At 40.4% G+C, this 288,358-nt stretch overlaps 2 protein-coding genes, 1 long non-coding RNA gene and 3 pseudogenes across 14 annotated transcripts; 3 read left to right on the top strand and 3 right to left on the bottom strand.

Annotated features, from left to right (window-relative positions):
• Positions 1-13,224: 13,224 nt before the first annotated feature.
• Positions 13,225-34,161, bottom strand: LOC110136309 (heterogeneous nuclear ribonucleoproteins A2/B1-like; annotated as a pseudogene).
• Positions 34,162-62,016: 27,855 nt separating this feature from the next.
• On the top strand, positions 62,017-84,603 carry PRDM1 (PR/SET domain 1). 3 transcript variants are annotated; one of them, XM_020879274.2, is made up of 7 exons: positions 62,017-62,341; positions 63,952-64,200; positions 70,547-70,666; positions 74,190-74,442; positions 79,549-80,669; positions 81,113-81,241; positions 81,591-84,603. In XM_020879274.2, exons 1-7 carry the CDS (start codon positions 62,300-62,302, stop codon positions 82,161-82,163), a joined length of 2,487 nt encoding a protein of 828 aa, XP_020734933.2. In that variant the 5' UTR covers positions 62,017-62,299; the 3' UTR covers positions 82,164-84,603. The 3 variants fall into 3 exon arrangements, with proteins under 3 accessions (XP_020734933.2, XP_020734935.2, XP_070306128.1); XM_020879276.2 differs by lacking the exon at positions 62,017-62,341 and adding an exon at positions 63,513-63,686; XM_070450027.1 differs by lacking the exons at positions 62,017-62,341; positions 63,952-64,200; positions 70,547-70,666 and adding an exon at positions 70,680-70,952.
• On the bottom strand, positions 78,533-273,665 carry ATG5 (autophagy related 5). 10 transcript variants are annotated; one of them, XM_070450029.1, is made up of 9 exons: positions 273,408-273,665; positions 267,064-267,227; positions 251,819-251,946; positions 242,678-242,756; positions 234,365-234,527; positions 204,999-205,093; positions 174,585-174,702; positions 140,833-140,997; positions 78,533-78,765 (listed from the first exon to the last, which is right to left on the bottom strand). In XM_070450029.1, exons 2-9 carry the CDS (start codon positions 267,169-267,171, stop codon positions 78,548-78,550), a joined length of 1,074 nt encoding a protein of 357 aa, XP_070306130.1. In that variant the 5' UTR covers positions 267,172-267,227; positions 273,408-273,665; the 3' UTR covers positions 78,533-78,547. The 10 variants fall into 10 exon arrangements, with proteins under 10 accessions (XP_070306130.1, XP_070306131.1, XP_070306134.1 ...); XM_070450030.1 differs by lacking the exon at positions 273,408-273,665 and adding an exon at positions 273,157-273,235; XM_070450032.1 differs by lacking the exon at positions 78,533-78,765 and adding an exon at positions 128,203-128,614 and having other exon boundaries at positions 273,408-273,663.
• On the top strand, positions 104,856-108,819 carry LOC110128482 (uncharacterized). The gene is made up of 2 exons (XR_002311183.2): positions 104,856-105,108; positions 108,521-108,819. It is a non-coding gene; the product is annotated as an uncharacterized lncRNA (long non-coding RNA).
• LOC110128478 (small ribosomal subunit protein eS1-like) lies at positions 124,261-127,294 on the bottom strand (annotated as a pseudogene).
• LOC110128479 (small ribosomal subunit protein eS1 pseudogene) lies at positions 143,788-146,079 on the top strand (annotated as a pseudogene).
• Positions 273,666-288,358: the final 14,693 nt, after the last annotated feature.

Here is a 288,358-nt window from a genome sequence, read left to right as displayed (position 1 = left end):
TAATGAACTAATATTGATATAATCATTGACATGGGCTTCCCTGATAGCTCAGTTGGTAAAGAATCCACCCGCAATGCAGGAGATCCCAGTTCAATTCCTGGGTCAGGAAGATCCCCTGGAGAAGGGAAAGGCTACTCACTCCAGTATTCTTGGGCTTCCCTTGTGGCTCAGCTGGTAAAGAATCCGCTTGCAATGCAGGAGACCTGGGTTCGATCCCTGGGTTGGGAAGATCCCCTGGAGAAGGGAAAGGCTACCCAGTCTCAGTATTCTGGCCTGAGAATTCCGAGGACCGAATAGCCCATGGGGTCACAAAGAGTCGGACAACTGAGTGACTTTCACTTCATTGATACGGTTTATTAACTAAAATCCATACTTTTTTTCACGTTTCCTTAGTTTTCACCCAGTGTCCTTTTTCTCTTTCAGGATCCCATCCAGGATACTGTTGTTATTGTCATGTCTTCTTAGCCTCCTCTGGTCTGTAACAGTTTCTCAGGCTTTCTCTGTTTTTCATGACCTTGACAGCTTGAAGAGTCCTTGGTCAGATATTTTGTAGACTGTCCCTCAATTGGGTTTTGTTTAATTTTCTTTTCATGATTAGACTCAGGGTATAGGTTTGGGGAAAGATGACCACAGAAATAAAAGTACCATGTCATCAAATCATATCAAGGGTACATGTTATTGATGCAACTTATCACTGTTGATGTTAACCTTGCCCTCCTGGCTGAGGCAGTGTGTGTCAGGCTTCTCCACAGTACTTTCTCCTCCCAGCTTCCCATACTGTATTCTCTGGAAGGAAGTCTCATGCACAGTCAACCCTTAAGGAGTAGAGAGTCATACTGCATTTCCTTGAGGGCAGAGTATCTACATAAATTATTTGCTGGAGAGAGTTTTTATAGTCTAAGAAAAACTTAATCTTATGTATGTTACTTACTCATGTAAATTTACCCAGGTGGCATCTCAAAATAGCATGAATAACTGAAACATAGGTAAATTACAACTATTGAGTTAGTTGATAGCTTTTGATTATTTCTTCTCCCTACAAATTAGAACTGAAAACTTGATAAACTTGCATTTTTGTTCATCTGTGGCAGGAGTAAGCTACTTAAGAAATGGAATGGAATGATCAGAGAAATAGATGTAAATATTCCGCATATTTGTTATTCACCTAAGAAATAAATGATTCATTATGTTTATTATTGGTTAATGTCTTTTTTCTAACTCTTTATTTTTAAAATTTTTGAGTATAATTGATTTACAATGTTGTGTTTCAGATGTACAGCAAAGTGAATCATTTATACATACATATCCACTCTTTTAGATTCTTTTCCCATATAGGCCATAACAGAGTATTGAGTAGGGTTCCCTGTGCTATACAGTAGGTCCTTACTAGTTATCTGTTTTATATATAGTATGTCAATCCCATAAAGTATGGCCAATCCCAATCACCCAGTTTATCCCTCCCCCATCTCTCTTTAATTTTTGAAATTTTGCTCAGTGTCAGAAAGAGAAACAACATTTCCTTAGTACTTCTTGTATGCCAGGTGGTTTACACTTCGGTTATCTGACAAAAGCTCTGAGAGCTAATGGGTGGCCGGAGGTGGTCAGAGTATGCTTTCCCTGTTTCACCCATGAGGAAGGTGATACTTGGAGAGATTAAGCTGTTCGCTGCAAGTTCACATGGACTAATCCAGATCCAGCCCAGGTGTGCCAAACCCTTGAGTGCTGTTTATACTGTACGCTTCACCTCCGTCCCGTGTTCTGTTCCTCACCTTGGTGATCAATTGAGAGGAAGGGAGGATTCGCGGTGATGGAGAGAACATCCTAAAGCCATGTGCCTGGCACTCCATGAAAGACCATTTTTCTACCGCTTGAATAATTTATAAACTGATCACTGACCTTTTATTATTTGGGCAAATCGCTTTACACCTAAATCTCAGTTTCCAAAAGGGTGAAGAGAGAACTTCAAGGAGGCCATCTCTGAGTGCCTCCCCGGTAATCGCACCGCATCCTCTTCTGGATCCTCCCTGGACCATTTTTTTTCTCTCTTCACATCGTCTGAGGATTTTGACTCCATTGGAGTGGATTGTGGCTCTTACAAAAAGCTAATAGCATTTATAAGTAGAGTAGAAATGTAGGCCATTCATAACAATAACTTAATAGTGTTATTTGGTTTTTGATAATTGAAAGGAAACATAAGTGTGTGCACTAAATCACACTGGCAAGAGTGTGTAATCTGAGGCCAAGTGTAAACTGAACAGACTTGAGGCTTACTGACATCAGATTCTTTGATTATTTTTTTTTAATTTCTTTTTTTGAGTACTTCCAGTTTCCTGCATTTAGGTGGTTTCCCTTCTCAACCCTACAGCCGCTTCAATTTCAGCAAAAGATGCAGAGAATGGAGAAAAAGTCAATGAAAACTGTATGTGTTGGGGGATGGGAGCGGATGGCAGTGCAGCAGACTCTCCTTTCCAGTGAAATTTGCAACTTAGAAAGCATCCCTGAGTGGAGTACACCAGACAGGTTGGTTTTCTTCGAGTTTACCTGAGGCCCTTACTCCTTTACTTGGGGGCAAAATGAAGCTTTCCTGAGCTTAAGTATTAGCTCAATTAAGAAGCAAAAGAAACATCCCCAGTCTCCTCCAAACTAAGTGTTTATTTCTTCAAGTGTGTGCCGGCACCAGGAGATTGTCACTAAGGAAACTGATGATCCTGAGAAAGTCATCTTAAGTCTGATGCTTCAGTTTCCGCATGTCTAAAACGGGAATTACAGTATCTGTCTCCCCACCCTAAAGGCACCCTGCTGCTGCGCTGCTGCTAAGTCGCTTTAGTTGTGTCTGACTCTGCGACCCCATAGACGGCAGCCCACCAGGCTCCTCCGTCCCTGGGATTCTCTAGGCAAGAACACTGGAGTGGGTTGCCATTTCCTTCTCCAAGCATGCATGCGTGCTAAGTCACTTCAGTCGTGTCCGACTCTGTGCAACCCTATGGACAGCAGCCCACCAGGCTCCTCTGTCTACAAGATTCTCTTGACAAGAATACAGGAGTGGGTTGCCATTTCCTTCTCTATTTCGTGCCCTACCTACCTTGAAGACCTGATTTCATAAAGATGAAATAAGACAAGAAAGAGGATAGGATGTTTAAGTTGCTACAGAAGCCAGATGGCATTTCTATTGAAAGAGCAAGCTTTTCTAGCAGAATTGGAAATACGAAATTCCATGTAAATCTTCTAGCTAGTAAGGCACACGTACCCTTAAGCAATGCATAGAGTTTTGAACATCACTCTGTTTCTTAAAGATTCAAGGTAATCACCAAGAATATTGGTTATAGAATAGTTCAAAGTCCCCTGGAGTCAAATTTAGAATGGGGCTATGTTCTGTAGCCAGCTCACTGATTATATAAACAAGGAAAGAGGTTTCTATAATTTTCTTAGGGAATTTTCATAGGGGAATGTCTTCCTACCTATCTGTTACTTGTAAAAACAGACAGGAATGTTAATTAGGTATAAGAAATATTAGCTTAATAAAAACATTCACAACCCCCACCCAAAAAAAGAATTGTTCAGAATCTTTATCCTTTATTCTAAGTGGCTTCAAGCTGCTGTGGTTTTTTTTGAGTTCTTAACTGTTTGTTCAGCTTTTCCACTTCTATTTTACTGAAAGACTGTCAGCTGCCCCTCTTGTGTAGTGAATGTGGCTTCCTTCATCTTTTTGATTGCTTTTTCTGATTTTCTGCTTTGGTGCTTGGAAATCTGGTAATTAATTCATTAGAATTATCTCTGATAGAAAATAAATGACTGGCAGTGGGGAACTGCCATGATTTGTGGATGTACCCTTTGTTAACTCCCTGTTGGTTATTTGGTCTGTTGCTTTCCATGGGCATTACTCTATTCTTATTTTTTTCCTTTTCCTCCATCTTCTACTGTATATTTTCTATAGTGTGTGTATGATTCTGGTACTTTTCTACAACCACCTTAATGTGTAACAGTGCTTTAGATTTTAGTGAATTAAAGTAAGTTCTGATCAGCCCTCGGCTCCTCTAAGAAGCTTTCCTTAAGTAGGAGAGGCAGGTCATTCCTTTTTTTTTCGTTTGACAGGAATTTAGCTTAATTCCCTGTCTTGTCATCTCTTGTGTAAGCTGGGTTCTTAGCTCTTCCTTAGGGTAGGAACCACACTAATTGTCTGAAAAAGTCTGTCCTTTAGGACAGGCTAGATGCTCTACATAATTCTGTCCCTGTTTCTACAAACAAGGAAACACTGGGGTTGGTTTCAGTAGCACAGGCCACATGGCTTGTGGCAGGGCCAGGACTGGTGCTGATGGAATCTGCTGGTATTTGACTCCATGCTGTGTTTCTGCCACATCTCGATGGTGACTTGAAGCCTTATTTATCTGATAAAAGATCCAGGAAAACCAAGCCACGTACCTACATATCCATTTAAGTTCTGGAAACCTGTTTGATTCCTTTTGTGCCTATGGGGCCATCTCTCCCTGTAGAGCATGGCCTTGTGACTGTCTTCACAAGCCCCCGCAAAAAAATTAAATGCAAGAATTGTGTGCCTGTGACTATGACCATCGCTCTTGTCAAAATTTCAAGGACCTTTAGCCTTTAAAAATGTGGTACATACCAACATAATATGATTTGTACATTTCCCCCCACCTAATTAGTACTATGTCCATTCAGAGGATTAAAATACTTCAGACACCTTGTTTCATTTGCTTGCTATGATGATATCTGATTGCTGTTGAAATTTTAAATTTGTCTTGGACTGCTCTTCTATGAAAGGAAATGACTTTCCTGTGAGACAAACATGTGACATTTGAAAATGACATTATTATTTTCTGCGTTCTTAACGATCTACTCAGTGGAGGAAGTCACATGAAAGGTATGGAGCTTTTAAAATTTCTCTGAACCTGAGTCTTCTTTTCTATCCAGTAGAGTACCAGTTTTTATGCAAACTGTACTAGATCCTGGGTTTAGCTCATCCTTCCATGAGTTTATTTGCCATGCTTCAGGCAGTGAAATTCCTCTTTCTCTTAGCCAGCAGCTTTGCAGACAGAATATGTGTCAAGTACCATCCTTGTTTTTTAAAAAGGGAAATGGAAATGGTTCTTCGAAAAGGAAGAGGATTGAGATCTAGCACGTGGGAGTGAATCCCAGTTTCCTGTCTGCCTCAGATTCTACTGATTACCTCTGCAAAGGTAGAGAGCATCCTTGACCACTGCAGGAAAGAAAAGAATGTGTAAAAGTCATGGTTTTAAAATGTCATGCTGCTTGTAGTTGAGATTTTTTTTTTTTTTTTTCCAAACAAGAAAACCACCTCTGGGCTATCTGGTAAAGTTGAAATATGTTATCAATCAACTTCTTTCACATTTAAAAGGAGAAAAGAAGGGGAGGAGCAGGGGAGATGGAGACCTTATGTTAAGTTTGAAAAGTAGAAGCCTAAAAAAATGCAAATTGTTACAGTGTAATTTAGGCTCTTCCACAGCTGTATTCCTTTGTGTTGTTGAATTCATTAACTTTTACGCCATATGCCGGACATAATCCGCAGCACAGAATCATCCAGAAGCACAAGAGGACTGAACTTGCCATCAACAGTCCATAATTTTCAGCTCTCAGGAGTTTCTCAGGTGTAGTGTGCTGCAGTTTTTTAGGCTTAAAAACATTTAATTAGTATTTGTTCCCCATAGTGATGCAAGTTGAAGATTGCACTTTTTCTTTTTTAATTGCCTTCTAGCTGAAAGGCAGATTTAGAGTATTCAGATTTGAATTTGCTTCCTAGAAGAAACATCTTAAGAGTGAGATGAAAGCTGCTTAGTATGTTCAGGCTTAATTGAGAAGGACGTATGTAAAAGTAACTTTCATTTCTCTCCTAAGGAAAAAAAATGAATGATCTGTATCCTCCTATAACTGGAGGTGTAACAGCATGGCATTATGATGCTTTTTCTTTCTGTCAAATAGGGATTCTTTGGGGGAGTTTTGTATGTGCAGTTTTCTCACAAAGTCATTTGGCCTTATAACATTGTACTGTCCTTCTGGTGTTTAGTCATGGAGAGTAATAAGAACAACAAACATGACTAAAAGTTGGTAATCTTATATACAAGGGACTCAGAAGTTTTGAAACAGACCTCATGCATTTCGTAAAGTTAAGTGAAACATTACAAAGACATTCTTTTATTTTCCCCTCATTTCTTCTTCCTTTATTTCCTTCAACAATCTTCTCAAAAGTTCTGTAACTCAGGAGAGGTCTGTTAACCGAGACATTTAGGATGGGGTGCATTGCCTTGGGAGTGACATTAAGGAAATATATAATCAGATAACTTTTTGAAAGAGGGTGGTTTTCTTTTTTTGTTTAACACAGTTTTTGGTACAGAAGGAATCCCATTTGTGTGTTTGATTTAAAGAGCAGAAAACTGAACAATATGTTCTCCTCTGATGCCGCAGAGCAGAGGGAGGAGCGTGAATTTCCTGCTCGTTAGTGACAGTAAGTGGAGGGTGTGCTGAGCAGCGCCTGGCTGACCAGCACCAGATGGGTATCACCTAATAATTAGTTTCTTGCTTCTTACTCAGTTCAGCCCTTAGATCTGCAGGTCTTTATTTTTCCTATCTTAGAGAGAGAGGTATTTATGCATACAAAGATGTCTATTTGTGGAAGGAAGTCTGTAGACTAAGAATGAATGCACATCCATGAGAAGTGAACAGAAAAGTCCCCATCTGTGGGAAAACATGGACCAGCAAAACCACAGACAGGAAACAGTGCTAAATCTAAACGAGTCACAGCAGTAAGTTTCAGCAAATGGGAAAGAGAATGTAAGATGTGCTGTTTTTTACCAAAGACATGTGTCAGAGTCTGAGCATCGCCTACCGTAACTTCCATCTTGTCTCTTCTGGGCCCCGCTCCTGTTGAAATTCAGATCCCCACCACCCACCTTATTTTTCCACAATATGTCCTATGTGATCTATTCAGATCTCATTAAACTGATTTACTGGGCCCGCTGGCTCTGCTCACCCTCAGTTTATTCCTACTTTGTTTAAAATTCGGGAAGTGCTGGGGGAGGGGCAGGACATGAATCGCCGCACTTGCGCAAACGGAGTGCCAGCTGATTTATGGCAAAGGTTATAAAGGAAAAGTATTAAGTGCGCTTCATTCCATTTGGCAAAACCATCCTGCACAATGTCCACAGAAACCCCAAGAGCCCTGTTTTGTAGAAAGAAGGGGGAAAAAACTCCACCAAAGATGTGCTCTTCTTCTTTTGAGCATTAATTAAGACTGTAAATCACAGGCCACATGAAACAACTGTATACGACAGAACGTGGATGGTCGGGGGAATTCTGCTGGGCTTGTGTGATCAGTCTGAATACCTACACCGAAGCCCTAATGGGAGGGCAGACTTCAAAGAGCAGTTTTGGCATGAAGGAGAGGTCTGCTCCAGCAGGCAGGGAGAGAAAGAGTTGTAAAGTACCGGCTGCATGGAAAATAGGTGGCGGGGGACCAGGAAGGAGGGGAAGAGAGAGAACAGACTGGAGTGGTTGATTGTTTTTAAAAGTGCCAAGTAGGTATTATATGATGTATTATTCCTTTATCCTAAAATGGTGGTTTTAATTGTAACATTTGAGAGCTGTCTTCAAAAACAAAAACAAAACAAAAAAAGCCCTCTATTTGCAGGGAGAGGAAACTATTGCTTATATTCTTACTTTTTTTAACCTGAGTGTAATGTCCTTTGGCAGCTTTTTTTGACCATTTCACCATCTCTTACTGTTGGATCTCAGGCCACGTGGACAAGTGTAGTTAGCTCATTACACATGATCCCCTGTGTGGATTTGCAAATGTGAATTTACTTATTAATTCCTTTTCCTCAATGTACGGTTAGCCTTTGGCATGATAGAGCTGAGATAGTATTATTTTCCTTGGAAGCTCTTCTGCATTCCTCTTCCACCCCAGAATATATGTTGAAGACATGCAATGAATATTTTTCCTTTTTTCCTTCTTTTAAGGCTGATTAAACATATTCTTTGTGTTCAGAGATAATGTGATGGATACTCCGTTTTAGCATATGCCTCTTTCTCTTCTGGTACTGCTGGATTTGTGTTGATTTTTTACCTCATATTGAGTTCGTCTAGTGCCTCTTGGTCCAATTGTGTGTATTTTTAGCATAGCAGTTCAAGACTAAGGTTAATTCCAAATTCATAGCTATGGAACAGAACTTCAATGTTGGACCTTTGCTTCATGAGTGTTGTATTCTAACCAACAGAAGTAATGCCACTCAGAGTTAGACATGGCCACTCATTGAAAATATTGTCTGTGGGTCATGATAGTGAGCAGTTGAAAGCAAATTGAATATCGAAGCATAAGGGTTTGGTTAAATAAATCAATATGTTCATGTAATGGAATGCTAAAACAGTACAGAAACATATGCATTTGTCCAGAAATGTGTTCACATTGTATCATTAAGTTAAAAACAATATGTATGTTTGTTTTTCCACTTTATTGAGGTATAATTGAAGCAAACCAAACTACTCATATTTAAAGTGTACAATTTGATGAGTTTTGATATCTGCAGATACCTGCAAATTCATCACCACACTCAATATAATAAATATTCTATCCATTCCTCTCAAAAGAAAGTTTCCTTGTGCCTCTTTGTAATCTTATTAATCTATTCCTCCTTCCACCCCTGTCCACAGGCAAACACTGATCTGCTTCCTATCACTATAAATTAGATAGCATATTCTAGAATTTTATGTAAATGAAATTATGCAGTAGGTGCTCATTTTTTTGTCTTCTTTCACTTAGCATAATGGTTTTGATATTCACCCATATTGTTGTGTGTAGAAAAGGGTTCATTCCTTTATGTTGTTGAATAATACCCCATGGTCTGTTCATCTCGTGATGGTGGTGGTTCTACTTATAGCTCCCTAGTAGTTTTTCTTTGTTTCTTGGCCTTATGGAATCTCACTTAAAGGATTCTAAGCCCATTCAGTCAGAGACTCAAGGTGACCCACCTGCAGATTTGTTAAACTTTTCCTCTGCAGAGCTCCCTTCTGTTTGGTTCTTTGCCATACAAATACCAATCACCTGTGCTGCCTAGTTCCTTGATATTTGACACTTAAGGTTAATGAGATGGCAGTAGTCTTCTTGGGGTCCTTTCATTTGCTGTATCTTGTAGATGCTCAGGCAGAAATTTGGGAGGTGGGAGGGCTCATCTTGTTAGTTTTGCATCTCTCAGAGATCCCAGTTCTATGTTGTCTATTCTATATCTCAAAACGTTTCATATTTTTGTCCAGTGCTCAAATTGGCTTTAGTTGGAGAGCTGGTTTAGAACTAATTACTCAATTGTAACTGTCAATGTTAAGTTCACATGTATTGTTATAGTGATATCTAACATTCAGTGTGAAGATTTGTTTTTAATAATCTTAACAATTTTCCAAAAGGGGAAGGTGGCTTTTAGTAGGTATTGTTATCTTCTTACTTCTCAAGGCAAGTAAACCAATATTCGGTGGGAGTGCAGAATCAGGAAGCATTTGTAGTATAGTTCATACTCCTATGAGAGGAAGAAATCTTACTGACTTAGATTTCTTTGAAATCTTTTTTCATTGGGAGCTTTCTTCATTGACTGCTACTGCTACTGCTGCTAAGTCACTTCAGCTGCGTCTGACTCTGTGAGACCCCATAGATGTCAGCCCACCAGGCTCCCCCATCCCTGGGATTCTCCAGGCAAGAACACTGGAGTGGGTGGCCATTTCCTTCTCCAATGCATGAAAGTGAAAAATGAAAATGAAGTCGCTCAGTCATGTCCGACTCTTAGCGACCCCGTGGACCGCAGCCTACCAGGCTCCTCCATCCATGGGATTTTCCAGGCAAGAGTACTGGAGTGGGGTGCCATTGCCTTCTCCGTCTTCATTGACTAGAGTGAATGAAAGCTAACACAGAACAATTAAATTATTTCAAATACCCATTTACCAGATGAAACCCATGTAACTCGTATAGGCCAAGAAAGTGGTTTAGGATGTGTGTCAGTCAGTTCAGTTCAGTTCAGTCGCTCAGTTGTGTCCGACTGTTTGCGACCCCATGAATCGCAGCACGCCAGGCCTCCCTGTCCATCACCAACTCCTGGAGTCTACCCAAACTCATGTCCATCAAGTCAGTGATGCCATCCAGCTATCTCATCCTCTGCCATCCCCTTCTCCTCCTGCCCCCAGTCCCTCCCAGCATCAGGGTCTTTTCCAATGAGTCAACTCTTCGCATGAGGTGGCCAAAGTATTGGAGTTTCAGCTTCAGCTTCAGTCCTTCCAATGAACACCCAGGACTGATCTCCTTTAGGATGGACTGGTTGGATCTCCTTGCAGTCCAAGGGACTCTCAAGAGTCTTCTCCAACACCATAGTTCAAAAGCATCAATTTTTCAGCTCTCAGCTTTCTTCACAGTCCAACTCTCACATCCATACATGACCACTGGAAAAACCATAGCCTTGACTAGACGTGTAGTATCTGCTTAATAAAATAGAAAGAGTCCAAGCTACAACTTTCTGTTTCCCTTCAAACACATTCCCTAGCTGACAGATGCTATTTATAAAAAACAATTTGCTTCAAAATCAGAGGAAAAAACAAACAGCCTTTATTTTTGATGTTTCAGTAATATATGCTATTATCATCCAAAGATTTAGGTAAAGGTACAAAAAGGAAAATGCAAATATAACTTATGGAATAGACATACAGCTGATAAAAACCCTTGCCCTTTATTTCATCCTTGCTTTGGGAATCTACCAGTGTTGTACCTGGCTTGATTTTTGACTAGAAACATCTAGAAACATTTCTCACATAAGTCTCAGCAAACCCTCACCAATTACTTGACAAGAACAATTCCCAGAGTTTGCTTTATTTAGTTTATATTTGCTTTGTGACTGTTTTTGTATTGTGGCAAAATACACATAAGACTTACTATCTTACCCATATTTTAGAGTATAGTTAAATGATATTAAGTACATTCATATTGTTTTCCAACCATCACTACCATCTATCTCCAGACCTCTTTTCATCTTGCACAACTAAAACTCTCAGCATAATGTCCTTCAGGTTCATCCATGATATAGCATATATCAGAATTCTCTTCCTTTTTAAGGCTAAATAATATTCTATTATATATACAATATCTGGCTTATCCATTCATCAGTCAATGTACAATTGAGTTGTTTCCAAGTTTTATCTATTATAAATAATGCTCCTGTGAACAGGAGTGTACAATATCTTTTTTATATTCCACTTTCAGTTCTTTTAGGTATATACCCAGAAGTGGATTTTCTGAACTATAATTTTATTTTTAATTCTTTGAGGAATCACCATACTGTTGTCCACAGTGGCTGCAACATTTTGCAATCTAACCAACAGTGCACAAAGATTCATTTTATCCATAAGTGCTCCAACACTTGTTATCTTCTGGGTTTTTGATAATAGCATATTCTCTCATCATGGTCTTGATTTGCATTTCCTTGTTGATTAGTGATGCTGAGCATCTTTGCATGTGTTTATTCACCATTCATATGTCTTCTTTGGAGCAATGTCTATTCAAATCCTTCACCTACTTTTAAAAAACTTTCTCATGTATCATGCTGGCTTCTTTTTTTCAATATTTATTTATTTTTGGCTGTACTGGGTCTCCGTTGCTGCAAGGGCTTTTCTCTAGTTGTGGCAAGTGAGGGCTGCTCTCTGGTTGCAGTGCTCGGGCTTCTCATTGCAGTGTCTTCTCTTACTGGGGAGCACTGGCTTCAGTAGTTGCGGCGCATGGGGTCAGTAGCTGCAGTTCCTGGGCTCTAGAGCCTAGGCTCGGTAGTTTTGGCATACTGGCTTAGTTGCTCAGTGGCATGTGGGATCTTCCCAGATCAGGGATCCAATCTACGTTCCCTGCACTGGCAGGCAGGTTCTTCACCACTGACACGAGGGAAGCCCCTTTGCCTGCTTTTGAATTAGAATTGGTTTTTGTTGTTTTGAATTTTAGGAGTTCTTTATATATATTCTGAATATTAATGTCTTTATATATAATTTGCAAATATTTTCTTCCATTTCATTTGTTAGTTTTCACTCTTAATAGTATCCTTTGATACGCAGATTTTAATTTTCATGGTCTAATTTGTCTTTATTCTCTTTGTCTTTTGAAAGTTTGATAATAATATGTCTCAGTGCAGATCTCTTTAAGTTCATCTTACTTGAAGTTCGCTGAGCTTCCTGGTTGTTCACACTCATGTCTTTCTTTAAATTTAGGAAAACTTCCACCATTATTTCTTCAAATATTCTTCCTCTTTTTCCCTCTTTTCCTTCTGGGACTCCCATGGTGGGTGTTGGTCTACCTGACTTCCAAAATAATTGCATCAGACAGATTTTTCCAGTGCGACTGTTATTTAGGTGGGAGATAAATTCCTGATACTTCTTACTCCACCATCTTCCCAGAATCTCCTCTAGCTGCCATTTTGAACACATATGTTGTATCCTTCTGCATGTATTTTCAGAAATCTAATTCAAGTTTGCATAAAATTTGTCAATCCTAATGACCGATTGCTAGAGGGGAGCAAATGAGGTGACATAAAAGTATGCGTTTTTAAAATATTTGTAAAATAAGTAAGGTATCTTCTTTCTTTCTCACACTCTTTTAAGAAGCCTGTGAATTTAGAAAATGCAGAAGTAGCTGTGGTATTAGAGTCCTTTCGATTTCTTGTGGTCATCTCTACCTTTTCAACTTGTATTGTTGGGATGGGAGAGACTAAGAGATTTCTCCAAAGGATAAGGATATTTCTTTTTTTTTTTTTTTTTCCTTTAGAAGTCTTTATTAAATCATAAATGTACAACAACTTCTTAATACTACAAGACACTTCAGTTTTTTAAATGTCTCATTATACCATGATCCTAGAAAACAGTTTTAATGTTATCGAAGAAGGGATTCTTCCATCCTCTTACTTGAAAGAAACAAAAAGTTGGGAAACTGTCTCAAAAGCAATTTTTTTTTTTCATTCTTTCCTCCATAGTAAGGTGATGTTCTTAAGTAAACCAATCCATTCACAAATGACTCTGCATCTGTCCTGGTGTCTTCTGCTACCTCACTGCCACAGTCATGGCATGACTGAGAGAAGAGTTTCCTTAAAGTCACTAATTATTTGGATAACCTAAAGCTTCCCTGTTATCTCTGGGCTTTTATCCCCTCTTTATACAGTCAAGTCCATGTAAAATAGGAAGCTAAAGATCCTCTCGTCTATCCATATCCAAGTCCTCCACCACCATAAGCTCCTTTTCCTCCTCCATAACCAGGGCTAACTCCCAAATTGCCACTTTCTGGTCATCCACCACACCTATTATAACCATGACCAAGTCCACCGACCACTTCTTAATCCATCAGATCGTCCTCCAAAGCTACTTCCTCGTCCTGACCCTGGTCCAGCATTTCCATCATTACCAGGAGAATCTCCAAAACCAGCTTTGCCTTCCCTTCCACTCCTAGAACTCTGGACTTGTTGCATTTTAGGTCGAGAAAAGGCCTTTCTTATTTCTGCATGATGGCCATTGATGGTATGGTTTTTCTGCAACACAATCTTATCCACGGGATCATAGTCATCAAAAGTCACAAATCCAAACCCTCTTTTTCTTCCAGACTCTCTATCAGTAATTATCTCAATGGCATCGATTTTTCCATATTTCTCAAAGTAATCTCTAAGATGATGTTCCTCGGTATCTTTAATTCCACCAACAAACAGCTTCTTCACAGTCAGGAAAACCCCTCGCTGTCCAGATTCCTCTCTTGGGACAGCACGTTTGGGGGCAACTGTTTTCCCATCAATAGAATGAGGTCTGGCAGCCATGGCAGCATCCACTTCAGCCATGGACGAAAAGGTGACAAAACCAAACCCTCTTGATCTTTTGCTTGCATGGTCCCTTATGATCTCACAGCTTATAAGCTTTCCCCACTGCTTGTAGTAGTTCCTCAGACTTTCTTCTGTGGTTTGAGAGCTCAAGCGGCCAATAAAGAGTTTACGGAATTGTTCTTGTTCCTTCTTTTTCTTCCAAGAAGTAACAGTTTGGAAGCTTTGCTCAATCTCGGACTCCATCATTTCAGCCATTTTCCTGGTGAGGGAAGGTGAGGGAGATGAGGCAGATCTCTGGGAAAGCTCAGCAACCTGACTGTTCACAATGCTGAGGTAACAAGAAACTAGAACTTAACTCACCCCGGATCTGAGGGGAGAACCTCCACTGCTCCAGGAACACCTTCTAAGAGCACCTTCACAACGACCTGGTGCCACCCTTTGAAATTCTTGAGCACCTTTCAGTTTTCCAGAACAGTCTGATTTGTGAATGCTGGTTCTCCCAGTTCCAATAGCTGTGCTATGACCCACACCTGAGATGAAGGCAACCAGTAACTTGCTGGAGATAGTCAGGACATTTCTTACCAAAGAGACCGGTAAGGAGAACTTCTGTGATGTAAATTGTTAGTACATCAAGAATAGAAAATTACATTTGGTCTATGTATTTAGAGAAGTCTTCTTAGGTTTTTCTTAAGAAACAAATGAACCAATTCCTGTTACAGTTGTATAACACTGTAGAACGTTAATTGTAGAGAGGGCAATTACCCTCTATAGCTACTATTTTGGTTATTCATAAATGTTTCTGAAACATTATGCCAACTTATCAGACAAGTCTACATTCCTAAGCCCACTCATTTCAGGAAACAACCATAGCTTTCTTTTTTTTTTTTTTTCTTTTTACTTGGTTTTTATTTTGTAAGGATTGAAATATAAGCCACCTGGAATTTGCTCCCTTCCATCTCTCCTATATAAATTCAAGTATATAATATTACCCTGATGTGTTCAGTGAAACATGATTAAAATGTTACTTAAAAAGTTAAAACAAGCTAATTTGTAAAACAATAGTACTAAATGGATTAGTCACATGTGTATTGTCATATAATATTAGAATTAAGTATTTCTTGCTGATATCCCTGCCTTAATCAGTTAGCTAGTCCTTAGAGGCTTAGTGAGATTGTATTTAGCCTATTTCCCAAATGTCAATTAAGAAATGGTTTCATTTCCTAGTAAAGGTTCACCCGTGAAATCTCTCTGGCTTGTCCACCTCTGTGAATTATCCGTGTCTCATTTCCTAGTAAAGGTTCACCCGTGAAATCTCTCTGGCTTGTCCACCTCTGTGAAGTATCCGTGTCTCATTTCCTAGTAAAGGTTCACCTGTGAAATCTCTCTGGCTTGTCCACCTTTGTGGATTCTGTGTGTCCCTCCCTCCTCCTCCTCTCCCCACACCTCTCCAGAAACTCTCTTCCTTTCCTCATCCCTAAGACCAAGGCTTTCCAAACATTCCCTGTGTCTTTGTACAATGCACAGTGAGGAAGAAATGATTAAGCAATGACATGTTTGAAAGTCAGCTAAATGCAAGGATTATCATCTATTTAACTCTTTCTTATCTTGATCTGGGAGGGGCTTAATGCTGGACCTATTGTTCTCCTTTTATTGACATTAATGAAGAAATCATAGCATCCAACTGATTTCCAGAGTTGGCTCAAAGTGACCTGCTGAATTGATTCATTTTTTTCCCTCCTTACAACTAGACTGGAGTAATGGAGAGCATGGTATTGTTAGAATAAATACACATGTGCCTATGTGTTTGCATACATAATACAAGCACACCACCTCTGTCCACACTCAAACCAGTGTGTTTAGCCTCTAATAAAAGGATTGAAGGGGCTTGCAGATAGTCTGCTTAAGAGATATACTGCTAGTTTCTGTTCTACTTTCTCAGTGATTAGGAATCCCATCAGTAGCAGTCAGCAGCTTCTCTGTATAAAGCAGACTTTCCAGTTCTAACCTGTACCTTGTAGGCTCAGGTGTTGTCAGAATACATACCTGTCTATAGTAGGTCAGAAGTTTACCTATTTCTTATTTTTCATAGTTAGAAGAATTATTATTAACTTGCATTTTATGAATTAAGAATAAAAACTTCATTTTTAATGTTAACATCATGATGTGTGTCCTTTATTGCCTTCTTCCATAATCATATAATTATAGAGGAACATAAAGTTATACAACGTTTCCTGTCATTGTTTTTGAAAAATCAGGTTATATTGTGTATCTTGCTCTTCTCATTACATGCATGAGGGAAATCCTTCTAAACCTATTACAGATCCAACTTTAATTTATGCCTGGCATTCATTGGTATGACTGCATCAATGTATTCCTCATTCTCTGTTACAGGGCATTCATTAATTTTCTATTTTTTCCCACTACAAACCACACAGTCTTCTAGGAGAGGTAATAGTAACATAGATGCTGAAATTGAACTGCTTGGATTAGAATCCTGTTGACACCACTTACCAACTTTTTGATCTTAGGCAAGTTACTCAACCACTGTCTGCCTCATTTTCCTCCTCTCAAAATGCAAAGAATGAAAGCACTTACCTCCCATATCTCTTGCACAGCAAAGCTGAGCACTTGCCTAACTTTAGGGCAAAAATAATTCAGTTCACCTATCCAGCTCTGTTTGGAAGAAGAGGTCAATGTAAACCTTCAGGCTGTGTCCTTCTTGGGGAGGTGGGCGGGGGCGGGAGTGTGGAGGTAGGATGTGCTTTCCAAGGATCCTCTGGAGGCTAAGAACTCACAGTTGTGTATGTTTGGCATCAAGTGGGGATACCATCCAGATTTCACCCTGTCTTTCCATCCAAGTCTTAACCTCCACATCAGTTCAGTTCAGTTCAGTCACTCAGTCATGTCCGACTCCTTGTAACCCCATGGACTGCAGCACGCCAGGCCTCCCTGTCCATCACCAACTCCTAGAGTTTACTCATACTCATGTCCATTGAGTCTGTGATGCCATCCAACCATCTCATCCTCTATAGTCCCCTTCTCCTCCCGCCTTCAATCTTTCCCAGCATCAGGGTCTTTTCAAATGAGTACTTCACATCAGGTGGCCAAAGGATTGGAGTTTCAGCTTCAACATCAGTCCTTCCAATGAATATTCAGGACTGATTTTCTTTAGGATGGACTGGTTGGATCTCCTTGTAGTCCAAGGGACTCTCAAGAGTCTTCTCTGACACCGCAGTTCAAAAGCATCAATTTTTTGGTGCTCAGCTTTCTTTATAGTCCAACTCTCCCATCCATACATGACTACTGGAAAAACCATAGCCTTGACTAGACAGACCTTTGTTGGCAAAGTAATGTCTCTGCTTTAAACCTCCATATAGATGAGTCGAAAGCCACCCTTCCCCCATCCAGGCCTGCCCGGCCCCAGCAGCTGCTCCCTGCTTGGATTTGGCTTGAGCACTGCAAGCCATCATCTTCCTGAAATCCCATCCAGAAGAAAACTGTCTACTTAGATGTAGCCTCATAGAGATATATTTTTCTGCTTAACGAATTCAAAATAAAGTATATACTTTCAGTGCTGGATAATTCAATCAGAATAGACCATAATAGTTATAAAGTTATGTGACTGATTTTTATAAAATTGTGCAAGACCTAGGATTACTTGTACATGTGCTCATATCACTGGAATAAATTCTTAGTTAAACAAGAAAAAGAACAGTAATGTTTCCTGTGTTGAATTCTGTCTCTTCTGCTCACAGGTCTTTGAGCTGGCATCGCTATTAATGTTACTATATGTCTCTGCTACTTTTCACTGATGTTCATTTGAGAGAGTCTTCTGGATGACAAAAAGCCTGCCCCTGGCCCAGTTCCCAGTGATGATATATTTTAACATTGCTAAAAACTTAGTATTTCTGGCCAGGAGCAGAATGAGTTAGTTAAGGAAGGTTCTAAAATTTTAAAAATACATGAAGCATGAAAAAAAGTGTATTAGTTGCTCAGACATGTCCGACTGCAACCCCCTAGACTATAGCCCACCAAGCTCCTCTGTTCATGGTACTCTCCAGGCAAGAATACTGGAGTGGGTAGCCATTCCCTTCTCCAGAGGATCTTCCTGACCCAGGAATATGAACCTGGGTCTCCCACACTGCAGGCAGATTCTTCACCATCTGAGCCACCAGGGAAGCCCACATTAAGCATATTAATCTTAAATAATGGTTAAGAAAAAAAGTCGTTGTTTAGAGAATTACTGTTTACGGTGTTGTTCTTTTATTTCTACTACTTCAAATTATGTGGCTTTTCCCCCCTGAAAATGAAAGTGAAAGTGAAAGTCGCTTAGTTATGTCTGACTCTTTGCGACTCCATGGACTATCCAGTCCATGGAATTCTCCAGACCAGAATACTGGAGTGGGTAGCCGTTCCCTTCTCCAGGGGATCTTCCCAACCCAGGGATCAAACCCAGGTCTCCTGCATTGCGGACGGATTCTTTACCAGCTGAGCCACAAGGGAAGTCCCTGAAAATTAAAGTAATGCATACTAATTGTAGAGAGTTTGGAAGCTACTAAAGGTTATCACAATTAAGCCATCAGGTGTGGCCATAAAGGAATAGCAGAAGGGAGTTTTTTGGCACGATGGACTCACCCTGTAATTGATTGTTACAGGAATCTATACATGTGTAAAGATTCATAGAAGTCACTTTACTGTGTGATAATTGGAAAACAAAGTTAAACAAAAGTCGACCATCTATCAATGAAATTCCTCCATTTAGCTTTAATCATTTTTAATGTTTTAGTGTAGTTCCTTCTACTATTTCTATTACTACAACTACAGATACATTTCTCTTTTACAAAATTGCTCTTTTATATTTATGTATATACTGATTTTAAATATCTTGCACATTTTTTGGTATCATTAAATATCATTTTGAAGCATTTTCACATGGTTGGATAATATTCTATCATGAGATGTACCTAATTTATTTAACTGTTCTCTTATTGTAGTATATTTCCACAATTGAGTGTGCAACAAAAGTTGTTAATTTAAGAATAAATGGTTAACTTTTGATCCTATTAGAATGATCCTCAGAAGGAAATCCTTTTCTCACCAGGAGCTGCAAAGATCTATTGCTTCTGCAGCCTCAACTCGCGTCGCTTACACAGCCACAGCTGTGGTCCTTCCACCCCCAGAACTCACTGAGGGCTTCCTGGCCTGGGAGTGCTGAGATGCTTCTCTTCTTTCCATCCCACCTGGCCTCCGCCCCTGTCCTCTTCCTCCCTCTGCAGTCTACAAGGCTGCCACCTTTAAGCTAGGCTTCCCTGGTGGCCCAGTGGTTGAGACTCTGCCTTCCAATGCAGGGGATGTGGGTTCGATTACTTGTCTGGGAAATAAGGTCCCACAGACTGTGGAGTATGGCCAAAATTTCTTTGAAAGCTTCAGCTTGAGTTCCCTCATAGAACGTTCTTACTTGAACACCCCATTCCTCTCTTCTTTCACACAGCACCCTCTCTTTTTTTCCTTTTCTCTCACTTCCCACATGTGGTGGTTATATTTTTACACTTACTTGTTTCATGTCAGTCTCTCCCTTAATAATTAGCCTCATGAAGGGTAAGGACCACGTCCATTTTGCTGAATACTGGACACCCAGGCGTAGCACAGTGCCTGCTGGCCAGTGCAGACTGAGTAAATTGTGGCTGGCTGCCTGACAGGCTGAGTGAGCCAGATGAAGGACTGTCATGCTCTAGTAAGATGCAGACCTAATAATGACGAAAATATGTGTGGAGAGCTTACATTCAGACTTTAGTTTTTTTAATTGAATTAACAGTAAGTGGCATTGAGATTAGTAAGTGACTGTCAGTGAATTTAGTTTAACAAAATGCGTTGAGACCCTGTTGCTGTACACTGGACTATTTCATTTTTTATTTATTTATTTTTTTGGAGTGACTATTTTAAAACCTGAGGAAAGGCTTTTTCTCACTTGCAGTTCTTTTCTGTGTTAATTTTATGCCCTACTCCCTACGCCTACTCTCTCTCTCCCCACCTCCCCACACACTTTTTTGTCAATGTCTATCTATATTTTTTAAATTACCATTTGAAGTTCTCACTTTTAAAGAAAAGCTTTACATTTTTTTCTCCCATCAACCACTTTCTCCCTTTTTGCTCTTCTTTTTGTTGTTGCTTTAAAAAAAAAAAAAATCTCTTTCTCTACCCCTGCACACACCCCAAATTATGTCAAAACTCTTAACTTCATTTCTCCTCCTTTGAACTGTTAGAAGATTTGAAAGTTGTAATTGAGTAATTAAATTGGATACTAGGTGAAATTTGGCACAGTAATGTAACTGTGTGTGGGTTTGCTTCTTTTGTTTTTGTTGTTGTCTGTTTGTTTAATAAATCACTTAGTATTTTTTGCCAGGGGAAGCCAGAAGGCTACCATCATTGAAAAGCATAAAATATATTCTACCCAGGGCAAACATTTGGCTGTGGAGGGAGAGTATCCAACATTAAATCACAGAGCCTGTTTCTATCCTTCAGTTCCCTCAATCTTTTACTAATGCTTCCTAGAAAATCTTAACTGTCTAATCCAAAGTGGATCAAAAACCTTAAGTTAAAGGTTTGGATTCCTGCTACTTCCCAAGTAGGTGAATGGACCATTCTCATTCTTGTGATTGTAGAGCCCAGAATAAGCTTGGTATTCATCAAACTGAGTTAATCAGGTTCCTTCTCAAAGGACATCCTATCCACCTAGATAAGACCAAGGAAAGGAGAAAAGATCACTCTGATTTCCAGTGAGAATCAGAAGATAACAAAAAAGACCATGAACATCATTTCTACTGAGGATTTTTCCCCCTCAAAATGAGAGGGGAAAAAAAAACGAGGTGAATATATAGACACCTTTAGAAATTTCACTTTCACTTCAAAGTGACTAGGAAATCAAATGGCTAGAAATGTTAAATCCCAGTTAACCCTTAAAGATAAGATAATTGAATACTCTGCAAATGAAAAATATGGCATCGGGATATTTTTCAGATAATCAAAAAAACTTTTATCTTTCTGGTATATCACTGTGGTATATCACTATGGCTAGAAAATGCAGTTTCCCAGCTGTCTTATCAATGTTCTAACTGATTCAGGAACTATCCCAATAAAACAGCATCCTAATTAACATAGCTCAGGTGGGTGTGAATAGCAGCTTTAATCCTCAGAGCAGTAGCTGTTGCATAAGTGGCAGTGGGGAGAGCCGTGTCAACAGGATTCAAAACTTGGATTAAGGGTCGCAAGTCCACTCTTTTACTGCTTTCCTTAAGACACATGATTTAAAAAAAAGAAAATTAGTTTCGTATTAGACTGTTTTTAAAAGCAAATAAACTTTCCTGAGTTTGGTAGCTTTTCTTCCTGGTATCTGGAACTATGCCCTCATTTATTATGATTTATTCTGGTGGCTCAGTGGTAAAGAAGCTACGTGCCAATGTAGGAGATACAGGTTCAATCCCTGGGTCGGGAAGATCCTCTGGAGAAGAAAATGCAACCCACTCCAGTGTTCTTGCCTGGGAAGTCCCATGGACAGAAGAAGCCTGGTGGGCTACTGTCTGGAGGGTTGCAAAAGAGTCGGACACAATTTAGCAACTAAACAACAATTCAAAATAGCATATATTAAAGCGGTAATTAAAGTATAGATGATCAATAAAGCTAAACATACGGGCTGTGCTAAACTTTGTATCGTGTTCTGAGAAATCAGTCCAGTTGTTGTCTTTTATTAGTGGTTGGAAGTAATTTAGAAATATTTTCATTAAAATCTGGTTGACACTGACGATATTATTCTAAGAAACAATGGAGGGACAGAGGATAAATCTCCTTTGGCTTCTGTGTGGTTTTCATTGGTTCTCTCTGAAATGTGATGGATAAAATCACAGAGATCCATATCTATTTCTATGTGCTTCAGTCTGATGTGGGTATGGGGCAAAATTTAGAAGACCTTGGATTTTTAAAACTGAAACTAAATATAGTATTTACTAAGCGGAAGGTTAAGCAAAATCAATGTTTGCATTCTAGACAAATGTTCTAATTAACAATCCCTTCTCCCCACTCCATATCTTCTTGGCTGATTTTATTATAAAATACATTCTCACACCCATTGCCACCAAATGTCTAATTTTTTCCCTTGAACAAGACTAAAAACTCCACCACTGTTAGAGGAGAAGAAAGTATTAGTCCTGATCCTAACAGAGCTACTTTAGGGAAGAAAACACACAAACACACTCACATACACAAACCCTTGGTAGGATGCTAATCAGGCCTATTCAGAAAAGCCCTAATTAATGTAATTAAAATCTGTCAGATCAGACTGATTAGCCTGATTCTCAAGCCAGAGTAGAGGGAGTAGAGTTCCTGGAGGGGTGTGGAGGGGAAGCAGGCACCGCCAACGTGGGGTTAGTTTTCAGTAGAAGGAGGTGGTTGGTCTCCAAGGTGATCAAAGCAACTTGTCTTTCATTTCCATGGAATAAGGACAGTGGGCTCCTGGCCGCAGATCTAGTTTCCTGTGTCTCTAGTTCCTGGCATGTCCTGAGCCTTTCAGGTGGGAGAAGCAGATCCTTTCTGGGCTGTGATGGAAGGCAATGGAAAAGGCTGTTTGTCTTCTCTCTTTGACAGCTAGAATACAAACATGTGAAGCATTTTTCATCTCCTGGCAATCCCCTGTTGCAGTCTTTGGCCATGACCACTGACACTCCAGCAGGAAGGAGACAAAGGCCATGTCATGTGATCGTCCCGATAGGGCTGTTGACTCAGGCCTCTTTTGCAAAGAGAGCCACATTCTAGGGGGAGAGCCGCTCTGCACTGCTCTGCTCCAAGCAGCTCCTTCCGAGTCCGCAGGAGTGTTCCAGGCTGATTGAGTGGAAAAGTGAGTATTTCATCAGCAACAGGAGAGAGGCTGAGTGTAGCCAAATTAAATTAAAGAAGAACGAAGGACAAGTAAATAGAGGGTTAGGAAATTCTGAGCTTCTAATTGTTTCCTGAGAATATATTCTTTCCTCTGGAGGGAAAATGGCATTCTTCCTAATAAGAGTTTTCCTGAAGCTTCAAGTAAGATCATCATAGGTATTTTTCAATTTTTTATTGATTAAGGAGTTTGAAAAGCAAGACACATTGAAAGATTCATGATCACATAGGAAGTGACCTATATGATCTTTCCTGGTTTCTTAAACTAGTAAGTACAGAGAACCAGATGTCTTGGGTCTTCATAATTCTTTATACACATTGCATCTATTTTCATTTCTCTGCTAATACCTGTATCAGAAATACTAGGAAAGGAAAGAAGAATAACTAGTGGAAGTGAGGGAAGAATTTGGAGTCTTTATTCGTTTCCTTTATCATAAGTACTACTTGTAGTATACACTTCGTTTTTAGTCACAATTTATGCAGTTTCTTTAGTTTTGAGGACAGTGAGAGAAGTAGTTACTTTGGGTTTTATTAGCATGATACATTTTAAAAATAGTCTTTCACTTCCACCAAAGAAATAGGTCTTTGAATAGTGCACATCTTCTAGTCATTGTGTGTGGCATAGCTGATCACACAAGAGTAGGATATAAAGAGGTAAATCTTTATTATGAGACATTCATTTGGACTTCCCAAGGGGAAAATGTGTCTTAGGGTGGCCACTTCTTTCATCCTTATCTTCAGAGTTATGTTTCACTAGAACTTCTCATAATAGTTGCACCAAGGGAATAAGATTTACATGGACTTTCACTAAAATTGTTAAGACTAATAAGAAAACTATTTATAGTAATGGAGAGAGTAAGGGCCAGGAGTTGAGAACCTATATAGTTGTCAGTTTTCGTTGTTGATTAGCCAAGTGTGAGCAAATCCCATTCCTCTCTGATCCTTGGCTTCCTTGGAGCTAAAACTAGGAGCTGGCTAGGAGAACTGCACAGTTCTAAAAGTCTGGGACGAATAGTAGTGGTGAGAGTGGGCACCTTTGTCTTGTTCCTGATTTTAGGGGAAATGCTTTCAATTTTTCACCATTGAGGATAAACAAACTCAGAGGGAGAGTCTTTCTTTTTTTTAGCTGTAAAACTTCAGATTTGGCACTTCTTTTTTTTTTTTTTTTAAGTCTTTATTGAATTTGTTACAATATTGCTTCTGTTTCATGTTTTGGTTTTTTGGCAGTAAGGCATGTGGAATCTAGGGGATTGAACCCACACCCCCTGCACTGGAAGGCGAAGTCTTAACCACTGTGCCACCAGGGGAGTCCAGATTTGGCACTTCTTAAACAGCTTATGCCAGAAATTCTAAAATGTAGTGGCAAATAATAAATGGGTATTATGCCTTTGTTTATATTTTGTTTGGTCTGAAAAACTAGAATTTGGAAAATGCCTCTCCCTCTTCCAGACTTCTGATGGCACAGGTTCTGCATCTCTCAAAAACAACATCTCTGGAAGAAGCAATGCATGAGTGGACATGGGCAGGACTAGGGCACTCAGAACTGACCACACTGTGTTATCCTGATGTCAGCAGCTTAGCTCTCTGTTCACAGCCATACTGATCAGGCTAGACCAAGCCTATGGCTGACTTAGCCCCTTCTTCTCGAAATTTCACAATTTTATGGCTCTTCTGGTTGCACTGATATCCTTGAAAGACAGCTCAGTTAGTTAGTGAACCTGCAGTAAAGTGTGGCTGCCTGGTCAGCACAGGGTCTTATCAGGAGGGAAATGCGTTTTATGGAATACTGAAGGCCAGAAAGGCAAGGGAATGCTTTTCTCTCCTACCTTGGTGTTACTTTTGTCTTGCTTCAGAGTTAACCTTTTCCATGCCTTAGTATATTAGAGTTTTGTGGGGTTTTCCCCCAAAAAAACATGAGAGAAAAGCTTTCTCCAACTCTATATTAGCACTTTTGGAGGCAGGCAGCAGAGTACAAGGAAGCGGAAGTGGGGGCAGCGGTGAGCTGTAAAGACTGATTGTAGAAAGCAAACAGCTTGCTGCCCCCAAAGCCCATTATGCTGCTACTGTTTCTACAGACAAGAACCTGGGAACAACTGTTGAAATCTATAACCTCCTTTTACCAACAACCGTTAGGTGACTGACCAAATTTTATGCATCTAATTTCCAGATGGGTTTATCTTCCATGTATCTGTTAGTAAATAAACACTTCCTTTACCCCCCAGCCCCCCCGAGTCTGAAGCCCTGGCCTTCACTTTGTCTCCTGGCTACCTCTCCTCCCTACTCCCCACCCCTTCAAGTTTTGGCCAAAGTAACTTTCCAGACATACTTCCCGCAATTCTGCAGGAGGCCTTTGTTTCACTCAGAGTAGATGGGAGAAAGGCTTGTGTTCTTCCCTTCCTTTCTACCTCTGCACTCCAGCCGCGGCTGCTGGGAGTTCACCCTGGTGCCACCATTCCCCATGATGATTTTTGAGGCTCAGCTCAGATGACACCTTCCCCTGGACACCCACGCTTGATTGCTCTTTCCTCTCTGCATTTCCTGCATCACTTTCGTGGCATCTATCACAGCCCGCTTAGGACTGTATGCAAGTGTGCACACACACATGCGCAGCACCATGCCAAACAGGAAGCGCCTGGCAACAAGGTCCTAATTTATTTGAGCATCTTTCTCAGTACCTGGTGCCATGTCTGCGATAACTGTCTGCTGAGCGAATGAATATAGGAAAGGATGATGATGATGATGATGATGATGATGATGATGCCTTTGCCCTTCAATTCAATTAGGTCCCTTCTTTTCCTGATTCTCTGTTTCTCGTCTTTTTGGCCTTGATAACGGAAATTGAGGTGATCAGGAATTTCAAACACATAACTTCCCTACAACCCCACCTCTACCCCCACTAAATTTTATGCTGCTTCTTTAGTTCTCCAAATGCAAAATAATAAATTATTTGCAATTCCAAACTGTTAAGATTTGGTGGAGAGGAAGGTAGTGAATAAGGAGCGCGCGGGTACTAGTCTTAGCTCTGAGGCTGGTGTGATGTGAATTTGGAGAAGTCACCTAATCTTATTGGGCCTCTGTTTCTGCTTCTATAAAATGAGGGGACTGCACTGACACAAAGTGATTCTCCAACATGGGCCTTGGACCCTTAGGTTGCATCCCCAATCAGATTTCTGCCTTTATCTAGAAGAAATTTGCTCAGAGCACGGTATGATTTCAATAGGCTTAATAAAAGAAAAAAAGCTAATTAGTGGTAGCTCCACTACTGGAAAAAAAGGAGTTTGGATATTGTTACACTATACTACATTATCTATAAGGTTCCATGCGTGTGTGCGAGCTCAGTTGCTTCAGCTGTTTCCAGCTGTTTGCAACTTGATGGACTGTAGCCAGCCAGGCTCCTCTGTCCATGGGATTCTTCAGGCAAGAATACTGGAGTGGATTACCATTTCCTTCTCCAGGGGATCTTCCCCACTCAGGGAATGAACCTGCATCTCCTGCTTTGCAGGCAGATTCTTTACCCACTGGGCCACCTGGGACGCCCACAAGGTTCCATACAGAATTCTAAAATTGTGTGATTTTAAGAGAGCATGAGGAAAGTTTTACTAAAATTAAAATGAAAGCTTAAAAGAGAATTATTACATATAGGAATTTTTAAACCAGAATTATTTATGGTACTTTAGTATATAAAATGTTGCAGTTCTTTCTAAATTAAAAGCAATTATCAATATTTTGCCAAAACAGATGAGATTTTTTGAAAATAGTGAGTTGTCTTCTTTCCAGGCTTGCTAGGTTTTCTCCCTTCATCCATTTCACCTACCAAGACAAAACTTCCCTCCCTACGGAAGGCTCAGTATGGAATTGCTCGTTTTGTGTGATAAATTTCTTACAGAGTTAGACTTTCTACAATATATGAGTCCGTTCTTAGGTGGATTTTGGTCATTCATCCTTTCTCTTTTCTTGAGGTGTATATAAAGCAAAGCAGTTTAACTCATACCTAAGCTACTGAAAGAAACATTACTCCAAATTTACAAGTAGTGGAAAACATTTTAAAAAGACGTGTATTAAGGAAAAAATTGTATACTTTTAATTCTTATAATCCAATGATAAATTGTACTTAGGAAAAAAATATAAATATATAGTTGGAAAAGGACACTCATACAATCTTTACATCTGTTTGAATGGTTTTGCTGCTATATCTATAGTGTTGTATCGGTTTTCTAAAACAAAACAAAACTTTTTTCTGGAAAATTCAGACTTCATCTGTCAAAAGACCACAGTGTTAACCATTCAGTTTGTTTATTTTTTGCCTTTAAAACCTTTAGGCCCAACTGAAAAGAAACTTAAGAAAGGTCAGAAAGCAAAAATGTCTTCTTGATTTTACCTAGGAGTAAAAAGCATGGTAACAAGAAAATGTGACATGTAATATGGCCCTTGTTAATCGTTAACTCTTTGAGTTGAACCTAGCTCCTTAAACAAACATAACCAGGGTGGGATGGGTCCTCTTTCCCCTGTAGACCCAGGCTTAGGGACTAAGCCTGAGGACTGAGGAGGCCTCTTCCCCAAATTTAGAGAGTAGTCTCTCTGCAGGAGGGCTTTCACTGTCTCTTCAAACAGGAAGGGAAGGAGTCATGTTTCTTCAACTGCTATTTTCACATAAAGAAGACAGAGAAGGGGGACTGGTTTTGTAAATGTCTTTCAGATCAGAGGGTAGCTGACCTGGCTTTCTCAGCTGTTATTCTGCTTGTTTAAATGACCCGTTGTCTGAACAGGTGTGTGGTACAGCAAAGGGTTGCTTAGGATAGCTGGCATAACTTTCTTTTCAGGCTAGAAGTAGACCACAACACGGCTTGTCCAGGAAGATTCTGGAGTCTGAACTCTTGAAGGGGGAAATGATGCTGAAACCTGAATTTTCTTTATAGAAGGCAAAAATTATTTTTGAAGAGGTGAGTGGATGGTCTGTGATGGTTATACTGTATTTGGGGAATGATATTGCCTTTAAGTTTTTTTTCCATATATAAATTGGATAATTAAGATTTACATTTTTTTAAAAAAATTAACATTATGCTAAGTGAAATAATCAGACACAAATGGACAAATGTATGATTCTAGTTACCTGAGTTACCTGAAATAGTTCGATTTTTAGAGACATTAAGTAGAATACAGGTTACAAAGGACTGGAGGTGGGGAGAAATGCAGAGTTGGTGTTTAGTGGGTTTGGAGATCATGAAAAAGTTCTGGAGATGGAGAGCAGTGAAGGTTGCATACCAGCGTCAAAGTGCCTAGTACCACTGTACACTTACAGATGGTTAAAATGGTAAATATTGTGCATCTTTTGCCCAATTTTTTAAAAATAGGCAATCATAAGTATTGTTCAAAGACATTTTTATTATAAGACTTACCAAAGGGAGTCTGGAGAAGTTTGGTTCAGGTGACATGGAGATTAACATGACTAAGACATAAGTTGCTTGGTTTTGTTTTTTAAGTGAACTGAGTCTTTGGGTAATTTTTTTTTTCTGTTTTGTGAAAGCTTTTCCACATCCTGTGTGTTAAAGGCATGGTCACCTTGAATTTCTAGTTAATAGATGCCTTTTTATCTCTTTTAGGCTTTCTGTGCTTTACATTTAATTAACAGTTCTAAAAATAATTATCATCTTGATGTTAATATTTACCTCATCAGACTGTCACAGTAAAATACCCAGCGTGTTAAATTCAATAGTTACTTTGGATCCTTCGTTATGTCCTGGTTGTTAGTCGTTGATGATGATTTGGTGGGATGACAGATTTACATCCAGACATCTAACTAGGTGTATTTAAATCATATAACATTAAAAATTCATGGTGATCATCCAGAAGTTATTAAAACTTAAAGACTAGAACATATTATTATTTCCTACAACTTTACTCCTTAAAGTTCTTGTTTAGAGTGAAATTTTATTTTAATTAAACTTGAGTTTTAGAATAAATGTATTCCTTATTTTCTTCAATTTAGGCAAACTGGACCCAGTTTCACTTCCTGCCTCCCCTGGTGATTTTATTTCCACCAGTTTTAAGAGCATGGAGGCTCCCTTCTTCTCTCCTCTCCCTCTCTCCCCAAGAAGAAAAGATTTTCTGCAGTCTAGGATCAAATAATCTAATTAAATTTGTAGTCAAAACATCTTTGAACCTGAAAGAAGTAAGATCTCTTACTAAAAACTAGAACAATCGAAAATTAAGGCAGCCAAATGAGATGAAGCAGAAATACTAAGTCATAAGTAATTTCTTTTGAGTAGCAGTCTCCTCTTTACATGTGTTTTTTTTTCCCCTGCACTGCATTTACAATTAAAAAAAAAAGAAAACACTGTTGCAATCCAGATTATAAATATATATTCTCTTCTATTGTGTCCTGATTCCTTTATAAATATACCTTTTATTAGCACCGAAGGATGCTGACAAAACTTTAAAAGTACTCTAAAATTTTGCTCTAAAGAGGCTTGCTTGTTTTCACTGAGGCCTAGCTCTTGAGTAAAAGGGTTGAAGTTAAAATTGGGTTCCCTGAACTGAGAGAGGCTTCCTGAATAAAAGTGTCTTGGCTAATGTCCTTTTTTATGGTTTATTTTAGCAGTAGCACTGGGCCTCCCCCAAATGTTTACAGTCCCCTGTTTGGGTAGAAAGTTCAAGCCTCGGAGCATCCTTAGCCCCTGGTTTACAGAGTGGTGGGGTAGTTTGAATGAGTGTCTAGAGTACAAAGGTTATGAACTACTTGTAACAACTTCCAGAATAAAAGCCCCTCTGGGGTTTCACTGCAGAGCTTGATCATTGGGTTGGTCTCTTTTTTTTCATGGAGACTAAACTCTTGGATCATAGGTCACCTGCTGGAAGCATCAGTCTGCCTACTGCTTTTGTTGAACCAGCCGACCCCAAGACTGATAGTGTCTGAGGTGGCTGTCATTATTCAATTGAAGCAGACAAATAGAGAACAAGATCATCTAAAGTTTTTGCACAAACAATTATGTATAGAGAAAACTGAAGGAAGATACACACTCAGATATTTTACAGAGAAGGGTTTTAAAATGCTTTTTTGCTTTAAGTAAGGGAATGCCTCTTAATTCTTCTCATAAATATTTTAAAATCTTTTGTGTGTATGCCTGGTCATAGTTTTGCTCTAGATTGAACATCAAATTGCTACTTGTTCCTTTCTGTCTGTCTTACTGTCTCTCAGTTAAAACTAAGTCTGAATTGTGGGAATGGGAGGGGAGTGTGTCTTTGGTAATACTCGGTTTCCTTTCAAGATACTCTTCCAAGAACCTCTCAAGTATTTAAAAGACTGTTAGGTGGGTAATAAGCATAGCTCTTCAACTTCTGTGCTTTGCAAACCAATATATGAAAGACTTGTACATTTCAGCCTAAGAAGATCAGTGTCAGATAAATATATAAGCTTTAAGAAGATAAGGACTATGTGCATTTTAACTTTTTCAGATAGAGCTAAGAATAGCTACATGTGGCTTAATCAGTTATTTTATGGTAATTGTAATGAATCATAGCTGTACTTTCTGAAGAGAAAGGAGAGAGAAGCTTAATTTAATGCTTTTCAAACTTTTCTATGCCAAGAAAAGGTGTACATTTCTTTTGTCTTTATGGGATGAATGTATATGTGTTCCTTCATAAGCAGAGACACACTACTTCCTGATCTTTTGACAGAGAGGACATATATTTTGAATTTGTAGTAAAGATAGGGTTTTGACCTTTCTATACACACCATTTTACTTAAGATATCACTACCATAAATATTGGCACATAGTTTACACCCTTGAAACAAAATATGTTGAAATGATCCATACTGCTATTGGATTTGTGACCTGGGTTTCATCAACTAATCAGCACTTCTCAGTGTGATCTGTCCTGGATGATCTGAGCCAAGAAAGGAAACCATTCATACCCAGCAAGTCTCCGCCAGGGGCTTCCCAACAATTAATGTGTTAGGACTTGGTTCACCACACCCAGACTGCTCACCCTCCCTTCAGTGTGGGTAACTTTGCAGAAGGGGTTGTCGTGAAGGATTACTCTTCCCACTCAACACTTCTTGGTTCAAAACACGCCATGGAGTTTGGACCCAAGACTGTTCAACAATTATAAATCACTGCCAGTTAAATTTTCCTAGTACTTTGGCTGGTAGGAGACTGGGTGGACAGCCTTAAGTATATATCCAGTAATACCCTACTCTGCAGTTTGCTGAAATAACAAGAAGACTTAGTTTCAGAAGGATATTTCTTTTTCTTTCATTTAGTTATATTTGTGTGAACAAAATGCTGTCATTATATTGGGAAGATACATACATACCCTGCATTACTATATATATGAGACGTATTACTAATATGGTTAGCAACCTGATTCACAATTATACCTAGTTGTCTGTACATCTCTTATGTTTTATTTACTTGTAAGAACATTTTAAGTGGAAAATATTTGTCATTTGAATGTCTGAAACTTTTTTTAAAAAAAGAAATATGTGTCCCTGTGAAAAGCCTGCAGGTTAGATTATCAGCACAGCTAATACTTCAGAGATCTGTGTCTCCCTTATTTGCCAATATCTATTTGTTGAGTGTTGCAAGAGTTTGCTAATTAAACAATTCACAAGGTGTTTTGAGCAGTGCTTGTGGACATTTCGCCAATTAGACAATTTATTGCTGCAGTTGAAAAAAGTTAGTTGGTGTTTATTAACTAACTTTCTTGCCATGTTTATGGAGAGGCATGAGTGCAACTTCTGGCCCCTGACTCAATTTTTAAAGGGCTCATAGTCATTATTGACACTTTAGTTGCCAAGGTGCTTGTTATTATTCCAAGACACAGCCATCACTTTGCTGAATTTGCAAATTTAAGTTAAGTAATAAGACTCTAGGCCTAATAAAATGAAAGTTGTATATATGTGAAGAGGATAGGGTGAGAGTTTCATTCTTAAAACAGGCATCACATTTTTCACTCAAGGAAACTCATTTAAAAAACTCATTGTTATAAAAAGGTAGAAATTGAGGTGTTTAAGATAAAAAGAAAACCTTTTCAAGCTAAGAATTTCCATATCATAATTCTTAACAGATGAAGCTACAAAACACTTCTATTTCATTAGGTAAGTGCAAACTTTCATCACCAGCTCTTTGTTGTCACAGCCCAGCAGAATTTAGGGTGCTGACTTCCTACTCTGATGCGCATTGAGCACTCAGCAGAAAAGTGGAGGAAGCACAGGGCATATGAACTGGGACCCACAGACCCCTAAGTAGGTAAGGAAAGGCAAGTTCTGGTCTCTCCACCTTCCTGCCACCTCTCCTGGGCAGGTGACTGAACTCTAACTAATTTGACCATTCCTAAAATGCAGTTAGTCAGAATATTAATCCAGCCTTGACAAAAGTGGAAAAATTGCCTCACTCACCAGATCCAGTATCTAACCTCCACGGTGTATGCACTTGCTTAGGCTTGAATCCCTTAGACCCAATAGCCTGTTTCATCAGCTGTACATGAACCGCTCAGAAGCAACGAGAGAGGCTCCTGAGAGGAAGTGGGCTTGAGTCTATTTGCCCTTTGTTGTGGTCAGTAGAGGAACTACTTGTACTTTTTAATTACAAGGGTGGGACCAGAGTCTTCTTAATTGCAATTTGAGCTATAATGTAAAGCATTTAAAAGAAGAACTAAAAAAAAAAGAAATTCATTTATGTTCTCTCCTTCTTGCAATCCCTGGCCTTTTCTTTGAATGACTTCTCATTTTACGTGTTTTACTTAACCCCTCCACCAGAATATATTCAGCTTTCTCATCTCTGAATATGTTTCTGAAGCTGCAACACTGCTTGTGTTGCTTATTAACTTGAGAAGGTGCCCAAATCATGCAAAGCCCTGGCTGGTGAGGATGCAGAAATGCTGGGTGTGCCCTTTGTTTTTGGACTGGAGACTCAAAAGTGCACACAAAATATGAATTCAGCCGTGCACGTTTAGAATAGCCAGAAAGGGTTCATCAAAAATTGCAGACAGCTGCTTGTGCTAAGTAGGATTTATCCTTAGAACTAGACAAGGAAATTTGTATTTCCTGTTTTAATTAGAAGGGACTTTCACAACATAAGAATAAAAGGCATGGTTTGCCCCAGAGACACACATCTGCTTTATATAAAAATAAATGCATTATAAGTGTGAGAAATTGCTTGAAGATGGCCATAATATTGAGAATATGCTGTGTATTTACTTTATAGCCATCTGAGGTTTTCTTTTCCAGTAAGGTTAAGAACCTCAAGAATTTTTATGAGTGGTGTAGAGAAAAGCATGTTCAAGTACTCTTGTTAAAGTTATATTTGCACAGAAAGGTGAAAAGAAGCTTTTTACCTCATACACCTGCCAAATATATCCACATAAGTGCAGCTTTTTCTTGTAGTCATGAGAGGAGGCAGTGTTCCTCAATTTTTCACCACAGTTGTTGGTTTGAGGTGCATACTGAATAGAGTATAAGTTGATAAGAATGCATGTGTGTATGTGTTCTGAGTTTGTAGGATAATTTACTGGTTTACTGCACAATGTTGATTTTTCTTTATAATAAATCAGCTCTCCATATATCTATGCCAAATTCACTGTGTGTCAAAGAAAAACATGTCAAAGACCATTTAAAATCACTTGGAGTGATAGGGTTCCTACCAGAACCATAAATCATCTTTTAAAATGAAACAATATAACAATCATTCGACCATTGGTTCTTGCCTTATATAAAACCCAGTTTTTGTTACCATGCTTCTCTTGCTCTAAGAAAATGTGACATTTCTTAATTTGGTTTCTTCTTAAATAGACAAGGAGATGTGAAGTGCAGAGGTTGCTGAAGCCCAGGATGACCCCAGTTTGGTGCCTGGGAGGGTTCTCACAGCCCTCTGCCAACTCCATCCTTTGAGTGGTGCAGCTGTGGTCCATGCACAGGCGCTTGCGGTAAGCTCCTCCCATAGTCACCCATCAGCCATGGGCCAGAGTCTTCTTTCATGTGAGTCTCTTCCCCTGTTTCTTGCTGCAGTTTTACCCCAGCCCCAATTCAAAACCAAAAATACAGTGAAATATAGTTAAGTCAGAAAATAAGGAGAATTCATAGTTCAGCTATTGCTGTTAAAAGTAGGTAGAGCATGAGGCAAATGAACCTGTGATCTTCCTCTCTTGCCCCATGCTAGTTCCTCTTTGGGCAACAGCCCTTCTGGGTTATACAGGTTTATGTTCTTAAACTGCCTTGTGACTTTTCCTCACCTCGGCCCCTCCTTACATGACATACCATCCTGCAGCAATGTCTGGCAAAAGTTCTTTTCCACTCTCAGATACTTCTTGGAATGGCCTCAGGGCAAGCGGTCCTGACGTCTGCTTCTGCTTCAGCATTCTCACAGGAGTAGCTGGCATCTCTCTCTAACTTCACCTTCATCGTGTCAGTGACCCTGGTCAAGAGATCACTGTGCTTAACGATCACTTAATGAACCAAATTTAAATGTGTAGCATTCAATTTCTCCATCCATTCATTCAATAATCTTTGTCAAACAAATATTTGTTGAGGACATACCAGTAGTACCAAGCTTAATTCTGAGTGCTAAGGACTATAGGTAAAAAGACAAAAAATGAAAACAAAAAATATGTTCTGTAATCTTAATGGGGATTACATTCTAGTGGGAGAGACAGATAAATCAATAAGCAAGCAAATTAATTAATGCAATTTCAGGTTTTGATGAGCAATAGTGATCATCATAGTAGAATTAAAACAAGGTAAATCCCCAGAGGATGATGGGTTATGGTGCTATTTTATATAAAGGTAGATAAGAAAGGTCTCTCTGAAGAGGTGGCATTTGAGTATAGACTGTAATGAAATGAGTGAGCAAATCCATATAAGATCTGGTGAGAAAATAGTACAGAATCAAGGTGAGAATGATTTTGTTTGTTAGAGAAACAGCAAAAAGACAGTGTGGCTAGAGCCTGGAGAACCAATGGGAGCATGAAAGGAGATGCGATTTGAGAACTAGAACCTGGAAGTTCTTGAATACCATGGTAAGTAAGTAGTTTAATTTCATTCTAAGGATGATGGAAAGCCCTTGGCAGGTTTTATCTTTGGAATGATGTGACCTGATTTATGCTTTAACCGGCACTCTGAATGTTGGGTAAAGAATGGATGGTGGAGGACAAGTCAGAGAGACTACCAGCTAGTAGACTCTTTCACAGTCTAGGCAAGAGATGATAGTGTCTGGGGCTAGAATAGTTCTGGTAGAGATGATGAGATGTGGTTGGAGGACTTGGGATATGTATAGAACGTAGAGCTAGTAAGACTTGATGATGGACAGGATGTAGGGGAAGGAACAGAGAGAAATAGGGAAGCATAAACAATTGATTATTCCTAAGTTTGAAAGGTGAGTGGAGGTACCTTTCACTGAGATTGGAAGACAAGAGAGAAGAGTAATCTTGGGAGGAGAAATTCTATTCTATTTTGGATTGTTAAGATGGAAATTTCCATAAAACATCCAAATAAAGATGTCAAGTAGGTTGCTGGTTATAGAGATCTAAAATTGGGCATTCTCAGCCTATAGATAATTATTTAAATCTAAGCATTAGATGCTTCAGCTGAACCCTAGTTCACTCTACCTCTTGAAGGAGGTAGATGAGAATTCAACAAAGAAGGCTAGAAGCAGTGGCCAGTGAGATAGGATGGAAGCAAGAGTGTGTAGTGCTTATAAATTAAATGAAGGATTTTCTCAAGAAGGACTGCACAATTGTGTCAAGTGCTGCTCAAAGATAAATATGATGAGGATAGAGAATTGCTGACTCATTTGGCAAGATGGAAGCCACTAGTGAACATGGTGATTTCAAGTGCACATTCTGGGAGTAAAAACTTGATTGCAGTAGATTGGAGAGAAATTAGGATGAAATAAAGTAGAGTTGGAAGATTATAGACACCTCTTTTGGGTCCTGGAGTTTGGGGTAAGCATGACAGAAATGGTACTATGTAATTGAAAACAATATGCAAGGGAGACTAGATCATAGACTCAAAGTTGGGTAACGAGGGAAGTCAGACAGGAGGTAAATATCAGACAGTGAAAAAGTAGGGCATCTGTCATTGGACTAAAGATCTGATGTGATCCGAGACATTTCCAGAGTCAGGATAGTAAAGTGAATGTGCTGGGGAGACCAGAGAAGAGGAGATTGAGACAGAGGCTTAGAGGAAGGATGTTGCATGACGCTTTATGATGTGATGTCATTAAGTGGACTGGGAATGGTTGACTGGGGTGGAGTGAAGAGAAGAAAAGATCAGGGGATCAATTAGGACGGTCTATGAATGATGGCAGCAAGCAGAGGTGTGGCATATGCATGTGGTGTCCTTCAAAAGGAGGAACTGAGGGTGAGGAGAAATGATCTAGAAGCAGTCACAAGATGCAAAGAAAACCTTAACCTCAGTGCCAGGCAACCCGCCGCCCCACCCCATTCCTTTTTTATGTTTTTCAGCCATTGTCTAGAGATTTAGCCAGAATAGTTAACTAGTTCCACTAACTTGGACCGAACGCCTTCCAGCAATTCATATCCACCTGTCCTTTAACACCTGGCTCAAGTGTTACCACCCCAGCCAGATGTCTGAATTCATCTGCCTTGGTCATGATAATTGTGTCCCTCGGGTCAGTGTTATTTCAAATCTATTTCCTACTATGCAGTTAGATTCTGAGTTCCTCTACTTCATTTCAGCCATCTCTAGCAACAAGCACTGTGGTATAAAGATACAATATTTCTTGTTTGAGTTGAGGTCTGTAATAAGGAAATTGAGACTCAGAGACATTGAGTGATGGGCTTGAAGCTTTCAGCTAATTAGGGGCAGAGGTCTTCATACATTTCAGAGGCATTGGGAGACTTTAATGCTATCTAACAGGGAAATTCAGCCCTGGTCCATCCATGATCAGTTTCTAGGTTTTAGAGAATGGACTTAGAGTATACATCTGTCGAGGAAGAAGTGACGTGGACAGGTTTTAAAGCACATTTACAACATGTAATCCAGAGAGGATCTATGCTGATGGACAACTAACCCATCCCATGTCATTTTGCTTATCTGACTGGCAAAGATGATTGCTGAAAAATGCCAATATAGGTAAGGGCAAGGGAAAAATAATGATTGGTGAAGTTATAAATGCATTCATCAGTATTGTAGAGTAAGTGGGACATATATATTACAATAATAATAGTAAAAAAAGAAAAGCCTCTTGGCTCCATGTCTACATATCTTGTTTTATAACTCGGGATATTTTAAAAGAGATTCTTGATCATTTCAAATTTGGACCTAGCTATAGCATCTTAAAAACACGTTTTTGCTTCATCTATTGGAACACATCTCTGAAATGCAGTGTTATATTTTATTCTTAAGATCTAAGTATTGAGTAATTTTCCATGTCTTTTTTTCTTACAGCATTCATTTTCAATCTATTTTTCTTGTCATAGGAAAGGAAAACGTGTAACCCCTTCTTCCATGAGGTTAATCCATAACACAAACGTTTGAATCTTAAAAGTGATTTTTCCATGAATTTATACTGCAAAACAGTTTGAGATGCATTTCCAGTGCTCCGTACATCACTGCCAACATGGTTACTGTTGGGAGTACAAAAAGCAGAATCTCAACAAAGTACTTGCAATGTGATGATATGTACCAAAAAATGTTGGCTACACCTGGCCGTTTCTAAGAGTGGATTAGCTCTTATATGGAAATGTTCTAACAGAAGTTATTCCTGACAGAAAAAAGTTAGGAAGAGCTTTTCAAACCTTTTACACCTCCCAAACCCCAACATACATATCTCCTCTAATTATGGGTTTTGACTAAGTTGTGACTTGCTGTGGTTAATAGGATGGCTGCTAATGTGTTGGGCCATGTTGATTCTTTCCCAGTTGCCCTACAAGGGTTTGGTGGGGGGCGCTGGATGGAAATGAATAATCACTGCTGGCTTCTGTTTTTCAAAGCCAAAGGAAATGGCAGGCCCCCTCCTTCCACCGCCCCCCTCCTAGAAAGCCTAATGAAGATGGATGGATTTCCCCCCCTCCCAAAGGGCACAGAGGATGCCCTCCATCTGCAATAAGAACGGTGGGGTGATTCTTGGGTCCCCGCAAATGCAGTCCTTTCCTTGTGCTGTTTTCCTGGGGTTTCCTGACTGTGGCTGCTGTTCAGCTCTTAAAACCTCTACCTCCAGGTCAGGCTGAGGTTAATGTAAACTAACTCAACACCTCCTTTCCAGATCATTCTTCAAATGGCAAAAAAAAAAAAAAAAAAAAAAAAAATTCCAGGGAAGTAAAGTGCTTGGATTCTCAAAAACTGCCTTGTACACCAAGGATTTCACCTCTTGGTTACAGAGCAGGTAGTCTTGGCACCAACTGGAATGACCTAAAGTTGGTTAATGTTTCCCTGATCTTAATCTATATTCTGCCTATAAATGTCCTGCAACCCCACCCCTGAGAAGTGAGTAGTTACAGTTTAAAACAAGGACATTAATTGCATCTAATGTGAGTTTTCTCCTCATTTTTGGGTGTTTAGGTATCAGGTTTGATTGCCTGCTTTGTGTGACATTTTTTCTGTGAAGTATAACATGCTGCATAAGGATAATGAATCAATTTAGTAATTCCTGATTCCCTAAAAAATAATTTCTAAAAAATATGAAAAATTGGCAATATGATCAACCCCCCCAAAATATTTTTTGGTCAGTTTTGGAAATTTCATTTTAAGTGTACTGCATGTTGAATCAAGTTCTTTTTTTTTTTTTTTTTTATCATTGCTGCTATTCAATTACCCAAACTGTGATCAAAACAAAACATTTTTATTCCACTTATATAATAATATGAGTATACTGCTGTGTATATATTTTTGAATCAAGTTCTTGATCAAATCATTTGTTGGCCTGAGATTTAAAAAAATGGAGTGAGGATAGTGGTTGAAAAGGGTAGAAGGCAGAAATATGTCAAGAAGCTTTTGTTGTTATGTTGGTTAATTTCCCCTTGTGTGCTAGTCTTATTTAAAGTAAATGATCTTCATTATTGCATCAAGAGTGTAGCTTGTAGGGATTTAGCCTATATTCTGTTGACTTTCACAGTTTAAAAGAGTTCATTATAGAGGGTGTAGCTTTGAGTTGACAACTGAAAAAATGCTAAGCTCACTCACTTTGCAAAGGGTAATAAATGCCGTCATATTAAAATTTTACCCCAAATCCAGCATCTGGGAAGGACCTGAATGCAAGAGGATGTGTACATGTCTCAAAGATGAAAGGGAGAATTCACTGTCCTGTCTAAAAATAGCATTGTGTCTTCCACCAGTTACTATCAGTTGGAGGAAGGGTTAAACAGTAGTTGTCTAGGAGAAAAAGACAATAATTGAGTGTGACTGATTCTTCTGCAAGGCGGGCACAGGTGGTGAAAGTTAAGTATTGTCATTCAGATAAGGCTCAAAAAAGTTTGCCTCCACATCTCTTTGGCTCTTCTGCAAAATGTCCTCTCTGGGTGTTGAGCCGTAGACAGACACAATCCAGACCCGTTCACAGGGGTCCCATGGCGATTGATTGCTCTCCTGGGTTCTCGGTGAGGGGCTGAGCTGGAAGGGAACTGCGGGACTGTTAAAACACATAGGCAGATGTTTTTGTGATGGATCCAAGTCCGGAGACTCGAAGAGTATTTGCCAGGTGACTTAAATCTGATATTCTGAGGGACGTCTGAGTCATTTGCATCCTGAGTGAAGCTGGAGCAGGGAAGCTGTGCAAGAACCAGGGACTTGTCTTCTGAGAGCAGACAGGCAGTGTCCATTTTATCCTGACCTCTAAGAGCAGGAAACTTCTCTCTAGTTTTCATGGCAGTGGAAGCTTAAGTTGGGTCCTGATGTTTCAGAGGTTCCCAGAGCTGGTTCTCCTTAGTGAGAAGGAAAGAAAGCACATTTAGCCAGAGTTCTCACAGACGCAGGATTAAAGCTAGCACTGATCAGGGAACTTTCCGCTGGGGTGGGGTGAGAGGGACAGCAGAGGGAAGTGGGTGCCTCACAAGTTCCAGTGGGTTCTCACTCAGGCCGTTCTCTGAATCACTCTTTGAACTTAGGGCAGTTGCTTCTTTGAGTCAGTGTTTCCTCACCTGTGGAAGGGAGATGATGCTTCCTGCTATTGGCCTATCTGGTCCTCGGTAGGACATCAGCTAGCCACAGCTGCTGTTACTGTGACCTTGCACAGACTGCAGAGATGGCTCAGGAGGCCCATCGAATTTATTCTCACTTCCACGTGCCTGGAGGATGTCTATGGTTTAAAGTTTTCTGTCGCTCTTGTCTCTTATTTATTCAACAAGTATTTCCTGAATATCTACAGTGATTAGACCTGTCCCTACACAGATCAGTCCACAAGAGCCAGACCCTAGAAGACAATACATTTTCAGAGAACATCCTATAACTCAGCTCCTTTTACAATGATTTGTGTTGTTAATAAGCGGAAATGAACAGTGGCTAAAATTCTCAAAGGAGGTTATGGTAACCAACAGTTCATTTCCTATGTGTATCATTAGTATCATGCATCATCCATAATGTTCAGGTTACTGTAATTATATACGAAGAGGGCTACACTTCTGCTATGCAAATAGTTTCAGAAGTCTGTTTTTAATTACTGCACAAATGTCCATTTGTGATTAGGCTGCCTGCCCAACAGTATCGTGTCAGTATGTATGGTAGAAAATGACTCTAATGTCATCTGTAGTTTATCAGTTTATTTTAAACAAAAACTGGGTCAATAGACCTTCAGATAAGAGGTTAGGATAAAAGAAGATTGAGACTTCATTGCTTCTATAGATTGAATCTATGACTTCCAAAATCGGGGGCTGCCTGGTAATCCTAATGGATTGACTTCCAAAATTCCTTGGATTTGCCCTGCTGGACTTGTCTCTCTGGGGCTTAGCCAGATCCCTGCAGATAGATATTATGGTTTATATACAGTAATTCCACTTAGTCCAGCTGTAAATTTAAGTCTGTGTATTACTACAGCATTGTACAGCAACCTTGTTCATGCCTGTCTTGTAAGACATGTTGAACAGAAAATCAAGGATTTTCAGTTAGTTGGTTGGGAGGCTGTTGGAGAAACAGCCATCCTGCCTCACCACATATTGGCTATGGTTTCTGCCTGCTCCTTCTAAATGGGACAAATGAAGAGATTCTGTACATGGTCATTAATAGGCAAGCTTTGGTGGGGGCTTTGTTCTTAAATGGGGGCTTTATTTTATCCCTGCTGGCTAAGCCCCTCCGCGCACTCCTCACCTGTCATATCTGTCATACATTTAATTCATCACACTGAGGACAGGAGCTAGCTGATCATGTCAAAAGGCAGGCAGGAGCTTGAGGAGAGTGGCTTGGTCAAGTGAGTCTTAAAACTTTACTGTCAAAGATGATTAACAGATTTTAATACAAATTTGTAAATAGAATGTTAATCGTAGACAATTTTGTAAAGGAGAATTTTCTGCTTCGTGATTCTTCTTCAAAGGGGAATCTAGAATTTCTGAAGCTAGGACAGCAAAATCTGTTTAATTTTAGGAATCCAAATAAAAAATGTGATGGGTATTCAAAAAACAGCTCTCCTATCCAGTATTTTTAACTTTTTCCCCTAAATATAAAAGTAATATTCATTTTTAAAGATTTTTAAAATCTTGAAAAATGCAGGGAAAAACAAATTGTATTTCCACCACTTAGTTATAATTTTCAATATTTTGTGTATATATTTCCAATTTTTTGGACATACATACACATATCCACCCAAAATCATTATTGTAATGCCATCTATAAATCCAAGTATTTCCTCCATTTTTACACATCTTCTGTAAAAGTTATTTATTATAAAATTAAGGCAAGCTTATTGTAACCTAACCATACGTATGGACATGTATTAAGCACATTGTATGTGCCAGGCTCTCTTCCAAATGTTCTATGTACATTAACTGGTTTAGTCTTTACAACTGCTCACTAAATATAGTACAGTTATTATTTCCATGTTGCATATGAAGAATATGAGAAGTAGAGAAGGTCATTAATGTGACTAGAGTCAGACAGCATGTAAATAGTGGAGACAAGATCTTAACCCAGGCGGGATGCCCTCATGGTCAATTCTCTTAACCACTACCCTGAACAACCTCATGGACTTTGCTCTTATAAATAATACATTTAATCTATCCTATGTGACTTAATCATTTGGCTTGTTTCTGACTTTTCAATTTTCTAAACAGTGCTATGTTCAATAACCTAGTAGCTAATTACCTGGGAGCATCACAATTAGTTCCCTAGAATAAATTCCTACAATTATAATTTCTGTGCTAAAATGTACATACATGAATTTGCTTCTTCAAATAGCTAAACAGAATTGCCATATGACACAGCAATTCTTCTCCTAGATATATACCCAAAAGAATTGAAAACAGGGACTCAGATACTTGTATGTTGATGTTCAGTGTTATTCACAATAGTCCAAAGACAGAAACAACAGGTGTCAATCAACAAATGAATAAGCAAAGTGGTATATACAGATGGATAAACAAAATGTGGTAATATCATACAACAGAATATTACTCAGTCATGAACAGGAATGAAGTTCCAACAGACACTACACATGGATAAACCCTGAAAACATTATGGCAAGTAAAATAGTGAAACAAGCTAGACACAGAAGGGCAAATACTGTTGCTTTTTACTTATATGGGAAATTAGAATAGGCAAATTCGTAGAGACGGAAAGTAGGAGAGAGGTTACCAGAGGCTGGGAAGGGGGAAGAGTGGGATGGGGGGTGGGGATTGGGAGTTATTGTCTAATAGATGAAGAGTTTCTATTTCAGGTGATGAAAATTTTTGGAAATAGGTAGCGGTGATGGTTGTACAACTGTGTGACTGTAATCAATGTCACTGAATTATACACTTAAATAAATTGTTTTATATACTTTACTGTAATTTAAAAAATGTGTAAGTCTGTCAAATTGCCCTGAATCAAGATTTAGCATATCTTCAGCAACATTTTTAAATATAAAACTATATATACATACATATAATATTTGATCTATTTTGCATGAGTAAATACAGTCCCATGGTTCAGAATTCAAAAGGTGCCAAACATGTACAATGAAAACTCTGCAAACACAGGCAGCCACCCAGTTCTCCCCAGAGGTAGAGCCTCTTGTGTAGCCTTCCCTGTGTATGCCTGTGTGCAGTGTGTATATTCTTCTCCCTTCGTTTTCATGTAAATTGTATTTCATAAAGCATTCATTTAAATTTGTATTTATGGAAATCTCGCCCACTTCATTTACTTTTGAAAATCCTGATTAAGTTTCCTCATTCCCATCCATAGTCAAACAATTGAATATTGTTATTTCCCAGATATGTTGAGTTGGGGGTTTGGGTCAAGAGATGGACCCCCTTGTCTGGAAACATCATGCAGTCTTGGGATAATCTTTCCAGCTCTAGATGCAATGATAGCCTCATAGCACCTCCTGCAAAGAAAAGATAAACAGCCATTTTCTTTCCCTACAAAAAGATGAACATTATGCTCTCTAGCTTATTTCCTGATGAGAACAGACAGGTTCTTGAGGAACTGGTGCTTGACAAATGTTCTCTATTTGAGAACTGTGGGATGTCCCCCTCTTTTGACTATTATTATGTCAGCATGGACAGAGCCTTCTTCAACTGCAAGGGACTTCCCGTCACTCACTGATCTCTGTGCTGTGTGGCACGGGTGCAAAGAGCGCACAGCATGTGGGAATAAATACTCCAGATCTGGCACCAGCTCAGCTGCCAGCTGCCACCTGTGGCAGGTCACCCAGCCTTCCTCCTACAATGAGGGAGATGACAGTAGACTCACTTCTGGCAGCTAGAGTCTACTAAATGTTGAGTTGCTTGGCATAGGATCCAACCAATTAAAAAAAAAACTTAAATCAGTAACTTGATTATATATAACTCCCAATAATGTCTATATTTAAAAGAAATAAAATCACAGTTCCTCAGAATGTATATATGAAGGTGCTAAAATTGCCTTATGATGCAGAGCTTTTTCTGAAATCATGGTTATCAAAAATTGTTTATAGACTCATACAACTCTAAAGTGATGTTAAGAAGAAAGAAATGGAAGCACCTTTAGAATTTAGGGAAACTATTACAGGGTTATTCTTACAATGGTGATAGATAGCTATCTATCACAATAATTAGAGGCTAGCCTTTTATTATTTTATCAGTCACGACTAGAAAAGCAAACTGGAAGCAGAGTAAAGTGCTCCACTTATAAATTCAGATGACGCTCTATCTTACTCCATAATAGTGACATTACTCTTCCGATGGTTTGGCAGTCCTCTCTACTGCTTGGATGCCACGGAGAAAGAGCGACCAGCTTCTCAGATGTTCCAAATGACGCGTGCCAAACACGTGGAAGGTAAATCCCCTAATTCAGTCTGTTCTTCCAGCATTCTCTGGCAGACAGCCAAGCTAAATATTTCTGCTGGATAAAAAATACACTCTTGTGAGCTACACTCTTAACTGGTTGCCTGACTTCACTGGAAAGAGTTGCCTTAGTGAGGAGAGTAGGAAATAAGGAATTGGCTTCCAATGCCTGTGTATGTTTTTTCACCTTAAAAAATTTCTCTAAGCTATTTATGGGCTGTGATTGGATTAACTTATGCTTGAAGGAAGGAGGAAAATTGGAAAACAGATTTAATGCAATTCTTCCTCTTTCCCTCCCTCCACCTCCCCCTCAATTTGCTTTTAACGATTATCTTTTCAGATTTCCTAGGTGGTTGTCATTTTGTGTCTGTTGCCTATTTTTTAGCTAAATCAATTTTCAAAGGCTGTTACATTTGGTTGACTAAGAGGTCCAACATATGGACCAGCGAGTGCATGTCAGATGGGGATTATAGTTAATTGTAATTTATGACAACACTACTGACTTCATTAAGACTAATTAGAGGAATAGAATTGGAAATCAACTTTCATATATCCCCTTCTAATTGTTTAGATGTTTTTGTTTTACATAAAAGACAGGACACTTTTAGTAGTTGTAAAAAAGAATACAAATGGAATCATATCATAGTAGTTTTGTTAGCCTCCTTTTTTCATCCATTGGTATATCATGCGCATTTTCTCATGCCACGTTTATTTAAAATCTGTTTCAATGGCTGCATAACACTCATCACGTGGCCATATTATAACATATTTGGCAATTTCTATAAATATGACTATTCAGGCTGTTTTCACTTTGTCATAATTCTAAATAATATTGAAACTAATATGTTTACATGAATCTGACTCTTCAAATTATTTTCTTGTCAGTATATCTCCATAAATATAATCATTTGACCAAAGGTTATAAATCTTTAAAGCTCTTCATATATATTGCTAAATTTCATTCCAGAAAAGTTATACCATTGAAATATAGTTTGCAAATAATTGGACATTTAGATTCAACTTAAAATGTCAAGAATCTCCATATTTTTTAATCTATGTAAATATTGATGGCATTACTGATATTTGAAAATTTGCCCTATGGCATACATATTTATCGTTTGTTCATTTCACAAACATATTGGACTCTGTCTATGTTCTAGGCACCAGGCATATCCCAAGGAGTAAGTTTGGCTACTTTCAAAATATTTATTCTGAAAACAATTTTCCAGACTGTTTTTTTGAACAATCATGATTTACATTGATAGGTGTGAACCTTCTACATTAAGAAGGTATCTTGCTATGACCATATAGTCATCTTTTCATTCAGACTATGACCAGAATACAGTTTGATAAGAACAGTAATATAAAGATAAAAAAATTAATACAAGAAGATTACAGTACTGACCCACTTTCAGTAGAATGCAGAATTCTGAGTTGATTTTCTGGTATTGGGTATTGCATTGAAATTTACTCATCCATACTCTTGATGGTAGTTTCCTTTCCCAGCCACAGTATTCCTCCATAACTGAAATTAGGGACACAATCTGTGGCCACAGACCCAAGCCAGCCTCAAGGATCCCTGTGAGTACAGAACTCATGTCCTTGGCCTCATTGCCCCAGTTCTTTGCTAATCTTAGCAACAGATTGTCTTTTACCCATGATCACCCCAAGCCATACATTCAGATGCCATTCCTGTGAATGTTGCACAACCGTGGTACATTTCCTTTGCCAGAGGAGGGTTGAGGAAGACAAGATTTTAAATGCAGATTTAATCTAAAAGGTGGGCATCTGACTAAGTAAAGCATTTGGTCCCCAAACTTGGCAGCATATTGGAACCACCTGTATGTGTGTGTGTATGTCTGTGTGTGAGCACACTCTCTCACATCTGACTCTTTCTGGCCCCATGGACTGTAGCCCGCTGGGCTCCTCTGTCCATGGAACTTTCCAGGCAAGAATACTGGAGCAAGTTGCCATTTCCTTCTCCAGGGGATCTTCCTGACCCAGGGATCAAACCTGCATATCTTGCCTCTTCTGCATTGGGAGGCAGGTTCTTTAACCAGCTGAGCCACCAAGGATCTTTAAAAACTAGTGCCAGCTCCAATGCCAGTATTCTGATTTAACTGGTATGAGCTGTGACCTGATCATCAGAATTTTTTATTGCTCTCAACACCATTCTAATATGTGGAAAACTTTGAGTACCACTGAGAGAAGGCTTTTGTGGAGCATTTTTTTTTTTGCAGAGGGTGGTTGCTCCAGATCTTAATGCCAGCAAGCAGGGTCTTTGATCTTTGTTGGGGCATGAAGGATCTTTAGTTGCAGCATGGGAACTCTTGGTTGCAGCATGTGGGGTCTAGTTCCCTGACAAGAGGTCAAACCTGGGGCCCCTGCATTGGGAGTTCAGAGTCTTAGTCACAGGACCGCCAAGAAGTTCTTGTGGAGCGTATTTTAGTGACCTACTATCAGTATGTTCCATTCACTGATTTCCTTGCCTGGGCCTTTTGCCTTTATGTCCACACCAAGTCATAGACATCCATCTTCTTTACCTACCACGATTAAAAGCTCTCCATTATACTTCTTCGGAGAAGGCAATGGCACCCCACTCCAGTACTCTTGCCTGGAAAATCCCATGAACGGAGGAGCCTGGTAGGCTGCAGTCCGTGGGGTCGCGAAGAGTCAGACATGACTGAGCGACTTCACTTTCACTTTTCTCTTTCATGCATTGGAGAAGGAAATGGCAACCCACTCCAGTGTTCTTGCCTGGAGAATCCCAGGGATGGGGGAGCCTGGTGGGCTGCCGCCTGTGGGGTCGCACAGAGTCGGACACGACTGAAGTGATTTAGCAGCAGCAGCAACATTATACTTCTTAGTTATTTCTTTGGGTTCAGGAAAAGAGGAGAGAAGTGAGGAGTAAATTCATCATCTAAAAGGAAGCAAAATACTGCAGGCATATTTTGGGGACGAATATATGTGTCTAATCAAGGTTTCAGATTCTAAAGGAGGCAGTTCTGGGAACTGTGACCTTCTTGGCTCTCACTAGACTCAAGTACAGCACACAACTGCGGGCCTCCTCTGCAACTAAGGGATTCATATTCCCCACGCACAACCCTCCTATGCTTTGTCGTAGAGTTTGGGTATTGCTCCAGTGCAGAGGGGAAGCAGAGAGAAGGAACAGTTCCCTCTTCTGTCCCACAAAGTTAGTCCCGCAGTGAATCTTTTCTCTGTAGCCCAGTTCTAATAAAACTCAAGACCGGATAACCAGATTTCAGAGTGTTCTGTTTGGAAGCCTTTACCCAGATGTGTGAGTAGCTTCTCCTGCCGTCTGCGGTGCCGTCTGCGTGGGGGACCTCTGGGACAACCTTCTAACCATTTGTGTCAGGAGCCCTGAGTAAATGAGAACAGAAACATGGTGGGGTGGATTTAGCCCTTCTCTGGAAAGGGGATGGTTTCAATACTCTCATCCCACACAGACTTCCAGGGGATGCTTTGAAGGGAGCCTTATGCCAGCAGGCCTTTGAGCTTCCCCGGAAGACGAGGATTGTGTTGTGTGCAGATTTGATTCCAGTGGGCTGAGGAAGGGGAAGTGGAGATGACATGAGGGCGAGGAGGAAGGATGAGAACTGGCTGCTGGCTGTTCTCTTCACCACAAGGCAGTCAGGAGCAGGCATCTTAACTCCCAGTGGTCAATGAATTTGTGGGCCCATGTGCAATGTATCATTCTAAACCCACCATATCTCTCTTTGATTTGCATATATTAAGAGCAGTATTATATCCCAGCATATCAGAATCTTTTTCAATCTAGCAAAAAAAAAAAAAAAAAAATGGCAAAGCCATTCTATTGTCCCTGTCTTCAAATCAGTTGAGCAGTATTAAAGAAGTATTATTTTCATTTATTGTTCTGCCTAGATAATGTGTGGCTAAGTATCTTACTGTTTAAAAATTATTTGTGACTTTTAAGTTTACATAAGAAGAGAAAGGATTCCAACTTTATAACTGACTTCAACTAGTATCTTTGTTGAACCATGGTCAGTCATTTTATTAATACACATCCATTTAGTCAAAGCTATGGTTTTTTCAGTAGTCATGTATGGATGTGAGAGTTGGACTATAAAGAAAGCTGACCGCCAAAGAATTGATGCTTTTGAACTGTGGTGTTGGAGAAGACTCTTGAGAGTCCCTTGGACTGCAAGAAGATCCAACCAGTCCATCCTAAAGGAAATCAGTCCTGAATATTCATTGGAAGGACTGATGCTGAAGCTGAAACTCCAATATTTTGGCCACCTGATATGAAGAACTGACTCATTTGAAAAGATCCTGATGCTGGGAAAGATTGAAGGTGGGAGGAGAAGGGGACGACAGAGGATGAGATGGTTGGATGGCATCACTGACTCAATGGACATGAGTTTGGGTGAACTCCAGAGTTGGTGATGGACAGGGAGGCCTGGCGTGCTGCAGTCCATGGGGTCACAAAGAGTCAGCACAACTGAGCGACGGAATTGACTGACTGACAGAGTCACAGGCCCAGGGACCAACTGAGGAGAGTGATCTGGCTCTGGAATTGACCCTGATGTAGGTCTCACCCCTTTATCTGCATCCCTCAGGGCCAGATGTGATTTGGACTTTGGGACTTCCGAGAATTTAGAGGGGTAATATTGATGCACATCCAGGCAGTGAATTGTTCTGATTCAAACATTAGTGTTTCTGCATCAGAAAACAGCATAACATTTCAGTAATGAGGCAGAAACAACAGACAGACAGCCTTAGGTCTGCAGCAGTAGGGGCTGTGCATGGGTTTGGGCCAGGGAAGGGCCACAGGACGGCTGTGATTCAGAGCACTAATTCCAGCGGCAGTGATGTTGACAAAAATTCTAGTGAAACTAGAAATGGAGAAAGCAATTAGAAGACCATTGTAGTATCTTGGTGGTGAGAGTAGATACATGGTAATGGGAGTACAGAAGTGAAACAACTTTCAATTTTCAGAGCTTTTTGGATTGAAGACTGGCAGATAAGATATTGTGGACCTGGCACCCGTAGCTAGGATCAAAAGAAAATTACTCTGTCTGTGTCAGCTTTTTTCCCCTATAAAATTAGTAAGTTAGATAAGATTTCTAGGGATTGTAACTTTCCATGAACTGAATGCTCCTGAACTTTAGACTCGACTTGCTAATTGCACACAGCATTCGGTATAATAGTTTTAAAGTATTGTAAGTTTGATGATTAATAAAGCATGGTATGATATACTTTATGCTCTACACTTTAGAATACTCTATCTCAGCGGGCTCAATAGAATATTCTAAAGTGCATATTCATGCCTTATTAATCTTTAAATTTGTCATTAATGTATTTTTTAACTATTATAAGAATGCTATGGACAGTTAGCAATTTGAATCTGAGGTTCAGGATATTCCAGGGACAGAGTTACAATTATGGTGTCGCAAAGTCAGACACAACTGAGTGAATGAGCATACATCCCAGGGGGCTCAGGGGTAAAGAATCTGCCTGCCAGTGCAGAAGATACAAGAGACATGGGTTCGATCCCTGGGTCGGGACGATCCCCTGGAGGAGGAAATGGCAACCCACTCCAGTGTTCTTGCCTGGAGAATCCCATGGACGGAGGAGGCTGGTGGGCTACAGTCCAAAGGGTCACAAAGAGTCGGACATGCTGAGCGACTGTACATACACAGAGCAATTAAAGATGAAACAGACATGGGAAAATGTTTCCAGTAATAGTTGAAAAAAGTGGGTTATAAGACTGTTTACAATAGGCTGTCATTTAAAAATGATACTTGGATGGACTCAAGAATCTACAGAGTAATGGTTAACAGTGATCATTTTGTTGGTGTTACTTGGTAGCTAGGAATAATAAACCCACCTAAACTGTTCAGGTATAAAGCCTTCTGTTGAAGATTTACGAACGGGGCACACCAGATAATCTCATGGCCATCTATCTGAAGAGCAATGCAACAAAGCTGCTGTGATATTGTAAGCAATATTCATTTCTTTTTAATTTAACCATGAGCCCTGATTCCTTGTGTATTAAAAGCATAATTTAAGTTTTTAAAAACTACTATCAGCACCATTGTTGATTCAAGTCTCAGCTAGCACTTTAAGAAACATCTTGCTTCTGCTTTGAGTTCTGCTAGTAACTATTTGTTGTTAAAGCCAATGAAGGCATCTCATGACTCTACCTCTACCAGTGAAAACAAGGACATATTTTTTGTGTGATAACTCTCTTAACTAAGCATAGGCTTTATAGTTTTGTATTATGTACACTCTTTTGTTTTTTAGAATGTTTATTTTATGGAGTCAATATTTCCAGTTTACTAGTTATTAAAAATCATTTTTCATAGTTGAGAAGAAATGTGGGCAATATGAAAAAATGAATAATATTTTAAAATCACAGCATCTTCTTGGATATACTTTACATTATCGGTTGCTTCAAAACAATTTATTATCCCAAATGGGGTGATTTAGAAAAATTCAATTATTGACTGACCACCTAGAAATGTTGTTAACGAACCTCAATCAGCTTGCTGTGTGTCTTCATATTCTTCTTGTCCTCTGTAAACAAACTGACTTTTTTATTCAAGAATAAAAGTCCAAAGATGTTTATTGCATTGTTTATAATAACTCCAAATTAGAAACTCATTATTCATCAAAAGGAGACTGCTTGAATAAACCATGGTTTATCCATAGCATTCTTTTTTAGAAATTTTTATTGGAGTATAGTTGCTGTAAACACACATTTTACTCCCATGCTTCTCTATTTGACCCTTCTCTGATATTCCTTGAGACTTTCTGCTTTTTATTTTTTGATTTTATGCTTACCAAAAGATGTTTGTATGTGTTCCCGAAGTTGATGGTGCTAGTTGGAATCATGTAATTTAATTAAATATTATATAAACCAATGAAATATAAGTATTAAGACTTGGTTCCATTAAAACCAAGTAGAAATTTTTGGTAAGACTTGATAAATACTAGTTGGAAAAAATCCTATAATTGAAATAGATGTGGGTGAAACAATTAAAAAATATTGAGGAATGTATAAGTCTAGAAGGACTTTGCCTTCACCTTTCTTGGACTGAAAAGCACTGCAATGTGGGAGGATGTATGCAGGAAAGACACTGGGAACTTCAGAAGGAAGAGGTTCACTCTGAGACAAGAGGCCTTGGCCCTGTATCAGAAACAGAGAAATTGTCATTCACTGACATATCATCAAATACAATGTATAAGGTTAGTATTTATTGTTTTTTTGTGAGTCTCTGATTTAACTCTTAATATAATTTAAAAAATTGGGGAGGGACAAGATGGGGTAGGAGGTTAAGAAGAACAAGCTACTATATATAAAATAAATAGGCTACAGAATATATCATACAGCACAGGGAATATAGTCCATGTTTTACAGTAACTGTGAATGGAGCATAATCTTTAAAAATTGTGAATCACTGTATTGCACGCCTGAAACCTGTATGATGCTGTCAATGGGCCTTGTCTGTGCTCCTGCTCGGTCGTGTCCCTCTTTGCAACCCTTTGGACTGTAGCCCACTAGACTCTTCAGTCCATGGGATTTTCCAGGCAAGAATACTGGACTGAGTTGCCATTTCTTCCTCCAGGGGATCTTCCTGACCCAGGGATTGAACCCACAGATTCTTTACCTGCTGAGCCAGTGGGGAATATTGTAAATCAATCATACCTTGGTTAAAAAAATATATAGAAAAAGATTTGATCCCAATTGCATTGAATATGAAAACATCAACTGTATTGACTGTCAACTAAATTGAGAAAAAAAAGTAATTTTGACCATAACAGAACTTGATTTGCATTATCAATTTCTCTTAATATATCAACAGATCTCATTTTATTTTTTTTTATAAAACCAAAGTTTTACAAAGTGAGCCATATTTTAAAAGCAGGGAAAATCTGCTATTTAGAAGAATCCTTCAGTGACTTCATTTCTCAAGCAAACTAATTTAAAAAAAAAAAAAAATCATGATTTCCTATACTAGATTTCTAGAAGCCAAAATAATATTTTAGTTATTTTTAAATCTCTAGCTCTTCACCAATTCTATATAATTGGAGGCAATTGGATATTTATTTCCAGTAATCTGTGTCATTCAGAATAAAGACCTGCTATTTAGCTACAATGGCTTCTTGGGAAATCCAAGAGATAAAAAAGCTTTACATAGCCTTATATTAACTGTTAAATGTCCCTGGTTCTGATAAGTCTCTTCCCTGGCCCTCAAAAGCTATTGTGTTTGTTTTCCTGTAGGGTTATCCGAATTTTAACACACTGAGAATTCTATTACTGTCAGATGCTCATCCAAACTTCTAGTGGAAAGGAGAGTGTACTTTTAATTAAATGTAGACTTTCCCTTTCAGGGGTAGTTGCAGAAAGCTTCCTTCATTGTTATGCTCTTATTCTATAAGTCAAGGGAGTTGGTATAAGACTGTCATAAAGATCACTGCAGGTAACATCAAATTAAAGTATAAAGAACTCCAAATGTGTGCTTGAAATCTTATATGGCACTAGTATTGAATAATAGGCAAAATGTTGGAATTATGCCACATTTCTGGTATACAGGGAAAAGATTTTACAATGATAATGACTGAAAAAAAATTAAACTTGAAATCATAGTATTTTGTGTAATTTGAAAGTAATATGGTCCATGGCTGATTCATGTCAATGTATGACAAAAACCACTACAATATTGTAAAGTAATTAGCCTCCAACTAATAAAAAAAAAATTAAAAAGAGAGTAATATGGATAGGACCTGGTGAGGCTGAATAGTGATGGAATGAAAGGTCCTAGGTGATAGTGATGTTTAATGGACCTAGCTTGGGTGACTAGGTCAAAGCAAAATCATAACCACACTTGAATAGTGTGATCCCCTCACTGATCCCTTTTAAATTAATATGGCACACAAAGTATTTTGTGTAGAAGCATTCAGGAAATTGTATCATGTTTATAATCAATCTTCCATTAAAAAAACACAAGAGCTATTTACTTATTAGTAGAAAATATGAGGCATTTGTCTCAGAGTCATTTAAAACTCTGTAACACTGAAAAAATAATTTCATCTGAATATTAATTGAAGAAGCCATAATGCTTAGTAAAATGTAGCTAAAATGTAATGGTAATTTTAGACTTCATATTTAAAATATGGAATTGTGTTTCCTACACACAATGGGTTATATGCAAAATGGTTGCATAACTTATTTATCTTTGTTTTAAACTGCTTTGTACATCCTAAAACAATTTTGCAATAAGAATTGCCAGCCCACTAAGCAGCAAGGAGTTTGTTTTGTTAATTGCTCTTGTTAAACCTAATTACCATGGGGTGGAGTGGCTATGAAGGGGAGGAATGCCCAAGGACCAGCAAGGGGAGATTTTAGGGAGAGGTCCAGTGTGGCATGAGTGGGCAAAAGCAGACCTCAGAAGACTTGGTAAATCACTTAGGCTTGGGAAACTGTTACATTTGTTTTTAGCCAGTGAAGTTATTTTCAAGTGCTATTGTCAGAGGTAGGTTCCTCCCTTCTTCCATAAATATGCACATTTTTATGTCTGTGGCTTCTGTCCAGGAACATTTTTTAATGTTCCATGAACTAGGGCTGAGCAACTTTCTCTAGACAAAGAGCCTATGGCAGTGCTTCATTCACAGGTGGGATCCGAGAACCATTTTTTACCCATTCATGAAATGCACATTAATCAGCCATATACGCCCAGCACTGTGCTGAGTGGTAGGTGTTCTAAGATGCCTGGGATTGCTTGCAGGCCAGTAGGTAGCAGATCTTAGAGACAGGTCCTCCCTCAGTTCATGGGGAGAGCATGAGCCAAAAAGTGGTACACATGAAGAAATGGAGCCCAGGGACACAGCCTGGCCTGGAAGCCAGATGTCCTAGCCACGCCTGGCACTACCACCCTCCCGCATCTCTTCAGCAAGGAGTACACTTGAGTAACCCAATATCCTGTATGGACTGTCGTGTTAGTCTCAGCTGGTCGGGGATTCTGAAATTAAAAATGTTTTGAAGAATGCCTGGAATCATATGAATGAATGTGTATATTTCATACTCATCACAATTTGAAGCATAATGTCTCACACTGTGTTTTTATTTCTATTTGGGAAAAACTCCTCTCCTAAGGAAGACAGGGACATTATCACTGGAGAAACGTGAATCTGGCAGAAACTTTTTACATTAGTGTAAAGTAGATGTTCGTGAAGTAGCGGTCAATAGGAGATAAACCTTTGATTTGTTTAAATATGTTCTGAGTAGGACATCAAGATGAATTGGTGTCACTTGTCTGATGAGTGAAAAGCTTTGGAGGACGTTGAACTGAGCAGTGAGGTGGTTGCGATTAGTTCTTTCTCACTGGGTAAATGTGTTTACGTTTTTCCACTGGTATTTATACTACTTAATGTGTTGTACCAGATAAATCTACTTCCTGAGTCCATCTCTCAGCTTGTTCTCCTCTCTTTAGAGCTGACAAATGATTTGACTTTGACACAGTTTATCAGTTGAGCCCCTGTGGGGTGCTGCCAGCCGCTGGCTCAGAAGAAAAAGTGAGTTTTCTGCAATATTTTGTTCTCAGTTCCTCTACCTAGAAGTGCATAACTCAGGGACTGATTTTGAGGGCTGCGAACTGGTTTACCTCCTGTCACGTATTTATGTTTTCAGCCCAAGACACGCTCTTGATCATTGCCTGGTGGGGTCACCGTAAAACTGTATCCAATGAGGCACAACTTTCAGTTTTATCAGAAGGGTGAAATTAAACCAGTTTGGTGACTGTTATACCTCTGATGCTGAAGGGCACTAAAGATGCCTTACACGTGCCAAACAATTAAAAATAAAAACTCGTCCCCCAGAACGACTGCAATCCCAGAGGCTGCATCTCTTGGCCGGGCCAGGAGGGCAAGCAGATGCCGTTTTTATTTTGTGTCAATGTTTCTTAATGTGCATTCACATTAAGAACAGAAGGCAATAAACTTGAGTTCAACACCATAGATCAGTCAGGCAGAACTTTAAAAGTTTTATTTTTTAAGCTTTATATTATAACATTTTGTTTACAATACTAAAGAACATATTATAATGTACCCTTGTGACCTAGTTCAACTCAAGACCTGGGTTGTTTCACCTGTACCCCAACACAAGGGGTTTTGAAGCAAATCCCAGAAAGCACAATTGCACACATCAGAATTTCGGTGTGTATATCTGATATACAAGAATTTCTTTCAAAAACAACAAAAAAAATTATTGTACTTATAAAAGACAGATTACTGTATATACTCTTTAGGATACTGAGTAAGGCAAGAATACATGGTTCCAATAAAGATTTTCAGCATTCAGAATAGAACCTAAGGGCCAAAACTGTATTGCAAAGACAACTTTGCTCCTTTCCTAAGATTCTGAAAGGAGAGCATGCACACGCAAGCGGGCACCAAACTGGCATTTAAAGCTCTGTTGTTGAGATAGAATTATATGCTTTGCAGTGCTGGGTGAGAACGAACGCTTTCCTCTAAGTAGTTGGTGGTGGCAGCGTAATTAGTGAGATGTCAGCCACAAATAGAATCACCCAGGCAGATACTCCGCACGCATGAGCGCATGCAGATTTGGCAGCCAGCAGTGATCTAACAGTTGGATCCTCTGTGACATGGGTGCCACTTGTGGAGTCTGATGCCAAATGCAGTTTATTCACTGGTGTGTCCGAAAGCAAGATTAGCTGTTACTGATTAATAAACTGTCTGAGGCCCCAGAGGTATTGATTTGGAGGTAGCCTTCTGTTCCGACACCCCGCTCCCCGCCAACACCCTTCCTTCTCATCTCCTTGAGCTATGAGGAAGAGGGGGGAAAGAGAAGAGAAAAAGAGGTCCAGATGGGAAGAAAAGAATGCTGGAAAGATCCTGTAGGAAGTAGGTCAGGTACTTTGGAGATTAGAGTAGCGTGCTTCATCCTGAATGCTGGAGCCGGGGACAAGTAGCATACAATTAGAAGGAATTAGAACAGCAACAAGTAGCTTGGGTTTATCAGCTTTAATTGTCTATTGTCAGGACAGAGCTCTCCTCCGGAGGATCACGGTGGCGGGCTACATCCTAATACTTCTAATGGACCTCCATTGTGGGATTATCTCCCTTAAAGACCAGTGCCTGTTCTTTTAAAAGGAGCCGTTGGGAAGCCAGCCTGAAAAAACGCGAAGCCCTGGCTCTCCCTGTGATTGGTCCCATTCTAGGGTAATGCTGGGCTGCCCTTCTGTCCCCAGGGGGGCACCTTAAGGGGGAAGATGCCTGGTGAACATTAACCCTCAGCCCCTGCTGCCCCTGCGTATTTGCAGGGAACAATGGGCTGTAGATGGAGATCAGATAAGCCAGGACTGCCGGCTGCGATCTCCACACTGTCTTCTTGTTAAAAGGTTTCCTTAGTCAATAACAGAGAGTTTTTCAAAAGATAAGATGTCTGTTAAATTAGGTTTGTCATTGTATTGCCTTCCCTTTCCTCCATCACCCCTCAACCCCTCAGGTGAAGAAAGCATTGAAGGGAGGGGTCACCAGTCTCCAAATCCAGGCACTGAATTAGGCAGGTTTACTCTTACTCCTGTGACCACCAGTTCAGAATGTAGAAGGGTCTACAATTGGTGTCTCCTCCCTCCCCCTTTCCCAGCCCACCTGGACTTGGTGTGTTGGTCCCTCAGTCACGTTTGACTGTGATTGCATGGACCGTAGCCCACCAGGCTCCTCTGTCCTTGGAATTCTCCAGGCAGGAATACTGGAGCGGGTTGCATTCCCTTCTCCGGGGAATCTCGACCCAGGAATAGAAACCAGGTCTCCCACATTGTGGGCAGATTCTTCACCATCTGAGCCACCAGGGCAGCCCTGTACTTTGGGCCCCACAGGTGCTTAAGAATCCAAGGATTTGACACTAAATGGAGAGCCTAGATCTGGTTTTGCTCACTGTCTGAGCAGAGGCTTGTCTGCCGGCTGGCATGAGCCAGCTCCACAGCTTATGGTAGAGCCAAGTGTGGAAGGAGAGCCAGGAGAGATGAGCTTTCTGCTTCCTGACCTCTGCCCCTCAGCTTCCTCCGCAGGAAAATAAAATGTTGGGCTAGGTCTGGGGTCCTCAAGGCTGGAGGGTTATGAAATCCCCTTTTGGAGCAGAATTTGTCTTTAAACAAATTACAAGGGTCCTACCTTCCCCACCCCCACATCCCCACTCTGTTTGGCCGAGTGTTCAAAAGATGTCACTGTTAATTCTGTCTCTTCCTAACTCACACTAGCACATAAAAATTAAGCCTCCACAACCTCGAATCTTCACTTAGAAAGGATGAGAAGAAACGTCAATCCCGTTTTTAATTAGAAATCATTCTTCCCTGATCCTTTGTTGAACACTCCGGGGCTTCAGAGAAGTGGAGTGTGGCAGGCCCAGCCATGGGGCATGTTTTTCCATTCCTTGGAGACGGGTCCTGCCTGCGCGGGCTCTCCTGGGCTCAGGGCTGCTCTTCCAGTTACTGTGCTTCTCATCAGCCCACCTTTGTTTTTAAGACAGCTTGCCCCTCTTTCATCTCACTCTGCTGAAACATCCCTCTCTGCTGAAACATCCTCTGCAACCCTCCTTTGCATGTAAGTCCACCTTGGATCTCCATTCCCCACCTTCAGTGTGATTTCTCCTCCCACTGGAAGGTGCCAGAAGGAAGCTTCCGCCCCAGGTCTTCCTCCCCTTGTGTGACTGCTGCTCCTCCTCTTCCGTAAACGAAGAGAAGAGGTAAGAGGAAGCTGAGTTTCAGGATGGACACCTTTCCTGTTGCGCTCTTACTCCCTTATTTACAGTTCCTATTTTGTCTTCTGTTTGTTTGTTTTATGTCTTTGTCCCATCAAATGCAAGATTAGGAAATGTTTTCCGGATTCAGAAATGATCTTCCTTCCTGTGTCTTTCCCGCAGCCTTTCCAGACATTTAAATCCCCCTCTTGTCTGACTATTGGATAAAATATACATAATTAGAAAGAAACACCAATATTGGAAACCCACCTTGGTTGCCCCATAAATCTCATAGAAATGATTATAATTGCTGTTGTTTATTAAGTGGCTGGATGTCAAACTCATGAATAATTTAAACATATGTAAATGATTCAATAAGAACATAACTATATATCTGAAGGCTGAAAGGACATTTAGGCAGGATGAGACACAAGTGATTCTGTCAATCCTGAAACCTCAGACATTGTGTGGGTTTTATAAAGTCCTCTGGATGGCACTTACCAGTTCTTTATTCCTAAGAAGGGGAGGGACCTCAGCTTTGGTTCTTCAATTTACTTAATTTGTGTTTCCCCTATTTAAGAAGTCAAAACACTGATCTCATTTCAAAACACCCACAGTCCCCTCGGATCACCATCCCAAGGTTTAGGCCCTGAATAGGTTTGTCCAGAGTCTTGGAGTTGTGAGCTGTGTCACCAGAAGGAAGCCTGGTACTATTTTTAAACTGATGCAACCCATCACTGAAACATATCATACACATATCATACCAATGACACATACACTGCATTGTAACATAGCATGTGTCATACATACATTCTCTCTCACTCACACACATCCCTGCCCTTCTTGTCCGGCTTTAAAAAAGGAAGGCAGCCAACACGCCGAGCCCAGTGATTTGAGTTGAAAAGGCTGTTAACGCGTAAAAACCAAGTGCCCCTTAGTGCTCAGCTTGGCTTTGAGACGTGGGAGGGCTTCAAAGCTGCAGTGCCCCTCTTTTAGAGCTCAGACTTGCAGTTGGTCCCCAAATGTTTACCAGCAGGAAGATGCCTGACTTACAGGAAGTGGGAAGTGGGTGTGGGGGGTAAGGGTGGGTGGGTGGGTAGGGAGTGGGGAGAAGAGGGTGGGGGGTGTTCTCTTGATGTGGTTAGTCTGTCATTGACCTTGTTTGGGTAGAGCAGGAGTTGAATTAGAAAATGAAAACACGTTTCATCTTAGGCACATTTCATCCCATTTTTTACTTTCCTTAGGAAAAAAAAAATAATTTTTTTTCCCCCAAGTGGAGTCAGGTCTCCAAATTTGGTACCGAGTTTCCTTTCATTCTACAAGAGTCTTCGCTCACACTCATCTGGCCGCCTACATTGCAACTCCCAGACCACCAAGGATGGGCCAGGCCCAGTAGCTAAGACCGAATAGCAGAGACTTGTCAAGCCGTTGTGATGACACCATCAAAGGGAATAGATAGGGGTTTCTGAGAGCCCAGCTGTTCGGATCATTTATGATTTTGCTGCCATTGTGAACACTCTTAAGGAGAGAACTCTGCCTGAGAAATGCTGATTAATAAAGGTAACTGAGGTTGGCTTTTTTTTTTTGGTGTTCTAACAGGGCGGGAAATAATATAGTGACTAAAAATGCACCAAGGTATTACTTAGAAATGAACATTTTGAGACTTAATATTCCAGACAGTGGCAGCCTCTGATAGCTTTCTCTGCACAGCAGTACCAGTGCTGACATCTGCCTGCTTGTCAGCTTTCTAAATGCTATGCTCCGGCCTTCTAGAAGTGGGAGAGTGAAGTTCAGAAGGGCACCCCCTCTTCTTCTCCTCCAGCACTTTTGTGCTGGACATAGGTGTGACTATATGAACCTACTTTTTCTTATGAGGGGGCATGCTTCCTTCCTTTATCTTTTCTTCCTTTTTTTTTTTTTTTTTTGGCAGCTTTCATTTTAAATTATATTATGGCTGACCTTTGACTGCTATGATTACAATAAAAATGGTTAGGTTTGTGCTTTTGGTATTCTTGGAAGGATTTTCTAGTTCAACAGTCTGTGTGTCTTTTTTCTTGAAAGCTCCAACCATGCCTTCTCCAGCTCAGTTGGAGCACCTGGAACTAATTTTAGGGTTGCCTGGCTAAGCCCCACACTGGTATTTGAAGTTTGCGTCCTCCCTAGACTCAAGCCCATTTCACCACCTCTGAAGGTGAGTGCAGGCTGATATTAATTAACAGTGAGTTGATTCACTGGCATCTTCAAGTCATTAAAGTAAATATTTGGTTTAAAATAGCCTCTTCCCATCTCAACTATCCAACTTTTTGCCCCTTTCCTTCCTCCACTGTGGTTGACTCACCAGCCCTTGGAGGGTGTATGTGGCCTAAGAACAGTTTGATTCTAAAAGGGAAGTGAAATACCCTAACATCTGCAGGCGAGACTGACTGAACAGCAGGCCGGCCTTCAGTGTGACTACGTCGGGGTTTTTTGCCCATTGTGGCGCTGACTCAGCATCAGTTAATAAACCCTCTCAAGAAGGCTGGATTTCTCTTGTTTAATTATCATCTCGAGCTTTCTGAGAACTCTTTAACAAATTGTTCATTCAGTTTTCTAGAACATCTGCCAATTCAAAGTTCTGTTTCCTCTGGGTGCTAGCGTCCCCTCTGGCCTAACATATAATCACAGGTCATCAGGCAGTGATGGGGACTGTGTTACTTATGTCCCCTAGTGGGAATTTAATTGTTCTGTACTACAGAGATTGAGGAAGGATTTTAGACACAAATACCATTTCCTGCCAGATAATCTTTTACCTCCCCTCTCCCCGCCCACCCCCCCCCAAAAAAATTCTAGAAACGTTTCCTAAAAGAGAGAAAAGAAATGTTAAAGATAAATATTTTTATGGTTGAGTTGAGCTTTGTTTGGCTTTGTTTCTTCCTGTAAACAAATACTCACATGTCCACTTCATTGTATGACTAAGTTGGTATCATTAGGTTGGGACTGGGTGTGTGTACGTGGGGGTGTGCATGTCTGTCGGGACGTGGGTGTGTATCACACGTGTATTTAAATGTTAGAAAAGACACTGCAGCCTAAGGTTGAAAGAGAGATGATTTTAAAAGTCACCACATATAGAAGAGAAGCAGGAATAGTGGGAAACTTGTGCTACAAAGATCTAAACAGTCCTTGTAATGGGGTGTCTGCTCTAAATGGACCCTTTGCATGATTGTGTCTCTGAATTAGAGGATTCCTTGCTGAAGGCACAAGACCATTGAAGGAAGTAAAGCATCTGGTTTGTTTTGTAATGAGAAGCAGGAATGCAAGGTCCACGCTCTTAATAATAAACAAACAGGACATTGTATGCCATCATCACAGGATGTCCTTCCTTCAACAGAGGACTGACTGGGGCTGGAGGAAAAGCCCGACAGGGCTCCTGACGAGCCCCACTAATTACTGCCTCCGTCTGCCTTCCACTCGCAGTGATCAGTTCCACATTCTCTTTAAGAAACAGATTAATGCTCTACATTTTGCAAACACACTCCTCTGCCTGTGGGTTTTGGAGAGGGGAGAAAAGCCAAAGAAATTTTAATCTGTAGGATTATAACTTTTTCCTATTTCCCTATTTACTAAATAATTGAAAGAGGGAAGTCAGTTTCACTCTGTATGAGCTTTAATAATCAGGAGAAATAGACGCTTACAAATTTAGGCGGGGGGGGGGAGGGGGGAGGAAGGAGTCCTTTATTTCCCAAGCAATAGCTTGAGGACTAGACAGCTACATCTTATTTCATAACATGCAAATTAATTGCTCTTTTTCACGTGCTCTTTTCAAGTAAGTTTTGTAAGTTCTCTAACTGGATCTGGGCCGAGGAACTCCACAAGTTTAAATCCTTTTTAGGTTTCCCTGAATTTAAGGAATGTGCGCCCCCTCACAAAGCCGCAGCAGGAAGGAGGGCGGTCTGGAGTCTTTAGAATACAATACAGTCCGAGTCTACGCGGAGGTTAAGTGCCTTCAAAGGGAAGTCACGATTCCAAGTAAATGTTGAAATTCAGATACGGAGAGAGGAAGCTCTGGGCGCTCGCGGGTTGGGGGGAAAGCCCTCGGCGAGGCTTGGCCAGGTGCGGCCACGCCCCCTCTTCAGGCGACTGGTAGGAGTGAATCACGAATGGGAAATCTGCAGGCTGGGAGGGGGTAAGGGCCGAGCCGCCGGCCTGGTTAACAGAGACTGTGAGCGCAGCCGTGACACTCGGCCCTCCAGTGTTGCGGAGAGGCAGAGCAGCGCGGCACCTGTCCGCGCCGGGAGCCGGGACGCGGGCGCGGGCGGCCGAGCAGAAGGGCACCGCCGCGGTGCGCGCCAGCCTTCGGCCGGGAGGGGACGCGGAGCACTGCGGACTGTTTAGGCATGAGCGACATTTGTCTCAGATGTTGGATATTTGCTTGGAAAAACGTGTGGGTACGACCTTGGTAAGGAACTTGATCTTGTTTTTCATTCTGAAATTGATCTGAAAACTACCCTCCCTCCTCTTTCGGCTAACGTAGTCGCAGTATAAACCAGAAACGCTTCTGCTTTAGGGCGCTTAGCACTGTCAAACATTTATAAGACTTTTTCCTTATGAATCATTAACCCTTTCAGTTCTAGGCATAATTGGCAGTTCATTGAAATTTCAATAGTGACTCCCGCCCACCCCCGTCCAACAAAGTAACTATTCCGCGTTGGCTTAATTTAAAATTGGTTTTATTTTAACACTTATGTGGCATCGCGACTGTACATGTCGCAGCTACGTAGACTTAAGCACGTTTGTTTCAATCGTGACTGAGGGAAGGACAACTTCGCATCTGATTTTTAAAAAAAAAGGGGGGGGGTCCCATCATATTCAGAAAAGAAACAGAATGGAAAAGCCACCCTGAAGGACTTGGACAGTGTTGTGTTTACATTCTAACGAGGACACGTTCTTACATGGAAATAATACCCTACTCCTTTTTAATACGTTCCTACTTTTCCTCCCAACACGTCTGTATGGGAAAACACTGCAGACGTTGTTTACCTTTTTACCCCCTCTCTCTCTTTGGAAAGCACTTTTCCTGCGTGTGGGGGGTGGGGGGGGGATTTGCGGGAATACCCTTATCAGTTTACAAGTGGAAGCGGAGCTTGTCTTCTGAGCCTTCTATATTTGTTATAACTTTAGTTACAGTAAACTGCAGCCCATCAGTGACTTCTGGGAATTCGTACACTTTCAGATTTAAATGGAAAGTGCTATTTGTAGCTGAAGGCTCCTAAAGGAATTCTCTTTAGGGAATTCTATTGAGCAGTTTTATGTTTTGTTTTTGCTTTTTCAATCTGGCGTGAGATACCCACAGTCAAAAGAAACTGGGGAGTTTGCCCCCTGCCCCCCACCCCCATCTTCCCTCCTCTTTTCCTATGGTGCAGATGATTTCTCAAAAGCTGCAGCTCGGTGATGCTGGCAGGATGCAGTCCTTTTCAGTCTTCCATGTGAGAGGATGAAAGAGATCGTGCTGCAGAGGGGGTGTGGGGGGGGGCGAGTTGTTTTGAAAGTTGTTTTGAGTTGGGAGCTGGTGGGAAAGTTCAGTCTTCCCCATTTGGAAAAGGCAGGCTGGGTTCCGCTCCTGCACCGCACGCGCTTTCCATTTTTAGCTTCATTCAGAGGCAGACAGAGCTCCTTCCTCTTCCTCTCCTTGTTTGTGACACTTTTCTGAGGCAGCTTTTCCAGCGCTGAGGGTCTGGCGGCCATGACCCCAGGCGTCCTGGGACAGAAGACTGGGCGCCCACAACATTTTTCTGCTGTGAGAGGTAAAACCAGGGATTGTTCGGAGGTGGTTCTTTTCTTTTGTAAACTTTGTCCCCCAATGAGGTTGCCACACTTTGTTGTTGTTAAAGGATAGCATTTAAAAACCTTGCTTCTCCAAGGCAATCTTTACACGGCTTTTTGGCTGTTACTCAACTGTACCAAGCGCCCTGCATCTGCTTTTAAAGTCTTCAGACGACTGTATTAGTCATAGCCTCTCAGAGGAGCCACGGGACAATGGGGATTAAAGGCCTTTCCCTTCTCTTCCAGGCTGCCCCCAAGTGTAGCTCCAGTGCTGTGAAGGTTCCAGGGTTGGCAGAGGGGACCGAAGGGACCATGAAAATGGACATGGAGGACGCAGATATGACTCTGTGGACAGAGGCTGAGTTTGAGGAGAAGTGTACATACATTGTGAATGACCACCCCTGGGATTCTGGTGTGGAAGGAGGCACTTCGGTTCAGGCGGAGGCTTCCTTACCGAGAAATCTTCTTTTCAAATATGCCACAAACAGCAAAGAGGTAAGCCTCTGGTTTCTTGCTGAAGAAGATTGGCACCTGACGCCAAATCTCCCTATTTGCCCTTGAGGCCTTGTATATCTGTGAGAATCTGTAAGTATCAGTAAATAATTGATCACTTAATTCACTTCTTTCATTGCTTTCTCCTGCCCTAAGTCTGTCCCTGCTTATTTTCTCCTGCTCTTGACTATTCCATATTAATTAGTAAACAGTGAAATCTTTTGGCAAGTTGACATGTCTTAGAAAAGCCGAATTGCAGTGTGGGGTGGGTGAAATTGTCAGTAGCTTCGAGAAAGTTTCCTGACCGCTCTGGACTCACTGGCTCTCATCACCCAGTACAATTGCTTTGGAGGGAGAAAACTTTTTCTTTGAAAAAAATGTTTTTCGTGTTTCTTTTGTCTCCTTTTGGTCATGACATGGCTTTAGTCTCTTTTTAACGAGCCAGCTTTATTAGCTGGGTTTCTAAAATTATTCTCAAAACCTTGACGTGTTTATGAACTGAATGATGGTGTAAAGTGAGACGAGGTCCGTGTAAGTGTCCTCTGTCCGGGTGACTTCAGAGCCAACCACTGTTTATCTGCGGCAGCTTCTTTGCTCTGGCGGGGCTGGCAGGCCATTCCTTCTTGGCCTCTGAAGTGGGTACACTCTTTGTTGTTTCAAAGGGGTTGAAAACCCAAACCTGGAATGAGCAAAGGGTTTGTGTTTACCCTTTTATATAATGATTATAGCAAGGCGTGATGTTCAGCTATGAAAAAACTTGCAGAACCACCTCTTGAGAATTCAGCTACTGCAGCTGCTCTCGTGGGTCGATTCAGGGCTGAGCTGAAGGAAGCGACCCCACCACAGACTTACCACCACCATCCCCGTGGCTCGCTGTCCATCCTATCACTGCCTTCAGAAAGTCGTGAGAAAGGGGGTCTTTTGCTGTGGGAGTCCAGAATTCCATCCTGAGACTATTCATTACAGCCATGTCAAATCACTTTCCTCCTTCCCTAAGGAACAGTATTTGAAGGCGTTGAGAGCTGATTTGGGAAATACTTTGTTTCTTTCCTGTTTGTGTGTCTGAGTTCAGTATTGGTAGTGAGGGGGTGACACAGCTGTGTAAAATTAAATAGAGCAGCTCTGCTTTGGGTTTCATTAAAACTCAACTTTCCCCCCACCCCGTTTTTCCTAGTGGGAGAGAGGAGGCTGATTTCATAAAAAGCAAAATTTAAATTCTATTTGTATGTGAACATTACCAAAAACTTGACCCCAGAAGTCGGCCTTAATTACATCTTTTTTGTGAAAGTAACACCCTTTTCTATAGAAAGTCTCTTAGTCTGTGGCCCATGGAATCAGTATAGGATTTGTTTGGGTCTGTAAGGTCTGTCTTTGGCTTTAAAAAGTGTAGCATTTTTTCCCAGATCAAATTTGACCAAATACTGGTCAGTTCCCAGATTTTAATGTGTGTTGTATTGCCCTGTCCAGCCGCTTGGGATTAAAATCAAGACCTCCACTCTGGTTCATCCTTGCCTTTTAGTTTTGTAGTATTGTCCTCATTTCAGCTCTAAGCTTGTCTTTCAGTTTTCATCATTCTATGTAAAATAATAGCTAAATAGGAAAAATGCCCTTAGATCATTAGTCCAAAGTTCAAAAGACTAGGCACGTACTTAAGGTGTATACTTGGAACCAGAGCCAGACTTGGAGCAAAGTTCTTCAGACTTTCCAACTAATGCTTCTACATTGTGCTACACTGGCCCCTCTTGGTGTCACTGTGGTTTTATTTATCGTCTTAACATACTTCAGACCAATCCTTTATTAAGCTTGTTTGCTGTGTTTTCATTGCATGTGTAACTTCCTATTTCATATGTTCAGCACTGAAAAAGCATGCAGTGCCTGTATTCCTAAGGAGGGTCCTTCGGAACAAACCTAGTAAGAGGTTAGGGTTCTCTTACTCTGTTTTCTCCTATTTGATTTTACTGAAATGCTTGAAGAGAACAGTGTGTCTTTAGTCCTTCGTCATAAAAGTAACCAGGAGACCAGCTTAAATGTAGTACTGGCTTAAGCTCCCTCTGTAATGTGTACCTGCTTTTCTGTTTCTCCTTCCTTCCTTTTTGCACTTTGGAAAAGGACAGCTCCCTCAAGATGGTGAAAGAGAACTGTGAAATTGAGCTATTGAGAGTATGATAGCTGCAAACCAGTTCTAGGACAGAAACATTCAGAATGGATGAAATGTTTACATTATCATTATTCAGTTAGTTCTTTCAGTCCCACGAGCCGTGGAAAGAGGAAAAAAGCCTTTGTACACGTAGTTTTTATCTGACTGATGTATCTTGCCTTTCTTTAAATGTTTTCATTTAAGTAGCAGAAGATGTTACATTATGTACTGATGTGCTGACATCCTGGGGATTTTTTTTTTTTAACAAGACCATTTTTCATTATGAATTTGTGCTATGTGTCAGCACCTTTTTTTTTTTTTTTTGGGTTTAAAAACAAAACATACAAACCATATTTCTGATCTTGACCCTCATTTTTAGATTTAGTTTAGAATCATTTTGCACCTTTAATGAGGCTGTTCTTACTTCCTATTTCCAGAACCCAAACCAAATATAGACATTCTATTCAAAAAACTTTTAAAACTTTTTAAACTGCTGGGTTATTCTTTCAGGGGGATTTTCCCCTTGATCTCCTGAAATAATCTACTGTGAATACTTGAACACAGAAAGATCGATTTAAACACTTCTGTTCTAGAAGCCGTAGCCTAAACTGAGGTTGCTTGCATTGAATTCAGAGGCTCTGGTGCTCTGAGCCTGAACTCCAGAGTCATGTGGCAATTAAACATCAGGCCAATGATGGGGACTCAGTGTCCATTTTGATTGAAGTCCATTATTAACTCAAGTTTATCTGTAAAAAGTATCTCACCATAATATGCAATTCTCTCTTCATACTGCCTTTTATTGGGAGACCATGTAACCAGGCATTTCCTTTAATATAAAGATTATTAAGGAAACTTTCCAAAAACATCTCTATCCACTCCACCCCCTTTAAAAACAGTGGAGTAAAGTGCAGGCTGAAGTCTTGGTTCACTTCAGAGCACTAGCCATCTCAATGCAAATATGCTTGTATTCAAAATAGAATTTTAATCTAATGAGTCATTTTTTTGAGGGGGAAGGGAAGAGGTAGCTAGTAATTAAAATGATTTTGATATAATTTGGGGTGAGGATACTTATACCATCATTAGACCTGAATAATATTTCTGCTTGAAACTCAATGAGATGCATATGTATTCATATGTTCCTAAAGAGGGAATTCGCTTTAAAAAAAAATTATTCTCCTTACTCTCAAACTTTCATTCGGCACTCCTAGTCCACCCATACTAAGTTGTGACATCTTCATTTTGTAAAATGGAAAACAAGCCCTATTTTTTGTCTCAGGGTATGTTGTGTAACTGAGGCTGTTGATAGATCTGTAGGGGTCAGCCCAGCACAGAGCACACAGCTGGAAAGAGCAGGCAGGCGGGGAAGTGGGAAGGCCAGCATCCTCTCGCTGGTAGATTTATGGGAGGCACACAGGAGCCCGGGCCCAGAAATGATGCTTTAGGACCCTGGTCAGTTCCAGTGAAGTTTCCTTCCTGAGCTTAGGTGAACACGTTCTTAATTAGTCCTTCTAGTTCTGGGAAATTCAAGGCACACACCAGGTTTCCCTACATTATGTGCTGGCTCCAAGGATAGATTGTTGTTGGTTGTTGGCTAAGATTCACATCCAGATCTTTCCAGGGCCAGAGGGAGAAGTATGACTTAGTCTCTTACTTCCCATTAAAAACTACCCTGGTTCTGATTCCCACTTGTTACCTGGCTGAGCTCAGGAGTCTTAGAGCTGGAATCTTAAGAGTTATAGCTCTTATGTCCTCTTTGAATAATTTCTCAGATAAGGATCTGAGATGAAGGTGCTGATTGTGAGATAGGGTGCTGAACTGAGAATGGATAGAGATAGTATATGAGCTAAACGGTTCCTTCCAGCCTCAAAACTCTATGATTTGGTGTCTCTATTCATGTGTGACTATATAAGTACCCAAAGCTCTATGGATTGCAGAACTTAAAATATTAGTGTTCTGTCTCACTTGTAAAGATAATCTAGTATTGAGGCTCTTTTGTTTGGGACTTGAGGATTTCCCTAGACCTCCCTTTCAAGACAAATTATTCTCTTGTCTTGTCTGGTGAGTTGCATTTGTATGGCTGTTGATGGCAGGAGCTCTTTAATGCCGCCTCATATCTTCCCCAGTGACTTGCCTATGGCTGCGCTCAAAGATGTTTGGTGGCTATGTCTTCTGCAAATTCTTTTGTAGGAACAAGTTGCTGGTTGACTTCTTTCGGACATAAGAAAGTGTTGTGCATTTTCTTAGTGTAAGATTGATAGCTGAATACGAGGCCCATTGGCTAAAAGAATGGCAATTCAGGAGAAAAACCCTAACCTCGATATCACACTACTTGTTGGTAATCAAGCTCTGACTCCCAAGACACTGTCTGCAAGAGACTATAATTTAAAACTAAGTTGATAAACCAGTTGAGTACCTTTTTTAAAATTACTGCTTTAAAATGGATATGTTGAAAATATCAACTGCTAATTATTGGCTCACCAGTGAATGACATTATTTGTTTTTCCTGTTTGTCATTTTAATATTATGGAATAATCACTCAGATATGAATGCCAAATGATTTGTGTCATAAAAGCCGATTCCATGAATTTTTCAAATTAATTTCAATTATATATAATAAACAATGAATCTCCGAATAAGTCTACCTAACCTTTAGGATGTATTTTTAATTCAAGACTGTTATAAAGTGCTCCTCAGAGCTATACTGCCAGCATATACCAATAACGATGAACTGTTATTGAAACGGCAGATAGATGTAAATGAGGCAGAGGAGTAGAATGAAATGAACATCTGCTTTTTTCAGCTCTTGCCAGAAATTCATAACGGACCAAAAATAACACTCGAGCTCACCAACCTTGTTTCAACTTGTGTTGGGTATAGGAAATTTTCTTTTTTTCTGTCTTTCCAGTCTGGGTGTGCTCCATTGGCTTGTATATTGAATATTAAATTTTTAAAATTAATTTTTAAGTCATGTACATGAGAAAGATTGGTCTGTCACAAGCGTGTAGGTGTGTTCTATATCTTTTTAAACAAAGATTTCAGTTGTTGATGAGATTTAATTTATATATCAAAACCAAAACCGTAGATTCCACTGCAGACATTTATTGATTCCTCTATAAAGGCCTACCATTTCAGGTGCACAACTATAAAGGAGCCACGAGGGATAATAAAAACGGGAAATAAATACGTTTTACCTCCTCTTCGTCCGTATCAGTAAGGCACTCAGTAAGTGATTTGTAGGCTGTTTTGGGTGAAAAGAAAATCAAGATGGGAAAGTGAGTGAATAAAAAACAAAACAAAATGTACTGCAAAATGTTGTAAGGGACTGTTACAGAGTTCTTTTGAATAATGATGAATTGCTTCCTGATTCGTGGACTTTTTTATACCCCCCCCCCCCCAAAGAAATTTACCATCAGGGAAGGAACTGGTATAGTTAACATGTTTCTTTTTAGCAAGGCCTTCCAGAGTCAAATGTGTGATCCATCCAGTCTGAGAAAGTCATTTCCTCAGATCTTAGAACCCACAGCTCTCTTAGATATAAATTATATTTCAAAGGAAGACTTTTGACCACCGTTGAGCAGAAGATGCTAGAGAAGAGCAAAGTTACTTGAAAGAATTTCCTTCTACTAAAGAGAACTTACAAGTTATAAAGAAAGAAAAAAAAAAAAAAAAAACCTCATCTGGAATGAAAAAAATATATTGTGTTTTGTTTTTGGTTCCTTAGGCCTTTGTGGAACAACCAAAGAACATTACTTTGGTTTCTGAGGTTAAAACTATTTCATTCCCCTTAAGCACACTGTGTTTATGGTTTGAGGGAGAAGAAGAAATAGGAAACTAGGAGAGGGCTAAAATGGTCTAACCTTGACTGTCTAATTCTGCAGTATCCGAAACTCATTCTAAAATGGAATAGTTTTACCCATTCTGTTCTTGTAGCATAAAAAGTATTAATAAAAAATATTGGACCCTCAGTCACCAGTGAACTAGACTATTATACTTGGCTGAATATTTGCTTATCATCTGTGAGTTTAACAGATAGTCTTCCCCAAAAGTCAAGCTCGTTGTTAATTATGTAGGCACCGTTAATGTCTGCTCTCTATAGCACAATTTTGTTATCATTGGTGGTATTACCATTTGACAGTTCAATTCATTGAAATGAAAAGATCGATTCATATTTTACTGTTGAACTCACTCTTTCATATGTTTTACCCCCTTTAGATTACTGGAGTGGTGAGTAAAGAATACATACCAAAGGGAACACGTTTTGGACCTCTAATAGGTGAAATCTACACCAGTGATACAGTTCCCAAAAATGCCAACAGGAAATATTTTTGGCGGGTAAGTAGGGAAATTTTTCCCAACTCATTAAGTATTAGGGGAAAAAAATGAAACTAAAATTGCTGGGTCACTTCCTTTTTCAACTGTCCTGGGGCTCCCCGCAATATTCAGGGTCCCCATGGACACAGGGAATTCTAAGCAATTGTGATGAAACTGGTTAAAAGTTCAGCCTGGGAAACACAGCTTGAAGGTAGTTGGGGTAAAGAGGTGGTCTGTGTGAATCTTAATTTTTGCGATTCATTAGAGTTTTGTGATGAAAGGAAACAGTTTGCTGCTTGCTTCAAGGGTAAGTTCATTTGCATTTCTGTGCAAGGAAGTAGTAATGAGTCACCAAGCCTTAGATTTCACCCCTTCTTGATTTCTTGCTGACTTAACTTTAATTGAATGGACGAGTAATCACAAATGAATTACCTTGAAAATAAATGCCATTTAGGAAGGATGAATAGAAGATGGTACAGGAGGAATAGATGGACTACAAGACTCATCCTGTAAAATGTATCTGTACCATGAAACTACTGGATTTGACAGTACATAAGTTATTCCATAGTGTAAGGGAGATGCTTACAGTCATTCAAGATGATAAACTTTCCTTTAACATCCCATCTAGTCAATCTAGTTTCCTTTGGAATATCACAGGTGATATTTGCAACCTCACAGGTGAACTAATTAGATGGAATCTTTAGGTAAAAGACCATGGATGAGAATGAACAGAAGAAAATGGACTGTTTTCCATTTTCCCATCCATCTCTCTGGATATTCAGTTTCCTCAATTAGAAAATAAATTTAAAAGCAATTATATATATGTATGTATATAGACTTCCATAAAATGTACATGATTACTGGGAAACCTTTATTGGAATTCTTTCAAGAAACAGTTGCATGGTAGCAACAAAAACTGTTTTATACTTGTTTAGTCGCTAAGTTGTGTCCTATTCTTTTGTGACCCCATGGCCTGTAGCCCACCAGGCTCCTCTGTCCATGGGATTTCCCAGGGAAGAATACTGGAGTGGGTTGCCATTCCCTTCTACAGGGGATCTTCCCTACCCAGGGATTGAATCTGTGTCTCCTGCATTGGTAGGCGGATTCTTGACCACTGAGCCACCAGGGAAGCCCATATTATACTTATTCTAGTCGGATTTACCTAGAATGCTTATATTTTTTGGGCAAGTATTTTTATAAAAGACCTATATTTGTTGATCACCCAGAAGTTGTTCCTAAGAAACAAGCTTTTTTTCTTTTTTAACCCAGGAAGTTTTGTGTTTTAAGAAATGTATTTTACTATTTTCCAAACAAAAGAGATCACTGAGAATTTTCCACTATGAATTGCGTGCTCACAAATTTAATAATTACTCATGCTTAAAATACATTTAATACCTGACTAATAATGGGTAAAATGTGAGTGCATTTTTGCCCTTATTGCCAGTAAGGTCTTCTGAGAAGTGAGCCATAGATATTTGTAATTCATGGAGTCTAAGGTCTGAATTAAAACAATCCAGCATAAGTCTGGTTAATGCATGGTCCTTTCAAAAAAAAATGACAAGAAATATTTAAGAACCTCCTATCTCTGTCTCAGTTCCCTAGTTTACTGAAGATTCATTCTAAGTAGCTGAAATGCTTTCCCTGAGAGGATTTAATTGAATCGGTCCTTCACATGCAAAGGATACTGTAGGAGATACCTCCCCACATGTTGTTAAAAGCATCCTGATTTTGCTGGCAGGAATATGAACATCTGTTGTGAGGAAAGAAAAAGTTTCATGCAAATTACACAGTCAAAGAAGAGAAGGGATGTTCAAGTTGAGAAACCAGTGACATTTCTTGTAACTGTGCTATGAGTCAGCACGTTTTTAATCTTCTTGATAATATATGGAAATAGAGTGAGGGTGATAGGCAGCAGTGTTCATCTGACATATCATTATTTTATTTTCTTGTGGGTGTGTGTATGTGTGTGTGTGTGACTTCATGGCATCGACATTTCTGTTTTTAAATGAGGATACAGTAAATTGTAGTCTGTGGAAGGCTGACTGGAATCAACATACCCGTAGCTTTAGAAAGCAGTTTCCGCCCAGCGAAGAGTGCAAGAGCGATGGAACCCCGTGTTCCTGGAAGTTTGCACATCAGAGTAAACAAACTTGAAAACCCCTCTTGATAGCAGAATTCACCCAGCCTTGTTCCATTTTCTCTTAACAAAACACACCGCAAAAGCTCTCACAAGCTGCTTTGATGAAGCCACATGTATTTCCCCCTTCACAATTTACAGGAAGTTACTCTTAAAAGAAAGTGATTCTGGTGTTTACTGCCTGTGTTAAAGGGACAGAGTTCCTTTTTGTCTCTGATAAACGTTTGAGCGAAATACAGAAACACTTTAGAGATTAACACAGTCAGTATGTGACTAAGACCAAAGCAATGACCTGCTGTCCGGTTAGAGCAAAACTTCTGCTGTGAATCATGGCCTATGACTTGGAGCCTCCAAGTTGCAAAAAACCAGGTATTGCTTGTATGTGTGTAAGGATCTTTCTTAAGTCTGGAGATGAGATGGGTCCATCTTAAAAAGAGGGAAAGAGAAACTTTCTGGGGAAGGTAAAGGGTCTGTTTATAAAGTCGTTTCAGTAAGACTTTACCTTTTTACCGAGTGGCCTGAGGATATCTGCTAACCAGAAGTAGTATTACTAGGACGAACTTTGAATTCCTCATTTTCTGTTGCTTTTAAAGAACAACATGGTTTTTCCCTCTTCTTCCAAAAACACAAACCCTATGGCTCTATGGGTGGTGTCTTAGCCAACCTCCTCACAGATAAGAGGGCTCCCTCTCCCTTCCTCAGCCTTGGAAGAAAAGCGCAAGGCCGAACACATTAATCAAGAGGAAAAGTGACTTCTCAGTAGACTGTCAGATGCTGGCTTCTGTCCCAGTGTTCACTTTGTTATGGCAGGTGAAGTTCACCTTGGCCCCACCCAGCGTTTCCACAAAAAGGCAAAGTTCCAAGTATTCATATGAACGAGTGTTACTGCTGGACTAGGAGGCTTGGGGGTGGAGGATGTTTGCAGAGTTTAAGCCTTGGGCGGGGGTGTAGGAAACGACAAGTACAGAGGCCATAGAAAAAGCTGAGACTCAGTTTGACGTACTCAGTCGGGTTGGTCTAATACCTAGTGACTCAAAGCATTAAAAGCCAGAATGATCGGAACTCAAGCCAGTAGTGTTGCCTCTGTGCCATTCACTGCGCTAGCAGACAGAACTAGGTGCGGCAGCTCCTTAAACGAAATCTTGTGTTTCCTTCTTCTGTAGCTTTTCCCCAAACATGAAAAGACCCTAAAACTGAAATGGAAAAGGTAACTGACAAAGCGTGCCTCCCCTGTTTCCGCCCTTATTTCTGCTGATTCAAGACAACTCTGGCTAACCTGATTTCCTTTTCTAACGAGGCAGTCAGGGACCAGAAATCATACTTGCCGTGTTTAATCCCAGAGGTGCTGGCAAGCTTTCCGTTGCATTGGGGGCTTTCTTTTCCACGTCTGTCTTCTCTTCTGCGCAGATCTATTCCAGAGGGGAGCTTCACCACTTCATTGACGGCTTTAATGTGGAGAAGAGCAACTGGCTGCGCTACGTGAACCCGGCATACTCTCCCTGGGAGCAGAACCTGGCCGCCTGTCAGAACGGCATGAACATCTACTTCTACACCATTAAGCCCATCCCTGCCAACCAGGAGCTTCTTGTGTGGTACTGCCGGGACTTTGCGGAAAGGCTTCACTCCCCTTATCCTGGAGAGCTGACAATGATGAATCTCAGTAAGTGGATTACAGAAAAAAAAAATTAAAAATGCCAGTAATGTCAGTTCTGCTCCTTTGCACTAATAACATGTTGTTTAATTACATGGCTTCATTTGATGGGCCAAGTAGGTGACTTAAACTCAGCACTGGGAAGAGAAAAACAATTTTTTTCAGTCTCTATTCCCTATAATGAAACTTGATCATTTGAAAAATACTAAGAGCAACTCTGAATGTACAGGAAGAAATAAAGGTCCAATGCTAATCTGTCCAAAAAGGGGTAGGTAGGATTATATTGTAATAGAGATTAGTTCTGACATGCCATGGATGAAAGGTATAGTTCCTTGTTTGTGGTAATTTGTCAGTGCTTAAAATATGCTTTGAAATGTAGATGCACATTTGGTTATCAAGTTATGGTCTGATGTGAAACATAAATTGTTTAGAAAAACTTGGAGCTATAATTTTTCAAATCTTATTCGAAATAGATAACCCTGAAGATTTTATATCTTCGCTTCCTTCCTTATGGTAAAAACCTAATTATCTGATCTCCTGATTGGTATTACAGTAACCACCTATCACTTCATCTTAACAAATTTTCAGTTCCTTAGGTTTATAAGCTTTTACTTTTCTATTGGTTAAAGTTGCTGTCATGACCTCTGCAAAGGGCTACTTCGTTTTAGTCATTCTCAAGTGATCTCTAGGAATGACGTAAGGTTTACCATAAAATTCCAACCTGTTGTAACTATAGTTGTATATTCTCAGACTTCTTTTAAAGCAGATTTTTTAAATCAGCTCCTTTTGGTTTCACAGTTTGGCATCTAAATGCTGAAATTTTTGTAACCTTTTGTTTTGATCTCATTTCCAACATAAGGAGAAGTTGGAAGAACAGTACAAAGAATTCCCAGAAACACTTTACCCAGATTCATCAATCATCCATATGCTGTCCCCTTTGCTTTATCTGGAGTCTAAATTGTTTTAGTTCACATTTTGGCCTCTGAGACCTTTGGGGTGAATGTTAATATTAACATAAATTAAAATTTGACTTAAATTTTTAGCCAATTAACAAACCAATTACTTATCCTAGTCAGGTATAATCCAACTCTACAGCTATTTGGTACTCATCCCACACTGTCAAGTTGACTGCTTTCCCAATGATCTCAAGACTATTTGTAGTTTTCTGAAAAGCTGAGGCTATAAAAGCTTAAAGACCTCTACCATAATATATTTAAGTTTGTGTTTGTGGTGCTTATATACACACATATAGTGCACCCTTGAGGTTTGGGAAAAAATCCTTGAAATGTTTGGAAACAGATTGGCTTCCAGCTTGAGCATAGTAGGTACAACCAGGTCCTGGCCAATGGTAGTAGGTCTTTTCCCTCATCTCTCTTTAGCACTCCCAAGAGTCCCCATTATATCACTAGTACCAAGTATCCCAGGAGCCCTTCCACTCTTTTACCATCTGTAGGTGCCAGACCCAGTGGTAAAAGGCAACTTACACTCCAGCAGGCCATCTCCCAGGAAAATGAGCTGCTTCTTCCTGACTTTCTCAACATAGCTGCAGCTTCCTCTTGAGGGTCTCCTCACATTCCTTGAGCTTCATCATTCATGAATTCAGAAAAAAAGACTTTGATTTTTTATTTTCTTTGAACTGTAACTCCATTTTAAATGACCCACCTTGGTGACTTTGCAGTAACCACAGAGAAGTTTTTTCACATACATCCCTCACTTTCTTCCAGACAAAGAAAGATCCTAAAGGCCTTGCATTTTTATTCCCCAACAGAAGGCCCAGCACAGAATTTTAAGGTTCAAATGCTTATTCTTTGAGCTCTGAAGGAACTGCCATGTTCTCTATGAAATGACGCCTTTGTTCCCTCAAATATCGGTTGTTGTTTATGCAGAGTTTTTTCTAAATGGTGGTTGAACATTTTCAGGTACCCATTCACTGTCCAGTATTCGTAGTACAGAATGAAAGTTAACAATAACCAGTCACAGTAAGCCAAGACTCCTGCTGCCTGTTGTGCAACCAGTTGTCTTAGGTGTGGTAACTGATGATTGAGATGCTGATCAGGAAAATTTCCACTATTTCATCAGGCCTAAAAGGTAGATTGTGTCTTCAGATGAGTTGTGTTGGGCTCCATGTTTCATGCACGGTAGAGGCCTGTGCCAGAATCTCTGTGAGGGCTTTAAAATGGCAGTGATGGTTCAGTTGGTAGAGTTTTGAGAAGAGATTTGAAGAAAACTGAGGTCAAGAAAAATCATAAATAGCCAGAAATCACAAATAGTTATTTTAAAAAAAACAACAACAACAACAAAGAAAAGGAGTAGGAATTATTAGGTTTAAGTCCTACCCTCCCAAGTTTTTTTTTTTTTTTTGTATTTTTTTTTTTTCAGTCTATCTAACTAACCCATCTAGAAAACAGTTGACCAAATTATAGACTTCTAAATGTTAATCTGCTTTCTCAGTTTCAGTTGAAAACAGACTTTGTTTTGCCTACTGCAGAACTTCTAGGTTCTTTCTTATAGTCTTGGGGGTTCTTATTATAGATCGAAAATGTGAGTCGGCATAATTAAGCCATTCAGAGCCTTCAGAAGCAGTTCACTCTTGAAATGACTCCGTCCGCCTACAGCCATTAAAGAATTAAGAACAAAAACAGATCTTGATTTTCTTTTTCAAGTTAACTCAAGCTGCTGCTGAGTGGGAGAGTCAGAAATGACACCAGCTCCACTGATTACTCAGCTACTGAAGGATGGTTTTTTTAATGTACCTTCATATAGACTCCATGAGGGCTTCCCAGGTGGCACTAGTGGTAAAGAACCCATATGCCAATGCTAGGAGATAGAAGAGACGCGAGTTCGATCCCTGGATCAGGAAGATCCCCTGGAGGAGGGCACAGCAATGCATTCTAGTGTTCCTGCCAGGAGAATCCCACGGACAGAGGAGCCTGGCAGGTTGCATTCCATGGGGTCGCACAGAGTCAAACACGACTAAGTGACTTAGCACACACAGGCACAGGTTCCATGATTGGCACATTAGAACACCTGAGGGGGGCTGACATTGTTCTCCGGATATTGCTTTTTTTTCTAATAAGAAATAAATGTATTTTTATGAAGGTGTAAGAGATACTGAACATTTATCGTGGAGCTATGATATGCTAGGCACACTCTGCTCAGTATTTTGCATGGAAAATAATGAATTCCAACTTTTCTTCTTGTTGGCTCGATTGTTAGCTTTGCGACAGTTCAATAATTGGATTATGGAGGTGCTCAGCAATAACACCTGACTAAATAGGAGGGCAGTGCTATGGACAGATTAAAACTTTCTACTTATAACTTTAATTTATTGAATTTTAGAACCCAGAGAGTGTTGAAGCTACTAGAAAAAATTAGGAGACTTAGATGTAATTTGCCACATAAAAATGGCGGAAAGTTGTGATGGTGAAGTTTCTGTGTTTTCTTTATTTTTAGGGTTATATCTTTTTTTTTTTTTTAACCTGAGCCTATATGGTTACCTCCAAATCATTCTTTTTTTGCCTCAAAATCCCCTCCTGTGGCTGTGAGATACCTTGCCTATCAGCTTTCCAACTCAGTTGCCTCTCTTCTTTTACCATTTCAGCTTTAAAAAACAAAAGTGACAATTTGAACTTCCTGCCTGCTGAGCCTCACTGAAAGACTGATATTGGCCTGATAAGGGGGTATTTATTTTGGTTTAGTGGCTTCAGAAATCCCTCTCCCTCAACAAGCTTTCCATCACTGCCCCCATCAGCATCTTCCCTGATGGTGTCTGGGCTGTGTTTATTCTGGGGCTTCAGGCTCACCCGGGAGTAACTGATAACAGCCAGCAGAGATAGCATTCTGAGGGGGCTCTCAAACTGGAATCGAATCCCTCAAGCCTGTCAGCCTAGAGAATGGATTTGAAGAGTTCAGACTCTGGAGTCCACAGAGTTCACTTCTAGACCTATCAGGTATCAGCCTAGAGTTCTTCCTCCATTAAATCAAGCAGGGACAACAAAATGATGCTTTTACGGAGGCTTATTTAGCAAGGGCCCCCGAGCCTGTCCTCTTCTAAGGCTGAGACCAAGAGCTCTCCTACCTCTCATGGCATCTATACAAACCCACAGCTGATCCCTCATCTCTCCCTACACTGAGGGCAGGTGTGCAGGCTGGAGTGCTTACCTGCCAACAACCAGAGCTCCAACCAAGCAGCTTGTATTTTACCTTTGGTTTCCAGGGAAGGCTGAGCAGGGAGTGGTCGGTTTTCCCAGCTCTGGCTGGTTGGTGTCTTCCAGAAAGCATCTCTCGTTCTGCATGTTTGGAGGGAGCAACGCTGACCATGGCCTGAAGAACCTGTCGTAAACAGGCTCTGTTTAAGAGCATTGCTGCTGTTCCTAAACAGTCTTATTTACAGAGTAAATAATATGCCATCTTTTGGAATACGTGTTTTCATCTTCGCTGCCTGTTTTCTTTGGTGCTCTAAGTAATTGAACTGGCTCGAAAAGTGCCATTTGTGGTTTGGCAGAGATGACTATGTCACGCCTTGTGATTCTGGGGGGACAGCATTACTGGGAGTCTGGTGAGACCCAGAGCCTCAGTGAAATTCTGATGTTGTCAGCAAATCCAGAGGAAGGGGTCACATCACCTTGCTTATCTGTTTGACAGAGGCAGTTTGAACAGGATTTTATCAAATTCGTATTAAACAAGAATGGAGGTGAAAATTGATGACTGCTTATTACTTGAAATGAGTCTTCATCTTTCACATCTAGTTCACAGGGTGTGCTGATTTCCTTTAGGTAAACTGTGACTTTTATTAACCTGTGACACCCCACACCCAGTATTTCGTGGAGGCACGCTCCTATTCTCGGTTGTACGGGACTGTTCTATCATGAGGTTTTTACTAGTGGAAACAGTCATCCGAACGATGTTATTCGTTTGACTGATGCCACCAGTGACCCGGTTTTGCTGAGGAGGAACTGGAGTGGCATGAGCCTTCTAGAATGAGGGCGTTGAGAAGCCAGGTGGCCCTCTTGGAGCAGCTGGGACTCAGGTTTGCTCAAGGAAAGGGCGGCCTGGGCAGTGTCACTTCAATTTTCTGTCTCCCTCCGAGTAATAATCACCCTTTCTTTATTTCAGCACAAACCCAGAGCCGTCCAAAGCAGCCGAGCACTGAGAAACACGAACTGTGCCCAAAGAGTGTCCCGAAGAGAGAGCATAGCGTGAAAGAGATCCTCAAATTGGACTCCCACCCTTCCAAAGGGAAGGACGTGTACCGCTCCAGCATTTCACCCCTCACTGCAGAGAAGGACGCGGATGACTTCAGGAAAAACGGGAGCCCGGAGCTGCCCTTCTACCCGCGCGTGGTGTACCCGATTCGGGCCCCGCTCCCGGAAGACTTTCTGAAAGCACCCCTGGGATGCTACGGGATGGAGCGGCAGCCCTACTTCACTCACTCCCCCATCCCGCCCTCCACGACCCCCAGCCCCTCGGCGCGCAGCAGCCCGGACCGGAGCCTGCAGAGCTGCAGCCCTCACAGCAGCCCCGGGAACACGGCGTCGCCGCTGGCCCCCGGCCCCCAGGAGGCCCGCGACTCCTACTCCTACTTGAACGCCCCCTACGGGGCCGCCGCCGAGGGGCTGGGCTCCTTGGCCGGCTACGGGCCGCCCACCCACCTGCCGCCCGCCTTCATCCCCTCCTACAACGCACACTACCCCAAGTTCCTGCTGCCCCCTTACGGCCTGAGCTGCAACGGCCTGGGCGCCGCCGTGGGCAACATCAACGGCCTCGGCAGCCTCGGCCTCTTCCCGAGGCTGTGCCCGCTGTACGGCGGCCTCTTGGGCGGGGGCGGCCTGCCTCCCCCGATGCTGGCGCCCGCCTCGCTCCCCAGCTCGCTGCCCTCGGAGGGGGCGCGCCGCCTGCTGCAGCCCGAGCACCCCCGGGAGGTTCTGGTGCCCGCGCCGCACAGCGCCTTCTCCCTCCCCGGGGCGGCCGCCAGCCTGAAGGACAAGGCCGGCACCCCCACCAGCGGCTCCCCGACGGCCGGCACCGCCGCCACGGCCGAGCACGTGGTGCAGCCCAAAGCTACCTCAGCGGCCGCCGCGGCCCCCGGAGGCGAGGAGGCGGTGAATCTCATCAAGAACAAAAGGAGCATGACTGGCTACAAGACGCTCCCCTACCCGCTGAAGAAGCAGAACGGCAAGATCAAGTATGAGTGCAACGTCTGCGCCAAGACTTTCGGGCAGCTCTCAAATCTGAAGGTAGGCCTGGCGTGGTCACCCCCGGCCCCCGACCCCGATGCGCGCGGTTTGTCCCCGGGGGGGCACACAGCGCGCCTGGGTCCTTAAACCTCCCGCAGGCTGTAGATGGCGGTTTCCTGCGTGTGAGACCCAGGTAGGGCATGGGCGGCCACGCCGCTTGGGACCCGTTAACTCCCCCTCCCCCGAGTCTCTTGTGATTAATAAACATCTGGGGTTCGCGCTCGAGGGTCCGTGTGGAGTCCCTGCTTCGCCTGTGACTTTTCTTTAGCTCAGACACAACAGGGTGTTCTGAAACCCACATCGGGGTTTGATTTGTTCTAAGCCTTCACCTTGATGCTTGTCGCGAGAGGTTTGCATCCTAAACGCCCTGAGTCCTGGAGCCCGGACGCGCACTCTCACAGTCTGCTGTGGGAGCCCAGCTGAGGTGTGCGGCTTCTTTGCAGGTCCACCTCAGAGTGCACAGTGGAGAACGACCTTTCAAGTGCCAGACGTGCAACAAGGGCTTCACTCAGCTCGCCCACCTGCAGAAACACTACCTGGTACACACGGGAGAGAAGCCGCATGAATGCCAGGTGGGCAGTGATTTCTGGGTAGAACTTGCGACCTTTGTGGACACTGTCTCAGCAGTCACCCTCCTGGTGTCCTAAACCAGCACAGGAATTCTGCCTTACTTAGGCTGCTGATGAGTTGAGATGACACAGCCAGCTTCCACTGGGCGGACAGGGGTCTGGGAGGGAAACTCCCCCCGAGGGAGCGTCCCCACATTGCCCTGTTTGCCTAACACTGCGGTGAGGGGCCACAGGGAGTCTTCTCTGCCCTCCCAGGTTGTCCTGCGTGGGTGGGCAGCTGGCACCTCCCCTTGGCAGCTCTTAACCTTCTGGTCTCCACCCTCCCTTCCCTGCCTCCCTCCCCACACCGCAGGTCTGCCACAAGCGATTTAGCAGCACCAGCAATCTCAAGACCCACCTGCGACTCCACTCGGGAGAGAAACCTTACCAGTGCAAGGTGTGTCCCGCCAAGTTCACCCAGTTTGTGCACCTGAAACTCCACAAGCGCCTACACACCCGGGAGCGGCCCCACAAGTGCGCCCACTGCCACAAGAGCTACATCCATCTCTGCAGCCTCAAGATCCACCTGAAGGGCCACTGTCCCGTGGCCCCGGCCGCCGGGCTGCCCGGGGAGGACCTGACCAGAATCAACGAGGAAATCGAGAAGTTTGACATCAGCGACAATGCCGACCGGCTGGAAGACATGGAGGACAACATCGACATGACCTCTGTGGTGGAAAAGGAGATTCTGGCCGTGGTCAGAAAAGAGAAGGAAGAAAGTGGCCTGAAAGTGTCTTTGCAGAGAAACATGGGGAATGGACTGCTCTCAGGGTGTGGCCTCTATGAGTCAACAGAGCCGTCCCTCCTGAAGTTGCCTCACAGCAACCCACTACCTCTGGGACCTGTAAAGGTCAAGCAAGAAACAGTCGAACCTATGGATCCTTAAGATTTTCAGAAAACAAAAGGTGTTTTGTTTCTTAACTTATGACTTGGCGAGTCAGGGTGCCTGTCGCAAGCGCTTGTACATAATTCCAGTTCTGCAGAGCTCTCCCTGACGGCAGATGGTTTCTCTCACCTCTCTGGAATTAAAGAAGGAACCCCAAAGTTACTGAAATCTCAGGGCATAAATGAGGCAAAGACAATATATATACCTATTATATATACTTATTTACACCCCATCTATATATTTGAACCTGTTGTATTTTGAATATTTGTGTGAATATGTTTGCATAGCCTCCCCATTGCTAAGACTATTGCCTAGCCATAATTATTTTTTCAATGATAATCCTTCATAATTTATTATACAGTTTATCATTCAAAAAGCAATAATTAAAAAAAGTTTACAATGACTGGAAGAATTCCTTGTAATTTGAGTTAAGTGTTATATTTTTGTCTGGTGGCCATTCTTTGTAGATAATTTCTGCACATCTGTTTTAAGTACCTAAGATTTAGTAAACAGATACATTACTTCAGTCAACCTCCCTCTATAATAATGGTTTGAAAGTGAGGTTTGAGTATTGCCAAAGTTAGGCAGTTGATGTGTTTGTTCATAGGATTATATTATTTGAACAGCCTTGTATCATTTGAACATAATTTGGGGGTATGTTTGCAGAATTACCCAGTAATAGGTAGAAGAAATAAAAGTCTTGTATGTTTCTGTAGAGAGTTCAGCATTCCTGCCCCCAATCACAGATTTCCCAGAAAGGTGATAAGAAGGCTTTGCCAATCTGTCTCCCTCTTCAAAAAACAGGGTCATCCCACCCTCAAAGTCATGTGACCATTTGGAGTGGCCATGAGACTTTAGCATCCCAATGTATTATCTGAAAATGTGAAAAGACAAAATGCCATGTCTAAAACCACTGCAAAATGTTTCCAAAGCACAGGTGGTTTTGTATGGGTGAGGTCTGGGGGCATGAGTCCAGGTGTTTTTGTTGTTGGTCTTTTTTGTTATTATGTCAAAATTGCACAAGCATGGTGCTCGACCAGGAAGGATTCGAGTTAGACAGGCTCAGGCCACACTTTAAAAACCAAAAACCGGAAAACGGGTATTCTCGTTGTCTTAGGGTCAAAGCGGGTAATGAACATTCCTGTCCCCAACACATCAGTTGTATTTGTTCCGTCTGTGCAACTCAGACTTTCCTCAGTATTTGTGTTTTTACATTTTATGGTTAATTTAATTGAAGAAGAAAGGGCATTGCAAAGTTGTTCAACAACAATTACCTCATTGAGTGTGTCCAGTAGTGCAGGAAGTGATAACATCTCTAATGATTTGCTACTCAAGAGGAGAGAGCACGCGTGCGCCAGAAAGATGGAATGCGTCCCCTTCTGCCTCGTCCTCTGCTAAGCCCAAAGATGACACGTTGGCATTCAAGGTGTAGCGGACAATGATGTATATTTATAAGTCTATTTATACCACTATACCAATGTATATATATTTATAACCACTTAAAATTGTGAGCCAAAACATGTAAAGATCCTTCTTTTCCTAATGGCAAAAAAAAAAAAAAAAAAAATCAAACCCTTTTTGACTCTTTGCTTAATTAGCACTCGATGACCTCATAATTACATTGGTGAGCTTGGGCACCCCCTTGGTATTCTAAGAGATCCTAAAATCTTGGTGCAAAGGTGGGGACTGCGTAACAACCAGGGAGAGAGAGAGATACTTTTTTAACTATTAAGGACAATCTAAGATGGCTTTTTTTTTTTGGTCACATTTTGATGTGGTCACACCCAAGTCCCAGAAATAGAAATCTCATCAACCACTGTAACTTTTCTCTCTCTTCCTCTCCTTCCTTCTTAAATAACTGATGGATCACTAATCAATCTGGTTTATATATTCAGCATTTTGGTCTGTGGCAACTAATGTCAGCCTACAGAAGAGAACAATGAATTTAGGATAATCCAGGGAAACCTAAGAGCCTTACTGATCTATTCCTTTAAATAATGAAACTGACAGTTGAGTATGATATATTTTTTTAACAGTGTTTGACAAACACAGTCCTTGATTATAGGTAAACCAAAGCATCACACTCTGACATTGACATCAAATACTTTCTATTCCCCATCACTCATTTATTCTCCTTTTGCCCTCTCTTGCTTTCTCATTAGTGGAAATTTTTACTGAGACCTGCACAGTGGCTTGAGACTTCGTAATTCTCTGTACCATCTGACTTTCTCTCTGAGGCCCCTTACATGTGAATGTTGAGCCCACAATCAACAGTGGTTTTTTTTCTTTCTTTCTTCTACTCAAAGTTAAAACTGACCAAAGTTATTGGCTTTTTACTTTGCTAGAACAAACTATCTTATGTTTACGTACTGGTTTACATTGTTATTTATGTGCAAATTGTCAAAATGTAAATTAAATATAAATGTTCATGCTTTACCAATGCTTGTCTAGTGTCTTGAGTGAAGGATGAGGGAGCGACACCTTAACTGTCCTGTAAGGGTGTCCTTAGAATGAATTCTGGACGTGACACAATTTGCCTCCATCCTGCTCGTGTCCCCACCCCCATCCTCCGTCCCCCATAGAGATGACTCCCTAGTTTTCCCACCTCCGTTGGTGACTGCCTTTGTCAGGGATCTGACAGGGTTGATCACTTGCCTCTCATAAATCGACAGTGTAAGATTTTTGTCTTTAATTATGGGCCATAAAAACATCTTCTAAGAAAAGCATTTCAAGCATGAGCCAGCTATTGTTTGCTTTTGTTGAACTTTTTTGTTTGTTTTACTTAGTTGATGGGCAGTGGGGTGGTAGCAAGGTGAGGAAGACTTGGATTAAGTCCAGAAATGCCATCCTAACCTTGATCCAGGGTGTATGTGTGTGGACCCAGCCAGTTCATGGGTGAGGGGCTCTGGGGAGCCCTGGGAACCTGAGGAGCATTTTGCCCATTGGTGGCATAATTTTTGCTTCAGTAGTCAACACTGAACACTCCACAGGGAATCATAGGGAATACTTCTGCATAGTTTTCCTGCCTTATGTGCTATAGTATTTTTTTTTCCCTTCACATTTTAACTCGGGAAGTAGATTTGCCACTTGTGCAATTTAAAACACATTTCAAGAAAGCTGTTTGACAGGCCTCTGGGCATTTTTAGTATGAAGCTCAGAGATCACAGTAGCCTGGCCACGTGGTCCCAAGGGTCATGTGTTGGGAATGGATCTACTTGCTTGTCCACTGACACTCCAGACACTAACCTTTCTCCAGTCACAAACCAAAAGCAAAATTTGAGTTTCACTTGGTAGACATGAATAGAAGATACTTACAGAAGAGTGTTAGAGCCCTCAATGAAAAACAAAAAACCTAAAAGCCCTTCACAAATGGTTTTCATGTTTGCCACTTCATCCATTCCCAAGTTCATGGTACCATGTATGTTAAGAAAATAATGTTGCTTATATTTAGACACTCAAAACTGCCCAGTGTTTTTTTTTTTTTTTTTAATGTTTCTTCTTTATATTCACTTAAACATCTGTGCCAAGAATTTGAAATGCTGCCAGCATTTAACTGTGGAGTTAAGAAAACCAGAACCCTATTGTCATAAATGTGCCAAATGGTGCTGGTTGCACTACTAAATTCTACAGAACCATAGTGGTAATAAGTTTTCAAAACAAAGCCCAATCAGATCCAGGGTATAACAGTTACTGCCATAAATCATTGTTCTTTACTTGGGAAAACATACCTTTTTTTCTTGAGAGTTATGTATCTTGAGCACACTTGTGGACTTAAATGTTTAATGAAACATTACATGAGAAGATAATATTCACTAGGAGCTCAAGTCTCCCCGGCCGTCATCTACCCTGAAGGGAGACTTCAGGCGGCTATTTGTACAGCTCGGCAAAACCAAAGAAGCCACCTTTTAAATCTTTCCTTAAAAGCCCTGTTCAGAAATGACATTCAGTTCTCTACCATGAGAAAATATATAGAATATAGAGTTCCATGGGAGTTTATAAGGACACTTGTAAATTTTTTTCCCTTGGGGGACAGAAAACCAATTTAGGACCTTTAAATTTGTGTAAGTGAACTTATTCCTCTGTGTGTGTGTGTGTGTGTGTGTGTGTGTGTGTGTGTGTGTGTGTGAAGCTTTCTTTAAAAGAAGATAATGGGAAAAGGCCAGAGCAGAGAAATGAAAGTAATTAGAGGCACATGGTAGAGGATTTCTAATGTTTCTGGGATAATCTGGTCCACAAAGGAAGGCTGCACCACAGAGGGGCGGCAGCTAAAAACATTAATGAACAGAAGGGAAGTTACATAGAATGGGATCACTGAACCAACTGAAAAGACACTTCTATTTCCTTTATGAGACCATAGAGTTCTTTGTCCATAACATGTCTGTTTCATTATCAGTGTCAGACCAGAAGAAATCAGACCATTCTGAGCACTTCTGGGTATCCAGCAGCTGCAAGAAATTTTTCAGTACACAGGAATAAGCCTCCCATTACATCCATTTCTAAGTTTCATGTCCTTAGGATTCCCAAGTCCGTTTGCTTAAAGTGCTGCTGACAGCTGCTCCTTCAATAAGTGAGAAGTGATTTTAATCTCAATATAGCTTTAATCATGTAATTTAGGCCAAAAACACAGCAAGATTCCGAAAAGTTATTTTTAAGCTGATTTACACAAATACTCCTCATGCTCAGTTTCACATAATACTATAACAAATCCTCTCCTGGTTTTTTTGAATCCTTCCCGGTTTGATAAATTATGAACCAGAGTTAGTCATGTACACATTTCCTTCTCTGAGTTTGAGATAGAAGCTTTTGTTTAGCATAAATGTGAACACAACCACCTTGTAGTTTTCTCCTAGCCTCATCAAGAAAGAAAGAGGAAGTGACAGGTAAATGCCAGTGGGTGGTTTTGGTAAGAAATTCTTCAGTGTGTTAACAAAAGGAAATTGTTCTTATGGAACTGTGGCAGGACTTCCCATCTTTAGGTAACCTGAAGGATTCATATGTGGGTTATAGCAACCAGTGTTCCTCCTTGGGTGAGGGGCAGAGCAAAAGAAACAAAATTAAACCATTAACAGGCGGGACTTTGGTTTATATAATAAGGGTGAACAGCCACCTTTAGGGATGGTAACACAGTGGGTCCTGTGTTACCCACAGGGGGAGGGAGGAAGTAGTCTCCTTCCTGGGATGGCCTAGAGAAGAAGAGCCAGCTTGTCTAAAAGCACAGGATAGGCAAGATGCCTGGCAAGCCCTTCCCAAGCTTATAATTCAAAGATTTCCATAACCATGTAAGTGATGGTGCGCCTGGGGACAAGACAGAGCTAAGGCTCTGGTGGAGAACTTAAGTTTCCTTAATGTTCCTGAGGCCTCCGAGGAAACTGCTAGCCTGGATGTAAAATATCCATATCAATGGATATGCTAGCCTGGATGTAAAATTACATATCAATATGTAAAACTCTGTATAGAAGACAGATCTGGAAAGCTTGTCTCATCCAGAGGAAGAGTCCATGATACCAAGAAATGAACTGTGCTGTTACGTTTTGTAAAATATTTGAAAATGTATTCCCCATTTGAGTCCCTCCCAGGGATTCTAAGAAGGGGTGGAAAATGAGGCAAGTTACCACTATGACCGACATCCGGTACTCTGCAGAGCAGCATCCAGGCTAGCAGCCTGCCAGTGCGTCCTGTCTCGGGCAGAGAGGGACTGTCTCCAACCTCCCTTCTTCCACAGCAAGGCAGCCCTGAACTACTATTTCCCACCCATGCAGGCAAAGGAAGCAGGATGAAGCCTCATCCCTTTCCATGGAACATTTTCTTGCCTCCTCAGTTTTAGAACAATTAACCTGACAGTGGTCTGTAGTGAGACTCACCATCTGAAGATCATGAACTGGGTGATTTAAGTCCTTCTTCTGTGCTACCCAGGCCAGATAAGGGGGTAAATATACCCCCAAGGTGGGAACTGAAATTATGAGCTCCTAGTCTGCTGAAAAGAGTGAACCAGGGATTTAGATTCCTAGTTCTAGTCCTGGTTCAGCCCCCAATACCTGGGTGCTCTCAAGAAAGCCCTAGAATTTCCCTGGACCTCAGTTTCCTGATCCATAAAATGAAAGAGTCATTCTTGGGCTTTCTTGGTGCTCTTTCAGAAGTATTACATCTCTTAATATGCTAAGATTCCATCATTGTCTCTTATTTCCTTTTGGTTTGTTTCCCTTGGAAGTCTGATTGTTGCTATAGGCATATATTTGTAATTTAGAGAGCAGATGTCAGAGGAAAATGGAAATGAGGGACAGGCTTGTATGGAAAAAACTATTGTGGCTTCTTTTGGCAAAACAGATTCGGCTTGCAAAGGTCCTGCTAATTTGTGAGAATCATGAACTTTCCCCAGGAATTAATATGCTCATCTGAAAGGAATCAAGATTCTTTTAATGGAAATAATGGCTTGTGCTTAAATCAAACCTCTGCTCAAGTGAAGTACCATGAATTCTAGGATGTTTAGTTTAGTGGCTTTTTGTTTTTTTCTTTCACATCTTTTTTTTTTTTTTTTCTAATGCCAAGCCTTACTTGCATGAAAGTAAGAAAGATTTAAGCTTGTTGCTGCAAAAAGGAAAGAAGGTAAAAAAATACAGGAGCTAAAGAAGAGAAGGCAAAGCAACCAAGAGAATCCAAAAAGACGTTGAAAGGAAACATTCTGTTAGCAAAGCAATAGAGGCCTCGATACTGTTCTAACGGTTCAAGGTTTTAAAAAAGGGAATAAAGACAAATGAAGCAGTCAGAGGGAGGAGAGGGAAAGGTTAAGCCAAGACAGAAACTGTGAGTAGATAGATGTGAAAGGGGCTGAAAATAAGTGAAAAGTGAAAAATTGCTTTATGAATAAACCGTTAAAAAATAGTGAGTGAAAAAGCAATCGTGCTTCCAGTTATTACTGAATCACCCGCTGGTGGCAGCCAGAGGCTGACCTGAGCTGAGACTCCACGCTTAGCCTACATGCAGCAGTTGGTGCTGGCTGCTCCTGTGGGCGGACACCGTTTTCTACTTGAGTGTCAGTTTCATTGTGATTACTTGCCGTCACAGACGCATGTGGCCCATTTTACCGCCTTGAACACCAAAAAACATGACTTGGTCATCTCTCCAACCTGCTGACATTACAAGGCAGGCGATATAGCCCCTTGGGTACATTCAGAACACCGGCAAGGCAAGGAGCTAGGATAGAGGGACATTGAGGGCAAGCAGATCTTCTACGGGAAGTTGATGGGGCGTGAAGGCTCAGCCTGCTTCTGTGTTTTTCTGAAAATGAGGCCGTGAGTTTATACTCAGTGATCCTTGTCATTCCTGATGGTGTGTCTGTCAGGGCAGGGATACAGCAACCATCCCACAATCTCTTCTGTGCTTGGAGTCCACAGAATACCCTTCTCCCGAGCACATTCAGGCCAGCAAACAAAATGGCAATCATAGCAGACCCGCCCCCGCCCCTGCCTACTAGAGGAAGCTCTGGAGCCCTAGGAAGTGAACCGGTTCCACCAGTTGACTCCGCCCTCCGAGCCTCGGGAAGAGCGAGCACCGGAAGTGCTCGCACCCACCAGAAGACTGGTCAAGCATCACAAGGAAGGGCTAGTGCAGATGGTACAGGCAATTTCCGAAGCTGCAGGGTCGCCCTCCTGCTCATTCCAAGTGGAGAGCACACTTCTCTTTCGGAGCTGCCTGCATGCACAGTTAACTTTTGATTCTCTGTTTCAACCGAAAGGAGGTGGGAGATGGGTGGTCACAAATTCGAAGATAATTTTGCTTGCCAGGGCTTCACTGGTTGTCTCTGGTGGACTGCAGGGAGGCAGGTGACCCTCCGGTGTTCTAGGGCCCCGGGGAGGTCAGTCCTGGGGAACATTTGACCCATGTGACCCATGGAGCAGTGAGCCCATGCACACAGATGGCATGGCTGTGAAATCAAAGAATGAGGCCCAATTTTAATGAATCCGTTTCATTTTTAAGAACCAGGATAAGACTGTAGTTCTGCACACCTGGCCAGCTGGGGCTAAGATTTCCTTCAGACTCACACAGTTCTTGGTATCTGTTCTTGCTGTTGCTGCAAGTACCACCTAGCCTTGTGCTGGTGGAAGGTTTAAGGTTTTCATCCTTGAGTTTTTGCATGGAGACAGGTAAGGATGGGCTTTGAGCATCTCCATCTTATAAATGGGACTGTCAAAGCATAGAAGGTCAGGAGAGAGGCTGAAGCCACCCGACAAGACCCTGCTGGACCTGGAAACTGAATCCCAGCTTCCTGACTCTTATTTCCACTTCTCACTTCCCAAGTCAGCACTTGAGAAGATGCTGCTATTGCCCAGCAGGCATGGCCCACAGGAGTCACTGATGCTGTTTGTATTTAGGGCAGGCTTGCCAAAACGGCAGGGTTTCACAGCATTAAATGCTGTCTGCCTTGTCGGGAACTTGACTCTTAACAAGTTCTGCAGACATTTCATAAAAGCAAGGTGGAGATGGCTAGCCTTGGAGAACCGTGGCCTGCTATGGCCCAGTATTATTCTGAATTCATCCCAGTTCGACACAATCATTTACATCTCTGAAACCAAGCTTCTTCTAGATGCCCCTTTACTGAAAGGCTTTCATCACTCTAGGGTGGCCAGTTCCCTTCAAAGCGCCAGATTGAGCTGGCATTTCCGCGTGCATTCACAGAGGCAGGGGGTGTGTGCCAGGCTTCAGTGGCTCTGGGTCAGCCTCAGGTCAGCGGTGCTCCAAAGAGGAAACTGAGGCAGAGAGCTCCCAGCTCCCTATCAGGATATGCTTTGGGGGCCTGGCAGCTGTAGCTGAGGAGCACTGATGCCCAGAGAGAAGGCACCGGGCACGTGCAGACATTCAGATGCTCTTTTGGATAAAGCGGGTAAGTTCATTCCACTTTAAGAGCATGGGGGTGGGGGGTGTGTGTTTTCTCCAAAGGAGAGGAAACACATAAATGGACATCTTTTCTGCTTCAAGTGCACATAAAATTTTTTTGTGGCTTCTGAGTTTAAGGAGGTATGTTCTCTGTTTTAAATATTGCCCATTCATAGTTAACCAGCATACCCGGACACAGAGATGAAAGTTGAGAAAAAGCAGTCTGTTGTACCTTTTTGTTCCCAGGCAATGTAATCCCAAAAGGCACGATTCCTCTAAGAATTATCTGAAGACTTCCAGTTTACCCACCTGTTGGACAGCTTTTGCAACCAACAGAAACCTTAGATTTATAGTCATATTGCTTCAAATTGGTAGTTTTTGTCTTCTCTAGTTCTGACCTGCACATGGATTCCAGACTGAAAATTACATCTATCTGAAGCAAACCATTCAGCCCATCTTAGATAGGTTACAGCTGTTTCATCCATCCTTCCAACTTTAGTGTAATAACCTCATATATTATGGTTCATCTATAGCCTGAAGAATTATATGCTCTTAAGAGGCTTGGCTGGGGAAAAAAATAAGAAAGAAAAGGAAGGAAGAAAGGAACCTTTTAAGACTAGCTATATAACTCAGACATGAGAGAAGCATCTCTTAAATTCAGGTTCCAGTCTTGCTCCCATCAGAGTAAGGAGTTAGAATGTGATCAGGTGGAGATGAACGCCGGCTGGCAGGGATGCTGAACCCCAGCTCTCCATGAGTTCTGCTGAGGGCCACTGGGCACCTGGTGGACTGCTCCAAAAGAGAGGCATGTATTTCTTATAAACCAAAAGAAAAAAAAAAAAAAGAGGCAGGGCAAAGTCTGTGCTGAAGGTGCACAGACTTCCTTCCTTCCGTACTTGGGTTTTTCTCCCTTCTAAGGGGTGTTTGAAAGTTTTTCCTGTGCTTCTAACTGAGCAGAAACCACATCATGTCTTTGTCACCATCTCTGCTCACCACTGGAGACCCTGGTGGTTAGAGAGGGAAAGTCCCTTTCGATGGGGGTAGAAGGTGTTGGGGGCCTGGGAGGGGGGATGGTGGGGAGAGGGGAGAGGAGTGGTCACTAGGGTTTCCTCCTGGCCCAGACAGTGTGCCCACCCTGACTGGACCCTCCAGTCCTCCAAGCAGCAGAGCATGTCCTTTAATGCCCCAGGCACCTTAGGGTGATGGAGGAAGAGATCGTTCAGTGCAGAAAGAATATCTGCTTCCAGAGCTCCGTGGCTATGGGAGGTCAGAAGAGTGGCCGCGGGGACCTGTGTGCAGCCTGAGGATAGCTTCCACCTGACTCCTCAGCACAGGTCTGGGAGGACACGCAGGGACGCTGGGAGGCTGGGGCAGAGCTGTGTATTTGGTTTGAGCTGTTACAGGGCTGTCTTTGTAGTAACCGTTCTTCTCTCTTTTTATAAATCATGGTAAAAAAAAATACACATAACATGAAATTCATCACCTTCACCATTTTTAAGTGTACAACTCAGTGGTGTTCACTCTACTCACATTGTTGTGCACAGATCTCTAAACATTTCATCTTGCAAAGCTGAAACTCTAAGCCCATAAAACAACAGCTCTCTTTTGGTCTCCCTCCCCTACGTCCCTGCACAACGACATTTCTTGATCATGAGTGCTTTTCTTGGGTTAAATCTATAAACTTGATTTCCGTACCAAAACCAGTGCCAAGTTCACGCACCAGCCACCCTGTCTGGGGAGCAATCAAATTCACTTGGCCATGAATATTCATCACTCGCTGGGGATCGAGTTCCCAAATGCCTGTCCTCAGCACTTTGACTGGGCTTTAGCAGCTTATAGAGTTGTTACTGGCACCACCAAACTGGTCAGGAATGAAAATAACAATCAACTCCCTAAATGTTTACAAGCCTGTTGGGCTATTGCACATGTAATTTGGGGCTGCCATCTTGTCGCCTCGTGCTCAGTGGAATGGAATGTCTTCTCCGGCAGTTTGATGACTGCAGGACCGTAGGGGAGGACAAGACCACTTGGCCCAGTTTTCTAATGGAAGCTGGGTTGCAGTCCTCTCTGGTGGCAGGCTGTTTGGGCTCTTGTTGCTGGGCACCACTTCCTCGTCCAAGTCACTTCTAAACAGATCCTCCCAGTAGGTTGTCCTCCAGGCCAGAGCAGGAGACAGGTAAGTACTCTCACCCAATCAGCACAATCAATTTGTCATTCCCTGAAAATAGAGTCGTCTCTCCAGTCGGTCCAGTTTCCCGCCCCCAGCGCCTGGTGGTGGAGATGGGGAGGAGGCCATAGGGAGGAGGAGACGGGGAGGAGGGCTGGCCTTGGAGCAAAGCCGCATTCCAGGGGGCAGGGCTCCTCCCAGCCACCACACTGGGCGGGCGTGTTGTGCCTCGTGCTTGCAGCCACCCTTGAAGTGTTGTCGTTACACAACAGTCATGAACTCTGGAATGTCTCTGGTCATTTACAGCGTGACTATGTCACTCCATAAATGACATGGTCAAGCTTCAAGGCCCAGAATGAGGTTGGCTTGTTTTTCAATAGATCATTTTCTCCCGCCCAGAACAAAGCTTCAAGGTTTTTACGATGTCCTTCTTACCCTGAGACTCCTGAGAGTGGAAATTCAGGGGAAAGAAAATACAGGAATAGATTACAAGTCACACGCCAATAGTCCTACGGATGTTTTAAAAACATACTGAACAATTTGACCATACTATCTGCAGATAAGAAGCTTTCTAGAAATTAGCTGGGCACTTCTTAGAGAAACTTCTCATCTTCTCTCACTCTTGCCTTGACTTTTTCCTTCTTTGGTTCATTTCCTTCATGAGATAAATGAAGATGGCAACAGATTAAGGTTCCAAAGAACATATGATTCATGAGTCATGTCTATTTTTTCTCTACTGTATTCACTTTAAATGGCATTGGTCCAGTAGAAGAAACAGAAAGTAAAATATGACTTTGGTGCTTCTGTAGTGCAATAATCATGAAAATAATGCCTCAATTTGATTTATACTGTATAAATTACTGGGGTCTGTAGCTACCATTTTCTCATTTTATCTTTTGAGATGGGTTCTATTACACATATAAGGAAACAGAGGTCCAGAGAGATCAATTTGATATTGAGATATAAATTGGATAATGCTGGGGAAAAAAACCTCTTAACCCAGTGTGCATAGATAGTATGCTGAAACAGTAATTGTTCTTAAGTAAATTGCTTAATATCACCCAACTAATAACTATGATCAGAACCTTCCTAAACCATGGCCACTAACTTATCTCTCCACCTCAGCATAGTAATCTTAGACCATAGAATACAAGAGATTTAGTTTTAAACATTTTCTAGAATCTCTACTTTGTTATATAGAATTAGAGAGTTTGTTGAAGACTCACTAAATGTAATTCATACAGCCTTGTAGTTTTTGGACCCATTTCCCCCAAGAAAAAAAATGATTTTTAAAGTCATTTTATCAGAATGATTGAGCTTTGGTTGTGGGGGAGGGGTTGTTTTAAACTGTGGGGCTTTCAACGCAATAATGAAAGGTAAATCCAGCATTTTGACTCATGCATTCAATCATTTGTTCATTCAACAATATTTATTGCCTGCCTATTATACTTTAAATATTGGGTCAGGCTAAAGTAGCGCAGCTGGCCAAACCAGGAATAAACCCAGGATCAGATATGAATAAGACCAGACCCTGAGACCCCTCCAGAGATAGACAGTGCATGCTATGTACAATTTGATTAATGCTGTTGACCTCTTTCAAATAAATTAGTTCTATTAATAACTGTTAAGAGGGATCAGATTGAATTAGAGACATGAATTCCTAGGTTTCCTTTGAAGCATTTAGTTTTATAGGTATTTTGGGTATCTTCTGCATATAATTCATCTTTGGCTCAAAAATGATACTTTAAGAACAGTATACATCCTGACTATATTTGGGTTTGGATGAATAACAGAGAATTCCACGTTCCACTTGTTATATTTGTACTAGCCTCCATGGGGCAATACCAGAACTGAATTTCAACAAAACACATTGTTAAACTTGGCTATGCCTGTAAGGAATTTTTTAATTTCAAAATTCTTGTTATAAATCAGTGATAATTTATGAGTAGGTGGTCATAGGACTACAGTATCATTTCTACATTAGATCTTCAGAAACATGAGTTTCTGGGTGAGACCATAAACAAAAAGAGCTCTAAGTTATTTGTAATATTATATAAAACACACTATGCTGAGATGTCCTAGGTTTAACTTTTAAATATCCAAGCATCTCATAAGGATTCATAAAGTTATGTCAGGTCATTATTTCCTTTCAAAAAGATGTATTCCCATTATAGCAATAATGATGGGAGGTCTTGAAACAAAATGAGCGCTATGGGGTCGGGGGAGGGAGTTGTGGGAGGTGGGGCAGGTCATCGAGAGACCTGGGTTTATTCCTGGTGTGGCCAGCTGGGCCACTTTCACGAGAGGTATAGCCTCTCCAAGTCTGTTTCTGCATCTGTAAAACGCAGTACTAAAGCCTCTAAGTCCATTTCTGCAATTCAGTGGATGTAAAAGCTCGTTGCTCATTTTAATAAAGCTGTATTAACGTTAATAGTTCTCGGGGAAACCTCAGCGGGTGGCCTCCATTCTAGTCACTCTGTGTTTAGCCAACAGTGTTTTGGTCGGGCGGCAAAGGGAAACAGGGTGGCGTTGCCCTGCAGCTCTTGGCTCAGAGCCTGGGGAAGTATTGATGATTCAGCACGTGGCACTCTGCCCTGTGGGCAGGGCTGCAGGTGCCTAGGTGGGCCTCATTAGGAGGAAGCTGCCAGCACTTTGGGGTGAGGCAGGCACTTGAAATGTGGACCATTTATAAGCATTCAGATTCCAGGACACTTTACTCAAGCTTAGGAGTGTCAGCCTCCATCCCTTCATCAAACTGCCACCTTGGATAATTACGCTCCTCAAATTATCCTTGCATCTCAGTGCCATGTGGCATCCATACTTACTATTCCCTGTTGTGCAGTTTTCTTGTTGTCATCAAATCCATAAACCTGATGACAGGGCTTTTATATTGCTTGAGGGTGGGAATAAGGGTGAATTGGGATGTTCTTCCTAGACCCAAAGACTGCTCTTTCAGGTCACTAAAGAGAAAAGAGAGGAAGAGCAAAGAAAATAAGCAACCCAACACTTCCCAATCTGAGGGCAAAGGAAACTTACTACCTCAAAAACATTGGTGTCAATACTAGAGTCACCCTTGGTAGGCAGGGGTCTTGGAAATCCTAGAAACGCTTTGTAAAAATGAATACAACACTTTATTTGTATGGAAAACTTTTTTTAAGGGGGTAATAAGTTGTGAAACTACAAGGCTGTATATATAATCTTTAAGCTATGAAATGTCGACATAATTGTTTTGAGATCAACCAATCAGACCACACATTTTGTGCTACGAGGTTATAATGAGTGTTCATTAAATATCATGATAACAACACCCTCCTTGTTTGCTAACAAAGGGGCATTCTCTTCATGTATCACTAATGACAGGTGATGTGGCACAATTAAAGTCATCTACTCATTCCCTTTTTTCCTGATTTCTTCCAGAGCTGTCAGGTGGTCAGAGAGCATTTCTTCTTCCTTCTAATTTTTCTCCTTCCTCTCCCCTTCCTTTTTTTTTTTTTTTTAACCTTCCGCTGGGCTGAACTAGAGCTCCTCATGTGAGGCAACATCTCCCTCCTGACCAGTCAGGCACTCTGGGAAATACTTGACTTTTCCAGGTCACTGGGACACCGTTGGGTGGACTGGAGCCAACATTTATGGAGTGAAATTCCAGCAGCTGGAGACACCTGCCCGCCTCCCAGGATGACCAGGGCTGCCAGAGGAGTTGTTTACTTCCCTTGTAGAGCTGGCCAATGGAGCGAACTCTTCCATGTGTGCATGTAAATCTGGAAAAATAGTCTACTTTTGGAACACATTTTAAATAGCTGCTTTTATTTGCATCTATTTTAATTTATTCATGTGTCCTGTGCCTGACTGGTTCTCTGTGATGTTAGGCAAGTCACTGAAACTTTGATTTACCATTTACTTATCTCTGAAGTATCGTTGCTACAAAGAAGGAACTTTTACTCATTCTTCCAAAGTTTATGAAACCCAACTTTCTGCATAATGCTGTATTTTGAGTTTTCAGAGGCACAGAACAGCACAATCTCGCTGTTCTTCCCTAGGATTTATGATCTAATTGAAAAGATGGACGTTTACACATAAAAATAGCACTAACCATATGTGATTATGTCCAGTAAGACAAATGTATGTACAAGGATATTCACTGCAGCACTGTTTATTATAAGAACATTTTGGGGATTGTATAAATGTCCATTAATATAGAAGACTGGTTAAATGAAGTATGATCATCTATACAACAGAATACTATGCAGCTAGTAAAGAAGAATGGGCTGGCTCTCCATGTACTAAAATGGAAGTGCTAGAAAATAGAGCTTTAAGAGAAAAAAGGAAGTGTAATAGTGTGTCTTGTGCTATGATTTGTGAAAAGAAAAAAAATAGGCATTTAATGCCAAGCATTATGTATGCATTGGATATCTTTGAATAGATATACAGGAATCTGAAAAAAGCAAATGGCTTTTGGGAAGAGATGGGAGGTTAAGGAATGGGGAAGGAGGACAATCTACCTCACCTTTAACATCCTCGTATTGCTTGTGAATTTCCCAACCAGGTACATATATTATCAAATTTTATACAATTTGTATAATATTATCAAATTAAAAATAATAATTAAAATGAACAATATTATAAACTTGTACAATTTGTACAATGTTATCAAATTAAAAAATAATAATTAAAATGTGCTCTGGGACTTCCCTGGTGGTCCAGTGGTTGGAACTTTGCCAATCAATACAGGAGCTGCGGGCTCCATCCCTAGTCAGGAGTTAAGATCCCACATGACTCATGGCCAAACAACCAAAACATAAAACAGAAACAATATTGTAATAAATTCAATAAAGACTTTAAAAATGGTCACATCAAATCTTTGGCTTCCCTGATGGCTGAGTGGTAAAAAAAATCTGCCTATAATGCAGGAGACACAGGAGATGCAGGTTCGATCCCTGGGTCAAGAAGATCCCCTGGAGGAGGAAATGACCACCCACTCGTATTCTTGCCTGAAAAATCCCGTGGAGAGAGGAGCCTGGCGGGCTACATCCCAAAGGATCACAAGGAGTCAAACACGACTGAGCACAGCACAGCAAATCTTGAAATAAAAATTGCCCTAGTCCCTCACTAGAAGATCTGTTTCTCTGTCCTCTTCAAGTCAGTTCCCATCTGATACTTCTAACACGTCGAGTGGGCTTGAAGGGATTTCTATAACCTAATACTCCATTAAACATGGAGTTATAGGGAACCGATTCAACACGTGATGCAAAAGGATGTGGGCCAAGGTTGAGGGCAGAGATTTGGGGGACGCAGGGGAGCAAGCCAGGTGTGCCCTGAGGGGAAGGTTCTTTCTTCTCTGAGAACGTCCGCTGACCCTGCCACACTCCTGGGTGTCCTTTGTCACGCTTGTGGGTGACATCTCTTGTCAAGGAGAGAACTGGCAGCCTGGCTTCTGTCATAACGGGGGTCGCGTCTTCTTGCTTCTAAGTTCTCCCTGGCACATCCTGGAGGGTATGGCAGTTTATCAGACCTTTGTTCCCATCAGCAATAACATCTCCTAGACCAGTAGAATCTCAGAGTCACGAGAGACTCTAGAAACTCTCCCCATCTCCCATGATTTCCCATCCATGGGGAAGACTGACCCGCCCGTGGACACCTCAGGCCTCAAGGGCAGAGTCCTAGCTCTTCTGAGTCCAGTGCTCTTTTTATGACACTACATACAGTCACAGTTCCCTTGGATGTTCAGTTAAGGCAATTCTAGGCCCATGACAGATGTTCCTCCAAATGCACTGAACACTATCAGGGCAAATTCAACAAGTCAGAGTCAGAGCTTCTCTCAGGCCAGGCTGCTCAGGCAAGTTTCAGGGTGGAAGTAAGGGGACCAGGCAATTCCTTCTTCCTGCTGGAAAGAAGGTGGGTGATCACACAGACTCCCAACCAATAGTCACAGGTACTCTTCAGAATATATACCACCCCTCACCCCCCAGGATCAAGTCCAACCTGGAAGCTGCAGCATCAAAAATCTTCACTCCAAAATGTAACATACCCATTTTTGTCAGTGATTGTGTATATAACACCTCCCACAGTCTCAGAGCTAAAATGCATGCTACAGGAGCAAAACAGTAAGAAAAATAGACAAGTTTGCCCTTTTTTTTTTTTTGTTTTCTATAGGAAAACAAAAAGAAAGTCTCAGTCCTTGGATAACTTAAAAGAAATCTAATAAGGGCTGTCGGATGCCACTTCTATTCTCTGCTATTTGTGTGAGTCCCTCTGTCTACGGGATGGAGCTGAGTTTCTGGGCGTCGGAGCCCACTGCGGTTGGGTTGGCAAATGCCTCGTCAGCCCTGGACGCTGACCTCTAACCCCACTCAGAGTCTCGCCTGTGCTGCCCTGATGCCTTTTACTTTCTATTTACTAAACCTATTTTGATTTCCTCCTTTATGATGACTTCAGAAAATGGACTCCAGACTGGAGTTTATAAGGACAAGAACCAGCTTATCTCTGTCCTGGCCATGAATCACTGCCTCTTCCCACCCATTTCCACAGACACCTGAGTTAATTTAGTCTCATCTAATTCCGCCTGCTGCTGTTCTCAGAGGGACTTCCGCCACCTCGGCGGCATGAGTCAGAACGGATCATCCGACTGCTTAACGAATGGAGCTATTTGTTTGGGGCTGAATGCTTACGACGAAAACCACCAACCATCTTGTTTCTTTCATGTTGTGACAGCCCGGAAGCTGAGCCCAGGGAAAGGGCCTCTCCGTTCCCACTTAGAAGACAGGGTCTTCTGATTGCCTGGCTTGCTTGGCATTCACTGAAGCTTGGAAAGTTCTACCCAACATCCAGTGTCCCAGGTCTTGATGAATAAAAACGTGTCAACACCTAAGCTAATCTTCAGTCTTCATTTCCAGCCGCAGCTCAGGGGTTTTGGTGTCTGTCTTTGGATATGACTCAACCAACAGATTGTGGGGGGAGGGGGGTGGACTGCACCACTGATTAATTATGTTGCAACTTCAGGCTCTGTCCTTTCATTTACCGAATCGGTGTTTAACAACTCAAGACTGCACTTCCTCGAAGATGAGTTTGAGCTTCATGAGATCATAAAATTAAAGCAAAAGTCTGCCATGCTCATTGCTCACCAGTCCTTGGCCGAGGTCTGATCCCAACTGCTTTCATTCCCGAGTCCTCCTCGGCACTTCCCTGTCTAAAGAGGAAAGTCTCCCAAAAGGGACAGTGGGCCACTTCAGAGTGACCTTCGGAGCACTGTCCTTGTCACTTCTGTTCCCATGACTCTGCACTCTCCTGTTCTTTTGTCTTCTCTGCATTTTTATTTGCCAGATACTGGCAGATGGTTGGGCTGCCTTCACTGTTTACATACAGTTCTGTTTTAGCTACCGGTCATTTTACAAAGACACAGTTACAGAGTACGTCCATGGCTTCTCTCCTTTGCTTCCTTTTTACCATCTCTTTTTCTCTCTTTTTTTTTCCTTTGCCTGAAACAAAAAGAATGTTGGGATTGGGGCCAGAATTTACTCTTGTTCTGATCTAGAACCAGTCTTCAGCCTTGGCTCATTTTTCTCCCTGCCTAAAAATAAAAGTTCACGTTTACTAAATGCTTTACAAATACCTACTCACGTAACATCCAGCAACTGGGGTCTTGTCTCCACTTTACCACAGAGGTAGTCTGACTCTTCACACTGTGCTGTCCAGTCACCTCTTGACCAGTTATAGTTCACACACATACACACACACCCTTAAATTTAAAAAGGGGGTAAAATCTAATGTAACATGGACCCAAATTTCAGTAAGTTGACATCTTTGAGTTTGGGTGTTGTCTACAGAGATGAAGTCTGCAATGGAAAATACATTTAAAATATTGATAAAGGGGGGAAGGGAAGTAACATAATGCTCAAAATATGACAGAAATATTATATTTACCAAAACCATATAAGTTATTTTGATGATAAGACCTCATACATTCAAATTACTGGCCTCAGATCCACCAAAAAAGGTCTCAAGAAAGTTCATTGCTAAAATCCAGCCCTTGGCTTATTAGTTGAGCCCCCATTTAAAGTCTCTTAGATTCTTCTTACTCTGACTTTCTACACAATTCTAAAGGGGCCAGGGATCTTCTTTCCAATCTATAGTAAAGGACTAGAGACCACAAATCAAAAGACAAAGCCAGAGAGAAAGATGCTGGGAACCTACCTCCTAGAGTGGGTAGAAGAGGTAGGTGGCTGATACGTGAACAGGAGGAAGAGGAGTTTTACAAAGGAGAAAGCGTAAGATCATTTAGTATAGGAGATGATAGCCCCATCCACAGCTACTCTGACAATGAGAAACAGACTAACTGTGTTCATCATCACATCTCTAAATCACCAAGACAAAGCAGACCATGACTGACTGTAACATGGTGAAGTTCACAACTTTTTCAAGGAATTCATGTATGGATGTGAGAGTTGGACTATAAAGAAAGCTGAGTGCCAAAGAATTGATGCTTTTGAACTGTGGTGTTGGAAAAGACTTTTGAGAGTCCCTTGGATTGCAAGGACATCCAACCAGTCCATCCTAAAGGAGATCAGTTCTGGGTGTTCATTGGAAGGACTGATGTTGAAGCTGAAACTCCAATACTTTGGCCACCTGATGCGAAGAACTGACTCACTGGAAACAAGACCCTGATGCTGGGAAAGATTGAGGGCAGGAGGAGAAGGGGACAACAGAGAATGAGATGGTTGGATGGCATCGTCGACTCAATGGACATGGGTTTGGGTGGACTCTGGGAGTTGGTGATGGACAGGGAGGCCTGGAATGCTGCAGTTCATGGGGTCGCAAAGAGTCGGACATGACTGAGCAATTGAACTGAACTGAACTATACATAATGACTAGAGTTTTACTGCCTGAAGGATATCAGTAACACCAAGAGAGCAAAAATGACTCACTCCCCAAGATTTCTGGTTGCCCAAGTTTTACTTGGTGTGTTTACATGCACGTTATCCCAGAGATAAGCCACACTGTCACTCTTGAACTAATTTCTGATGACCATAATTTTATATCATCTAGTGACAAGTTCTCAGATTATGAAACAATCATTAGCCTGAACACCATGAGTCTCTAAAGCAAGCCTGACTATTTCAAGAGACCCTGCATTTCTGCTAGTACAGGTTTCATGAATGATTCTGGAGTCAGCCCGGCACTGTGGTTATTTTGCATACGTGAAAAGTCAGGTCATTGCTTTGAAGGGCCTGGACTGTGTCCAAAGATCCCTTCCTTTTTGCATAATGGGGCTTTACTTCCTGGATTACAAAAATATTATTTTACTAAAGAGAACGGAACTGAACTTGTGGCATATTTTTGTGCAATGATTTAACTTAATTCCCCATGTTCAAAACACCTGTCAGTTACGAAGCGACTAAATGAAATAATGCATTTCAAAATCAACAAAATTTTTTTGTTCACTCTTCCAACCTACATAGGGTCAAAAGCCCAATATCATTGCTACCCCAGTTTCTGGTTAAAGAGCATTCTAAGCCTATTATGGAAAATTTCAAGCATCTGTAGGAACAGAGACAAAAGTATAATGAACCTCCATGTATCCATCATCTAGTTTTAACTTTCGTCAGTCTTAAATAGTACACCTTAGTGGACTGATGTGAAACTCCCTCTATTTTAATTTTCTAGCAGGCTGGAAAGATTTGGGGTTGGCCTCTAGTAAAGAAGAGCAGCTAGGCATCCAAGGACAAGGTGTGACTGGGAACGTGTCAAAGGCTCTTTACCCCCCACCACCCATGACGGCTGCTATCACTGGCGCTAACCATTCCTGGTGCTAACCATTGTGTGCCCTCTCTCTCAAGTTCTGTTCTAAAATGCTCTCCTGCTAGGAAATTCCTAAAATCTTAATAATCAGTTTTTATCAAAATAAGTTGGGCTTTATCAAATGAGTTTTTTTTTTTTTTAAGAAGAGAAGACTTTGAGAGATAGTCTATCATCCCTGTAGTCTGGAGACAGACAGGGCCCCAAAACAGAGATATGAAATAGAATGATGTGAGGTAAGGAAGACCAATTCACAGTGCTGTACAAGATTAGTCCTGGTAGTATTTCCTTTAAGAGAATGCCCTGGAAAAATTCATAATCTAAACATTCATATGACCAATAGTCAGGGTTTGGGAGTGGTAGAAAGGATAGTAATTTTATCACTTTAAAAATACTTTGAATCCACACTATTTAAAAACACTTTTTAGTTAATGTGAAATGATATTCAAAAATGTCCAACCACCTCTATTGTGAGCAGCAGGAATGACTGGCCTGTTGCCTTAGCAAGAATCACTTCGGTGGTCCTTTTTGCTGATGTACAGTGAGAAACGGTTAGTAGGACTGTGTGTGCATGTGCACGCGAGCATGCGTGTGTCTTTACAAAGTGGTCCCTCTTTAGAAACTCCCTGGCAGTCCAGTGGTTAGGACTGCTGAGGGCCTGGTTCAATCCCTGATTAGGGAACTAAGATCCCACAAGCCACGTGGGGTGGGCAAAGGAAAAGAAAAAAGTGGTCCCTCTTTATACAAGTTTTAGGACATCTCTGCAGCAGGGAATGGACACATTGTCAGAATTGCCAGAGGAGATAGACTAAGTTCTTGGCTGTTGATCTTTGGGGTTCAATATTATAAGAACATTGCAAAAAAAAAAAAAAAAAAGAACATTGTAGACGGACTGATGTAGCCCTGACTGAGGTCAGCTGGCAAAAAAGGAACGGGGCATCTGCCCTGTGCCCACACTACCCCTGGGCATGAAAACTCAGCAGGTGTGAGGAGTCTGAACTGGTGACCCAGGCATGGGTCTGTCCTGCTCAGGAGAAAGTGGGACTGGCAGCAGACATATGTCCCGACAACTCTGTATCCAGAAGCAACACCAGTAAGCCTCCTGGTTCTAAAAATTATCACAGGAAGAGACAGACTCACAGGCAAGAAGGAAAGAGAGTCATAGGCAGGACAGGGGCTCAAATCTATAAATTTTAAAGTTAAAAGAGTTGTGATTATTTTGTACTTAAACTGATAAAGCACAGCATAGGTTTCTAGGGAAAAGATTCTAGGGAAGTTTATTCATGGGTTAATTATTGTATCTATAGTGTGAGTTTGTGGTACATTTTTGTTTTCCTTATTCTTTTTTGGTTCTTTTAAAATCCACTGCTTTTTTCTGTAATGAAAAGGCATTGTTTTCTATTTGGGAAATATAAGGACAATAAGAGTTTTAGTTTTTTAACCCAATTATCCTGCTGGAGTGTAATCTACCTCTCCTACCAGGGCACCTGTCGGCTCCCTCCTCTCTCTCCGGCGTCTATCACACTAAAAGCACGCTCCCCCTTCCCCCAGCTCACCAGAGGTGGGCACCCACAACAGCAAACAACTCTAGAAAGTTCAGAGGACAGCAGGATGGGCAGTTTTGACGGCAGACAATAAAGTGCTGAGAAATAGGGAAAGCAGAACACCATCTCGGGGCAGATCAGGGGGCAGGACTGACACCCTGGCAAGCGAGAGGCAGGGGTTGACTGGAGGGTTCGTGGACATCCCCGGCCGCTCAGGCCGAGCGCAGATTTCTGGCCTCACCCCTGAGCTGGTTTGTAAAACTTGTGGCGAGGCCCAGGAATCCCCAGATGATTCTCTCTTTAAAAGTGTGACAAGGCTGGATGAGTGCGTGAAGAGGAAAACGCAAGTTGGGATTTCGTAACACGACGTTCACTGTAACTCAGGAACCGCCGCCGGCAGCAGGCAAGAAAAGCACTCCTCGTTCTGGTTCCACAGAAACTGCCCGTGCACTTGGATGACGTAATGCGGTGACGACGATGGTGTCACACTGGTTCCTGCTCTACACGCTCCTGGCTCACTACCTGAGGGCCTGACCTGGGGACTTGGACGGGCCTCACCCACCAGGCTCCCCTGGTGAGACGCTCACTTTCCCGACGCCTTCCGGGTGGGGCTTGAGCCACGCAAAGGGGAGGAGCCGCCACTTCCCCTTGGGTGATCATCACCCTTCCCTTGGCAGGGGGCAGGGTACTGCTGGAAGATCTAAAATACGTATTTTTTAAGTGTAGCATCTCAACGTGCTCTAGTGAGTACAATCACCTCCGCAGGATTGAGTGAACTCACAGGAGGGGTCCTGCCAATGATGCTTTGCACAGAGCCTGGCAGGGGTCCCCGGACTCTCTCCTGCTGCTCTGCCAGGCATTTCTGAATCCTGAACCACTGAGGACAGATGCAGAGAACCACTGGGTCCCAGACTGGAAAGATAAGCTCTGCCTGGAAAACCCTGGGCACTCACTCCTGCTCAGCCACACAGATGGGTGAAGGGGGAGGTGTCCTGGAGAGGTAACCAGGTGACTGTCCTCCAAGAGCAGTCCACTGGAGGTGGCGAACACAGGCTTAAGGAGAGCTGAGATGCATGCTTCTCTAGCCTTTGTACTTGACCTTCGTAGTTTCCAGGAAAATCATGATTTGTGTAATTATTTCCTCCCTAGACAGTAGACTCCAGGGGGTATAAATGGAGTCTGTCTGTAACTTCAAAGCCTAGCAGAGTGCAAGGTACATCCTTGCCTTCAGTCCTGGGCTGAGGAATGAACGAAATGACCCAGCAGCTGGCTGAACCCTCTGCAGAGTGCTGGGCAGGGAAGTGAGAGGCACAACCAGGGGCCAGAGGTGGGGACTTAAGATGGCAGAAGCTCATGGAAAGTTTCTGAGCAAGGGGTCACATGGAGCCTTCCACCTTTCGGGAGATGAAGATGGGGTGAGGCTTGATGCACAGGAGAAGGGAGGGTGTGCAGTGCAGGAAGCCACCCCAGGAGGAAAGCCTTGCCCCGGACCTCCTGCCTCCCCCTCCCCAGGAACCATCAGTCATGAGTCCAGTAAGTGGGTTTCCAACCACTTCTGCATTAGAAGGGAAAACACCACAGGAGCAGTTTTTGATACACCAAAGAAATGGGGTTGTGTGACCGCATCTGTGGTGATTTTGATATCCGTACCAGTGTGCTCATGCCTGTCCACCCTGGAGTTAACGAACCGTGGCTTGATGGTTCCTTCCTTCACCATGAACTCTGTCAGAACTTAAAGACTTCAAGTATCCTTTAGTTCCTAGAAGAGCTCATTTTCCAAACACATGCTCTGGTGCCCTGAGTTACTGGATGCACTTCTCACTCTCGTGGAATATTTTACTCACTCTGGCTGAACAGATTATTATTATGGTTATTATTAATATTGAGCCTAATAACAGTCACAGTAATAAACATGTTTCTCAGGGGCGACTGCATGGATAGCAATTAAAGTCTAAAAGAACATAGTCCCCAGGGACCCACAATACAAGCTAATCAGGCAGTTAAGGAGGATTTCTTTTCTTTTTTTCACTTTCCCCCTTAATCCCATCTTCACTCTGTGGGTAGAAATCATCCCTTGAGGGATCAGCCTTTAAGGCCACATTCTGGAGTTATTTCAAAAAGCCTAAGGAGGAAAGAAAAGGGGAAAAAAAAGGTTAAAGGGCAGCATTGTGGGCCCAGGAGCCCTGTGAAGTAATGGCTGGTGCCTCACCCCAGATCAGTGCTGCCCAATAGAAATGCAGTGTGAGCCACAAGTGTAATTTTAAATTTTCTAATAGTCACCTCAGAAAAGGTAAAAAAGAAACAGGCTAAGAAGTTCAGTATTTTCTTTAACCTAAAGTATCCAAAATATCATCTCAACATATAATCCATCCATTAATGATACTTGAGTTTTTCTGTTGTTGCTGTTGCCTGAAGTCTTCGAAGTCTGGTGTCTGCTTTACCCAGACGGCATATTTCTCCTCAAGCCAGCCACACTGCCAGAGTAGCTACTGGCCACCACGGTGGCCAGCACAAACCAAGCCCCTCTGGGAAGACGCTGGCGGGTCACTCCGCTGGGGACACTGCGGGCAGCTACACGAGGAGGCCTCTCCAGGGCGTTAACCACAAGAATTCAGTACTGCGCACCCAAGCCAGGGAAAGCATCCAATAAGCGACCCGTCCAGCGCCAACGGAGCAGAAAAATCACTCTTCTAGGAGAGAAGGGTCAGCGATGAAAGAAGTGTTGGGGCATAGAGAGGTGAAAGCCTCTCTGAGATTCTGAACTTTTGTGAATCCAAGTTGCGCTCTTAGGAGGCTGGGCATTCAGAGACAGGCCCAGGCAGCACCAAGAGAAGAGGAAATGAGGGCGGCGGGAGGGGATTTGTTCCACCAGAATCTGGCGGGGAGGGATTACCGACTTTGGGGCTTCCTTAGAGATGATCCCGTCTACCTTGGACTGGAGAGCTTGCCAAGGGAGGAAGGAGCCACCAACTGCACCAGAGAGACTTATCCTGAGGGATGAAAGGAATGTCACCCAACCACCAAGAGGAAGAGCGGACTCGTGGGCCTCCTTCAGCACAAAGACACAGCTTGGCCAAATGGACGGTGCCCTGTTTCGAGCCATGAGACCTTGGGGGACAGCGGGGGGGTGAGAGGGAGGGCGTGTCCACTCTCCCTTCCAGCTTTCTCCCTAAATAGGATTTGAAGAATCATGTTGTAAAACGATCATCTGAATTATTATCAGATGATTCTAAGTCATTAAATGCGATGTGACAGAGAGGTGTGTAACAGGCAGTGGCCGCCAGGCTCCCCCACTGCCTGTATCACTGAAATGAATCAACCTCAAGACTGAGTAATGCAGGACAGGGCTGCCCCATCGGGGCTGCTGCTTCCTAAAGAGAACTGGGATCTTCCCTAGATTCCACAGGGTTCAGCCCCGGGATCTTGTCACAGGTAGAAGCGCTACTTCATGCCCGGCAGCCACAGGATTTGCCTTCTGAGGCTTGGGATGAATTTTCCTGTCAAAGGCTACAAGTGTGAAGTGATGCTTTAGAGTTAGGCCTTTTCAAAGTAGAGTTCTGAGGTCACGATGGACCATGGGGACAGAGAGACTTCGGGCCAAATGTCAGCTTATAAGCTGTGAAGACGGCATACTGTGTGGGCCTGGCAGGGTGTGACCCACGGGGTTCTTTCAGAGCCAGGGGTCCATTAGCACATTTGGGCAGCTGGAATGTTTAGGCGGCAGTTGGGTTTCAAGCTGATTTCTAAAGAAATAATACATTTTTAGGGTTTGGGATTGGAAAAGGACCACATGACTGACTTCCTGCAACCCCAAGGGAGACTGTGCAGTCTTGCAAGTGTGGGGGGGTCCCACCCAGAGGCCCACCGTGGCCGTGCAAGCAATGCACCCATTCCAGGCCGGCTTGCTTGAAAACCACACATCTGGCAAACAAACAGGAGGGAAACGTGTTTCTCCTGGGTCGGCCCCATTCTCTTCTCTCCTACAGAGGAAGTGGCCTGCTCCCGGAGTTCAAGCATCCGCCTGCTTGGAAACTGCGACAATGTGCACTGACTTCCTGGGTTCCTTCTGCCCTACTCTGAAAGTCTGGACGCCAGGGGACAGGGAGCTGCTCAGTGATGGTGAAGAAGAAAGTCTGAACTGATAACGAAGGAGCCAGGCAGAGGAAGGCTAGCTCCAGAGAGCCTGGCCGACCTGGCAATTATTTTTTATGACATGGCAGATATTATGTTGATGGTTTCATTTCTGGTTATTACCTTCTATTAAAAAGCATCTTGAGGAAGATGATTACGGGGGCATCTTCTTCCCGCCTCAGGAATCTACTCTCAAATTTTCAGTGAACTGTTGTTTTTCCTGGACATATTATTATGATTGTTCTTGTTATGGTTGTGATTATGCAAACTGCTAGTTGTCAAAGGGCTCTTTTTATTAGCCATTGCTCACAACCCTATTGCTTTGAGGTAAACAGAGGTGGAGTGATGTCCATACAGGGCACAGAGAGGTCAAGCACCCCCAGGAAGTCGTCTCCTGGTGAGGGCCTCCCTCCTAGAATGCCAGCATTTTGCCAGGGGCCAGGGATGCCAGAGGGCTCCCTCTCCTCCCCTCCCCAACCTCCCTGACAGCAGCACCCCTGGGACCTGTGAACAAATGAAGAATATGCCCAGGGTGGTGTCAGCACTTCCCAGTTCTGAGTCCAGCCCTGGTCCCATCCACTGGGCCACGCTGGTGCTGGAGATCTGTCATGGATCTCCAGGGCTTTTGACTGGCTGCATCCCAAAACAAAGAGTCAGATCTTGGAACCACAGATGTCCCTGAATCCCGAACTGGAACTAAAATGCCACTGTCACATGGCTGTCCCACCAGCGACTCAACAGGTCTAAATCAGATGTATTATCTTACCCCCCAAGCCAAAACTTAGCACCTACTGAATTCTGTCAGTGGCATCTCCCAGATTATTTTTAAATAATCTAATTTTTAAAATAACATACTTATTGCAAAAAAAAAAAGCAGAAGGTTATAAAACAACTAAAAATATAACCCCCACCCCCAACTCTCCATCCCCTCCTTCCAATATTGGTGTGCATATTTCAAGACTTTGTTCTCTGCAACCAAGACCTGTTTTCTTTTGTTGTGGTTATTATCTTTGACCCTACCCTTGCCTGCCTTCTAACAGCCATTACTCATCAACTCCCACTAATTTTTCCTTTATGTTTCTCACATCTGTCCAGTCTTTCCATCTAAATTCCTACTGCCTTATGTTCAGAATATCACTGTTCCACAGTGAAACAAGAGAGGGCGTTGGAACCGAATGACGTAAGTCTTGGTTTTTTCACTTGAGCAAATGATGTCCCTTTTTTGAGTCTCAGTTTATCTCCTGAAAGGGAATAACCATATCTACCTTTTTAGGTGACCAAAATGAATCAAGTTGTAAAATGCTAGGTACTTAATAAATGTCCACTATTAATATTCTCTTTTAAGTGGCCTCCAGAACACACTCCAAGTTAGAATGCATACAGTGGTTAGATTAATCTTTCTTAAAACACTCCTTTTATTTTGAAAGTCACTTGCTCATAACCTTTAAAAGGCTTCCCACTGTTTATAGGGTGGGTGGCAAACAGTCTTTAACTCACACCTCAGTTCTAATTGATTGGCAGTGTCTGCTTACGAGGTTGCCCTGGCTCGGTGGGAGAGTGCTGGGTTAGATTAGCAATGTCTGCTCTGACAGCAGCGGTAGGAGGAGCAGGCAGCCCCGCCCTACAGAAAAAAGCCCTACATTACTTCTCTCCTCTGCCCCTTGGAGGGTCCCCCCTTACAGGTGTCTCCTCCCTCTGGACTGGTCTCCTGATCTGCCATACGTACCACAGATCCTCAGCCAACAGCAACCTCCCCCCAGATCTGGATGCAGCTGGCTGACTTCCTATCACCTGAGATCACGTCTATCTCCCTAACGAGGACAAGCACTCTTTACAACACTGCCATTGGTTTTCTTCGGAACACTTCATCTGTGTCTGAAGCAGTTCGGTTGATTCCTTTTCATGTTTATTGTCTGTCTCCCCCACAAGAATCTGGACACCTGAAGGCAGGAACTTTCTTTTCTTCACCGTGTCCCAGAAGTCTAGGCCTGGCCTGGCAGGAAGCTCAGCATTGGACAACCATGGAAACCAGGGCTCCCTGATGAGCGAATCCTGTCTTCCCAAGCAAACTGTGACTTGAGGCCAAGGGCTGTGTCTGACTTTTCTTGGTGCCCTCCACATGTAGTCCAGCGAGGCATATTAACTTGCCCAATAAACCCTGGATTAGCTGATTGCTATGGCCTTCAGGGGGAATCTTACTAAGGCATATTTGCCTATGAATTGCATCAGATTCTATGCTCAAAAGCTATAGGTCGCACCTGTGTCCAACCTGCCTTATACAGGCCACTTTGCACATCTGGTCATGATTTCTCTTTCTCCTTGGTAGTTTTCACAAAAATCACTTGCTGCTGAGTTTCCTGTTTCCCAGAGACACCTGATAATGTGCTGGTTACCTGTGCCATGTACATTTTGAATATTCTGGTTTTCTTCTGTCTTAACATCATGTGTCTACAGGAATGAAAGCATCTAAAGGGCTTAGAATATTAAAATCCATCCTGCAAAGAATAGCATGGCCCTTAGGGAATGATGCAGAACAGAAATGATGCGTAACACGGAATGTGCAATCTTTTTTTTTTTTTGCCAATGTGAGCAAACTTCCAAAGAACAAATGATGAAAGATTATTAAGTCCCCTGTGTTTAAATATATTTTCACTGGTCATTTTTCTACTCCCAGACATCTTGTTTTAATTGAAGTTTTTTCTTCAGTTTATTTATGTCTGAGATCACATAACATCAACACTGAAGAGCACATTATGGAGGAAAAATGTTTTCACATTCTACCACTCTAACAACTGTTTTTATTTTTTGTTTCCTCCCAATCTTTCTACATATGCATATTTTTTACATAGTTTTAATCAGACAAGGGCTTCCCAGGTTGCACTAGTGGTAAAGAACCCACCTGCCAATGCAGGAGACATAAGAGACATGGGTTCAATCCCTGGATCGGGAAGATCCCCTGGAGAAGGAAATGGCAATCCATTCCAGTATTCTTGCCTGGGAAATCCCATGGACTGAGGAGCCTGGCAGGCTACAGTCCATAGGGTTGCAAAGAATTGGACATGACTAAAGTGACTGAGCATGCATGCAATCAGACGTGTTTGAGAAAGATAAATGTTTTCTGCTAAAGCCAATAATAATAAATTTAAGAAAGCACCAAATAGTTTTACTTTCTATAATAAAATGCTCATTTTTCCCCCAAAGTCTAGGCTTTTAATTGTTGACCTTGAGCAAAGTCCAGAGGTATAAAAGATCAAGGAAGAAAACGATGGAAATGTCTAGTAAAGGATGCCCATACCTATACAGAAAGACATTTTACTTCCTAGACACATTCCTACAAGTTGCAAAAGATAAAACGCTTCACTCTGCCTCAGGTACTATAGAATCGGCTTCCTTGAGTTTTAAATGCCTGGAAATGATGTAAGTCAACCCTTATTATTTGCAGATTCTGTATATGCAAATTCATCTACTCCTTAATGTCTATTTGTAATCCCAGGATCAATGCTGGTGGTGCTTTTGTAGACATTTTCAGGGATACACATGTGCAGACAAACAAAAATTCTGAGTCACCTGATGTTCCTTTTTCAGCTGAAGTTGAACAAGGCAATGGTGTCCTCTCATTTTGGCTCTGAGGCTGTAAACAAGTGACTTTTTGCAGTCTATTTCAGTACACATTATGTGCCTCTTTGTGCTTTTTGTTAGTAATTTCCCTGTTTAAAATGGCCCCACACACAGTGCTGAAGAGCTGCCTCGTGTTTCTAAGTGCAAGAGGGGTGTGATGTTCCTTACAGAGGAAATACGTGTGTTAGAGAAGTTTTACTCAGGCATGAGTTATAGTGCTATTGGCTGTGAGTTCAGTTTTAATGAATCAATTTCTATTAAGTTAGGTGTCTTTATAAAGAACCACACATAACCCGCAGTTGTGTATTGATCAGTTGATGAAAATGTGACCAGAGGCTGGCAGGATCCTAACAGTCGGGTCTGACACTTTGTGACCTTATGGTCTGTAGTCCAGGCTCCTTTGTCCAAGGGGACTCTCCAGGCAAGAATACCGGAGTGGGTTGCCATGCCCTCCTCCAGGGGATCTTCCCAACCCAGGGATCGAACCCAGGTCTCCTGCATTACAGGCAGATTCTTTGCCATCTGAGGGAAGCCTAGAAGAGAAATAATGCTGATCCTCTTGAAAAACCATGGGAGTGTTTTCAGATGACTGGATGGATCAGGCCTGGACGGTCCTGGCTGTCATTCTGGTCCATGTTAGTCCCAAGGGAAAGAAAACCCAGGGTGTTCTAGGCCAAGCAATATCAGTCACGGTTCGTAGACTTGGAATGTGGAGACACTCTGAACCAGCTAAGAATGGTATCTTTCAGTAACCCTATAGAAGCATTCTCTCATTTGTTCCTGTCATGTACAGGAGGTGTCCTCTTAGTAAAGAAAAACCAGTATATACAAGCTAAGAACATAACAGCTGCTGTTCACTGTATGTGTATTAGGAACTAGTATTGTTGCAGATAACTCTTCAAACCATCCCAGGAGGGAGGGCATGACTAGTTCCAATTAACAGATGAGAAAACTGAGGCTAGAGAGATCAGACCACTTACCCAGGTGACCCAGCTCTAGTGGGAGGTGGGGATGGGAATGGAGCTCAGCTCAGCAGGACTAAAATGCCCACATTCCTAACCACTGCTCAGGAGGGTCATGACTTGCTTGCCCTGATCCTTTCTACCAAGCTCTGTAACCACGAGGAGCCCCAGTGTGCTGGAGGTGTGATCACTTTACTAACATCTGTTCTGATCACTTCTCAGAAGCCCATTAGCCACGGTGGAGAGAATTGTGACTCTGCACTCCAGAGCGATGAACTGTAACTCTGGTTCTTCTCATACTACACTGTGGTGGCAAATTCTAGGAGTTTCTAAAAATAGGTGGCAAATTCTAGGAGTTTCTAAAAATAGCATCGGGACTTGTGCTTTGCTAGAGAAGGGATTATTCTGACCTTTCGCCTAACAAGGCCCCCCTCCTGAGGGTGACAATTTCACTGCTTCGCATGACATTTGGTTTCCCTCACATGTGGCCTGTCGGATTATACTTACAGGAAGTCAGAGAGAACCTCTAACCTCCTCCTGCTCTATTTTTGCTTTTCATTCTCTTTCTCTTCTACTCCTCACCCTGCCTTTGGTTTCTTGACTCTTTGAGAATCTTCTTGAGACCCCCCTCCCCCACCCCGCTCACAGCCACAGTGTGAGCTGGGGAACGTAATGTCCTGGGGAGGGGAAGGTGGCCAAGTGACAGGGGCCTGGCTTCCACTCACTCTCTCTGTCTCTCACCCACTTCAGAGGCAGGACGGCCCCCAAGCCGGTCCCAGCTTCACCAGGGAGATGCCGCCTGAAGAAAGTCCTTTAACGAACGTCACCCTGTGCCTGCTGGCCCCAATCTATAAAAACTGGGTGGTCACACCCGCCGTCCAAGCGCAGGCGTTGTGGGGATTAATTACTGTCTGCCGGTGCTTTGAGATGGCCGGATGAAAGTCTTTTCTGTAGGTGAGCCTTGTGCTTCTGAGACTCCCTGCTGTCCACGCTCTTCCGTGGGGAGGAATCATGTTGATGAGGTACAGGCGAAGCAGAACCCGTGTTCAGGGCAGAGGCCCAAATTCCTAACAGAGGTTATGCACAAGAACATGCCTGTTAAATATCGCTGGTGGCGGGATGGGGGAGTCAGCCAGGTCCAGCTAAACATGACACAAGAGCCTGCACATAACCTTTTAAACATGTGGTGACATTTCAGAAATCCCCTTTCTCCAGCATCTGTGCCTTGATGCTTGTCAAAACCAACTGATTAAAACAGAGGATTTTGATGGAAGTGGAAATGGTGTTCAAACCTCGGGCAACTGACACCATTCTCCAGGAGCCGTTGTCCGTGCTGAGCCAGCCTGGCTTGCCGTGTCTTGAGGACAGGGGCCCCGCACAGACACTGTTCTTCAGGACTGAAGCTCCTCTGCGTACTTCCTTCTCTCACCAAGAGCACCACCCCGGTAAGAAGCCTGCATCAGACGACTCAACCAGCCCCTTGGCCTTTCTAGCATCTCTTGGGCAATTCTTTTAGGCCAAGAGATTCCCAAATGTTTCCTACTTCCACTGAAACTTCAGACTGAGAGGGCTGCCTTAATTACAGAGGAGTTGATGAGACTGTGGTCTGTAAACACCAGAGGTGAAGAGTCTGGGCTTTGGAGACAGGATGACACAGTTCGAATTCCAGTTCTAGCACAGGCCATCTGTGCATCCTTGGGCAGGCCTCTTAACTTCTCTGTGCCTTAGCTTCCACATCTGTAAAAGTGTGCTCCTTGCTCAATGTGAGGGTTAAATGGAAGACTATACATAATCGTGCCCCATACACTGTAAGCGTGCCGAAAAGGGAAGAGAGGGATGGTGCTGGGTGGTGATTCTGGTTTTCAGAAGCTCATTTTTCTTTTGTATCACTTGGCCATGTGAATTATGCTACAGCTCATTCCAGAAAACTCCAAGGGGCAGGTTGATTTTTCTGGGATGTGCCTGCCTTACTTTAACCCTCAGCAGTGGGTCTGATGCCTTTCCTGAGACAGACTCACCTCTAGCAGTTCTTCTCTGGATGCTGTCTCTCCTCTGCTTCTTCCAGATGCTCCCGAATTCTTTGGGATAAAGCATCTGCTCAGAAGTGCAAGAGGAGAATGCCAGCGGTGCCTACATCACCCACCCCTGTGCCCAGGGCTGTGGGCCCACTCGTGGGGCTGCTGTAAATTGAGTTGGGGCAGAGAGGGTGGAACCTGAGGCTTTGCCGGCTTCTCTGCTTTCTAGCTCCACTCTAGGCCAGGCCTGCATTCTTCGTGCAAGTTTGACCTTCGATGTATCTTGAAGCTGCAGTTTTTAAACATGGAGCTACGTAATAAACTTACTTAAAAAAAGAAATCCCACAGCACCTCAGGCCACAGCGCTAGGCCACAGATCTTGGTTAGAAGCATGCACAGCGTGTGGTGGTAGCTGGATCTCAGTCATCGAAGGGCCCTTCAAAAGCTTTCTGAGGCTGTCATCACGGCGGCAGTGGCCCTCTCTGGAGAGGCTGTGCCCCAGTTGTAGGTTCAGATCAACTGTCCCTCCCACCCCCAGGCCACATGGCCCCACCTTTGAGGGTGTAGACCTAGAAACAAGTACTAGGTCTGCTGAGATGCCTCCTTCAGCGAACTAAGCTGGGACAAGACAGCCAGTGCCATGGTTTGAAGGTGTGTGTGCCCCCAAATTTGTACGTTGAAACCTTAATGCCAAGTGTGATGTGTTAGGATTGGGAGGTGCGTAGGTTGTGAAGGTAGAGCCCTCATGAATGGGATTAGTGCTCTTTAAAAAGAGGCCTCCAAAACCAGAACTAAAAGAGACACATGTACCCCAACATTCACCACGGCGCTGTTTACAATAGCCAGGACATGGAACCAATCTAGACGTCCATCAGCAGATGAATGGATAAGACAGCTGTGGTACATATACACAATGGAATATTACTCAGCTATAAAAAAGAATGCATTGAGTCAATTCTAATGAGGTGGATGAAACTGGAGCCTAATATACAGAGTGAAGTAAGTCAGAAAGAGAAGCACCAATACAGTATATTAATGCATATATATGGAACTTAGAAAGACTGTAATGATGACCCTATATGCAAGACAGCAAGAGAGACACAGATGTTAAGAACAGACTTTTGGACTCTGTGGGAGAAGGTGAGGGTGGGATGATTTGAGAGAACAGCATTGAAGCATGTATGTTACCATATGTGAAATAGATAACCAGTGCAAGTTTGATGCATGAAGTACGGCACTCAAGTCGGTGCTCTGGGACAACCCAGAGGGATGGGGTGGGGAGGGAGATAGGAGGGGATTCAGGATGGGGGGACACATGTGCACCCATGGCTGATTCATGTCGATGTATGGGAAAAAACCACCACAATATTGTAAAGTAATTACTCTCCAATTAAAATAAATAAATTTTTTTTAAAGGGGAGCCTCCACAGCGCCCCAGCCCCTTTTGCATGAGGCCACAAGTCTGCAGACTGGAAGAAAGCCCTCATCGGACCATGGGGTAACCTGATTGCAGACTTCCAACCTACAGAACTGGGAGCTGTACATTCCTGGTGTTTATAAGCCACCTAGACTGTGGTGTTTTCTTATGGCAGTTCAAAGCACTAAGAAAACCAGCAATGCCTGCCCCCTCTGAGCCTCCACTGAAAGATCATCTATTCACCCAAGAAGAGTTCTGCACTCGGGAAGAGGAAGGCAGCACTCCACACCCGTGGTTGTTCACTTAGAGCAATCATTTGCTTTCAGATCGTGTCTATTGTTTCAGAAGGAAAATATGGAAAACACAGAAAAGTACAAAGAATATGAAGCCACCTGAAGCCTCACCACTCTGAACTATAAATGGCTACTGAAGAAGGAAGAAGCCCGGCCAAAGGCTGGCCTCAAGCCTCACTCCTTCACTGGCACTGTCACCTTAGACCAGTAATTTGACTTCTGGGGACCTCAGTTTTGTCATCTTTGAAGGGAGGCCATTACATGGATGAATTCTAAGGTCTTGTGTTTTGGAGGCTCTTCACCATCTCCTGGAACATCCTGCCAGATGTCTGGGGTCTGCTGCTGGCAGAGGGCACTGCTGAGTGTGGGGTGCAAGAGAGCTGGGCACACCTTGATCCCATCATCAGGATCCAGAGGCCCCTGGCTCTTATGTCTATGAAATGCAGAAAGCATCACCTGCCTTCTCCAGCACAAAGTGTTCTGTCAAATGAGCACATGTCCTTAGGGGCATCTAGAGAAGAGTGCAGCCCTTAAAAATACGCAAACAAGAGAATGGTCAGATCATGTGAACAAGTGAGTCGGGCCGCTAATGCAAAGTAGGGCTTGACTCTGGTATCCATCCTGTGCGCACACAGAGATGCCCTAATCACCATAATCAAGAACTCAAACAGGTGAATGGGAAACAAGAGAGGCAGTTTCAGAGCCTGGCTTTCGGTAAATGTTAGCATGACAGCCGCAAAGCAGGCAGTGCTTCGAGAGCAGGTGGGAGACGAGGAGAGGTTTCCTGGCCCCTGCCCTTCACCTTGGTCACTGACTCAGTGTGAAACAGCGCCTGCAAGGAGGAGGAGGGTTCTCATCCTAGTTCACAGATCAGCCTGCGGCCACAGTGGGGGCAGTGAGTTGAGTTCAAGGCCAAGGATGACTAAACAGCCTCCTCAGCATTAATAACAATAATACTTGGCATTTATCTAGTTCTTTATGCTTTCAAAGTGCTTTATAATCATTAATTAGTTAACTAGCACTCACCAGTACCCCTGCTGTCTGCCTGCTGTGCTGAGCAGACAAAAGAGCTGGGCGGGACCTGCTGGTTCGAAGGGGGGACTGCAGAGGCAGGGAAAGTGAGGGCTGGGGCTTGTGGGGTGAATGGGGGCTGCTGGTATCAGCATCAAGAACTAAATTTGGAAGGAGACGGTTATGAATCAGTGTGAACAGATGTGGGCACGTTCCTTGACAAGGATATCAAGCACACTAGCAGGGATGTGACCTGCATTTGGACAATGGGATTCAGTCCTCGGTAGGTTAATCACGATGCTTTACTGGGGGCTTAGGATTTCCCTAAAATCAGATTGTTCCAGCCCCTGCCGAGTGAGGTGATACTGGATATGGGATGCATCTGTGCCCTTCTGTTCTTCCAGGCACTCATGGATTGGGGCACTGTTGCCCCAATCGGTTCTAGGGTTCTGCACGTGGCCAAGATCCAAACCTGCTGGAACTGTTTATCCAACTTGCCCTGGATGTGAGATTAGCCTTCCTGCAAAGGGTTAAAAGCAGGGTGCCTCCTGGAGGCTCAACAGTGATCCTGTTGCTGATGGGGATGGAAATGGCAGAAGGTGGGGTGAGGTGAGCTTTCTCTCCTTCACCCACATCCTGAACTTTAAATGGTGGCGGGGAAAATCACTATGAGGCGTCTGGGACTAGATAAAGCAGCAGAACCCGCAGGTGTAGTCCAGGGAGCTGTGTGTACCAATCGTCAGCTCCCTACTTACATGGAAATCTGATAACTGTTGTACTTAGAGAGTAGAAACCAAAGTCATATGCCAAATAAGTGACCAGAAGAAAGCGATTAGTCATCTTTCTTCATGAGTGATCACAATACTTCTGAAGCTTCTCCACCTGTAACTTGCAATTTAGGGCCTTGTGTTAATGACAGGGTAAGCATCTCTTATTGATCTCCAGACTCCTTAGTAAATTAAATGGCAGGTACACAAAGAGGTGAGGGACAGGAGTGTGGCAGCAGCCTCACAACACTTGCTCTGTTAGAACAATGTCCCGGTAAAGCCTGTGGGTCTCTGGGCTGCCCTGGAACCCCAGAACCGAAGCCTGTGGCTGGCAGAGCCTCCTGGGGCCAGTCCCTTGTGGTGAGATACGCATAAATCTGCCGATTAGCCTTGATTTATGGTCCTCCTCACAGCCTGGGGCTGTACCTTGTCAGATCTCAGGAACTAAAAGCGAGGCAAGGGCTTGGCTTCAACTTGGCTGGAAGACCCAGAAATGATAATAATAATTAACACAGCCAACTTCCACTTGCACAATAAACAGTAATTAATGCACACAGCAGCCCAGGGAGGTATCTAGATTTGGATTATGAGCCTTAGTTTTCAGACAGGGAAACTGAGGCCACGAGGTTAAATGGCTTTTTCAAGGCCACACGAGGACTCTGTATCATACCAGAAATAAAATTTGGGCTTCCCTGTCTCCTAATCTGAGGCCTGGATCATACCTGTCTGTCAACAAAGGCTTAAGAAAATCAAACTTACACACACACACACTGCAAAAAAAGGCATTTTCCCAGAAGTTCAGGAAAAAATGATACATGAACTGTGGCACCGATAATATCTAAACCAGATGATTACTGGAGGTGCTGTGTTCACTCTGTGACGAAAGGCAATATGTCCCATATTTAACTGCATTTGAATGCATTTAACTGCATTTAATGTAAAGTACCCTGGAGGAGGCCATGGCTACCCACTCCAGTATTCTTGCCTGGAGAATCCCATGGACAGAGGAGCCTGGCAGGCTACAGTCCATAGGGAATGCACAGAATCACAGACACGACTGAAGCGCCTTAGCACACGCGCGCACACACAGTTAGTCTGATATACTTCCTTTCTTTGTTGCAGTTTGAACTAAGGAGGTGATACTCTCAGGTGACTCAAATGCTCCCAGACACTGCCTCCCGAAGGCTCAAGCCTCTGGGTCTTCTGGATCAGTGTCTGTCCCCACTGTAGCGCCTGCATGCTCAGTCGTGTCTGACTCTGAGACCCCATGGACTGTAAGCCACCAGGTTCCTCTGTCCAAGCGTGGCATTTCCCAGGCAAGAATACTGGAGTGGGTTGCCATTTTCTCCTCCAGGGGATCTCCCCCGCCCAGGGATCGAACCTGCGGCTTCTGCATTGGCAAGACAGTTTATCACTTAAACTATCTGGGAGTTGACAGGGATAGTTAATATAACTGTCATAAACTAAAGAACTGAATGTTTTTCCAATAATTTGGACACTGCATGGGAATCACTTATCCTTATGTTTACCTTGCCCTATTGTTGCCTGAGTATTATAAAATTTATATGAACTTAAAACCCCCAAATGTCACTTGTACAATCATTCAAAATGGCCTCATTTGATCTCTTCTACTCATTATATCTAATAATTGATAAATTCAGCAAGGAATAAACAAAATACAACTACAAAGCCAGTTATTTTCTCAAGGAAGATATTTTTTAGTGCAGTTGTCAAAAGAATAACCTTATTCTAGCATCTTAGTTGTCAGTGACAGAAACTCCATTCAAATTGGTTTGGATGGAGAATTCCAGGGATGGCTTCAGGTACAGTGGGATTCCTATAAGCAAACAGTGTCACTGGCACCTGAGTTTCCCGATCTCCCAGCCTGACACAGGGCTTCTCTGTGGGGGCAAAGGTGGACACTTGGATTCAGGCTGACTTCTCCCGGTGGAGCAGTCCTGCAGGTAAAGTCCCTTCTTTACTGATAACACAGGCAAAAAGCCTGGGACTGACCGTGGCTGGCCCACGGACCCGCCTGACCCTCTCTGATTGTCTAGGTCTAGGTTACATGCTCACTCAAAGAGCCAGGGCATAGAGGTGGCCCATCACATACCACTGGGGTCAAGGATGTGGGAGAAGTGGTTCCCCAAAAGAGAAGTGGGGCACTGTCTGCAAAAGAGGAAAGGATGTAAGGAAGTTGAAAGCAACAGGTCTCAGGAAGTCCCTGGCAGTCCAGTGGTTAGGACTCTGTTCTCACTGCCGAGGGCCCAAGTTCAGCACCTGGTGGGAGAACTAAGATCCCACAAGCCATGCAGCACAGCAACCCACCCCCACCCCCCCTCGCCCCCCACCAACCCCCCAAAAAGCAACAGATCTCTACTACCTCCTGTGTAGAAATTTAAAAGTCTACATTTTCCCATACACAGTAACAGGGTATTCTTTAGATGTGATATCCATTCCCACTCAAAACCCTGGCTGCAACCTCCAATACTATTGCTAAGGGACACTACCACCTCGAGGAACTTAAAAGCAAACAGGATTCTCCTGCTAGTTCAGGTGTCTGCTCACATCCTGTTCAGATACTTAAGGTCGTGGGCCTCAGGACCACACTCCAGAGTTGGGACAGGGAGCCAGTGCTGACAAGAAGGCAGAGAGCCTGCCAAGCCAACAGGCGCCTCCTTGCCAAAGAGAGCTGGCAGATAACATAGGCCTGGTGCATCTTGATTTTAATATAACATTGGATAAAATATTTTCCAGTTGGCTTCTGGATCATTTGGATTTTCATGAGGAATACAGATAACTTTTGTGATCAAAAAGAAACCCCCCAAATCTACAGAACATAAAGATGAAGGGAAGTGGGTAGGATGAGAACAAGACAGCTAGAGTGGTGTGGGGCTAGTTGAACCCCCCAGGTGTGAGTCTGCACCCAGAGCATGTTACTTACACGCTCATATTGAATGTTAAATTGACATTTAACTGAAAGACGTCCTGCTGTGGCTGAGCTCGTGTAACCACATTCTCCTGCCCTTGCGGGCCACCCTCCCCTGAATAACCCATGTCAGAAAACCCAGCTGTGTCCCCATTCCACCTCTTGCCTTCTGAGGACTCCCGAGGAGTGTGTCCTGGTCCCCAGATTTGTCTGGTCATTTCTTATTGTCTCTCACTCTTGGTCAGCACCAGCTGCCTCGGTTACCCGCCAAGGACCCTCAAGGTTCTCCAAAACACAGTGAAAACAACAACAGCTTAACAGCATTTACTGAGAACTCTGGCCTAACACAAAGGAATTACAGAGCAGAAGAAGAGACTTCAAGTGGATATCAGCTGCCTGAAGTGGCACTGGCCTTCCTCATCATCACTACCTTTCCCAGCCTCCTCTCACTAAAGCACTGTTCCACCACACGTGACCAGGATAGATCATCTCTCCTGGAAGGTTGTCCCATAACATCTAGCCCTATACTTGATATCTTTTTAAAAAAAAGAAAATCATCATCAAAGTGTTCCTTCCAGAACAAAGGACAGATTGACTCCAAGAGCTACTTTCCTAGAATGCAAAAGTCACTCACAAAACCAAAATGAAAATGTCTTTGTTTCAGCCATTTCAGAGTCCAGACTCAACCTTCAGTAACAGGAAAACAATGGCAAATTTGAAAATAGAAGTTTTGGTCCCTTGCATGTTGGGTTTAAGACCAAGAAAGCATACTTGTCAAATCTGTGGAGAGCCGAACATGGAAAGGATGGCCTCTGTCCCAGAATAAAGATCTTGACAGATCATAATGAACCAAGTCAAAGACAACACACCGTGTCTCCAAGCTGAAGAGATGAATGGCTTGAGTAGAGACTGGGAGAGACTGTGTTAATTTCAGCTTGAGTTGCTAAGTTGTGTCTGACTCTTTGCAATCCCATGAACTGTAGCACTCCAGGCTCATCTGTCCATGGGGTTTCCTGGGCAAGAATACTGGATTGGGTTGCCATTTCCTTCTCCAAGGGATCTTCCTGACCCAAGGATCAAACCTGTGTCTCCTGCATTGGTAGGCAAATTCTTTACCACTGAGTCACCGGTGAAGCCTGCCAGTGAAGCCCAACTTCAGTTTGGGACGGAACAAAGAACCATGAGGTGTAACTGATCACAGGTTAGTATATGCCAACCATGTGGTCTATTACTAATAAGTGACAAGACTGACATTGTAGCAGAGTGAACAGGTGTGGTCAGATCAGACCACATCTGAGGTACATCAGTATTTGTCCAAAGGAGGGTGCTCAGCAGATGAGGGTTTATAGATTCTGTCACGCAAGGTCTCAGGGTGCTTAACCTGGAGCAGAGAACTTGGGTTGAGTGGTAGAGATGACACATGGGAGTCATGTCAGATCTTTAAAGGACTTAAAACTTGCTCTGTGCTGACCCAGTTGAGTGCAATGAGAAGCAGCTGGTGAAAGTTACAGGGATGAAGGCTTTCGCTCAAAGGCTCAATATTAAGAACTTGCTTATACTTAGAGGGGCTGCTTGGATCCCATGGCTGGAGGCAGAGACTGCATGATCCCCCTGGTGGTTGCCTTAGTGGGACTCCTGCCTGCACGGGAGGTGACACAGATGACCTCAAAGTCTCTTCCTACATCAGAAGAATAACCCCGAGAGGAAGAAAGTCAAGAAGGTGTGCTCCAGGCCCTCTCAGGTTACACACAGGAAGCACAGTGCTAGGGCAGAGATACGTGTGGGGGGGCCTATGAAACTTTAAATATTTTTCTCACATTCAAAAAAAAGAAATTTTTCGGGCCCACAAAAGTCAATTAAATTTGGTCTAAAAGAGGAAAGAATGTTGCAGAATGTAAAGTTACATTTAAAATATTTTAATATTGACATGATGATGATGGGAGGGGCTGACAAAGGCCCCAGGGCCCAGGGCCCTCAGAGGTCACAGCGTGGCCTGGGCCCCTGGTACGAGGCCCCAGCTCCCTCCAGGGGTCCCCTTTTGGCACAGGCCCCTCCAGCTGTAGGTTGTTACCTACAGCCCAACTCCTGACCCACCCACCATTCTGTGGATCTGGGGATGATCTCTGCTGTTTAAACAAAGAAGGACATTCTTCGTGTCAGAGGCAACCACTTGGTCCCAGCAAACTAAAAGAAAACAGAAGATGGCTCTTAACCACACACATCTTTCCTTTGCTTCCTCCAAAACACTGAACAACAACCAGCTGCCAAATGTAGCGTTGACGAATTGGGAATACAGAGCTGCATTAAGTCCTCTCCCTGGCCCACCTCTACTGTCCAGGCGGGAGGAAGTTGGGGACTCAGCACTGGCCCTGTGTACTTGCTTCCCGCACAGAGGGGACTCCATGGTATCACATGCCCTGAGGCACACATGTGTTCTCATTTTGACTGGCCTGGAGGTAAAGTGATGTCTCAATACTCTGTATGGAACTAGCACAGAAAGAAAACGCTGTGCCCTTATCTACCTTCCCCTACCCTGGAGCATTTTCCTCTGTCCAAATGTATGTCTTTCCCAGTGCTCTGTAACTGTGGTTTTTAAAAACCGTGGTAAAATACACATAACACAATATTTAACAACAAAAGTCCATATGGTCAAAGCTAGAGTTTTTCCAGTAGTCATGTAGAGAAGTGAGAGTTGGACCATAAAGACGGCTGAGCACCAAAGAATGGATGCTTTGAAACTGTGGTGTTAGAGAAGACTCTTGAGAGTCCCATGGACTGCAAGGAGATCAAACCAGTCAATCCTAAAGGAAATCAACTCTGAATATTCATTGGAAGGACTGATGCTGAAGCTGAAGCTCCAATACTTTGGCCACCTGATGTGAAGAGCTGACTCACTGGAAAATACCCTGATGCTGGGAAAGATGGAGGGCAGGAGGAGAAGGGGACAACAGAGGATGAGATGGTTGGATGGTATCACTGACTCAATGGACATGAGTTTGAGCAAACTCCAGGAGATGGTGAAGGATAGGGAAGCCTGGTATGCTGCAGTCCACGGGGTCACAAAGAGTTGGACATGAATGAGCCACTGAACAACAACAACAATTTATCATCTTAACATGTGCAAGTGTACAATTCAGTGGTACTAAAAGTATTTATAATGTGGTGTAACCACCATGCTATCTACACCCAAACCTTTTCATCATCCCCAACAAATATTCTGGATATTATTCTGTACCCATCAAACAACAACTTCCTCTTCCCCATTCTCCCAGCCCTTGGTAACTACCATTCTATTCTCTGTCTATGAATTTGCCCATGCTGGTTTATCTTGTATAAATGGCATCACACAATATTCATCCTTCTGTGCCCGACTTACTTCACTGAGCATAATGTTTTCAGGGTTCATCCACATGTAGCATGTGTCAGAATTCCATTCCTTCCCATGGCTGAATAATATTCCATTCTATGGATGCACCATATCTCTTCATCCATTCACCTGTTCAGGGACACTAGGGTTGTTTCCACTTTTTGGCTATTGTGAGTGATGATGCCACGTGTATGGATGTGCAAGTCTCTTTGCAAGTACCTGTTCTCAATTCTGTGGGATATGCGCCAGGAACAGAACTGCTGGGCAGCATGGCAGTTCTATGTCTAACCTTGTAAGAAACTGCCAGTTTGTAATCGTGGTTTTGCTTTTCACAAGATCTCTTCTTTGTCATCATTAAAAGGCTGCACTTTAAACATTCTTGGACTTGTTCAACTTTGGCACCAGTCTCATGCCCAGTCACTTTTCCAGAACTACCACCTTCACTATGTAACTCTATGAGTTTTCCCAATTCACACTTGGGATTCTTCAGCACTTTTACTTTTCTAAAGAAGACATCATGGAGGAGATAAATAGACTGGCAAGTCTTTTCTATGTCTTTTCCAATGCTGTTCGGAATCAATTTACTGACCACCTCTTTGCGGTCATTTGTACCTCTCAGGTTGTGATTTCCATCACCTTTGTGTGCATTTGATGCACCTACTGGTGCTGGGCATAAGTGGTCTTCCAAATCTGACTGTTGCATTTTTTAGTATAACCTACACAGAACAGATGAAACAAGTAACCATCGGTCGTCTTGACATCAATGTGAGCTTCAATCATGGTCTGACATTTTTTGACCACGGAGCACATTTCGTCTTGGGTAAGATCCATGTCATGGAAGTTAATCAGGCAGATTTTTTCCCTGAACATCCTCAGTAATTGGCTTGAATTTCCTAAATGCAACTTCATCATTCTGCAGATCAGCAAGACTCAATTCAAAAATATAACCCTTGAGGCCATCAGATGCAATTTTGGTTCCTTGAGTTCCAATGGACTGTGTTTTCCCAATATTTCTTATATTGAACATAGCTGGTGCTTTCACATCATACTAATCTTTCCTAGAAAATGGGTCAACCATTTTCTTCTTGGCTCCCTTTTTGCCTCCTTTTGTATGGCGCTTGTTCTTGACAACTGCTATGGTGCCCCTGAGCCAAAAGGGTGGAAGTGCAGCTCAAGTGGGAACTTAGGCCCTGTAATCATGTTTTGATGGGAATGCTCACAGGTAGATAGCTTTCTTGAGTAGAGATGGTTGGGACGTTTGACCTGGGAGTAAAGGTGAATAATTGCTTTGACATCCAGGAAAAAGGACCCAAGAAAAGCTTGGCTATACCTTAGGCACTCTCTGGGCCACAGTGCTGACAGGCCACCCCAGATACTTTCCTTGTCAGGGTGGTTGTCACAAGGACAGAAACTGGAAAACCATTTGACAAATGCAATTACTCACCACTGTCCCACGATCAGGCAAGCACAATACCACTGGCCGTTACCCAGGACAGGGAAATGGCCTCCTCAGAATTTTGCATAAGGGCATTCATTTATATATATATATAAATTATAAAATATATGAACATAAAGAGTACATAAGTACATATTAAATCATAACAAAATTAGTGCCATCACATCTACCACTCAGCTTAACAGATAGAACATTACTGAAGAACATTTTGAAGTTCTGCGTTTATCTGTTCCCAAGCACATTTTCATTCTCCACCTCACAGGTGACCTGAATTTAGTCTGTAACTTTCTTTTCTTTCTTTATAGTTTACCATGCACACATAGAAGACTATATTATAATACATTGTCCAATTTTGCATGTTTCTGAACCTCACATAAGTTAAAACATCTGGATTTATTTTTCTGTGACTTGCTTTTTTCATGCATCATTATACTTTCAAGACTCTTCCATATTGAAATGTGTAGCTGTAGCTCATTAATTTTCACCGCTGTGTTGTGGGCTCCATTTTATGCCCATCCTTAATGTATTTATCTATTCAACTGGAGATGGGCTGTTTTAGTTATTTCCTAAGAGCTCATTCTAATCAGGGTTTTTATCCTCACAGTAATTAGCACTAAAAGATTTTAATTGTCTGTCTTCCTACATGTGTAGATTTTCCTCTAGAGTGTTTAAATATGAAGAAAACAGGTACAATGGCCCTTTTTTGTTGTTGCTGGATTAATAAATGTTGAGTTGTCCTACCCCATCACCCCGCGCTTTTTCTGAGCACTGGCTCTATCTGAACCAGCAGCCATATTTATAACCACAACCCCATCTTCCCATCAGAGCTGATTGGGCCAAAGGTAGATACATCTCTCAAGCTGGGCCAATCAGATGCTCTTTCTTCTGTTACCAGAAGAGAGTGGTCTTTGTTTCTTTGCTGGTTAGCCCTGTGAAAGTGGAAATTTGGGAGCTTGGATCAGCTCTGCTTTCCCCTGCATATAGAGGGGAAGGGGTAGGACAAGGGGAAGGGTTAAGGTGTAAATGAGATGTCCAAAGAGGATGGACAGTTTTTTTAAGGAGGGGATGCGAGGTGGATTGAGAGACCTAAAGCCTCAGCCTCAGCACTTTGCCGAGACTTGGCCCTTGGGTCCCTTGAGGTCCTCTGCTATGTCTTTACAATAAATTGATCTTTTTGAGTTAAATTAGTTTCAGTTGTTTTCTATTACTTGTAATCAAAGACCTCAACTTTTCTGTTCAATTTGCTTCTTCCGAGCCATTCAAAGGAATTGGCAGGGCTGTCACGGACCCCCTATTAACCCAAGTGAGTTAAATTCTTTCCCTGCTTAACAAGAGATAGGAAATTCTCCACTTCCAGAGTCAGTCAGCTTCAGGGAGCTAAACAATGGAGTGGAGAGTTAGCTGCTTGCTAGTTTTATGTCAACAAGGTATAAAGTAGCTATGATAGTTTTATCTCGACTTATTTTGACCAGCTCTTAGAAATGACTGTAGAATCTTGCTCTTAACTTCCTAAAAACAGGTGCTTGATAAACATACCCCACCCTTCCCCCCATTATCCTCAGGTGCTCAGGAGGGTAACCTCGAATAAATGAAATTCTACAGATAATCCCCAAACCTTATCTAAACTCTTATCTTGGCCAATAGCTTCCTCTTCTGCCTTTTAGCAGAGCTGCTGACAAGAAGCAAATGGACTGTGACAAGCTGGAGTTTTTATCTTTTTATTTCCCTCGAACGCCTCCAGTGGAGCTGTTGAAGAACAATGATGAGGACGAAGAGACCGGTGGCAGGTGGGCAAAGAGGAGAACAAAGCTTGGACGGTTTGAGCTCTGGCCAGTCCAGGAGTTGTCTTAAAGGAGCTGGGGGGACACAGACGACTGAGCAGGGGGAAGAGGAGTGGCGGGAGGGGGAGCAGGCTCCTGCGGAGGGGAGGGGGACTCCACTCCAAGTTTCACAAAACGCCTTTCCCAAGTCGGCACAGTTGCGCTTACAAGACAATGCACTCCCAGCAGTCTTCACTGAGATTTTGAAGATGTGGGCCTCGCTGAATGGAAGGGAAGATCACTTGCCTCCCAAACTTGGTTTTGCTTAAAATCTTCTGTCAGTTGGTACAGCCCCTGGAAAGGCATTGGAGTTTTTACTCTAGCCTCTGCCAAGTGGTGAAGCCAAGGGCGCCCACCCCCCGCCCCCACCCCCGTCTCACTCTAGAGGTAGCCATCAGGCTTTGATGTGTAATTTGAGGCGAGCGATCTTCTGCCGCCCCTTTCTTTTTTCACTGAAAACCACCGTACCGCCACAAAGCTCAAGTTCAGAGTGGGGAGGATGACTCCTCAGCAGCGCCATCTTAGAAGCCAGGGGAACAGTGACTGTCGCTTAAACCTCAGCCCATTGAATCACATCAGCCTTTGCTGTGATGTTTCAACTGTAACATTTCAGACTTGCTTGCGGCAGCTGTTAGGTATTCCTTGCTGAGACCTTGCCTTTGGAGGGCACATAAGATCACCAGCAGAGGAGGACAATGGTGTTTCATTATTCATGGAAACATGCTGCTCGTGTGCTTCAGTTTGAGCTTTTGATGAACAGAAAACGCTCTGAACTTATTTTCCTTTTTGTGAAATCCTGACACAGCATTTCTGGTTTCAAAGGAAGCTGTATAAAAAAGACCAACAGAAAACCCCACAAAATGGGACCACCTTAAAATCAAGTTTACTGGCTAAATGGGATTAAACTAGAGTTGTGTTTTAAAAAAGAATAAACCAGGAAAAAAAAAAACCCAAGTCTTTGCTGCATGGTGCCCACTTCTATCTAAACAGCTCTGAAGTCCAGATGCACGCTGTCACTGGAGCATCTCTGGAGAGAGCGTGGGAAGTTAAAAGTCAGTGTTTTTGATTAATTAATAATCATCCTCAGCTGTGTTGGCAAATGATAAAAACAAATTGTCTGCCTTTAAAGTAAGGGTGGAAGATGTGTGCTTACCCAGAACCGAGGGGGAAGGAGGAAGAGCCCTGTTGGCCTAGTCGGCCCTTGGCTGGTCTGGTGGTGGCTGAACAAAAACGATGCTGTGTGGTCACGAAAACAGTCACAGCTCGGGTGGTCAGTCAGGGAGGTGAGTGAAGGAAGCCAGTGTCTCCAGGGCTACCCAGTTGTCTTCCAGAACAACGCAACTGAGCATTTGCAGGAATAACTATTCCTCCATGTTTGTCATTGTGGGGTTCAAGTCAGCCGGCTCCAGCTGACTGTGTGTGTGTGTGTGTGTGGTGGCTAGATGTGTGGGTGAGGGTGGGGGTGTGTATGTACTGGGATGAGATGAAGTTTCATTGGTAGTTAGAGACGCAAAGGCCCCTCTCCTTTTAAATTTGCCACCTACAAGTTAAACAATGACCCCACGTCATCTTCTCTCGAAGGCTCTGTGGCTGCAGCTGGGTGCCATCTTCCTCCCTCTTTAGCCTGTAGTTCTTCAGCCATGCTTCTCTTACAGGACTTAACATTTGCCTCTTGGTTAACACAGTCATCTTTCCTCAAATGTCATGATGCTTGCCTTTGGGGCAGCACCTGGGACAGATTATTGGCTACAGGAGACATACAACACATCTTAAATACTGGAATGAGTGGAGGAAGGTGGGACTGATGGATGGACCCACGGGATGCTATGTTTACACTGTGGCTCCACTGGTGGAATTTCTATCTTCTCCCATGACTAGGACATTCTCTCCTTCCTCTGTCCCAATTGCCAGAGTCACGATTCAGGTTCTGATTAACTTTTACCTCTTCTTCTCCCATGGTCTGCAAACAATCCTCATTTCCTACCCGCCTCTACTTTAATCCATCCTACATACTCAGTTAGCCTTGATATCCCACCCCAGCCTCTAAACTTTTTATGGCCCCGAATGTCTCACCAAGTCACCCAAACACACTACTCCCAACGATTCAAGAGCCTTCACACACTGTGGATCCAGAATACTGTTTCATTTCTAACTCACATGACCCCTGATGTGTCAAATGTCCGACACGCTATTTCTTTAAAAATTCACTCCATTTCCTACTTTCATCCCTAAAGTAAAAACCCCACTCAGCTTTCAGGGTTCAGCTCTGATGTCACTTCCTCTAAGAAGTTTTTGATTTCACATACTGGATATAACTTCCCTTGTCTTGATCTACTTTGTATTAGACTCTTTATGTGATTGTTCAGGTACTAGATTAGAAGCCCCCAAGGGCAGAAAGGCCAAGTTCATCTTTCTCTTGGAGCTGGCAGCAGAGTGCTGGAAACCAAGAATCCCTCTTGTTGCTGAATTATATTCAGAGAGAACCAGGTGGCCAAGCTCTTGTGCCGGGAGCCTGCAATCTAAGACGGACAGTCAATAAAGTTTGGCTGCAGCTGCTGGCCTGAGAGGCAGGTGCCAGGATAAATGTGGAGAATCCACAGTTCCAACACAATTCTGTATTCACTTATATTGGTTTTCTACAGCATCACAAAAATCACTACCAATTTACCTGCTTGGAACAATACCCATTTATGAGTTCACAGTTAAGTTCTATAAATCAGAAGGCTTAGCACAGCATGCCTGGGCTCTAGGCACAGGGAGACACCATGCTGAAATCAAGGTGTTGACTCTGCTGAGCTCTTGCCTGGAGGTTCTGGGGAAACAGGGCACTTTTAGCACTTTCTTGTTGGTGCTAGAATTTGGTTATAGGACTGAGGTCCCTGTTATGATTAAGTCAGGGCCACTGGGATAATAATCTCCCTTAAGGCCAGTGAAAGTGAAAGTTGCTCAGTCTTGTCTGACTCTTTGCGACCCCATGGACTATGCAGTCCATGGAATTCTCCAGGACAGAATACTGGAGTGGGTAGGCTTTCCCTTCTCCAGGGTATCTTCCCAACCCAGGTATTGAACCCAGGTCTCCTGCATTGCAGGCAGATTCTTTACCAGCTAAGCCACAAGGGAAGCCGCCCTTAAAGTCAACTGTGCTATAAAACATAACCTAATCACATTGAGTAAAATCCAGTATATACAAATAGTGTGCACACAAGAGGGGAGAAAGGAAATCCCTGGGTAATTTTAGAATCTGGCCTATCACATTACCTTAAAAGTAAATTTGAGCTCCTAGTGAGAGTTGGGGCCAAATAAAGTTTGGAGGCAAATGGCAGCTGGAGAGACCACAGTGTATCTTCTGGGGGTACAAGAGGACATCGCAGAGAAAGGGACACAGGAGCTCTCGAAGAGCTGGGAGGGGCCTCGAACTCCTGAAAGAGCCTTGGAGATGCGGGAAGAGGAGGGCTTTCCAGGAAGAGGGTGCGGGGAGTGGGGAGGGAATCAGCGAGGCCAGTGTGGGCGGCCAAAGCCATCCCGCAAGGAAACAGGCTGGGAAGCCCAGGGCAGGGCAGCATTTCTGAGCCCCTCCGTGTGCATCCGCTGCTGGCACGGCCAAGCCCAAGGCACGGGGACCACCTGGTGGGCGTGCGGGAGCGAGTGAGGAGGCCAACTGGGACGAGCGTGCCAGACGCCAGCTGGAGCTGGGCACCCCACAAGACGGCCACGGGGAGAGGGCGGCTAGGGAAGGCAGGGCCTCTGGCTGTTGCGCAGACCTCAGGAGAACTGACGGCGTTAGGGCAGGAATCACAGAATGAGGGTCGCAAGGAACTCTTGCTGTGGATAAAGCAGGAAATGTCTTGAGACCACAGAAGCAGAGCCAAATGCTGGCCCAGGAGGCACAGAGTCTGTGTCCTGGGCCCAGTCTTCGGCTGACTCACCCCGTGGCAGTGGGTGTCTTACTTGCTCTTTCAATACCTTTGTTTCCTGATCTATAAAGTGGAGACTAACAACAGCCCTGTGCTGTTCACTCTAATTAGTGCATAAAGATCACTTTCCTGGCACAGGCCACCAGGAATGTGCCTTTCCCACTCCGGGGCTCTGCATTTGGCCTCTTCTCATGAACTGAGTGGACAATTCTGTGCTAGGGGAGCACAGCGCAGGTTCAGCTTGGCTGGGGACATCCACCCCTGGGTCAGGATGCTTCAGGCCACCTCCAGGCTGGGTCCTGAGCCCAGGGAGTTACTGTTGTGTAGTCTCTAAATCGTGTCTGACTCTTGTGACCCCATGGACTGTATCCCGCTAGGCTCCTCTGTCCATGGGATTTCACAGGCAAGAATGCTGGAGTGGGTTGCCATCTCCTTCTCAGGGGATCTTCCCGACGCGGGGACAGAAGCCACGTCTCCTGCACTGGTAGGCGGATTCTTTGCCACAGAGCCGTCAGGGAAGCCAGAGGAGATTCACATCCAAATCCAGTTCAAATCAGATGACAAGTCTTGCTTAGGAGACTTGCTTTAAGCTGTACCATCATCTCCTGTTAGATTCCATTTTAGAGGCATTCTCCCTGTCTAGAGATTCCAGGGCGGACAAGTCTGTGTAAGTCTCATTTAAACCACCATTCACTTTCAAACTGTCATTCTCTTTGTCAGGTGAAGCCCAAATGTCACTGTTGAAAATTCTGTCCAACTGTGAGGCTACCAAAAAGTCTTCAAAACAAGTCAAGCACCCCATATGCCCCATAGACGTACTCCAGATGGTAGGAGAGGTGGCAGGGGGCATCCATGGGCAAAGTCTATTCCTACAGTGGGTGCAGATCAAGTCTTAAAACACTCAAGGCGACAGCAGGCAGTCATTGACATGTCCTAGAATTTTCTGGCCCCCAAAAAAGCACTTTGAAAGAGCTAGGCTGCCTTTTCAAGGACTTTGGAAAGCAGGCAGAAGTTTGAACTGAGGAGAAACCCAAAGTGAAAGGGTTCGTCCACAGTGGCCACTTCCCAGGAGAAACCAGGACCAACCCCAGCAGAGGAGCGAGGCCGCTGAGGCTGCCTGACTGTGCACCCATCCCCTAGAGCAGGCAAACCCACGGGGTGGGGAGGGCAGGGGGCACTCCTGCCTGCTGGCATCAGGGGCTCCTTCAGTCCAGGGCAGGGAGATCCTCCTGTGATACACACATCATGTGATCTGAAGGTCTCCAACGCTGACAGATGTCCCCTCAGGACTGGGTCTTCTTCATGTGGGGCCCCAGCCAAGCCAGGCAGCTGGGCAGTCAGGTTCCAACATGAGACTGCTCGCTGGGACACACCCCCCACCCCCACTCCGAGGACAGACCCAGGCCTGCAGGTTATCCTCAGAAACAGGGCTCAGTCTGGATCAGGTGCAGAATAATCTGGAGTTTTCAGGTAGATAGATCTGTTTTGATCCAGTCTCCTGCAGAGTCTTGAGGAATCTTTGGTGACAACCACAGCTTATCAGGGATCTTCCTCTAGTCTCTGTCCAACCTGGAAGTGCTGGCATTTTTCCAAAACTGCACAATGTCCGGCCATATCTTCAATTTCAAGTGGCTTTGTCTGCCATAATTCTTGGTGCCTAATTTAGTTTCCGAACACACTACGTTTAACACACTGAACTCCATCCTGTCTCTGCTCTGTGAATAGCAGGAAGGAAATGGCAACCCACTCCACTACTCTTGCCTGGAAAATCCCATGCACAGAGGAGCCTGGTAGGCTACAGTCCATGGGGTCGCAAAGAGTCGGACACGCCTGAACGACTTCACTCACAGCCCTTAAGAAAGGTCCTTCTGCAGCATCTGGTTTATTGCCTTGCTTGCTTGACTTGCTTGACTCAAGGACTGGTTTATAGGAAAGAATATTCCCAGTAACTCCACCGCTAGGGGCTGAGGGACTTGGAAGAAGTTACTGTGTGGTTTTGGACCTCACTTTCCTCATCTAGATAGTGAGGAAGCTGGACTATATCAGATCTAAGGTGCACTGGGGCCCTAATACCTCATCATCTGTGATCTAACCATCCTGGGCTCCCCTGGGGGGCTTCAGTTATTCATTCAACTCATTTTCATTCACGAATATCATGTGACAACTTCTATGCTAGACCTGTTTTTTTGTGGGGGCTGTTTCAGACTGAAGAGTAAATTTGGCTTCTATCATTCCATACTGGTCAGAAGCAGAAGCCTCAGCAAATGTGTTTTTTTGTTTTTTTGGGGGGTTTTTTTTTGCCACACCATTCGGCATGATGGATCCTAGTTCCTCAACCAGGGATCAAACCCTTGCCTCCCTACAGTGGAAGCACAGAGTCTTAACTGCTGGACCGCTAAGCAAGTCCCCCAGCAAACATTTTTTAATCATATAATCCAATCCCCCTAGCCAAGTGTAGAACCTGCATCCCCATCAGATTTACATTTGTAAATGTTACACACAGGTACTTGGGAATATGTACAGCAAATATTAGTTATATTATTACTAGTAGTAAGAAGAAAGCTTAATTCCTTTCCTCATTTCTACATTAAAACATGGATTAAACAGAAGTCAAAATATTTCCTTCTTGCCATTCAGGGCATTATCCGTGTACTCTACAGGTCCAGAGCAGAAGGTCTCAGAAGTCCAGCTCTGTAGACTTTCAAGACTGATTGAAACAGATATCCAAGATACTTGGTATGGGTAACATTATATATTTAGTTCTAAAATACGAGTCAGAAATAGGAGATTGACAATCTGTGGCTGATATTAACTGAGGTTCTATAAAAATTGTTATTTAAAAATAAAGTTATGTTATCCAGCAAAGCCACTCCTGTACATGTATCTGGAGAAAACTATAATTAAAAAAGATATATGCACCCCAATATTCATAGCAGCACTATTCACAATAGCCAAGACACAGAAACAACCCTACTGTCTATTAATAGATGACGGGTTTAACAAGATGCAGTGTGTGTGTGTGTGTGTGTGTGTGTGTGTGTGTGTACACATATATATATGATGGAATACTACTCAGCCATAAGAACAAATGAAATTTTGCCACTTGCAGCAGCATGAATGGACCTAGAGTTTATCATGCTAAGTGAAGTAAGTCAGAAAAAGAAAGACAAATACCATATGATGTCACTTATATGTGGAATCTAAAATATGACACAAATGAACTTATGTGTAGAAACAGACTCACAGACATAAGACAACAAACTCACAGTTACAAAGGGGAAAGGAGGAGGAGGGATAAATTAGAGGAGTTTGGGATTAGCAGCTACAAACGACTATATATAAAATAGATAAACCACAAGGACCTGTGTACAGCACAGGGAACTATATTCAGTATCCTATAATAAACCATAATGGAAGAGAAAAAAATTGAGTTCAAAAAATTGCATTCCTTGGTCCTGTTTGGCAAAACTCCTATTATCTTTTCCCTTTCCCTTGGCCAGGCCTTATTTAAATGTCAAAAGGGTCCCATAAATACTAAAAGCATTCTCAGCACCATACCAGGCAATGTGGGTGAACATAAACGATCTCTGAATACAAATGTCCCTCTTGAGTTTAGCTGTATCGCTTTCCTGCCTGTGTCATGGGTGAGATGCATGGGCGGGCTTTAACCCCTGGCACCAGGATTCGGCCCACATTGCCTGAGACTTGAGACCTGACTCACTCCTTTCTTCAACCAGCCCGCTCAGCCCGGCTTTCGTGCTTGGCTCCCACGGCAGCAGCAGAGAGGCAGCACGGGCAGGTCAGGCTGGAGAAAGGTGCTGCAGAGACCGCGGCAGCTGTGGAGGTTGGGGTGTTAGTCACTTTCACTCGGGCCCTGCTGCACCGGCTGCTGCAGGCTCCCCCTATGCTGCCGGCAGAGGGTCCATGCAGAAAACCAGCAGGAAATAGAATGGTCAGCAGAGAGCGTAAGAAAGAAACCTATCCTTTCTCAGACAGGAGCTTTTATTTCCACCCTGGTCCACAGCTTCAAAGGGCAGCTGCCTCACAGGGAGTGTTTGCATGTTTGAAGTTAGAAGACCGTTTCTTGGTCTCTGAAACCGAGTTCGAGAAGGCCTGGTTCCCAGCAGCTGTGGCGCCCCTCTCCCCACTCTGCTCCGCGGTCCAGCTATCCTGGTCGACCCTCTGGGAAGGAGATGTGGCCAAGAAACACCAGACCTGGCCTCAACTTGGATAATTCTGCAAACCTTTGTAGGAGGACAGATTGCACAAGGCTGCATGGGTGAGGTGGAAGGAAGAAAAAGGGAAGAGCGTTTTCTGCTTATGACTGGGACCCTGTTATTCATTGGCTTGGGTGTTTCAGCTGAGTTCTGTGGATTAGGAGCCGAGTCATGTCAGCACTAGAAACCTCCCGGGTCTCAGTCATATGTGCTACCCCACCTCTTCCCCGCAGCCCAGACCATTCCTCTCAGAGAACCCTCCCTGTTTCGCGCTTTCACAGGGCGAAGCTGTTCTGAGTCTTGGGGTCACACCCAGCTCACATGTCCCAACAGAAGCTGAGGAAAGGTCTGGGGTCCTTCTCTGTGGCCTCCATCTTCAGCCCTGCCCTGCTTCCGGAGGTGGGCAGGAAAGAGGCCTCCCGGTGGGAGCTGCCCTGTGTCCGGCCATTGTGGAACGTCTGTCCTGCTGGTTTGGCTCAGCAGAGGGCTGTTGGGCACCCAAAAAGCCAACAAGGCTGTGTAATGTGGGAGACAGTGAGGGCCACGTTCCCACACTGCAAGTCATGATGACACCGGTAAAACAGGCTGGTGGGCGGGGGAAAGTGAAAGGAAAAGAATAGGGGGAAGAGAAACCAAAGTGAGGCACACAGAAGGATCGAGCAAGAGTGGAGGCCAAGGCACAGAGGCCGGGAAACGGGACAGGCCTGGGAGAGAGTCCGGGAGAGGCAAGGCGAGAGTGTGGGTGGGAGCAGAGAGACTGGACCAAGAAAAACACAATTAGACATGAAGGGAAGATGTGGTCATTTGTTTGAGGAAATGGCAGGTGATCTGCTAACACGTATACCAACAGAGGGGGTTGGAGGCCTGGTCCAAGGATGCCCCTGGGTGTATCACCTTCAAAGCCCCAAATATAGGACAGATCAGCCCTGGCAATGCAGTCTACATCTCTGCTTGCTCAAGGCCTACCTCCCGCCAGGCAGAAAGGGCCTGTGAGACACTCAGGAGAAAGGAAAGAGGATGTAAGCTGAGGGAAAGGATGGGGGAGATCCATCTGTGGGAGATCCACAGAGATGCAGTCACAGCCCTTCCGTGAGTTCATCCCCAGGCAGACCTGCCCCCAGGCTTGCGGGCGATGCAAAGAAAGAGAAGCAATGGCTTTCAGCCTCAAGAAATTCACAGTCTGAGAGAAGGAACAAGATGTACATATGCAAAGCAATGAACAGCAGCATTATTATGGGGACTGCTCAGATGAACATAGTAAAGAATATTGGTTGAAAGGAACAAAGAATAAGATAATCAAAGAAATGAACTACAGAAAGGCTTTCTTGACAGTGTTCCTAACGTGAAACTTTTTTAAATGCAGGAATTAAGTGAAATGATGTTGGCTGAACTGGATAGAACATTTTAAACTGGGCCAAGAAGGTGACCTGGGCTTGACTATAGCATAGCACAGGCTCCGAGTCAAAGCAAAGAGCAGGAGGCACAACTGCTCAATCCGGTCTTCCAGGTGAGTTGGATCTACCTGACCTGATAGTCAACTCAATAGTCAACATTTCAAAACACTGGTGCCCTAGGAGTCATGCTGTTGTTCAGTCACTAAGTCATGTCAGATTCTTTGCGACCCCATGGACTGGAGCCTGCCCAGCTCCTCTGTCCACGGAGTTCTGCCGGCAAGAATACTGGAGTGGGTGGCCTCTTCCTTCTCCAGGGGATCTTCCTGGATCAGCGACCAAACCCGTGTCTCTTGTGTCTCCTGCGTTGGCAGGCAGATTCTTTACCATTGAGCTGCCAGGGAGGCCCATCCTAGGAGCCATATTTAGCATTAAAAGACATTAAGGAAAGACTGTTGAGATGACCCCAGAGGAAGCCATCTTTCCAGCATGGAAGCAAGACGTGCCCTAGTCTGAGACAGATGCTGGAAGACAACTTGAGATCAAGTGTATAACTGAGACTGGGGGGAGACCCAGTAGGTGGGTTGTACATGTGTGAGTTAAAGACGCAAGGGCATTTAATTTGTGACTGAGAAAAAAGGATAGTGAAGGTAGTGATAATTACAACGAACATTTACTGAGTGCAAACTACATGTCAGGTGCTGACCTAAACACTGTACATGCATGACTTTACATGATCCTCACTACCACCAATGAGGGGTTTTTAACTACTATTATTATTTACATTTTATATGTGAGGAAACTCATACACAGAGAGATCAAGCAATTACACAACAGAGGTTAGCCCAGGACTCTAAATTCCACAACCTTCTCTCTCTGCAGCCATGGAAAATTCAGAGTCTCTGTTTCCTCATCTGTAAGCATTTGCTATCTAACCTGCTTGTAGATGATGAAGCCTCAATCAGGACACTGGCTGTGGTGTCACTCTGAGACTGTTAGCATTATTAGGAAGGCCATGCTTTTTCCAAGAATGCTAAATGTATGCTCACTTTCTCATGTTAATACCACAAAGCCTTGAAGAAGTTTATAGACACTCGTCAAATAAAAAAACCTCCTCTGTGTTCACAATGGACAATAATGCCAGGTGAATCCTGTCTAAAGAGGTGAAAGGTCTCTTTCTGATACCCCTTTACCATTCTTACAACGCTTGGGGGCTGTGACTTTTTTTTTTTTTAATTAATTTTTATTGGAGTATGGTTGCCTTACAGTGTTATGTTAGTTTTCACTGTACAGCAAAAGTGAATCAGCAATATGTATACATACATCCCCTCTTTTCTGGATTTCCTTCCCCTTTAGGTCAGCACAGAGCACTGAGCAGGGTTTCCTGAGTAAGGTCTCCTTAGTCGCCTGTTTTACACATAGGATCAATAGCGGATGGGACTCCTGTTTCTTATGAAAAATTTCACACTGAGAACAGCCAGGCTTTTGTCCTGGGCAAGAGTGTCTCCCACGAGGCCCAACCAGAGGACCACGCCATCTTAGAAATCAGGTTTTGAGTCTGAGAGGCAGCAGATAGAGAAGCAGATAGCAAATACATCTGTTTTTACAAGAGCCTGTTGTTCTCTGTACTAACTGCTATAAAAACGACTTGAAACTAGCCACATATTAGTTTTGGTTCTCGTGACTAAATCAAGGAATGGCATGATGGTGCTGTGTCATTAGAAATGAAACCAGTTCTTAAACAAGAGAATAGGGCCGACATTTTAATAACCTGAACGATTTCATAGAAAAATCAAAGCTGAAACTTCTACACCCCAGCTCTGAACACCTGCTGCTTAAGTTTGGTTCTGAACCAGTGAAACTTCTTTCTTGCGATGAAGACACGAGATGGGCCCTGACTTGCCCAACACTTGACGGTCAGGGAAGCCTTCCTTCCATCTGCTATTCTGCTAGGCTCAAACGTGGGCTCGATCTTGGCTTCTACAGGAAGGACTGTATTTGGCACTTTGAGAAAATAGAAAAAGTACCTCATAGCTAATTTTTTCAAATATGTGACCTTATATATATATTATATATGTGTGTGTGTGTGTGTATTTAGCTATGTGAATTTTACCTTCCCTGAGGTATTGTCATCCACATCTTCTCAGATAAAAAACTGCGACTTGAAGAAGTCACTCATCAAGAAGCAGGCAGAACTGGGGCTCTGAACAAAAGTTTTCTTCTGTATATCTGCATCACCTCCAATTGGGCCTTTATCACAGTAATGACGCTGATGTAGTAATCATATACAGGTTGCCTCCCCAGTGTCCTTCCCCCCGTTTCCTGCCACAGCACTCACATTTTGCCTCAAGGGAACCACTCTCCTCACTGTCTCTCCGACTCTCACAGCTGGATTGATCCAGCTCCCAGGGGTAGCCAGAGTACCCATCACCTGGCCATGGTGAATGGCTCAGAGGTGGGCATACAGCCTGATTCAGGCCAGTGGAATTTGAGGAAACGTTTCCTAGGGCTTCTGGGAACAAGTTTCCTCAGCCCTCTGTGGGTTTACCAGAGGGGACAATCCCCCTTCTCCTGGACGGTATGTTAGAGAATACAAAGTTCAGAACTCCCTCAGCCATTTGTGTCACCAAGAAAAGGGCCAGCCTAAGGATGAAGCCAACACACAGAAGCAGGGCTATACACAAGACTGGCATGGGGCTGGTATCGTGAGGAGGATGTAAATTCTGGACTGCGTGCTCAAGTTTTTAGGCTATAAGCTAACGCAATCCCTTTGTTTGCTTAAGCCAGTTTGAGTTTCTTATTCTGTCATATGAAAATTCTTAACCAATGCAAACACCACTGGCATCATTCCCAGTAACATTTGATGGTTGCTTTGGTTTCTCAGTCAAGAGCATGAAACCCGTTTGACCAAAAGGACCAATCCTTCAAAATTCATCAGCATCTCTGGAGCACGCCCATCTCTGGTGCCCGACTTGCCAGAGAGGACTCACGTGTTTCTGTTCCTGGGGTCTGGTTCCTTCTGTTTTCTGCTCCCTGTTGGCTCAGAGTAGGCCCGTCCTCTTCCCAGTCCCTCCACAGTGATGGGAGGTGGCTGCCCTCTGCCGAGGAAGCCAGCAGCCAAGTGGGCAGCCAGCTGCAGACCTCAGGCATTGGCACTGTCAAGAAAAGGAGTGTCAAGAAAGGATTCTGCCACAATGAATTTTTAAATATAACATAAAGTCAGGTGGGAGAAGGGTCTTTGGCATATAGCTAAACACACAACAGCACCACCCCCCAGCCCCAACCCAAGTTCCCTGTCAGAATGTTAAAACCCAAGCAATTCTGGCACCCCTCTGAGGACCTTTATTTGTTAGTGACTGATGTTCCCAGAGCTTCAGGGCATCCAAGATTACAAAGTCTCGTGGGACTGACAATCTGTGATAAGAACTGGTTTTTGTGATTCTCCAACAATCTGTTTCTCTTGAAAAATTCTGTTATTTCCACTTCTGGCCACTATGACTAAGCACAGGGGAGAAACACAGTCTAAACAGTTAAAGACTCTGTAACTGCCCGACGCAGTCCAGCAGCAGAGGAAGTGAGCATATGTGCGCACCGGCAGGTGCGGCGCGTGAGGGAGGGCGCTTACCCTCCCCCGCCCGTGACCCCAGACCCAATCTGACAGCAAGACCTTCCACTGCCCAAACATGTCTTGACTCAACCATCTCTCCCCATCTTTACTACGATCGTGTAATTTACCCATTCAACACATGTACACCACAGGGCTACTGTGTTCCAGGCACCGTTCCAGTGGCTGGGAGAGCGAGACTGACTCTTCTTGCTGTTTTCTCTCTGGACGACCCTTCTCACTCACTGGCCCCGGTTTCCTCATTTGCTCTCTCCTTCCATTCTCCACAAAACAGGAGCCTAGAAGTTTTTCTTAAATATCCACACTTCCCTGTTTGAAACCCTCCAATGACTTCCCACTGCTTCTCCATTAAAATACCAAGGCCTCCTCAGCCCTACTAGTGGGCTGCCTGCCTCCCTGTTTTTGGCCTCTTCTCACATGCTAGGTTCATTCCCCACAGGCACACCCACTTCCTTTCAGATCCTCAAGTATGTTATGGCTTCTTCTCTTTTCAGAGCTTTCATCTGCCTTTATTTCCTCCTAAAACATGGCTTCCAAATTTTCTTCTGACAATCATCCCCAGTAAGAAATGTTCTATTAGTGAACACATCAACCTACACATAAAAAGAATTTGAGCTCCACATGATAATACTTCTAGTATGTTCTATTCCTTTTTTAAAAAATCTAGCTGTGCCCCACTAACCCGCAGTTTGAAAACACTCCTCCCTCTGCTCTTTGAATGGCTGAGTAGTTCTTATCCTTCAGCTTTCCACCTGGATGCTAGCTGCTCACAGGGGCCTTCTCCAGCAACCTGATGTACCCCAGGCCCCTGACGTAGATTATTTTTCATCTGAGTCTCCTGTCCCTTCCTTTCACAGCATGTATCAAAGTTATGTATTTCTCAGCTGAGATTTGCTCACTGTCTGTCTTGCAGGCCACACCACTAATGGTTGAAGGCATGGACCTGTTTGCGCTGTTCCCCACTGTATATTCCACATCTGGGTCAATGATCAGCACGATAGAATATACATCCATATTCCTTGAATGGCTGACTGAGTGGGTGTGTAAGTGATGCTGAGGTCTGGATTGAAAAACAGGCCTCCCCAGTGGAAGGAATCAGGGCTCCTTGGAGAAATGATGGGTTCTAGGGCTGGGACAGGAAATCCACAGGAGTGCCAGAAAGTATAGAAACACTCAAAAAACAAAAGGACGGGGTATGTTGAAGGGACATAGGAGTCAACCTAAAAAGAACACCCAATGGCCAAACTTGAAACAATCTGAGCCTAATCATCAGATGATAAACCAAATTTTTAAATATACACTAGAGTCCATACCGATATAAGTGGTTGACTAAATAAGTAAGTTCTTTCTTACAGAAGAACTTAAATGATTAATATAAATACTACCCTCCAGGAGGTGGAGTCTAATCCTCCCCACTCCCTTCCTCCGTGAGGGGTGGAGGTGCTGCACTTAGTGACTTGCTTCCAAACAACAGAGCAGGTAAAAGAAGAACAGGGTCACTTTCAGTGGGGAAACCTGGCAAACAGGACTTCGGCCAGGTGCTCAAGACTGATTTCACCGTCCTGTCATGTGGGCGGCACATCCCCCCTGATACGATGTGAGGAGGGCACTTCTGCGCTGCTGGCTTCCTCCAATAGCCCACAGCCCTGGTGTAACTGAAAACTGCATCAGACAAACCCAACTGGCAGGGCATTCTACACAGCACCTAGCTAAAACTCTTCAAATCTGTCAAAACTCCATGACAAACATGACAAGAGACCATCAGACCACAGGAGTTAAGGAGACATGACAACCACCCGTGGTGCAGCATCCTAGGTGAGACCCTGCAACAGAAAAAGGAAATCAGTGCAAAGGCTAGGGAAACCTGAATCAAATATGGACTTAATAAGAAGGTATCAATATTGGTTCCTTAACTGTAACAAACATACCACTGTGATGTCAGATGCTGACCGTAGGAGCAGGCTGAAGGGTATGTGGGAACTCTGTACATTATCTTTACAACTTTTCTGTGAATAAAAAAACTGTTCTAAAATTAAAAAGCTTAATTAAAAAAAAAAAAAGTTCAGCCTTCATGCCAAGAGCCAGGCCTTCATTTAGTTGATTTTATGCAGGGTCCACAAAGTACTTCTAACCATGTTAGGCACAAAGACGACATGTAGACACATTGGAGATGAAGAGATGCTTATACACAAGGCAAGGCATCCAGGGTGATAAAACCACAAGCAGAGCATGCAGTTTTGCAGGCTGACTAGAGAGGGGAGGCATGTGTGTGTGGTGGGGGGGCAGGGCAGGCAGAGTAGGGCTGGTAATGAAAGCAATGATGAGAATGAGGAAGGAAGACAAAGACCGGTTGGCTTTGGAGAGGTGAAGTTGGCTCTTCCCTACTGGAATGTCAGCTCCCTGAAGGCAGGAACCTTGTCTGTCTACCTATCACTATACTCCTATGGTCAGAACTGTGCCTAGAACACAGTAAATGCTCAAAAATGTGTATTGAGTAGATGAGAGCCTGGACAAACAGACGAAGTCCTACTGAAACCTCACTTGTGCTCCAGAACCACTACTGTCATGGGAGGTCTGCCAGGTGCCCACTGGATGTGCCTTTTTGGACATGGTGATGATTGTGTTTGCATTCTCAGAGGTCTTCCATGAAGCATGCAGATGTTAGCATTGGTTTAGAATGGCTCTAATGTTCACCCACAGGCATGGAAGTGCCTTGGAACATTTCTTGATGGTATTAACAGATAGGTCTGCTGATACCCAATGCTTCCCAGGTGGCTCAGTGATAATAGAATCCAAACAGGAGACGTGGGTCGGGAAGATCCCCTGGAGAAGGAAATGTCAACCCATTCCAGTATCCTTGCCTGGAAAACCCCATGGACAGAGGAGCCTGGTGGGCTTCAGTCCATGGGCTTGAGAAAGAGTTGGACATGATTGAAGAACAGCTGCTGACACCAAGGAGTGAATGGCATCTCCTCTTTGCTCTAGCATCTTGTTAAACCCAGCAGGAGCTCTGAGCATTGTAAGAATGGAGAGAGTTAGCAAATGGCTTCAAACTTCAATAGTCTCTATAAATATAAGGAAACAGTTTAGAGGGATGTTGAATTTCCCTGTAGGCATCTATTGACATTCCTCCTTAAAGGTCCCAAATACTCAATGTATTATATTCACTTGCATATAACATTTTTTTATGAAGAAAAATTTAAATTGTGGGAAAATGATGGAAAAATCATACCCAATTATGAAGCTATTAAGAATAGGGCAGACTATATGTATTAATATGAAACAGTCTCCAAAACACACAAAGTAAAGCTGCTCTCTGAAACAAACATAAGACTTCAGTTAACAGGCGGGAGTTCTGGGAAGACAGCACCGGAGGGATGGGAGAGATTTTCACCAAGTGTATACTTTTGGAACATTCTGAATTTTGCACATGTACAAAGTATCATGAATGAAAAAAACTTTAAAGAGTGATTCCAGAGGAAGAAACTTTTGAATTTTGTCTGCAGGTTATAATAATCTCCTTTTTTTGATTTAAAAAAAAAACCTCTTTTTTTGTTCTATCCTGATTATCTTGGAACCTCTGCTTTCTACAGGATCTGACCCATGTCAGGTGATAGTCCTGGCTTTTCACATCATCTCTAATAAGCTTTTACATGAAGTGACAAAGGTATATAGATGAGATTGAAAGAGGAAGGCATTCATCATAGTTTATACATTCAAAATTAGGAATTAATTTAAATACTAAGTTGTATAGTTATTTTGTAAACAGCATATTGAAAACTACAATATAAGTAGTTTGTGCTTTTGGCTCTCTGGGCAGCACCGTGGTGGTCAGCAAAAACAAGCACCTTACAAAAATGGCAAAAAGGGAGCCAAGAACAAAGTGTTTGACTCACTTTCCAAGAAAGATTTGTATGCTGTGAAAGCACTGGCTATACGTCAATGTAAGAAATACTGGGAAAACACTAGTCACAAGAACTCAAGGAACCAAAATCACATCTGATGACTTTACAGGTCATGTTTTTGAAGTGAGCCTTGCTGATCTGCAGAATGATGAAACTGAATTTAGAAAATTCAAGCTAATTACTGAAGACGTTGAGGGCAAAAACTGCCTGACTAATTTCCATGGTATGGGTCTCACCCATGACCAAACATACTTCATCATAAAAAAAATGGCAGATCATGGCTGAAGGTCATGTGCATGTCAAGACTGCCTATGGTTATTTCCTTCATCTACTCTGCGTGGGTTTTACTACAGAATGTAACAGTCAGATTCAGAAGACCTCTATGCCCAGCCAAATCTGCCAAATCTGGAAGAAGACAATGGAAACCATGACCCAAGAGGTGAAGACAAATGACTTGAAAGAAGTGGTTTCAAGAACTGATTCCAGAAAGTATTGAAAAAGACATATAAAAGGCTTGCTAATCTACTTATCTGCTCTATGATGTCTTTGTTAGAAAAGTAAATATACTGAAGAAGCCCAAGTTTGCACTGGGAAACCTCATGGAGCATCATGGTGAAGGTAGTAGTTCTGGAACCTGCTGGGGATGAGACAAGTTGTAAAGCTGAATGAGTGATGGATATGAGCCAGCAGTCCAAGAATCTGTTTAGAATTCAGACTTTGAGTGATGAAAAATAAAAGATCTTATTTGGGGGGGGGGGGGAAGCACATTACTTTGTTAAATGTTAACATTTAAAAAGTATCTCTAGGCCATTAATAATGAATCACACTAATACCCTAAAAACATTTGAAGAAAAGACTTGAGAAGTCCCTTTGAATCAATAAACAATAGATCCCTCAAAAATAACTGATCAATAATTCACCTCAGATAAGTATTTCATCAAGATCACATTCTGCTCTTAAACAATTTTCTGTTTTCTCACATTCCAAAACAATACGGTTTCAAATTCTGAAGTCAACTCGTTTCTGAGTACGGAGGACACTGATGTTCGCAGTACACATGAGCATTCAGAGTTCTTTAAAACTAGAACACGTTTGTGAGAAGATGCATTTCAATCTCATTGCAGCTAATTTCAGAAGAGAGTTCAGTATTTCTCAAACATAAATTTCATTACAAGGCTAAGCCAATGTAAACTATTTACATTCAGCTGCCATTACAAGATGGGCTTCCCTGGTAGCTAAGATGTTAAAGAATCCACCTGCAATGTGGAAGACCTGGGTTCACTTCCTGGGTTGGGAAGATCCCCTGGAGGAGGGCATGGCAACCCACCCCAGGACTCTTGCCTGGAGGATTCCATGGACAGAGGAGCCTGGCAGGCCACAGTCCATGGGGTCACAAAGAGGAGGACACGACTGACTGACTAAGCACAGCACACAGGACAGCTGTTACATTAAAAAAAAAAAAGCCTCCTGTAAGCAAGGATGGAAGGTCTGAGACAGCAGCAAGCACATCTGCAGTGTGTTTGCTGGAAATGCAGACTCAGGCTCTGTCCCATCTCCTCTTCACAAGACACATCTAAATGGGCAGTGATTCCCATACTTACAGTTGGACAAGCTGCCAGGCTAAGAAACCTTAATTATGTTCAATTCAGGTTATACTCTTTAGTATATATTTTTATATATTTAAATATATTAATATATATTTATATATAATTAATATATTAAATTATATTATTGTAGTATTAATTTAATATTAAATTAATCAAACATATTATTTGTATTTAATTATAATATAATTATAATATATTTAATTATATTATATTAAATTAATATATTGAATTGAATTGATATATTAATTATATTAATAATTAATATATTAAATGTAAATATATATTTATATATATATTTATATATATATTTAGTATATATTTACTGGATATAATCCTTAATAATAAGGCCAATGTGACTATTTTTTTGAGACCAGAGAGTAACACTTATCAGAAATTACTGTAATTAATAATCACTATGCCTACCCTCCTCCTCCTACCTGTGAAATATTCTTTCTCTTTTCTGAGTCCATCCCCTTCACCTGCTCCAAGACCATCTACCACTCCTTCCCCAGGATGACCACACTTTCTCCACTGATTTCTCCCCTTTCACCAATGAACACATGAAGTCTCCCTTAGACATAACGCACACACACATTTTCTCTCCACCATGCTAACAGCTCAGCTACAATCTTTTTTTTCCCCTTCCCATCACTGAAGTTCTCAAGAGAAGTCTGCAAGCAACCTGACAGCTATCAGACCCAAATTAGCTCTCTTGGAGGTGTCAAGTATTTAACTGCCAAATCCGAAGGCCTGGTCCCTGTTACTCCTCTAGATCTCTCTGCAATTTATGAATTCTTTCTCCAGCACTACCACCTCTGGCATCTGCCCTTCTTCCTCTTTTTGCTGCCCACGCCCTGGAGGCATTCCTCTCAGCTCAGCCCAGGGGCTTCTCTCCTTCCACTCTATATACCTTTGCTGTATTCTTCCTTTCCTCTATCCGCTCCTGCTTCAAAGGTCACCTCCATGCAGAAAACTTCCCAGACACTATCCTCAGCTCTGGTCTCTCCTCAGAACTCCAACAGCCTCGTACGGTTTTCATTCATTTAATATTTACGTATATGTACGTAGCCTCTGATACACTGCTGCACTATGCTAGGCATCAGTGGACCAAGAAGACCCATCCCTGCCCTCATGGCACTTATGGCCTGTCGGGTAACACAGATGTGGAGCCATGGATACAAGTGCGATAAACACTGAGGAGATGTGAAGACTGATTATTCAGGGGGAGGAATAACCAAATCTAGCTGGAAAGTAGAATTTTCAGTTAAAATGTAAGATGTCCAGTTAAAAGTTGAATTTCAAACAAATAAAATATTTTAGTATAAGTATGCCCCATAAATAACATGGGATATACTTATACTAAAAAATTATTTCTTATTTACCTGATATTCAGCTTTAACTGGACATTATATTTTAATCCACTACATCTAGCAACCCTACCAGAAAGGGACTGACTGGAGAGTCAGGAGAGGAAAGTCCTGAGGAACTGAGAGAAAGGATGAGTAGGAATTAGCAAAGAGGGTGGTGAGAGAGGACATCCCAGGGAGAAGGGATAGTTGCAGTATGTGTTTATAGTGACAGAGTTTCATGCTTTTGAGAACCTGAAAGAGGTGCAGCACAGTTGGATCATGAAGAAAAGGAAGAGAAAAAAGCTTGAAAAGCCTGTATATGGTTAGGATTTTGCAGTCCCCTAAAGATAACAGGAAGTCATTTCAAGATTTCAAGCAGAGGAGAAAATGGACCTAAAATGCTTCTGTACCAATGTCAACGTCAGGGGAAGGGGGTGTCCCCACAATACCAATAAGCACTTTCTGGATACCAGCAGAGTGCCCTACAGTTCAACTCAATTCTGACCGCATCTGCCCAGAGGCGGCATCATCTTCCACAGCTTCAGGGTTTAGTTCCACAAGACTGCTTCCCTCCCGGCCCCCACACTTCAGACACCAACTCCAAGCCCAGGTTGCTGCCTGGTTTCTGGCCAACTAGCAGTACATCAGGGGGTCTTAATTCACTGCAACAGCTCACAAAATTCAAAAGAGTAACATTTTGTTTTTTACATTAACACTTTATTATAAAACAATATAACTAAGGGACAGTCAAATAAAAGAGATACATGGGGCGAGGTATGTGGGAAGGGGTACCATTCTCCCCAAGTGTCCATGAATGCACCCACCAGGAAGCTCTCAGAAGCTTTTGGTTTTTTTGAAGCCTTCATTAACTACACATAATTGATTAAGTCACTGACCAATGGTGACTGATTCAATCTCCAGCCTCTCTTCCCCTCCCTGGAGGTCAAGGCCAGGTATGATTGAGAGTTTCAAACCTCTAATCACATGACTGGTTCTCCCGGCAACCAACCCCCCATCCTTAGATGTGGTTCAAATGTCAACCATAACATGAGGAAAGACAGCTTGATTGTGCTCATCACTAGGAAATTCTCAGTTTTAGGAGCTCTAGGCTGGAAAGTGGACAAAGACCAAGTATATAGTTATTATTATTAATCACAGTATCACAGGACCTGAGCTGAAGCTTTAAATGATCTTTCTGGCTGCCAGATGGAGAAAGGAATTGCAGAGGCTGGAGTGGATGCAGGAACTTTATTTCTGAGGTTACTGTGATAGTCAAAGACCTGTTAGTAACTCAGTCATTGCAGCTTTTCTCTCACTGGTCTCCTAGACTAAGACTGTACTAAACCTCTACAAGATGGTTGACCTGAGTCGTCATCTCAAAAGGTTGCTTTACACATAAGATCTAACTGCTAATGCTATTTAATGGTTCTTAGTGCACACCAAATAAAATCTCATCTCCTTAGCCAGGTACTCGGGGCTCTCTATAATCTTGCCAGAATAGATCTTTTCTATCTTATCTTTCCTTCTCCCCTGCAAGTGATTAAGCCCTGGGCTTTTATTCATATGGCTCTATTTGGCTGTAACTCACTTCCCTTCCCTTCCTTCATTCCTCAACTGCTTGAAGATAGAATTACCCTTTCTTCAAGTTCCAGCTCAAAAGCCTTATTCAATGAGGCTTTTCCTAACTTACTCAGAAGCTGTAGAAACTTATACATTCAATAAATATTTAATAAGGCCCTGCCATGTGTCAAAGGTATGGCTCTGACATAAAGTTGGTTCCAGTTGATACTTTCACAGGTTATCAGTATCACTGGTAACTTTCTCTGTTACACTCAAATGTTAGTATCATTATGGTACATCAGAGACACCAGGATAAGCTAACAATTCATATTGCATGATACTTAATTTCAAAACCATGACAAAAGGAGCTATAGAAATATGGGCACTAAGATGATCAACCCCTTAAGGGAGGCGTGGTTGAGATGGCCTAGCCAGAGAAAGGCCAGTAGTCAGGGCATGGAATTTTTCCCTAGGCCTGCTTGCAATAGATCAAATACAGGTTATAGAGGCATGATCTGTTAGAGGTATCAGGATGAACAGAAGAATGTCCCTGCCCTCATGGAACTTACATTCTGTTGTGCAACCAAAATTACATCAGAGACACCAGGATAAGCTAACAATTCCTATTATAGATACTTAATTTCAAAACCATGACAACTGGAGCTATAGAAATATGGGCACTAAGATGACCAACCTCTTAAGGGAGGCGTGGTTGAGATGGCCTAGCCAGAGAAAGGCCAGTAGTCAGGGCATGGAATTTTTCCCTAGGCCTGCCTGCAATAGATCAAATACAGGTTATAGAGGTATGACCTGTTAGAGGTATCAGGATGAACAGAAGAATGTCCCTGCCCTCACGGAACTTACATTCTGTTGTGCAACCAAAAGTAAGCCAAGGCACCTGCAGGAAGTGGGTGAGAGTGTGGACTTGGCCCATTCTGCCTGGGTTTAAATCCTGGCTCAACCACCCATCTCATGATGCTAGTAGAGAAACTTAATTGTCCAGTGCCTCAGTTTCCCTGTGGGGATAGTATCAGTAACTATTTCATATAGCTCTAAAATGAAATGAGTTAACACTTGAAAAGCACTTAGAATAGGGCCTGGGACACTGTAATAAATACTCAATAACTGTTAGCTATATAGCCATGTACAGCAGGGAATCCCCAGAGAGAGAATGATCTTGGCGTATTTAAAGGAAATGGTGGGGAAGAAGATCAGTGCAGAAATAAAAAAGTAGTGGAGGCAGAGAGTGATGAGGCCAGAAGTAGGGACCAGATTAAGCAGAACTTGGTGAATTCAGACCTATTTTGATGGGCTAAAAAGACACTGGAATGTTTTGATCAAAGGACTGTCATGATGTCACGTGCTTTAAGGAGAGACTAGAGGAAAGGCTACAGTTAAGCAGTCCAATGAGACAATGGTTGCTTAGACCTAGGCAGAAACAGTGGAAGTGGTAAAATATACATATATATATATATATATTCTGGGCATATTTTAAGGTAGAATCATTATGACTTGTTGATAGACTTAGGGATGTGAAGAAAGGAATTAACGATTACTAGGTTAGGAGTAAAAGACACTAGGCTTTGGGGCTGGGTAGCATTTACTAAGATAGGAAAGAGTGAGTACAGGTATTAGCAGAAAATCATGAGTTCTACTTTGAATAAACTTTGAACTATTAGACATCTAAGATAGTTGACAAGTAGGTGGTTGGGTGTAAGCCTGGTACTCAGGAAAAGTTAAGACTGGAGAAAAACACATGATGTTAAAACCTATGAGATGAGCTCACACAGTGTAGCTAGAGGGGAGAACATCAAAGCCTGAGCCCTGGGGCAATGCAACATTAAGGAGTGAATAAAAGAATCAAGAAAGAAAACCAAGAAACTGGGCTGAGGGAGGAGAGAAACCAGGAGGGCGTGGTGTCCAGTGAAGAAAGTGTTTCAAGAATGAAGGTGTGATCAACTGTCAAATGCTTCTGAGAGGTCAAGCAAGATACCATCTAGTTCACTCAAAGAAAATCATTTTCTCAGCTCCATTTCCCCACAGTGGTTTGTTTGTACTTTTCTCATTGCAATATCCAACTGTCATGTTAGTTACTCTTGTCTTCTCTCCTCTTACAGAGCTTTCTTAAGGTCAGAGACCATGTCTTCTTCCCCTCAAAACACTCACTATCCTCCTTGCTCAATGTTTGAATAAATGAATCATGTAGGAATCTGTAAAATCTGGGAGAATATGCCTAGCACACAGTCAGCAATCAGAGTTGGCTTTACTAAGATATCCTAAATGCTCTAAGACTATGGGTTTTGTTCTGCCTAGAAAATGAAGAGGTTTGTCATGCATCCGAGTTGATCTATAGCCAACTACAGAAGGAAAAGAGGGCACCAGAGGATGAGATGGCTGGATGGCATCACTGATGCAACGGACATGAACTTGGGCAAACTTTGGGAGATGGTGAGGGACAGAGAGGCCTGGTGTGCTGCAGTCCATGGGGTCACAAAGAGTTGGACACGACTGGGTGACTGAACAACACAAAGATCACAACCTATCTGGCATTTCTACTTTTTTACTTGAATGTTTCATGCATGGTACTATCCAAAAGGGACTTAACATTTACCTGATTTGCTTAAGTATATTCCTCCCTAACCCATGCCCCAACCTGGCTAGACCTCATCTAAAGCTGGCTCCAGTTGATACCTTCACAGTATCAGCATCATCAGTAACTTTCTCTGTCACATGTGAATGTCCGATCATTATGGTACATCAGAGACATCAGGATATGCTGACACTGTGTGTGTGTGCGTGCTTAGTTACTCAGTCATATCCAACTCTTTGCGACCCCATGAGCTGTAGCCTGCCAGGCTCCTCGGTCCATGGGGATTCTCCAGGCAAGAATACTAGAGAGGGTTGCCATGCCCTCTTCTAGGGGATCTTCCCAACCCAGGGATCGAACCCAGGCCTCCCGTACTGCAAGCAGATTCTTTACTATCTGAGCCACCAGGGGTTACACGATAATTAGCTTCAAAACCATGACAGAAGGAGCTAGGAATGAATGAATGTTTAAGGAAGGCATGGTTGAGATGGCCTACCTAGAAAAAGGCCAGTAGTCAGGGCATGATATTTTTCTTTAGGCCTGCACACAACAGATCGGATACAGGTCACAAGTTACTGAGTTACTGTCTCTGTAAAAGAAAGCTAAAATCCAACAGTTGTGAGTAACAAGAATATCAATACCCAAATTACAGATTTAAGCTTTCAGCAACACAATTTACTTGGAAAATGTGCACTAGACAACACACAAAAACACTCACCACATCCCAAACAGGTAAGGTAACACCCTAGAGATGGGAAATGCTTGCCACAGGTGCCAGAGCCACAGAGAACCACACACCCACGAAGCCGGCCTCTCCACCTCCAGCTCTAGTGATTATCTTCCTAGAATGCCACATTTCAGCCCCTTCTGGCTACCTTCACGGGGGCTCCTAGAGAGCAGTTATTCACCCGATTCCTGCTTACCCTCATACTTAAGCGTTTACCATTTGCCTAGTTTTTATATTTGGATGGAAATCTTGTAAAGAGAGCTTATGGTTCCCAGCCCTTTCACTAAATCTTACTCTGAATGTGCTGTCAAAATATGGCACTGTTGAGCACCCAGACTGTCCGCCCAGTATTACCATGACAAATTCTAACCTATTGTATTTCTTGCACATAGCTTGGCATATATTACTCATTACACACTCGGTGAATAAATTTCAAGGAGGAAGCTGACAAAAATGGAACACAGCTAGAGGATGGAATGAACAGGCTCAAGATATTTTGCTTGGAGTCAGAAGCTAAGAGCAATTTTCAAACAGAGTGTCAGGAGAGCAGGGATAAGCCTTATGCTCTAAACTCTAGGTGATTAGTATCTAACAATTTAACGGAGTCTTTTCCAAACTAGAGTTCAGTGTACTGTGGTACTAGGGGGAAGGGCTTTCCTGGTGGCTCAGCGGCAAAGAATCTACTTGCTAATGCAGCAGATGTGGGTCCAATCCCTGGGTTGGGAGCATTCCCTGGAGTAGGAAATGACAACCCACTCCACTCTTCTGGCCTGGGAAATCCCATGGACAGAGAACCCTGGCAGGCTACAGTCCATGGGGTTGCAAAGAGTTGAACATGACTTAACTACTAAACAACAACAAAACTAGGGGGGAAAATCCCTATAATCAAGAAAATTTCGGAAATGCTGGATCAAATAGGTCTCTTAACTTTAGAACTTCTCAAAGCTTAATGTATTAATATGCTTTGGGCTCCAAAGGGGAGGTATACTATATAGCCTTTTCCAAAATTTTATTCAACAAGTATGTAGTACAGTCCACTAAGTTCCAGGCACAGTAGTAGGTCCTAGAATACACTCCTGAGCCAAACAGATCCACTCTCTGCTCTTACGGAGTCTATGCTCAGCGTGAGATTGTTTGTCACACTACACAAACATTGATGGAGAGCGCAGTAAACGTTATGAAGGAAGAGTTCATCAGTATTTTCGAGTACATGAAGAAGACCCCTCTTCTACTTGAACACCAAATATTTCTCTTAAAGCTCTTCCATAAACATGGTTCTAAGAGTCTAGCTCAGTGTGAAGAACCCTGCTCACAGATCTAACACGTTTCCCTTGCTAAAAATGTATTACATTTTCAGAAGTAAGGTCTACAGGCAAAAGCAAGACACAAACCACTCATTTATGAAAAGGCCAGAATTAATAAATACCTCCAGATGCTTGATGAGAATAGCTCCAACTTTAGGGGCTGCTTAAATTAGAGTGATGTTGAAACAGAAGATCTGTGCTGCGGTCTACACTACGACTAAAATGAATGTGGACTGACGCAAGGATCTGATCCACAGTGGTTCCTACTGAAAGTAGCCAATTTGAGTAAGCAAGTCTTCACCGGTACTGCAAACCTGCACCCACTGTACTTTGTATACTGATTTCTAAACAACAAGAGCCTTTCTATTTTTACAGCTGGTATTTTTAACAGAAAAACATAACACCAATTTTAAAGTATCATTAAATAATCCTGTTAATTTTTTTCTTTTTTTATACATAGCTGCAAAGCATTATGTGCAAGACAGTCCACTAACAATCATGGAAAGCAAAGAGGAAAAAGGCTGGTTGTGCTTTATTTACTCTCCTGATGTGGGGGTGGAGGAGTTACAGAGGGAAAGCCAAATTCATCACTTTCAGAAGAATCAACTGGTACGTCAAAAACATGCTGACATTTTTAAATCTTCAAATTTATCTTTATCTCACTGGTGATCATTCCAACATACTGTCAGTAAACAAGAATAGTTAAGCATTTAAAATGTTTAATACTTAATGAACCACCTCAAGAGTCTAAAAACAGAGTCCTTTTTTACTCTATGCTTCCTATATTGCGACTACCAGATTCCATAGTAGTATTACATTTGCCATGATGAGTGTGGAGAATCAAATCTGTAATTCACACAAGAGAATGTAAAGGAGTCTTTCTTCAAATAAATCTATCTGGTAAATGAATTTTTATTACAAAAGTATCATTTCATCCCAAATTACCTGAAAAGAAGCATAACCCCCTTCTCTCCAACAGCCATGCAGGTAATTTTTAATACTTTCAGACCAAGAGACAATTATATTTCAAAAAAACACTTCAGTGGATGACGGAACTCAAGAGATAGGTAAGTATTTTGACTGATTCCACTCCAGTGACTGACCATGCATTGAATGGACTATAAATATTGTCATACTTGATTTTTTTCCTATCAAATCCCAAGGTTCTATACTTCTATTTCAACTGTGTTGGCACATCTAAAAGGAAAGTCAACTTACCTTAGACCTAAATATCAACAGTATGATAAGTAAATCATGAGAACATCACTCTTTGGCATGACCCATGTAAACCACATTTCTGCAAATTGAAAGAAAATAAAATGTTATACCTTGTATAGCCTACAATATAAAGATATCCTAGAAAGATGATCATTAAAAGCTAATGTCACACAATACCAAATTTTGTATACTGTTTTCTTAGCAAACCATCAATTTCCACCTAGTTACCAGTGAATGGGGAGATAAACATAACAGGAATAGTTCACTCCTGGGTTCACGTCAGACTGACTGGAATTATGTCTAAACATCACTATTCCATAAAGACAGGGAGGTCAGTTTTAACTGTAAGCAGGCTATTTTGGGTCTCCAGATACATAAAAGTCCTTATCAATCCACTCTATCCATGAACTTGGATCATCCAAGTGAAAAGCAACATTATGAAGGATGAAATCATTTTTTTAGGCTGAATTTAGTCCTTCCTAGTTAAACAGTTACAGTGACTTAGTAACATATTTTCATTTTCTTAGATGCTCACTACCAAGGATGAGTTAACCAAGCATATTGAGATTTGTGCCCCTCTCCAGTTTTCGATCATATGTTCTCCTTTATCCCTCCTATCTTTTATTTCTTTAAGAAACTTTTATAACAGGAACAAGGAAAAGGCAACTTTAATGATTTCCTCAACAGATAATTTGATTTATATAAATTCCATTTCCAACTTCTAGAAATAAAGACAGACACAAAATTAATTTAATTTTTTAATAAACCATAAAATTTAAATATTCAAATAAAAAGAAACAAAAATAGATATTTAAACTCAGCACTAATTTCTGTTTTTATTCTTTCTCTGGGTATCATGGGGGCTTGACTTACCTGGGACTAGAGTAGAGTAATACAGTATGATGCTGGTGTACTGATGAACAAGTGAGTAAAAACAATGAGAAACGGCTTGGTAAAATTTACTTTCAGATCTGGAAGTGAAGATCAGTGGCTCACTTGAACCCCCTGCAGAGACTTTACATGGGTCTTGCCTGTGGAAAACTACTATGGCTTACTGCTTGCTCTTACCACACTTATCTTCGTCACAGCTTAGCACTCCTGGCATTTTGATCCTTTTGCTCACTGAAGCCCACATCAGTCTGTCAAAACATCAAGGGGGAAAATCCCCAAACTGAATAGATGAATAAACACTTCTAATGTGAACAATCATATTCAGACCAACTTCTTCTGAAAAAATACAAGTCAGTGGGTTTTTTTAAATCCTTAAGTAACTCAAATATTACTATTTTTTCTGCCTTACTAAAATGGCACTTTTCATTTTATTGACATTAGCCAATTATCTGCTACTCACTTCTATTTTTCTCTGATCACAATGCTACCCTGTGTTTTTCTTTTTGATTGAGACCTATACTTTCCATTCCAGAATATTTGATTTTTGACTAACTTTGTCTCATTCTGTGAATAAGTCTGCTACTGATTAGTGAAAAAATGTCACAAAAGGAAAAAGGAAGCAGTGAGCACTAGTAGGATCTCACTTCAACATTTGTATAATTTTTTTTATGAGAAAAACATTTATTTTTATTTTGGAATCTAAAACCATTATTGTATGATACTGTCTTTTAGAATACTTAGACAGGCTGACATTCAATATGAACAGCAGGTTAGCTCAAAAGAAACAAAGTGTAATGCACAAGTTATGTTCAGCTGGTAGAAACCCAGAAGCATGGTAATAAAGTGCAGCAAAAATTTCCTTATTTGAATAACAACTCCAGTAACCTCTGAATATTTTTGGTAACATTAAGGAAACGCTACCGCAGTCTGGAGGTTGGTAATCTTTATGCTTCAAAGACAGGCTACCAGGGACCACAGTGAAATATTAGACCTGAGGTCAATGAAAAACACTAACTTGAAAAGGAATGGGTTTTCTCAAAAAAATGCAAAATTATACAGATGCTTAAGATACTATGATTTGACAGATTTACAATGATAGAACAGCAATGATAAATGGTAACATTATTTCAGTACTTTTAGTGTAAAGAACACATATTTAAAACTTGGCAGCAAGAAATTCTGACAGCTCCTGAGACAAGTTATCCTATGCCCGACACCCATTTCATGCCAATGATGACCAATCTGAAGGGTAACACACAGAATAAAAACAGCGATCTGTAGGTGAGTGAGAAAGTACTGGAAAAGTGACAAAATTGTATGTTATTAAATGACAAAACATATTTTGAGGCTTTATTTAAAAATCTCTCACTGTTCATTATCAAAGTTACAAGATTGCATACCAGTAGACAGACTGTAAACATAGGAAATTTTCATTAAGGAAAGATGGGTTTACTGTAATTTGATCTTTTACAAAAAATTACTGAACGTTATTGATAACAGAATTTCTCTTTTACTTTCTTAAGTCTAATTCTCTTGAAAATTAAACCAATGTTTCCACTCCCTCGAGCTAAAGTTCAACCATGGTCACCTTAGGAAATACCCTTGTTTATTTGTTAATCAGAAATACAAATTGAGTGGCACATATTTCCATTTTCTTCTTAGGCCAAAGGTTTCGGCTTCATTATATTTTACAAGAAAACAGAAGACTTGCAGTGGTCCTGTAAAGTCTTTCATGTCGCAGCTGAGGTTTAATGACGGCAGTGGAGGAAAGCAGTGGTGATGCAAAGTAAGACCAGCCCTAGTGCCCTTATCTGACATGGAATCTTTTTCCTGTTTGGCTTGCAGCAGTGTTTCTGGTCAGGGTGCCTCCACCAAACCTGATTGAAGCAGAAGGGTGACATGCTCTGGTAAATCCTATTTAAGGGTGATTCCATTCAGGAAAATGGTTGATCCTTCAATCTGTTGGTTGCGGGATGATGCTAATATGAAGAAAATTATCCGGGTAGCTCAGATGTTCACTCAGCCACTGCAAAGGTGTTTCCAACATTGGTTCAATTCCATGAATCATTACTTGGTTCTTTTTTTCCCCATCTATTCCAAGAAAGAAATCCAACAATAATCGATGAGTCAAAACAGTTGAAGAAAAAATAATCTGCTGCCTTTGAGAATCCTCAGTGAATCAAATGGATTTTACTGCTTTAACAGGTTAAACCTGGTCTGTTTCCTGCGCAGGAAATGTGGACATGGAGAAAGTTCAAATGTTGCAATATGTATCACCCAAAACAGAAACCTGAGGGTTACAATGAATTCTGATAAAAATTCTGTTGCTATATGTGAAAGTATTCATTCTTTCTTAATTACTGTGCTTACCTAAGATTGACGTTAATGAAACCATAGTGGAGAAAACAGCCCACTGTACCCACTGATCAAAATTTATTTTAGCTATACATAAAAAACTGTACTATTAAAAATGACAGGTGTATGAAGTAGGTCAATACATATTTAAAACATACAAAACAGAAATGTGTCTAGAAGTCATAAAAAATAAGATCAGGTTTTTTTTTTTATAAGATCAGTGCTTAATAAGATGTTTAATGAAACAGTTGGGAGCTGTAAGTTAATTTTCAGTAAAGCTGTTCAAAAATGCATGAGAAAATTTTAGAGAAACTATTAGAAGAAGAGTTAAAATTTTAATGAGAAGGAACTAGGAGTCTGACTCAGGGATTTCTGTTTCAGAATCATGAAATTTGATTGATTTTTGTTGATGTCCATTCATTAATTAAAAGGTTGCTGCAATTTATACTTTTTTCCTAAGTTCAAATTTTGTTAAAAATTAAAGATTAGCTTTGTGTCTTTTATGATTTTGGTATAAATCGTTGACAATCCTGAAAGAAAACAAAGCATGCCTGGTTGCTACAGAATAACACAAAAAGTAAAAAAACAAAAAAAAAAACCAAACACTTTTTTTTGAAAAAACAAAATAAAACACAGAACCTTCAAGAAACTGTATCAGTCCTTTAGCACAATTCTTGGTCTGTCTCTTAAGTCTCTTCAATCTGCAACATCTAACTCTCTCAGCTTCCTGGACACAGAAGACAACAAGGAAAACAGGGAATTCATGGAACCACTCGAGAGGGAAATACCCCATTTTTCCCCTTTCTTCTCTGTTCAAAATGACGTTTGCATCCCTAGTGTTCTAATGTCTAGGCAGAATGGGCTGATGATGTATGGTGATCATGGTGTGGCTGGCACCTGAGACAAGAGACCCTTTTAAAGAAATATTTAAACTTCCTGCTAGAGGCAGCACAGTCCTGGGAGGTGACAGTCAACAGACTGACAATGAGAAGACATAAAACCATTGGAGCATTGTTAAAAGAATGCCAAAAATAAAGTCCTAACAAACATACTATCAGCCCCAAAGATTCCCAAATAAATGTCTCCAGAAAATGTCATAGCTTAAAACAATTCTGAAAAAGGCTTACAATCCTATTAACCTAAAAAAAATGCTTTCATTGTTTTGATTTGTCCACTGATCTCTGCTGCATCTATACATACTTCTTACACAGTTGTGATCACAGTATTAATACAATGATTGGTTTTCATAATGATGTGAATCATTTATAACCAAAAGATTAAGCTATATACAGAATACTATAGAAAGCACGGTATTAGTACATTGAGAAGATTTTAAAATGTTGATACTCAAATTGGATAAACCCTCGCTATCTGGAATGATTCATTCTTTGTAAGTTCTAGATTGCCAAGGTTTTACTGTATTAAATCTTTCTTAGAATATTTAAAAACATTTCCGGTGCAGTTCTCTTTATAGACTTATTATATATTTCTTTGAAATATCTTAATATTCTCAGAATCTTCCTCCTACTTAGCACTGAGTCAAAAAAAATGAAAGAGCAGTGGTGTAAGAGTAAAAGTGCTTTATCTATAAAGTTCTCCCTTAAGCAGTGTCACCTTTGGATAGTATGGAATAAAGCTGAATATCCAGAATTCTGTGCCTGCACCAGCATGTAAATGTGCGAGCGAATACAATATGACGCACATCGTGTCTGAAAGGGACAAGACTAACACGCGGAGCCACAGAAGAGGACCCACGGAGTTTAAGAACAGCACAGCAAAGCTGGGGACGTAAGCACAATTCACTCCGTAAAACAGACCCAACAAATCACATTATCAGAAACCTGAATAGGCAGCACTGATTCTCTGGTTTAAACTGAGACCACTTGTAATCTGGAACATAAAAGTATCACTAAACATGGACAACTGAGGAAGTGGTCCAGGACTGTCATATCCTTCAACACGACAGCTTAAGATTTTACGTATGTAATTTGGTCATTGCCTATATTTGTCCAAATATTTCACCTGTGTATATTTACCTTTCTGGTTTTCTGACTTCCTCTGATAACATAACTGTCACCAGAAACATCAGAATGGGACAGCAGTGCCCTTGGAACTATGAAGTAAAGTTTCTCTTATGTATCACTGCAGCCTCGTGCCTAGCATGGTGCCTGACAATAAATGTCTTCATGGCTTGAATCATTTTGCTGCTGCTTAAACACACTATCAGAAATAATGCTTTGAAAATCGTGTCTAGTGGCTACCACTGTTATGGAGAATAAGAGCTCGACTGAAAAAGACTGCTTTGGTTATTAAAACAACAAAAAGTCAGAATGCTTCCGAATGAGCCCAGATGTATATATGCCATCACCAAAATTCATGTTACCATAAATAACAACAAGCACAACAGCATATTTTGGCAATACCAGAACTAACAGAACGAAGCAGTGAAAAATTAGCAGATTCTTTTTCCCCTAACAGAAAGGAAACGCTTGATGATACTGCTACTAAAGTAAATCATGTTTTTGGTAAATATATCTTTGTGTTTCAAAATGGGAATCTAGAATTTAATACTTGGGAATAAAAAATATGTCACTACAAAGTAAATGACTCAGGAGAAAAATGTTACTCCACATCTCACCCACTCAGATTTTTAAAAACGTTAGTCTGATGTTTTAAAGTAGGCAAACGTTTGACACAGTAATCAAGTGAACTCGTTCTATATGAAATTCTCTCATACAGGGCACTTTTGGGGGGTAACTTTTGATTTGGATATAATTTCAAACTTAGACAAAAGTTGCAAGAACAGCACAAGGACTTTCTCTTTACCCAGAGGCATCAATTGTTTACATTTTGCCCCATTTGCTTTATCATTTTATGTATATATAATTAATTTCTGAATCACTTGAGAGTAAATTAGAAACACTGAGTCTTTTACCTTTAATATTTCAGTGTACACTTTCTAATAAAAATATTCTTTTATATAATCATAGCAGTTATCAAAATATTAACACTGACACTATACTATTATGTAATCACTTCAGAAGTTATTAATTATCCTAGTTATGTTTTCTCCAGTCTAGGATCCGTACAGGAATCATACATTGCATTTAATTTTCAGGTCTCTATACTCTCCTTTAATTTGGACAGCTCTTGGCCTTTCTTTGCACTTCCTAACCTTGACAATTTTGAAGAATACATGTCGTTATTCTATAGAATGTCCACACAGCAATTTAAAAAACTACCTCTTTTAATTCATGTTGTAAATATAAGAATAGTCATCCTGCACACACACAAAAAAAAGAATAGTCATCCCTAAATACCTTGAGTTTGTAAATTAAAGAAAAGGACAAATAAATGTCAGAGACAAGCATTTTCTTTGGAGAGAATAGTAATTAAATTCACTTTAAGAGTTACATGTTAAATCTAAAGAGAGCATATATCTATAAAGAGACTGTCACAATAAAATTTCATTTCTTATACTCATCTTACTCATAAGCCCAAGTATTATAAGACTCAACACCATAGGTCAGTCTGTAGACCACTGTTCTAAAACAGAAGACTGGTAACATGTCTTCCAGTTCCAGTACACGAGTCTTTTAAGGCTAAGAAGCAAAACATTACTTTTTGAGTTTAAATCAGCATAATACACTAGTTTTGGATTCTCAGGCAAATCACTCAACCTTCCGAGTCCCAGTTTCCTCCTCCTACAGTGTAGATAAAGAATTCTCATCTCTGGGGTTGCATACAGCATCAAAGGGTGTATCCAAATAAAGCGCTCAGCACACGGCTTGGACACAGTAGGTGTTCAGTAAAGTGAATGATATGTACAAGGTATATAAAAACTGCGGATTCAATTAAGTGACTGGCATGCACAGGGCTGTGAGAATGTGGCCTCACGTTAACACACTCTGCATTACTCAGCCTCATCATTATGCAGTGTGGCACAGATTTTATGAATGTGTTAAGGAAAAAAGGGAAGAGATGGCAACAACAAAAACCCAAAGACTCAATCATTATGCAAGCAACAAAATGAAATTTAAAAAATTCCTTAAGCACTCTAAGCACTCTGGATTAATCTAGTAGTGCTCTCTACGTGTATATTCAGCAAAGCACAGCCTGGATAAATCAAATGAGCCCTATGGTAAAGTTACTTAATAAACTTCAGATATGGTTCTCAGTTTATTTCAAAGATGAAAAATTCAAGGAGGGGAAACAAAAAACCTTCAAACATCTTTGCTACACAAGCTAAAGTATACCATTATTAGAGAACTTAAGAGTATGTGACGAATCTGCCTTTTAAAGATTTCTGTTAGCAATGGCTTGGGCTTCCCAGGTGGCACAGTGGTAAAGAATCTGCCTGCTAATGCAGGAGATTCAAGAGCCAGGGGTTCAATCCCTGAGTCAGGAAGATCCCCTGGAGAAGGAAATGGCCACCCACTCCAGTATTCTTGCCTGGAAAATTCCATGGAAAAAGAAGCCTGCTGGGCTACAGTCCCCAGGGTCACAGTCAGACAAAACTGAGCACACATGCAAAGCAAGTCAGCAATGGCTCCCAGCCTGCCCTATCCAAATCTGGTTTTCAGCCATTACTTTTAAGCCAATTAGCAACAAGGAATATGACCTAAATGTCTTTAAAAACAGGTTATGTGAGATTCTAGAAAGATGCATGAGTTTCACTCTTACTGTTAATATGTGTAACTAAATATGTGAAACTTCTGAATTTAAAGGAAGCTAGAGAAATGGATGATGTATCTTTTAAGGGAAAGTGCTTTTAATCAGAAAATTTCAGATTAGTAACTTGTTTTTTAGTTCATACTTATGAATATTACTTATGGAGTAACAGAAATTTAAGGCCAGAGATTGTAACCACTGTGTTTAGATCTGTGGCTTCACATATATATTTTATAGTTCAGCAGAAAATGCCTCCATTTGCTATCTTGGAATGTGTGTGATGCTGAAAGGTAAAACTTCTGAAAAATACTTGATCATTCTGAAAAACAAAGAGATGAGCTTTTTAACTACCACTATTCTGAACAATTTTGTTTTGTCTGACAAATTCTTTAACCTCTGATACGTTCATTAGTAAAACGCCAACTAACTGAATCCATCGACATGAAAAACCACAGGCTGAAATCTGAAATGCATACATCACGCTGAGGGATTCTGACTCAGCCTCAGCGCTAACAGCCAGTGAGGTCAGGTCAGAGGGTTAAAGCAAGCCAGGATATAGCCAAAGGAATACATCAAACGCTGATTTTAAAAGGGCAATTAATCTTAGACAGAAATGCTTCCTGGGGAATGAGATCTCAATCTTAAGAGCGCACTACATGATGTAGCAGTAAAAATGAACATATACAAGCTTACGGAGCTTTTATCCTATGATCACAAACAGAAGGAAAGTGCTGTTTATCAGAGAAATACAAACCCATTTAAAAATACTTACATTAACTTCTTCCGGATCTACACTCACTTAGTAGTATAGGTTTTAATGAACATATCACAGTTAATATAGATCCCATATCTTTTTCCATGCATAAATTTATATATATGTTAGTTATTTCTGTCCAAAATATTGCCAGAGCTTTGACTCTTAACATATTAACTTAACATAACTCTTAACATAAGATTTTCAAAACACGTCTATGTTAATTCTTTCATTGCCCTGCTTATAACCTTTATATTTCTGAGGAAGTAATAAACTAAAATTTAAACTTAACCCCTCCCCCAAATCAGCTATTATTATAAAAAGAACATTGTATTGACTGTAAGACTATTTAAACAAACTGATTAAATGTCTCTTAATAAAAGTGTGGTATAAGTTACAAACTTAAACTTGTTCATTTCAACCCCCCCGCCAAAACCAAAGTACAACTTTGAAAATATAGCTCAAATGTTTTTGATCTGTTTTCATAAAAGGACCCAGTAATTCTAGTTGGGCATAACAGGGTCTATTAATATATGTCAGGTATGAATTACAAAATAGTTCAGAACTAATTGTTTTATTTAAAAGATAGGCAATAATCACGCTGTTTATGTTCAGATTAAGGTCTCACAGGACTTGCTTTAATAAAGAGAAGACTTGCTTTTAATCTCCTGCATGTGCTATTATTTTGTTACAGAAATTCTGTTTTCTAGTGCTAAGGATGAAATGTTAACTGTGCAAGTATCTGTTCCCAGTTTTGAAAAAGTCAGGTTAATTCATTTAACGTCTCAGGAACTAGATAACGGAAATCAGAAGCCTCTCCTGACAGGCCCAGTAATCCTATCTTTGCTAATGGAGAATAATGAAAATAAGCAGTTAATTATTTCTTTGATTTTAGAAAAGACACATGTCAATGAGTCATTGTGTCAATGTGTCATTAACAGATTTTGTACTACCGAAATTAGTTCATGGTACCCATGTATTGGGACAAACCACAGAGATGGAGGGACAATTATATAACAAGGCAGAGAGTCTAATTCAGTGTAGAATTTGATGGCATAAGGATAAATTCAAGAAAATTACCAAGTTTCAAATAAGTCTCATAAGTTTCTTCTGTCCAAAATTAAATATAGTACATCTTTGTTAATGAGGGCTAAGTTTGAAGAACTTCTTGTATTACCATTGTGTGTGACACTGTATCATTTCTTTTATATCCGGACAGAGAAAACAGTGAAGAGCAGAGTGTTAGGCTGAGACTGCGGTCCAGTGACCATTCCCACATGGCAGGCTCACGGTACCTTAGCAAGGTTACAAATGTGCCTTCCACAGTTCACTTGTAATTCTGTCTTCACTCATTTAAAATCTGTTTTCATTCCAGTATCCTTTTGTACCTTCACACTGTCTGATTTAGAAGATCATTTAGTAGTAGGTGTATTTTTTTTTTTAATGGTTCTTACTCTATAAAATAGAATTACTGAAACTGAAAAATGACTATTATTCTTACTTCTAAACCCCCATCCTGATGAAGTCTGAAGGTTTTATGTTTCTGTGGCATGAACTGGCAAGTCTGAAATGCCATGTCTTTGGGCAGTCAATGTCATCATGCCGACAAAAGCGCCAATTTGAAGTTCAAACTTCAAACTGAAGGATCTGCCTCAGATGAACACTGTGAGACTTGAATGTTTCTTTTTTCTAATTGCTTTATGTATGAAAAAAGTTATTACAAGCAAAGAGTTAATTCACTTTATAAACAATCTAATCATATGCTACAGAGCTAGGGAGAAAAAGCATGAATATACCATCTTTTCTTAATTTTATAGAAACTATTCTGTGGTTTCTCATAAAGCATGTCAAAAATAAAACTGTAATTTTCAAGTTAGATGACCTACATGGGGTATTGTGACACCCTAGCCTCAGTTGTTAAAATTATTTTCTAATGTCCTAACCAAGCAAATAAAAGATCAATCTTAGTCACTTAGCTCCTCAACGCTTTCTCCCACATCTCTGACCTCACTAAAAATCTTCTGTACTTTTATAGGAGAGAAGCACAAAAATAAAGCAAGTCTTTCAGCAAGATAAAGTCGGGACATTTTACATCAGCATTTCAGAGTAGGCGCTACCGCCCAGCAGCCGGCCCCTTGGTGAAGGGTTCTACTTCAGTGGCCATGTGGCGTGTGTGGCCTGGTCCCTCCTTTGCAATGATTTCTGCTCGTCTTTTAAGGCCTGGCTTAGTCTCTACTATGCACTCCAGAGTGGATAAGATAATATTCCTAAAATCCTTTGCATATCTCCATTCCTACACAGATCACTTTCAGTCCACTCCAGCTGGACTAGTTTCTTAAAAGCAGGGATGCTATCTTATACATCTGAGTAACCCCAGTGTCAGAAGACAATATGATGTGAAGAAATTGACTGATGAATAATGAAAGCTACAACATCAAAGGGAACCCGAAAGTTCAATGGAAGTTGGGAAGGGGCTCAAAGAGTAAATAAAATCCCGGGAAGCAGGGCAGAAATGGAAAAAGGCAAGCTGCAAGACGACTGCACTTGCCGGTAAGAGCGATGCTGGGAACCCTGACTCATTTCCCGTCAAATGTAAGCCTTTCTCTTAACATACACCCCAGTTGTACGCTGGCAAATATAAATTCAGGATCACGACAGCCCAACTGCTACAGAGGACTAAACAGACAGCAAGTGAGAATCTGCTGCATGACTCAGGAAGCTCAAACCAGGGCTCCATGACAGCCCAGAGGGATGGAAGGGGAGGGAGGTGGGGGATGTTCAAGCGGGAGGGGATGTGGGTAAACCTATGGCTGATTCATGTCGATGTTTGGTGGAAACCAATACAACACTGTAAAGCAATTCTCCTTCAATCAAAAATAAATAAAAAAATACAACAGCAACAAAAAAGCAGGAATGGACACTTTTATTTTTATAATCCTAACTTACTAGGTTTTTATGCATTACATTAGACAACTGGGAAATAAAATATGTTTGGGCAAAGCCTGTAAGTTTTTTGTATTCTCCAAAGTAAAAGAATAAAAGTTATGATTTTTAGATTTTAAAAAATTTTGGTTACATTGTTTCTAATGGACAAAGAAATACTTCAAGTCTGCTACAGAAGCTTAGCTCTCTGAGTCATTTTAACTATTGCTGACATCACAGAAAAAAATTTACCTGAGTTCACCTTTGGTTATTTCCTGTTACCTTGGCTAACTTCTCAAGCCACTTGAAAAACAACAAAAAAGAGTCACATAAAGCAGCTCATCATTAATTATAAGAAAAAAGACCTAAAGCATGTCTTCATGAGTATTAGTACATTCTACCTTCCTATGATGAAACAAGGCAAAATTCCTTCCTGCATGAATCACCTGTCGTAAGGAGCAAAGACAACGGCGCCACATAACTTTCATGAAGCACTTTCTCTCTTAATCACGTGAGGACAGCGAGTCCTTATCCACACGCACCCAATCTTACAGTCTTTCGCTTTCAATTTAAGTTGGGTGCAGGTGTTTCAAAATGCTTCATGGCTGACAGTATTACAGGTGTGCTGAACCAGACAGTAAACAGTTCTTTACTGAAACGATGACTTGATGTTTTGAATACTTCCCATAGATCCTGAAATGACAGTTATTTTCTAAAGAGGTGACAAATGGAAGAGGCACATAAAAGTTTTTCCAAAGATAAGGTATTGGTGTGAGAAGCGTGGCCTCCTCCTGGCATGAAAGGTACCATCAAGAGGACCTCAAAAGTAGAGGTACTATTTATAGCATTTCAGTGAAGTGTGTGTGTGGTCCCTGACTGACAAAAGCATGTGAGAGTCTGGGAAGAAGTCTGTCATACAAAGATATTCACCTAAGAGGCAAGTTTGTGGATTAAAGTTGTGAGTGTCTACCTCATTGCCCTCTCTTTAAAAAAAAGGGAGGGGGGGTCATCTTGTGTATTCTTTAAGAACGGATGGGCAGGTAGGCCAGGTTAGAAATTTAGGAGGGAATAGTGTTTAAAAGAATAAAAAAGCCTCACAAATGTGTGTGCGGGATGACAATAACTTGTCTGTGCTGTGATCTGGGTGTGGGAATGAACAAAAAACACGAAGGTGTGTTCTGACAGAACGTGTTGGCTCAAAGCATATGACTGCTTTTCATCTCCATGCTGAATGTCATAGACATCATTTTCATATCCATCAAAAAGAACAGCCAGAATTACACACAGGAACACTACAACAGCAACAGAAGTGCAAGTCCCTAAGATCATGCCAGAGGTAAAAGAGAGGACGGGTCATGCATGTAGGCCAGATTAGGTACTAAACACAAACCAAAGAGACGTTAAGAGGAAGTAAAGATTTCAGAATGTTACTTTAAAGTATACAAAAAAGTGAAAAGATGAAAATGAAAATATATGGCAGCACAGTAAGGTGGAAAAACCAATGGACCAGGAGATGGAGACTTGACTTCCAAGCCTAGTTCTACAATGAAGCAGCTAAGAAACCTTGGACCAATCATCTAAAAAACTAGGAGAATGAACTAAAATAACTTTAAGTTCCAACATTTACACAATTCTTTAAAGACGTCAAATACAAAATTAACATCCAACCAATTTCTTCCTGCTCTCCCTCCACTCAGTTTCTTTCATCTTTCTGTGGACTTGCTGCTGAGTGTGTTGTCCACTGTGCACCTTACAGTACAACAGTTTTAAGATCTCGAGTCTCATTGTGATGTTCTCGCTCAACAGTCAAAGATCTTATAAAGAAATATGTTTACATGACACAATGTTTTGGAAAGCAGATTGTCAAAAAACATCTAAGGAAATTACAATAAGGTAGTCATTTCAATACTAAGCTTTAGCTTAAATTTAACTTTTTCAAAAAGTTTAAATTTCTTTTTTAATTGAAGGATAATTGCTTTATAGAATTGTGTTGTTTCTGCCAAACCTCAATATGAATCAGCCATAGGTATACATATGTCTCCTCCCTCTTGAGCCTCCCTTCCATCTCGCTCCCCGTCCCACCCTCTAGGTTGTTACAGAGCCCCAGTTTGAGTTCCCTGAGTCATAAAGCAATTTCTCATTGGCTATCTATTTTACATATGGTAATGAAAGTCATCCGGTCCCATCACTTCATGGCAAATAGATGGGAAAACAGTGGAAACAGTGGCTGACTTTATCTTTCTGGGCTCCAAAATCACTACAGATGGTGACTGCAGCCATGAAATCAAAAGACGCTTACTCCTTGGAAAGAAAGTTATGACCAACCTAGATAGCATATTAAAAAACAGAGACATTACTTTGCCAACAAAGGTCTGTCCAGTCAAGGCTATGGTTTTTCCAGTGGTCATGTATGGATGTGAGAGTTGGGCTATAAAGAAAGCTGAGCACAGAAGAATTAATGCTTTTGAACTGTGGTGTTGGAGAAGACTCCTGAGAGTCCCTTGGACTGCAAGGAGATCCAACCAGTCCATCCTAAAGGAGATCAGTCCTGGGTGTTCATTGGAAGGACAGATGTTGAAGCTGAAACTCCAATACTTTGGCCACCTGATGCGAAAAGCTGACTTATTGGAAAAGACCCTGATGTTGGGAAAGATTGAGGGCAGGAGGAGAAGGGGACGACAGAGGATGAGACGGTTGGATGGCATCACCAACTCAATGGAAATGGGTTTGAGTGGACTCTGGGAGTTGGTGATGGACAGGGAGGCCTGGAGTGCTGCAGTTCATTCATGGGGTCGCAAAGAGTGGGACACGACTGAGCGACTGAACTGAACTGAACTGAATATAAGTCTGCATGTTACTTTCTCCATATATCCCACCTTCTCCTTCCTCCCCCACCCCTGTGGCTATAAGTCTGTTCTCTGTGTCTCCACTGCTGTCCTGCAAATAATTTCATCAGTACCATCTTTAAATTCCATATATACGGATAGTATACAATATTTATTTTTCTCTTTCTGGCTTACTTCACTCTGTATAATAGGCTCTAGGTTCATCCACCACATCAGAAGTGACTCAAATGCATTCCTTTTTATGGCTGAGTAATATTCCATTGTATATATGTACCACAGCTTGTCTATCCACTCATCCATTGATGGCCATCTAGGTTGCTTCCATGTTCTAGCTATCATAAATAGTGCTGCAATGAACACTGGGGTACATGTGTCTTTTTCGATTTTCTTCAGGGCATATGCCTAGTAGTGGGATTGCTGGGTCATCTGGTGGTTTTATTCCTAGTTTTTAAAGGAATTTCTATACTGTCTTCCACAGTGGATATATGAATTTACATTCCCACCAACAGTGCAAAAGGGTTCCCTTTTCTCCACACCCTATCCAGCATTTATTGTTTGTAGACTTTTGAGGGATGGCCATTCTGACTGGTGTGATTTCAATTTACTCTTAATTGATAAAAGCATTTTTTAAATTAAAATACTATAAAGTACTCAAAAAGAGAAAAATATAGTGCAGAGATGTGAATAACTGAAGGCAAATGCTTGCAGTGGGGGCAGCCTATGGGTCCCATCTCTGTCAGCAATAAAAATGATTAATCTCTTAACTTCAAATGGGAAAACTAATCTATATGCCCAAATCTTTAAGAATTTGGCAAAACAGACATTAAACAGATTAAAACACACACACACAACACACACACTTTTACAGTATGGAGAAAATGAACTGCAATGGTAAGATTATTCCTAAAGTTACCAGTCCAAACTTCTACAACTTGAGTTCAAAAATAAAAACTTTCACTATCCCTGTGAGGAGTTACTGGGAGATGGCAACACTGGTTGTGTCTGGAGAGGGGAACTGAGTCAGGGTTTTATGTATAGGAGCTGAGATATAGACTTTTCACTAAATTCTTTTATAAACTTTTGGATTTTGGAACTATATAAATGTATCATCTACTAGAAAAAAATTTTGATTATTTAACTGAACACAATATGTAAAAAACCTCAATAGGGTTTCATCAAAATAAAATATTTTTTTACTCTTCAAAAGAAAAGATAATTCCCAGACTAGGAGAAAACAATCACATATCATGTCTGGTAAAGGACTTAACAGGCAAAATATATAAATAACTCTCAGAAGTCAGTAATAAGATACAACGAAAAATAAGAAAAGGATTTACACGAGACATTTCATCAAATATATCCATGAATAACAAAAAGCACATGAAAATACTCAACATCATTAGTTACTAGGGAAATTTTAAAAAACATGAGCTACCACTACACACAAACACTAGAATGGCTATAATAAGACAAAAAAATACATACAATGGTGAGAATGTGAAGAAACTAGAATCTCCATTCACTGTGGGTAGAACTGTAAAATGACGCAGCCACTTTGGAAAAGCTTAGCAGTTTCTTTTAAAAATTAGCCATAAATCTACCATACAACCCAGCCATTCCACTCCTAGGGATCTACTTAAGAAAAATGAAAATATATGCCAGCATAAGGATGTTTAGAGCAGCATTATTCATAAAAGTGAAAAGGCGGAAACTCAAACATCTATCAATTGGTGAATAAACAAAACGTGTCACCCAACTGGAAAACTATTCAGTAATAAAAAGGAACAAACTACTAATTTATAGAATATGAATGAAACCCAAAAACATCAAGTAAAAGAGAAAAACAATTGCAATTTTGTGTAACTCCCTTTATGTGAAATATCCATAGGAGGTAAATTCTAGACAGAAAGCTGATCAATAGTTGTCTATAATTGGCAGCAGGAGCAGAAATTAGCTACAAACACACACGGAAACTTTTGAGATGGTAGAAGTATTCTAAAACTAGATTGTAGTGATGGCTTATAAATTAAATAAAAATCACTGCATGGCAGAACAATTATTTAATGCAAACTCTTACTGAAAATGAAAACTAGGTAGCAATAAAGATAGATTAAGATTCTAAGATAGTATTAAAATCAACTTACTGTTAATTATGTCATGATTCAAAGACCATAAATAATGTTTCAAGTAATGACACAAAGAACTCAGGAATTGAAATACTGAGGAAACACTGACCTAGCATTAGAGACATAAGGATGTGTATGACAGTAACAGAAACGGCTAGGACAGTACTGCTGTGCTTAGTCGCTCAGTCGTATCTGACTCTTTGTGACCCCATCGACTGCAGCCTGCCAGGCTCCTCTGTCCATGGGGATTCTCCAGGCAAGAATACTGGGGTGGGGTGCCATGCCCTCCTCCAGGGGATCTTCCCCACCCAGGGATCAAACCCAGGTCACCCCCACTGCAGGCACATTCTTTACCATCTAAGCCACCAGGGAAGTCCAAGACGTGGAGTGGGAGATGCTGTCCCTTCTCCAGACCATCTTCCCGACCCAGGAATTGAACCGGGGTCTCCTGCACTACAGGCAGATTCTTTACCAGCTGAGCCACAAGGGAAGCCCAAGAATACTGGAGCGGGTAGCCTATCCCTTCTCCAGACCATCTTCCCGACCCAGGAATCGAACCGGGGTCTCCTGCATTACAGGCGGATTCTTTACCAGCTGAGCTACCAGGGAAGCTGACAATCGACATTAGTAAGGCCTTATAAACTCTCTCTCTCTCTCTATATATATATATAGATATATATTTATAAATATACATATACATTTCAAACATACATACATATATGTGTGTGTATATATATATGAAACATGTTGCTTTTTGGTTGCACAACATGGCTTGTAAGACCTTAGTTCCTTGACCAGAGACTGAAAGCATGTCCCCTGCAGTGGAAGTGCAGTCTTAACCACTGGATCGCCAGAGAAATTTACTCAATTTTCATAGCTCTGGGTAGTAGTCAATGATCTTTTTTATCAGTCCCTTCTGGAACTGGTTCTGGTGGTATTTAGATGTCCCTCTTCTTCCCTCCTATTGAGCCTTTGTGTATTTTCAAAGTGCTAGATACACATAGAAATGCCAGGGAAAGGAAGCATATTTGATTAACAGGCCAAACGGCACATTTTCTGAGCTCCATATTCTTTGTTTAGTCTTTTAGACTGGAATGTGAATATTCCTCCCAATCCTATTACTTCTAATTCTACTGAGTAGGCAAACCATTTCCACAGATACTAAACGCTTCTTGAACTATGTGATATAGTTACAAGTCATGTAAATAATACTGCCATCATCCCAACATACGACATGTTAATAAGAAACACAGCATGATCTACTGAAGTATTTACCTTTGCATTTATTAGTGCCTTACCTCTTACCATAGAAGATTTAAAGTGGTAAGTTTTTAATGTTTTTCTATATAACATACACAAGTCTAGGCAACATATTAACAAACACAGCAATATGCCACTGAAATTTCTCCTACAGTACAGTAACCAACAATAAGACAAGTCATTCAGTGATAGAGTGATGGTCAAATTATGGTACATAGATACCAAGGGCCATGGCATTTTAAAAAATGGCTTTAAAGAATTTTTTAAGAACTATCATATTGTATCAGGTGAAAAAAGGAGGACGTATAAATTTATGCACATACACCCTCTCAAATATTCAAGTATGTATCTGTATGTGTGTGTCAATAGTAGTCTCTATGAGTTAGGGGTTTACAGCATTTTTCCCCTAGTTTTCCGCATTTTCCTTGTGTTTCTTATGCTGCAATTAAGCAATTTTTCTATTTTTCCTCTGCTTACAGGAAAACAATTTTAACATAAGTTACAAAATAAGGACTATAAACCAGGACAAGTTTTTGACTAGCCTTGTGAAATGTTAAATCCTAAGAGAATAATGTTCAGTAAAACATTAAAGAGTAACAAAAACTTCAAATAAAATATGTATCCATTACTCAGTATTTTGAACTTTAAAATATCAACCAAACCTAACACTTTTTTAAAAAAAAAACTATCTCTCATTTCTTTAGAATGATGAAACACAATGCAAGATTAAAAATACAACACTTACCAGAACTGAATTCACAAATGAAAAACCCAGGGCCCCAAAATATAAGAGAGTGACTTTAAAACCATATTTCAGTTTGCTAAAGAGAATGAGTTTCTTATTCTGTTAGTGTCAGTAACTTATGAAATAGTTAAGTATTAAGTGCTTCTGTTTCAAAAGATTTTTCCTTATAAGATAATGAAAATATCTTACTGAAGTAATGAATACATGTTATTTATAAATACAGAATTCTTATGTTACTTCGGCAATGAAGAGGAATGAAAGACATGTTTTAATGCTGTCAATTATATTACCTTCAGGAGCAACTGCAGAAGGACAGACTTCTTTGAGGAGATCTCCTAGTGTATGCAACTGTCCATCTGTAGACACAGGTCGAAAAAGCTTCTGAATGAAAGGCCGTTCAGTTGTTGTCTATTTGAGAAATCAAAAAGGGTCCAAACAATTATGTCTATATTGCTACAAGCTATGAATTAATACATTAGAAATTTAAAGGTGGCATGAGATGCCTTCTGATACAGATACAGTGTAATCAGAAGCATACATCACACATGTAGTATTATGGCTAAAAATGCTTAACAAAAACCTAAGTAAATCTAACCACAGGAGGCAATAAGGCAAATTCAGAATATGCAGCACTTTAAACACAGCTGACCTGGACACTTAAAAAAAAGTCAGAGGCAGCAAAAAAGAAAAAAAAAAGATTAAAAGGGACCGACAAGATATCACAACTAAATACAAAACATAAACTCTAACTGAATACTGGATTGGAGAAAGGAATTTAAAAAGATCAATTACAAAAGACATTTTTGAAATAACTGGAGAAATACCAGATGAACATTAGATAATATTAGATTAATGATATATTTCTTAGGTGTGATAATGTTTATAAGGACAATATCCTTACTGTTAAGAAATTCATGATCAGATGTTCAGAAATTAGGTACCATGATGTCTGAAACCTACAATCAAATGGTCCAAGGAAGACATACAGATGGCTAACAAACACATGAAAAGATGCTCAACATCACTCATTATCAGAGAAATGCAAATCAAAACCACAATGAGGTACCATTATACGCCAGTCAGGATGGCTGCTATCCAAAAGTCTACAAGCAATAAATGCTGGAGAGGGTGTGGAGAAAAGGGAACCCTCTTACACTGTTGGTGGGAATGCAAATTAGTACAGCCACTATGGAAAACAATGTGGAGATTTCTTAAAAAGCTGGAAATAGAACTGCCGTATGACCCAGCAATCCCACTTCTGGGCATACACACCAAGGAAACCAGATCTGAAAGAGACACATGCACCCCAATGTTCATCGCAGCACTGTTTATAATAGCCAGGACATGGAAGCAACCCAGATGCCCATCAGCAGACGAATGGATGAGGAAGCTGTGGTACATATACACCATGGAATATTACTCAGCCATTAAAAAGAATTCATTTGAATCAGTTCTAATGAGATGGATGAAACTGGAGCCCATTATACAGAGCGAAGTAAGCCAGAAAGATAAAGACCATTACAGTATACTAACACATATATATGGACTTTAGAAAGATGGTAACGATAACCCTATATGCAAAACAGAAAAAGAGACTCAGATGTATGGAACAGACTTGTGGACTCTGGGAGAAGGCGAGGGTGGGATGTTTCAGGAGAACAGCATTGAAACATGTTATTATCTAGGGTGAAACAGATCACCAGCCTAGGTTGGGTGCATGAGACAAGTTCTCGGGCCTGGTGCACTGGGAAGACCCAGAGGGATCGGGTGGAGAGGGAGGTGGGAGGGGGGACTGGGATGGGGAGTACATGTAAATCCATGGCTAATTCATATCAATGTATAACAAAAACTACTGTAATGATGTAAAGTAATTAGCCTCCAACTAATAAAAAATTAAAAAAAAAAAATGGTTAGGGGAGGGGAGAGAGAGCATGTGTATAGAAAAAGAGACAACAAATGTGAAAAAAAGTTAATTACTGGTGAATTCAGGTGAAGGGTCTTAGATGGTCTTAGTTGTTTTACTATTTTAAAACTTTTCTATAGGTTCAAAAATTTCAAAATAATAGGTACATTTCCTCTGACAATTGTTGTTATTAGCACTGTCATAATTGACTGCTAACAACTTCAACATCTTACTCCTTCAAAAAATTAAGGTTTAATTTTCTCAAATTCCCTCTCCAGAAGCACAGCAATGATGACGGAATCCTTCCCGTGACAGAAGCCTTCCCGTGACAGAGTGCAGAGGCTCTGGAATCAGCCAATCTATGAGTAACAGCACTGTCGTTATGAGTTCTATGATCTCGCACCCAGTTTCTTTGGAAATTTGGGACATTCCCCATCTCTGAAGTTTGTTCTAGGAATAACGGGAGACCTGTGCTAAGTACTCAATAAATGATAAAGAGAATAACACCCACCACAACTCTTAACTGTTTTTTCATTTTAAGATGCTAAGTTTTTGTTTTAAGCTTCTTGGAAGGAAGAATCATGAAATCTACAGGAACAGAGTAATACCTTATAAGAAAATGATTTCAAATACCTAGCCATTATTAAAGGTAATCGTTTTTTTTTTTTTTGGCTTGTTTATTTTAAAATCACAGAGGCACACCTCAACTTCTTCAAGATAACTTTTACCAGATTTGGTTTAAAAAAAAAAAAGAAGAAGAAGAAAACCTGATTGTAAGTATAGACATGAACTAAAATGTAAGAAAAGCTAAATGTGGTGCAAGTATGTGACTACTTCTCCTGGCTTTATACTGTGTGTTCAGTGAATACATATTAAATATTAAAATAGTGTTAAAATAATACAGTTGAATGGATATGGAAAGCATGAGAAAAACTAAAATTTAATAAATATGCATTAAATATAATGCAATTCACTTCACTAATTGAACCCTTCATTTTTCAGAAGTATAACTGAACAGGGAACTCTACTCAATACACAATAATGGCCTATATAGGAAAAAAATCTAAAAAACAGTGGATTTATGTGTATGTACAACTGATTCACTTAACTATACACATGAAAATAACAGAAGAACATTATGAACAATCAAGGACTCACTATGTGAAGACGATACAGGTTTGAGGAGTTCAGAGAAAGAAATGAATAGGGGACAGCAGTAACCATTTAAAATAGCCATCACCCACTTAGGGCTTTCCATCTTCCAGGCAATGAAGAGGCTTTTAAGACTTTTTAGCAAAGGAAGTGACGTGATGAAAGAGGCTTTTTTCTGAAGGCTAATGGAAAGCAGCATTGTGTGCAATGACTTTGTGAAGAGGTAACAGCAGGATGGCCGGTGAGAGGCTGTCTGAATGACGCAAGCCTATGCGATGACAACTGGGACTTGGTCAGGAGAAAAGGAGGGGCAGGACTGTACCTCCAATACAAAAACTGTTAAAATGCATCATCCAAACTCTGGTCTGATAATACTAATGTTTTCAGCAAAGTCAAATCTTTTCAAGATTCACTTGCCCCTTATTAAGTGACAGAATTATGAGGTGGCTTAGCTATACTAACACACATTATAGAATTTGAAAACAATATGCTAAACAGTAAAGGACAAGTAGTCTTAAATACGTATTAAAAAACCAGCAATTCTCCTCTACTCACATTCCTAGAAAAAATGGCCTGCAATTTCTCTGTACTTCTTTTTTTTTCAACTCTTTCCCAAAATGGAGCAGTTATAATAAAGGTATAACTTCAACAGTCTTTATATTATTATTTACTTGGGGGGAAGGGTGAAGTTCCAGAACTATTAACATATACTCCAAGTAAATCCTATAGACTGGTAACCAAGAAAACTTTCATCAAAGTAAATTTCTGTTTCGTCATGTAACAAAAAAACCTTATTAAAAGTCAAAGACCTAAAATACCCCAAACAAAAAATCTAACAGATATTTTTTGTTTAAATTTTGTCCAAGTGCCTTTAAATGCTTATATTCTCATCCTTAAAAAACACTCAACTTTGAGAGCTATTTATCTTGAAAACAGAAGCTGGCCACAGACAGACTACAAATTCAAATACTGTACAGAGGTTCTGAAGGGCAATGGGAATGTAGGGTAAATTCATGCAAATTTCTTAAAGATTTCATTAAACCTAAATCGGATTTCAGCAGAGAAGACTAAATTATGCTACAATATATTTAAAAGCTATCTTCATTTTGAACACAGCAATATTTTTAAAATACAAAAACTCCATGAACAAGAATTTTTTAAACTATGATTTAGTATACATGAAACCAGACAATGCTAACAATATCCACGGTAATCTGAATCCTTGTCTGATAGATAAGAAAGCCACTATAATAGAACTACACCACAACACTTAATCTAGCCATATATCTGTAAATCTGCAAACTATTTTAGGGACTTCCAAGAAACAGAATAACTTTCTCATGAGAAATGACTTGGTAAAGTCATCTTTGAAACTGCCCCTGTTCGTTTTTCAGCTAGTACGTTAGTCCTTTCTTAAAACATCAAATGGAATATAAACCTGGAGTGCTACTGGCTGGCTGTGCCTCACCCTTTCTCTACTCAGGCACTTGCACCACTGTAATAATTTCCCTTACATGCAAAAGTTATGCTGCTGATTTACCTGGAAGATAAACTGAACAGAAGCAGCAAGAATCAAATTTGTAAAAAAAATTTTAAGTTAAATTTATAAAATTTTAGTGAATCAAGTTTGAAAACATGCATGAGTATAAATGGAGGTAATAACTACACTGCACAGTTTTCAAGCTAATAAAATATGTACACAGTACAATCATGCTGAGCCACAAGGGAAGCCCAAGAATACTGGAGTGGGTAGCCTATCCCTTCTCCAGGGGATCTTCTCGACCCAGGAATCAAACCAGGATCTCCTGCATTGCAGGCGGATTCTTTACTAACTGAGATATCAGGGACGCCCTCACGGTACACGACTGAGCAACGGTGGTACACACACCCATCTAAACGTACACTGAAACACACACCGCTACCACCACACCACCACCGCCACGATCAAGTCTTAGAGCACTGTATGAGTATTTTAACTTAACACTGCCCCAATTTAGCGAACTCGTTTAATTTGTTTAATCTATTTTCTCTAAGTTCACTTGTCTAGTTATTAAAAGGTCCAGAATCATGACATTCAGATTTTATACAGCAAAGCAAAAAAGGCAAAGTCACTTGAGGACTAAAAGTCACACTTCGGAACTAATCTAGAACTTAATACCAAAAGCAAGATCCATAAAAGGAAATATTGATAAACTGGATCTTTATCAACAAAACACAACTTTTGTTCTGAAGGTGAAAAGACAAGACTGAAAGAGACTATCTGCAAGACTACATATCCAACAAAGTTCTTACATGCAGAATAAGTAAGAACTCTAAAAGTCCAACAGTAAAAAACACAAAGAATTCAATCAGAAAATAAGCAAAAGATACCAATAGACATTTCACCAAAGAGGATATACAGATGGCAAATAAGCACATAAAAAGATGTTTGACATGTCATTAGTCATTAGGGAAATGCAAATTAAAACCATAATACAACATGACTACATATATACCAAAATGTCTAAAATAAAATATAGTAATAATACCAAATGCTGGTGAGCATGTGGAGAAACTACATCTCTCATACCATTGCTGGTAGAAATGTAAAGTGGTTCAGTTCTTATGGAAAAAGAGTAAGGCAGTTTCTTACAAGATTAGACACACATTTACCCTATGACCGAGCAATTGTACTCTTGAGTACTCCCAGAGAAATGCAGACTCATGTTCTCAAAAAGACTGTACACAAATGTACAGTTCATACAGTTCCAATGTCATTCAACAGGTGAATGGATAAACTGTGGTATGCTTATACCACAGAATACTACTCAGTAGTAATAATGCAAAAACCTAGTAATAACACATGCAACAAACTGCAGGGAGCTCAAGGAACTCACACTGCACATAAAAAGCCAACCGCAGATCACACACTATGTGATTCCCGGTATATAATGTGGAGCTTGTTACAACTCCACGTGAAGATTACACGCGTTAATTCATGTAAAGCATTCAGAAGAATGCCTAGTGCACAGCAACTTCTCAGTAAGTGCTGTGACTGTTCTTATCAAATGTAACGACACTCAACAGAAGTTTAAAATACTAACATGTATTTTATATTCGGTTGTAATATAAAATATGGATTATGATAAGAAGACATACTACTCTTGTTGTCTCCCTCTTACTACATAACATTAGGGCTTACTTTGCTGTTTGGGTTATAAATAGTATATCAATATGAGTTAGAAACGTTGGTTTGTTAAAAATGGCAAATTACAGCTGGAAGGATACACATCTGATTCAATGATCATGGAGTCAGTGACTGTAAAGAGGAGGAAGAATCATACCCATAGTAAAAGGAGATTCTATTTACTGAAATGAAGCAATTAAAAGCTATGAAAGAGAAAAACATAAAAATTCAGAAAGCATACAACTTAAAAAGATGCCCAACAGATGCACAATGGTTCACTTGTTTGTGAAACTTATAAATGCCCTTAACTAAAAGGTCGGGGGGGGGGGGGGGCAGGGGGTTTGGTCTCTTACTGATGCATCAGGTAGTACTTGATGATTAAATGGACCCCATTTGTTAGAACAGCTGGGACAGAATCATCCCAGTAGCAGTATCCAGGTTCAGGATTTTGATCTGAAATACTGAGGATATGAATTTGCATGATGACAGAAAAGATGGACGGAGTGGACATAAGGGATGTGGATAAACTGTGCGATCTGCAGATAGATTTGTTTCATTAATTCATTCATTTATTCTTACTTTAACTGTAAGAACTTACTTTAACTCATCTCTTTTACTATATCAGGCAGTTATTAAAGGTACTCAGCAGAAAATGAGCAGAGCTGCTGTGATCACAAAAATCTCTGACAAGCCCTGAGTAGCAACTTTAATCCAGCAACTCAAAAATTAGTCCCACCCCCAGTGAGTGCTCACAGCCTCCATCCAGAACCATTTACCCTACATCCTTTCAAATTCTGCTTTCTAGCTGGTTGACAAATCTCCCAATTTCTGATCACATCTTCTTTTCCTGACTGTGATTCCACTTCAGCCCCTTGTCAGTTCTCATCTCTGACTTTAAGTCTTAGATTCACTTCCTACTTCCTATTTTGAGACAGTTAGGCTGATTTCATTATGCTTTGGGTAAATTCTTGCCTATTCCAGTCAAGCCCAGTTATCTTGGCAACTAGGCACAATCCTCAGGCTGCCTTCCTCCCCCCCACATAACCCAGACTCAGACAGTAAAGAATCCAGCCATAACAAAACAAAACAAAACAAACATAAAAAACTATCCCAACAGTAGTACACAGGTCCAGAATCTCTTAACAACCAGAGGGCAGGGGCAAATCTATCAGAAATCATCACTCATTAAACATCTACTGAATTTATAAAAGGTATCACTTGTGCTGATGGGTACAAAGATGAACAATGCACACATAAACAAATAACTGTAACACAGTGTTACAGATATATGTATAAGTGATAACAGAAATATGTACAAAGTGCTAAGAGAAAATGTAAAAGCCCAGCATAAACTTGGAGGCTAGAGCAAAAGCAAAAGTTTTTGCTATAACTGGTGACATAATTTCATTTTATAAGAGTGGAAGGAGACATATCAGTAGGTACAAAGTAAAATATGCTAAGTCTGGTAGAATGTAATGTACTAAAGTAAAATCGTAGGGAGTTTCCAAAGAAGATGAAAACAAAGTAGAAAACACAGGTCTTCAAGCTTTCATCTTAAAATACAGAGTATTTTTTCTTAAAACAGAAAAAAGATAAGGTCATTTCAGGCAGAGCACAGAAACAATCCTTTCCTTTCATATGCCCTCTTCCCACTAATGCACACAGAGGCAGATGAAATACAATGGTACCTGTCAGATATCAGTGGGTTAAGGGGAGAAAAGTGGGCTACAAATTTAGCATGTAAAGTGTAGATCATCAAATGCAGTGGAATTAGCAAGGGCTTGGCTGGAATTCTAACTCACAACACAACTGACTGGGAACCTAAGGCAAATTACATCAGTCTTGGAAGTATGTTTCTAAATCTGAAAAACAGGAATAATATGCATATTTGAATGACTGCTGTAACAATTACATGAGATATACAAAACACCTAGTGCAACAGGTGTTTAACAGTGACTAATTCCTTTCATTCCTCTCTTTAAAACCATGGTTAAATGTGGAGCCAAAGAAAGGTAACACTATTTAGTCCTTACAGAACCCAAAACATAGAGAATAAAAAATAATTGGTATTCAACCATCAGTTGTTCCCTTTGAAGTCTTGTTAATCAGAATAAATATGGGGCACAAAGAAAAAGAAAATAGGGGTTTACACAGGATATGCTGCCAGACTTTACCAACAATGACACATGATACGTGCTTCAAACTGTCACATGCATATCTGGCCTGAGACATATTCATGCATGTCAAATTTTGCATCACATGCTTTTCAAAAGAAGCCTCATGTTAAAATTAGCTTAAGAATATACACAATTACAATACCTCATTAAGTAAAAGAACAAACCATTTTCAAATGAATGCCTTTAGACCTTTACAGTAAACAGTCCTTTCGATGGTGGGAAGGAGGGGGACAGGGAGACAGCGAGAGGGGAGTCAGTGCCACTTAATCAGACCACTTTTATCCTTTATGTAGGGAAATAGGAGACTTGAAAATAAGCACTTTCTGTAGTTATGCTACCAGAGTCTGAAGTCCACTTTTAATATTCCCGACAACTCTAAAAAATAATAATTAACATTTGAAAAGCTGTCATTATTACAGTCAGGGACACTTAATCCTCAAAGCAGCAGTGTCTTAATTGAGACTATGATTAAATGAAAGCACCCATCAGAATTATATCCACACATCTGGTTTGAAGTCTACATCTTGTCTTCTTTAAACTGTTATATTTATTATAATTCTGTCTAGACAATGCCAAATATATTTTGCTGCATAAATAATTAAGGCAAATTGTCTTCAAACACAGGCAACAGTGTGTGTTTTCCTCATATCCTTTCACTGAATAAAATGTGTTACAGGGAAGCACTATTTCCCTTTTGCTAAGGCTGAGAACAATTTGGTGCTGTTTACGAGCCGATTTATAAAATAAGTTATATTGCTTTAAAATGTTTTATTTGAAATTATTAGTAGAGTGGCCAAATGAGAGGCTTCCTATAAAAGTGCTAGGATTGATGTGTTTAGTAATAATTATATTACTTCTAAGGTTTCCCCTGAAAAATTTCAAAACCATACCTAGGCAATCATAGTTTAAATTTCAGTATCTATAAAAATGTCTTGCTCATTTTATCCAAAGCCATCTAAAAAGGTAAGCTACCGTAAGAGTAATGGAATAAACTGTTTTTGACTGACGATTCAAAGGGCATGTTTATATACAGATTATTTCTATCTTTATGGTATACTTACATAAAATAACTATGCAGCGTTTTTAATTTGTACAAATATAGAAATCAAAGTAGCAAGAAGCAGCATCTGGGTAAAAGAGGTTGTGTCGACCTCAGAATTGAAATTCTGTTCTCCTGATGATCAATCAGGTGTCTTATCCACTAGAATATTGTTTCTAAACCTGGGCCAGGAGTGAGTAAAGTACTACAAGATCCTCAGCCCTTTGTGTGGGATCTGTAGGCTTTATAGTGAAAACTAAATAAAGTTTATAATACGGGGATTTTTGTTTCTGATACTAATCATTTAAAACATTTATTCACTGAAGTATCATTGAAAGTAGATTTCATAAATTCCTGTGAGTTTTTCAGAAGTAGCAAATAAAAACAAATGATAAATATTTTACAGATCTCACTGTTGAAGTCATATGTTGATTAAGAAATTAAAAAAAAACAAACAAACATAGCACTTGACTATCCTAAAAAATACATGAAGAAAAACAATGTAGTAAAACTATACAACTCTTAGAAGAAAACATAGAAGGAAATCTTTACGGCCTCGGATTTGGTAAGACAACCTGAAAACACAAGCAACCAAAGAGAAAATAAACTGAACTTAACTAAAATTTAAAATCTTTGTATTTCAAAGGGCACTATGAAAATGAAAATAAAACCAAATATAGGAGAAAATAAATGCAGATCATGTATCCAGTAAAGAATTAGTGACCAGAAGATATACAGAGCTCTTACAACTCAATAATAAAAAGACAACCCAGTTTAAAAAGAACAAAGGATTTGAAGATATCCTGCCTAAGATGATATCCAAATGGTCGGTAAACATATGAAAAGATGTTTAACATCATTAGTAATTAGGGAGGGGCAAACTAAAACCAAAATACATATATCCCTTCATACCTCCTAAGATGGCTATAATTAAAATGATAGAAAATAACAAATGTTGGCAAGGATGTAGACAAATTGGAACACTTATACTTGGTGAGTGAAATGTTAAATGACATATATACTTTGCAAAATAATCTGGCAGTTCCTCAAAAGATTAAACACAGAATTACCACATAACCCAGCAATTCCATTCTTAAGTATCTACCCAAGAGAACTGAAAGCATATGTCCATCAAAACCTTGTACATTAATGCTCACAGCAGCATTTATTCATAATAGGCAAAAGGTAGAAACAATCCAAATAACCACCAATCAGTGAATAGATAAACAAAATGTGGTATCTCCAAGCAGTGGAGTATTACTTGGCCATAAAAAAGAAAGAACAGAAATGTGCCATCACAATGATGAACCACGGAAATATAATCCAAGTGAAAGAAGCCGGACACAAAAGGCCATATACTTTAAAATTCCATTTAAAATGAAACGTTCAGAATATACAAATCTGGGGGGTGGGGGAGGAGGGGGAAGATCAGTAGTAGCCATGAACTGGAGCGGAGGGGGAATTTGTCATGGGCTGGAAGGAAGGAAGGATGAGGTGTGACTAATTAGGGATAGGGTCTTTTTGGGGTGATAAAAATGTTCTGAAATTACATAATAGTGATGGTTGCACCAACTCTGTGAATACCCTAAAAAATCAATAGTATACCTAAAAGGGTGAACTTTAGGACTTCCATGATGGTCCAGTGGTTAAGACTCTGTACTTCCACCACAGGGAGCATGGGTGCAATCCCTGGGTGGGGAACTAAGATCCTGCTTGCCTTGCAGCAGAACCACAGAGACAAAAGGATGAATTCTGATATCAAAGTTATACTTCAATGAAGCTGTTAGTAAAAAGTCCTCAAATGGGTGGAAGTAGGAAGAGGCCTTCTGGAGTGATAACTCAGATTCATCATAGTCTAATTTATAACTATTCATCATTCTATGTTTATTTCATGAGTTCTTAAGAAACAATAATTATACCCCACCAAGTTAAAATTTCCAAATGAGGTCAAGAGCCTCCAAATAATGTTAGAGAAATATCCCTGTCCTCATCAATTCAGAAAAATTATATATTTTTCTTTAAAAAGTTATATAGCAGCATGGCAATCTTAAAGCTGTCTGTGGGAATTTAAGTAAGTTTGCCTTAATTTGTTTAACTCATTTAAAATTCATGTTCTGATACTTAAAATGGAGTCTCAAGTTTTGAAATTATAAAACCTAGTTTATTTATTTATTTTTCCATTTATTTTTATTAGTTGGAGGCTAATTACTTTACAATATTGTAGTGGTTTTTGCCATACATTGACATGAATCAGCCATGGATTTACATGTGTTCCTCATCCTGATTCCCCCTCCCGCCTCCCTCCCCATCCCATCCCTCTGGGTCTTCCCAGTGCACCAGCCCTGAGCACTTGTCTCATGCATCCAACCTGGGCTGGTGATGTGTTTCACCCCTGATAGTGTACTTGTTTCAATGCTATTCTCTCAGAACATCACACTCTCGCCTTCTCCCACAGAGTCCAAAAGTCTGTTCTATACATCTGTGTCTCTTTTTCTGTTTTGCATATTGGGTTATCGTTACCATCTTTTTAAATTCCATATATATGCATTAGTATACTGTATTGGTGTTTTTCTATCTGGCTTACTTCACTCTGTATAATGGGCTCCAGTTTCATCCATCTCATTAGAACTGATTCAAATGAATTCTTTTTAATGGCTGAGTAATATTCCACTGTGTATATGTACCACAGCTTCCTTATCCATTCGTCTGCTGATGGGCATCTAGGTTGCTTCCATGTCCTAGCTATCATAAACACTGCTGCGATGAACACTGGGGTACACGTGTCTCTTTCAGATCTGGTTTCCTCGGTGTGTATGCCCAGGAGTGGGATTGCTGGGTCACATGGCAGTTCTATTTCCAGTAAAACCTAGTTTAAAGTGGATGGCAGTTTACTAAAATGGATTCAGAATTTAACAATAAGGTGTTATATAAAACAGAACTAATGTATCATACCAAATACAGTGTCTGGATTATAAAAAAAAAGTCCTTACTGAACAAGGACAACTGCCCAGCTTGTAGATTCCTTATGTCTACTATTTCTGAGCTTTCCCAGAACCCTCTCCACCAGTCAGGGCAGCAGAGAAACAGCCTCTCCTTCCTTGGAGAGGAACGTCTGATTCCAACCCACATTACCATGACCTGAACAGAGAAGAGGGGCTCTTTCTCTCACAGTGTCCTGACTTAAGACTTTATTAGAATGATAAGGAAGGATATTCTAAAATGCAGGTCAGGGTTTATAGTACCAATATCATAGTCCAATTTCATTACTAATTACATGGCCTATCCTAAATTTTTTTTTTTTACTTATAATAACAAGCCCTATCTCCTTCACAAATTCAAATTTTTAGAACACAATATGTAAAGAGAGTACTGTCTACAGAATCCAAAACAGGCTAATATATTCCAACAGAATTTTAGTTTAAGATAATTTTTCAGTACCACCAATACAATAAGTCAAAATTACAGGTTTCTTTCCACAATGGAGGTTTTAAAATCACATAAACATTTTCTTATTTAGTAGTACAATAAAGTGGTGATTTTTAAAGTAGGGTTCTAAGAGGGCCACAGACAGTAAAGACTAATTCTTGTGTAACTTAGTGACAGCTTATCCATCTGAGAAATGGAAGACTGTGATGAGGCAAAAGAGGATACACTGTGGCTAAAAACTACTGTCACTACGCATTCGAACAGTTATCAGCCAAACTACAGCATGAGTGTATTTCAACTTGAAATACAGCTCTCTTATGTAAGGAATTTTATCTATCATTCCAAAAGCAGATCATTATTCTCCAGGATTAATTACAATTAAAGGAAACCTTCTTTGCACCGAACATGAAATAGGATGACATTTAATGTGGATATTGTTAAAACATTCTGAAATAATAAAACTATCCAATTGTATGTGCTATGGCTTCAGAAGGCATGGAAGAAAAAAGGTTTTAAAGCTTTAAAACGATAATGTGTTAGCAGGAAGAACAAATTTGTTAGTTCTACTCCATTAAGGATTCCTTAAGCAATGCAAAAACCAGAGTTCAAGTTACACTTTGATGTGTAGATCCTTTTGAAAGCTACTCTACCCTGTTTTATATGAAGCATCTGTAGCTAAAATGAACACCTAGTGAAGAGTATGAATGCTGCGTTACATAAGCAGACGTCAGAACTGTCCCCAGCTGATTCTAAGTCACTTTAAACGTGGATGCAGAGTCAGAAATTAGCTATGGCTTACTTCTTAGAAGTAACAGATAATTACCCCATCATGATGAAAAGGATTTTAAATGTAAGCTAATAGAGGTATTTTTCCTTTAGTAAAGCTCTGCTTTTAAAAGTAAACTTCAACACTTTAATTGAAATAGGAAATGCTTTATTACATAGTAAAAACTTTTCAGATTAGTGAGGTAGAGAAAAGGGAGGGCTCTGTATAAGAATAAGGTGGGACAGAAAGATGAAGAAAAAGAAAAATAGAGGAGGAAAAGAAAAGAGAGAAAGGAAGGAAAGACTAAAATGACAGAAGTACCTACTGAAATACATTATTTCTTTCAAATTTTAAATGAGCAGAACAGACTCTTCTCATCTATGTGAAATGTTTCTCTTATCCATGTTTTGAAAAATCTAGACAAATGTTAAGAATACTACATTGGATTTCTGAGTCTTTAGTTCTAAAGACATGTTATTTCTTAGTATGTTAATTTTCTACATTTCAAATGTAATAATCATTTACAATGTTTTGAAGACAGATTTAATATAGTGTAACACACAGTTAATGAAGTTCAATAATAAGTAACATTAGTTTGATTTCTCAGAGTTTCATGCCCGTGAACTCAGCCACACATCTAATATACAAATCATTCCTCAGTGAATTCAACAGTCATTTGAAATCCTCACCTTGCTAATTCATACAATTTCACAACTAGTATAATTTTAATTAATTTATGTCATGTACATAACTGTGTCAAAACATAGCAGACAGGTGACTTTCATGAAAAGATCACACCCAATGTAGACACATGGTCTACTCATATACAGTTTCCAAATGTAGATCCAATTCTGTGGAACCTAACTGTGATCAAGACTCGTCATTCCACTGATAGAAACCTCTCACTACCCACTACATGCTCCAAGCAACACACTCAAACAGTAGCTCTTTGAACCAGCACTGACATTCCTTTACCTTTATAGGGCTTTTTCTGAAACAGACCTTTGAGAGATACATCTTGAGACAAGATATAGTCTGTAAAATGCTCCCAAGGCATCAAAAGACAATGTAATTGACTGTTTATATCAGACTATATTTCTTAACTGAGAATTAACATTTTAATATAGCACAATCCTCGGCAAAAGCAGCAACTTGCCTAGCTAATGATTTAAAAAATTTCAAATATGTACATATCAAGATCTGCATCTATATGTAATATCAATACAACTGCTGTACACACATCAATATATCTACATAAATCTCTGTATTTATATCATCTGCTGAGTACTTGTCTTATTATAAACAACCTGCAAGACTCATGAAGCAAATATATAACCTCCTGCAAAACCTTGAAAATTAAAAACAAAATTAAAAAAAAAATGGGTATGATCCAACAACTAAGACAAACTTCATCAAAGAGTAAGACATCAGGATATAAAATGCCAAAACAAAATCTTCCAGGCTCAGGCCAGAAATAATAGGATTATTAGCCTTTGTGTTTTTAAATTGGTTTTTCCTTCTAATATTCCTAAACAATCACACATATGTTACCTATTTGAAATTATTAGTAAGTAGTTATTTTAGAAGTATGAGTAATTAGACCAAAAGCAATTCTCATATTTACTCCAAAGAAGGAACCACTACTAAGAATCAAGGCCTAGTAATTCTGTTCTTAACAGACAGGTGTTGTGTCTTTTGGCCTGTTACATGAAAATCATTTATGAGAAGAACAGAAAAAAAAAATCAGAAGGTAGTTTTCACTATTGGAATAGATAAGTGATTAAGCAAATTTTCTTATACCATGAAATTGTCAACAGATTAAATGATCACCCTACAGAGCATCATTTCTGGTCTGGATGGTGGCATTCTCTGAGATGGAAACAGACTGAAAGAAAACTGTGATAATGACACACACAGAGACGATTTGGGTCTTGGAAATCTTTTTGAAAAGTAATGCTGAAGAAATAAACTTTCTTTAGACAGGGACTGCGGGGAAGGCAATGGCACCCCACTCCAGTACTCTTGCCTGGAAAATCCCAGGGACAGGGGAGCCTGGTGGGCTGCCGTCTATGGGGTCACACAAAGTCGGACACAACTGAAGCGACTTAGCAGCAGCAGCAGCAGACAGGGACTGAGCTTAGCATCTACCAAGACTTCACTAGGCCAGAAGTAAATCAGGAAACTAAAACCCATGTCAGTTAGAAAAAGATGGGAAGGCTATACAAATCCACTCATTAAAGCAGCTGATGACCATCCTAAGGTGTAGCTTAACCATGGAACAGGATGAAAATTCTTCCAAGAAACTCAAATATTAACTGTAATATGAGGTGCCTTAATAAACCAAGGAGTAAATAATTTGATAATATTTTCTTAAAAAAATTACACACTAAGATCTTATTTTGTGATATAAATACCACTGAACACTTAGGTATGAAACAGCTCTATTTTCATTTTAGCCAAATTATAATTTTTTATGTCTCTCAGTTAACCTAAGCTTTTTTCAGATTGACCAGTTGGAATCTAATTTATTTTTACCATATCTACTCATATTCTCAGAGTGTTTAAGGAAAGTTGAAATTATGGAAAGGAAAGAATGAGAAAGAAAATACACACCAGTAACTGGAAGTAAGGTTAATTTTTACATTGAGTACCATAATAAAATATAAGGATCTTATCACAACTAAGAATTTTTTTTGCAAAGGGATCTAAAAAAATCATTTTTAGTGAAATAATTAAGACCACTTTATCACAATCTATCTTTTAAAAATAAGATATTTAATATTTCAGTTCTTAAAATTATCCCATAGTACTACATGCTTAAGCAGGAAGAGAGAAGTTCATTCCATCCCTAAATTTGAGAATTCATGTTTTAATGTGCTCACTAAAAATTGCTTAATTGGTAATTTGAAAAAGAACATTCTGTAAATAAAAGAGAAAGAAAACCACACAACTTTAACTATCTGTTTCAATCTCTTCACACTAAAGGGAGGATGTCATGTTTTTACTTTCTGTCCATGTATTTTCTCTACTAGAAGAAGAAGAAGAAAAAAAGCAGGAAACAACAGAAAGGGTGGAGTAATAAGAGGCCTGATGTGTGTAAAAACTGGAAAACAGTCTCAAATGGAAAGTTGTGATAGAAAGGAGTAAGAAAATAAAAGTAATGAGCTTAACAAAGTATCAAAGGGACAGTGATGAAGGGTGAGAGCTTTGGAGCCAGACTGCCTGGGTTCAGATCCCAGCTCTTCCACTTACTGAGTAACCATGGGCAATTTTCAATAATCAATCAACTACTTCATCCACACAAGGGGGACAGTACCAGCATGTGTCCCAGAAGACAGTAATGAGGAATAAATGAATGAATACATGTAAAATAGTATGTCAAATAGTACCTGCACCCAAAGTACTCAATAAATGTTAGGTATTGTTGTTATTTGTCTATAGCTTACTTTAATTACCAGCAATGTGAAACATGTATATTATCTAGGGTGAAACAGATCACCAGCCCGGGTTGGATGCATGAGACAAGTGCTCGGGCCTGGTGCACTGGGAAGACCCAGAGGGATTGGGTGGAGAGGGAGGTGGGAGGGGGGACTGGGATGGGGAATACATGTAAATCCATGGCTAATTCATTTCAATGTATGACAAAAACTACTGTAATGATGTAAAGTAATTAGCCTCCAACTAATAAAAATAAATGGAAAAAAAAAATAATAATTACCAGCAATGTTTTTTATTCTTGAAAACGGTAAATGAAACAATGACCTAGCTAAGTGTAACAAATTAATAAGAAAATGCAGACTTCATTTAATAATAACTAGTAGTCTGCGATACTACTATTAATTTGCATGCTTTAACTTCTCTAACAGTAAATTAGGGACAACATTTGCCATTATATTATCTCCGCTATTGTGGAATTAAAGGACTTCCCTGGTGGCTCAGATGGTAAAGAATCTGCCTGAAATGTAGGATTTGATCCCTGGGTCAGGAGGATCCCCTGAAGAAGGAAATGGCAACCCACTCCAATATTCTTGCCTGGGAAATCCCATGGACAAAGGAGCCTGGCAGGCAACAGCCCATGGGGTCGAAAAAGAGTTGGACACAACTCAGTGACTAAACAAAACAAATGCTTTAAAAACAAAACAGCATATCATCTGCATCAAAAAGTTTCCATTCCTATATAAGACAAGTAAAAAAAAACCCACCAAATAAGTTTGTCATTAATAGTTGCTTTCGTTTTTCAAAAATCCACATAAGACGCAATTTAAGTCGAAAATGATCTCAGAGAGTAGTAGGTAGCTTACTGAGGGCAATCAAAACTTGCTGTGTTGGGCTGCCCTCTACAGGCCTCAACGTATCAATTTCTTTCAAAAGGTATCTAAGGGGGTATCATTGGAATCTTATATTAAAAATATTAATTCTAAACCAAAGCATTATTCATTTATTGATTCTAGCAGGAAAAAGTCTCTGAGAAATATCTATAAAGATACAGAGAGAAATAAAACAATTCCTTGACCTCCAGGAATTCACAGGTTACATCTTACAGAGAAATTGTACACAGACTTTAACAGATCCATGGTGAAATACTGCAAAAGAGCTTAAGAAATGACTATATTACAAATTCTGTGTGTAGAAAAATAATCAGGCTGGAAATGCAAGACTCAAGTTCTACTTCTGTCTCTGGCATTAAGTATCCAATTGAACATTTGGGTAAGAGCTCTGTGCAAGCTATCTGTCGTAGTTCTAAAATTAGGGGGTTAAATGAGATGATTCTTAAGGTTTCTTCCTAATGTACACACTTGCCATAATAAAAAGTAGAAGGGAATGCTTTAAAACAAAATTCAGAGAAAGAGAAAATAATTTATACATGCTATGAAGGATTACGGCACATATGGAGAAATCAAGGAAGACTTCTTGGGGGAAATGACAATTGAGCTGAATTACGAAGCATTTTGGAAGTAGAGGCTATTCCCAAGAGGAATGAACAGAGCAAGAAAATTTTAAAAACTGGCAAGTTTTGGGGATCAAAGACCTAAATTAAAGAAACAAAACTACAAAACTTTAAAAGGAAATGCACTTTGTATTAGGCAGAGTTTTCTTAGATATGACAATATGAAAGCATAAGGAACAACAAAAACAAAAAGACCTGGACTTCATCAGAATGAAAAACTTCTGTGTTCAAAGGACATGGCCAAGAAATTAAAAAGACAGTCCAAAGAATGGGAGTAACTATTTATAAAGCAAATATCTAGTGAAGGTCTAGTATTCAGAATATATAAAATATATTCACAATTCAATATACATTTATATATATTCATAACTCAATAGTGAAAAGGCAATCCAATTTAAAAATAAGCAAAGAAAAGCTATTTCTCCTAAGGAAATATACAAATGGTCAGTAAGTACATGAAAAGATGCTCAGTATCATCAACAGTAGCAGTTTAGTCACTAAGTTGTGTCCGATTCTCGCGACCCCACAGACTGCAGCCTGCCAGGCTTGAATTCTCCAGGCAAGAATACTGGAGTGGGTTGCCTTTTCCTTCTCCAACTCAGTATCATTAGGGAAATGCAAATCAAAATCATAATGAAATATCCCTTCATATCCACTCAGGATGACTAATCAAAGAGGCATATAATAACAAGTGTTGGCAGAGACATAGAGGAACTGAAATTCTTATTCATGGCTGATAGGAACATGAAATGGTGCAACTGATTTGGAAAACAGTACAGCAGTTCCCCAAGAGGCTCAACAAGGAGTTATATGACCCACCACTTCCATTCCTAGGTATATAATACACTCAGGAAAACTGAAAACATATGCCCACTGTCAAAATCTGTACATGAATGTTCATAGAAAATAACAGCCCTAAAGTGGAAACCAGCCAAATATTTATCAACCAATTAAAGGATAAACAAAATGTGGTATATTCAGACAAAAGAACGTTAGTCATAAAAAGGAATGAGGTACTACCTGCTACAAGATAGATGAAACTTACACCACATGAAAGAAGGCAAACACAAAAAGACACATGTGATATGATTTCATTTATATGTCCACATAGCACATTCACAGAGACAGAAAGTAAACTGGTGGTTGCGAGGGGTCGGGGGAGGAGGAAAGAGAAGTGACTGCTAATGGGTATGGAGTTTCTTTTAGAGGTGATGGAAATGTTTAGAAACTAGACAGTGGTGATGACTGCACAACTCTGTAAAATGCTAAAACTGTTACTTTAAAAGGGTGAATCTTCTGGTCTGTGAATTATATCTCAAAAAAATAACCCATTAGACTATTTGATCATAAAATTTTGTGGTGTGGAACCACAAAGACTCTGAATAGCCAAAGCAATCTTAAGCTGAACAAAACTGGAGGTATCACACTCCCTGACTTCAAGCTGTATTACAGGTCTACAGTAATCAAAACAGTATGGTACTGGCATAAAAAGAGACACACAGAACAATGGAATAGAATAGAGAACCCAGAAATAAACCCACAGACATGTATATGGTCAATTAGTTTATGACAAAAGATCAAAGAATATACAATGGGGAAAGGACAGTCTTTTCAATAAATGGTGCTGAGAAAACTGAACAGCCATATCCAAAAGAATGAAACTGGACCACTCTTTTATACCATTCACAAAATGTACTCAAAATAGATTAAAGACTTGGAAGGATGTAAGACCTGAAACCATAAAGCTCTTAGAAGAAAACTGAGCTCACAGATACCAGTAAATGGTAAGAAAAGTGGTAAGCTGCTTGACAAGGTCATGCAAATAATTTCTGTGGACCTGACACCAAAAGCAAAGGCAGCAAAGAGCAAAAAGAAAAGATTGTTGGACTCTTCTTTTCTTTAATCCCTTAAAATGCAAATCAACACCCCCAATTAATTCTTCATTAATTGAACTAACCTATGTCTGCAAAACATTCATCTCATATTCAACTGCTAAAGTCTCAATCACATTCATGTTCTTGCAAAAAAAGAGATTCTTTTAGAACATGTGCGCATGTATATACCACATAGAGCTAGATCTGCACTCTAGTCCTTGCTCCACTGCTTACTAGCTTTGTGTCCTTTATCTGGTCATTAAAAGACAATAATATTTGCTCTGTCCACACAAAGGTGCTATGAAGATCAAAGTATTTCACAAAATATAAAGTGATGCACAAAAATAATTTATTACTATATTTTCATATAGCTCTGTTCTACTTTATTTTTTTAAAATATGCAACTTGTCTTTTATTACCTTTTTTTTGGCGGGGGGGGGGGGTTGTGTTTGCAAGGCTCATCTTTTTCTTCCTTTTTTTTTCCCCATTATTTTCATTAGTTGGAGGCTAATTACTTTACAATATTGTAGTGGTTTTTGCCATACATTGACATGAATCAGCCATGGATTTTACATGTGTTCCCCATCCTGATCCCCCCTCCCGCCTCCCTCCCCATCCCATCCGTCTGGGTCTTCCCAGTGCACCAGCCCTGAGCACTTCTCTCATGCATCCAACCTGGGCTGGTGATCTGTTTCACCCTTGATAGTATACTTGTTTCAATGCTTTTCTCTCAGATCATCCCACCCTCGCCTTCTCCCACAGAGTCTAAAAGTCTGTTCTGTACATCTGTATCTCTTTTTCTGTTTTGTATATAGGGTTATTGTTACCATCTTTTTAAATTCCATATATATGTGTTAGTATACTGTATTGCTCTGTTCTACTTTAGAGCAATAGTAGAGAATGATAGTTTGTGTGTGTGCATGCTATATCACTTCAGCCATGTTCAACTACAGCAACCCTATAGACTGTAGCCTGCCAGGCTCCTCTGCCCATGGGATTCTCTAGGCAAGAATACTGGAGTGGGTTGCCATTTCCTTCTTCAGGGAATCTTCCTGACCCAGGGACCAAACCCATGTCTCTTAGGTCTCCTGCATTGGCAGGCAGGTTCTTTACACCAGCGCCTCCTGGGAAGCTCAGTGATAGTTTACTCAACAGAAAATCCAGCCCAGAATTCTACAGTAAAATGTATGGTATGAATGTTACAGTCTAATTGATGATGAGACCAGAGTGACTACCACCTTCATAGATAATGAGAACTTCCTTGGCTTGTTACATATAGTGGGTGAATTTTGTGAGCACCTATCACGACATTGCGAGGGGCACAAAGACAAGAGCACAGTACAGAGGCTCGGCTTCGTCTTTGCATTTACTAAAGAAGAAAGTCTCTTCAGCTGTTCAATAAATGTTTAAAATACTCTGTAAAGAAATTAACTTCATAAGCTGTATCTCTACAGAAAGGTGAAAATGAATAATATGCCTTCAACTTGAGGGTTATTTATCATTTTTTAACTGTTGTCTTCACTTGGATCAGAAGTGAAGTTACTTTGAGAACTGATCATCCATCCTCTACTTCCTTGTCTTTACATGTGAGACACAAATCCTGTTTTTAAGCATAGATGTTTCATTGTAGTATGCTACCACCACAGCTAGGGCATGAATTTAGCATTATACCTTGCCCCGATAATTACTGCTATAAATTCTTTACATGCAAAAATAGCATAATAACAATTATATGTGGAGAGTATTCTGGGAGCATGCAAGCTTAATGCTTCCCTCACTTCCCAAATCTGTCTCCTACCCACAAAGTGGTTCGCTGAGCTAAAGTAACTACTGGAGAAAGCAGGCAGGCAAGATCTACATGGGGGAACTACAAACCTCTATAGTATTTCCCCTCTGGGTGGACATGAGCCTAAGGACCAGTGAGTTTACAGATCCCAAAGGTGAAGGGAAAAGCTGGGAGGAAAGGCTGATTATTGCTAGTAACATTATTATTTAACACAGTCTTGGAAACACAATGTTAACAATGCAATGAAGCAAGAACAAGAAATGGCTGACAAAAATGGTGAGAAGAGGGGTTTTGGTTTTTTTTTCTTTTTCTGGTGGATGCCATAAATAAATATCTAGAAATGGAAATGAAATAAAGAAAAACAAAATCTAAAAAACACCTAGAAATAAATTTTTAAAAAAGACAAAGGGCCTACTGGAAAACATAAAGCCAAATCTGAATAAGAAAAATGCACTGTGTTCTTATGTGGGAAGATTTAATGACATATAAAGGTGAACTTTACCAAAATTAAAACAGAAATGTATTTCCACTTATTAACCATGAAAAGACTGGGAAAAAAGGTTAAGTGGTGAATTGCCCCAGCAAATATCAGAATATTAAAATCAAATAAAAATAATACTGCCATAAAAATAAACAAATAAACCAATGGAATGGAAGAGGAAATTCAAAACCAGATCCCTGCAGCCAAGCTATTTTAATGTAAAGCAGAAGTGGCACTTTTATCTAATAGGAAAAGAATAGTTTATATCAGGAATCAATACACTACAGCCTGCAAGCCAGACTGTGCCTTTGTCCTGATTCTGGAGATAGAGATTTAATTGGAAAACAGCCATGCCCATCAACTGCACGTTGTCTATGGTTGCTTCCAAGCTACATGACCGTACAACTGCAACAGACACCATCTGCTTTACAAAGCTGAGAATATTTATTTTCTGATTCTCTAAAGAAAAAAGTTTGGCCACCCTTAGTTTATATAATAAATAAACCCACAGCTAGCTATTGTCTGGCAGAAAATAAAGCTGTATGCTTGTATCTCACACAACACATAAAAATCAGTTCCAGATGAGCTAAAGAGTTACATATTAAAAACCAATCTTACAAGAAAAGCTAAGTAAGAAAACTATGTATAACCTGCAGGTGTATGGGGAGGGGCCTTCTTAACAAAGAAAGAAATCCATGTATGACTAAGAAAAAGATATATTAATAATTGGGCATATAAAGCATTAAAAACTTTTTTTTTTTACAGAAAGATACTATAAAAATCAAGACAAATTTTAAAGTTGTGATTATATTTTACAGTGTTTGCTAGAAAATGGTTAATATCTATAAAAATAATCTTTTGTAAAATAACAAGATAAATAACCCAAAAGAAAAATAAGCAACGTATTTATTTTGCCCCCAACTCTGTGCTCAAGACCAACAGGCTGTCGTACTTACATCCCCTCTGCCTATAAAAGTCCTCTCACTACTCTTTGCCTACCTAATTTCATCCTCAAAAGACAGGACATTTCATTCAAGTCTCCTCTGCCCTACTAAAAACAGATCAAACTCCCCTCAGCGGAACTAGCCTTTATTACACTAAATACCTCTCCTTCGCAGCACCAATCACAGTTGTGACTTAAAATTTGACTGCACACTTATTTCTTTTATTATTTTATTATAAATTCTTAAAGGGTGATGTACCATATTAATCACCATTTGTATCCTCTGTGCACAGTACAAACACGGCATGCAAATATCTGTGAACAAGTGAACGTGGTGAATGATTAGAAGAATGAGAAACTTTTTCTTACATGCATCATCCTGGCAGATAACACTTATAAATCCACTGCTTCTTTAAAAATAGAAATTATGTGCCTAATTTCTACACTACAACCTAAATATCAGTGCCTGAGGATGTCACAGTCAGTTTGCAAGTCTTTTTCACAGATACCCTCATTAATGACACCTGTTTATGTGCTGGCTAAATAACATTTTAGTTACATTTCTGAGGCACTTCCTGCCATTAACCTCATCTCTAGAATACTAGTTAATATGAAGCACCTGGATTTCAGGAACACAGACCTGAAATACACACACCAAACCAAACTGTTATGTAAATGAAAGAAATGACACATTCTGGTCAATAATGGATCTCCAAACCACTTTTGGTCCTATTTTACTTTTACCACTAAAATTCTGTCATTGGATTACAGTCATTCTGAGCCCACTGATAATCAAATTACAGATGAAAAAGAACTAAAGTTTTCCAACAATCTGCACAAAAGTCAACCTTTAAACAATACTGATAGTTAGAGATTTTCTAGGTTTGGTCAAAGTGGACTTCATGGACTCCACTTTCTGTGATAATTATGTCTTGAAAATTCTGTAAACTTAATTTTTAGGAAGAAAATAATATTTTGTTTCTAAGTCTCACTTAGGTCTGAATTTTAGTCTTCACACTTTTTATATGTGTGCCCCTCAGCAGGTCATTTAGAATTCCTCAGCTTCACCTTCCTCATGTGGGAAATCAGATAAAGATCCCTACCTCCTAAGACATTGTGAGGCCTCCAAAGATGAAATGAACCTCACTCAAGCATACTCACTGTCCTTCTCTTTTTCTCCCCTGCTATACAGGAATTCTGTTAGAAATCTAAAAAGAAAAAAAGTTTAGCGAAATTATGCCCTTCATTTGTCTTATTAATAAACCTGGATTTCCAAGTTTTATTTAAATTTACTCACTAATTTAAGGTCTCAAATTAGTACAGAGATCTATTAGTATATTAAACAAATGAAAGGTGCAGATTAATCAAAATGCCACATAAGTAAAAGCTACACTTACAATGGACTATCCCAACCATACAAATTAAAGAGCTACATATAAGGGAGTCAACAGGAGAAATTTGGTACTATCTTTAGATCATATAATCTAGGAAAACAGCAGATCCCATCTTCCTTCGGTCAAGGCGTGTACGAAGACCCAAAAATACAAAATAGGGAAATGGAAAGAGCCAGAAACAGACAATGGGCAAAAACTGAGACTCCTAAATTTTTATATTCACTTATGCATCTCATGTCTAAAATTTTAATCAAGTTCAAAATCAAACCAGATAGAGGTAAGGCCATCAGCAAAGTTACACAGGTCAATAAAGAGTTCCGACAAAACCCTGAGGCTCTGTCTCCACCTGTTTGAAGAAAACGTGCCACGGTCTTGACTAAGTCAAGAACAGGCAGCAAGCTCTGCCCTAACAGAGTCCCCACCTGGCAACCAGGTTTTGTCAATCAAATTTCGAGAATTCTCTAGCTTCCCACTTTCTATCTAATTATAGAAGTTTATGAAAACCATTCTCTCCCACACGTACACATTCTCTTTCTCTTTCCCTCTCTCTCACATACATTCTAGGTATCATTGTGCTTATGATATAGCAGTAAGAGGTAAGGACGCATCTGATAATTTTCCCCAGAAAAGAATGGTAAATGTGAAAGAGAAGATCGACATTCTGTACATCTGCACTATTATTCTAGCAACAGTAATCCTACAATTCCTACGTTAGGTAATAGTAATACCCACCTTCCCTAAAGGAGCTTCAAGCATGTGCAATCTATAGTTAAATACACATGCTGGAACCGAACCATCCAATAGTGCTGGGAGGTATATATCTCAAATTAGTTTTGCAGCTCCTGTTTTTTTGGAAATGTCTTTAGAATCTATTTTATTCAACTAAATTCCACAAATAAGGTATCTTGCTAGGCTCTAGGTATGCCTTATGTTACTATGGAGCTCACAGTACAATAGTCCCAAACAACTATTAATGACTGCTGAATGATTTAATGAATTTTCAAGATGAATCATTTTAAGAAATTATTTTAAAGTCATACAAACAGTGTCATAAAGGAAAGAACTATGTTTATTATAAAACTGATAAATTTGCTCTGAAACCAGGAGTATAAAACATTTTAAAAAGAATGTCACTCATTTCTCCAAAGAAGACATACAGATGGCTAACAAACACATGAAAAGATGCTCAACATCACTCATTATCAGAGAAATGCAAATCAAAACCACAATGAGGTATCATTACACGCCAGTCAGGATGGCTGCTATCCAAAAGTCTACAAGCAATAAATGCTTGAGAGGGTGTAGAGAAAAGGGAACCCTCTTACACTGTTGGTGGGAATGCAAACTAGTACAACCACTATGGAGAACAGTGTGGAGATTTCTTAAAAAACTGGAAACAGAACTGCCATATGACCCAGCAATCCCACTTCTAGGCACCCTGAGGAAACCAGATCTGAAAGAGACACGTGTACCCCAATGTTCATCACAGCACTGTTTATAATAGCCAGGACATGGAAGCAACCTAGATGCCCATCAGCAGACGAATGGATAAGGAAGCTGTGGTACATATACACCATGGAATATTACTCAGCCATTAAAAAGAATTCATTTGAATCAGTTCTAATGAGATGGATGAAACTGGAGCCCATTATACAGAGTGAAGTAAGCCAGAAAGATAAAGAACATTACAGCATACTCACACATATGTATGGAATTTAGAAAGATGGTAATGATGACCCTATATGCAAAACAGAAAAAGAGACACAGATGTACAGAACAGACTTTTGGACTCTGTGGGAGAAGGTGAGGGTGGGATGTTTCGAGAGAACAGCATGTATATTATCTATAGTGAAACAGATCACCAGCCCAGGTGGGATGCATGAGACAAGTGCTCGGGGCTGGTACACTGGGAAGACCCAGAGGAATCGGGTGGAGAGGGAGGTGGTGGGGGGGATCAGGATGGGGAATACATGTAAATCCATAGCTGATTCATGTCAATGTATGACAAAACCCCTGCAGTGTTGTGAGGTGACTGGCCTCCAACTAGTAAAAATAAATGGAAAAAAAAAGAACGTCACTGATACAATTAGATAAACCTGTAATATGGCTTCTTTAAAGAACAATTCCAACCAGATGTGTAAGTTGACTCAGTCCCGCCCTTTTCGTTTTGTTGATGAGGAAACAAAGGCCCAGCAAGACTGAGTAAGCACCTGTGGACACACAGCGAGTCAGAGTCACATCTCCCACAGAGCCTTAGGGGCCTCCCTTTCCAGGGTCCTGCTGGAATACAGGGGTGCATACAATGCACTGTTTTTCCCCTGCAACCCTTAAAACAGCTCTTTTCCACTTGCTCCTACTAGTCTCCAACCATTTTAATTAATTCTAAAAGTGTTTTTTCTTCAGCTATTACAACAGCATTATCCTTATTAAAGGCAGCTAGCTTTTTCAGTTTGGGATTATTTGAACTATAAAATTTTTTTTCAGCTTTAGAATTATGAAATCTTTGGTGCTTTAATACTCTAAGATTCAATTAAGTACCTGTGAAGCACTTACAGTGTACATAACAACACTGTGCTAAATCCTACTATACAGAGTCAAAAAGGAAAAAAAAAATTAACCTTGCCTTCGAAGATATCACTAGCATGTTGATGGTATTAGTGTATCCAGAGTGCTAGCGAGATCAAGAACTGGGCAAATCACTGAACCTGTCTTGGTCTAGATAAAGAGTAGTTCTTCACACTGTGCTTTAGAATTCCCATAAATATGTGACACTACAACTACTGACCCTAGGAGACAGAGTCAGGCCACCTGAGTCAACCTCACTTGTCCCCATCCAGAATCTACACCACCCAAGTTCAACCCCAAAGTGGGTTCCTGCATTTAAAAAAAAAAAAAAAGAAAGAAAGAAAGAAGAAAGCCATTCAGAAAACATAAGGACCACTCTTAAAATTCTGTAATATCCTGTTACTGCTTTTAAGCTGTATTTTTATCACCAATATCTATGTCTGTGATGGTAAAGACATAGCCTCTTCCTATGAGATTTATAGACCACATAAAACATCCTACTCACTTAAAGTACTATTGTTGCAGTGTTGTGCTTAGTCGCTCAGTCGTGTCCAACTCTTTGCGACCCCATGGACTGTAGCCCGCTAGGCTCCTCTGTCCATGGGGATTCTCCAGGCAAGAATACCAGAATGGGTTGCCATGCCTTCCTCCAGGGGATATTCCCAACCCAGGGATCAAACCCAGGTCTCCCATACATACTTAGTCCATAAAATCTTACTCAATTCTGGCTTTTCTCTATGGGATAACTAAAGTATATCATTACTGACTCTAGTTCTAGAAAACCACTCTGGAAGTTTCTCTTAGGGAATATCTAAAGCGATCAGTACCAATTCGTGTAATAAGAAACAGTTTTTCTCTTAATACCAACACGCAGACCTCCTGCTGCCTTTCCCACATTATTTTATGCAAACACGGGAACTGTCCTGTTTGCCCACTGCTGAACCTAACAGGTGCAGAACTGTTCTACCTCTCCTGTGTCCTGTGAGAGGACAATGAGATTCTCCCATGCCAGCAGCAACATGCTTCCTGTCCCTTTCCTTAACAGGTCTCTGCAAACCTCTTCCTTCATTGGGTTAACCTTTACTGATTTATCCCAACCCTCAATTGCCTTGCTCCATCAGTGACTTTCCTTCTTATTTGATAAACAGCATTCTTCCATAAAATAACCTAAAATTTTCTTTTGTCTTTGCCTTCCAATTACTTTACCAATTCTTTATTATACTGTGTGGATGATCCATGGCTTATGATACACTGTCTTTAGTTTTCACTAAGTGACACATTAGGAAGCAATTTTACTGAAACTATTATTGTGTTTCTAACTATAGGTGAGGTATAAAGGATATTGCTCTGTCCCCTCTAAATGTGGTCATGTGAGAAATTTCTTTCCTATTGGTACCCAAGAAAAGTTAGTTTTCTCTGATACCCTAGTAAATTTTCATCATATATAAAAATGAAAAAAATCTATATCTCATCACATTTCTTTCCCCCTTGCTCTGGCTGCAAAGCAGCTTTGGGTCAAATTTACAAGTCAATTTCAGTAAATTTAAAAATTTTAATAAATTTGAAGGTCTCACTTATTCATAGTGTAGGTAATTTCATGCTGAGTTTCCATTTTATATCTTCAGTGGCTCTGATTTTAATTCTATTTTGCTTCTGTAAAAAATATATTCTTGTAAATTGCCTCAGATTCTTCATAAGATACGGTATAAATAAATAAGGTATGGCATTTCCAAATCCACTGTGTAATATCTGTGCTTAACAAAGACTAATAGAATTAAAATTTTATTTTTCTGAAAAAAGGAAGCAGAAGAGTGTGGCTAATTACATTATCTGATTTCATTCCATCAGTCATTTTTCTCATTTTATTTATGTTGTATGTATTATTAATCTATGATCTAAACAGTCTACTTGCCATTATCTTCATTAATAATTGAGAAGCAACCTTATTAAAGTCATAAAAACTTTTCATGAAGTATATTGGGATTTTTGGTTTTTACTTGTTTTCAGTTGGATGGTTTACTTTCCTTTTTGAACACACATTTATATGATGGCTCTATAAAAGATTAAAAAATAACTGTAGAAGCAACTGTAAGTAAAGACTATGAGATAGTAAAAATGTCTACAAAGGGAAGTTATGATACAATCTCTTTGAATTTGAATGGAGGTCCTGCTAGATGAGTGTCTATGTCTGTGATACTATTTCTATTAATAGTTTCTATTCTTAACTGCTTTTTCCATGATAGTAGGCAACTTGTTTTCTGGTTACCATTCATTTAATAAAAATTCACTCAGTATTGCTATATAGGAAACATATGGTAGTTTTCAAGTACTCTACAGAAACATGGAGTTTTTTTTAACCCCATGAAAGGGTATGGTAATGAGAAGCTACCATTTATTTTGTTGTACAGCACTGAAGACCCATCATCTAAAACAAATACAGTCAATTCTCATTTGCAGTACTCATGTTCTATAAAGTCACTGCAAACACTGAATTAACAAATACTGAACCACTGGAATATAAGTGTTACTGCAAGTCTCTGCTCCTGTGTTCTTCAACTCATCAATACATAATCTTGTTTTATGTACATTTCTGAATAAAGACAACACTTCAGCACTATGCCCGGGAATCATTTTTAACATCAAAATTACCAATAAAAAGCACAAAAACATGTAGAATGTGGCACTAAATAGACTGGGAAGTCACTTGTTTATGGTAAGAGAGCACATTTTATGGCTTAAGAAGGCTGAAATGTGCACATAGGGCATATCAAATTTTTCATCACTCTGCACATGTCCAGGGTAGTACTGTTGAGTAGTGAGACTCTGAGATTGCAAATAAATATCAGCAAAGCAGGCTAATCTGCCAATACAGAATCTGCAAATAAAGAGGACTGACTACATGAGTCACATACTTCACAGTGCAGTCTCAGATGTGATTGCCACCAAAAGAAAGAGATCTGGAAAGTCCTAATAAGTATTATTCAGCTACTATGTAAACATAAAAGACACTGGACAAGAGTGTTTTAAGAAGTAAGATGTTCAAGGCTTTCATAAGTTGGTATTGTTAAAGATGTTACTTCCTACCTGGTATATTCTAAAAGGGATATAACGAAATCCATTTTCTTCTGCCGGATATTCCATGAGTTTCCGATTGATGGCCCAAAACTGGTCAAATCTGTCTGTAACGATAAATTATTTATTAAAGGTGTATATTATAATTTAATATCTCATACGAAGAGATGAAAACTGTTAAACATCCATTCTCATAGAAACTTCTGAAAGGGCATTATTTATATATTTCTTCTTAAACTCACCTTTCCATAACTAAACATGAAGCAAGATATAAAATTAATTTTTTCTACATTATTGTTGCTTCTTCTTCCCAGATATTTTTATTAGACACTTTTTCTCATAAGAGAAACCCTAAACAGATTGACTACTTGGGGGTATCATGGCAAAAAACATCAGGGATTGATGCATGTCTTGATTCCCTTGATCTTATTCCTACTGTCTAAACTATAAAGGCACAGCTTCCAGTGACCTAAAGTTTAACCAGAACTTATTTAAGGAAATAAAGTAAAAACACCAAATAGAGTACATGTTAAACAGCAAAAACATAAAATTATAGGACAGGCTTTGAAAGAAATGTGAAACTGACACTTGAGAAATAACTGTCAGTTGCACTTTTAATCTCAGACTGATTAAACAATTCCTTTTTTAAAATGTCAGGCTTGATTTTTAAAAAACAAACTTTACTGATATATAATTCATACACTATATAAAATTCACACTTCTGAAATATATAACTGAGTGTTTTTTAATACAATGAGTTGCTAACATGTAATTTCAAAACATTTCATCATTCCCAAAAGAAACCCATATCCATTAACAATTATCCCCTCCCCTCATCTGCTGGAAATCACTAATCTCTATTCTACTCCAAACATTTCATATAAATGGAATCATATAATATGTGGTCTTTTTTGTTTCTTCTCTTACTATGTTTTCAAGATTTATTCATGTTGTAGCATGTATCAGAACTTCATTCATTTTTATGACCAAATTATATTTCATTGTATGGAGATACCACCTTTTGTTTACCCAGTATCAGTTCGTGGACATTTGCGTTGTTTCCACTTTCTCGCTATTATGAATAATGCTACCATGAATATTCACATAAAAGTTTTTGTGTGGATGCATATTTTCAATTTTCTTGCGTACATTACCTAAGAATGGAATTGCTGAGTTATAAAGTAACTGTTTATGTGCCGCATGGTAACTACGCTTGGAGGAATTACCAAACTGTTTTCCAAAGAGGCCACACCATTTTGCACTTCTACCAACAACGTATGAAGGTTCTGATTTGTCCACAAACTTGCCAACACGTTACTGTTCATCTTCATTACAGTCAGTCTAGTGGGTGTGAAGTGGTATCCCCTTATGGTTTTGATTTCCATTTCCCTAATTATGGGCTTTCCAGGTGATTCAGTGGTTAAAAATCCACCTGCCAAGCAGGAGATACAGGTTTGATCCCTGGGCCTGGAAGATCCCCTAGAGAAGGAAACAGCAACCCACTCAAGTATTCTTGCCTGGGAAATCCCATGGACAGAGGAGTCTGATGGGCTACAATTCATGGGGCCCACAAAAAGTCAGACAGAACTTGGTGACTAAACAACAATAAAGACTAATTATGCTAAGTATACTTTCATTTGTTTACCAGCCATTTACATATTTTCTTTAGAGAAATATCTATCAAATCCTTCGTCCTCTTTTTAATCGGGTTATCTCTTTGTTATAAGAGTTCTCTATGAATTCTGGATATAAGCCCCTTATCTGATAAATAATATACAACTATTTTTTCCCATTCTCTGTGTTGTTTTTTTAACACCTTGAACTCACCCAGAATTCCACCTTAAGATATTTTTTATATAGAGAAATTCATCTCAGAATTAAGTCTCTGTAAAGTACATGAATACTCCAGAATTTCAGATGAACCTGTATTAAAGCATAGTCTCTACTACTAGACTCATCTCAACCCAATTTACTGGCTATCTATTCATACTGCTTGAGCCATCACCGTTATATGTAAAGAACAAAATTTAGTTGTTTCTTCTTACAGCCCTGTCCTCGATGACTGTGACAGCCTCTAGGCCTTCTCTAGTCTCATTTTTAATCCCAATCTGAGGAAAGACTCATACTACAATAGAACTGGTAGCATAGGGAATTTAGAACCCAGTCAGTCCAGGGCAATTTCACAGACGACAACTAAGGTCCAGCCTGTTATGAGTTTCGTTAAGAACCAAAACCAGACTCTTGGTCTTCTGATTCAAAGCCCACAACCGTTTCAATAGTTGGAACCACAAAACTGTATCTTAATGCTAAGAGTAGCTCCTTTAACCACAGTCCTTTCATATATGAATCAATCATTCATTCAATATCTTTTAAAAATTATCTTTCTACTATCAAGTATCAAACAAGAATGTGATAACTAAAGTGATTCTTAATGCATTGCTGAAATTTTACTACTGCCTCATCATTAAATCTAGCACCTACTACAGTGCAAGCATAACATATGCTCTTGAATGAATAACAGAATACTAAATACATGAGTATTCATTAAAAATTTTTGGATTCTAATCCTAGGCCTCCAACAAAATAGCTAAATGACTCAGTTCAGTTCAGTCGCTCAGTCGTGTCCAACTCTTTGCAACCCCATGGACTGCAACACGCCAGGCCTCCCTGTCCATCACCAACTCCTAGAGTTTACTCAAGCTCATGTCCACTGAGTCAGTGATGCCATCCATCTCATCCACTGTTGTTCCCTTCTCCTCCTGCCTTCAATCTTTCCCTGCATAATGGTCTTTTCAAATGAGTCAATTCTTGACATTAGGTAGTCAAGTATTGGAGTTTCAGCTTCAGCATCAGTCCTTCCATGAATATTCAGGATGGATCTCCTTTAGGATGGACTGGTTGGACCTCCTTGCAGTCCAAGGGACTCTCAAGAGTTCAAAAGCATCAACTCTTCAGTGCTCAGCTTTCTTTATAGTCCAACTCTCACATCCATACATGACTACTAGAAAAACCATAGCTTTGACTAGACAGACTTTTGTTGGCAAAGTAATGTCTCTGTTTTTTAATAAACTGTCTAGGTTGGTCATAACTTTTCTTCCAAGGAGCAAGCATCTTTTAATTTCCTGGCTGCAGTCACCATGTGCGGTGATTTGGGAGACCAAAAAAATAGTCTGACACTGTTCCCACTGTTTCCCATTTATTCGCCATGAAGTGATGGGACCAGATGCCATGTTCTTAGTCTTCTGAATGTTGAGCTTTAAGCCAACTTTTTCACTCTCCTCTTTCACTTTTATCAAGAGGCTCTTCAGTTCTTCGCTTTCCGCCATTCGGGTGGTGTCATCCGAATAATCTGCATATCTGAGATTATTTCTTCTGGCAATCTTGATTCCACCTTGTGATTCATCCAGCCTAGCGTTTCTCATGATGTACTCTGCACAGAAGTTAAATAAGCAGGTTGACAATATATAGCCTTGACGTACTCCTTTTCCTATTTGGAACTAGTCTATTGTTCCATGTCCAATTCTAACTGTTGCTTCCTGACCTACATACAGATTTTTCAGGAGGCAGGTCAAGTGCTCTGGTATTCCCATCTCTTTCAGAATTTTCCACAGTGTATTGTGATCCACACAGTCAAAGGCTTTGGTGTAGTCAATAAAGCAGAAACAGATGTTTTTCTGGAACTCTCTTGCTTTTTCAATGATCCAACGGATGTTGGCAATTTAATCTCTGATTCCTCTGCCTTTTCTAAATCCAGCTTGAACATCTGGAAGTCCATGGTTCACATACTGTTAAAGCCTGGCTTGGAGAATTTTAAGCATTACTTTACTAGCGTGTGAGATGAGTGCAATTGTGTGGTAGTTTGAGCATTGTTTGGCATTGCCTTTTTTTGGGGACTGGGATGAAAACTGACCTTTTCCAGCGAGGCGACTAGAAATAAACCAACTGAAAACTCTGCCATAATTCACTTATAGATGAAATAAAGACAGTCAGACTAAATAGTTCTAATAACCTTTCTAAAAATAAAATTTTGTAATTATTTAAGACAACCTCCTTATGAAAATAACACATTTAAGAACCACAAGCAAATCTTTATTAATGAACGATATATACTGTTTCTAATAGAGAGGGGGAAATGAGCTAAAGGAGTGACCCTTAAGCAGGGAAGATTTTGCTTCCCTTGGGTCTGGGGATATTTTTGGATGTCACCAATATATGTGCATGTTACTAACATCTAGTGGGTGAAGGACACAGATGCTGCTAAACATACTATAATGCATAGGACAGCTTCCACAGCCAAGAATTATCTGACTCAAAATGTCAACAGGAGGAAAGCAAACACAAATAAGAAGTACAGAAAAACAGTAAAAAGCTTTCACATACCTATATTGCAAAAAAGTAAACTGGAAAAAGAGACATTACTATGCACATTATCAATTTACTGACTCTCAGCTCCAAATCTGGCTTTCAATATATACATGGCATAATGAACACAATTTCTTTAAGTATCTCTAGGTTCGAACCATGGGTCAGGAAGATCCCCTGGAGAAGGGCGTGGCAACCCACTCGAGTATTCTTACCTGGAGAATTCCGTGAACAGAGGAGCCTGGTAGGCTACAGTCCACGGAGTCGCATAGAGTCGGACATGACCAAGTGACAAACACACACACTAACCTTGACAATCACATTAAACTTTCTCAGTAGAGTATTGGAGGGACACTGCAGGAGAAAGGGGCTCCTGCCTGCATCTGCACACCACAGTCCCCTAACAGTGCCCTGCTTTCCTCTGCAGGCCCATGTGGGTGCCTGACCTACAGCTTCCCAGAGCTGCCATTTCCTCTGCTTGCCCGTGCCACTTGCTGCTGGTGGCCCACACTGCAGGTTTTCCTGATTTCCCAGCAACTGCAGACCTGCTCCAGCCTGGCAAAACAGAGACCTTCTCTACTAATCCAATGTGCTAGAATATACCTTCTCCAATGATTTCAAAACCCAGGCCTGGGAAAGGGCTCCTGGGAAGTGTGACCTTCTGCTTTAGCCCTAGGGTACCAGGTCTGATTTTCTTACACATCCAGTCACTCTTTTATCAGTTTAATAATTCTATATATAAAACAATCTATTCAACCCTTTGTGTGGTTTCTATCTCCTGACTGAACCTAGTCTGATACAACTATGTTTAAAAGGAATAAAGACATAATAAAGGATCTGTATTAATTTATATTAGATTACTTGTCTTATAAAAATAATATGTTCTTACATAAGATTAGCATTTCCTCAATAACATCAAAAACATTCTAACCAAAAATAATCTAACTTTTCTAAGTCAAAGTTAATAACAGGAAAGACACAAATAGAAAGAAATTAAAAGAAAATCAGTGCTGAGTTTAAGTGTAAACCAAATGTCTTTCACACTGGGTTTTGTAATAGTAGGATCTCTTCTAACCCCTAGCCAATAATTAAATAAATAAAACTGGAGCAAGGATGTACTGTTAATTTCCTACATGTTAATGAATCAAGTACATATTAATTTGTTACCAAGCAGTACTTTGAGTACTGGAACTGAGTTATTGCCATGAAAACAGAACCTACAAGTAAAAGAGGCTCAGCGGTCTTTAGCTACTCATTTTTTAACCTGTAAATTTAGGTAAATATACATCTATTTCAAGAGTTTTCAAATGAGTTCTAATTCTAAAACAAAAGAAACAATCAAGTATTGACAGAAGAAAATTAAAACTAGCAGTCACTTAGCTATCCAAAGAAAAACGGAAAAGAAGCTAACTTACACACTTCTCACCAGAGTTATTACGAATATGACTGCTAAGTTGGTTTCTGTATTTTTAATTTAACAATTATTTAGGATGGCTACCCAATCGACAATCACAAAATTGAAGGCCTGTGCTATAAAAGTCAATCTACTTTTTTTTAAAGATATTAAAAATAGGATTTCTCAGAACTCTGGTGGCAATCAATTTTTTTTTCACTCACTAATGAATTAAGCTTTTATTTTGGTCTTGGGAATTTTTAAAAATCCAGAGAAATAATTTTAAACCAAGATATTCCTAAGCAGCACAAAAATAAATTGATTAATTTGTGTTCTTCGTTCCTTACAGGGAAAAAGCTGCAGAAAGAAGTGGCAATTTTAAAGGGTGTATCTGTTTTTCCACTTAAGCTTTATTAAGAACTCAAGGCAAATAATTTTTTAATATTCAAATGGTACAAATAACCTATTTGTTTACAAGATCCCATGGGAGACATGGAGGTCCTCTAAAGGATGGCACCCCAGCCTCAATTCAGCACTGTGGTATTGCTGGCTTGGATAGAACCATAGGGAAGGGCTGAAATGGCCCCCACATGCATACCATACCACTTCCTGCAAGTCTGTGATGTCAAAAAGAATAGATTTACAGCACCCTAACTAAGTGTCAGATCTTGATGGCTTATAAAACACAGGCTTTGAGCTTTTCTTGGAAGAGAAAAGCAAATGGCTGAAAATTACTGCTGCAGGGAACCCATTCCTCAGAAAATTATGGATTTATCAACAGTATTATTCAAATCAATACTACAAGCGGCCATGTGATAGATGCAGTGTTTTGACCAGAGGCTTTCAAGCTTTGCAACAGAAAGCATATCCAAGTATAGATCTATTTGAATTAGTTTCTTCACATGTGTGTGTGTTAGCTGCTCAGTCGTATCTGACTCTTTGTGACCCCATGGACTACAGCCTGCCAGGCTCCTCTGTCCATGGGGATTTTCCAGGTAAGAATATTGGAACAGGTTGCCATTCCATTCTCCAGGGTATTTTCCTGACCCAGGGATCAAACTCAGGTCTCCTGCACTGCCAGGTGCATTCTTTACCATCTGAGCCACCAGGGAAGCCCAGTTCCTTCACACTGTAATATAGTAAACATCTTTGTGAAAAAAAATCAGAGGGCAAAAAAACCCATGTGTTAAATGAGTGACCTGTATCCTCACACTCATGAAGCCCAGTTCCTTCACACTGTAATATAGTAAACATCTTTGTGAAAAAAATTCAGAGGGCAAAAAAATCCATGTGTTAAATGAGTGACCTGTATCCTCAAACTCATTTGTCCTCTGAGTCACATATTAACAGGACAGTCAGGCTGACCAACTGATGGCATCAATGCCTCGATGGACGTGAGTCTGAGCAGGCTCCAGGAGCTGGTGATGGACAGGGAGGCCTGGCGTGCTGCAGTCCACGGGGCTGCAGTCAGAAACGACTGAGCAACTGAACTGAACTGACAGGCTGATCCAGGGAGGGAGCATCTACACACCGCAGCACATCCACTGGTGCTCAGATGCCGCTCAACAGAGCCACACCCACACATTTCCATGAGCCCTTCTGTTCGAGGCTTTAAGTTACTGAGATATATCTGGCGGGGAGGTCCTAATCAAAACAATGAAGCCTTGAAAACTTCGAGGACCCCTGAAAATTCATCCTGAAGACAGAAGCAGGCTGGCTTCTGTAATAAGGCTGAAAGGAGAAACAATCCTTAAGGCCAGCCCTTAATTCTGTTCATAAACACTCATTGTGGCAGCAGGATTGTACTCTGGGGAATCTGTTGTTGGAGCTAATGAAAAGAGCAATAGAATCTGAATCTGAGGAAATTTTTGACCTGGCCTCTCACTGTCTCAGAATAAACTGAGAGAAGACATTTATAGTAGTCTCCCCTTCTCCACTGGGGATATGTCCCAAGACCCTCAGTGGCACGTAAAACAGTGGACATCACTTCGTATCCATGAGTCCCATACTTACTATGCTTTTTTCCTGTACCTACACTCATAATAAAGATTAATTTATAAATTAGGCACAGTAAGAGACCATCTAGTTGCCAGCATCACTAACAATTTGGGACCATCATTAAGTGAAAAAAGGGTTACCTGAACAAAAGTATTGCAATCCCAATGTTGATGTGATAACTGTGACAGATATTATGAGACTCATGGGAGGGTAGAACACATAGTGTGGATACGCTGGAACCATCCCTTATACTTCACATGCTGAAGTCAGACAGAGTGAGACTTCACCATGCTGCTCAGGACAGCACACAACTTAAAACTGATGAATAGTTTACTGCTGGAATTTTTCTTTTTTTTTTTTTTATCTGTTAATTTTTTTTTTTTATTAGTTGGAGGCTAATTACTTTACATCATTACAGTAGTTTTTGTTATACATTGATTTGAATTAGCCATGGATTTACATGTATTCCCCATCCCAGTCCCCCCTCCCACCTCCCTCTCCACCCGATCCCTCTGGGTCTTCCCAGTGCACCAGGCCCGAGCACTTCTCTCATGTACCCAACCTGGGCTGGTTATCTGTTTCACCCTAGCTAATATACATGTTTCAATGCTGTTATCTTGAAACATCCCACCCTCGCCTTCTCCCAGAGTCCACAAGTCTGTTCTATACATCTGAGTCTCTTTTTCTGTTTTGCATAGAGGGTTATCGTTACCATCTTTCTAAAGTCCATATATATGTGTTAGTATACTGTAATGGTCTTTATCTTTCTGGCTTACTTCGCTCTGTATAATGGGCTCCAGTTTCATCCATCTCATTAGAACTGATTCAAATGAATTCTTTTTAATGGCTGAGTAATATTCCATGGTGTATATGTACCACAGCTTCCTCATCCATTTGTCTGCTGATGGGCTACAAAAAACCTCGAATAGCCAAAGTAATCCTGAGAAAGAAGAATGGAACTGGAGGAATCAATCTGCCTGACTTCAGACTCTACTACAAAGCCACAGTCATCAAGACAGTATGGTACTGGCACAAAGACAGAAATATAGATCAATGGAACAGAACAGAAAGCCCAGAGATAAATCCACGAACCTATGGTCACCTTATCTTCGACAAAGGAGGCAAGGATATACAATGGAAAAAAGATAACCTCTTTAACAAGTGGGGCTGGGAAAACTGGTCAACCACCTGTAAAAGAATGAAACTAGAACACTTTCTAACACCATACACAAAAATAAACTCAAAATGGATTAAAGATCTAAATGTAAGACCAGAAACTATCAAACTCCTAGAGGAGAACATAGGCAAATTACTCTCCGATATAAATCACAGCAGGATCCTCTATGACCCACATCCCAGAATTTCAGAAATAAAAGCAAAAATAAACAAATGGGACCTAATGAAACTTAAAAGCTTTTGCACAACAAAGGAAACTATAAGCAAGGTGAAAAGACAGCCCTCAGATTGGGAGAAAATAATAGCAAACAAAGCAACAGACAATGGAATTTTTCATTTAATATTTTCAGACCATGTATGTCCACAGGAAACTGAAACTGTGAAAACAAAACCATGAATAAGGAGGGACTACCATACCCTTTTGCCCTAAAAAAGAAGTGCTATTTAAACAAAGCCAATTCCTGGGACTGACTCTTGGAATAAAGATGCTGTAACTCGCAGTCTAGAAAACTGGCATCAAGGAGAGGAATCAATATATATTTTTACAATGTAATCCTCTCTATATTCACTGCGACAACTCTCACCTAAACCACTATCGTCTCTCATCTGAACCATTGTGACAGCCTCCTAACTGGTCTCCACTCTTCTACCTGCATCCCCAAAACAGATCCAGAAGGTGCTTTTCATACAAATCAAATCACGTCATGAATGAATAAATTTCCAAACATTTTTCTAAGGGACAATAAGGAATAATGCTTTGTAATATATTTCAACAATATGATTATTTGAAGCTAAGTACCAGAATCGTCATTAAAAAGAAAAAATCCATTGCATCTCCTTACTGGCTATGAATGGGGCAGACCGCACCTCACTCAGAACTGCATACAAGCAACCAACATGTCGCTGTGGATAAAATACTTCCTGCCCAGGAAGCAGGTTCCTTTCAGCCCCCTGCCATCCCCTTGGAATGCAACGGTTTCTGCATCTCTCAGAGACCTCACTGTCTACCAATCTGCTTACTTACTAAAGCCCGAGATCATGCTACTTTTCCGTCTCCAGAAAGCACCAAGCTTCTTCCCATGTCACAGTTAGAGGCTTGGAATCCTCACTTTTCTCATCTTCACAGAGCTGCTTCTCTCTCACCATTCAAGTCTCCGTGGAAGTGTCGCCCCCTCAGGGAAGGCTTTCCTTATAATTTCCTTATAATTCTGGCTGAATTATTCAGATAAAAAATATCTGAAGTATTTTTTTATTTTCTTCTAAACATGTCTCTGTCTTCCAACTAAAATATAAGTTCTATGAGGGCAAGGCCTTTGTCTTCAGCCCTAAAAAACACCTGGCACAAAGTACATGCTTGACGAATGTTTGTTCAATGATTAAACAACTAAACACACGACTGACTTCGATAATGTGGAGCAACAAAAAAGGCATCGCAAACGCAGCGGAGCACAATGGGAAAGCAGACACCACGGAGCCACACTGCCTGCGTCCGCTTTCTGGCTCTGCCACTTAATAGCGGGGCGAGTTGAGCAACTTTAAAACTGTGTATCAGTGTCTTCATTTGTAAAGTCAAGATATTATTAATAGTATTTGTAGAGTCACTGGAAGGAATAATGAATTCATATGTACTAAATACAGAGAAAGGTACTTGGCACAAAGTCAGTGCTACACTAAGCATTTTGTCTCTCAGGCTTCTCAACAAGAGAAGACGCCAAGCCTCTATACATAGATTCAGTAACAATAAGTGAAGGGTCAAAACCAGTATGAAAAAGTGGTTCTGCCAAAACCCCATCATCACAAGACTGTTGGAGTGTTCAGCCTGGCTCACAACCAGGGAGTCTGCAACATTCACATGAAATGCGATGTGAATGTTGCCTCTGTTTAAGTTATGCAATTGAGGGCCTTTGCTAGTCACGGTGGGGAGAGTCAGCGCCATAATGCAATCCAGCTGTAACCCTTTACAACATGGGATTCCTTTTATAGCCCCTTCGCTCCCTCCAACCCTTTCAACTACCCTGTAAGGCCCTATCTTTTCACTCTGTGGGAACAACTTAATTGCCATTTACCTGCCATCAGTTTTCAATGCAGCAATCTCCAGCCATGTCATGAAACAGTGGTGGGAGCAGGAAAGGCGGTCCAAGAACATGCAAGTGGTCCTCCAGTTTGGGCAGGCTGGCATGAATTCCACCTCTCCTAACTTTACCATCTAATAACCATTCCTTCTCAATCCCTCTCTCTCCTAACAAGTCTTAAAATGTTAGGGGAGAGGAGATAAGCATGATGGAGAAAAAAAAAAAAAGAGGTTTCTTGTTAATCTAGGTAGATGAGAGGCTCACGGTTATATACTTTATAGCACAGGTCTACAAATGGAGCCAGTCCAAACTAGTTACTTTATAAATGGTTTAAAAAATATTGTTGGAAACTTAAAAAAAAAAAAGAAACTAATCTCACTAAGTATTGAAAAAGTCAGCATTGTAAATTTTAATTTCAACATCATCAATCAGTAAACCATAACTGCAAGTTACATCATCTTAAATGTCTTCCAAAACAATCCCAGTAACTGACTATTTTTAACAGACATAATTCAATTACTGTATTCTAACTTATTAAGAAACATTTACTTCAAACTTATTTCCAAACAGGGTCAGTAACAACATAAAAAGGATTCAAAATTAAAAAATGGAAGAATGACCTTCAATTATATTCAACAACAATTTTTAAAGTAGCTTGTTTTCCAAAAAGAGATTTACAGAGCTATAGCACAGTGGTAGGCCAAGACTAATTAATGAAATGTACACCTGCATAAATCACCTATAGATTTTTAAACAGATTACCTTTCAAAACGACTATAAACTGAAAAAGTATTTTTTCTCTCAGGTTGAATCACAGTTAATCACTTTCCTAAGTTGAGACAGCAGAAACAACTTTAACTTGTTACTAAGCCCATTTTCACTTCATCAGAGCACTCCAAAATTGTAAGACAAAAATAAAAATCTATTTTGATTTTTCAAAGACCAACAGAGTAAAGATACTCCATTATACTCACTATATCTTTGTAAAGTTTATTATGCAGGATATTCTATCTTTATGCTAACACAAATTCCTCCTGCTTCTGATAAGAAACTGTAAATGAGAAAATTTTATTAATGATTACTCTCAGACAAATAAGGAAAGACTGAAAAAGTGGGGGGGCACCAGCAGTCACTGGGGATGCAATATACAATGCAACACCTCTTATTTTTAGCAGCCCACTTGAATCACTCAAGGAGCTTTTGAAAAAATACTAATATCAAGGTCTCACTCCAGATTCCCTGGAACTGTACTTATTGTAAACTCCCAGATGATTCTAATATGCAGCCAGAGTTAACAGCCTCCAGATGTAACAGGAAATACACTGACTTTTGGAATGAAAGATCCAGGATCAAATCCTGGTCCCATTCCTTACTAGCTCTGTAAGCTCATTTTCTCATTTTAAAAGTTGATTGTGTTTATCTAATTCTTGTGAAGAATCACTAAGAATGCATATCGAGGCCTGGGACATCACAGGAATTTAGTAAATGTAATATAATTCCAGGTAAATTCTGTTCTATTTCAAATCCATTACATCTGTCCAAGGCAGCAATATGAAAAATCTCTTTTAAAAAGAAGTCCTGGGACTTCCCTGGTGGTACAGTGGATAAGAATCCACCCCTCAATGCAGGAGACACGGGAAGATTCCACATGCGGTTAGGCAACTAAGCCCAGGGCCCCCAACTATTGAGCCTCTGTGCTGCAATTACTGAAGCCCACAGGCCTGGAGCCCATGCTCTGCAACAGGCGAAGCCACCGCAGTAAGAAACCCATGCACCTCTAAGAACACCAGAACTAAAGAAAGCCCCAACAGCAAGGAAGATCCACTGCAAAAAATACTAATTAAAAAAGAAAAAAAAAGGCCCCCAGCTTGCAAGTAGTTCATATTATGAATCTCTAGTTTAACTCTAGGCAAGAAAGAGAAAAGGAAAACAACTGATAGAAGTAACAGTGTACTCAATCAAGTTTTTACTTTGTAGGATGTGTGTTGAGTTAAATCTATCAAAGTGTTTATTTACTCCTATTATGTACCTAATTGAGTACTGGGAGATGTAGAGAATAAAAACAAAAGATAAAACAAGTACACAGAATCTTCCCTTCACTTAATATGTAGGGGGGAAGTCATTGACATACATAAAGTTATCACAATTTCTAATAGGTCTGACTGTCTGACTGGTCTTTTATCGTGTATTAGTAGTGCTTGATGGTTCAAATCCCCCCCACCCTCTTCTTTTCTAATTTAGATGACCAAGTGAGAGATGCTTAAGTAAAAAGCATGTCAGAAGTTAGGCTGTTAAAGAAGTGGAAAACAACTCAAGTGATGCTAGAGTGAAAAGTCACAGGTTCTTATTATAGCAGAACCTCAGAGATCATATTTATTAATAACATACCTGAACAGAATTGAACTGTTCTTTTAAAACCCTAAATGGATTTTATGCTTTAAAGTAACTTACTGAGGGAAACTGGGGCTCAAAGCAGGCAAATGAAAGGCTTGAGGTCACTGGGCCAGTAGACTTAGACTCAGAGATGCTACCATATCACAGAAAACTTTCAGTTACATTTCTATAAATAAAAACACTGCTTGTTTGTTAAAACTCAAGGTTGAGCCAATCCAATGATACATGATTAACAGGAATCTGAGAAACTATTATTGAATAGAATGTTCATATTATCAAAAACTCCTGAGTGCTATACTTCAAAATTCATGGGCAGTGCCAGGTATGACAGCTAGCCAAATCTCATCTTTGTACAGATTACAAACTGAACTTAGCAGCAGCTGCTGCAGAAATAAATACTCAATATTTACTTCAACATGGACGAGGGGCTTCCCTCACAGCTCAGCTGGTAAAGAATCCGCCTGCAATGCCGGAGACCCCAGTTTGATTTCTGGCTTGGGAAGATCTGCTGGAGACGGGATAGGCTATCAACTCCAGTATTCTTGGGTTTCCCCTGTAGGTCAGTTGGTAAAGAATCTGCCTGCAATGTGGGAGACCTGGGTTCAATCCCTGGGAGAAGGGAAAGGCTGCCCACTGCAGGCCTGGAGAATTCCATGGACTGTAGTCCACGGGGTCTCAGAGAGTCAAATGAAACTTTCACTTAACATGTACATTAAGGCATTATTTTTCAATGAGAACGAGGAAAAAAAATCCAACATGATAAAATTGAAAGCATCACTCAATTAGGAACCACCTCTTAAAAGCAGACAGGGATAATAATGAGTAAAACTGGAAAATTCAAGCATGGTTTAGTTCAGCTACTAGGATTATTCAGGTGGCATTTACTACCAAATTTATTTATTATAACAACTCACTCATTGTCAAAACAAAGTTCATTTGTAAAATTATACACATACCTCAAAAAATAGGGCCCACCCAATATTTTATAAACTACATTATTACTTCCTATAGTGAATTTATTTTAGACTAAATACTATTATTTTAAATGTATTCAATAGCTTTTAGTAATAAGTGATATATACAATGTATTCTAAAAGCTCATCAAGATGTCTAAGAATTCCAGTAGAAACAAGAATAAAGTTATTAACATTTGAAATGATTCTATGAGTGTTTCTCAATTCATTCATTTACAATTCAAATATCTGAATCCCACAGAGTATTATTCTGAGAGTAATATAACATCTCAAAACAAATGATTAAAATTTTGGGGAAAGCTTCTGTATGTAAAGTCTTTCTCCTTTACTCAAGGAGCCTAGCAAATTGCTCCTGTCTCTTCCTCCTTTCCAGATATTAGATCTCCACTAAAGGTCTTTTCTCCCTTGCTCCTGCTACCCTATAGTTTGAGTGAATAAACAGCAATAAATTTTCTTCTTGCAAAAATGTTTTCATAGGGTTTAAAAAACCCACATAAAAATAATTTCACCTTAAGTGAAAAGTGCAGGTTAATATACTTGTAGGAAAAAAATCTGAATTTATTAACAAAAACAAGAAGCTAGTTTAAGAAAAAGAGGCATATATCATGTAGTTTAGTTCTGAGTGTGGCTTATAGTAATTTGAAATAAAGTGAAATCTTTCTGGTTAAACCCTTTATGGAAATTAACTCCAATCAAAAATAGCATTTGGGATATTTTATCGATACTCCTCTACTGAGAAAGATAGAAATAAGCTAGATGTAGAAAAGCCAGGGAATCAAAGATAGTATGGATCATAAAAGGACCCTGTGGGAAGAAATGATGCTTAAATAGGAAGCCACTTTGAACTTCCCTGGAGTGGGAAGATTCCCTGGAAAAGAGAAAGGCCACATATTCCATATTCTGGCCTAGAGAATTCCACAGACTGTATAGTCCATGGGGTCGCAAAGAGTTGGACACGACTGAGTGACTTTCACTTTTCGAAGATAATGATCAGAACCTGACTGAATACTATGCTCTTAGATATACAAGTTCATTTATTTAGCTCTCATTTTTTATGGGCTGCTTCTTTTCTAGTTTTCTAGCATTTGGGTTAAAATCTTGCAACTCTCTGAATGCTAATTAAAACACTGGAATAGTTTAATATTTAAACGCGTAAAAGATTCAGAAATCCTTATTTTGGCATAAAAGGATTTCTGAATCTTTTACAGTTTCTAAAGCAATAAAAGAGACATACAATGAATAATAAGAAATTAGCACTGGTAGAGAACTGCAGTTACTTCTTTGGTTCAGAAAAAACATCTTAAATACAGAGAACTATGACAGCTAGAGCTCATCATCACAGCCATTAGTCAGAACAGGTCTGCACAGGCAGATGGGGTAAACAAAGTCACAGGGACAGGACTGGGAGAGTGGAAAAGGAGAGGCTTGAAATTCTAAAATTCTCAATAAAGTAATTTCTAGATCTTTGTTTTAAAGTGCAGGAAATAGGTACCTAGGAATAGGTAACACACTGGGCAGCATTCATTACAGACTATTGAGCTAAAATGTTTATCTGGCCATTCAGGCCCTAGAAAGATAATAAAGAATTGGTCAGAGAGTAGGCAAAAGTTTAAATTAAGAGTGGGAAGAGAGGGAAAGAAGTGTTTATCAACATATGCAGTACCAGGTCAAGTACCATAGGGAAAACAGGAGAGGGAGATGAAAGGCAACAGCAGAAGAAAAAGGGAAAATACAGAAGACTCATGTTACCTCCAAAAATGTTAACAGGCTTACTGAAATGACAGCATACTGTTGATTCATTTGTCATTTAACAGTCATGTCAGCAAAAATAACCCTCAGCATCCAGAAACAACTATGTTTACAATAAGAAGTTCACATGGTTATGTTTACACACAAGAAGAGCTAACAGATTAAAATAACTTTTTAATTTGTTTATATGTCAAAGTCCTTTTGTTTAAAGAATATAGTTCCAAATACAGCCTACATGAGTCACTGTAACAAATGAACACACTAGTCCTCAGAGCTGAGCTGGTGGAACAGATGAGAACCTTCATACATAAACTGGCCCCGGCTTTCAACTTTCAAACATAGCTTACAAGGCTGCTCTAAAGCACCCAGGACAGAACTTGGGGATTCAGGAAATAGCCACTGCTACTCTAATGGAGAAACAGTTTTACCCATTAATTCTGCATCACCCCTCTCAGCAGTCGTACTCAAATGGAGTGATTTTGCCGCCGAGGGGGTATGTGGCAGTGTCTGGAGACACTGTTTAATGTCATGACTGAGATGGGGAGAAGTGTGTTACCCGCCTCTCATGAGTGGGCAGAGACCAGGAAAGCTACCAAACATCCTGCAATGCACAGGCCAGCCCCTTCCCCTCCACCACCCCAGCATCAAAGAATTACCCAGTCCAAAATACCTAACAGTGCCGAGGCTGAGAAATCCTGCTCGGGAGCTGTGGCTCTCACACAGCGCCACTGCAGTCACCTGGAGGGGCCCTGAACCAAGAATTGCTGGGATCTACCCTAGAATTTCTAATTCAGTCGGTTTAGCATACATTTCTATTTAGTTCCTGGGAAACACTGATGCTTCCCCCTGTCTACACTTTGAGAAACACTGCTCGAGAGAAAAGCAATCAGGAGACAACTGAGGAAGCAACTGGGGTTTTCTGTTCTCTGAAGGAGAATTACAATATTAAGTTTCAAAACGAAAGAGTCACTCAAAAACAAGTTAAACCATATATGCACATGTACCCTGACCTAGGTCTTCTTCTGCATAGCAAAAGAAATCCTCAACAAAATGAAAAGACAACCTACTGAATGGGAGAAAATATTTGCAAATCATGTTATCTGACAAGAGGTTAATATCCAAAAAATAAACAAAAAACTCATGCAACTCAACAGCAACACCCCTCCCCAAACAATCCAATTTAAAAATGGGCAGAATAGACATTTTCAACAGGTTGACAAAAAGTGCTCAACATTGCTAATAATGAGGAGAATGCAAATCAAAACCACACTAAGTTTATCACCTCATACCTGTCAGAATGTCTACTGTCAAGAGATAACAAATGTTGGCAAAGTGTTAAGTCACTCAGTGGTGTCCAACTCTTTGTGACCCCATGGACTGTAGCCCACCAGGCTCCTCTGTCCATGGGATTCTCCAGGCAAGAATACTGGAGTGTTTGACAGAAAACAACAAAATTCTGTAAAGCAATTATCCTTCAATTAAAAGATAAGTAAATTAAAAAAGAAAAGAATACTGGAGTGAGTTGCCATTCCCTTCTCCAGGGGATCTTCCCGAACCAGGGATCGAACCTGGGTTTTCTGCATTGGCAGGCAGATTCATTAACAGCTGAGCCACCAGGAAAAAGGGAACCCATGTGTGCTGTTGGTGGGGATGTAAGCTGACTCAACCAGCATTGTAAATATTTTTAGTTCTTTTACAACTGGTAACATATAAGAATGGTGACTATGGTTCATAATACTGTATTGCATATATGAAAGTAACAGTGGATCTTGAACACTCTCATCACAAGAAAAAAATTTTATAACTAAAATGACAGATGTTAACTAGACTCACTGTGGCGGTGCTCACTTTGCTATGTATACAAATATTAATTCATTATGTTGAAAACCTGAAACTAGTATTTCACACCAATTACACCTAAATCTAAGAAACTGAAAACTAAAATAAAAAGATAAAAACAAAATAAGATAAACTTTATATGCATCTATGTGTGTGTGTGTGTATATGGGGGGTGTGTATGTGTGTGTATGTGTGTGTATATATATATATTTTTTTTTAAAAGAAGAGGAATCATGTTGTAAATTCAAATAATTACAGGTCATGACTCCAAGAGCGAAAATCATTGATCCAACATATGTTTCTCTGCATTTTCTTATATAGGGTACCAACATTCATAAGAAAAAAACTTTGCGAACCTTGCCAAACTTGGCTTACAAAGAAATAACAGTAGATTTGAAAGCATACATTTTTTTTAAAGTTTTTTAACTGGACCAGAGATAAATAAAAGATATGATAAGGAGATGATTTGAAATTTTATTTAAAATAACGTTGCAAACTAAACCTTTGTATTCCTGCAACACTAAGAGTTCACTAAAAATATTTTTAAGTACTGGTCAGAGTTTGTGTGTGTGCGCTCAGTTGTGTCTGATTCTTTTGTGACCCCATGGACTGCTGCCCACCAAGTATAAATCTAGTCTTATAGATTTGTACATTTATTGACTGCATCTCATATACAAAAATGTATTCTCTCTACCACTGATTACAACACACGACCATTCCCTCTTATTAGTGAGCATTCACTGTTATCAATACACTTATGCTAGTATAATTTGTAGTGTATGATGAAATAACTGTCTAAACGTTTTCACCAAGTTTTATTATTGATTATCTTTACTGTCAAGTATACTCAAAGAACTATAACAGGCTATGATCCAAATTATTACCAAATTTATTTATTCATTCAAATCATGTAACTCCCAAGAGCAACCTTTCTCCAAAAGCCAAGTAAAGCATCTTTACGGTTTTATATTAAAACACAAATGCATAAACTTTTTAGATTTCCATCATTATTTCTTATTACAGAAAGCAGAATACCAAAAGATTGATGTAAAACACGTAATATAGTAAAATGCTTGTTTGTTCCACAGTAAAACTTAATTGAATGCTCAAGCAGGTTATAAATTTTCTCTAAGCAAATTCTTGAAGCCACACACAAAGTTTCAGACTGAACTTATTATTAACCTTACTGTATTGCAGACAAAACAATAATGGAAATGACTAACTCAGCCATATGCAGAAAAAAAAGCAAAACACAGTTAGTGGCTAGAAAGAATTGTCACACACAGGATTGCTCTGTATTCAATGCCTTGTATCACTGGGACATTAACTGCCCTATCCTTCACGAAGAAATAATAAAGAGGGTACTCTTCATTATTATTAAATGGTGAAAGTAAATAAGAATGAAATTAGAAGCTGCTGCATTTGATCCAAATCTAATAAGAGTAAGTCTTCTTCATCTACTGACACACACTCACAATACTATCAACAATTGTATTAACATTTAACTCAACGCATCTTGACATGAATGTCTCAGAGACATTTCAAACTTTTGTCTTCAAAGCTGACCTTCTCCATTTGGCTTTGCTCCTCATCCCAAACCTATTCTTTAACCAGTTATTTCATATCATGGTATAAAGTACCACTACCCATCCAGCTGCCCAGGCTGGAACTCAGGAATGATTCCTTTCTTTCAACCTAACCCTGAAACCGTAGACAAGCCCCTGTGTCCCCATCCTTTGAAGTAAAAGGCTTTTGTTTTAGTCTTCCAGGCCTCACTTTGAGTCTCTAAAGCCTGACTCAAGAGTTAATGATTAGGAAATGTGAAGATGTGGAAACAAAGAATAATAGCTATTGGGCTGGGAAACTGTTTAGACCATAAATCCACCACATAGCAGAATCACCCAACTCACAGTTCCCTGAAAGATGGAAACACTCCTACGCTGTTTTTATAGGAAGAAAACCCCCACCAGATCAAAACTGCTGACTGCGAGAATATAGATCCTGGACTGGTTAGAAACAGAAGGCTGACAATGCTTGCAGCTTCACCTCAATGCCAACCAATCTAAGAACTGTGCACAACCTAATCACACTCCTTGCAGCCCCCTCCCTCACACTGCCTTAAAAACCTCTTCCCTGAAAGTCAGCAGGGAGTCTTGCTCTGGTGCCCTGCAGTAAATGCTGTACTTTCCTGAACCACAACCTGGCTGTCTGTAGACTGGCTTTACTGAGTGCAGGGGAGCAGACCCAAGGCTGGTTTGGTAACAACCTTACTATCCAGTCTAACAATAGATTCTGTCAGGCCTTGCTCCAAAATAAACCCCAGCTTTATTGACGCTTCTCCATCTCGATTATCATGACCCTAAAGACCACCATCACCTTTTACCTGGACCTACTACTACAGACTCTTCCCTTCCACTCCTGGCTCCCTCTGTTTCACTCACCACTCAGTAGCTAGAATGTTGTTCATCATATTCTGTATCTCATCACTCTCCTGCTTAAAAATCCTCCTATGGCTTCCCACTGCACTTAGTATAGAAATTCTTTTCTCTGGCTTAAAAGGCCCTGTATCATCTAGCTTTTTCCCATCTCTCTAACCTCATTTCATGTCACTGGCCAAGACACAGTGGTCTTCTTTCTATTCCTTAAAATGTACCAAATTCAATATGCCATTCCCCAATTTGACTAGTTTCCTCTCATCTTTAAGACTTGAGCTTAACCATCATCTTCTCAAACAGGTCTTCTATAACTATCTTAATAAAAACAGGCCCAGTTCCTAATTATCTCTATTCTTAGCACTTTATTACTTTCAAAACAGTATAAGATGACTGCAAAAAGGATGCTTTCTGTCACACAAGACTCATGGAAAGAACTAGATAACAGAAAAGTGATATTTTTGCTACATAGAATTTTTTTTAATGATGAGACTACATGATAGATTTGTCTCACAAGTAAGCGGAGAAATCTGACAAGCACACTAGAGGAGAAGGGTATCCCAGGAGAAAACACTTAAGTTACCTCTCACTTTTGGTGAAAGCTACAAATAGGATTGTTCTTCAACAGTACCTCGCACTTTTCCCCACCTGAGGGCCCTGCTGTTCCTTCTGCCTGCTGCTGCTGCTAAGTCGCTTCAGTCGTGTCTGACTCTGTGCGACCCCATAGACGGCAGCCCACGAGGCTCCCCCGTCCCTGGGATTCTCCAGGCAAAACACTGGAATGGGTTGCCGTTTCCTTCTACAATGCATGAAAGTGAAAAGTGAAAGTGAAGTTGCTCAGTCATGTCCAACTCTTAGCGACCCCATGGACTGCAGCCTACCAGGCTTCTCCATCCATGGGATTTTCCAGGCAAGAGTACTGGAGTGGGGTGCCATTGCCTTCTCCTCCTTCTTCCTAGGAAGGTATTATTCACTCCAGATAAAAGCATGGTCCTGCTTCAGATCTTCATTTAGTGTCATCAGAACCAGTGATATCTTCTGTGACCACCTGATTAAAAACAGCAATGCCCTCTCCCAACACAGAACAGTTCTCTATTTGCATGCTTTTTCTCCCATAGCACTCATCATCAAAAGGTGTATAATGCATTTTACTTTTATATATATTTATTGTCTACCTCCCCCACAAGGGCAGGAAATTCAGTCTATTTTGTTCACTACTTTATCTTCAGGATAGATTCAATGAATTAATATTAAAATGGCACCCATAAAAGATGAACCAAGTTATAGCATGTGATGGTATTTTTTTGTGTGTCAATTTGACCAGCCATGGATGCCCAGACTAAACATCTCTGAGTGTGCCTGTGAGGGTGTTCTGTGCTGAGACCAGCATATATGAGTATGTGGCATTTCAGTAGATGGCTCACAGCGATGTGGACATCATCCCATCAGTTGAGAACATGAACAGAACAAAAGGTACGGCAGAGGAAACAGGAATCTGCCCCCCGCTTTTTCTGCCCCATATCTTGAACTGAGACATCTCATATTTTCCTACCATTAGACTAGGATTTATACCAGAAGGATCCTTGATTCTCAGGCTATGGACTTGGACTGAATTACACCATTGACTTTTTTGAGTCTTCAGCTTGCAGAAGGCAGACTGTGGAACTTCTAAGCCTCCAAAATCACGAAAGTCAATTCCTCATAATAAACCTCCATGTGTGTGTTCATTCTGTTTCTCTGCAGAATCCTAATAAAAGGGCTATGTAAAAAGAGTGGGAGGGTGCTTCCCTGGTGCCTCAGTGGTAAAGAATCCGTCTGCCAAGGCAGGAGACATGAGTTTGGTCCCTAATCCGGGAAGATCCCGTCGTGGAACAGCTAAGCCCTGCACCACAACTACTGAGCCTGTGCTCTAGAGCCCAGGAGCCGCAACTACTGAGCCCACGTGTCCTCCCGCCCGTGCTCCACAACAAGAGAAGCCACCACAGTGAGAAGCCTGAGCATCGCAACCAAAGAGCAGCCCCCCACCCCCCATCGCCAAAACTAGAGAAAAGCCCACGCGGCACCAAGAGCCAGCAAAGCCAAAAATAAACAAATGAAGTGGAGGCTAAATACTGACAACAGATGAGATTCTGTATGAGAAATGATGTCTGTGACACCCAAGGCCCATTGAAAAAAGAAGAATAGTGTAGGAAGGTTAACAACAAGGACGAGATGAGGCTTATTCAAAAAAAAAAAAAGAGGAAAAACAAAACAAGCTTCGTAAACCATGCATAGCAAAGGAATGCAAGAACATTATTGGGAAAGACAGTATCATATTAAGAGATGACAGAGAGCTCAACTATCCAGCTTCTCTTTAGTTTCCATTTTCTTCAACAACAGAGTGATTTTCAAAGAAGAAATGTGTAAAAACATAGTTAAAATCAAAATGATGCTTCAAAAAACTCACACCTAACAGCAGGTACTCTGCTTTAAAAATTAATGCAAGCCTTCAGATAAAGGAAAATTACTTCAGTGGACACGAAAAGAACTTACAGATAGGATTACAAAACCAATGCCAATAATCTTATGAAACAATGGAAAATGAGAGAGGTGCCTGAGGTCAGCAGACAGACAAATGTTTCAACCTAAAAATATGAATGGATTTTATCAACTGGTAAGCCTGACATCAATGTTTAGCAAAGTTTTATAATGTTTTTGAGCATTCAGAAAACAGTAATTAGCAGAAACCAGCATAAATTTCAAAATATGAGTAGCATCAAAGCAACTTATGCTTCTTTTTATGGTGGTATTACAGGGACTGGGTATCAAAAAACTGACTTATCTTGATCACCATGCTCTGGTCAGAATAGCCTTCTTAAGCGCTTCCAGAATGTATTAATTTATTTAGGCTCCTAAGCCTAACCCATATCACTCCCGGTGCCAGGAACACTTTCATCACAACCACCCTGCTCCCTATCCTTTCCTCTGCAGCCCAAACCATAAATGTAATGATTATTTACAGGCTGTCTGTTTAATGTCTGCCTCCCCCACCAGGCTGCAAACTCTTGAGGGGAGGAATCAAGGCTGTTGTACTTAGCCCAGTGGCCCCGATGCCCAGCACAGTGCCTGGCACATGGTGGATTCTTGCAATGGGCTAATCCATACTACCAGCATCTGGGCATAACTCTGCTGTACAGAAAGCTGTTTCCACGACTTGATTAAATATCAGAGTATAAAGTCTGTGAAGAATATAGATCTGTGAGCAGTCTTAGTGGCACTAATCCAATTTCTATAAACTCAAAAGTGGAGGAGGGGTGAGAACAGATGAAACAAGACTGACCATACACTAATAACCGCTGAGGCTGGGTGATGGATATGTGGACGCTCATCACGCTATTTTCTCTGCTCTTGTTTATACAAAATGATCCCGGTGTTCTCATGACTGATGAAAAAAAAAAAAAATCTGAGTTTTTCTAAAGAAAGGAAGCTTACCAAACAGTCCTTTCATTAAGACAAAAGGTTCAAGAAAAGTACTTATGCTTCCTATTGACAGTTCAACTTAGGAATCTCCTTCCACACCACTTACACACTGGAACAGCACCGACACCGAGATAACAGCACAGAAAGGAAGCTTCAAGATAGAGATTTAAGTCCAAAAATCTCTTGTCTTTCTGCTTTAGTAGTCTTTCTATGATACCCCATTTATTTCTAGAAAATTATCTACTGCCTTTTACCTAAGTCCTGCTTGAAAGGGCCAAGGAGGAAAGGAGAAGTAAAGTGAGAAAGAGGGCGAGAGAAATGATAAACAATAATTACTCTTCCAGGAAATCCTCTGGAAATATCTAACCGTCAGAATTCAAGTGTGATTACCACTGGACAGTCATGAGTTTGAGTCTTGTGTGGTATCACCACCTCGACATTTATAAGGAAGCTCCAGTTTAGAGAGAAGAGTGATCTGCTATGGCACACAGCTAATAGTAGATAAGCAAAGAAAGACCAGGCCCAATGGTCCTTCGTGGACCAACAGATTCTCACTCCTATACTTCATCTCAGTCCAGCTGACAAAAACCAAGCAATGCAAACACAACCCAACTGTCTCTATCGTACAAGCCAGGTAGAATCATTGTTTGTTTTATATCACCTAACAAGCAAAAGTATTCTCAAAATGGTACAACTTATCATAAAATTCACCTTTGGTTAATCACTATTTTCTCTTAAAAATCAGTTTTAAGTTAAAATGGTACATTACCAAATAATTCCTCTAAAACATAACTTAGTTTGAAGGATTAACCATAGTTTACAAACAATGTACATTTTCAATAATTAGCAGGCAAAACTTGCATTTATTTGAAGGTCTATGGAATTATTTAATGTCATCTTTTCTTTTTTAGTATACCCAGAAAAATCAAAGCTAAAAACTGTCATATATTATGCTAAAATATTTCTAGAGATCAAATCTCTAGCTTATAAGAACCTCCTGACATTTAATAGAAAATAGCCTGCAAACATAGTGACAAATGCCTCATAAATAATAAAAATGCTACTTTCTTTTCTTTTTTTGTGGTCATTACCTTTGTTTCAAGGAGAGGTTAGATACTCTTGTAACTAAAATGAAAACCTGTAAAAAACACTGAAAGGCACAGTATGTCTTAAATGAGTTTTCTTGGTTTCAAAAGCTTTTCTTATTTCTCTTTCACAGAGACCTGAAAAATTAAAATTAGCATTTGAAAGTATTCAAACATTGTTTAAATTGTTTAGTTGCTATGTTCTACAGGTGCAGTTCTGAATGAAATAAATTTACCATCTGCTTTGTCTCAGTTCTGCCAATTTATAATTACACTAACGAACAGGTGAAACATCTTTGCCCTAACAAATTTATAAGACTTTCTTTTGGATGGAAAAATTCTTAAATATAAAAATCCACTTCCATATTAAAATTGTTAAAGGTACTTCCTCTTTTTTACACAAATATTAATCTATCTATGAAAAGCTGTCAACATTTCCTTGCTATACTAGATAGGATTAAAATAAAGGAGTCAGTCAGTCAATATTTATTTTGTCCATTCTGTGCCTAAAGGTATACTTGGTATTGGGGATACAGAAAATGCATGATATACTCTAACCAAGAGAAAGTTATATTCTAGCAGAAAACATAAACCTTATCTATACCAGAGTGTGAAACATGAGAGCAAAAATGCAGATGAATGGACAAGGAGCCATGACAGAATGAAAATACAAACGGTTCTGCCTCCACCTGGCTGTAATTTTCATGAGAACAGGATCCTTGTTTGTTCTATTACTGCTGGGTGATCACTAGCTCCTAGTACAGTGTCAGATACATGACAGATGTGCAAAAGATACTTTGTTTGGCTAAAAAAATAATGAAAGAGGCAAGATTTCATGGAGAGGGTGATAACCGAGAGAAGCTTTAAAACATTAAATAAAAAATTAAACAGACTAAAAAGAAAGAGGTTATTCCAGGCAGAAGGAACAGAATGAACTACTATACCCATCTTTCACCAATTTACCTTTAATGCAGGCAACAGTCAACATTTTACCCCAAAGCATATTTTCTACAAACAACCTTTACTCAGCTGAAGATTTCCTAAATATATATTTCAATTTTAAAAAACTGAGTTTCCACAGGACTCCACATGTAGGATTTGGAGTGTGTAAACTGAATCATTACCAGTACCAATAAAACCAAACATAATAGATACAAAAATAATTTACAGCTAAAAAAGGAATAAAGTATAATTTAACCACATACCATTTTAAGTTGGAGTTTATTTAACTCAATTTGAAAAGTACTTTAATAAAAGTGAAATGAATAAAAATAACTTTAAAACAGTCACACAACCAAGAAAGACTATATAAGCTAAGACAAAAACAGGGAAAAAGGAATTTTATGCCAAAAAATTGCAATGAAGGCAGTTATCAGACTAAATCTGATACGTTTATACCAAGTTCTGAAAGTGTGACATGATGGGTCACGCTTTGCATGCGTGCGTGCTAAGTCACTTCAGTCGTGTCCAACTCTTTGTGACCCTGTGGACTGTAGCACACCAGGTTCCTCTGTCCATGGGATTCTCCAGGCAAGAATACTGGAATACTGGAGGGGTTGCCATGCCTTCCTCCAACGGATCTTCCTGACCCAGGGATCAAACCCACATCTCTAATGTCTTCTGCACTGGCAGGTGAGTCCTTTACCACCAGTGCCACCTGGGAAGTCATGCTTTAGATCAATGATAAATAAAAGTTATTGGTTTAATAACCTGTAGGCTCACAAATGTTTTCTAAAAGAGAGAGTAAATATTGTACATTGTGGGCCACACGGTCTCTTCCAAACTATTAACTCAGCAGCTGTAGCATGAAAGTAGCTATAAACAATACTTAAATGACCTGGGATGGCAGGGGTCTAATAAAGCTTTATTTACAAATGGGCTTCCCAGGTGACACAGTGGTAAAAAAAACAGGTAGGTGGCTCATGACCACAGTTTGCCAACCCCTATTCTAGAGTTTCCAAAGTGACTTCTAAGTATTTTATCAAGATAGCTTTACTTCCTTTCAAACTCTTTCACATAAACTATATTAATGTTTCATAAGATCTTCTAAAGACACATAAGAAAACAAAGCAGATATTCTTTTGTTTTACAGATAAAGAAACTGAAGCTAAAGGGATTGAGTGACTTGCCCTAAGGAGCTGCCAGAGAGCTGAGACTCAAAACCACACCTTTGTTGTTCTCACAGCTCTTACCCATCACCTTCTGTACCCAATTCTGCAATGCCCCAAGTGAAACAGTTCAATCGTTTTTAGAAATCTCTGCAGAATCCCTGGGCTTTCTATAGCTGACTCATCATTCTCATGATAGATTTCAAGAACATCTATTTAAAAGTCTATCTAAATTATTTACTTAAATTCCGAAGCCAAATTACTCTCAGATCCCTTCTCTCTTTAGAATATTTCTGTCTTATCCATTTAAGTATATTCACAAGCCTCTTGAAACGCCACTTCATCTGCAAACGGCCAGTCAGGAAAAAGAAAAAGTACTCCTTCTTAAGGGGTTGTAAACTCTTTTGATCACTTAATAAGAGTATGTGTACTCAGTAATACAAATGAGGTGAAAGGCCCAGTGCCTTCCTTTTGCAAAGCTTACAACCTAACTGATACATATGAGAGGCACAAATACAAAACTAAGGAGTGACTCCATGTAACTTGGATCAAACATAAGAAACTTGAAATAAATGAGTTACAGGACACATCATAAAATATATACCTTTTGCACTACAGAAGTCAAAGACAATGCCCCGTACTTTTCATAATGAAAGTTTAATAAATACTAAATAACTACAGACATCTCTTTGACATGGTAATTATGCAGTACAAAAGATAAAACTGTATCATATTTTTTTAATTGTTTCTTTTTAGGGGAGTAAAGGGCTTTCTCTTATTCTAGTTGTTGCCATGAAAGAGCAGCTTTCTTATTGTACCAACTCCTTCTCCAAAAATAACTATCAAAGATGGGAAAAATATAGACAGTCCTTGCTCTGCACAGTAGTACAGAACTGGAAAAGTGATCATGCAAGATGAAACCACGCAAAGTGGTCCTAATAGTTAATGAGAAAATTTACGACTGTCTATGACCTTTTAGAAAACTGTCAAAACATTACAAACTCTGATGGTTACAAAGGCACAGGAAATGAAAAAAGTAAATAAAACTAATATTTTTTTAGTATGCTGTGTTATTTATAGTGCACCAGTTAAAACATTAGGAACACGGAGAATCAAAGGACTCTATTTGTAAAACTCTTAAGCACAATTTAAACGGTGCTTGCTTTCTTGACATACAACTTACAAGCAAGCATCTTTCCTGAACCTTGGCAAACTGTCATACTCCTTTCTAAGTTAGGATCAAATTCAAACATGTTACTTGCACTTTCAAGGTCAGAAATATTCCTGTTCCTTTAATGAGATATTTTTGCCAGCGTCATTCCCTCTGGGATAACTTCATCCTTTTCATCACAACTAGTTCACTCACGTGTGTGGAAGAGTTTGCCTTTACTAAGTTCCTATGGCTGCATTTCTGAAGTCCCTCAATCTAGTAGTGTCAAGAGTCTCACAGTTATATCTTCTATAATTCCACTGCATTTTATTCAAATTCCACTTTCAGCACTATCACTTTTTGTTTCTTTGCTACACTTTCATCTTTCTTGGCTAATTCCCCCTTTCAATAATCCACTTTTACAAATGTTACATGGGTTTATCAATGGATACAAGGAAGCAACACTGCTATGCTGTCTGTGAGTGAAGGACAATTCACTGACAAGACGCTGAAAGGAGTGACATCATTGGTCACTGATTATGATGTGTATCTGCTGTCACATAATTACTGAAGAACTTGCATTATTTAACTAAAGCACGTTAACTGAAATTCATGCAGATTTGACCCAGGCAAAGTAAGAACTGCCTTCACACAGAACTGTGTGAAGACACTGGAGGGCAATCAATGTAGGCAAGGTTAAGGAACTCTGATCTCTAAGAGACAGAGAACACAGCAGGAAGGTGCAGACTGCCCTCAGCTTTTCCGTTGCGTGTATTTTCTAAATCCCAGCCAAGAGAGGGAGAATCTGAGCACAAAGCAAGGCTTACTGTTCTGATAAAGCAGAGACTAGAGTCTGTGCCCCTACAGTGGAGGTATTCTGGTACATTCAGAGGGTATTCAGTTGCAGCTCCAACAAGGGCACTTTGTCCAGAAGCGAAAGATAGGAAGTTTATCCTGTCTGATGTCATGGGCAATCTGTCTAATGCTAGGAAATTCAGGAGAAGAGGACGCTAGAACAGTACAAGGTAAGTGACGGATTACCAAAAGTAGCTTCTTTGTGAAATTCTGTGCACAGAGGCTGCGATTTAAACTTATACCACCAATCCTACAATGTACCAACTACTCACAGGATAGTTACTTCTTACTTCAAAAAGTGGTATTGTGAAATTAAACACTGCTATATTTACCATTTTGTAAACCCATCCAGAGTTGCTTGTGATCTTTTTTCTGCATTTCATTGATTACTTGACTTTTGTGCTTTAAAGCATCAGCTTCTTTCACACAAGACATAAAATGAGCTTCAATTACATCCTTAGATGGACAGTGTAGAAGGTCCTTTTCTGGAAAACTCTACCAAAAGAAAAAAATACACATATTAAACAGGTATGCACATTATAAAATTAGCACCTCAAAGAACTGTTATCTCCCACAATTTTTCAATATTTTAAGCAAACCACTTCATACCTTCACAATGGAGATTTTGACATAACTCCAAATATTTTAACTTAAAAATCTTTAGCTATCTGGCATATTCTGACTTTTTCTAATCCCGTTGTGTGATATGGTATGAATTTATACAACTTGAAAAAAAGATATGAAAGAGCAATTCTAAAAATATTGGGATGGCCAAAAAGTTGGTTCAGGGCAGGGAAACTGAACCAACTTTTTGGCCAACCCAATAACTTTTTGACTGACCTTACCAAGTACTGGCAAGAACGAGGATGGAAAAGTAAAATGCTACAACCACTTTGGAAAACAGTCTGGCAGTTTCTTTAAAAAAGCAAACGTACATTTATCATCTGATATTCCACCACTAGTATTTACTTAAGAGCAACAAAAGCATGTGTCCACACAAAGAACTGTGCATGAATGTTCACAGAAGCTTTGTCTGTAGCAGTAGGAACACAGGAAGCAACCTAAATGTCAACAGGTAAACAAATATCAACTGCGGCATAAACTTGTCAAAGTGTGCGCTTCTAACGTGTAATTTGCTTTACGTCAATCAGAGCTTAACAAAGCTGTTAAAATGTAAGGTCAAATAGCTGAACTTACATTCTTTACCTTCACTGAATCTTTTAGGCAATTGAGGCAATGATCACTGGACAAATAAGCATTTATGTAAACGAGATGACTAATGCACTTTTCACCAAAAAAAAAAAAAAGATATTAATAACAGCTAACTCTAATACAGAACACTTAGTATGTGACACTGTACTAAGACTTTTAATATGGATTATATAATTTTCATAACTCTTGAGGTAAACATTACTGTTACTGCTATTTTACAGATTAAAAATATATATAAATAAAGCTCTGGGAGTAAATACAATTACACAACTTGCAAGTGGTGGCGTTAGGATTAGTCTGACTCAACAGTCCCAGTTTTTAAACCACTATGCAATACCACTTCCTCCCTAAGACCTAAATATGTATTTAGTGATTATATTCAAACATTATCTTACCAAAAAAAGATATTGTTCTGTAAGTCCTTTAATAAAAATTGAGTCAAATATTAATGGTAGAAAACAGCATTTAGTTACAGCCTACTCAGGCTATTGTAGTAACAGATAACACTCAGTTACCCAAGTCACAGACAGCTCCTAAATGACAAGGAAATGTACCACAGATGCCTTCCTACCAAAAGAAGAGGCGCTTGATTACCTATAGCGATCTCCTAAATCACATTTATAAAATACAAATAATCAGTCCATCTCCCTCTTCTTACAGAGTTCAGGCCCACAGCTTCTGCTGAGTAAAACATGAGCCACTATATAGCTACCCACTAGAGCAGAAGGAAACAGCTGAGACCACCACATTGTCTTTCTTAGGTACAAAGGGATTCCAGATTCACGGTGCTCTTGAACTAGAAGCCTATGAAGAATTAAGATGGATGCTTTCAGACACAGGCACACAAGGCAAAGAAGAGGAGAAAATATAAAATTTCCTAACAATGAGAACACAAAAGAATATGAGTGACAGACAAAACTAAAAGATGAGAGAGATATGGGCAACAGAGAGTGTCCATGCCTTAATCAACTTTACAGTCAGCTATATTTGCTTTCTATCAGCTAGATTGAAGGGATTTACCCTGGCTTCTGGACCAGGACAAAGAATTGAGTGCATATCATATTAATTCTATTACAGTCAAATGAACAAGGATTATGATAATTATTGCTATTTAAAAAAAATCTTAAGTTTTGTTATACTTGACCTATAAAATTAGATGGGCTTTATTTAGATATTATACACTTCACTGTGCTGTTAATTATCCACTCTGGTTATGAATGTGTGGCAGAAAACATAAAAGTTCATATTCCAAAAAAGACTGTTTTCATGTAGTTTGAATTAGGACCTGAAAAGTTCAAGTGTTAGTCGCTCAGTTGTATCCAACTCTTTGGGACCCCATGGGCTATAGCTCGCCAGGCTCCTCTGTCCATGAAATTCTCCAAGCAAGAATACTGGAGTGGGTTGTCATTTCCTCCTCCAGGGAAACTTTCCAACCCAGGGATTGAACCCAGGTCTCCTGCATTACTGGCAGATTCTTTACCATTTGAGCCACCAGGGGAAGACCTAGCTGAGCTCAAAAGCTGTTAGAATTTCTTAAAATTGTATGCAAGCTGATTGTGAAAAAAAAAAAAAAAAAAAAAAAAGGAGTTAGGATCTCTCAAACCACCAGTTTTAGAAATCAGGAGGAACAAAAAATTCCACCATTTTTTATTGCTGCATTAGCATAGGCTGCTAATTCCTTTAAATGGCTCTTATAACCAGAACGGTACTGAGGTTTTGCTTTTCCCAGACTTCCATTGCTTTGCAGGTTTCTAAACTTCTAATACTGACACCTATAACTGATAGCTGGCAATTCCAAATAATCAGCCCTCATAGTAAAAGAGGAGGTCTGTCAAGAGAGTGCATATTTGTACACCTACCCTTCCGCAGAGAATGCCCTACATCTCTATGTAGGAGAAAGGTGAACTCTAATGAATTCAGGGGAAGTTCAAGAGCAGAAACAGCCTGCTATGCTTAGGCAGCCATAGCAGCTGAATTAATAGTTGCCACGAATACAGTGTCAAAGGTCTCCCTTTGACAAACTCCCCTCAGATCCTACTTATGAAATGCTCTTCTTCCCATGATGAGTTTAGGCTGGGGTGGGAAATCTTCTTTTGAAAGCTTCACAACAAAATTACAAGCAGAGTCTCGATTTGTTACATTACCTTTCTAAATCTCTTCTTACATACATTATCTTGTCAGTCCAAACAAATTCTTGCAAATAAAGGCAGCAACTTCAACACCATGTTTTACTTGCTTTCATTAATCTTCCAAGTCAGAATCCTGATAAACTATATCTAGTTTCACTTTTCCCCTGAAAGGTTCCATTTACTTATGTAATATTACTTGTGTCCCTTAGATAAAACATTAATCCAGGCAGCCTGGAATATGTCCAGACACATTAGAAATAACCAAATACTACTAAACGAAACACTGAATTGAAACTACTTACAAAGTAAGTGGGGGGGGGGGGGGGAGTCCATTCAATCATTAATAATAATATTATAAGCTCTATTATGACAATAGAGCAAAACAAAAAATCAGTTTCCATGTACTGCTGATTTCCTCCTTCTCCCTGTTTCCCACCATCCATCAAGTTCTGTTCAATTTACACCCTAAATAAATCTGAGAGTTTTGATGAAAACGGGTACTCAATTTTGTCAAAAGCTTTTTCTGCATCTGTTCATCACATCATGATTTCTCTACTTTTTCTACTAATGTGTTGAATTTACAATTCATTGACAATGAAAGTTGAGTCACTCTTGTTATTTGTGGGAAATTATAACATGGTCATGGTGTATTATCCTTTTTCAAGTTGCTGGATTTGATTTGCTTGTATTTTTCTGAGTGTCTACATCTAAGCTCATCAGAAATGTTGGTCTGCAGTTTTCTTTTAATATCTTTACTATGGCCTGTAAAACAAGTTGGGAATTGTTCTCTCCTCTTCTATTTCTGGAAAAAGTCTAAAGATTGATATTGTTTAATTCCTTAAATATTTGCTAGAATTTACCAAGCATGAAACAAGGCAAGGAATTTTACTTTGTGAGAACGTTTCTTTTAAATTACAAATTCAACTTCTATATTTGTACATTTAGGGGCTATTTATATCTGCTACTTCTTTTTACTGAATTTATTCATTTATCAAATTTATCGGCATAAAGCTGTTCATAATATTTCTTACTATCAAGACTTAATAGGATGTAGTATTTTTCATTCCTGATATCAGAAATTGTGTTTTTGTACTATAGAAAGTTTCTCAGTTCCCTCTAAGCACTGCTTTAGGTGACTCTCACCAACTTTAATATGTTGTGTTTCCACTATCATTCAGCTTGAAATACTTTAAAACCTCCCTTGCGATTTCTTTGCTGCTGTTGTTCAGTTGTGAAGTTGTGTCAGACACTCTGCAACCCCATGGACTGTTACCACGCCAGGTTTCCCTGTCCTTCACTATCTCTCAGAGTTTGCTCAAATTCATGTATGTCGAGTCAGTGATGCCATCTAACCACCTCATCCTCTGCTGCCCTTTTCTCCTATGCCTTCAATCTTTCCCAGCATCAGGGTCTTTTGCAATGAGTCGGCTCTTCATATCAGGTGGCCAAAGTATTGGAACTTGGCTTCCGCATCAGTTCTTCCAATGAATATTCAGGAAGGATTTCCTTTAGGATTGACTGGTTTGATCTCCTTGCTTCCAAGAGATTCTCAAGAGTCTTCTCTAGCACCACAGTTCAAAAGCATCCATTATTCGGTGCTCAGCCTTCTTTATGGTCCAGCATTCACATCCATACCTGACTACTGGAAAAACCATAGCTTTGACTATATGGACCTTTGTTGGCAAAGTAATGTCTCTGCTTTTGAATATGCTGTATAGGTTTGTCATAGCTTTCCTTCCAAGGAACAAGTGTCCTTTAATTTCATGGTTGCAGTCACCATCATAAGTGATTTTGGAGCCCAAGAAAACAAAATCTGTCACTGCTTCCACTTTTTCTCCTTCTATTTGCCATGAAGTGAAGGCATAGGATGTCATGATCTTAAGTCAACTGTTCCATGTGAAGTTTTAACTGTTGCTTCTTAACTTGCATACAGGTTTCTCAGGAGACAGGTATGGTGGTCTGGTATTCCCATCTCTTTAAGAATTTTCCAGTTTGTTGTGATCCACACAGTCAAAGGTTTTATCACAGTCAATGAAGCAGACGTTTTTCTGGAATCCCCTTGCTTTCTCTATGATCCAATGGACGCTGGCAATCTCTGGTTCCTCTGACTTTTCTAAACCCAGCTTGTACATCTGGAAGTTCTTGGCTAACGTACTGTTGAAATTTAATTTAAAGGATTTTGAGCATAACCTTACTAGCATGAGAAATGAGCACAACTGTATGGTAGCCTGAACATTCTTTGACACTGCTCTTCTTTGGGATTGAAATAAAACTGAATTTTTCCAGTCCCATGGCCACTGCTGAGTTTTCCAAATTTGCTGATATATTGAGTGTAGCACTTCAATAGCATCATCTTTTATGATTTTAAATAGCTCAGCTGAAATTCCATTACTTTCACTAACTTTGTTGGTACCTAATGCTTCCTAAGGCCCACTGACTTCACACTCCAGGATGTCTGGCTCTAGGTGAGTGACCACACCATCATGGTTTTCTGGCACACCATCATGGTTTTCTGGGTCATTAAGACCTTTTTTGTCTGGTTCTTCTATGTATTCTTGCTACTACTTCCTAATATCTTCTGCTTCTATTAGGTCCTTACTGTTTCTGTCCTTTATCATGCCCATCTTTGCATGAAATGTTCCCTTGATCTCTCCAACTTTCTTGACGAGATCTCTAGTCTTTCCCATTCTATTGCTTTCCTCTACTTTGCATTGTTCATTTAAGAAAGCCTTATCTTCTGACAATTCTCTGGAACTCTGCATTCAGTTCAGTATATCCTTCCCTTTCTCCCTTGCTTTTCGCTTCTTTTCTTTCCTCAGCTATTTGTAAAGACTCCTTAGACAACCATTTTGCCTTTTGCATCTCTTTTTATTTGGACCACAAGTAAGTAATTGAGGATTTAGCAGACTCATCCTTTAGACAAATGCGGTCACCTATTTTACTTACAGATATTATTAACCCTTCCTTAAAATTATATTGGTAGTGGTGATTTAGTCACTAAGTCCTATCTGGCTCTTTGCGGCCCCATGGACTATAGCCCACCAGGCTCCTCTGTCCATGGGATTTCCCAGGCAAGAATACTGGAGTGGGTTGCCATTTCCTTCCCCAGGGGATCTTCCTGACCCAGGGATCGGACCCACATCTCCTGCACCGTAGGCAGATTCTTTACTGATGAACCGCCAGTGAAGCACAAAATATACTATTATCAACTTAAACTGTCATTTCTCTTTTAAAGAAGAGGTCATCTTTTCTATTCATCATTTATTTACCATTTCCAATGCTCTTCATTTTTGCCCATAGCTTCTTGCAGCACTTTAACATATCATTCCATTTCCCTTCATTCTCCACTATCTGATGAAAAGTCAGCCATCGTTTACCTACTGTTCTCTTTTATGTGTCATTTTTTGGTGGCTACTTTCAAGATTTTCTGTTTATAACTGGCTTTCAAAAGATTATAATGTGCCTAGGTGTAGTTTTCTGTATAGTTATTTGCTTTACATTTGCTGAGCTTCTCTGACACATAGACTTGTGTTTTCTCCTCCAAATTTGGAAAATTACTAACCATTATGTCTTTTTTCAAAAAAAAAAAAAAACTAAGATATAATTCATATACAACTCACTTAAAATTGACCATTTTGAAGACTAGAACCCAGTAGTTTTTAGTATGCAATTTACTAAAACATTAATGTGGTATCTGAAACCACATCAATAAACATTCAACCTCTGTTACATTAAATTTACTGATGCTAATCATGTACTTTGAATGAATCTTTCACACATGCATAATTTTACAACATCACGTACTGGTTATTTGGAATACGTTTGTTTACTGAGTTAAGGTTAAATGTTTTCCAACTGTTTTCACATTACTCTATATAAAATCTCTTACATAAAATCTCTTAAAATCTGACATGACAGTAAACCAATCATAAAGATTCTAAGCCTTTCCTTTCATTATTACAATCCATCAACTAATTCAATCAATAATTATAGAGGGCCTAGCATCCAATGCCAGCTAGGTACCATAAAATGTGTGTGAGTCTCTTTTGTGTCTTTCACTCATATATCCCAGGCTCCTAGAACACTGCTTGGCTGGTCCACAGTAGACTGAGTATTTGTTGAATGAATACATAAACAGGTAGATATGATGTATCTTAACCTAGACTTCAAAGTTTTTTAGCATATCACACACACACACACACACACACACACACATATTCTAACTACCAAAATTACTTTGCAACATAATGGAAAAGACCTGCTAGGCAACATGGAACTTCTACACTTATTATGCTTGAAGTAGTTTTACCTTCATACTATCCTAAACATAAATTATTATACATACAGGCAGACTTGGCTTTTCATAGTAACTGAAACTCATGCAAATCAGAAACATGTCCTCCCTCTGTATGGTTTTGTAGTAACTAACGTCTGTGGGAAGGAACATGGTGCTATGTAAAGCATTTTAGTCCAAATAATCAGGAAATAAATGTCAACGAACCACAAATTCAATTTTAGAAAAATAGGTAAGGAAAGCAACTTAGAAAGATATGGCAAGCTTCTGGGCACTCACTTTGAATAAGTGTCCCTAATGTGAAAGCAAATCAGACACCTAAATGACTTTTCAAACTCTTAACATGTTTCCTTCCCACTACATCTCACCATTTGAGAATCACTGCCTAGTAATCAACTAATAGAAGGGGTCCAGTCCTTCAGCACTACCTGTGAATTGCTTATGCAGTGGGGCATGGAGAATCAGGGTAGTTAGAGAGAAAGAGAGATGAGATTTTTATGAAATATTGAGACAAAATTAGGTTACAATAAAACTAGCTTGGACTCATGAAAAACTACAGGAATTAATATTTCTCAAAACAGAACTTACATCAAGTCTTTGGCTCTCTGTCTCCTAACACTTCTCTTCATTCCATCAAAATAGCCTTAGAGTTACTCAGTGTTAGGTTGCCTCCTTCCCCGTTTCCATGCCCACATGCACTCTGAATTTTGCTCTCCCTATTTGAGATTTTTTAAATGAAAAAAAAAAAAAAAAGAAAAGAATGCCAAAATATTTAATTTCAAACAAGGTGTGTCTAGCTCCAACAAAGAAGAGGCACTCATACATTAAATGTTTAAATGGTTGTGCAAAAGTTAAGAAGAAATTGAAGGGCATCTTACACATAAACACAAATGGCAGCTTAGCAAATAAAAGTATCATGGGAAAGCATAACAACTTGAAATTCTACTCTAAGGCTATTTACTAAGTAGTACCACAAATGAGACAAATGGAATATGCTATATAGACTATACCTTAAAATGTACTGTGATGTTCCAAGGAAGAGCTGAACTTGATGCAAGGAGATCAAATAGCAAACCAATTGGATAATGCCTAAAAATAAAAGAGTACATTATAAGAAAAAAATAAACATTTAAACTACAAATGTAAAATAAACTTCAAGTACATTTTAACATCAAGTATTAGGGGACTTTTAACCACAAATCACAGGAAGGTGATATTTTACACAGTTACTTGCTTGGGCTAATATGGCAAGTTTTCAGGCATCAGGGTTTTATTCCTCCCTAACCATTTCATTCCCTAAGGAATTTTCAATATACATAATGAAATTGTACTAAGGAACCCTTTATCAGCCATGAGCACTGTTATGTCACAGTACTGCAACACTTAATTATCATATCGGTATTCATTTTGGATGATGAGCTTTTTTTAAAACAACTTAAATTTTACAATTTTAAGACCTGAGAAGAGCACCTAAAGGAGCATGAAATCACTTATTTTGTACTTATTACTATTAACGTTACAGCATATAAATTTCAAATCTTCTCTTTATGCATACAATTCTAAATACAGATTAGGCTTATCCTTTACAAACTGTTATAGCCTGTTTTTCTTACATAACAATGCATCAATATTTTCTAAAGTCACTGAATATTCTTCTATAACCAAAATCTAAAGTTTTTAAAAAAAATAATAAATTAGGGACTTCTAACTAAGAGAACATTTCCTAATATAATCATTACTCACAGGGAAGCAAATTATTCAGTAACAAACAAGTTAATAATACAGGTCTTGCAGACTTCAAAGAACAAATCTTATTTTTTATACCCTTTTAAAGAATCTAAAGTAACTTAATCAGTGAATCAAAATTAAATAATCCTCCCAACAACCGCTAATAGAGAACTTGGTTTTATGCACAGTCATATTCTTTCCTCCATATTAGTGAATTACTCCTAGGATTAAGAGTGGAAAACTTTGAAAATACATCAATTTATTTCAAAATGAGTAATCCAAATATATTATCTGACCAAAATTCAAATATTAGTTAACAGTATTTATGTTTGCCTAATATACAAAGTTATAATCTACATAATTGTGAGAAAATCATCAGTCATTAGAGATCACATTTTTATTCAAAATGAATTCAGGATGAATGCCTTGCTAGAAAATAAAACAGTGAGGAGTTTTAGTCATGTGTGTGTTATATCTCTTAATAAAACCCTCAAACTTTTAATTGAATGTCAGTAACTAACACAAATCTTTCAAAACTAGAAATGAATATAATTTTGGATCAACTAAATTACAGAATGCTTTCTTTAGTAAATTCTGAAATCAGAAAAACTCCAGCCTCAGTTAAAAACTGAAATAAAAACAGTAATTTAAAAATTCCTGCACTATAAACAAGTTATAGATCCTATACACTTCTTATCCTTCTCTATGACCTCTTAAAATTGTACAAGCTCTATGTAACACCATGCATTTTCACAAAATAGACCTTCTTTAAGTCTTCACATCCTTCTGAGGTTGTCTGCAATCAGGTTAAAAATGAATGTGCGTACTTAAACTAAAAGAGCATACTGTCTTCCAAACTATACGGGCTTTCCCAGTGGCTCAGCTGTAAAGAATCCGCCTGCAACACAGTAGACAAGGGGATGAAGGTTTGATCCCCAGGTCGGTGAGATCCCCTGGAGAAGAGCATGGCAACCCACTCCAGTACTCTTGCCAGGAAAATCCGATGGACAGAGGAGCCTGGCGGGCTATGGTCCACAAGGTCACAAAGAGTTGGACATGACTGAAGCAGGTGAGCGTGCACACATGCACGTAGTTGACTTATTGGATAGATTCACCAGTTATTCCATAAAATGACTAGCAATTCAGTGTTTACACATTTTCTACTGTTCAAATATGGAACTATACACAAATTCTTAAGTTAAATCAAATATTATTTTAAAGCAACCTATACTATCATAAAAAAATCAAGTACAATTTTAAAAATAAGTATTTGAGTCAGAATACAAGTTAAATGTAGTAAGATTTAATAATCAATTATTTTTTACTCTCAACATTAAAAAAAAAAAACTGTAAGTGCACAGAATCTCATATAGGATAGATAAGAGCTGCTGAATGCATAAATCAAGATCCATAAAATAGTTAACCCTTGGTATACCAATGAAAGTCCAATGGGCCCAATATTAGATTGTGAACTTTTCTGTACAGTTATAACTATTTTAAAATTAATATTTCATAACTTTCTTTCTTAAAAGTCTTCCAAAAATCTCAAAGAAAACTCACTTAAAAAAAAAAAGAATAAGATTAGCAATTGCCGTATGAATTCACTGGACCTTTTTATAAATCTAAGATATACTGTGACATCTTAGTGATCTTATTTTTTTCCTCCATCTTGAAACATTTTGCTACTTCATTCCAGGAATTATTTCATCATTACTTATCAATTATTCCTAACTAAAAAAAAAGATTGATAAGATTAGTAAGAATGGAAGAATAATGTTATATCTAGAAGAAAGATACAATAATGTATCCTTCTTCCATTTTCTTACTTTGTCACCTAAAACATTATATCGTATTTCAACAAAGTATAAAATAAGGATGCAGACCTCATCTTTGGAGTCTACTTTCAGCTCTCATTAACACAGGTGAAAATTCAAAATGTCTTATTTTCCACCTATATTGACAGAGAAAGACTACACAACTAGATAAATCAGAAGATTTTTGCAAAGAGACACAAACCAGTACTTTAGACTTTAATGACATTGGTAAAATGATCATTTAAGTGAAATCTCAGACTATGAGTCTTTAGATGATGATACCCTGTCAATGAATTTTATAAAACTCAAGAACTAATGAATGAACAGCATATTTCTAAGAACATATAGCATTCTTATCCACATAATCAAAGGAAGTATTTCTTCATATAGTATTTTATGAGTAGAACCTAAACTATTTCATTTTGCTTAAAGCATGAGTGTCAGTATTCTTATCTTTAATACTATATGCACACTGCAATTTTCTTGACAATAAGTGGGCATATGTTAAAGGCAGATTTGTACACAAAGATGACTGGAAGGAATTAGATGATCTAGAAATTAAAAAGAATTGGACTGGATGCTTACTCATATAAAAAAGAAATTATTTTACAATAAAATCATGATGTAAGGCTTTAATAATTTTGCAAAGCACTGCTGTTAAGTGCACAAAGAGCCAGAAGTAATGATAAGCTAGAACCTCACAGAGGTCTATTTGAATGTTCAGTAACTAATAAGCAGTTATTTGCATTGAGGACACTGCCCATTTTTGGTATATATACATTCAAAACCAGTGAAAACATGGAGCAAAAATTTGAATTTCTGTATTTAAATGCTTAGTAAAATTTCTAATAAAGTTATTATACACCATTAAGCTATTTATAAAGTGACTTAAATACCCATATATACACACATATATATTTTAAAATTTACTGGTCTCAGTAAATGATGATTTTCCCTGATATACTAAGGATTAGGATGGAAATTTAAGTATGATAATTTCTAAAACATATTAAAATTTAAAACATGTAAAATATTACCATAAAAGCATTCTAAATAAAATAATATCTAATAGTTAACCTGGAACAAACATTAAAAATAAAACTAAGCCAGAAAAATACAGGAGTAAAATAACTATTTACTTATATGTATTGTCAAAGTATACAGATCATATGTGGATCATCAATGCAGTTGTTTATGTCAGAATGATTTTGATGCAAGTATACAAACTCCAAACAAATACACCACCTGAATTAACTAGTTCCAAGATTCCTTATTTCTGGTGAATCTATTAATATGCAAGAAAATCTAGAAAATAGAACTGGCAAACAGTTAAAGTATTGACTTTTTCTTACACTATACTCTGATTTATGTCAAAAATTTCAAAAGTAATAATTTGCACAATTCTTCTAAATGGATATTCTACATAGTTTTGTTAGGAAGTTCCTAACCTATAATACAGAAACCACATAAGCCATAACTATGAGTAAATCGTAATGTACCCTTTTGGCTGTTACATAGCTACTCCTGCCAATGTAACCTAAATTTAAAAGAAAAGGAAGTAGTGAGGACTTGAATCTGAATATACCCAGAAGACACAACCAGGAAACATTCAATCTACTGTGCTGTAAAAACTGACTGCACCAGGATAACGTTACACCTACTTTCACATTTTATTTCTTTTTTTCTTCCTTAAATTGCTCTAGCCTCTTCTAAATTCAATCCTCAAAATGAATTAACAATTTTTCTGCATAAGTTGTTGCTTCTTTACTCCTTCATTACTGGTAAAATACATGGACATACAGTACATGGTATAGCAGTAACAGGTACGCTTTAAATTCAGCCAAGGGTGCTCATTCTAGTCTAAACATCTGAATTAGATAGCAAACCAGTATTTTAAGACTAGCATTGAAAGGAATCTTCCCTATATTCTAGAGGACTATTGCCCCACTCCCTTTCATTTAAATAAATGCATTCTATTCATAAGTTTGCTACATTAGTGATTCACTGAAAACAGGATTACATTTTAATAAATACAAAAAGGTATAACTCAAATGCAAACCAAAGTAATTTAATGATTACAATCTATTTTGCCTTTCTCTATGGTACAAACAATTACAGGCTAGTACTGTGTGTCTCAGCTTTCTAAGTCTATTCTTTTGCATGAAAAAGTACAGAAATAACCAACTAAAGGGATATGGCATGTATAAAATGTTAATAAGTAAGCCACATATCAAAAATCTAGTTAACAGAATAACTTATAAAATTCTAAAAATTCACCACCTTAGAAAAATGACTAGATATAAGAGCAGAGCCTGTACAGTTTATACAATTAATATGTAAAAGTTATTTTGTTAAAATTCACTTTTGAAATCACATAGGTACAGTATTAAATTTTGGGTCAATGGACATAGTATGTCTACAACTTCAGACCTACATCAGTATTTGTTGCTTTTCTTTAAATTTAAAAGGTAGTTTCAACAACTTATTTCCAATAGTCAGTCTTGAAAATAAGTCAATTTATACAAAACAATAATATCCCAGTAGAGACATGCTTTACAGTTGACAGAGAACTTTTTCTAAATTTTGTACCTAGAGGTCTAAGATCTAACTAGCATTAGGATATACTAACAAAGTATTCTTTAAAGAACCAAGGTCTTTTCTCTTAAAATAAGCCTAACATGAAAGTAACAAATTTGAACAATTGAGTTAGGGTAACAAGAAGTGAAGTGAAAGTCGCTCAGTCATTTCTGACTCTTGTAACAAGAAACTATCCCTTAAAGTGTAATGTTAGAGCACCCTCTGCTGACTAATCAACTCAAATACTCTTAAGAAAGAGATCCTTAATTTAAGATCAGCTTTTTTCATTTCCCATATAATTTTTAAACATTAAAGACATAAAGAATGTAGAAGATAAAGCACTAAACAGATAAAGTCTCCTTGGCACCTCTTTACAAATCGACAACATATTAAGTATTCATTATATGCATACCACTGTTCTTAAATATTTTTCTATTCTAATATGGACAATTTAGCATGTAATTAGAACATACAGAATCAGAGAAAACAACAACAACTAATAAAAAGAATTATCAGCACATATAGCAAAAAGATCCCTGAACTGAGAGCCTGAATATATGGTCCTACTTGCTCATTTGAGTAAGTTATTTTATTTGAGTCTCAGTTTTATAAAAAACTTAGATTCATTAATTCATTCAACAAACATTTACTTATCACCTCTTCTGAGCCACTGCTTAAGCTACAAAGCACCTGCTCAAGCCCCTCACATAGATGATTAAATATCTGCAAAATAATATAAATAGAAAGGGTTATTATAGAGAGAAAGGATATCAATTTATATTTTCTTCCTTCTTTTAGGAATTGCCTAAACTGGTATTTGATTTTCTCTCTCACTTGAATTTACTTAAAACTCCAAAGAATTAAGCATAAGGCAGATATCATCATCCTACTCAAATAAAGGTTCCTCTATTCTTTTTTTAATAATTTTTAATAATTTACTTATTTTCGGCTGTCCTGGTTCTTCACTGCTGCAGGCTTTTGTCTAGTTGTGACAAGAGAGGGCTACTCTTCACTGCAGGACTCGGGATTTTCATTGCGGCGGCTTCTCTCATTGCAGAGCATAGGGTCTCGGATGTGCAGGCTCACGTTTGCAGGCTGGGAGCAGTTGAGGCTCCTCGGCGCTAGATCACAGGATCAAGAGTTGTGAAGCACAGGCTAAGCTGCTCTGCACCATGTGGTATCTTCCAGATCAGGGATTGAACCTGTGTCTCCTGCACTGGAAGGCCAACTCTCCACCACTGAGCCACCAGGGAAGTCCTCCGCTACTCTTTAGACATCTTCATGGTCTCAAAAGTCCAAGTCTTACAAAGCTTCAGTGGGAGCTGCTTCTCTACGATGATTATCCTATCCTATGAAGCCCAGTGCTTAAATGCTAGGTAGATATTGACAGCCTATTTCCAGGAAAATAACTTATCACACAGGAGAAAACGGCTATGGTTGGGAGCAAAGAGAGAAAAAGTCAGAACTTAGTCTAGAGGCTTTGGATTACACTCATGCCCCAGTGAATTATTCATTCCTCAAATATACAGAGTACCTAACAATACTAAAGGAAACGCTGTATCAAAAGCAGTTCAAGGGCTTCCCTGGTGGCTCAGGGGTAAAGGATCCAGCTGCCAATGCAGGAGACATGGGTGTGATCCCTGATCTGGGAAGATCCTACATGCTGCGGGGCAACTAAGCCCATAGGGCACAACTACTGAGCCTGTGCTCTTGAACCCAGAAGCTGCAACTACTGAAGCCCACACAGCCTAGAGACACTGCTCAGCAACAACAAAAAGCCACAGCAGTAAGACTGCACACAGCAACAAGGGAGTCGCCCCGGATCTTACAATGACAGAAAAGCCCACAAAGCAATGAAGACCCAGCACAGCCAAAATAAATAAATAATACTATAAAAAATTTTTAATAGTCATTAAATGAGTGCACAAGACATAGCTATGAAACTGATACCATACATAAAAAGCTAACACCCCCAAAACTAAAATGAAGACAATGTGAACACAACTGCTTTCACATAAGTTCTCTAAAAGGAAAAACAACTTCGCTCTTTTTAATAAAAGATTTTCAGAAGGGATAAATAATGACAAAGTAGGAACACATATCTTGAAAACAACGTAACAGGGAGAAATGGGACCAAATGTCATTTACTGATATCATATATAGAATACAAACCTACAGAAGACAAATCACATCAAATACAAAAATAATCACCACACAAGATGAATTAAAATAGCAGCTGAAAGACAAAGACTTAATAACCATTTACTATAAAAGCTAAATTGAGGTTTCTCATCTCTTCCAAAGTTTCTCAGTTGGAGGTGGTTTTGCATCCCGTGCCCTGCAACATTTTTATTATCTCAACTGGCAATAGCGGGTAGGGGCTGCTGCTAAAAATACTGCAACATACACAGTAGCCCTTCCACAGCAAAGAATCATCTGGCTTCAAACGTCAGTACATCCCTTCTTGAGAAACCACGCTTTACAACAATAAAACTAAAAAGCCCACTGTCAATCACATCAGTTCTTCTTATGGTAATCGGTAACTGTAGCCCGCCAGACTCCTCTGGCCATGGGATTTCCCAGGCAAGAATACTGGAGGGGACTGCAATTTCCTTCTCCAAATCGACAACTAATGCACATAAAGCAATACAATTTCAATATCCAACTATAATACAGATACAACTGTCAAGAACATAGATATATCCTATTGCTACTCACCCACAATCTTTCCCCCTCCTTCCTTTCCCTCTACTCTCCTGATCCTTGCTGCTCTTATACTTCTTTTAAGCCACCTTCCCATTCCAAAACCTCCAATTCTTCTGAGAAATAAAAAGAAAACAGAAAACATTCACTTATCTATGCTGCCTGAGGTCTAGAATTATTCAAGAGTCATAATGAGTCTGATAATGTGATTATGAAGATCCGTATTCTGTTTTGATTAAAAAATGAACATTATACCAAAAAAAAAGGTTAGTGACATGACTCAATATAAGATGTTACCTTGTATGTTTCTGAATCATTAAGAGAAATCTAACTACTCTTGGAAATTAATCAGCACAAGGTGAGTTCCAAAAGTTCACTCCTTATTTATAAATGATCCTTGGATTCAACACAGTTGTACTTATCACATACCTACTAGCTCTCTTTTATTTGCTTTAAGCCTCTTAAAACTCTTCATTTTTTACTATTCCCAGATTCAGAGAGCAAGTCCATTATTAAACTATTTATATTCTTAGTATTTCACTTAAAGCTTGACTCAGTCTATACCTTTTTCACTTAACTACACCTACATGGCAGCATTTCAAAACCTATATCTCAGCATATGTTGGGTGATTTTATTCTTCTCCCTGTAACTTCTTCAATTTCCTTAAATATTTTTGGAAGCACAATGACCAAAGCTCCCGGTAACAGAGGAAACACAAAATTACATCATCTGTAGATATAGATAAGCCAAGATTGGGATTTATTTTCAGTATGTTTCTGAAAAAGGATATTTATTTTAAATGTTTCTGAAAAAAATAGTACTCTGATATATCATCAAAATTATTTTTCACATAAAAAGGAAATCAATATACTTTAACTACTAGACCAAAGCTAAACAACATGTGCTTATAGCACAGTCGTCAACTGTATGTGGCAATCAGTTTGAAAGATGCCCCTTCAGGTAGTCATGTGTATATAAAGATCTGTTTATAAAGATTTTAGAGACAGAAACAAAACTGAATAGTATCACAGAGTGACTTATTCATATTTTAAATATATGTTTAAAAAAAACCCATAACCAAATATACTATTATCATGTCATATAAAAAAAAATCTGTTGATGAAAATATGTAAATCTGTCCTATGCATCCAAACAGAAGGCAGAAATATTTCCAATAAAATATTTTAGTATTGATTTAAAATCCACTGTATTATAGAGCTAGACTAGTGATTTCTTGCACAGAACTTTTAAAAAACTGCTGCAAGGCACTATATCTTCTTAAAGCTATCATATACTCAATGCTTAACAATGCAGAAAAATTCACTCACCATTTCAGTGGTGTGCCTTCATATTCAAACCATATCTCACTAATGTCTTCTTGTCTCATAACCTTCTGAAAGTGCTTTTTCACTTTGTCAGTTACCAACGTCAAATAACTTACTCTTGGCAAAAGCAACTGAAATGAAAATTTATAAAACCATATTTATTTACTATTTTTTCAAAAAGAAATACACTAAATAGGCTTTTAAACTATATTTTGAATATTCTGAAAAACAGCCATGTTTTTTCCATTATTTTGAATATTATACACAAAGCAAACTGTTTTTTATAGAAAATCAAAGGCTAAAGGTTAAGATGACTTAAAATTTCTTATGAGGTCATTACTTGATGTATAGCTTATAGGGTAAATGCCTAGAATAAACAAGTCTATGTGTAATCCTTCTGTAAAACTTTTCTCCAAATAAAAATACAATGCAATCAGAAGCCATACTGTTTAGGATACTTATTAGTTCTATCAAATTTAACTTGAAAATTAATATGATTCACCTGAGGTAATTCAACTTATGGGAAGATAATCATTAACTCAGTGTTATGTACACGTTGACTTATCAATCAAGACTTCTCAGTTGATCCATCATATTTTGATAATCTACTGTGTACTAGGGGCTTCCCTGGTGGCTCAGATGGTAAAGTGTCTGCCTGCAATGCGGGAGACCCAGGTTCGATCCCTCGGTTGGGAAGATCCCCTGGAGAGGGGAATGGCAACTCACTCCAGTTCTCCTGCCTGGAATTTTCCATGGACTGAGGAGCCTGGTAGGCTACAGTCCATGGGGTCGCAAAGACAAGACTGAGCAACTTCACAATCACAATCACTGTGTACTGACTCAGTTGTGTGAAGAACACCAAGGCAAGGACATAATCTATCCTCATCTACAAGGCTAAAATAAAGTGGAGGTTAAAAAAAAAAAACAACTCCTAAAAAGTACTTACAAAAATACTTCATGGCAGCAACAGAAAGGCCTTTAAAGGTCAGCTAGAAGATTTCATTTGATAAACAACGAAGCCCACTATGATACCACAAATAAAATGATATGATGAGAAATAGTGAAAAAAGTGAAAGTGTCAGTTGCTTAGTCATGTCTGACTCTGCAACCCCATGGACTGTAGCCCACCAGGCTTCTCTGTCCATGGAATTCTTCAGGCAAGAATACTGGAGTGGATAGCCATTCCCTTCTCCAGGGGATTTTCCTGACCCAGGGATCAAATCTGCATTGCCCACATGCAGGCAGATTCTTAACCATCTGAGCCACCAGGGAAACCCCAAAGTGAAACAGTACTCAAGGGTTATTCTAACCATTGTATATAAAAGACTGCAATAAGATTCTAGACAGGAAATCTGTTAAGGAAATACTACATGAGATGAGAAAGAAGGAATGGAAAAGTAGGGGAGGCCTGGAAATTAGAACAAATTTTGGTGATAACTAATGTAACACCTAGAGCCAGACATCCTGGAATGTGAAGTCAAGGGGGCCTTAGAAAGTATCACTACGAACAAAACTAGTATGTGATGGAATTCCACTTGAGCTACTTATTTCAAATCCTGAAAGATTATGCTGTGAAAGTGCTGCACTCAATATGCCAGCAAATTTGGAAAACTCAGCAGTAGTCAAGGGCTGGAAAAGGTCAGTTTTCATTCCAATCCCTAAGAAAGGCAATCCCAAAGAATGCTCAAACTACTGCACAATTGCACTCATCTCACGCTAGTAAGGTAATGCTCAAAATTCTCTAAGCCAGGCTTCAGCAATACGTGAACCGAGAACCTGCAGATGTTCAAGCTGATTTTAGAAAAGGCAAAGGAACCAGAGATCAAATTGCCAATATCCGCTGGATCATCGAAAAAGCAGGAGAGTTCCAGAAAAACATCTATTTCTGCTTTACTGACTACACCAAAGCCTTCGACTGTGTAGATCACAATAAACTGTGGAAAATTCTGAAGGAGATGGGAATACCAGACCACCTGACCTGCCTCTTGAGAAACCTGTATGCAGGTCAAGAAGCAACAGTTAGAACTGGACATGTAACAACAGACTGGTTCCAAATAGGAAAAGGATATGTCAAGGCTGTATATTGTCACCCTGCTAATTTAACTTATATGCAGAGTACATTATGAGAAACGCTGGGCTGGAAGAAGAATAAGCTGGAATCAAGATTGCCAGGAGAAACATCAATAACCTCAGATATGCCGATGACACCACCCTTATGGCAGAAAGTGAAGAGGAACTAAAAAGCCTCTTGATGAAAGTGAAAGAGGAGAGTGAAAAAGTTGGCTTAAAGCTCAACATTCAGAAAACTAAGATCATGGCATCTGGTCCCATCACCTCATGGGAAATAGATGGGGAGACAGTGGAAACAGTGTCAGACTTTATTTTTGGGGGCTCCAAGATCACTGCAGATGGTGACTAAAGCTGTGAAATTAAAAGACGCTTACTCCTTAGAAGGAAAGTTATGACCAACCTAGACAGCATATTAAAAAGCAGAGACATTACTTTGCCAACAAAGGTCCATCTGGTCAAGGCTATGGTTTTTCCAGTGGTCATGTATGGATGTGAGAGTTGGACTATAAAGAAAGCTGAGCACTGAAGAATTGATGGTTTTGAACTGTGGTGTTGGAGAAGACTCTTGAGAGTCCCTTGGAGTGCAAGGACATCCAACCAGTCCATCCTAAAGGAGATCAGTCCTGAGTGTTCATTGGAAGGACTGATGCTGAAGCTGAAACTCCAATACTCTGGCCACCTCAAGCGAAGAGTTGACTCATTGAAAAAGACCCTGATGCTGGGAGGGATTGGGGGCAGGAGGAGAAGGGGACGACAGAGGATGAGATGGCTGGATGGCATCACTGACTCGATGGGCATGAGTTTGAGTAAACTCCAGGAGTTTGTGATGGACATGGAGACCTGGCATGCTGCGATTCATGGGGTGGCAAAGAGTCAGTCACGACTGAACTGAACTGAACTAATGAAGAAATCTGAAGGAGGTAAGAGATACTAGATGATTAACTTTTGAGCTACACATTCACATCTTCAAATGCAATAAAGCACAAACTTCTAATATAATGCTGATGAACTGGGGTCCTGCTAGTGTCAGTCAACACTAATCTGTCCCTATGGAGGCTGGACCTACTTGGGCTTTGGAGAGAGAAAAGTCTGGAAAGGAACATTGAGGATGGTATAGTAAGAACTGGAATAGTATGAAGGCCATCAGTGTTATTCCCCCCCAGGAAAGGAGCCCAGAAAGAAAACATAAGAGAGCAATGATTTATTTAAAGAACCTACAAGTAGATAGAAGGAGGAACTTGGCAAAAATTCATGTATTCTCCTCCTTTGCAGGAGAAGCTCCAGCCATTTCTTGCTTTCGTAAGGTTCTGTTTTCTTTTGCTGGTAAAATGGTTTGTTACTCTCTTCCAGCTGCTTCTGTGAATGGAACTCTGCATCACTTTTCATGTTGCTTATTCAAAGTTATGTTTTTTTGATCAGTGAATCAAACAAAATTATGTACTGGGCTGGGGACTATATACAAAGAGAAATATTCTGGTTCAGGGATCGATACTTAATCAATGAAGATAGAGGTAACAGGCTCCAGTTAGATAAGCGAACATTACAGTAGTCCTAGGGGCTACAAGGTAAAGAGTTGTGAGTGGTAGCTGGAATGTTCCAGTATGGAAAAAAGGTGCCCATACTAGGAATCAGCTGCAGGATAGGAGTGTGAATTGAACAGAACATAAACTCTTTTTAAAAAATTGTTTAAATTTCTTGGCCATGTCACACAGCAAGTGCAATCTTAGTTACCTGACCAGGGAGGGATCAAACCCTGCTTTGGAAGCATCGAATCTTAACCCCTGGACCGAAAGGGAAGTCCCCAGAAGCTCTTCTTTTATTATTTAATGAAACAACTAAAATGTGATTAGAGAAGAAAAGAAAAGGGAAACTAAAAGTTACTAAGTATAAGGAAAAGCATTAGTTGTTTTACAGGAAGTATTATTATCACTTCTGTTTTACATACAGTTTAAATATTAGTAACTTGTCAAAACCATATTCTATTAAAGAAATCACAAAGAAAAATTAATTAGCATCACAAAGGACAGAATCAAGTACAGATGAAACATGGACAGTCTCTAAGAAATTAAAATAGCATGGTATATTAGCCATTTTTTAAAAATAAATAAATATAATCTATTCGTCCAAATATAATCTGTTCGTCTGTATTATTAAGTCCAGGACTTTAACCAGTTTCTTGGGCATTACATAGTTATCTACTCGTTAGAGAATGATATTCACCTACAGAGATCATAAGAAGGAAGATAAATCAGGAATAAATGAGTGTGGGTATCAGCTCTTGATTTTGGAAACACCTATACTACATGTTGGAGAAGGAAATGGCAACCCACTCCAGTACTCTTGCCTAGAAAATTCCACGGATGGAGGAGCCTGGTGGGCTACAGTCCATGGGGTCGCAAAAGAGTTGGACACGACTGGGTGACTTCACTTTCACTTTCATACTGCATGTACAAGGTTCAACTAGAGTTAGTGAAAAATTCACAAATGATTTTCATGATACAAAAATTTCTTTCCAATAAGGAATGAGTAACATTAAAATGTAAGCTCTATTAAAACAAGGGTTTTCATCTGTTTTGTTCACGGCTAACATTCCCAATGGCCAAAATAGTGCCTCCTTTATGAGAGGCGTATAATAAATATTTGATAAAGAATCAGAGATGCCAAAGGTTAAAGTGTGATGAAAGGCCAAAAGTGATAAATTTTAAAAGAATGCTCATTCATAAGACAGAATCCACACTGACACTAAAATGTAGCTGGAATCTTCTGGTCTATATTGGTCTGTGGGAGTAATCTGTGTAACTAATATAAATATAGTAACACTAAGAAAAAACTAGAATAGGTACAGATACAGTTTATCCAGTAAATGTTTAAATAGGTAAAATGGAAAGAGAATAACAACAAAAGCATCGCCCTGCCTTCTACATTAGGATTGTATCACACAAGAATTTTCCTTGATATATCTCACTGGTTTACTTCAAGCTCATTTTGTAAAACTACATTAAAATATACCTAGCATAAAGTTTGCCACGTTAACCATTTTAAGCAAAGAGTTCAGTGGCATTAGACACACTGACACTGCTGGGGCACCCGTGTGACACCCACGACTACCCGTCTCCAGAACTTTCCATCAAATTCTGTACCTATTAAACAATAATCCCCTCATTCTCTTCTTCCTCCCTAGTGCCTCAGACGGTAAAGAATCTGCCTGCAGCGCAGAGACCCAGGTTTGATCTCTGGGTTGGGGAGATCCCTGGAGAAGGGCGTGGCAACCCACTCCAGTATTTCTGCCTGGAGAACTTCATGGACAGATGAGCCTGGTGGGGTACAGTCCATGAGACACTTCTGAGAGACTATCACTTTCCCTTCTTCCTCCCAGCCTTCCATAATCACTTTTTAACTTTCCGGCTCTGAACTAGACCCTTCTAGTTACATCTAAATGGAATCATAAAATATTTGTCCTTTTGTGTCTGGCTTATTTCACTTCAATTAATGTTTTCAAGGTTCAAGTTCTTTTAATACCAAAAGGATTAACCCCTCCAGGGATACACTCCACTATATGGACTCTCATTCTCTTATTCCTCATTCAGCACTTGGTATGACACATGTGATACATTTTTTTTTCTCTGTATAGCCAATAAGGAATACATGTTTCACATAGTTGTATAGATTACTTGGCTTCCGAGGTGGCTCAGCAATAAAGAATCCACCTGCAACGCAGGAGATGCTGGCTTGATCCCTGCACTGGGAAGATCCCCTGGAGAAGGGAATGGCAATCTATTCCAGTATTCTTGCCTGGGAAATCCCATGGACAGAGGAGCCCAGTGGGCTACAGGCCACAGGGTCACAAGAGCTAGACATAACTTAGCAACTAAACAAAAACAACAGATTACCTATGTTTCAGGGGAAAAGTGCCGGTAATATTATTTGTTTACACCAAATCCTATTTTGTCCAAGAATTTTCAGTTATAAAATTAGAGGTTCACTTAATAAACAGAGAATCAAAATACACTAGAATCCTCAAGCAAACAGAATCCAACAATATATTAAAAAGATCATACATCATGATCAAGTGGGCTTTATCCCAGGGACTGCAAGGATTCTTCAGTATTTGCAAATCAATCAATGTGATACACCACAGTAACAAATTGAAAGATAAAAACCATATGTTTATCTCAATAGATGCAGAGAAGGCCTTTGACAAAATTCAACACCCATTTATGATAAAAACCCTCCAGAAAGCAGGCTTAGAAGGATCTCACCTCAGCATAATAAAAGTCATATATGATAAACCCACAGCAAACATTATCCTCAATGGTGAAAAACTGAAAGCATTTCCCCTCAAGTCAGGAATACGACAAGGGTGCCCACACTCACCACTACTATTCAACATAGTTTTGGAAGTTTTAGCCACAGCAATTAGAGGAGAAAAAGAAATAAAAGGAATCCAGATTGGAAAAGAAGACGTAAAACTCTCACTGTTTGCAGATGACATGATCCTCTACATAGAAACCTGTAAAGACATGACTACAGAATTACTAGAGCTAATCAATGAATATAGTAAAGCTGCAGGATATAAAATTAATACACAGAACTCCCTTGCATTCCTATATACTAACAATGAGAAAACAGAAAGAGAAATTAAGGAAACAATTTCATTCACCATTGTGATGAAAAGAATAAAATACTTAGGAATAAATCTACCTAAAGAAACAAAAGATCTATATATAGAAAACTATAAAACACTCATGAAAGAAATCAAAGATGATATAAATAGATGGAGAAATATACCATGTTCATGGATGGAAAGAATCAATATAGTGAAAATCAGTATACAACCCAAAGCAATCTATAGATTCAATGCAATCCCTATCAAGCTTCCAATGGTATTTTTCACAGAATCAGAACAAATAATTTCAAAATTTGTATGGAAATACAAAAAAAACCTCAAATAGCCAAAGCAATCTTGAGAAAGAAGAACGGAACTGGAGGAATCAACCTGCCTGACTTCAGACTATACTACAAAGCTACAGTCATCAAGACAGCACAGTATGGGCACAAAGACAGAAATACAGATCAATGGAACAAAACAGAAAGCCCAGAGATAAATCCACACACCTATGGATACCTTATCTTTGACAAAGGAGGCAAGAATACACAATGGAGAAAAGACAATCTCCTTCACAAGCGGTGCTGGGAAAACTGGTCAACCACTTGTAAAAGAATGAAACTAGAACATTTTCTAACACCATACACAAAAATAAACTCAAAATGAATTAAAGATCTAAATGTAAGACCAGAAACTATAAAACTCCTAGAGGAAAACATAGGTAAAACACTCTCTGACACAGATCACAGCAGTATCCTCTATGACCCACCTCCCAAAGTAATGGAAATAAAAGCAAAAATAAACAAATGGGACCTAATGAAACTTAAAAGCTTTTGCATAACAAAGGAAACTATAAGCAAGGTGAAAAGACAGCCTTCAGAATGAGAGAAAATAATAGCAAGTGAAGCAACTGACAGAATTAATCACAAAAATATACAAGCAGCTCATGCAGCTCAATTCCAGAAAAATAAACGACCCAATCAAAAAATGAACCAAGAAACTAAACAGACATTTCTCCCAAGAAGAAATACAGATGGCTAACAAACATGAAAAGATGCTCAACATCACTCATTATCAGAGAAATGCAAATCAAAACCACAATGAGGTACCATCTCATGCTGATCAGAATGGCTGATACCAAAAAGCCAAAAATAATAAGTACTGAAGAGAGTGTGGAGAAAAGGGAACCCTCTTACACTGTTGGTGGGAATGCAAAGTAGTACAGCCACTATAGAGAACAGTATGGAGAGTTCTTAAAAAACTGGAAATAGAACTGTCATACAACCCAGCAATCCCACTGCAGGGCATACACACTGAGGAAACCAGAACTGAAAGAGACACAGGTACCCCAGTGTTCACCACAGCACTGTTTACAATTACTAGGACATGGAAGCAACCTAGATGTCCCTTGGCAGACGAATGGATAAGAAAGTTGTGGTACATATACACAGTGGAATAGTACTCAGCTATTAAAAAGAATGCATTTGAATCAGTTCTAATGAAGTGGATGAAACTGGAGCCTATTATACAGAGTGAAGTAACTCAGAAAGAAAAACACCAATACAGTATATTGACACATATATATGGAATTTAGAAAGATGGTAACGATGACCCTATATGCAAAACAGCAAAAGAGACACAGATATAAAGAACAAACTTTTGGACTCTGTAGAAGAAGGCAAGGTTTGCGTGATTTAAGAGAATAGCATTAAAACATGTATATTACCATATGTGAAACAGATACCCAGTCCAAGCTCAATGCATGAACAGGGCACTCAAGGCCAGTGCCCTGGGACAACCCTGAGGGATGGGATAGTGGGTTCAAGATGGGGGACACACGTACATGGCTGTTCATGTCAATGTATGGCAAAAACCACTACAATAAAGTGATTAGCCTCCAATTAAAATGAATAAATAAAAAATACACTAGAATTCTGTTTCATTTCAATGTGTGAGGCATCACACTAGGCGATGAGGACAGAGCAGTGAATGAGACAGAAAGAGTTCTTCCTCTCATGAAGCTTACAGGCTTAAGAGGAAGACAGTAAAAACAAAACTACAAATATGATGAATGTAAAGAAGTAAAGGATGTTATAGGAGCAAACAGCAAAGAAATTTACAGGAAAGGTCAAGGAAGGCCTTTACAGGAAGTCAATTTTAAGGCAAGAGTCAAAAGGGAAACAGAACGAACCAAACACGGGTGGACTTGGATGTCTGGGTGTGAGTAGGGGTGGGAGATACTTCTGTTCATTCTAGCAGAGGGAACTGCAAAGAAGGCATGGTGTGAATACAGAAAGACAAAGACTGGCACATGAGGAATTATAATAATTTGAATATGACAGGACTGTAGAGGTTTAGGACAGAATAGTACTGAAGAAGCAAGGGACCAGATCATGAAGAACCTTGTAAACTACATTAAGGATCCTAAAGGCAGTGAAAAGCCACTAAAGGTTTTAAGCTGGCAGGTGGAAAGATTAGATATGTGTTTTTAAAAGATTACTCTAACTGTGCAGACTGGAAAATGGAAAGAGGGCAAGACTGAAACCAGGGAAATCAGTTAATATTATAAAATCCCTTAGTTTTTAAATGGTGGTCTGAACTAGGCTGTATCATGGCATATGAAAAGTATAAGAAAAGTGCGAAGTATCTGAGATGTAAAATCAGACAGACTCAATTATGGCTGAATGTCAGGGATACAGGATAAGGCAGTATCAAAGGATGAGCCCCACGTTAATTGCTATAGGAGTAATTAACCAGCTGGATGATAAAACAAGAATAGAAGGTGGCAGATGACCAGGTTTTCTGGAGTAAAGATGATGAGTCCAGCTTCAAACACACTCAGTTAGAGTTCCTTTGAGATGTCTAAGTGACGTTATCAGCAGAAAGACATACAGGTCTGGAGCTCAGGAGAAAAACCCTGGGGAGCTGTTATGATAAAAATGCTCAACAAAGACATAAAAATGGAGTGAGAGCTCTAGTGGGGGAAAAAATAGAGAAAGTGAAAGTCACTCACTTATGTCCGACTTTTTGCAACCCCATGGACTATACAATCCATGTAATTCTCTAGGCCAGAATACTGGAGTGGATAGCCTTTCCTTTATCCAAGGGATCTTCCCAACCCAGGGACTGAACCCAGGTCTCCAGCATTCCAGGCGGATTCTTTACCAGCTGAGCCACAAGGGAAATCCAAGAATACTGGAGTGGGTAGCCTATCCCTTCTCCAGCAATTCTTCCAGAACCAGGAATTGAACCGGGGTCTCCTGCATTGCAGGTGAATTCTTTACCAACTGAGCTATCAGGGAAGCTCCCCCCCACCCCGCAAAAAACTAGAGACATGGACCAAAAAAAAAAAAGCAAAGCAAAGGGGACCACAGGAGCAAAACCAGGGATGAGGCACTGCAGAGCGAGAGGACAGTGTGATAAAACTGAGGAAACAGCCAACAACATCAAATAGGGCTGAGAGATCAAGCAAATCAAAGTTCAAAAGCAGACTCAAGGTCTGGTTAAAAAATAAAAAATCAAAATTTTTTAAAGAGATGTCATTAAGGACTTCAACAAGAACAGTTCTTTTGGAGCAGTGTGAGAATATGATTACAGTGAAGGAAGTGGTGGGAGGTGGGAAGGAGACAATGAGTACAAGCAATCCTTTTGCTAAGTCTGGCTGTGAAGGAAAAGCAAGAGGTTGAAAGAAAGATGGGGTCAAAGAGGTCTGTTACAGTATAGGAAGGATCTGAGACAATATAAATGCTGCAAAGAAGCTGTCACTAGACAGAAAAAGTTGAAAGTAAAATAAATAGAGAAGGGATGGGATCCAGAACACAAATGGAAGGTTGGACCTTGCCCGAGAAGAAAGGGCACCTCTTCCATTAAAACAGGAGAGAAGTGCAGATCTTCTCTTCTGTGCAGATATGCACCGAAGTGCATATCTGTGCAGATATGCTTTACAGAGTTGGTGGCAGAAAATTAAGGAAGGTCCTGTCACGTGGTTTCTATTTTCTTTGTGAAGTAGGAAGTGAGGTGAGGGCTCAGAGAAGGATTCCTAGCAGAGGGCAGACACAGTTGACTATGGGAACATAAATGGACTGCTGGGAAAAGTTTAGGGTCTACTCAGATCAATTATCACACATCTGCATGATTACCTCTGGTAACGAGTCACAAAATATGAATGCAATTTAGTGTGTATGTTTTATATTGGATAATCTAAAGGAAAAGTTAACAGTTCAAATGAATATAACAGAAACAACAAAAACTGAAAAGTTGCTTTGTTTTTAGGAAAGTTCTTTCCTGATACTCCCTGTAATATAAGATATAATTCTTAATGATATGACAAATAGAATTGGCTGAAAGATTTACATAGAGCCAACAAATCAAAATGCAGAAATGTATCTAACATTAATAAGCTTTTCCAACTGAAACAGAAAATCTTGGAAGACTCTTTGAATAAAAATTATTTAATTTACAAATTTGGTACAGAGTGGATATGTTAAAATCTAGTTTCTAAGAAAGAAGCTATAAACATTAATAAAAGGAAACTATATTTCCATTCACCTTTCCTTCCTGCACCTCCACCTGAACACGAATGGACGCTTCAGGCCATAATGACAACCCTGTTGTATCACCTCACCTGAACTCTAAGCAAGTCTGGGAAAGAAGTCTACTAGCTCTCAGGCCAAATTTTCATCTCATTTCATCTAGCTCTTTAAAACAGTATCATTATTATAACTCAAAGCAATTAAAAATACTTTCAAGCTTAATTTACAACAAAGAGACATGTGAACTAAAATCATACTGGCACTAAAATGTTTACTGATAATAATTCTAATAGTAACCACTGCTAGTGGTTTTGTATACAGCATTTTCTTTCTTCAGTTCAGCTCAGTCACTTAGTTGCGTCCGACTCTTTGCGACCACATGGACTGCAACACGCCAGGCTTCCCTGTCCATCACCAACTCCCAGAGTTTACTCAAACTCACATCTGTTGAGTCAGTGATGCCATCGAACCATCTCATCTTCTGTCATCCCCTTCTCCTCTCACCTTCAATCTTTCCCAGCATCAGGGTCTTTTCAAACGAGTCAGCTCTTCGCATCAGATGGCCAAAGTACTGGCGTTTCAGCTTCAACATCAGTCCTTCCAATGAACATTCAGGACTAATTTCCTTTAGGATGGACTGGTTGGATCTCCTTGCAGTCCAAGGGACTCTCGAGAGTCTTCTCCAACACCACAGTTCAAAACCATCAATTCTTCGGCACTCAGCTTTCTTTATAGTCCAACTCTCACATCCATACATGACTACTGGAAAAACCACAGCCTTCACTAGATGGACCTTTGTTGCCAAAGTAATGTCTCTGCTTTTTAATATGCTGTTTAGGTTGGTCAAAACTCTTCTTCCAAGGAGTAAGCGTCTTTTGATTTCATGGCTGCAGTCACCATCTGCAGTGGTTTGGGAACCCCCAAAAATAAAGTCTGCCACTGTTTCCACTGTTTCTTCATCTATTTGCCATGAAGTGATGGGACTGGATACCATGATCTTTGTTTTCTGAATGTTGAGCTTTAAGCCAACTTTCTCACTCTCCTCTTTCACTTTCAAGAGGCTCTTTAGTTCTTCTTCACTTTCTGCCATTAAGGGTGGTGTCATCCGCACATCTGAGGTTACTGATATTTCTCCCAGCAATCTTGATTCCAGCTCAGGCTTCATCCAGCCCAGCATTTCACATGATGTACTCTGAATAGAAATTAAATAAGCAGGGTGACAATATACAGTCTTGATGTACTCCTTTTCCTATTTGGAACCAGTCTGTTGTTCCATGTCCAGTTCTAACTGTTGCTTCCTGACCTGCATGCAGGTTTCTGAAGAGGCAGGTCAGGTGGTCTGGTATTCCCATCTCTTTCAGAATTTTCCACAGTGTATTGTGATCCACACAGTCAAAGGCTTTTGCATAGTCAATAAAGCAGAAACAGATGTTTTTCTGGAACTCCATTGCTTTTTCGATGATCCAGCGGATGTTGCCAATTTGATCTCTGGTTCCTCTGCCTTTTCTAAAACTAAAACATCTGGAAGTTCATGGTTCACATATTGTTAAAGCCTGGCTTGGAGAATTTTGAGTATTACTTTACTAGTGTGAGATGAGTGCAATAGTGCAGTAGTTTGAGCATTCTTTGGCATTGCCTTTCTTAGGGATTGGAATGAAAACTGACCATTTCCAGTCCTGTGGCCACTGTTGAGTTTTCCAAATTTGCTGGCATATTGAGTGCAGCACTTTCATAGCATCATCTTTTAGGGTTTGAAATAGCTCAACTGGAATTCCATCACCTCTACTAGCTTTGTTTGTAGTGATGCTTCCTAAGGTACACTTGACCTCACATTCCAGGATGTCTGGCTTTAGGTGAGTGTTCACACCATCACTTTTTCTTTCTTACACTTCAGTATTTATCTGACTCTTTGTGACCCCAAGAACTGTAGCCTGCCAGGCTCCTCTGCCCATGGGATTTCCCAGGCAAGAACACTGGAGTGAGTTGCCATTTCCTTCTCTACACTTATGCATGCACGCATTTAAAGAGCAAAATCTGAATTATGCTGCATGGATTTAAAGTTCAGTTCTTTGTTTAATATTTATTATATGCCTGTCACCCAATAATCTGAAAAAACATGATCACAATGACTATATAGAGTTTCTTTTGGGTGAAGAATTAGGAAGAATTCAAGAAAAAAAAATCAATTAGTATTAAAAACAATCTTCTTCCTCCAACAGTTAATCCCAGTACTCTACCATTTTTAATTCAATTAGAAACAAAAAATAACTTACCCTCTAGTTCTCACAATGGTCTTGTCATATTTAAACAGATTTATAGGTAAGGAAGGTAAAATATTATATTCTTTACTTGCTTTTTTTAAGTGCAGAAAATGTGTCAAACATCATGTTCTAATTTAAAAGTAAACAGTCTTAAATCATATAACTCTTAGCTTTCACTACTTTGACCAACTGGACACAAATACACTCCTTCGTGTAAGTACTATTAGAAAGCTGCCCAAGGTTAAAAGTTTTCATTAAAATAGCAAAAGCTAGTTTGGAAACAAACTTAAATGATATCCTAACCCAAACTACAGAGGGAGAAGAGTGAAAATACATCTAACAAATGAAATGTGTCTAAAAATAAACTATGATCACTCTTCATTTTTAACCATGGAAGTTTTTCTAAAGGCGGAAAATTGTTGTGTTTCCAAAGTAAAAATGACTCAAATTTATATAATCAGTTATGATTATCTGAATAAGTACAAAAGACTACCCAATTTCTCTGAAATTATCATTCAGTTAGAAAACCCAGAAAATTTAAACAAACCCCCAACATGGGGGTGGAGAGACTTTCATGCACTGAGTATCTACCATTTGTGTGATATATTCCAGATTCAAGGACGCACAGAGAAAAACGAAACAGTTCCTATACTCAACAAGTTAGAGGACGGGCCCCTAAAGGAGCTTCCTCCAGCCGTCTGACTATCCTCAGCTGGGGCAGGTAGGGGACGAGTGCTGCCTTGCCAGCACACAGGGGAGAAGGCCAGGGGCAAGTTCTACTAAAGTGAAACAAGAGAGAGTCCTGCACCACAGATGTACTTCCACTTCTCCAGATCTTCCTGAGTAAATAATATTGGATGTGCGTGCAGACTGTCATTTCAGTTGTATCTGACTCTTCGCAACCCCATGGACTGTAGCCCATCAGGCTCCTCTGTCCCTGGGGTTCTCCAGGCAAGAATACTGGAGTGGGTGGCCATGTCCTTCTCCAGGGAAGCTTGCCAACCCAGGAGTCAAACCCATGTCTCATGTCTCCTGCACTAGCAGGCAGGTTCTTTACCACTAGCACCACCTGGGAAGACTGTACTTGAGACACAAAGGAAAAACTAAAATGACAGTAAATGAGAATGTCTTTGCCTACTCGGGATTATTTAGTGAAAAAGCAAGATACTATTATCTCTGACTGACAGATGCTTAAGTTTGGATCATATCAGCAGTTAGAAAAGAAAAAAAAAGAGACTAAAATCAGAAGATAACTGATACTCTCTTTTTAGAACAGATAATACACTAACTCAAACCCACAAGCCTACATGCAACAATTTATGTTATTACACAGTGTATTTCATATTCTCTGTATTAACTCATGAACATATGAATACACACTCACGTTCATATGTTCACTCAGCTATCACAAAGAATTTAAATAGTTGCTTTGAATACAAAAGAATCAAATCTGAACCTATCATTTTCAAAATAGCTTCCTGTTAAAAAACCGCACATAACTTATGATTCATTATCATATACTATAGATGTGTAAGAAAAAAAAATCAAGAAGGTCCTGTATCAACATGTCAGCAGTGCTTTTATCCTCTGAGCAGTAGGATTAGAGGCGATTCTTACTTCCTTCTTTTCACAGATCTGTGTCTCCTAATTTTTTTTCCATAATAAGCACATATTAATTGTGTACAACGTGTTGAAAACCAGCCCCCTGGTTCTTAAGAGCTTTCTTTACAGAAATGGACAAAGTTCTGACATCCCATTTGCCATCACCAGCATACTTACATAATATGGTTCTGCCTCACGTTCAGTTATCTCATCCTGATACAGGGTGAAGCAAGTTGGAATTCGTCCAAACCACACATCTCGAAGCACATCTTTGTCATCTGTCATTCTTCCAGTGGTGAAAGCAGTACATATAGGCTAAATTATTTTCAGCCAAAGCCAAACTGAAAAGAAAATGAAGAATATTAGTCTGATCCTTGTAAGAATAAATGAACCTGCTCCAAAACAAAGATTATAGGAAATCAAGAATGCCATAAAGATTTACTTCAAAAAACTACATGGTGGGCATTCTTTAGAATGAATGCAAAAATCAGTACAACAAATTCCAAATGTAAAGCTATTATTTATTTAAAGAGATCACGGAAGTAACCATTTCAAAATTACATATACAACTAACAAACCACAGCCAAAGTGAAACTATACTTGCAACATCCACTCAAGCCCCAAAAAAGTATACTGCTTATCTAAAGTGAACTCTTCACCGCTTACTTCTGTCTCAGTTTTCTCATCTGTAAAATGGGAATAATAGCACTGACCATGTAAGAGAGACATGAAAATTAAATTCATACGTGTAGAATACTTACAATAATGCCTGTAACACAGTACTAGTACTATAAGATGTATCTGTCATCATAATTTACAGAACCAACAAGAGTTGTCTCAAAAAATGTTTAAAAAGTCAAAAACTTCAAGAACTTAGAATAATCAAAGGTATTTTCTAGTGTAAACTGGAATTATAAGAGTAAAGGAAAATATAACCAAAAATTATGCACTGAGCATTGCTAGTAATACTCACTATAGAGTCACAATTTGATCATTTGATACGCCCAGCTCTGTGGCAGACGCTGAGGGCTTCACGATGACGATGACAATGACGATGGTGGTATCATTTTTTAAAAACCTCAGGCATATCTGACTCTGCAACCCAATGGATTGTAGCCTGCCAGGCTCCTCTGTCCATGGGGATTCTCCAGGCAAGAATACTGGACTGGGGCGCCATTCCCTTCTCCAAAGGATCTTCGAGACCCAGGGACTGGACCCAAGTCTCCTGCATTGCAGGCAGATTCTTTACTGTCTGAGCACCAGGGAAGCCCCTACAGGCACTGCCCAGAAGGTACTGATTACAAATCTGCTAACACACCATGCACTTCCATGTCCTCTCCACAGCTGTGCTCATGCTGGTGGTTTCTAACCTAAAGCAGCCTTCCCCACCTTGCCTTCCAACTTGGACAGCCTTCAGGATCCTGCTCAAAACAGCCTTTCTTCCATGCATGAATCAGGCAGAACCTCACTGCACCTGTACTTTTCCTCTACTGCAGTAGGATTTTCAATCTCATATTCTTTCCACCATACCATATTAATTGTCAAACATCCCTTTCAACTCCAAAATGTCCATGGTTATAATTAAATGTTACTTTGTGAGTGCTTTCATAAGGGAGGAGGGGAAGAATTTAAATATTAACAGAACTTACAGTGTTCAGGGAAGAATTTTAAAAGATACTTTACTTGAAAAATGGGTAAAATATGGACAGAAGAAAAGACAAATAACCCAAGCAGGGCAATATAGCATCAGCAAAGATAGGAAGTGGCAGGAGCAATATATGAGCCAACTTTTAGGAAACATATTGGGAACAGCAGTAGACAACAGAAGAGCTGACACCGTGACATGTTCTACTACCACACATGATTTTAAGCAAGTCACTTTACTTCACTAAGTCTCAATTTCCTTAACTGTAAAAGTTACCAGGGTTGTTCTAGAAAAAAAAAATCTATAAAGTATGCGACATGGTACTGGACGCAGTAAGTGCTGAGACATAAAAGCAATTATTATTCCTTTAATGTCAAATTTGTAAATATATAATGTAACTAGATCATGAAGTATACCAAATAGATAACTGTAGGTTTTCAATTTTATCCAACAAGCTGTGAGGTTTTATAATGGTGAAATAAAAACACTTATCTGGTATAGTTAGAACTATGGCTTTTCCAGTAGTCATGTACGGATGTGACAGTTGGACCATAAAAAAGGTTAAGAGCTGAAGAACTGATGCTTTCAAACTGTGGTGCTAGAGAAGACTCATGAGAGTCCCTTGGACTACAAGGAGAGCAAACCAGTCAATCCTAAAGGAAATAAACCCTGAATATTCATTGGAAAAACTGATGCTGAAGCTGAAGCTCCAATACTTTGACCACCTGATGGAATGAAAAGACCCTGATGCTGGGAAAGATGGAGGTTGAGAGGAGAAGGAAGTGACAGAGGACGAGATGGTTGGATGACATCACTGACTCAATGGATGTGAGTTTGAGCAAACTCAGGGAAATAGTGAAAGACAGGGAAGCCTGGCAAGCTGCAGTTCATGGGGTTGCAAAGAGTAGGACATGACTTAGCAAATGAACAACAACAACAAATCTGGTGGCAGTGCACAAAAGGCACAAAAGGAGATCTGAGTCAGAGAAAGGATAGCCAGGAAGCAATGTCAGCAACTAAGGCATAAAATAATGAGTGCCTGACCTAGACTGGTAGCAGTGGATTGAAAACAGACAGGTAGGAGGCTTTTCCAATGAAGAACAGAAGTTGGTAGAAAGACTGGCTGAGGGATAAAGACAAGGACTGAAAAGATTTAAATGCTTACAGCAGGCAACAGAGTAAGGCAGTTAAGACGTTTTGAAACTGGACTGACAGGGGTTTCAATGCTGATATCCTCATGCAAGCTGTGAGTCCTTGGACAACAAACCTGACATCTCCAAACCTCTGTATCTGTAAACTGAAGATAATTCTAATGTCACAGGTTGCTCTGTGTTTAGCACCTAGTAACCAACAACTGGAAAAACGGAATATGTATTTAATTCCATGGCCCCTCTGCTTGCATACCCTTTGCCCCTTCTCTTGGCCAATGCTTAATCTTCTCTCTTTTTTTTTTTAATCTTCTTTTAAGAGTGAACCTAATATCAGTTTCCTGGGAAGCCGTCCACTAAGCAGATACAATCTAATTACTTATTATTTATCTTTACTGTCACATGGTATAACAATGCACTGCAGTCAAGTTTATCTTATCTGACCCTTGCCCCTCCCAAAACTGACCTGTGAGTTCCTTGACAGCAAAAATTGAGTCATATATACCTTTGCATCTGGGAGGGTAGCACAATTAGCACATCGTAGGTTCTGGAATTTTTGTTAAACACCGGAAAATAGATAAATAAATAAAATACATAAACCCCAAAGTTACACCAGCCACTTAAGAAACTTCTCCACCTAAACTCTTCCCTAAATTGGAACAATCACACTTTAAATTCAGTGAATTTTATTATTTTAGAAAAATATTTTTCCCTCTCATACATACACAGTGATCTCAAACCACGCGTCCAACTTGAAGAGAACATTTCCAAAGAACAGACATCTCAATTAGAAATAAGCTTCTTTAGGGCAAAGGCTACTACCTGACTGCTGTATTTTCTACATCTAATTCACAGCCTGGAAAAATGGCAGGTGAGTCCAACCAAAAACACTTAGCAAACAGTACAGTGAGGATAAGAATGTAATGCACAATTAACAGTCCCTTTTATGCTACAAACCAAGAACAGCTAACCTACTACCTGAAGCTGTTTTTTGCTGACAAAATCCCCAACTATCCACAAATTACTTAAAATATCAAATGCCTACTACCAGTAAATTTGTAAACATCTAAAAATATGCTGGGCTGGTCTCCCTTTAAATTCAAAAGTGGGCTCCGAGTACTGCCCAGTGTTCTCATATTTCCCTAGTCCATTTATTCTTCCACTGTCCCAGATCAACTCTCTCTTCTCAGATTTTCACATCCGCTTCCTTACTCTCTCTCAGCTAATGACTTGGCTTTTTAACTATTTCCTTCTTCTGGTTACTAAGGATCACCCGTTTTGAACAGGGGTTTTAAGGAACAGGTGCACCCCCATCCTGGGGGATAGTCTGTAACTTGCCCCAACCTCCAAATGTTGAAATGTCTTGAGGTCCTGAACCTGACCTTTGGAGATCTCTTAGGGTTTTAAATATCATTTACACAGTAACAATTCCCACATTCGTATCTTCAACCGAGACTTTTCTGAACTCTGGTTCCACATACACTACTGTATACTGACATTTCATTTGGAAATTTAGCAAGTGCAAAACTGAAAATGATTTCAGATCTCCCTCTCTCCTCTTCCCCAAACCACTAAGTGGTAACTCCATTCTTTAGTTGCTCAGGCCTTAAATTTGGGAGTCAACCATGACCCCTCTTCACAGCTGACCAGCTCTAGTTTAGACACCAGTCTAGAACCTGGCTATTTCTCACCACCTCCACTATTACCACACTGATCCAAGTCACTGTGACCTTTAATTCAGATAAATGCCATAGTCTACCAACAGAGGTCTCAACATTTCCACAACTTGCTGCAGAGATAACAATGTAATCAGGAAAAAAAAGTTTTTAAACACAAGTCAGATGATTTCACTCCTTTATTCAAAACTCTTTGTTGTTTAGACCCTTAGTCGTATCTGACTCTTTCGCAACCCCGTGGACTGTAGCCCTCCAGGTTCCTCTGTCCTTGGAATTCTCCAGGCAACAATACTGGAGTGGGTAGACATTCCCTTGTCCAGGGGATCTTCCTGACCCAGAGATCGGCACTGCAGGTGGATTTTTTACCACTGAGTCACCTGGAAAGCCACTCAAAACCAGACCATCTCATTCAAAGTAAAAACTAAAAGTGTTTAAAAAAAAAAAAAAAAAAAGTCTTACCAGGCCCTTATATGACCTGGGGCTTCCCTGGTTGCTCAGTAGGTAAAGAATCTGCCTGCAATTCAGGAGACCTGGGTTCAATTTCTGGATCAGGAAGATCCCCTGGAGAAGGGAATGGCAACCACTCCAGTATTCTTGCCTGGAGAATCCCATGGACAGAGGAGCCTGGTGGGCTATAGTTCATGGGGTTGCAAAGAATCGGACACAAGACTGAGCGACTAACATTAACCACCTACTCTGACCTGCTTATCTACTTCTCTCCAACTGGCTCCCCTGGTTCAGCCGAACTAGCTGATATGCTGCTGCCTCACGGACTCTGGCTGTTCTCATGGCCTTTTTCACTACATCCACATGGCACCCTTCCTTATCATTACTAGGATTCTGCTCAAATGTCATGTTCTCTTAGGCCATCACTATAACTTCCATGACACCAGCATGTCCCATTCCCCTTCATTATTTTTTCTCCACAGCACTTTTCACCACTCCACTTCACATATACTTTAATTAATTTTTAAATTAATGTCTCCCCACCCCAAACCTCAAAGTGAACTTCATGATGGCAGCAATTTTTATTGTCTTCTTCACTGCTTACTGTTTCGTTTATTTTTCGTTCAGTGCCTGGCACATAACTGGCACTTAGTATCTATTAAATAATAAAGTGAACCTACACATGAAGCTTGCATATTATTCTAAAATCCCTTATCCATATAGTATCATTCTGTTCGTTTTCCCCCAATTTTAATCAGCATACCATGGTGGATCAAAGAACATGCTCAAATCCAATATAAAATTCTAAAATTTCCCTCAACTGCTACCCTCAGCCCAGTGAAAATTTGAATTTTACTTTCAAATTCAAAATTCAGTCAACTCCCTTTATGGAAAAATCACAAAATAATTCGGTTCAGACCCAAGTACACACAGTCCCCAAAATTCCGAAATTTATCAAGTAAATTCTAGAAGGCTTTAAAAGTTCAGTGCCGTTTGACAGCCTCTGGGTTCTGATTCGTGCTAAAAACATGTTGTGCCTTCACACCCTTCAGAAAAATCTAGAACCAATCCAGTTTCCCTAAGCTCCTCAACTTCAGATGTGACTTGAAAATAATCCAAAGTATAATTAAAGTATATTAAAGTGCTTTGCCAACGGGAAATTGATTTTTTGGCACTAAATATTATTAAAATGAGACTTAATGAATGCTTTGAGAAGATAAACTGGGGAAAACTCCACAGATTTCGGATAGAATCGAACTGCCTATGAAATAACTATGATCTAAATAACTACTCCACGAAAAATGCAGGTCCTGAACTAAACTCTAGAGCGTGCGATGACACCCAGGCTTCCTACCTTAGAAAGGAACGGACGTATTCCCTCCAGAGATCACACAGGCTACACCCTCCAGCCGGCGCTAGAGCTCCGGGGGCGGCGCCTGGGCAACGCCACCTTCCTCGGAGGAACCACCTTCACCCGCCACCACCGCCCGGGGGAGCGCTCCTCTCGCCGCACACGCCCCTCCTTTTCACCACACCTACCTGGCACTTCCCCAACCCTCTTCTTGAGGGCATTTCCTCACACTGGGGTGACAGACACACACATACCCTACTAGAAGCGCCGGCTTCTCCTCCGGCTTCCTGCACAGGTGGAGAGTGCCCAACACACTATCCCGCCGAGATGCACCAGCCCGGAGTCCCGATGGCTCGCGCAGCCGCAGAAGGCACCTGCGCGGAGGTCGGAGTCGAGCCCAACTGCACTTCCGCCCTCCGGTATCCAGCAAAGACGGCCCGCAGCGCCGCGGAGCCCTGGAAGCCCACCGCAAGTCCAGTCACCCTCGGCGCCCGGAGATGACGTTATGAGACCCCACGTGGCCCGCACTCCGCCCTCCGAGTTCGGCCCAACCCTGCACGGAGGCTGGAGCCAGGCTTGCGCATGCGCGGACCGAGCGGTCAAACCCCTGGCAGGTTCACAGATGCTTTGCCCTCTTGTCTGTGCTTTTGGCAGTCATTGGTATTTAAGGAGGTTATAACAGTTCTGTGAGAGCAGAGACTTTTACAAATACGGAGACACTGCCTCACTGGAGCTTGTTCGCGGCGTCTCTCTCCTGGCTTCCCACAGTAAAATTAATAAAACGTTGGTCTTCAAAGTGTTTTCGTATCTATTTTCTTATCTTCACTTTGTCAGAACCACAGCATGAATTAACAGGCATTTAACAATAAAATACCCGAATACTGAAGCCCTCCCATCCATCCAATTGTATATACTTTTGTCTTCCTGTTGGTTAAAATAACAAGCAATTAGTAAATTTACTCTTAAAAGCTGTTGGCATTGGGTCTATCTAGAAGCCTTACCAGACATTTAACGTTAGTCTTTTAATTACACATTCCATCAAAATATTGTACTATGCATACCGAGTAAATACTACTTTATCGTTCCTGATAATTAGGAAGATTAGGAAAACCCTAGTATTAGCCACAGGATACTTCTAAAAAGAAGAATCTTCTTAGGGGTTGTTGTCTCGTCTAATGATTTATTAGTGGTGAATCACACCTTATTGGTGGGTCGTCAGATCAACTTTGTGGGTCCTGACTAGCATTTTTTAAGTGAAAAAAAAAATAGAAAACATTGGCACGCTTCACACACGTATGCAGGTCAAGAAGTGACAGAACTAGATATGGAACAACTGACTGGTTCAAAATTGGGAAAGGAGTGTGACAAGCCTGTATATTGTCACCCAGCTTATTAAACTTCTATGCAGAGTACATCATGTGAAGTGCTGGGCTGGATGAATCACTAACTGGAATCAAGTTCGCCTGGAAAAATATCAACAACCTCAGATATGCAGATGATGCCTCTCTAATAGCAGAAAGTGAAGAGGAACTAAAGGGCCTCTTGATGAAGGTGGAAAAGGAGAGCAAAAAAGTTGGCTTAAAACTCAACATTCAAAAAACTAAGATCATGGCATCTGGGCCATCACTTTATGGCAAATAGAAGGGGGAAAAGTGGCAGCAGTGACAGATTTTGTTTTCTTGGGCTCCCAAATCACTGCAGATGGGGACTGCAACCATGAAATTAAAAGACTCTTGCTCCTTGGAAGGAAAACTGACAAACCTAGAGAGCATATTTAAAAGCTGAGACATCGCTTTGCCAACAGAGGTCCACATAGTCAAAGCTATGGTTTTTTCAATAGTCATGTACAGATGTGAGACTTGGACCATAAAGAAGGTTGAGCACCAAAGAATAAATGCTTTCAAATTGTGGTGCTGGAGAAGACTCTTGAGAGTCCCTTGGACATCAAGGAGATCAAACCAGTCAATCCTAAAGGAAATCAACCCTGAATATTCGTTGGAAGGACTGATGCTGAAGCTCCAATGCTATGGCCACCTGAAGTGAAGAACCAACTCACTGCAAAAGACCCTGATGCTGGGAAAGACTGAAGGCAAAAGGAGAAGGGGACGGCAGAGGATGAGATGGTTAGATAGCATCATCAACTCGATGACATGAGTCCATTTGATGGACTCATGAATTTGAGCAAACTCAGGGAGATAGGGAAGGACAGGGGAGCCTGGAGTGCTGCAGTTCATGGAGTCGCAGAGTCAGACACAACATCGACTAAACAACACACATGTTAAGGTAAATATTGTTTCCTAAAACTTTAATTTTAATATGTATGTGGTATACACTGGATAGGAATATGAAATACATTTCTTGATATGGGCAGCAGTCAAAAAAATTTGAAAATCACAGTCCAGTCCACTCCACATAATCAATGCAGAAATCCTCTCTATGCATCCTCAACAGACAACCATTAGCCTCTATAAAAGAGTTCTTGGGATAAAGTTGCCCTTCCTTCCCAATGGTAGCCAAAACTAAATGGAATTTACTCTGAATTGTATCCAAAAAATTAGGTGGATTAGTGAATGGATAGAGGGATGGATAGATGGATAAATATTTGATAACGCAAGTATAGTAAAATGTTAATGGTAGAATCTATGTAGAAGAATGGTAGAATCTAGTATTTGGGTGTTCACTGTAAAATCCTTTCAACTTCGCTGTTATACTTGAAATTTTTCCTGGTAAAATGTTGAGGGGGAGGGCAGAAACTGTGCTTGGCGAACCCTAATAGGTGGAGAGTTCTTATTGAACCGAAATCCAGCTTCTTGTTTAAGAATCGACCCTGTTTACTTCCTCCCTCTCCTCATGCCTCCTCTACTCTACTTACAGCCTGCGGCATCCGTGGCTAGCCTTTGTCCTGACAGCATTTCAGTTATGTAAAGATAGCTCTCATACCTCATAACCCACTCAGTATAAACACTGTCAGTTCTTTCAGCCGCTCTTCACATGACGTATGTCCCTGCTAGATGGCTCCAGTTGTTGAACTCTTTCCCATCTCGTGATTATGCTCCCTGAGCAAAAATTTGGATGTAAGAAGAATTCTATATTTGTTCTTTGTCATTTCCATTTGTTAACATTATGTCTTCCCTCTCGGTCAGTGGCCCTGCATCTTTTTAATTTTTTTTTCAATGAACATAACTTTTAAGGAGCCCTCTGTAGTTGGCCTTACCATTTCTCCCAAGCTTCAGTGCATTCTGAGTGACTGTCAGGCAAACGTGTGAATTTACTTATCAACCTCCATTCACCAAAGGGGAATACACAAGTCCTCTAAAATTCTGGGTTCAAAGGAGAGACTCACAGAAGTCTGTCAACAATATGATTTATTTTCTTCTCACTATAATAGTTTTCAGTTGTAAAATCTTTTATTTTTGCATGCATTACAACTTGTAGGACTCAAAGTTGTGGGATCACAACTTTCTTTGCTCTAAATTTACTTACATCTGCCTTCCTGAATTCTAAGGTGTCTCTACTAACCCCATGAACTCTAACATGCCGTTACATCCTGACCTCAAGACCCTCTTTCCTCTCCAGCCTACTAGTTTTATAAGTTGTTGTTGTTCAGTCACTAAATCGTGTCCATCTCTTTGTGACCCCAGGGACTGCCACACGCCAGGCTTTCCGGTCCTTCACTATCTTCCAGAGTTAGCTCAAACTCATGTGCATTGAGTTGATGATGACATCTAACCATCTCATCCTCTGTTGAGTTAGTTAACCCAAATGTGATTCTTCTACTACAGTTCTAATGCCTCTGATTGCACGCCAACCAATTAACCTGTCTTCCAATTTCCCTCATTACTGATTTCTTCCTTCTGCCAAAAATATGCTTCAACCATTCTCCCATCCTACTGAAATCCTTCCTTCAACCATCATCACTTCTTACCTACACTATTGGGCTAGCCTGCTAACTGGTCTCCATGCTGCCAGTCTTGCTCCGTTTGCCCCAGGAGCCAACTATCTTTGATTTAGAATTCAACCAGAGTGGATTCTCTGAAATGAATTCTTACCATATAACTCAAATGCCTCAGTCATTCCTTCTGAACAGATTTCTAGTTTCTCAGCATGATCAACAAGGCCCTCTATGCCTAGCTTTTCCCTTTTTTCTAGCCTCATTTCCTAATGTTCCCTGCCAAGCACTTTAAATTACAATGGTATCAAAGTCTTGCAGCTCTTTGCACTCAGGGTAACATGTTTGTTTTCCCACTGTGCCTGCTGCCTAAAGTGCTGTCCCCACCAGACCCATTGTTGTATCCCTTTTCCCCACTTCAAATATACCACTCATTGCCCAAGACAGTTGAGGTGATAGAAAGTTTTCTCTGATCCACTCAGTCTAGGTTAGGTGTGCTTCAACATTTCTTCAATCATTTTTTTTTAATCCCCAATGTCAGCACAATGCCTGGCATTCAGTAAATATGGAAATAAAATAAGCTAAACATGAGCTTTCTTCTATGATTCCCATCACTTTCCCCTTAGGAACTAAATTCTTTCTCATAGCCTAGAGTTTAGGTAGAAAGAGATTTCCTTTATTACTTCATCAGTTTCCAAATGATCAACAAGGAAAGCTGAAAGGGATTGAGATACTGTGTTGTTAGTGGAGTGGGAGTCCCACAGTGGCCTGTGAATCAGGATCTCCATCTCTGCTCCCTCCTGTCTTGTTGCCGGTTGTGTAGTCTGTGTGCAGAAGGCGCTGTTGCTTCTTCTGTACAGACTCCAGCTCTGCAGTGTATCCCCAGAACACAATCACATGTCTGTTCTTCCAACCTTTAATCTTTACTCAAGCAATACTCCTCAGCTGATGCTACAATGAAAACTCCTAGAAAGTAGGATTGAATATGAATCTGCATCTATGAACAGCTGCAAATGAGTCCCACAGGTGGGAACTGGACCACTAATTTGACATCATGATGTACTCTAACCTGCTTTGGGATACACACTGTGATGCTATGTATATGCTCGTTTAAGCTTCATTTATTATTGCCCAAACTGAGAATGTCATACTCCAGAGGTGTCAAGGTACCAACACGTCAGAAAGACCACACTCCAGAAGCAGCTGTTGTCAAGAACATCTGTCATCCCTCCACTCTCCTGATCCATACCACATGGCTTGCTAATTCACATAGTGAAGTCAGAAACAGGTTTTTATTTTTGGCTTCTCAAAAGTAGGATAAATGTTAGAAATGAGATCTCATTTATGAAATTAGCAATATTTAAGATATGTGGATTGACTAAAACATTTTAGAGATTCTTGCCACCCTTGAAGGAACAAAGTGTGGGAATCCGTGAAGCCTGCAGCTTCATCCCTAAATTTTCTTTTGTCTTCTATAGAGATTATAGAATTCAGCCACAGGAAAGATGTTAAAGCTGCCTCAAGATAAGATTTTTCGGAACAAAATACTGAGGGCACGGTAAAGAGCAGAGGCTTTGGCTCTTACATAGCTTGTACAGCAGGTTGTATTAATAAGTGTCTGTGGGTGCCCTGGAATCTGATCTAAAACTGACTTTTATTATAATCCCATATCCAGATTATGGGAAATAATTAATCCTCACCAGCCTCAATTTCTTTAGTGGCTATGTTTATCTGTGGAAAAAAACCTAAGAGTTATACATGATCAAATTAATCTTGGTCAGTAAGGAAGAGTGGCAGATACCTACTCTGTCCCTGAAAATGTTTCTTTATAAAAAAAAAAAGTTATTTATTTATATGGTCTTAGTTTCAGCATGTGGGATCTAGTTCCCTGACCAGGGATTCAAGCCAGGCCCCCTTCACTGGAAGCGTAGTGTCTTAGCCACCAGACCACCAAGGAGGCCCCTAAAATGTTTCTTAAATTGTAAAAAGGAAAAAAATGTTAATGGTTTCAAAAATTTGGATTTCTGGTTTCTCCTGGAATCGGACAACCCTGGGCCCACTTTCTCACAGGGTACCCGAGTGCTCGAGTGGAGCTATACTTGCCCCCTTTCAGGCTGGGAGTGACCTCTCCAATGTCCCACTGTCCTCATGCTATCACTTATTTAGACTTTGGATTATAGATGCTGAAGGCAGTGGAGCTTAACACACCTCTGTAACTCGTCGTGTTTCTAAGGCACTACCTACCTCAGTCACACATAAATATTCATGTTGAACAAAAGACCAAAACTACGAGGCCAGAATGCATTAGATTGAATAACACACATTTGATTGTGACTGTGATCATATTTATGGGTCTAAGTTTTTGTTGTTGCTCACTTGCTAAGTTGTGTCCAACTCTTTGTGACCCCATGGATTGCAGCACACCAGGCTTCCCTGTCTTTCACTATTTCTCACAGTTTTCTCAAATTCATGTCCATTGAGTTAGTGATGCTATCTAACCATCTCATCCTCTGCTTCCCTCTTCTCCTTGCTTCAGGGTCTTTTTCAATGAGTTGGCTCTACACATCAGGTGGCCAATGTGTTGGAGCTTCAGCTCCTGCTTCAGCATCTAAGTTTTTACCTTTAGAAAATTCTAAGGACACATGCTTGGAAGTTGGGAAAGTATCACTATACAATATTTGCTCCTATGAGGTGAGAAAACATTTGGAGGATTCAAATATTATTGTGAGACTTTCAGAGCTCAACAGTCATAGGCAGTCCATTTGTGTCCATTCAGCTGGCATTCTGAAATGAATCCAGGAACTGGGCAGATAGACTCCTTTAACTTTAGTGATAGCTTTCCCTTCACTGTGACAAGTTTTCATTCAGTCATTTAAACATCTCTTGAGTTCACATAATTAGGTGCTGGGTAAAGTGAAAATAACTCTTAAACAACAGCAAAGGAACCCCTCAAATTTCAATACATGAAAAGATTATTATACTTTAAAATCGCAACTTGGATCTGTTTTCCTATGACTTCCATGTCAACTATTTTAGTACCAGATGTAATTCTAACACTGCTGCAGATAAAATGTGGGTTTCTGTTGAAAATATTATAAGACTATAATTCTAGTTAATACTCTCTATCTACTCGCCTACACAGATTCTGTAGGAGTGAATAAAAACAACATGCCAAATATTATTTGGAAACATATATACATTCATAACTAGCACGCATTTGTGTTTTAATTTTTGGTCCCCCCAATTAACATTATTCTTAAAAAATCTTTGAATTAGATTATGTGATGGTTCCTATATGCATATTTTTCTATGAACAGCTCTTATTCAAAACTGGGAAAAGTCAGTCTGGCAGTTTTTCAATTTGTTTTTTCAAAAACAGCAAAACAGTCTGGGAAGTGTAAAATTTAAGGGGAAGTCTTAAAAAAGCAAAACCAGACTGAACAGCCCAAGTCCTGAAACAGAAAAAGAAATCCTTGCAATAACACGCTGCTGTCACCAGGTGTCACAATCAACCTGATACAAAGCTCAGAGCTTCCCTACCAGCAAGGCTAGTCAACAGCACCCTCAGTGATGTAATAGACTGTTTCCCAATGGGGAACTTCTGGTTATCTCAAGAGATTTTGTGAAATCCTTAAAAAGTTTTCACAACAAGATTATTTAAAAAAAAAACAACTCTCTAAACTTTGGCAGTATTGACAAAATTCCTTCAAATCCATTCCCTTTGTTCTTGGATTGGAAGCTAGTGCAGTATAGCATAGCTGAGGTCGTGCATGCATGCCCAGTAATGTCCGATTCTTTTTGACCCCACGGACTATAGCCCTCTAGGCTCCTCTGTCCATGGAGTTTTCCAGGCAAGAATACTGGAGTGGGTTGTCATTTCCTACTCCAAGGGATCAAAACTGCATCTCTTGCATCTCCTGCATTGGCAGGTGGATGCTTTACCACTGTGCCCCCTGGGAACCTCTGTAGCTGAGGACATGCACTCTTAAATCCCATGTCTGACATCTGTTACCCGTATATCCCTAGACAAAATTATTTAATAATGGCTACACAATTCCACAGGGCGAGTGCAAAATGAAAATGAGGGCCCTTTGTTAAGAAAAGGAATTTCAAGATAGTGACAGCAGGCCCTGTGTGGTACAACAGGTCACACACCCAAAAATTTGACTCTTATGTAACTTCTCCAATCCTCCACTTCTCCATTTTCCTCATGGTTGAATGAGAATAATGCTAGCACCTACTTCAAAGACTTGTAATGAAGATTAGGTAGGATAATGCACATAAAGCATTCATCACAGTGCTTGGTACATAGTGAGCTCACAATAAACAGGAGCCGGTGCTTTTGTGTCCATCAGATGCTGCACCCCTCCTCTGCACCAGCCCTTTTTACAATCTGCTGCCAGAATAATCTTCTTTAGCACAGTTCTAATGTCTCAGTGCCCTGTGTTTTACAAAACCAAGTCCTCACTGCCTACAGAATAAAATCCAAATCTCTTGGACTAACCTTATCCAGTTTTAAGCTTCATCACCCATCACCTGGCTGACTGCCTGGTCTCTGATCTCTGCCTCACATTCTGTGTCTTTCCTGACCCTGTTCCTTCTGCTGGAAACACCCTCTCCCCCGGACTATAAGGAAAACACAGGAATCACAGTCACAATTCCGCTTCTGTCTTAGAACTGCTTACTGTGTAGTCTGGGAAACAGAATATTACACAGAGACTCAGCAAGAATGCAAGACAAGGTGAAAAGAATAGTTAAGGGGGAAAAAATGTCTTAAAAGTTTAGAATTATAAGTCATGACTCCAGTGGCACTTTTTAAAGCATTTTGTTTCATAGTTTATTAATGGTTACTATATTATGCATAGACTCTATGTTATGTGTATCAAAAGGATGGATTCTTTTTCAAAAATATAATTCATATCCTTAAGTTAGTAAATGCTAAACTTAAAATCAGGGAAAACATATACTTTTAATTCATATGTTTTAGAACAGTTTCAGGTTTAGCCCGAGTTGAACAGAAAATCCAGGAAGTTCCCCTATACCCTGTCTCCACACATACACAACTTCTTCCTCTATGATATCCTGCAACAGTGCATCTGTTACCATTGATGGAACTACCTTTGCACATCTTTTTCACCCAGAGTCCAGGTTTATATTACGGCTTACTCTTGATATGGTCAGAGAGGCTAAACATGAGTTTATTCAAATGCATAATGACAGGTATTTGCCATTATAGTTTCATACAGAGTTGTTTCAGTGTCCTGAAAATCCTCTTCACTCTGTCTGTTCATCCCTCCCTCCTTCAAACCCCTGGAACCACTGATCATTTTATGTCTCCATAGTTTTAAGTTTTTGAAAATGTTGTATAGTTGAAATAATAAAGTATGAGGCCTTTTAGATTGGCTTCTTTCAGTTAGTAATATCTATTTAAATTTTCTTTATGTCTTTGCAGGTTGCAGTGTTTTTTAAATAAAATTTCAAATGAAAGTCACATTTAATTACACTGAGTAAATATTTAGAGGAGTTCTCTTTTTTACTTTAAAAAGTACTAATTTTTTTTTAAGATGTACATTTATCGACAACTCTTGGGACTTCCCTAGTCGTCCAGTGGTTAAGACTCCACCTTCCAGCGCAGGGTGTGCAGGTTCCCTGGTCAGAGAGCTAAGATCCCACATGCCTCTCAGCCGAAAAACCAAAGGATAAAACAAGCAAGACTGTAACAAATTCAGTAAAGACTTTTTAAAAAGTTGTTGATGGTCCACATCAACAACTCTTGTGATGGGGCCTTTCTGCGGGATAATTTGCTCACATACATTATATATTGGAATTGTCATCCCAGAGATGCTGTATCCCTAAAGGCTCTCTCAATTTTAGGGACAAGTAGGATGGTTTAAACCGCTGACTTTTTTTTTAAGTATTCAGTTTGCCTTGAAATAAAGTTGTGGAATAACTGCTGAATTTTTTTTAAAGCCCATTTTATAACCATTACCCTTTCACATTCACCTCCTAAATCTGATGGCATGGTCAGCCCATACCTTTCTCCTTTATCTTTCTTCTTAAGTGGTATCACTACCACACACATGCCATGGTTTATTTTTCATGTTTTTCTAAACACTACCACCGAAATGCTCTATAGCCATCACTGTGTTCTATGATCCACTTATTACCTGGGGCTTTACAGGATTGTCATGACTTAGGGGAATGAGAGAGAAAGGGAAGGTACAGGTATTTCAAGAAAGGAATAAAGAATGATCGAAAGCAGGGATGAAACATGTTCATGCCTGAGTGCTGTGAGTGTATTTTATTCTGCAAATGTAAGAGACCCTATGACAGGAGGTTAGACAATTCATCATATACATTAGTTAGCTGGTTAATGTTTACAGAGCATACTATGTGCTGGACACAATTCTATAACATTTTTCTAAAAAAAAAATTCTATAACATTTTTCTAATACCGTAACCAGAATCTTAATGCTTATACAATTTGGGAAGTCCTCTTTGGAAAAAACACATATTCACAAAGAAATTACAAATAACAAAATTAAGTGACCCTAGAAAGGGCCCGTGTAAATGAAGAGACCTGAAAATTTAGCCTCACGGTAAACTCACCTTTGTTTCTAATGACTGAGAAACTGAAGTGAGGAAGCAAGCTTCAGGCAGCCCAGTTCTTTACCTCTCCAAGACTGCTTCTTGTTCCATGATTCCAATTTCTCCCTAGAAAAGCAGTTCATCTCGGCTGTGTTGCCATTAGAGCAAAGGGGAAAATTAAACAAGAAGCTTTCATGTTCTGCTTGCCACGCACACATTTCTACCCACCATTTATGCACCCTGATTTTATTCACTGCCTGTTCTAGGCAGGTTTTCTAACATTCTTTTCATTGAACCATAACAACCATAACATGAAATTTCTGTATCCCTGAAAGACACATACAAATAAAGCATCATCTTCTCCCCCATCTCCACACTTTCCCAGCAGTATATAAAGTGATTAGCGTTCTCACGGAACAGTGTGCTCATCCACTTAAAAGGCTTTTATGCGCATGGCTGTACAAGGTACTCTTGATGCTAAGAAGTATCAGAAGTCATTTCTTCCCTCAAGGGACTCACATTCCAGTTTGGTAGAGAACTGATAAGTAAACACATGATAACGACAGTTCCTCACAGGCTGTGATAGAACTATGTACAACTGTTATGGGAACCTAGCTTTGAGAGCACGTGTATGTGAAGTCGCTCAGTTGTGTCCAACTCTTTGCGACCCCATGGACTGTAGCCTACCAGGCTCCTCTGTCCATGGGATTTTCCAGGCAAGAATATTGGAGTGGGTTGCCATTTCCTTCTCCAGAGGATCTTCCCCATCCAGGGATCGAACCCAGGTCTCCCACATTGTAGGCAGACACTTTACCGTCTGAGCCACACATAGTAACATATAAAATAAATCTTAGAGGATAGATACAACTCATGGACAAGGTAAGAAAGGGCTTTAAGCAAGGGGCTCTACCAAGGGGTCCATGGTTCAAATTAAGGGCCTTGAAGAATTGGGAAAAGCAAATGAGTATGTCTTTATTTTCACTAACCTCCAGTTTGAAATTTAACATTTTTTTCCATTATAAATATAGGTCACAAACCAGTAGTGTGAGCAATAATTGTAACTTTTTACCAATAGAAACGTAGATATATTCATGTTGCAATTGACTCAGATTCTTTAAACATTAATTTGCACACATTGCTACTTTGAAATTACTATAGGAATTAGACTCACTGTAAGAATTGGTGATTTATTGCATACTATATAACACAAATTTGTTTTCCTAATATTCTGATAAGTCTATAGGATTATACAATTATCTCTTCATAGTAACATGTATGTCTATGTAATACTATGTACATTTATGCATTTAAATATATTGTTCTGAGAAAAGTTCATAGTCTTCACTAGATTGTCCAAGGGATCCACTGTGAAAGAGTAAATAAGTAAGCTTAAGAACTCCTGTTCCAAGCAAAGGGAGCAGAAGACACCATGAGTTTAAAGATGAGGACTTGTTCAAGAATTCAATCCCCTGTGCTGTCCTTTCCTTCTCTTGACTCTGCGCTGCGCCCACTCTTCTTTCTGCCACACCCCTGGTTTGGAACACCTGTCCATTTGGCCCTTCTCAGATCCATTTTCCACACTATCCAGGTTTGGGAATTCGTATTCCCAGTGCCGATATTGTGTCACTGCTACTCTGGTTGAAAGGGACCGGGATGGGGAATACATGTAAATCCATGGCTAATTCATTTCAATGTATGACAAAAACCACTGCAATGATGTAAAGTAATTAGCCTCCAACTAATAAAAATAAATGGAAAAAAATAAAAAATAAAATTAAAAAAAATTAAAAAAAAAAAAAACCCAAAGGATGCTGATAGCAAATGTTAGTTAAGGAGACAGGAAAAAAAAAAAAGAAAGGGATCAGGAAAGCCCAGCCTGCTTGGCCTTGACCTTGCCTCTCCCTGCAGTGCCAAGGACCTCTGTGGAGCCCTCAGGATACCTGGGCTAGATCTGGAAAGTGAAAGTGAAAGTGAAGTTGCTCAGTCGTGTCCAACTCTTTGGGACCCCGTGGACTGTATGTAGCCCACCAGTCTCCTCCATCCATGGGATTCTCCAGGCAAGAATACTGGAGTGGGTTGCCATTTCCTTCTCCAGGGGATCTTCCCAACCCAGGGATCGAACCCAGGTCTCCCGCATTGCAGGCAGACGCTTTAACCTCTGAGCCACCAGGGAAGCCGAACCCTGGCCTAAAAGAGCAAGTGTGGCTTTCAACACACTCCATGGGGCATTCCACGCCCCTGTGTCCTTACCTTCTATCACATGTCCTTGAGCTCTGTCCAGCCTCACAGAAACGCTTTACTCTTCAAAAAGGGCCTGCCACTCTCACCTCAGTGGTATACAAACTGTTCTTCTGCTTGGGACTCTACCTCTCACCACTTCTTTTTCCTGGTTAATGTCTATTTTTCTGTTAGGTGTCAGTTTAGAGGTGTGTTCCTCGGGGAAATCTTTCTACTCCCTGCCCCCCCCCCCCCCAGCAATGCCCCAAATGTCTCCACTATGTGCTGCCTTAACAGTCTGTGTTTACAGTTTTTTCTTCTTTATGTGGCACAAATATTTTGTTACACAGGCTACAAAAATACTTTCACTTTTGGTTGGTTTTGAAATTGGGAAAGAAGGATGAGCCATGGCAGGGGCGGGGTGTGTGGGTGGAGAGAGAGGTAAGCAAAAGGGCAGAGAAAGGGTTTTCTTAACTGGCTCTTGGCCCCTCTGAGGAGGAGGGAGCAGAGGACCTCGATTACTGGAATGACCGAGAAAATGTCCTCCCTTGGTTGGGTGATCCTTTCTGTTCAGCCAGGAAGTGAGTGGGGTGGTGAGGGGTGCTGGCTGAAGGTCGCTGGATGGAGCTAGCTGCGGGACTTGGTCCTCACTGAGGTGGGCTGGGTGCAGGGGAAGGGTGTAGGGAGAAGGGCAGGGAATGATGAACCCTTAGTGGTCAGGACCTGTTGCTATGGTGACAGAATGTGAGAAGAAATGGTGCACTCACATCAACAAGTTTAAATGACTTAATTCATGCTGGAAAACACGCAGGATTAAACGCTTGGTGTCTGCAAGGTGGAGCTGTGGAAGCAACTTTGGACTGGAGGTCAGGTCTCTGAGTTGGGTCTGGATGTCTTCACAGGTGGCCCTAAAGAATATGCCTACCAATGCAGGAGACTTAAGAGACACGAGTTCAATCCCTGGGTTGGGAAGATCCCCTGGGGGAGGGCATGGCAACCCACTCCAGTATTCTTGCCTGGAAAATCCCAAGGAGCCTGGTAGGTTATGGTCCATAGGATTGGCACAGCAGGGTGCTGCACAATCCTGGCAAGACTGTGAACCCTACCACGAGGCCTTGGAGACGGACTTGGGGGGCAGTGCAGGGCTGAGGAAGAGGAGAGAAAGGAAGAAGGAAACAGTCCACTGAATCAGGCTTAAAATTCAGTCTTCAGAAGAAAGCTGCATCTCTGCCAGAGCCCATGCCTGGGGGCAGGGGACGCTCAGAGTAGCTTCCACCCGGTGGGGCCGGGGCTTCGCGCTGCGGGGACAAGACTGAAGAACTAACAGAACTGACCAGATTTCCATCCTCGCAGGTGATGTCAGAGGAAGTGTGCCAGCCCCGCCCTGGGCATCAGTTTCTTCCTCCTGAAAATGGGAGAGCGCCACCTGACCTGTCTTCTCTGAGCAGTGACAGCCGGGCAGGTGAGCGCAGCACGTGAGATGGTGGGGGTCAGCTCCGTGGTGGGCAGAAGGTAGGGGGCCCTGCCTGTCGGAGGATGCGTGCTTTGGGGGATCAGGTCTTAGGCGTCCCATACGCTGAAGGGCGCTCTAGAGCAGGGTGGGCGTTGGTGGGATTTGGTGTGGCCATCAGCTTGTTCTTGGCCGTCTTGGTGCTGGCTTTGGCAAACTTGAGCTTCAGGGTCTGCGGGTTCTCAGGATCAAAGCGAATACAGTTCATTGCGTTCTGACGGCTTCTGCTCCGGCCCGGCTGTCACCGATCACACCACCTGCCGGCTGCTCTATGAGAGCTTGGTCAGGGACCCTTCATACCCCTTGAACGCCCTGAAGGGCGGGTACAGTTCTCTGGGTTTAAAGTCCACAGGGAGGCCCCTGGCATGCTGCGTCCGGACCTCCTCCTCCAGGGTGCGGGGCTTCAGGGTGCTGGGGTGGGAGGGAGCGGGTGGCGAGGGGAAGAGAACGATGCGCGGGGCGGCGGGGAGGCGGGAATGAGCGGTGCGCTCCCGGGGTACGGAGCGGGGTGGTGGCGGGGGGCAGCCCTGGTTGGAGTCGCAGCGAGTTTGGCGGGTGTGGGAGGCGGGGAGGGGATGCGGCGGGGGAGGCCCTGGGAGCCGGAGCCGAGCCAGAGCGCCTGCCGGCGAGTCGTCGTCTTTTTCTGAATTTAAAACCAAAATGTTTATTGAAGTGTTGTACAGAAAAGTTTCCAATCATAAAACGCATATTACAAATCACTAGAGGAAACAAAAGCCCATAACGTTGGCGTGCCTCTTAGAAATCACCGACAGATCTCTGAAATGTGTTTATAGACAGCCGGGTGCTTGAAGCTGAGTCCGCTAGCCTGTTGTGCTGATGATCCCTTTGGGGTCGGAATTAATTGCGTTGGCTGAGTCTTACCTTTATTTCATAACTGAATGGTAATGGCCTTTGTGCTGATCTGTGTTCCACAAAATACTGGATTCCTCTGGTTAGCACTGAGTCTTTACTCACTAGGGCCTAGGGCCGGACAGGTAGTG

Source organism: Odocoileus virginianus, chromosome 19 (assembly GCF_023699985.2).
Source record: "Odocoileus virginianus isolate 20LAN1187 ecotype Illinois chromosome 19, Ovbor_1.2, whole genome shotgun sequence".
Taxonomy (NCBI): domain Eukaryota; kingdom Metazoa; phylum Chordata; class Mammalia; order Artiodactyla; family Cervidae; genus Odocoileus; species Odocoileus virginianus.
Note: the sequence above shows the minus strand (reverse complement) of the source record. Positions and strands in the feature narration are given on the sequence as shown.

Excerpts from the sequence above, each read along its gene's own strand:
- ATG5 (XM_070450029.1), bottom strand. The coding sequence starts at position 267,171 with ATGACAGATGACAAAGATGTGCTTCGAGATGTGTGGTTTGGACGAATT. Across the intron at positions 242,757-251,818 it reads GAAGGCACACCACTGAAATG|GCATTATCCAATTGGTTTGC; the intron begins GTGAGTGAATTT and ends TTTTATTTTTAG. Across the intron at positions 140,998-174,584 it reads TTCTGCAGTTGCTCCTGAAG|TGCCAATGCCTGAGGTCTGC; the intron begins GTAATATAATTG and ends TTTTCTTGACAG.
- PRDM1 (XM_020879274.2), top strand. The coding sequence starts at position 62,300 with ATGTTGGATATTTGCTTGGAAAAACGTGTGGGTACGACCTTG. Across the intron at positions 64,201-70,546 it reads ATGCCACAAACAGCAAAGAG|ATTACTGGAGTGGTGAGTAA; the intron begins GTAAGCCTCTGG and ends TACCCCCTTTAG. Across the intron at positions 74,443-79,548 it reads GCTGACAATGATGAATCTCA|CACAAACCCAGAGCCGTCCA; the intron begins GTAAGTGGATTA and ends TCTTTATTTCAG.